This window comes from Hemiscyllium ocellatum, chromosome 18 (assembly GCF_020745735.1).
Source record: "Hemiscyllium ocellatum isolate sHemOce1 chromosome 18, sHemOce1.pat.X.cur, whole genome shotgun sequence".
Lineage (NCBI taxonomy): Eukaryota > Metazoa > Chordata > Chondrichthyes > Orectolobiformes > Hemiscylliidae > Hemiscyllium > Hemiscyllium ocellatum.
This window is the reverse complement of record NC_083418.1, coordinates 36,547,467-36,835,824: the sequence shown is the minus strand read 5'-3', so window position 1 is coordinate 36,835,824 and position 288,358 is coordinate 36,547,467. Positions and strand designations below refer to the sequence as shown.

Genomic DNA, 288,358 nt, shown 5'->3' with positions numbered 1-288,358 from the left:
GAAATAGATGGTGACATCTTGCAAAATGTCCAGATTACAGAGGAGGAAGTGCTGGATATCTTGAAACGGTTAAAGGTGGATAAATCCCCAGGACATGATCAGGTGTATCCGAGATCTCTGTGGAAAGTTAGAGAAGTGATTGCTGGGCCTCTTGCTGAGATAGTTGTATCATCGATAGTCACTGGAGGTTGGCAAACGTGGTGCCACTGTTTATGAAGGGTGGAAAGGACAAACCAAGGTAGTAAGAAACTATAGGCCAGTGAGCCTGACCTCGGTGGTGGGCAAGCTGTTGGAGAGAATCCTGAGGGACAGGATGTACATGTATTTAGAAAGGCAAGGACTGATTAGGGATAGTCAATATGGCTTTGTGCTTGGTAAATCAGGTCTCACAAACTTGATTGAGTTTTTTGAAGAAGTAACAAAGAGGATTGATGAGGGCAGAGCGGTAGATGTGATCTATATGGACTTCAGTAAGGCGTTCGACAAGGTTCCCCATGGGAGACTGATTAGCAAGGTTAGATCTCATGGAACACAGGGAGAACTAGCCATTTGGATACAGAATTGGCTCAAAGGTAGAAAACAGAGGGTGGTGATGGAGGGTTGTTTTTCAGACTGGAGGCCTGTGACCAGTGGAGTACCACAAGGATCGGTGCTAGGTGCACTACTTTTCATCATTTACATAAATGATTTGGATACGAGCATAAGAGGTACAGTTAGTAAGTTTTCAGACGACACCAAAGTTGGAGGTATAGTGGACAGCGAAGAGGGTTACCTCAGATTACAACAGGATCTGGACCAGATGGGCCAAAAGGCTGAGAAGTGACAGATGGAGTTTAATTCAGATAAATGCGAGGTGCTGCATTTTGGGAAAGCAAATCTTAGCAGGACCTACACACTTAATGGCAAGTTCCTAGGGAGTGTTGCTGAATGAAGAGACTGTGGAGTTCAGGTTCATAGCTCCTTGAAAGTGGAGTTGCAGTTAGATAGGATAGTGAATAAGGCGTTTGGTATGCTTTCTTTATTGGTCAGAGTATTGAGTACAGGAGTTGGGAGGCCATGTTGCTGCTGTACAGGACTTTGGTTAGACCACTGTTGGAATATTATGTGTAATTCTGGTCTTCTTCCTATTGGAAAGATGTTGTGAAACTTGAAAGGGTTCAGAAAAGATTTACAAGGACATTGCCAGGGTTGAAGGATTTGAGCTACAGGGAGAGGCTGAACAGGCTGGGGCTATTTTCCCTGGAGCATCAGAGGCTGAGGGGTGACCTTATAGAGGTTTACATAATTATAAGAGACATGGATAGGGTAAATAGGCAAAGTCTTTTCCCTGGAGTCAGGGAGTCCAGAACTAGAGGGCATAGGTTTAGGGTGAGAGGGGAAAGATATAAAAGAGACCTAAGGGGCAACTTTTTCATATGGAGGATGGTACATGTGTGGAATGAGCTGCCAGAGGAAGTGGTGGAGGCTGGTACAATTGCAACATTGAAGAGGTATCTGGATGGGTATATGAATAGAAAGGGTTTGGAGGGATATGGGCCCAGTGCTGACAGGTGGGATTAATTGAGTTGGGCTATCTGGTCGGCATGGACGGGTTGGACCGAAGGGTCTGTTTCCATGCTGTACATCTCTATGACTCTATGACATTATTTGCCAGGCCAGCAATCATTGACCATCCCTAACTGCACTTGAGAAGCTGCAGGTGAGCATCCTTCTTGAACCACCCGTGTCCGCATGTGATGTAGGTACACCCACAATATTGTGAAAGAGGAGAATTCAGGACGTCGATCCAGTGACACACAGGAAATGGTGATATAAATGAAAGTTAGGATAATCTGTGGTTTGGAGGTAACTTGCAAATGGTGGTGATCCCATGCATCTGCTGCCCTTGTCGTTGTGGGAGGCTGAGGTCACAGGTTTGGAAGGTGGCATCTAACTACCAAGAACTTACTGACTAAGTAATCTAGTTAATTTTACATAGAGTCAAGAAAATGCCACTGTCATTGGTGACTGGGAAAGCAGTTAGTTCTGTTGCTTTGATACTAGGATACCTCCTCTGTATTGGCATACCATTTTGTAGATAATTTTAGGGGCTCAACATCACACATTCTCTCTCCTGATGAAGAGTTTATGCTCGAAATGTCAACTGACCTGCTGCTTGGATGCTGCCTGACTGGCTGTGCTTTTCCATTACCACACTTTTTGACTCTGATCACCAGCATCTGCAGTCCTCACTTTCTCCTAATGGTCAATTTATATTCTACCAGACAACCAGGCTTCATCATAGCTTTGATTCAGTTATGAAGAGAATGGCTAAATGCCAAAGGAAGCAAGAGTAGCTGAACTCATTAGCATACTCTAGAATATACAACCAAGGGAAAGTTGAGACCAATATGTATCTGGCAACTTGTAGCCTAATTAATACAACATAAAATTATTATGATTGTTAAGAATAATACTGCATGTGTTCCTCGAGAAAGTTTCCTGACTCAGTCATCTTCAATCACTCTGTCAGTGGCTTTTCCATAATAGGTTCAGGAGTATGGCTGCCAACTGATGATTCTAAATTGTTCTACCACAGTTCTGATGCTGAAGTAGCCCACATTGGCATATAATTCGAATTGAGTAACATTCATGCTTAGGCCGATAAATTACAGTTTACATGTACACAATATAGCTAAGCGTTACAGCCATAGAGTTGTATAACAGTCCAACTCGTCCATGCTGACCAGGTGTCCCAAACGGAAATAGTCGTATTTGCATGCATTTAGTTCATATTCCCATAAAAAACTTTCCCTATTCATATTCCTGTCCAAAAGCCTTTTAAATGTTGTAATTGTATCCACCTCTACTACTTCCTCTGGCAGAACATTCCATTAGCATACCACCTTCTATGTGAAAAAGTTGCCTCTCAGGTCCCTTTTAACTCTTTCCAGTCTAACCTTAACCCTGTGCTGTCTAGTTTTGGACTCCCCTACCCTTGAACAAAAAACCTTGACTATTCACCATACCTTTGACCCTGGTGATTTTATAAACCTCTCTAAAGTCACCCCTCAGACTCCTATGCTCCAGGGAAAAAAGTCCCAGCCTGTCCTTATAACTCAAACTTTCCAGTTTAGGCACAGATATTTCCAGCAAAAATCCAAACAGCTTCCTTGACGTTCATTGGCATCAACGTCTTAAAATTTTCATTGTGACCATCTTGGGAGTTTGCAGTAGACCAGAACAGCTTTATTGGAAGCAATTGAAGCAAAGGTTAGATACTGTCCAAAAAGAGCTAATTTCCTGGTCCCTCGATGATTCTGCGCTGTCTATATGGCTGTGTGGAGGAATACTTACAAACCCTTGGACAGATGCAGCTGCACCAACATTCAAGAAGTTTGACATATCCAGACATAAAGGTCTAATGGAACAGGAACAGGCTATTCAGATCTTTGAGCCTGCTCTACCATCTAGTTAGAACATGGCAATTCGTACTTTAGATCCACCCACCCACTGGGTTCCCTAATCATGGATACAATTAGTGAATAAAAATCCATCAGTCTCCATTTCTAATCTTTTCAAATACCTAGCTTCTACAGCTTTCTGGAGGGAAGAACTCCAGACTGCACACATCTTGTGTCATTACCTGTGATGTATCCAACCTCAATTTCTCTTTGTTAGCAATTGATTGATCACGTTTTTCTTAATACTTTGATCTAGCAATGTTATAAAATTATGCAGTCAGTGAAATAATGGTGCCAGACGTTTCCTTACTCCTGGGTGTAGAAAAGGACACTGGCTGGTGATCAGGTGATTTCAGTGACCATCACTCACTCTGTTTGGTGTTTCCCCTTTATTCCAGGCAGAGATCTTTGAACAAGATAACATTGCTTTGCCCAGGGTTTCTGGCTATTTCCGGCAAGTGGCTGAAGAGGAGGAGCAGAATGCAAAAACCTTAATTGACTACCAGAAGGAACGAGGTGGTCACTATTGCACCAAGGACATTAAGGTATCACCAAATGTTTGACCAGCTCAGAAGTGAGTCAGCAGCAGATAGGATTTTCTGACCATCCCATAGTATACCATGCCAAGAAAAATACACTTATCCAAAAGCAGTTAGATTTGATATTAATGAATCAATTGACTAACATTGATTCTGATACATACAATTGTCACAGTATCAGCCTGCTCAAAATTTTATGCAACTGAAGAATCTTAAATGTGATTGGAATAGTGTCAACGGTTAACTCGTAAATTTGCGGTCATTCGAAAAACACAGCCAATACCAGATTGAAATCTTTTCTGAGGCATTGCATTCACTTGCTCCTGTAATTTTTTTGTGATTTTGAGAGTTGATTTAAGCAGGTGACTTTTCCTTGAGAGAGGGAAATCAATGAATTATCATGTAAATGAATGTGTGGCATACAAGTATGTTCTTATTAACAGGTCTGGTTGCTGGCCTTTAGGTCAAATAGATAAATGAATTACACAAACAAGCCATAGGTATCAATGAGATATATATTGTGGTGCTGAACCCCATCAAAGATTGTTGCCTTATTTAATAAGGGGACAGGTTGAGTGAACCCTGCAACTTTATGGACATGGGTGGAAGGTTTTTTTTCCAAACCTTTTGCAAATAACTGCAAATATAATAAAAGTACAAAAGCTGCAGTTTGAAATGTATATAAAAGAGACTATGATGGTTATTTTATCTAAGCTATTTAATAATTCTGAATTTCAAACTGGAAAAGGTTCAAATAATGTCAAACTGTCAGCAAACTCAATGTTTATTTATTTACTTCTTACCCCACCTGAGTAATTACATGTGACTGTCATGCACCATAACAGTTCAATCTCGACTGTTACTGACAAATGATGCTATCAACATTAAGTGTTGAATTCTATTAAGACCTGTAGTCGCAGTCATGTCTTAATCAAATTACAGTCCAATCTAGCAATGATTGCATGTCTGGGTAGCAATGATTGCATGTCTGGGTAGCAGGCCTTATGCATTCAGTCTGTAGGTATTAACAAGAATGTTGGGGTACCAATAGAAACGTTTGACATTAACATAGCCTCTTCCCTGACCGCTTGATGTGCCAGACCGGTTGACAACCAATGAAGCACTTTCTAAGCATAATCACTGTTGTAGTACGGTCCTGAGATATCCTCACCAAATATTTACCAGAGGTAAAGACACACAGAGACAAGCAAAAGAAAAGAAAACTTACATTTATACAGCACACTTCATAGTGCACAAGCACTTGTTATCCTATGATGTCGTGCAACTTAATTAACAATTATGAACAGTAATTTACATTATAACAATGAGTTATAACTGCTAAGAAAACAATAGCCAGTTTGGGCACAGCAGAATCAGCAATGTGTATTGGTCAGGTAATATGTTCTGAGCTGTGAATCAAGAGGTAATATCATTCAGGACATGAGGAACACTTTTGAAAAGGTGTATTGGGATCTCTTATAATGTAGCACTCCCACAGTTCATTAGTGGAATGCAAGAACATTATAAATGGCTCCTTGGTGAATTTCAGTTGGATTCATTGCAATGGTCCACTAATGAAATATTCAGAATACTAGGTTTTTTTTTACTTTTCTCAGAGACGAGGGTGGATACATGGAAAAACCCCATCCCTGACACTTCATCTTTTTCACATGACCTTTTCAGTATTCTTTTTTTCCTTCCAGAAACCCAGAACTGAGTCAGTCCAGAACATCTGTCAAGCGCTGGCTCTGACATTGCGCCAATGGAAAACTGTGGCAACATTCTTGGAAGAATTGTGCACACTGGGCAAAAGTTGCACAGACCCTCATACCACCAGCTTCATCAGGAAACAACTGCTTGCCCCCAAAATCCAACAAATCAAAGTGGTCAGTGCTTTGATCACCAACGCTAACCGTCTGGGTTGTACAGATGAAGGGCAAGTTAGCTTTGGGGAATACCTCATTGACCAGCTGCAGGAAGAGTTGGAGAAGCCACCTGCCTGAGGTGGTCATCATTTGTTTTATATTCCACAAACCAAACCTTTTCTAATTGCATTGTATCAAATTCACTCCTTTAAAAAGATTCTCCCTTTTTCTAGGTTAAGAATTTAAATGTTCTTAATAAAAAGAAAGAAATAACGTTTTATATTGTTTCTGAAAATAGATATGTCATGGAGAACAGAGTGAGTATTGTCTGCTCCATTGTGCACTGCACTTTGTACTATTTCCCAACGTTCCTATACAGCCGTGTAAGGAAGGACAGGAGACCACTTACAAAAGGTATTTAGATACAAAACTCTCAAGTTATTTCTTTATTAATAATATAGAATAGCAAGAGGTGAGAATATGATTTTGATTCAAGTAGTCCTGTTGTTTTTTAAAGTGATTTGTCCTTTTACCAAATACATCAATTGTGTTAAATTCTTCCACTGTATCACGGATTAATTTCATCCTCGCCATCTCCTAAAGCAGGAATTGTTCAACTTTTCCATATATAAAACTGACTAACCAGGAATTTTTTGTGGTCTTTTACAATGACTCCTTTTCTTTCCCATACAATGTGGATAATCCTCGTGAAATCACGATGTCAAAGAATTATTTCCACTTTTTTTGTGCAACTACATGCAATTAGAAAACCAAGATTTATTGAATCTATATAATCTTAGGGTCACTGGGCCCCAAACGTTAATTCTGATTTCTCTCCACAAATGCTGCCAGACCTGCTGAGCTTTTTCAGCAACTTTTTTTTGTTATCTGCAAAGCTTGTCGTCCCTAGAATGAGCAGTCGAAGGGAGCAAACATTCCGCAGTCTGTGTACACATGGTGCTCCAGTATATACTCTGGGCTGTAGGTCAACCTTGTACTACATTGACGCCGCTTCCTCGAGATTGTTTCCATTGATGTTTAGAAAGCCATCCTTTATTTACGGTTTTTGACAACAGCAATATATCCAGGGTGTCTGTTAAAGGACTATGCAATGCTGTGGCAGCGCCTTTGATCGTTTTCTTTTCTCTAATCGTGCTGGGGTTAGGTGAAGTGGTGCTTAACGGTAACCGCTCTGTATGGCTTTGAGCTGTCCTGCACTAACTGTATTGCAATTCATAGCAAGGGTCTTCCATGGAAAAAAAAGACATTGGGCGATACATAGAGACGGGATATTCACTAAGCTGTACCAGTCTGAGTGGGGGTGGGGAGTGGCGGTGGAGGGTGCTTAATGTTCCCCCCACCCGGCGGGAATTTCTCTCTGTGGCCCAGAGACTGACAGTAACTTTTAATGCTGGTTCTAAAATGCAGTTCCAATCTCTCAAGACAACTGAAAATATAGTTTTATAACCGATTAAAAATTCCAAAGATTCTATGGCAGTGTATTTTTTTCCTTTGGAAGCAAAGATGTTGAAATCTATTTTCTAAATATTTTTCATACAGCATTTTTTATTTTAAAAAAGGATATTGTTACTGCCTTGCTTAACAATCATTTGAAGGACTGGGTTTAGTATTGGTCCTGTAAACTGTTCAGTTGGATCTGGTTCACAATATATTCTGTCAGTGTCCCATGTCAGTGTGCTGATGAATGGTGTTTGTAAATTGCTGTAGGTGGGTTGCTTTTGCACTGGTGTGGTCATCTCATTGTTTCACAGTAGATGATCTATCTCATGGATCTGTGCCCAGAATCAAATAAAGAAATCTGTGGGGAAAAAAAGTGTTTTACTCCTAGTTTGTGTTGCAAAATCTCGGATGTCGCCCTGGAGAGCGCACTTAGCGCGCTTAACTCGCATTCTGTTCAAATGTTTGTTTTCAGAACTATTTCCCCACCTTCTGTTTTGATCTCTGAACGCCCGCTACTCGCATCATGGTCGATAATCGGGTCAGTGAGGCCGAGGTGTGACAGCCACACCCCGCACCGGGCGGGTCATGATCCCGGTAGCCGACCTCCCCACTCCCCGCCAGCGCGTTGCTGCCTTACCGTCCGGTCAGTTGGACCCTTGGGAAAACTCCGGGGGGGAAGGCTTATCGCTCCGTTCGTTTCAAAATGTCAAAGATGTCCCCCTGACTTTTGTGTGCAGAAAACGGTGAAAATTTTCGGATCTGTCCATTGGGGGGTGGGGGATGTTAAGCAAATCCTTCCAGCTGTCAGAAAGAGAGATCGAAATATCCCACATTGTCAGTTTAAATCCGTCTGAGACCTGGGACGGTCCGGCTGACTGTCTCACTGTGACACTTACCTGCTCTTCCCGGGAGTAGTCCCATTGCCAGAGAATTTTAGAATTAGATGCGAGCGTTTGTGACTGCAATGAAAAGTCCTTCACACTCTCAAGTTGACCTCCCTCCCAAGCCGCTGGATGTATCGGAGAGTGACCCAGAAACTCTGTGGGAAAGGGGAGAATTTCGAGAAGGTTTTGAAGAAGGAGGTTGAAGGTGAACGAACTGTTAGAGAGAGGGGCTGCACTACAGAATGGAGAGAGAGAGAGAGAATTGAAGAGGTTTGAGGCAAGTAGACAGAGACTATAACAGGAACATTTTAAACTGTGAGAGATTGGGCTTGGAGCCATAGACGCCAGGAAATTAGGGGGGCAGATTTTCAGAACAGGCTGAAAGCCACCTAGGAGAGACCCCGAGTCTTGGAGGGGGATAACGACCTGTCGCGGGCCTTAGTAACTGTCCTGCGTCCTGGTGCCCCGTCAGCAGGTCTCCGGACGAGTAACAGCCCAGTGGCTGAGCAGCCGGTTTCTTTGACGCAGGGTTGGGTTCGATGGAAAGTAACAGCAACGATCCCATTGCAATTCTTCAACAGAGGGTTTGGTCAACACAGCGTCCCGAGAGAAACAGTGACACAGTAATAGGACAGGGAGCCCAGCTCAGATATATATAATCCCTTCACTTGTCAATGAAAGGAAACCAGCAAAAACATCCCTAGAAGACCAAAATTTATAATGACGTCGCTCATTAAAATAAAACTTCCAGAAAATTGATAAACAGTTATACGCAATTTTGGCATGGGCAATGCTTTTTGGGGGATTCTAAGCGGTGTGTATAAGCAGGGCTTGTTGACAAGAGGTCATTAGGATAGATCACTCCGTCTATCGGATCCATCCACCTTCTGCAAAGTTGGAAGAGGAAAGATGACACACACATAAAGAGGCAGAGGCCCAGAAACCTGTGTCAGGTTCCTGGCGTGTGTGGCGAGGAGCTGTTGGTGCTGAGGCAGGTGGAGTGAGGCCGCTTCGAACTAAACGTGCAGCACCCAGCGACAGTGTGTTGTTGACCCTCACATTGTGCAGCAGACTCGTATCCGGCCCCTTCACTTCATCAGAATGTTAACGAGGTAACAAAATAAAATCGCACCGGTTGATCACTTTCCAAGTATCCGATTAGAATTTGGCAAGACCACGGCCAATTCTCCAGAGAAATAGAAAATATGGGTTTCTGCTGTCACACAAGCCGTCAGAAAATGTCATCTTTTTTCTAACTGAAGTTCGAATGCCTAAATCTAGTTTCGAGAAATAATTTCAAAACATTGGTTCTTCACATGGCGACAATATTGCAGCCAAGAAGTGTGGAAATGAACGAAAACTACTTATGGACGAGTGGGATCTTTAAACTCGAATAGCAGCAGCCGAGGCAGGTACATCCTGCAAGATAGAACGGGCAATGTAACTTGCATGGACCGTTTCACTAATTAAAATCGGACTACGCTGGGTGCTGCCTTGTTTGCGCCTGAAATGTTGAAGCAACTCCGGCTTCTTATTTGACTGAACCCAGCCACACTGTTGATTTCGTTTACATCTGAAACGAAAACACGTCGAGCCTTGTTTTTCATTTGTTTTAAAACCCACGCACTGGGCAAAACAAAACAGTTCTGGCGATGTTTAAAGTAGAACAACAAACTCAAAAAGATAAAGGTAAAAACTGAAAAAGATATTTACAAAAAAACACAAAAGGAGGGATGCGCGGCGAGTGGTTAACGAATTAGCATTTAATCTAGGATTTGTCAGGCTCCGAGGGGAGGGGGGAGGGAAGGGTCTTGTGGAGAGGAGAGGATTCTGTTGCTGTTGCTGGTGCTGCTGCTGTCCTAACAGTGTGCGGACTGGCTGAAACAGCCCGAGCTGCGCCAATGGGAAATGGGCCAACCCCTATTAGAGTATGCAGCCGTACAGAGGGCAACCAGAGCTCGCGATTGGCTCAGGGACCAGCTTGGGGGTTGAGGGGATTGTGCTCCACAGCCCACAAAGTTGAGAATAAAAACGGCAAAACTTTCACTGGACACAGCACAGGTACTGAACAGTACGAGCGTGACAGCAAAGGTCCCTAAAATCAAAATATAACGAGAGAGGTGGGGGGGAAGCTCCTCTGTACACAAGTTGATTAGGATCGGGCCGTCCCAGGATGGAGATAACGGACACCTCCCTCTGCTCCTTCTCGTCCGCTGATGACTTCTACGATGACCCCTGCTTCTCGACTTCGGACATCCACTTCTTCGAGGACCTGGACCCCAGGCTAGTCCACGTAGGGCTGCTCAAACCCGACCAGCTGCCCACCGAGGATGAGCACATCCGAGCGCCGAGCGGGCACCACCAAGCCGGCCGCTGCTTGCTCTGGGCATGCAAGGCCTGCAAGAGGAAAACCACCAACGCCGACCGCAGGAAGGCGGCCACCATGAGGGAGAGGAGGCGCCTCAGCAAGGTGAACGAGGCGTTTGAGACCCTCAAGAGGTGCACCTCCACCAATCCGAACCAGAGGCTGCCCAAAGTGGAGATTCTGAGAAATGCCATCAGGTACATTGAGAGTTTGCAGGCGCTGCTCAGGGAGCAGGATGAGAACTATTTCACAGTCATGGATCAGTACAGTGTCGACTCCGATGCTTCCAGCCCCAGGTCCAATTGCTCGGATGGAATGGTAAGATACCTGTGACATGGAGAGATTCATTTACACTGTATCAGACATAAAGTGTGGGGGGAAAGGAGTAATATTAAGCCAAGACAGTTGTTTGTTTCCTAGTGAAAGATAGATTTCGTTGCATTAAAGTGTTTCGAAGACTTTGATGGTTCTGTATAGGTAGACCTTGGGAAGTCGAAGTCGTTTGACATTCCTTGCATCTCAAATACTCGCTGGCGAGTTTTAGATGTTGGATGACAGACCTTGCAGACTGTTGTCAGTATTTCAAATCGAGATGCAAGAACGGTTTGGCTGAGAGTAGACTCCCACTTTTCACGGGAGTTTGAAAGCTCGACTCAGAAAGGGAGTGAATGGGGCAGGCCGCACACACCAGCCCAGAGTACTGTGACTGTGACTGACTCTCTCTCTCTCTCTCTGGTTCACATGTTGGCTGTGTAGCTGGATTGCAGCGGGCCCACGTGTACGAGGAGACGCAGCAATTTCGACAACAACTACTTCACAGAAACGCCAAACGGTGAGTGAATGTGTTCACTGGAGGGTGGGGGTGGGGGTGGGGGTGGTGGAGGGTATCACACCCGCAAAGAGCACAGCAGGATCCCACCCTGGGAAAGGCGCCGCTGAACGCAGTAGGTCATCCCAACAAGCCTACATGTACCGAGATGTGATTTACAATGTTTACGGTTTGTAGAGAGAGAAAAAAGAACAAAACTCTCTCAGTGTGAGACCCCTGACAGCTCACGGAGATCGAAATGATTAAAATAGTTTGACGGAGAGAATACAAACCAAATGTGGGATATTTCTCAAAGTGCTGCAGCGATAGCTGCGCCTAGTGTCATAGACTCCCAAAGACGCTTTATGGCCTTCCCGTAATCGATTGACCAAGTTGTCAGCAGTTAATTCGTTTCGCTACTTAACTAATGGTGTGCATGTTCCTGTCGCGCCTCGGTGTAAGAACAAGACATGGATTTTCTCCCGGCTGTCACTAACTATCTTCTGATAATGCCCATTGTGTTTAGATTCGAGAACTGGTAAAAGTTCCGTTATTTCAAGCCTGGACTGCCTCTCCAACATTGTCGAAAGGATTTCCACCGATCGGCCCACCTGTTCCGTTATGATCGTCCCTGACGGAACCATGGGGACCCCGTCATCTCCCAGTGACGCTTCCACTTTGAACGACCCCACAGCCATCATCCCGTCACCGGAGACCTGTACCCGCACCGAGATTCAGACCGAGAACCCCATCTACCAGGTCTTATAACGCCTGGTGACAGTCTCCTGGCCCGCTTGTACCCTGAGGAGAAGGTTTGAAGGGAGCCTCAGAGGAACCGAATTCAGAAGATGTTTCATAGCCAAAAACAGCTATTAATCCAAAAACAGACCACTTGACAAACCTCCCACAAGTACTAAAGTCTAACCAATTACATATTTCATACTTATCTGCATTTAGGAACAGAAATGTGTTTTTTTTCTTTACTTTTTTAAAAATGCATCCGAAGAAACCAAAGATAAGTACAAAAGATCATGTGGACCACTTTTTGTAAAGCTTTGTGTATACTGTAAATAAGAGTTGTCTTTTGCCAATCCGTTGAAATATTTAATGTCGCTTGTTTATAGAAATGCTTGGTTTGATGTGCCAAACTAAATTTATATATTTATATATTATCAGTGTGAATGCCAAGACTGTTTCAAGAAATACGAAATAAAATAAAGGTATTTATAAAGAAAAGTTTCCGGGTTTTTTTGCCTTTGGTCGGCGGCTTGTTCCTGACAGGAAAATTCAGTCAGTTTTTGGTTTTCAAATTGTAGAAAGAAGCGGAGATTTTACCCATAGAGGCGTGTCTGTTCCACTGGTATCACTTTGAAACAGAACAAAACAGTTTTGAGTTCGACCCTCGCCCCTGAAACCCAAAACACACACACACAAACAAACACAGCTTCAAGGTCCCAGATCATTTCAATCAAACCAAGCCCTTAGTGCAATACCGGATGCTGTCAGATGTTACGAACACTCACCTGTTTTCAATGGATAAAAGATCAAACTGAATTATCCTGGTCCACGTTTAACCATCAGATCAACACAATTCAAAAACATTAATGGCCCTTATTTCTAATTTGTCTGCCACACGGCGTTTTTGAAATAGTTAACGAACATTCACAGACTGGGAGACGTCTCCTGGACGTGAGTCAGCCCAGCAGGCAAATTGGTGTCTATTGTTACAACTGGAAGTGACCACTGATCTCGTTTTAAACTGAACAAGATTGGCTGCACAGAGTCGAATAATCAAATACGGACAGCACAAAACAATCCCCCATAGTCCAATGCTGCTGTTCCTAAAATTCTGAAGTTAACATTATGATAAGCATGGAATGTATATTACCAGGGGCCAGTCTTGTTGCCTTCCTCCCATTATACCATTAAAACCCGCTCTTACCTCACACTGTGCACCAGTCATAAATGCTCAGGAAGTGTGAATGGAACTCCTTTCCCACACCTAAACAGAAACCCCACTCTCCAGGGACCTGGCTCAACAGCAGGCATTCATCAAGTCCAAGGCCACCGAAATGCGCTTTTCAAAGCCGGACGGGCGGACTGCTGCAATGTGATCCTCAAAACAGTGCAAAGGATCCCAAAATCACGGTGTCAGATTGTTGGTCACTCTAAACCGCAAAGACCAGGCACGTGAACGGGCCAAGGGTCAGTAAAACCTTGCTTAAAGCCAAAGCAACATGTTATTAGATGTCAGGATGTGTCTGAATGAATGTGTTTTGGGTAATTTAGAATGTAGTCCGAAATGTATGCCCATATGTTTCGGGAACATGCCAAAAGGAGTGAAGGATGTAGATGGTTTGACTCATCTCCCAATTTTGAATGTCTGACCAAACCAAACCATTTGTTAACGGATGCAACAAAAGGCGTCACATTAGCGAGTAGCTGTCCGTCTTCACAGCATCACAGTGAATACTTAATCCCTTCAACACACAGCGACCTTCACTTAAATCCACAAACTGTCTTAAATAACAGACGTGCTACTTTCTCATTGTAGAGGGATGGTCTCGAGGCCCTGGGTCGAATCTCTGCTCACACACTTTGTTAGTGTATTTCATCTGCATTTAAACTACTGAAAACAATGTCAACATCTTCTCGAGCACAGGCTGCAGGTCATTTTTAAATCGTATTAGCAGAGAGAAACAGAATAGCCAGAGATGAAGTCTCAGCGCAACTGGACAGCGAATCTTCATTCACGCTTATCAAACCCTACTTGATCCTACAATTGTGTCTTATTATGCGAGCATTACCTCACACGCTTATTTGGACAAGTTGCAAACATCTCCAATGCTGCCTCAGTCATTTCAGGGATGAGGTAGCGCAGCGCTCTTTTCGAAACGTTACACATCAAATATAAAGCTTTAATAATATATTAACATCAGCTGCCTGCTAATTCAGTGCATCCAATCGAAAAGTTAGCTCTAACGAACTCCAGGTAAAAAGTGAGGTCTGCAGATGCTGGAGATCAGAGCTGAAAATGTGTTGCTGGTTAAAGCGCAGCAGGTCAGGCAGCATCCAAGGAACAGGATGAAGGGCTTATGCCCGAAACAGCGAATTTCCTGTTCCTTGGATGCTGCCTGACCTGCTGCGCTTTAACCAGCAACACTTTTTCAGCTCTGACGAACTCCACACAGCATCTACACACACACACCCTACCTTCTTGCTGAGGCAAATTTGAACAGCCCCAGCAACACTGCTGATACTGCTGGAGGGACCCTTCGGAACGTAATACCTTTTATCTAATTCTGCCAACTATCGTTCTGCCTCTCTTTCGGTGTTCTCTACCGTTTATCTCAATTTAGGCCACATTCTCACCTCTGCCGAAACAAAGCAGATCTTGGTGAATTCCCTGTTTAATATTTTGATTACCATATTTTATATCAACGACCTCTAGCCTGATTCCTTCCAACGAGTGAAAGCTCTATATATTTAGGCTTGCCAAAAATATTCCATGTTGTTAAAAACTATGACCGGATTGAGCTCCAGCTTCCTTATTTCAATAACAGTCAATCTTTCCTGACAGATGCCACCTCACATTTCTGATATCAGCTGTGTCAATCCTTTTGGACCCTCTCCAGCACCTGAACAACATTTTATTGATAATATGTAGGACTGTCTGCAAGTGTGCCGTGTGTTCTTCATGTGGACTGGAGTTCTATCGTTCTGAGACAGGCAATGAAATATTTGAAGACTTCTCAGGTTCGCACAAGATCTTCACATTGCTCTCTTTTCAACTCTAAGAGCCAGCATTCTGGACTCTTGCTCTTTCTCTCTTTCCCGTCGTGGCATCTATGGTGTGTTGCGGTCACAGTGGTCAAAGAAAGTTGGGGAATTGAACCGAGATCCATGGCGGGAAAAAAAACACTATATTTCCATAATCCGTCATAACTTAGCAGAAGTTCAAGGCAAACCCTGCGTAAATGGCAGAAATGGGTGCTTATGCTGTTCCTATAGGGTTTCTAGTGGACCATCACTAAAGCGCCGTGGAATATCACTGGATATATTTTAGCAATACCAGCCAGAGCATTTATTCAGTCAGGCCACTAGATGACGCTTTCTCTACTTACCCACAGTTTAATCAGGACCTGGTAGCGCGGCACATACATTACTTTCAATCTGTTTCAAAACATAGACCTGCTTCCAATCACATGATTTTATTTTGCAGATTAAATATCACACAAAATTTGTCAACGCTGGCATCATCCATATGTATTAATTCGCTTTAAAACTGTCAGATTTTCAAGCTTGTAAAAATTTGATTTTATTAATCAAAAATAATTTCAAGAATATTTTCACATAATCACAGGAGCACAATTAATCTTATACACTCAACCAGTTGGACAAAGCGTTTAACCATATGCAACCAAAAGAATTAATATTTAGCTTTACGCATTACACTACTTTGTAATTTTAAACAAAAAATATAATGGCTATTTTAATTGTCATTTAAAAATGTTGGTGGAAAGGTTATATAATTGTAATGCAACTTAATTTACAACATAAGCGATGCCCAGGTTATTTACTTGTATTTTATTTCATCAGCACCTGACCCTGTATTTTAATTTTCTTCTATGTTTAAAATACATATGTAAAACATAAATAAGCATTTTTAATCGCAACTTTGTTTTGCAGATAGAATTTCACAGAAACTGATCATTACTTAACTTCAAAGCAAAAACAAAATTCTACACATACTGGAAAAATGAAATAAAAACAAAATGATGAAAATATTCAGCCAGTTAATCAACGTTTGTGAAGAAAGAGTTAAAGTTTTAGGTTGATAACCTTTCACTAGCTCTAGAAAACTTTAGGGATATATTAGGTTTCAAACAGTACAGAGAGAGTGAAACGGGGTAGAGATAGAAGAAAGAACTTGAAGCAAGGATGCAATTGGGTTGAAGGGAACAATGATTAAATTATAAGAATGTTGGTTCAAGGGAAAAAAAGGTAGAAGACAAGTAAGGAATGAAAAGATGGATGTAAAGAAGTTTAAATGACAATAGCAAAATTATAACCAAAATCTGGTGTCTGAAAAAAGAAATCAGTCACTATGCTCTGAATTTATTCAACTTAGTAAGTTGTAAAAATCTCACAGTGAAGCTGTCATAGAGTCATAGAGATGTACAGCATGGAAACAGACCCTTCGGTCCAACCCGTCCATGCCGACCAGATATTCCAACCAAATCTAGTCCCACCTGCCAGCACCTGGTCCATATCCCTCCAAACCCTTCCTATTCATATACCCATCCAAATGTCTTTTAAATGTTGCAAATATACCAGCCTCCACCACTTCCTCTGGCAGTTCATTCCATACACGCACTACCCTCTGCATGAAAAGGTTGCTCCTTAGGTCTGTGTAATATATTTCCCTTCTCACCCTAAACATATGCCCTCTAGGTCTAGACTCCGCCACACCAGGGAAAAGACTTTGTCTATTTATCCTATCCATGACCCTCATGATTTTATAAACCTCTATAAGGCCACCCCTCAGCCTCCTACACTCCAGGGAAAACAGCCTTAGCCTATTCAACCTCTCCCTATAGTTCAAATCCTCCAAACCTGGCGACATCCTTGTAAATCATTTCTGAACCCTTTCAAGTTTCACAACATCTTTCTGATAGGAAGGAGACCAAAATTGCATTCAATATTCCAAAAGTGGCCTAACCAATGTCCTGTACAGCCACAACATGACCTCCCAAATCCTGTACTCAATACTCTGACCAATAAAGTAATATTTCTGCTGCCTTTGTCCTTCTAGATGGTAGAAGGTAGGATTGAAGGAACCTTGGTAAATTATTGCACTGTGGTTTGTAAATGGAGCACACTGCTGCTACTGTGCATTGGCGGTGAAGTCAATGATTATTAAAGGTGGGGTGCTAATCAAATAGGTTACTTTAGTCTGGATGGCGTTGAACTTCTTGACTGGTATTGGAGCTGCTCTCATCCTAGCAAGTAGTGCAACTACACTTCTCACTGCCTTATAGATGGTGGACAAGGATCTGGAAATCAGGAAGTATGGTTGTCACTTCCTATCTACCTGCGACTCCACTTTCAAGGAGTTATGAACCTGCATTCCAAAGTCTCTTTGTTCAGCAATGCTCCCTAGGACCTTACCATGAAGTGTATAAGTTCTGCTAAGATTTGCTTTCCCAAAGTGCAGCACCTCACATTTATCGGAATTAAACTCCATCTGCCACTTCTCAGCCCATTGGCCCATCCAATCAAGATTCCATTATAATCTGAGGTAACCTTCTTCACTGGCTACTACACCTCCAATTTTAGTGTCATCTGCAAACTTACTGACTATCCCTTTTATGTTCACATTCAAATCATTTACATAGATAACGAAAAGTAGAGGACCCCAGCACTGATCCTTGTGACGCTCCACTGGTCACAGGCACCCAGTCTAAAAACAACCCTTCACCACCACCCTCTGTCTTCTATCTTTGCGCCAGTTCTGCATCTAAATGGCTGGTTCTCCCTAAGATTCCATGAGATTTAACATTGCTCACCAGTCTCCGATGGGGAACCTTGTCAAACACCTTACTGAAGTCCATATTGATCACATCTACCACTCTGCCCTCATTAATCCACTTTGTTACTTCTTCAAAAACTCAATCAAGTTTGTGAGACATGATTTCCCATGCACAAAGCCATGGTGACTATCCCTAATCAGTCCTTGCCTTTCCAAATACATGTACATCCTGTCTCTCAGGATTCCCTCCAACAACTTGCCCACCACCAACGTCAGGCTCACTGGTCTATAATTCCCTGGCTTGTCCTTACCACCTTTCTCGTAGAGTCATACAGCACAGAAACAGACCCGCTGTCCAACATGTCCATGCTGACAAAGTTTCCCAAACTAAGCTGGTCCCATTTGCTTGCGGGTGGTCCACATCTCTCTAAACCTTTCCTATTCATGTACTTGTCCTAAATGTCTTTTAAAAGTTATACCTGCATCAACCGCTTTCTCTGGCAGTTCATTCCACATATGAACCACCTCTGTATGTAAAAGTACTCGAGTTTTGATTGACTTCATTAGAAAAGGTTTAAATAATCAAGCCCAAAGAGGTGATCATTGGAATGGGATGGAGAATTAAAACCACAAATGACAGGAAACTCAGGGTCAAGCTTGGAGATTAATCACATTGTGATTCCCTAATGTAGATTTGATCTGCCCAATTTATTTTCATTAATTCACAGGTTGTGGTTGCCAATGGCTAGGACACCATTCATTGGCCATCCCTAATTTGCATGGAAAATAGTGAGCTAACTTCTTGAATTTGTAGTCCTTGGAATGTGGGGAGTGGGAACACCAATACAGCGGATATGAAGTGAGGTCCAGCAGTTTGAGCCACTGGCAGTGAAGACCATACAGCTCCAAATCAGGATGGTGTGTGTCTTCGAGGAGACCTTGCAAGCGATGGCACTCCCAGATTTCTGCTGCCTTTGTCCTTCTAGATGGTGGAAGGTAGGATTGAAGGAACCTTGGTGAATTATTGCACTGTGGTTTGTAAATGGAGCATACTGCTGCTACTGTGCATTGGCGGTGAAGTCAATGATTATTAAAGGTGGGGTGCTAATCAAATAGGTTACTTTAGTCTGGATGGTGTTGAACTTCTTGACTAGCATTGGAACTGCTCTCATCCTAGCAAGTAGTGCAACTACACTTCTCACTGCCTTATAGATGGTGGACAAGGATCTGGGAAATCAGGAAGTCTGGTTGTCACTTCACTGCAGAATTCCCAGACTCTGACCTATTTCTATCTATAATATTTATATGGCTGGTTCTGATCAGTTTCTTGGACCATATCAACTCCCAGGATGTTGATAGTAGGAGATTCAATAATGGTAATGCCATTGAATATCAAGAAACAGTATTAGTTGGAAATGTCTTTGCCAGGTACTTGTGTGACGTGCATGTTACTTTCCACTTATCAGCTAAAACCAAATATTTTCCAGGTGTTATTGCATGATGGACACAAACTACTTCCATACTGAGGTTTCCTGAATTTTGTACAATCATCAATATACATCCCTATCTTCTGATCCTATAATGGAGGGAAGTTCATCAATGAAACATTTGGGACAATAACCTGAGGAACTTCTGCATTGGGGTCCTGCGACTGAGATGATTGCTCATAATCTTCATTTGTGCTTGGTAACAGAGAGCAACAGAGAGTTTTCCCTCAATTCTCACTGACTCCAGTTTTGCTAGGGTTGTTTAATATCATTCAAGTTCAAATGTGGTGTAAGTGACAAAAATAGTCACTCACAGCTCCATTCTGAAGTACAATTTGTCAATGTTTGAGCCAAGGCTGGAATGAGGTCAGAAGCTGAGTGGCCCTGGCAAAACTCAAACTGAGTATGTTATCCTTCAACTAGTGTCTCTTAATATCACTATTGATGGTCCCTTATAACTGTGAGCAGACAAGTAGAAAAGTAAATGATCGGGTTTGATGTGACCTGCTTTTTCTGAACGGTAACAGTCTGATAATGTTAGTTCCTAAACAAGAGGGCTTAATGAGACTCTGTATAGATTATAAAACAGTTAAACACAATCACAAAGACAAACTCATATCTATTTCTGCAGCTAGAAGACTACATGGATAGACTTGGCAGTGCCTCATTCCCTTCTAAGACTGATCTATTGATGTGGTACTTGCAAATTGCATTAACTTAAAAGGCTTAAAGGAATTTATGTTTGTGTTACATCGAATTGATTATAGCAATGTGGAGTGATGCTATTTGTTTAAGCAATGCCCCTACTATATTCCAGAGTCTTATGAATCAAGTTATAGTCAAGGTTCATAACTGTGCAGAAAAATGTGTTGCTGGATAAGCGCAGCAGGTCAGGCAGCATCAAAGTTGTAGGAGAATCGACATTTCGGGCATAAACCCTTCTTCAGGAATCCTGAAGAAGGCCTTATGCCCGAAATGCCGATTCTCCTGCTCCTTTGATGCTGCCTGACCTGTTGCGCTTTTCCAGCAACACATTTTTCAGCTCTGATCTCCAGCATCTGCAGTCCTCACTTTCTCCTTTTTCATAACTGTGCAATTTATTTAGGTAATGATGTGGTACATAGTGATATATGGAAAGAGCATGCAAGAAAAGTCAGAAGACCTGTTTAAGTATTTACAGTAGTAACATAGTTAGCTAAGAGTAAACTTGGAAAAGCAAAAGTTGCCATATAAAATAAAAGTGAAAACTCTATTAGAAATTACTGTTTCTAAAACAAAATGAGGCTTTAGGTGTCACCTGAAATGTTTGCATAATTTCAGCATGGTACCTGTACCTTTAACAAGTTTGTTAAAGAAATAAGCAAAAGTGGTATGATTAGTAGAATGCCAAGCTGCCTTTGAGCAGCCATCACTGAGGCATGTTCGAATCATCCAGCAGCTATTTAGGCAGCCAGTCTCAAACATTAAATAAGAAAAACAAGGGTGTCAGCTAGCTAGGGAGCCAGATGGGTTAGGGTACCACACATTGCTAGTGTGTACAAGGTAAGTTGGGGTTGTGGGTGTATCATTGTGTCAGTCTGGAAGCTGGGGAGTTTGGTATCGGTGGTAAAGGCTTCTTCTCCAGGGTGGTGACTGATGCCATGCTGGCAGAGGAGTGGGGGGGAATGTCAGAACGATGATGGAGGTGGGGATGGGTGTTGGGGATTAATGTCAGGCCAGTTTTCAGGGCTATCACTGACTTTGACCACTTAATATGCTTTGGCTTTCAACTTAATATTCTCCTTAACTTCCTTGGTTAGCTATGGTTGGTTGACCCTATATTAGAATCTTTCCTCCTTACTGGGATGTATTTTTGCTGAGAGCCATGAATTAGCTCCTTAAGACCATAAGACCATAAGACATAGGACCAGAAATTAGGCCATTCAACCCATTGAGTCTGCTCTACCGTTCAATCAAGGCTGATAACTTTCTCAATCCCATTCTCCCTCTTTCTCCCAGTAACCCTTGATCCCCTGGATACTCAAGAACGCATCTATCTCAGTCGTAAATATACACAATGCCCTGGCATCCACAGTCTTCTGCGGCAATGAATTCCATAAATTCACCACTCTCTGGCTGAAGAAATTTCTCCTTACTTCCATTCTAAACTGTCTTCCCATTACTCGAAGGCTGTGCCCTCGGGTCCTCGTCTCTCCTACCAATGGAAACATTTTCCCAATATCCACACTGTCCACATCATATTCTCTATGCTTCAATTAGATTCCTGTTCTTCCTTCTAAACTTCATCGCGTATAAACCCAGAGTCCTCAAACATTCCTCATATTTTAAGTTTTTCATTCCTAGGACCATTTGCATGAACTGAAGTCAGTGATAGTCCTGAAAACTGGGATAAATCATCATTTTGATCATCAGTAAAAAGTGTCATCAACTGTGCCATCAAGCAGTACCTTTGCAGTACTAACCAGTTCACTGAAGCCCAGTTCAGGTTTCACCAGGGCCATTCAGCTCCTTACCTCATTACAGCCTTGGTTCAAACATGGACAAAAGCATTGAATATTAAAGATGAGGTAAGAGTGACAGACCTTGACATCAAGGCTGTGTTTGACTGAATGTGGCATCAGGGATCCCTAGCAAAACTGGAATCAATGGGAATCAGGGAGAAAATTCTCTGCTACCTGGAGTCATATCTGGCACATACAAAGATGGTTGTGGCTTTTGAAGTTCAGTTACCTCAGCTCCAGGACATCTCTTCAGGAGTTCCTCAGGATATGGCCCTCAGCCCTATCATCTTTAGTAGCTTCATCAATAACCTTCCCTCCATCATAAGGTCAGAAGTGGGAATTTTTGCTAATGATTGCACAATGTTTAGCACCATTTGTGGCTCCTCAGATACTGAAGCAGCCCATGTTCATGTGCAACAAGATCTTGACAATATCCAGGCTTGGGCTGATAAGTGGCAAGTAATATTCAGACCACACAAATACCACGCAATGACCACCCCTCAAAAGAAACATCTAACCATCACTTTTTGATATTCAATGTTATTACCATCAATGAATCCCTCACTATTCATATCCTAGGTGTTACCAATACCCAGTAACTCAATTAGTTTTGCCATATAAACACACAGTGCCTCCATGAGCAGGTTAAATGTGAGGAATACTGTGGCAGGTAACCCATTTCCTGACTCCCCAAAGCATGTCCATCATCTACAAGGCACAAGTCAGGAGTGTGATGGAATACTTGCCTGGATGGGTGCAGCTTCAGCAACACTCAAGAAGTTTGACACCATCCAGGACAAAGCAGCCTGCTGATATGCACCACATCCACAGCATCCACTCCCTTCACTATTGATGTTCTTTAGCAGTAGTCTGCATTATCCAGAAGATGCACTGCAGAAATTCAAAAATCCTTCAACAGATCCTTTCAAACCCATGACCATGTCTTTCTAGATGGACAAGAGCAGCAGATATTTGGGAACATCAATACCTGAATGTTCCCCTCCAAACTACCCACAACCCTGACTTGGAAATAGATCACCATTCCTTCACTGCTGCTGGGTCAAAGTCCTGGAATTCCCAGCCTAAGGCCATTGTGGGTCAACCTACAGCACATGGACTAGAGTGTTTCAAGAAGGCAATTTGGACTTTGGTTTAAAAGGAAATAAATTGCTCCTGATATTTGTTTTATTTTGTAGCAGATGGCTAATTTCAATGGTCAATTTAATGTTGAGACGTGGCACAGGATACAACACTTCATCATATTGATAATTTGATAAGTTTAGTAAAACTGTAATTACTGTGTATATTTTGTATCAGTACATTTGCCTTGATATTGGACCATTAGAGTGCCACAAGAATCCATGCTGGGTCCACTACTTTTCATCATTTATATAAATGATTTGGATGCAAGCATAAGAGGTATAGTTAGTAAGTTTGCAGATGACTCCAAAACGGGACGTGTAGTCAACAGTGAAGAAGGTTACCTCAGATTACAATGGGATCTTGATTAGATGGGTCAATGGACCGAGAAGTGGCAGATGGAGTTTAATTTACATAAATGTGACGTGCAGTATTTTGGGAAAGCAAATCTTAGCAGGACATATACTCTTAATGGTAAGGTCCTAGAAAGTGTTGCTGAACTAGGAGACCTTGGAGTGCAGGTTCATAGCTCGTTGAAAGTGGAGTCACAGGTAGGTAGGTTAGTGAAGAAATTGTTTGGTATGCTTTCCTTTATTGGTCAGACTATTGAGTATAGGAGTTGGGAGGTCATGTTGCGGCTGTACAGGATATTGGTTAGACCACTGTTGGAATATTACATGCAGTTCTGGACTCCTTCCAATCAGAAAGATGTTGTGAAACTTGAAAGGGTTCAGGAAAGATTTACAAGAATGTTGCCAGGGTTGGAGGATTTGAGGTTGAATAGCATAGGGCTGTTTTCCCTGGAGCATCGAAGGCTGAGGGGTGACCTTATAAGAGGTTTATAAAATTATGAGGGGCATGGATAGAATAAATAGACAATTTTTTTTCCCTGGGGTAGGGGAGTCCAGAACTAAGGGGCATAGGTTTAGGGTGAGAGGGGAAAGATATAAAAGACACCTAAGGGGGCAACTTTTTCACGCAGAGGAAAGTACATGGATGGAATAAGCTGCCAGAGGAAGGGTGGAGGCTTGTACAATTGCAACATTTAAAAGGCATCTGGATGGGTATATGAATAGGAAGGGTTTGGAGGGATATGGGCTGGGTGCTGGAAGGTGGGACTAGATTTGGTTGGGATATCTGGTCAGCATGGATAAGTTGGTCCAAAGGGTCTGTTTCCATGCTGTACATCTCTATACCTCTATGAATCTAAGGCAGCTCACCAATACCTTTGCAACTAGGGATGGGCAATAAATGCTGGGCCCAGCCAGCAATGGCCACATCCATGAGTAAAAATAAAATCCATTCAGAATCCAGCAAACAAGGACTAAACATATAATAAAGACAAAGAAAGTAAAATACAGGGGCAAACTAATGAGGAATATAAGAACTGACAGTAAGTACTTATTTGGATTTATAAAAAGAGAGAGGTTAAAGTGAACATAGGTTCCTGAGAAAATTAATCTGAGGACATAGTTTTTCAGAACAAAAGATATTTTGCATTAGTTTTTACGGAGGAAGATATTTCAGACACCCCATGAATATTAAAGAATGCAGATGAGGAAATAAGTAACATCACCATCACTAAAGAAATAGTATTAGAACCAAAGGCAGGTAACTTCCCTGGCCCAGATAGTTTGTGTTGTAGGATCCTACAAGTGGTAACAATAGGGATGGTGAAGGTGTTGCTTGTAATTTTCTAAAATTACTGGATTCTGGCCAAGTACCAGAGGTTTAGTAAACTTCTAATATGATACCCCTTATTCAGAAAGGGAGGGAAGCTAAAAATATATAATTGTAGGGTGGTTAGCATAACATTTATTATTGGTGAAGCATTGGAGTAGATTAGAGCAGAACATTTGGAAAACCATAATCTAATCAGGTTATAGTCCAACAGGTTTATTTGGAAGCGCTAGCTTTCAGAGCACTGCTTCTTCATCAGGTGGCATCTGACAAGGTACCTCATAAAAGCCTAAGTCATAAGATAAGAGCTCATAGTGTTGAAGGTAGTATACAGGCTTATGCTTGAAACGTCGATTCTCCTGCTCCTCGGATGCTGCCTGCCTGGCAGCACCACACTCATCGATGTGGATAGAGAATTGGATAATGAGCAGGGAAGAGTGAGTGGGGACAATGGGAAGGTGAACTATGACCAGTGGGTTTGACAGGGATCAGTGCTGGGACTACGATATAATATATTATAATGACTTGGAAGAAAGAAGTGATTATACTGTCAGAAATTTGCAGATAACACAAAAACAGGTGGAAATGCATCATGTGAAAGAGATACAAACAGTTTTCAAAGAGTTTGATAGGTTAAGTAAATAGAAAAAGTGCTGGCAAATGGAATACAATGTGGGAAAAGGTCAACTTGTTAATTTTTGAAGGAATAACAAAAGAATAGAATATTATTTAAAAAGGAGAAAAGCTATAGAAAGGTGCAGCACAAAGGGGCTTGGAGGTACTTGCACATGAAACATATATCAGAAAGCTAGCTTACAGGTGCAGCAGGTATTAGGAAGGCTAGTGGAATGTTGGCTCTAATTGCAAGAGGGTTGTAATACAAGAATAGGGAAGTTTTACTGCAACCATACACAGTGCTGGTAAGATCACATCTGGAGTACAGTGAGGAGTTTTGATCCCCTTATTTAAGGGGAGATATTATTTCATTGGAGATAGTTCAGAGAAGGTGCACTAGAGACTCTCTTATGAGTAAAGACTAAGCCGGTTATGATTCTACTCAGTGGAGTTTAGAAGAATGAGAGATGACCTCATTGAAACATATCATATTCTTATGGGCTTGACAGGGTAAATACTGAGAGGATGATTCTCCTCATGGGAGTGTCTAGCACCAGAGGGCATAGTCTCAGAATAAAGGGGTGTCAATTTAAAACTGAGGTGAGGATGAATTGCTTCCTTCAAAGAATGACAGACTTTGGAAATCCTTGCCATAGGGACAGTGTCCTTGTAAATTCAATCATAGAATCCCTACAGTGTGGAAACAAGCCATTTGGCCCATCGAGTCCACACCAACCCTTCAGAAAGCACCACACCCAGACCCACCCTCAACCTGCAAGCCTGCATTTCCCATGGCTAATTCATCTAGCCTGCACACCATGGGCAATCCACCTTATCTGTGCATCTTTGGACTGTGGGAGGAGTCTGAAGCATCCAAAGGAAACCCACACAGACACAAGGAGAATGTGCAAACTTCCACACAGTCACCCAAGTATGGGATTGAACCTGGGTCCCCAGTGCTGTTATGTAGCAGTGTTGACCATTCAGCCATCCAAGGATGAGATAGATAGCTTCTTAATTGATAATGGAACCTAGGGTTACAGGAAAATTGCAGGAAAGTGGACGTGGGGAATTTCAGGTCAGCCATGATCCTATGGAATGGTGGAGCAGGCTCAAGAGGTGGAATGGCTTATTCCTGCTCCTAATTCATATGATTCATATGGTCATCGATACTGTGCAATTCCAGAATATTCTAACAATGGTAAGATGTTCTGGGTGTAGTGGTTGGAATGATGTTAGAATCAGAAGAAAGAACCTGCAGAGATATAGGTAGGTATTGAGGCGAGTTTGGTAAAAATGGGATGAGGAAACTCTCTAGGCCTCAGAGAAAGAAAACTTCCAGGAAGTTCGATCAAACTGACTTAGCTAAAAATATATAATATTTATCCCTAGGTTTAAAATCATTTCACTTTTCCTGGTAACTATTAACTTAGCTGTTTTCGAGGGATTTCCATCAGAGTCTGCTGTGTTAGGGATTCTGCATGGCTCTGACAAGGGTAGCTCAGTGGTTAGCACTGCTGCCTCACAGTGCCAGGAACCTGGGTTCAATTCTAGCCTTGGGTGACTGTCTATGTGGAGTTTGCACATTCTGCCTGTGTCTGCATGAGTTTCCTCCCACAATCCAAAGGTGAATTGGCCATGCTAAATTGCTTGTAATATTAAGGGATGTATTAATTAGGGATAAATGTAGGGGAATAGGTTTGGGTGGGATACATCAAAGAAGGAGCAGTTGAGGACTTTGGGTCTGTACTTCGAGTTTAGAAGGGTGGGAGATCTGATTGAAACTTAAATATTACTGGTCAGTGTGGACTTGTTGGGCTGAAGGACCTGTTTCCACAGTGTAGGGATTCTGTGAGATTCCAGTTGGTGACACTCCAACAATATCTGAGTCTATGTACTTTATATATTTAATAAAGGTGTCTCATGATTGCAATTAGCAGAAAGTAGGATTTTGTGATGGATGATGAATGTAGGCTTTTTAAAGCTTGCAGATACAGAGTGCCTTTCCTTAAAATGAGACAGGGCAATGCTTTGGAAATCTGAAGCACAAGGGGACTTAGGAATCTTAGTTCTGGATTCTCTTAATGTTAACATGCAGGTTCATTTGGCCATGATTTGGAGATGTCGGTGTTGGACTGGGGTGTACAAAGTTGAAAATCACACAACACCAGGTTATAGTCCAACAGGTTTAATTGGAAGCACACTAGCTTTCGGAGCGACGCTCCTTCATTTGGCAGTTAGGAAGGCAATTGCAATGTCAGCATTCACTTCAAGAGTACTAGAATACAAGAGCAAGATGTACTGCTAAGGCTGTGAAAAGCTCTGGTCAGACCGCATTTGGAATATTGAGAGCCGTTTTGGGCCCTGTATCTAAAGAAGGATATGCATACCTTGGAGGTGACCCAGAGGTGATTTACAAGAATGATCCCTGGGATGTAAGGCTTGTCAAAGGAGGAGCGGTTGAGGACTTTGGGTCTGTACTCAGAGTTTAGAGGGATGGGGGTGGGAGGTCTGACTGAAACTTAAATATTACTGGGACATCTGGATAGAATGGATGTGGAGAAGATATTTCCTCTAGGAAGAAAAACTAGAACTGCCTCAGAGTGAAGGGATGACCTTTCAGAACTGAGATAAGGAAGAATTTATTCAGTCAAAGGATGGTGTATCTGTAGAACTCAATGCCACAGATGGCTATACAGACCAAGTCAATGAGTGCATTTAAGACAGATGGATAGGGTTTTTGATTGGTAAAGGGATCAAAAGTTATGGGGAGAAGGCGGGAGAATGGGTTTGAAAAACATATCTAAACATATCTGCCATGATTGAATGGCAGAGCAGATTCAATGGGATGAATAGCCTAATTCTGCTCCTATATCTTATGGTCCAATATGTATTTTTGATGAATAGCCATTGCTGTAATGCAATAAACACATTCCTTACAGCATGGCCTCACAAATAAGATAATAATATCTTTTTTAAAAATAGAAATGCACATCCACTGTTGGGCCTTTGTTAAAATTTCATCCACATGGCAGCAATCTGACTGTGTAACACTCCCTCAGCACAACGGTAGCTCAGTGGTTAGCACTGCAGCCTCACAACACCAGGGTCCCAGGTTTGATTCCAGCCATGGATGACTGTCTGTGTGGAGTGTGCACATTTTCCCCATGTCTGTGTGGGTTTCCTCTGGATACTCTGGTTTCCTCCCACAGTCCAAAGATGTGCAGGTCAGGTGAATTGGCCATGCTAAATTTCCCATAGTGTTAGATGCATCAGTCAGAGGGAAATCAGACTGGGTGGATTACTCTTCGGAGAGTCAGTGTGGACTTGTTGAGTGAAGGGCCTGTTTCCACACTGTAGAGAGTCTAATCACTTGTAACCAAAGTCTTGCAGCACCAAGTGTTTTTTTTTAAATAACACACCTCTGCTCAAAGCAACCCTGCAGCTACCTCTGAATTCTTCTCTGGGGCTGTGGATCTGGCTCCAGTTGTCATCAGAGGGGCGGTGTGGACTTGTTGGGCCGAAGGGCCTGTTTCCACACTGTAAGGAATCTAATGTCATCTAAACTGAACTGAAGCTCCAGTCTAGACCATGCGCTCACAACTCTGGAGGATGTGCTGAACCTAAAACATTCTGATGTAAGGTGAAGAGCACTACCAGAGCCATCGTTTACAGAAATAGAATCAATTACAAATGGAAAAAAAAGTTACGCAATGCTTCAGGGTAACTCTATTAAACCCTCAAAGCCATGAGTTGGCACCAACAGATTGGAACATTTAGAAACGTGGTATCACTTTACAAGACACTGTGTACATTGATATCAAATGGCCTTGCAGACGTCACAAGATGTGTCACACTTTCTGACAAATGATTAACGTGACAATTACTTCAGACTTTTGCAGATTGTCTCCAGTCTCTGTCTTAACGATTTTATTTTTATTTTGGCCTGGATTTTACAATAGTATTGATCGTATATTCTCTAGCATTACCATTCTGAAACTGGCAGCTACTTCTGGAGTCTGCGTACGTGTAGCTAAATGTGGAAATCTCAAGTTGCGGTCAATTATTCTGCTTCTCCACAGGATGAGCTGTTGAGGTCGATTTCCCACCCTCCTTCTCAACAGACAGTGGTCAGGCAGAAGTCACTGAACTGATGGCAATTTGCTATTTCACGCTGCTAGTCCCGGTGCCAGATTCAGTCTAATGTCAGAAATGAGAAATTCAGACTGGACAGATCGTTAGTTATTCCTTCAATATCCGACGCACGAACATTCCTTCATCTCTTAACTACGAGGTCCAAGCCTTAGAACTTCATTGGCACAACCTGGGACCGGTACTTTCTGAGAGCTTTCTTCTTCTGCATGAGTTACAAATAAATAAACTAACTCACTGCTGAACCCTTAGTTATTTTAAAATCAGGACTTAAGGAATCTACTCCTCCTTGATTCAATCTTTTCCAGAATCTCAAAATGATGAAACAAATCTATCTCAGAATCCCCTCCTTTCCATAGTACATGGAACTTTTTAAATAATCTGGCATTATCTTTCTACCTTGGTGATATCTTGCATTGCAGACTTTTATTGTTAATATAAAAGCGAAGAAAAAATGTTTCCATTATTTGCTAAGATCAAAGATTGACATTAATTAGATTTAAAGATTGACATTATCCTGAGGAGGGGTCACTCGACCCGAAACATTAACTTCTTCACAGATGCTGCCAGACCTGATGAGCTTTTCCAGGAGTTTCTGGTTTTGTTTCTGATTTACAACATCCGCCGTGTTTTCGGTTTTTACTTAAAGATTTGCATTGCATTTCTCAGGTGTTGCCAAGACCTTACCAAAGTTGCAATGGGACATTGCCACATCAAAAGCCAAACACTTTGTGGCAGGAAGGCACTGACATCCAACCTCAGTAACCGGCTCTAAAATGGTTACTTGCCTGCAGACTCGGTTGGAAAATCAACTTGTCAAAAGCAAGTGATAACGCACCATCTTGTGGCTTAGTTGGGAAAGACAGCGATAGAACTAACACTGGACCAATGTTGCAGCCTTTTGTCTTGATTTGGAGGTGGCAGTGTTGGACTGGGGTGTACAAAGTTTAAAAATCACCCAACACCAGGTTATAGTCCAACAGGTTTACTTGGAAGCACAAACTTTCCAAGCAGTGCTCCTTCATCAGGTAGTTGTCACCTGATGAAGGAGCAACACTCCAAAAGCTGGTGCTTCCAAATAAACATGTTGGACTATAACTTGATTGTGTGATTTTTAACTTTTATCAACGTCTTCTTTAGAAGGTGAGAATATTTACTTATTGGAGTAAAATCTCATTTACAAAGAGGAGCTTAATACTAATTTGTTTCAGCGGCCTATTTCTGAACAAGTATAAACTAAACTGTCCAACGCCACAAACAGATCAGAAAGCAGAAAGCAACTGGTTAACCTTGAGAGACAAAACATAAATCACTCATTTCAACCACCATTTCACAGTGCCTGAGACCCAGGTTCAATTCCCGACTCAGGTGACTCAGGCGACTGACTGTGTGGAGTTTGCACGTTCTCCCCGTGTCTGCGTGGGTTTCCTCCGGGTGCTCCGGTTTCCTCCCACAGTCCAAAGATATGCGGGTCAGGTGAATTGGCCATGCTAAATTGCCCGTAGTGTTAGGTAAGGGGTAAATGTAGGGCATAGGTGGGTTGCACTTCGGCGGGTCAGTGTGGACTTGTTGGGCCGAAGGGCCTGTTTCCACACTGTAAGTTACCTAATCTAATCTAATCAGAGTCGAAAAGTGTGATGTTGAAAAAGCACAGCTGGTCAGACAGCAAGTGAGGGGCAGGAAAGTCGACGTTTTGGGCATAACCCCTTCATCAGGAACTTGGGGGGCTGAGAGATTGGGGATGGGAGGGGTAAGGTAGCTGGGAAAGTGACGGGTAGGTACAGGTGGGAGGTAATTGTTGTAGGTCGTTGGGGAGGGTGGAGTGGATAGGTGGGAAGGAAGATGGACAGGGAGGACAGGTCAAGGGGGCTACACTAAGTTGGAGGGTTGGATCTGGGATGAGGTGGAGAGCGGGGAGATTTGGAAACTCACCTGAACCAGCAACACAAGGGTGTGGTTAGCTAATACTTGTCAGACTAATTTAAAACCCAGGGCAACAATACCACTTTGCCTTTTCAACCACTACGCTACTTACTCTTGGTCATAAACTGGACTCTCCACAAGGACCTAGCTAATTGATGCTTTGTTGGAAGTTGTACACTGAAAAATGTTCATCAGTGTCACCCTGAAAAATAGTAACAATGCCAAAATTGGCACTTAAAATTATAGACAGAGACACTGAAAATTAATGTTTCTGCATGCCTAATAATTACCATGTGACTGTAAAGTACAAATGTGGACATTAGATGTAGATTGGTCTCAGTTGCAACACCTCATGGTCAAATAAACTATTTAATACACAGTCTAGATCACACATGAATAATGGTCACTTGGAGGTGCCAAGTTAATTGACAAGTCCCTAGTTCCTGTATAGAAGGAAAACAAGCAAAATACATTTTAAACCTGCTTACATGTTTTTGATGAAAGAAAGGAACAGAATTTCTAAGAACAGAAGTATTCCCATTCTACATCTCTTATTAATTAAATATACACAAATGACATGACTAACAGCAGCTTGCATTCTGGGACATTCTTGTAACATCAAAGGAAGGAAAAGATAAATACAGACTTGAGTACTGCAACACTGTCCCAATAGTATGCCTCATCATTCAATCTTATCCATTTTCATCCATCAGTTTGCTGTGATATCTCTCAGTAAGACCATTGAAATAGAACTGAAGCATTACCTTTACAGCAATGGCTTCAATTCCATGCACACAAATTGCATTCCATAAGACCTTGACTTAAGTTGTGTTTGGCAAATTGTTTATGTGTGTTGTGAGTTAAAATAGCACAGGCAGGAATTGATGGAAACTCTTTAACCCATGGGAAAAAGTGCAGATGGAATTAAATTCATGACTTCTGCATCAGTTAGGCCTTAGTCTAACATCACTGCAGGGCTGAGAGACATGACATACAAATTTCCTTATGCCTCAGATGTGGTAATTTACAAATTTCAAAATTTTGAACTAGTTATTAGCAATAGTTGGAGGTAAAAAATACATTGATTATTACTTAATGGATATTTGCAGTACCCAATTTAGTCCATGTGGGGGTGTTAGATCCATAGCAATACAGTTGACTCGATTTGGAGATGCTAGTGTTGGACTGCGGTGTACAAAATACGTCTTTCATATGTAAATCGCAAAACGTTTTTTTATAAGTTACATTCTCAGGTGAACTTTAACGATTGGTGTCAGCCAGATAATATGTTGAAGCTGTTAGCCCCCTGCGTTCCATGTCTGTGCCATAATGTTTAGACTGATTCTAATCTAAAAAGTGAGTTAACAGAGTCTTACATGGATTCATACAGTTTTTGAGCCAAGTACAATGTAACTCTGCAAGTATGACCATGTGGACCATATAAAAGCTGCAAACTCACAAATGGTTTGGGAGCAAAACATGCCCGGCTCCTTGACAGCTTTCCCAAATGCTCTGGAACCTATGGGTTCTCCCTCTCTGTCAAGCGTTGAAGAGACCACAGAACCTGAGATGTACACAGTGGATGATACGCCTTGATGCCACCTGAAGAAGAGAATGTATTTCTTCCGAACCACTCCACCTGCAAGAAGTGATCTACTGAGCATTCCATGCTACCTGTATCGGATGCAGAGTTGGAGGAACCTGACTCAGTGTTAAAACCAACTACGTTAAAACAAGGACTGCAGATGCCTCTATTCCTAATGAAGATCTTTTGTCCAAAACGTCAATTTTCCTGCTACCTGATCTACTGTGCTTTCCAGCACCACTCTACTCTAGACTCAGTGTTAAAACACCCCAGTTTGAGCTATAAGAAAAAGGACCGGCCTCTGTCCTTGGATTCAGCCCACATAATGTGTTGAAGATTAGATTACTTACAGTGTGGAAACAGGCCCTTCGGCCCAACAAGTCCACACTGACCCGCCGAAGTGCAACCCACCCATACCCCTACATATACCCCTTACCTAACACTACGGGCAATTTAGCATGGCCAATTCACCTGACCCGCACATCTTTGGACTGTGGGAGGAAACCGGAGCACCCGGAGGAAACCCACGCAGACACGGGGAGAACATGCAAACTCCACACAGTCAGTCGCCTGAGGCGGGAATTGAACCCAGGTCCCTGGTGCTGTGAGGCAGCAGTGCTAACCACTGTGCCACCGTGCCGCCCCAACAAGTCCACACCGACCCCACCGAAGTGCAACCCACCCATACATTTACCCCTTACCTAACACTACGGGCAATTTAGCATGGCCAATTCACCTGACCCACATATCTTTGGACTGTGGGAGGAAACCGGAGTACCCAGACACGGGGAGAACGTGCAAACTCCACACAGTCAGTCGTCTGAGTCAGGAATCGAACCCGGGTCTCAGGCACTGTGAGGCAGCAGCGGTAACCACTGTGCCACCATGCTGCTTGTAACTGTGCCACCATGCTGCAAGATGTTAGCCCCTATGTGTTGTTATCTGTGCCATAATATTTAGACTGATTCTAATCTAAAAAAAATGAATGAACAGAATCTTACATGGATTCATGCAGTTTTTGAGCAAAGTACAATGTAACTCTGCAAGTCTGCATACTCCCACACTCATACATGCATCCTCTCACAGACTTAGACCCCTTTACATTCTCACACACACACACATATATACACTCTCTCACACAGACACTCACAACCCCCTACTGAGGATCTAAAATGTGAATTTAGGCTGTTGTCAGAAGCAACAAGTATATGTCGATTTTTATTAACCACAAAATGGCTTTTCAATTTTAAAAAACACAACAAAATGGCTGCAAGTATTGATTTGACTCTGTGAACCTGAACTGATGCTTTGCTAAGTTGGTTGTATTTAGAGATAAGAGAAAACAATGGAGTTTTCATAATATGAATCATAAGATAGTGATTTAGTATTCGAACTAACCTTGAATTGCTGCCATGACAATTTATGTAATTAAGACTGCTTTCCCAGGGAATATCATTGGATTAGCCTGCTGTCAATCATGTCACCTTATTACATTTGATTGGTCTTGTAATTAAAGCTGTATTGTATCTTTAAAAAACATATAAATAATGTTATTTTCGAATCTAATTGTGTAACTTTACCACGGAACACAGAAGCTTTAACCTCGGTGTTGGTGTACAGCAGTATGTCAAGGTGCCTTAATTCAATAAACTAATGACCCTTGTTTTTGTACAGATCGCATTCCGTTGTACCGATCTCAAACCAAGAGGTCTCTCTGGAGGGGTCATAAATCTTCATTTTGGTGCCGTGACTCTTGGTTCGGCATGGACAGATTGTGGACAGCGGTTTAAAAGCCTTGCGTCCTTCACTGTTGAGGGTTGAGGAATGCAGCCAGCCAGACGTGAGTATTTTATATACGTTTGGTTTTCCTCCTCATTCAACTTGTCTGGCCTGACGTCTTGCTGTCTATTTTCCACTCCAACCCGAAAGGATCGGTCTTGGCAAGGGAAGGATTAAGAGAACTCTATATATTAAAAAAAGTGACATCTAAGGACAGACTTGAGAAATGGATCTGAAAGCAAAGAGTGTGAACCTCAGAGCTGAGAAACTTTGATTTGGTTGGATTGGCATTATTTAAATTGGCACTTAAATTGTTCTGGGAGATAGGGAAGTTTGTTTAAAGATGGGTAATCACATAGATAAGACGGAAGATCTAATTTCACCATTAGTAAAAATATGAGAGGGTTCCGGAAAAATCCAAAGATTTTTTTTTTGAAAACTTTTTGCCACCCTAAAGAAAGCATTGGGTGATGAGCAGTGACCACTCGGTGGCCCTTTAAAGTGTTCAATTGATCAAATCAGCCCAACAAAGGAACAAGAATTCCAAGACAAAGAAACTAATTAGACTGTGGAGATAATATTGTGATGAAACTCCTAAAGAATCAGTTTGAGCTCGTGGCAGGATAATGCTACTAAATTGGGAATTGTACTAACTGCTGATGGTGCTATGAAATCTATTGAAGTCTTCAACAAATGAATGCGTTCGAGCAAAACACCAATAGAAACAAAAGACGTCACTAGAGGCAAACTCCTGTTTTCCCCCGCCCCCTCCCCAGTTCACTGACGCTGTTGCTTTCAACAGTCAGCGAAGATTGAAACAGTACAGACCCTGTAATAAACAACTGATGCAGCAATTAACCTCCCCCTCCCCTAAAAATGCAGAAGGTGAAGCACCCACATTAGGAATGTTCCCTGTGAGGGAACTACCGAACCCACAAGTGCTGTCCCTAATGCCACTATCCATGTTTATTGCCCTTGGAAGCCCTATGAAATTATGTCCATCCTCAGTGATGCACCGAACCGCCATAAGACTCCTTAGCAGTTCGTTGATTTTTTTTTTAAAAAACACTACAATTAAAGTTTATAATGGTAATGCAAAAGACTTTGGGCACTTCTGCAGTAAGAGCTTACCGGCTCTGAATATGCCCGTTTTACTGAATGTATTGGTCACGATAATTTTACTGCTTTAATATGCAATAATTTTAATGCTATAGTCCAGAAACAACAGTGACAAGATAATATTCTCGCTGCTGTATTGGCAAAGCCTATTAACTTTACTCATGTCCTTGAACTTCACCCCAAAAATAAGGCGTCTGCTGAGGATTTTTTGGAACTTTTTAGAGAATGTTAAGAGTCCTATTTCAGTGATCGGGCTTGGAATTTAAATGCTATTAATGCGAAGTATAATTTGATGCTGTTAAACTCCCCTCTGTAATCACAACAGTCAAAACAAACAATCTAAACTAGGTTGATCCGCCCCTAATTAACTCCATCATTCTATTAGGGTTGTGGAATCAGCAGAGTGAGGACAGACCACCAATCCGTGTAAAATCAGAATTTGTAGTCCCAAGAGGAGGCACCTCCACAACTACCCGTGCATTATAGCAGTGGCCCTGCACCCATACGAGGCTGCAGTCCTGGGTCTGGCAGAGGGACTCCCTTGAGGTGTCTGTACTCGGCCTGTTTAGTTGTAACAGCCTATATCACTGGGCACGTGACTGCCCGACTCGAAACTGCCTTACTTGCGGCAGTACCCTCCATTGGACCTCTAATTGCGCTAGAAGGGCCACAAAAGGGAACCAAGGAAGTTTTCATGAGAATTACCCTCAACTCCTATGGCACCTCTTGATTACAGTCATCCTCCACCAGAAGCAAGAGACAGAGGACAAATCACCAGTTTTTCACAAAAATCATCCCTTTCCCTAGTCAAAGGTTCAATCGTTGGCTACTCATTAGTTTTGTTGTCTGCTGTACCTGTCCTATCTGTTCGGCTTGGCTTGTCTTGCTTTGTTGCTTTCTTTTTTGTTCATTTTGGTGATTGTTCTTTTGTTTATGAAAATGGAGGATGGCTGTTGCTCTTGATGTGTTAAAATATAAGGCTGGCCAGCAGTACAATTCTTGCACACTTGGTTAAGCAACAATGTGCCACAGGAGAAAGTGAGGTCTGTAAATGCTGGAGTATCAGAGCTGAAATTGTGTTGCTGGAAAAGCGCAGTAGGTCAGGCAGCATCCAAGGAACAGGAAATTCATCAGGAAATGTCCCAGAGGTGTTCTCTGAAACAGGCCACCTACTTGCGGAACGTCTCCCCAATATAGAGGAGGCCACATCGGGTGCAGCGGATGCAATAGATCATCTATTGCATCTGCTGCACCCGATGTGGCCTCCTCTATATTGGGGAGACAGGCCGCTTACTTGCAGAACGTTTCAGAGAACACCTCTGGGACACCCAGACCAACCAACCCAACCACCCCGTGGCTCAACACTTTAACTCCCCCTCCCACTCCACCAAGGACATGCAGGTCCTTGGACTCCTCCATCGCCAGACCATAACAACACGACAGTTGGAGGAAGAGCGCCTCATCTTCTTCCTGGGAACCCTCCAACCACAAGGGATGAACTCCGATTTCTCCAGTTTCCTCATTTCCCCTCCCCCCACCTTGTCTCAGTCAAATCCCTTGAACTCAGCACCGCCTTCCTAACCTGCAATCTTCTTCCTGACCTCTCCGCCCCCACCCCACTCCGGCCTATCGCCCTCACCTTGACCTCCTTCCACCTATCACATCTCCATCGCTCCCCCCCCCCCCCCCCCCAAAGTCCCTCCTCCCTACCTTTTTATCTTAGCCTGCTGGACACACTTTCCTCATTCCTGATGAAGGGCTTATGCCCAAAACGTTGAATTTCCTGTTCCTTGGATGCTGTTTGACCTGCTGTGCTTTTCCAGCAACACATTTTCAACAATGTGCCACAGCCAGGATTTGAGACTAAACTCCCAAGCTAAAAACTGAGTGCATGCGTGCAAGAAAGAGTTGTACTGCTGTTAGAAAGTTTAACCCTTTGTGATTCAGTTTGAATGCACTTTTGTTTGTCGGTGATTGAATGAATGTTTGTGCTTTGTTCCCTGGAGCTCGAGATCTGGGACTGTTTTGAATCTGATATGCATTTTGGAAATGTAACGTGATTTCTTTTAAGGTTAAGGATCCTTCGGTCATTACGAAATAAACCATTAAAATCCTGTCCTTTTCACAGGTCATGACTGCCTTGCTGTCAGTTTCTAAATCCTCTCTTTTATCCTTACATGAAAACCAACCTTATTGACTTCAAATCAGTTTAATTTGGAGGAAGACAATGTTATCACCTTTTTTGTTTTGTGTTTCAGACTTGTTTGTTTCCACTTAATTTTAAGACTGATTATGATGTGCCAGTCATAGCTTTATTAAGGAAGACCCCTCCCTCAATGACCGTTGTAGTTTTTAATTCAACATCAGGTTGTGATAAATCATGCAACAAAGTTAATATCCTATGATTAATATCTGTGTCTTTGGATTCGGCCATTCGTGCATTAGCAGGTTTTTTCCATTTGAATAGACAAGACCTTTTTAAGGTAGCTCCAGTTATTTCATGATCTAAGCATTGTAAATGAGCAATGATTGGTTAAGACCACTTAAGGAACCTAATCTTGGATTTCAATTAAGGGACTAAAATCGGGTAATTATAGTGAATTTCAAAGTTGGGAACTGTATACATTTTACATTTTAAATATTAAATACTGAATAAATGAACTTCCAATTTATATTGATGACTTTTAAAATGTCTTAGTCACTTGTTGAGTTTCCACTCTGATTTACAGATAATATTCAGCGTTATAGTAATGCTATTTTGTACAAATCAGCCTGACAATTATCAAGATGTTCGGCTCAGGCAGAGGCTGATGAAACTGGTACTGTTTCTAAAGTAGTGGGCAAGTATATGCAGCTACCAATCCTTACACCCCAAACTTCTGATCCCATTGGGTCCCCAGCAAAACCTGGTTAGACACAGTTTAAGGACGGTATGCCAGACCTGGGTAAGGTGCAGAAATCATGGGGGAAAATGACTGTGTCTGTTCATTGCCGATACTCAATGTAGAGGTTGATTTCTCTATTGCTTACTGACTGTAATCAGACAGGTTTGGTGTTTAGATTGCTTTCCATATTGTTTAGAAATTTGGAAGTAATTTCCATTTCTGCAATAATTACAGGCACTCTATATCACAATACATTACTGACTGAATTATCAAGTGATTTGATTTCATACATAATCCTAAGCCTAAATGTCTTTGCTTTGTATATGGAGCTTATAAGAATGCACACTGGTTGATTTAATTTATCTTTGGATTGGGCTGTTAAATCTAAGGAGGGGTGTCTGGCTGAACCGTTATCTTCACTGAGATATTTGATACTAAACAGTGATGGTTTATAATTTTAAGACTGATTACCAATGTCCAAATTGAGTTAGCTCAATATAAGAACATTTCAGTGTGGTTCGAAAGCTTTGTCATGTTACCATAATTTGGGCACAGCATTGCCCTCCAGCCAATATTCATCATCAAATTTTCTGCTCAAAATTACCATCTGATTTCTACACTTAATTCTAAATACTGCAACTACAGCTCTAGATCAGGCTATTTGATTGGGCACAAGGTTAATGTATGTTTAAAAAAAAATACAATATATTGCAGAACTAATCTAAATTTTAGTAATATAGATGCTTTTAGTAGCAAAATTTCAAAGAGTATTACATCTTAACAAAGCTGAATTTATAAAAATAGGTTTGCTTAATTCGCCCATGCCTGGGCTCCTCCATATAAAGAAAATAATGGGTTGGAAGGGGATCTCTAGTGCGGAGTTTAAAATGAACAAGCCTTTTGCCAGTATAGGCAATATACTTTCTCAAGTGGGCTATTTGAGTTTGATTAATTTGAGAATTTATTTATGTCAAAATTGCTCTTGGGGCTTCTAGCCTGCTGAAGAGCACACATTATGGCCTCAAATAGGGTACTCCCTTGATGCTCAAACCAGAATATGGGTGACCCCTACTAGATTAGTTTGTGTTACTACTTTGCTGCTGACTATTTTAATTGATTGTGTATATTGTATGTACGAGGAGGAAATGGTTTATACTTTATTACAATGGAGACTCCACGGTCTGCAACCTTGCAAAGGGGGAGATGATAAAGCCCTGCTGTGTGGACTTGCCATTGTCATTAGTACACAAGAAGGGACAGTTTACCTCTGCGATCCTGAGCAAACAGACTGTGAATCAACTATGCCAGGAAGATGTCCTTGTGTGCTGGAAAATGCAGAACAAGTCTAAATGGTCTTTACCCTGTAAAGGTGTTGTGCGCCAGTTTGATTACATTTGTACTATGGGCATTCCTGGTAAGCCTTGTCCCTTTTCGGATAGATCACGTAGTAAAAGAGACAAAGGGGGAATGTCATCCTTCACTAACACTTTCTTTCTAGAAACCCGTAATAAACTATTTGGAGAGGATGAAGTAGTTTGTTACGTCCTTACTTCAGCAAGAGATTCCCTGACCCCTTTTATCCTTCCAAGCCCTAACATTGGGTTTTAGAATAGTTCTAAAACATTTACAGGATTCCAATAAATCTGCAATATCTTATCCAATTGCTACAATGGTAAGGAATGGGGGTGCACTTATGTAAAAGTGCCTAAAATGATCCCCTGTGCTATGATAAAATGTAGCAGTCGTCACTGCTTCCCTGAAGGACCTCGTATCTCATGCGTGTGCCTTATGGAGGAATGTGTCTCTATTACCACTGGTATTCAAACCCTTTTGTGGGGTGGGTAACAACACCCACCTTCATTATGATACCTCTAATGGCACTACTATTTTCCCAATTATTGGATGGTAGAACCATTTTGGGATGTTGACCACATCCCTTATCAAGACTAAATGATTTCCAGCCTTTAAGCTCAGGACCAAACAATGTAATCATGGATTATCCAGGTACTCCAGGAAGTCACAAAGATAGGTCTGCTTCTTACTGGGAAGGTCCCTCCATTATCTATACTAAACCTGGTTATTGTTTTTTGTTATAATAAGGCATCTAAAATACCTTGTCATGAACATAGCAAGTACTCCTCCTGCTGTAGCTGTAGGAACATTATTTCCAACTACTGTTCCCTGTCCAATTACCTGGCAAGGTGTGTGTGTTACTTTGCTCAAAACTGCATGAATCCATGAAGATTCTGTTAATTCATTTTTAAAATTATAATCAGTCTAAACATTATGACACAGATAGCAGCACAGGGGGCTAACACCAACACGTTAACTGGGCTGCCACCAATTGTTCAAGTTCACCTGAATATAACTTCTTGAAAACAATTTTTGTGATTTACAGATGAAAGTGAAACTAACATGTTCGTTCTAACAGATGAAAGACTTAACAAATCAAGGTATTTTTCAATGTATAATTTCAGTTACATCACACTGTAAACTTTTTGCTTTAAATTCTGTCTTACAATTGTGTACTTCACAACCACCTGATGAAGGAGCAGCACTCTGAAAGTTAGTGCTTCCAATTAAACCTGTTGGACTATAACCTGGTGTTGTGATTTTTAACTGTTGACTCTTCACTACCCTCAGAGGTCCAGCAGGATACTCCGCTCAATCCAACCACTGGCTTAAAAAAAATAAAACTAGAGAAACCACCTAGATGCAGGCAGTAAGAATAACAAAGGTATATTCTGTTCAGTTGATTATATGAAACCCTAAACAGTAGATGGGGAATTATTGGAAGAGACTAGGTAAGAATTAATTTGACATGGTCACACTCTCCTAGTCAACCTACTGCCAACACTGTCTGTATTCCATCATTATCATTCCTGAGGTTTCCATTATCATTGGCAGAAGAGTGTATCAGATCTATCTGCAATCAGGAGTCTTGGATTCCACAACAATGACTTGACTTGATGAAATCTCAGGGCATCAGGTCAAACCCGGGTAAGGAAATCTCCTGCTGGTTGTAGGCAATGGGACTAAGAACCATATGCTTAACAACTAGAGTGCATCATCGATGATGCAAAAGAGGTCAGATCACCATGGAAGCTACAATTTGATTGTGGAAGATCATGGAGACATCCTGCTTAAGCTTCTCCTGTATATCATGTAAATAGGTAGTAAAAGTAGTTTGATGTGATGAATGTGGTTGCAGACTCTCTCCTGCTGTGTTCTCACAACAGGAAAATTGGCTAGAAGAGATTGTGTGGTATATTGATAGCTTCCTTGCATCTGGATGAGAAATTCAGATTGAACACTGCAGAACATAATCCCAAACTAAACTAGTCCCACCTGCCTGCTCCATATCCCTCCAAACATTCCCTGTTCATGTATTTATCCAAATATCTTAAATGTAATTGTAACCAAATCCACCACTCCCTTGAAGTCCGTTCCACAGGCAAACCACCCTCTGTAAAAACTTTGTCCCTGGTCTTTTTTAAATTTCTCACCCCTCACCTTAAAAATGTGCCCCATGGTTAGATTAGATTACTTGGTGTGGAAACAGGCCCTTCGGCCCAACAAGTCCACACGGACCCGCATAAGCGCAACCCACCCAGACCCATTCCCCTACATTTACCCCTTCACCTGACACTATGGTCAACTTAGCGTGGCCAAATCACCTAACCTGCACGTTTTTGGACTGAGAGGAAACCAAAGCACCTGGTGGAAACCCATGCAGATGCAGGGAGAATGTGCAAACTCTACACAGTCAGTCGCCTGAGGTGGGAATTGACCTGGATGTCTGGTGCTGAGAGGCAGCAGTGCTAACCACTGTGCCACCTTGCTGCCCAGTCTTGAATGCCCATCCCAAGAAAAACACAACTACAGTTAACTCTACCTTTACCCCTCATTATGAGGTGGTAAAAAAAAATATCAATCTATGAATCATTCTGATGGCAGAGAGTATGAGTAGGAGAGATTCTTGATTAACCAGACCTATGTGGGAGGTATGGTGTATCATCTCCCATTGTTATGGGCTTCACGCTCAGTTCCTTACCATCAGCAAGTGCTTCCTTATTCCCAGGGACACAGATATTCCAATGTGATAGCAGCAACACATGAACAGTCTTGAAAGGCTGTCAATGCTGTGAAAAGCAGGGAACCAAAGAGGCAACCTGCCAGACCAAAAAGTTTCAAGAAACTCATGCAGCAATAAGACTATTGATGCATCACAAAAAGAGTAAATCATACCAGCTGTTGACAGATACACAGAAGGATGTAGACAGCCCCTATCCAACAGAGGACACCTTGACAGTGTGGGTGGCCTCAATCAAGTCTCTTATCAGGTTGACTGATGTTGCCTTCTCGACCATACTGCCTCCAAACTTGCCCAACAATCAATGTGCAGATCAGTTTGTTCCTATACACAAATCAGCAGAAGAAGTAATGACCTTTCTGAGCCTGGAAGGAGCTCACCGAGCTCCAGCATATTTTCAGGAGTACCGAAGGTTCAGGGAGTGCGCACAATACCTCACTTCTATTGGTAAATATCAAACGTATGCAAGATAAGCTTACAACACTGAGCAAAGAACTTATATTAAATGAACTTGCATGTTGAAAGAAGTATGCAACAACTCAAACAAGGCAGTAAGACAGTAGTTTCCAAGATCCAGTGGGGGTGGCACAATGGTTCGCACTGCTGCCTCAGTGTCAGGGACCTGTGTTGAACTCCACCCGCAGATGACTGTGTAGAGTTTGCACATTCTCGCTGTCTGTGCGCTCTGGCTCTCACCACCCTTCCAAATGAGAATTAGGCAGATTGGCTATTCTAAACTATTCTGGTGTCCAGAAAATGGGTAGGGTAGGTTGCGTAGCCATGGGAAATGCAGGGTTCCAGGGATAGAGAGAGGGATTGGGTCTGGGTGGGGTGCTCTCCAGAGGTTGGGAAGGTGGGAGGGTGGACAATGGAACGGAATAGCCTCTTTCTGCACTACAGGGATTCTGTGCATAATTACAATGGGTGATTTTCATTGTATGAATGAGTGTCAACTGACTTAATGATTGTGTAAAAGACAGACTCTCTTATATTGTATTTAGGAAAAGTTTCTACAGAAGTCCAGTCCTACAAGACTAGAGGCTCCATTTTACCTAGCTGTTCAGAGTTAGATCAAGTGCTGTGGGAGAACATTTCAGTGACAGAGATCTTTGTATCATAGGGAGATAAGAGATCTGATCATATTACACAGACCCCTAAAGGCAAGTTTATGAAGAAGGCATAGGATTGCTCCCCTCCACTGGCAGGGGGTATAGAATACAAAAGTATAGATAGAAATGATGATACTCTGCAAGTCACTAGTGAGACTACAACTCAGTCATAGTATTGTATACAGTTCTGGTCACTAAATGACAGGACATATAGAATTGCTCTAGGGAGTGCAGAGAAATGTTGTTAGGGCTGGAGAGTTGTACCCGACGATAAATCAGAAATTGGTACCAAAAACAAAATTACTGGAACAGCTCAACAGGTCTGGTAACATCTTTAGAGAGAAATCAGCATCGATGTTTTGGGTCCAGTGACTCTTCTTCCTAGCTACCAATCAGTTCTGAAATGGTTGGCATTTGTGTAGATGATGAGGTGCAGAGGAAGGGGAGGAATAAATGATGGATAGAGAGAGAACCCACAGAGAAAGAAAAAAGTCATACAGTCAGATAGTGGGTAAAAGTCTGCCTGGGAGAACAAATAGCTGCTTATAGGGACACTTTGTGGCTGATGGGTAGTATATAGTAGCAGCCCCTCTAATAACAAGGCATGGTGCATGAAGGTGGAGGAAAGACATGGCAATGTTGTCAAGCCCTATCTGGGAGATTACATGGCATTAAAAAGTTCCCATGTGGAAAACAAGATGCTGTTCTTCCAACTTCCACTGAGCTTCGCTGGAGTACTGCAGTAAGCCTGAGTCAGATGTTGGCCATGGAATAAGGTGGCATATTAAGGTGCAGGCAACTGGAAGCTGTCTTTTTTTTGTAGACAGAACAGGCGGTGCTCTGCAGAATGATCACCCAGTCTACATTTCACTTCCCCACTGTAGAGGAGACCACATTGTGAACAGTGAGTGTAGTAGACTAGGTTGAGTAAAGTACAGGTAAAAATGCTGCTGCACCTGGAAGGGGTGTTTGGACTCTTGGATACTAAGGGAGGGAGGGAGGAGGCAACAGGCAAGTATTATACCTCCTATGGTTTTAAAGGGCAGGTGCGGCGAGGGTGAGGATAAGTGTAAGAGTAGGCAGTGAAGGGGACAGTCCTTGAAGGCAACTGACGAGAAGGGAAAGGAAGGGGAATGTGTGTCTAGTGGTGGCATCCTGTGGGAGGTGGTGCAAAGGCAGCTAAATGATCACATGCTGAGCAATAGAGAGCATGAGAATCAAGCAGGAAGTCAGGATTGGTGACCAACCTACTCCCAGAAATGGAAACAGATGTACAGCTGTTGAAGGGAAATGAGGAAGGGATGGACTAGGTGAAGGAGACAGCAGGATGGAAATTGAAAATAAAATAGATAAACTTTTCCAATTCCAAAAAATGGGAGGAAAGCAGCACCAATAAAGTCATTGATATACCTAAGAAAGGTTTGGTGGGTTAGGGCTGGAATGAGTAGAACAGAGTATGAGCACATATCCCACAAAAAGGGACAGGCATAACTAGGGCATATTTGGGTACCCACAGCTATACTTTTGACCTCCTCATCATCCAAGACCTCAAACACACCTTTCAGGTGAAGCAACACACACTAGCTGGAATTGAAACTATAAATTCATGTCACTGAAAATCCTAGAGCAGTCTTTTAACACCTTAAAAGCTGCTCAACTGAAGAACTGCAGCAATTCAAAATGGCACCTCCCGACATCCTGCAAATCAGTACTGCATCCACATCTGAAGTGATTAAAAACCATTAGTGACAGGGGAATGAGGACAATTAGGGACCAATAGGAAGATTTACACATGGAAGCAGCGAGCATGGCTGGAGTATTAAATTGCTTCTCATCTATCCTTAGATCAGAAGCAGATGCTCTCCAGGCCTCTCGACAGGACATTCAATAACTAAAAAAGGGTTTAAAATTGAGGATTGGGTTTGCGTTAAGTTTGACACAACACTGGGACCACTTGAGATGCATCTAAGCGATACTGGAAGTGCAAACTGTGGAAGCACTAGCCATTTATTTTTCCTCCAAGCTTAGACTCTGGTGGTCAGAGTCAAATTGTAAACACTGTGCCCTTGTTCAAAAGAAAAAAGGAATGCAAGGATAAAACTAGCAATTATAGATCAGCTAGTTTAACATCGGTGGTGATATTTCCAGAAACAATTTGAGAGCTAATTAATAGCCCCATGGAAAAATGTTGGTTAATTAGAGAGAGTGCCACCACAGATTTCTTCAGTGAGGAGGCAGGGAGACAGATAGGAAGAGAGTGAAATTAATGCTTGTGCGCGAGGATCAGTGGCAACATGACAATTAGCTGAGGGATAGGAGACAGTAATGGTTAAAATCAATTATTTTTAGGCTGGAGGAACACATTACTCAAGATCCAAAGTCAGCATTGAGACCTTTTATTTTCCAGACATCATATCAATGATCTAGACCATGATGGGGAAAGAATAATTTACGTTTGCAGAGGAGTTGAAAAACATGGAAGCATAATAAACTGCTGAAGGCAGTGTAGAACTTGGAAAAAAAAATTGAAAAAAGGTGGAGCGGGCAAATAGGTGGGAGAAAAACCCAATCACGGTATAGAAGAGACCCTTCGGCTCATCAATTCTCCACCTACACTAGTCCCACTTTTCTGCACATGACCCATAGCATTTGAATTGTGAGCATTCAATGTCATCCAGGTATATTTACTTAAAATATTTCCTGCCTCTACTCTCCCAGGTAGTGCATTCCAGAATCCCAACCTCCTCTGGGTGAAAAACAATTCCTCAAATCCCCTCTGAATTTACAGCCTTTCACCATTAAAAAGTGCCCTGTAATTGACCTTTCAATTAAGGGAAGCAGCAGCTCTCAATCCACCCTGGCCGTGCCCCTCACTTGTGTCCCCACTTCAGTTTTCACTAGTCTGAAGCAACAACCATTCCAGTCCAGTCAACATTCTGGTGAACCTCCTTTGCGCCCTCTCCAGTATAATCATATCCTTCCTGTAGTGTGGTGACCAGACCGCAGTACTCCAGCTGTGGCCTGATTAAAAGCTCCAAAATTACCTCCCTGCTCTTTAAATCTGTCATGACTGATAAAGGCAAGTGTTCCACTTATTGACTGCCCAATTAACCTGTCCTGTTGCCTTCTGGGATCTGGCCAAGTACCCCAATATCCTGTGTTCCTTTGAACAGCCTGATGAAGGGCTTTTGCCTGAAATGGTGATTTTCCTGCTCCTTGGATGCAGCCTGAACTGCTGTGCTTTTCCAGTGCCACTCTACTCCTTTAAGGATCATGTCCTGCCACTCAGTACTCTCTGCTCTCGTTACTGCTCCTGAAGTGCATCACCTCAAGAGTTAAATTTCACTGATCAGCCCAATACATCTGTACCATCCTGTAATCCAAGAACATTTACTTATATTCAAGAACAAGGAATCTAAGCACTGATCTCGCTGGTGTACTCTTGGAGTCAGCTTCCAATCACAAGATGAATGGTAGATGAAGTTCTGTGAGGAATTATACATTTGGACAGAGAAACAGCATAAAGTGTAGGGGAGCAGAAAACTTGTGTAAACTGGGTCAATAATCTCAGTTTTAGAAGAATAATGGGTGATCTCAGAGTCATTCAGAACCTTGAATGCTTCACGAAGTGTAGACTAATATTTCCCTGGCTAAATAATTTAATCCAATGGGGCAATATCAGCTCTGCTAAAAAACCCACAATTTTGGACATGGATGCAAAGAAATCTTTCCCTCAAAAATATTATGATTCTTTGCAAATAAATATCAAGGAGAGTTGTGGATACTTTAACACTAATATATTTAAAAGGCTGGGATAGATTTGGGTCTTAGTTAAAAATCAAGGCAATATGGGAAGTGGGAAGGAAAGAAAGTTAAGCCAAAGATCAGTCATGATCATATTGATCAGAACATGCTCAATTAGCTAGTCTTGGTCTAACTAGAAAAAAGAAAAATAGCTTCAAGAATACAAGACCTTGTGGTACAATAGGTAGCAAACTCTCAACTTCTGTCTTCTAGATAGAGGGACGAGTCCCACTCCAGGACTTCAGACAGATGGTGCATTCCGAGAGAGTGGCCAGATGGGTCAATCCTTCTAATATGCCAATGCAGGAGGCAAGAGGAGGAGAGTCTCCTAGTCAGTAATTCTTCTTATAGAAGAGTAGTGTCCCTCAAAACAGCCTCTGGAACTGGTCACCAACCTATTGCAAATGAAATTTTGCTATGGCAACAGACAAGTGCTTTGTCTGGTCTTAAGCATCACTAGACAGATAAATCATTCAAGTTCTTTTGTGCATTGCCTCAGAAAAAAATCTTTACGCCTGAATAACTGAGATTTGTAAACTTGGACAACTGCAGTTTAGTCATCAAGTAATGGTCGGTCAGTCAGAAACATGCACTGCCTTTTTCAAAAATGGTGACAAATTCTTTAATGTTAACAGACTGTATAGTTGAGACATTGGTTGAACCAGCTCATCCTGGAAGTCTTACATAGGGTCCAAATAGTACTCCAGACAGACAGACATCTGATTCGAGGCAAGTGACCTGAACTAAATTCATGTTAAGAATTTAAAATTATATGCATGTGCAAATCTATTGCATTTAATTCCAACTAGTCCTATTACAATAGGAACAAATGTCAAATAACCCTAAGTTAATTAAAATCATGTAATCAAGAAATCTTGCCATTGTTTAACATTTCTAGATTCTACAGTCATCCCTCCCATTAAGTTTGTCACTTTGTGGTTCCTTTTTTTGCCTCCCATTTGAGAGAGAGAGAATTAGCAGGTGTATAGTTTGATTTCTCTCCCTCCCACGGCATGACAATCTCACCTGATGCCTTTACAATTTGGATCAATATTCCTAACTAGATTTGGTAAGGAGTACAAATCCTTGATAAAAATCAGCAGTATTGCTGCCTCCTTGGAAACAAATATGTGCAACCACTAATGTGATGCTGCATTGTATTAAATGAGACTTTTTTTTTAAACTGAAAATGACAAGTGAAGCAAATTGGTACTTGGATCCAAGAGGAGAAACTCTGGCCACCTCAAAAATGCAAGGATCAGATCAAGGCAAAATATTCAGATTGCCTTAAGGTAAAAACATTGAAACAGATCATCTAATCCCTGCACAGCACATCTTACATTCCCAATAGAACACTAATATGCTGATCTTCCATTAGCTTGAAAGTAAAATCAGCCCATAATTAAGCACTTGGAAAGTCATTATAACAAAAGTTGTAGTCTAAAGAATTTCCATCATTACTGCTGCAAGTTGGTTTTGAATATCTGTGTACTCCAATTATCAATATTCCAATTGATTGTTAAAACATGGCAGCCACTTTTACACAGCCTTTGCAAATCCAACGCGATTGTTGTCTCGGTCAAACTCTGTATAGTACTGCCCAATAAAGACATCTCCAAGAATCCACATTGGACCAGCTGGTGGTGGAATGTCAAGGCCCATGAATCCACTCAGGCAGATGGTCACACCAATTTGTTTTTCCTGAAGAGAACAGAAAAATGTCAAAATACACAGAAAAACTACTTCTTCCCTCACAGCTCATGTTCGGCCAAAACATCCAGCAATTAAGCATTCACTTTCTTGTCCACTAAGTGAACAGTGACTGCAATGTGCCAGCTTTACAGCATGCGTAAAGAGGTTGAAGCTCCATCAGTAGTCCCTCCTAAACAGATGATCTCGATCAACTTGAAGAACTGGAGCAGCCAACAAGAACCTCTCATCATTGATGTTAACAATTGTTGTTTTAGTATCCAACTCCTGTAACTTGTTTAATACACACAAGGACGATAGTTCAAGAGGCCATGCTGCCACCATTTTTTTAAATTAAAAAAAGGGTAGATAATATCAGTGATGCCCATATTGCAGGAACAAGTACAAATTAACCTTTAGCAAAGCTAGAGTACCACTTCTGATTGAGTGTTATCCAGGTAGATCTGTTACAGGTGTAGACAATAAACAGCTGATCATATGCAGCATGTTACAGTGGACAGCATGCATCTTGTTTAAATAAAAAGATGAAGCACGAGAATCTCTCTCAAGTGGCTCCCTAATGCAGTATTCCAACTCTGGTAGATAGCAGTCTTAAATACCATATAGGCTCATCTCTGCTTTATATCTTCAATCTGTTAATTGTTAACATTACATCAGAGGGGAAAAAGGAAATTTTAAATAACAAAAAAGGGTGGGAGCACTTATCTATCCTAATTTAGTACAACTGTACAGGCTTACAAAGTATGCTTCTTCAAATACCAACAATGTGAAATTTTTAAAAAGCATATTTGTCTATTTTTTGAAGAATCATGCAGAAAAAGCTAAAATAAAACTAAGTACCCACCTTCAGGATATACTGCTCTCCAGTCAGAGTAAAGCTCCGCCCTCCCAGGCTAAAGTTGATGGGAGGAAGGGAGGCAACTTTGTTGCAATCGACTTTGTACTGTGAAAGAAAATATATACACAAGTTATTCTTGTTGCAATTTATTACAGTACACAATTCTGCAATAGAAATATCAGCTCCTGGATAAATACATTTCTACATCCTCCACTTTCCAACAGTAGCTCACTCCAAAACAGTGAGGAAAAAAAAACAGCCTTCAGGTACATTCCCCAAGTGGCTGTGCTTCACATGACTTCTGATAGCAAGTGTCAACAGGCTTCTCAAATCATGGAAAGTACAATCAAGTATGTTTCAATTATTACTAAATTTCCTAACAGGCATTTCCCAATGGACCACATGATCAAGAGCTCAATCATCTTTCCTCAATGTGTCCGTCATGGGTGACTAGGGATAATGTGTCATCTCACCTGGCCTTGCGTAAGTGGTATAGCTCCAATGGATTTCTGCAAAGCCTGAATTTCCACAGCCGGTCCAGTGATCAAAGATGTTCCTGTGTCCACAATAGCTGAACAGCCTCCTTTACAAAGGACCAAAGAGTCATCAATGGCAATTCTATCAACAAAAAAAGACACCAGAGCAAGGTCAATAGGGCACACCCAAAACGTACAAAATGCAGCACTCAACTCTATTCCCTAAAACAGTATCTATCAAAAGATCAACATACATTGCTGAAGACCCAAAATCAACCATTTCAGGTAGTGTAGTGTAATCACCAGCAATAGAAACTCACCCTTATTTTTGGGGGAAGTGTATGTGAACATTTTACACATAACGACAAGCCTACAGTACTTTTGAATTGCTCTCATAAGCAAGTGTAATAGGACCACCTACTACCTGTATCTCATCGCTGCATGGTTTTAAAATCTTTGGACAGTCATAATCTATACTATAGGCACAGCTAACCTAAAGACAGATCAAATACACAATGTTACGGTCCTATTTAATACCAGCTTTACATGCTGCACAGATACAAGTTCACTTTTGAAATGTTAAAAAAAAAACTTACTTATCCATTTCAATTTGCCAATATGCCTGGCGGGTGACATTCAAGTAGTAGAATTCTCCAGTGTAATATTTGGGATCAGTGCCACCCAACAGCAGCTCCCCCCCAGGTTGAGTTTCTGGATTCCTAGAAATTGAAAAAAGTACATTGCCATCATCTTGATGAATTTGAGTGTATGCAGAGCGGCTTGTAACCATTTTATTTCTCATTTGGATACAGATATCTTTGCATGACTGACTAAACAATGGTGTAAGCACATGGAACTAACTAGTTCATTCTGGCATATTCACATGGGCAAAACTGGCTCCTGTTACAGAGGGGAGAATCACAAAATACTTGGGATTAGTTTGGCTTCTAAATCTTACCTGTTCAAGTAGAAAGAAAACACATTATTTTGCACCAGCTTCTGCTTCATGATAGTATCAAACACTGGATCAACATCATTAACTGAGATTTTGGGGTAGGCCATGCCAAGAATTCCATCAAATTTTGCAGCAATAAAAGCGGCACCAGGCTGTTTGATGGCCTCACCAAACAACTGGTTTGGAACTTTGATGTCACCAATCTGTAGAAAAGACAGCAGACCACATTTAAAACAAAAACTTCAGCATTTACCATAACATTGCTCTCCTGCTCAATTTACTAAAACACCATTTCCCCAACTTAGCAAAGAATCTCTGTGCATCTACACTTAAGAAAAAGTCATCAGAACTGTTATCTTCAAACAAGTCAGGTAAAGTGATTGGTCTCATCCTCAGATCCAGAGTGTGAAAAATACTCATTAAAAAGGAAAAATCTGAAGTGGATGAATTTGTAGAATTTTTGGTTAAGTCAAGTGGAGACACTAAATTTGATTAGGTCTTGGAGCAGCATAGAGAACACAAATGGGGTTGCGTGAGAGTTTGAAGGGTGGCTGGACCCGAAACACTAATTCTGACTTCTCTACAGCTGCTGCCAATCTTGCTGAGCTTTTCCAGCAATTTTGCTCTCTGGGTTTCCAGCATATGCTGTTTTTATTTTTAAAAAAACTCATATCACCTTCTGTGCTGCAAGCTATGGCCCACAAAAGAGGATACCCTCACCTTTCCAGGTCTTACTCAAAAAGCACTGATCAATTAAAATTTAAGTTTTTAAAAAACTAAGATGATGAAGTGTGATGAAGAAAAATAAAGAGTCTGATTAAACATAGGCCTTATGCAAGTCATGGTAATATTAAACAAAACCTTTTTCTTTTTAAGTTTCACACCCATCACATGACAACTCAGAACACCCAGGAATTTTGGAATACTGAGGATCCCGAACCTTGGGCTTCATCTCAAGCCGACAAAACACTTCAATTTCATTAAATAAGGCCACATTTTATTAGAAGTTGAATTGGGAGACCACATGCTTAAAAGAGAGAGATCTTTTGGGAAAGAAAAAAAGGACAAATATTGGAACTCCTTATCCAGACAGCAAAGAACATGAAACTCCCATGCCATTCCAGTCAGTCATCACAGGAATCATAATTCAGGTTTGATTTGATACAATTAATGTTAGACATTAGATTCAAAACAAAATCAAAGTGAATAAAAAAAAGTTTCAATGATCAGCTGTATTTATAATAGCAAGAACAAATGACAAGTTAGGTTGCAATTATGGAAAATGAACTGTGAACGTTGTTCAAGATGCTTTTGGCAAAGATGAACAGTTAAGTTTTAACAATGCTGCTGAAAGTGATCGATTGGTGAACTGTCTCTTAAAGTCTAAACATATTCATGAAATCTCATGTTTAAAAGACGTTGGGTACAATGCATCTGAAACCAAGAAACCGTCCACTGACAGCACCCGATTGATTGTTTTCAAAACAGGGACGAGAGATCACAATTTGTTAAGCGTGAAGCAAAGACAAAGCACATTTGCTTCCCTAAAATGGGAATACCATCTCTAATGCATGTAGTTCATCAGCTGAAGTTTACGTGTTCCTGAAAAACAGTATTTGAAATTGAAGCTCCTTCTCCAAACAAACAAACAGTCTCTTGTATCTGTGGGACAGAGGACTTTGCATAGAATTGCAGTACTTCACAATAGATCACAACCACAGAACATCACAAAATCAACAAATTGACAAAGGTGTTGGGATTTTAAAATCCAAAGAACATTGTTGGAAAGGAAGTATATAGAGCCAAAAAAAGATGCAAATCCAGTGGCTGCCTGGGAGATTAACTCTCAATGTCAGACATATAGATGTACAGCATGGAAACATATGAAGAGTTGAAAAAAAAAGGAAAAAAAAAAGTACTATAAATGGAGTTGCAATCAGAGGATATCAGTCTTTGAAAGACAGGATAGCAGTCTGAGCAAAAGGGACATGGGTGCACTTTCAATTTTCAAGAATACACATGGGTGGAGGTTAAAACTGAATTTTAAATTCAGTGTTTGGGTGTGTTGTGGGCAGAGGTACTTGTGTACACTAGCCTGGACTCAAGAACTAGTGCACAGTGAAGGCCACAAATGAAAAACCATCCAAGACTCTCACCACTGTTGCAGATTTAAGAAAATTCTCAGATTGTTAAAAACAAGTTAAGCCAGTTTGCGGTAAGCTGTATTTAACAAAGTTCAGCTAATCTGAAAAAAACGAGAATGTCTAAATTGAATGGTCAACTATTAACATTTTATCAACTACTGGTCATGAGCTACACAGGCATGCAGTGTGGAGTAGCTTTTGTCATTTCTACCATATACAACTGATACAGTACAAATGTGCATGTAAAACTCTGTTCAGTAACTCAGAGGTCTGGTTAAGTTGGGGCCATTTGGGAAAAAAAAAGAGGATTTCTATTATTTTGAGCAAGAGTGTGGTGTCCATAGGGAAGGGGATCTTCTCAAGTTCACCTTGCAGCACCGAAGGTTCAATAACCAGAAGGGGAAAAGTAGCTCATTCTTCCATATCTGGGCAGATAACAATTCAGGGGCTATGTGGAGCTTTAATAAATTGGGAAACCTTCATATGGACTGGTTGTGACAAAGGCTTCATCCAAAAAAAAAGGATTGGTTAAAGTTAAAGTTATTGACCAAATGTCTTCCAATCAGTAATGGTTTTTAAAAAATCTATACGTACTCTTACAGTGTCCTGGCTGAGGTATCCTGATAGGCTGCCACTACCATACTGAATAGCAAATTCAGTCCCATTCTTCACATAGGTGCTTGACTTTTCAGAATTATACTTGTGATGCAGCACTTAAAAGAAAAAAAAGGATTAATTGAACTTCAACACATTTAGCTCTCATACTACAGATAGTGGTGAAAGGATTGTCGGTAGATTTTAAATGATGATTTCTTCCTCATTCTGAAGCTGCAGTCTCCCCTTACATGTCATTGTTGGTCGGTTTGCTGAGCTGGTCGATTGCCTTGCCGACTGTCTCCCTGCTGGGTGACATCTTCAGTGCTGTGTAACCTTTGGATCATCCAGAGGCTACACAGCACTAAAGAGAGGTCATCCAAAAGGGAGACAAAATGTTTGCAAGAAAATCAACCAGCTTGGCGAACTGACCAATAACCTCAACCACAAACTTGGAGCCCCTGACCTTCATTAAAGTCTTACATATGGTCCAAAATAAGAAAATACTTCATTATCTTCCCTCCCTGCTCATTTTTGTCCAGACTTGAATAAGTGTGTGCATCCCTTCTTCAAAAAGAAGCATTAGATAGTTGGGCATTCCCCAATTATAGCTCCTGCTAGGAGTTTGCCTCTTCCCCAATTCTGCAGATGGTGAAATAGACGCATTACTGCAGCTTAGAAAATCTTCAAACACCTTCCTACTTACATGTAGTGACCAGGGATGTTGTTAATTATTAATATCTTAAAAATGACAGAAACTGAAATATAATTGCATGTGTTGACATTTGTTCTCAGCTTCTGTTTTGCTTTCTATTTTATTGCAGATGATGCCAAGTCATGACAAGGGGTCCTAAAGCTGATAAAGTGGACTCCAAACCACCAGTTTATAAAAACGTTTCATTACTCCTAGATACATAGGATGTTTAAAATTAAAGTGTATCAAAAGCTATATTTTTGCCAAATATAAAATCAAGCATTGAGTAATAAGCACTTTTAGACTTCCCCCTCATCTGTAACTCCGTCTAATATCAAAGTTCAGCTTTCTTAACCATCATCTGGGCAATTGAGGGGCAAAAAAATTGCTGGACTGACCAAAAGATTCCCCCTCCCCCACCATGTTCTTCACACGCAAATGCAGGATTGGGTACTTCATAATACTGGAGGAAAACTTCCCCTCTTGCATTCCTGAGCACCCATTTCTATCTTAGTGTGAAATTTGCCCATTTCCAGCATCTGTTAGTCTGAAACTTCAAACTAAAGATTAAAACCATTTGTGACAGCTAGGAGCTTGTCACAAACTATCCTATCAGAAGAAACCATCCTCAACCCACCCAAACTCCATCTCCTAATTGAGTTTGTAACCCAAATGGTTAATGGATGTTTCAATCCAATTCCACTGTACCGAATACTCAAGAAAAGGTTAGAATATGGTTTATGTATTACATTGCTGGACGTATCCTAAGGTACCATCTAGAAGGCTAACCACAGACATGGTAATGCATGGCAAAAAAGGGAGTCCTGAAAGAATAAGTAAACTCACAGCAAGCAATGTCAGTTAGAGAACAATGAATGGAAGGAACCCAGAGGTTGGAGGAACCAGTGTCAAAAACCACAGTGAAGCTTTGAGGTGGTGTGCCAATACCAATCTCTCCATAATACTGGGCCTAGAAAAGAGAAAAAACAATTTTTAAAAAAGTATAACAACTCTGAAACATTTACAATACCTACTTTTTATATGGGGCATACATATTAAAATATTTCACTATTTCTAATTAAGATAGTATAAAATGATAATAATTCAGTTTAATGTACCTTTCCATTGACTGACAAATGCCTTTGCTATCCAGGATCTAATTACACAGGGAGCATCTACTGGTGATTTACCCAACTGGCCACTGATGGTCCAGTCATTGGAAACAACTTCTGTTCTTTTACCCCCATGCCCTTTCCATCTTGCCTCATTTCAAAGATTTCCAAGGCCAACTAGAACACCTTTGTTAAGCAGCACAGGGTTTATTTGCTTCATGTGATTTAAATTCCATATTTGCTCATGCAAAGTTTAACAGAGCTATTAGAGTTGTAAAAGCTCCTCCATAAAATTCACTGTTGACTGAACTCTATATCCTGGTTCTTACTGCTGCTTCCTTCTGAAACTTCCTTTTCCTTCATATTACCTGCAATCAAGACAGATAGCTCTTCTGTTAGGATTTATTGAATATTCCATCTTAATGCTGATTAAGAATCAAGGTTAAGTAAAAGAGAAAAGAAAAAAGGTGGTGTGCTCTGCTTCAGTCAGCCTGCGTCTTTCCAGAACTTTAAAAATTGTGTTCCCTATTCCTCCTATCATTAGCCAATAAAGAACAGTTCCCTGCCGCCCCCCACTTATATTTTTGTTCTACAGAGACAGATCTAGCTCTTTCGTCCAATCTTGCAACTCAATCAGGTGATACTCTACTGGTGGAGTAACTGGAGCATTATAAAAGGTTCAGTATAATATCCTAGCTTTTGTATTTGATGTTTCTATTTATGAAACCCCCAAGATACCACTTCTGGTCACTTTCAAAAGAGATTGTGGATACACTTCCCTAGGCATTCTTTAGAAGCTTGCCATTAAGTGTGCAGTCTCTCTCCCTCCCTCCCACTAAAATATATTACTTCACATTTCTAGATTAGATTAATGCTTTAATATCCAGCTGATGTTGTACCAAACATACCCCAATTTTAAAAAATCTTCACAAAAAACTTAACTGCCCCAGGTGGATCTGCAGTTAGGATACTATAATTAGATATGGCCATCCTGGGACTAGAAAGACCAAATGTAGCAATTGACAAGTCTTGCATTCATTTATGGAAAATGAAATGAGTGACACTAACTGGGAAGTCGTGTCAAACTATCAATTTATAAACATTGCTCTACTAGAGAAAATAAGAGCCTGTTAACTGGGTGCACAGTTTAGTCAGTAACAAGAGCAGCAAGACAAGACTGGAAGACAGCAAATTCAACAAGATAAAAAGTGGTTATTGTTTCTAAAAAGACTGTACACATCCTCCTGATTTGGGAGGGAAAAAAATACCCAAGTAACAACCAGCAACTTCAGAAGTTTAAGAATCTTGTAATGATCCTAAAGAAGGGAAACTAATCACCTGTGGAAAACCATTTCACCCTGTAGTCCGTAACTTGCATTCTGCTGAGCCTGTGAAAGAGGAAATCCTCCCCCAGAAATACAACCTTGGATCTTCCAGGAGGTTTGATATTTTTCACATAATTGTCTGGTGAGAACATAGTCATAAGGCTGGTGTGTAAAGATGGTAAAATTGTAAGATTTTGGGGGGGGGGAAAAAAAGGAGAGCGGAAGCATTGTATTGTCCCTTTAAGAAACAGCATTCTGTTCAGAACAGAATTAAAAACGTGGGTCTGTGCAGATGCAGGTTTTTGAAATGAAAAAAGTTGTATCAGAGGGTCATTCAGTTGGCAGATCCAAGCAGCCTTTTTTTAAACTCAGGAGAGTTTAAATTCACAAAATTTTTAAAAGACACTTGGAAATGAAGGACCAATTGAATTTAAAACAGATTGTGTTGATGCCCAGAAGCCAAATAAGACATTAATATGTAATCACAGGTATATAAAACCAGGATTTTTGAAAGAAAGACAGGAAAGCCAACTGCCATCTGAAGAAAAACCATCTTGCTCTCACAAGAAGTCTAAGATTACTAAGAAAACACCAGCTATTCATAAAACAGTCTCATAGCACTGGAAATTTGGCAGGCTGAGGTGAGGCAGACAGGAGGGACAGAAGAACATTCTGGAAGACAAATGTAGTGTGAACTTTGAAAGATTGAGTTTTAATTTATTGTTTTGTTATAGAAGTAGGACTTTTGTTCCAACAGCATCCTATTAGAATCTTGTTTTATTCAGAAAGAGAAATTGCTTGGTTTGTTAGTGGTTCTGTTAGTTTGTTCATTGTTGGAGTTAGATAAATAGTTAATTGTAGAGACAGAAAAGGATTTCATTTTAATTTAATGACTCCTTTATAACAAATTGGGTGTTAAGAGGTAATTTATACCCCTTGTCACATGTTTCAGATTAAGACAAGGCGATTGTCTCTGGGTGTTTCAGTTTTAATTAGAGGGGTGTTGACCTCTGCTTCATAACACTAAGAGTTTGCCACATCCAGCTTTAGCAAAGCATTTAACTTCATAAATTGCAAGGCCTTAGAGATTGTGCTCCAAAATATTCAGATGGCTGAGGAACTTAATTACAACCCTACAACTGCTCTGTATGGGGGAGAGGGGGAGAGGGGAAACAGGCATGCTGAAAATCTAGCTCAGTATCTATACAGCATGATAGTCTTCATACTATTTGCAATCTACTTTAACAGTGGTTATTCACCTCCAAAACTAAAGTGCCCTTGCTATCTCTAAATGCTGCAGATGGAAAACGCAAACTTGGTCCCCTCCATACCAAAACTAAACTGACCAACATGGGAAAACAGGAGGCACAGGCATGTGGAGAAAACTGCTTTTGAAAAGGAGGTGGCTGCCAAACTATGGAAAGTGCTCAATATGTTTCAGTGCCATTGTCTATTGTGCCAAATTTACTAACTATGCATGCAAAGTCTTCAATTTTGCATTGAAGAGACCTAGCCAATCCTCATTTCAACCCAGGCCTGTCAGTTCCACATTTCTTCTCACATGGAGAGGCACTGAAACATGTTGAACACTTTCCATATTTTGGCAGCCACCTCTTTCAAATGAAGTCACCATGGACTAGGAGATGATGAGCTCAGCCTTCTGTGAACTGTGATCAAGAAGTTAACATCTTAAGACATCCACAAGTTGCAGAGCAGAGGCAGTAATCAAGCCCCTGCTCCGAGTACTACACCTCTAATCAGAGCATAACCATCTGCCTATAGTCCCATACTCCCATTATTGGGCTGATGTATCCATATGGCCAAGAGACTGGTACAGATAAGTTGTCATCACCACAGAGACAAAATGCCTCTACTACATCAATTGAATTCAGTGGATGCCCACTGGAAAAAAAAATGCTAATATTCTTGAAGCCAGTTCCAGTCAAAAAACAGTTGCAAAAGAATAAAAATGTGAACATGGTTGTGATGGCCAGAAAGCATCTCCCACATCAAACTCATGTTTAACTCTAAAACCAGCCACTCCTCCAAAATGGACAAAGATAAATTTATCCATTAAATTGCACCTTGCTGCAAATACAAGTCCTTTAAAAGTGGGGATAGAACAGTGGCAGAGAAGAGGATGAAGTAAATTCTGAACTACACAGCCCAATACCATGTGGGATATCCTTTCAGGTTCCTGGATAACTGCAGGTCAAGAATTGGCCCGTTAGTGACAAATGACCCGTAGCAGAAATGAACTTGAACAGAATGCACTGTAGGCAAAGTTGAGAGAGCAGAATAAGATTTTTAAAATCAACACAGTTGGCAGAATATTCAAGGCAGCCAATATTATCAATTTTAAGTAATTGAAGTTAATATTGATTTTACAACCTGCAAGCCTCAAAACAAAACAAAGGAGTACTTCTCAAACAAACAGTGTCCAAGTGTGCTCTCTGTCAGCCTACAGACACAAGTTTAGTTGCTTCAAAAACTCAATTAGCTTTTTATTTTAAAAAATGCTTTATAATAGTGTCAACTTCAGGAGGTTCCATTCAACAAAATATTTCTTCTGGCCCTCAAGTTCAGTCACTTGTTTTTACAGAAGAGCAAACACTGCAGGCTGGATATCATAAAAACAAAAAACAAAAAAATAAGTTGGATCTAACAGCATCTGTGCAGAGGAAAGCAAAAACGTTTTGGCTGTGAAGAGTCACATTTGATTTAAAAATCCATTTGACTTCTCTCTTCAGATGCATCTGGAACTGCCGACTTTATACAGTTATTTTGTTCTTCTTTCACTTCATAGGTTCAAGGAACAACATGTTAACATTTACTGAGCTGAACAATTGACTGGAGATGCTGTACAAGATTTCAGCAGAGAGTCATGTGTACACTAGTTGCCACCAAATCAAGAGAGGAGCATTTATCTTATATAGTTTGAAAACAAAAAAAACCTTTTCCACATTGTACTATTTAAAACAGCTGCTGATTTTAGCAAACAGGAAGTTGTTAAAAAAAAAAACAGCAGTTTAAAAGAAGAGATTAAAAACATTTCCTTAAATAGTTCAACTACAGAAAGGAACAAAAAAAATGCCTCAAACAGAATTGCATTGATATAACATTGTATTGAACAGATTCCCTGTTGAGCCTTGTATAACTCTTTTAAAAAAAAGGGGGCAATTCACAAAGTTTTAGCTGATTGTTGCTTAATCCTAGAGCATTACAAACTGCACTAAAGCAGATTTCTTTCTACCCATTGTATGCCACTGATACAGGGACTTTTAATTATTCAAGATTTATGCTAATCATGACATTTGGGTGACTGTGCCTTAGTCTCCAGAAAGTGGAAAAATCTAGGTCATTAAATAAAGCAGGAATTGGGTCAACTGCTCCTGTTACTGGGACAAAAGCACCTTTAACAAACAGTGCTTACCAAGGCATGTAGTCAAATCATACAATGGTTTTGTATTTGAATGGTCATTTCAAAAGTTTATCCATGCTACATACTGCTCTTCATCACCATTCAAAAAGACATTCTGAAAGTTCCAGATTTTGCACTCACTACATTTGGTAGTGTGTCATTGAAGCTATCCAGTGACACCTCATCAGTAGATCATTCCCTTTAGCCTGCAAGCACCAAGTGGTGGAGTGTCCAGTTGCTTATGGATCAAGATAGTCAGCATTTTATCTTGTCAGTTCATGAAATATTTCACATTGACACAGGGATCAGAATCTAAACCTTTTTTCTTGTAAAATCAGGATTAATAGACATGACAACAATTCCTACCTCCATAATTAATGACACTTCCAGAATCTAAGTTTGTGCTTTCAACCATCCCTTAGTGGGTCAGTTCATACAAACTTGACCATGGTGCTAGCACTCCCTTTCCAGCAGCATATGCTTCAGAATACTCATTCTTCAAGAGCTACCTCAAATGCTCGTGTCTTTGAAGTCCTTGAATGGATGATGACTTTTCAAATTCTTGCTTAGCTTTCCTACAATGCTGAAGGCGGATCCCATTTCTTGCTGTCAAAAATTCCAAGTTAGATAATGCCAGGACTTCCACAATGTTCGTGCCCTTGTGGCCATAAGTCATTTCGGAGTACCAACATTAGGGGCAGCACATGACTCATACCCACTTTACAGCAGGTTAAACTATCACAAACTGCAAAAACAGGCAGCAACATTTAAGTTGGAAGCAAATCAAAACATGCCTTGATCGCTTGTGGCATACATCTATTTAATCCCAATACAAGAAGAAAAAAAGTGGCTTAGATTCTGATCCCTATGTCAATATATAAAATATTTGATGAACTGAAGGAGATAAAATGCTGCTGGTCTGGATCCATAAGCAACTGGAAACCTCCAGCAGTCATTGCTTCATGTCATTAGCTTGCAGGTTAAAGGGATATGATCTACTTACAAAAAAGCATCAAATGCACAATTGCAAACAGGTCATAATTGTATTCGACTTAAACAGGTGTTCATGTTTAGTACAAACTTTGATTTTAAAATGAATCTATTTTTCTAATGAGAAAATTAAAAAAGGTCTTGCTCATGATATTTATGTTAAAGACATGCACAGTACCCACAAGCTGGTCACATCCAAACCAAAATAAAAAGCAGAGCTCTGGTCTGGTGCATCAGGGAAATAGATGGACAACCACATATTGGAGGGAAAGCTCCACAGTTCAGACTAAAGTCATTCTGCCCATTTCCTGCACAAACTGCATTATAAAAAACTCCTGAACTGATCAGCAAACAATTCCCCAGAAGGCAGAAACAAAGAACCATGCTCAGAGGCATCTTTTTGGAGCAGAGTTTTGAAAATCCCATTGAGTGTAGGAACCCATTTTGGAAGAAGATGGTTTTTGCAAAGTTATAAACTCACACTTTAGCCTCAAATAGATTAAATAAAGGAACTGCTTAGATTCAGAAAGGGGAATTAGACATTGGAATCAAGAGGTCACCTTGAATGGTTAGAAACAGATGTCACCGATTCATTCTTAAATATTGTAAAAAGTACACTCTAGGACAGTGAGGAGTGAAAGTATTCCAGTGAATAAATAAGTTGATCATCCTTTTTAAAAAGGAACGCTTCACTCCTCAAATATACCCCCCCCCCCCCCCCGGCTCCAAATTTGAACCAACCTCTCCCCTTACCATGTAGGGAAAAGGCCCTTCCACTTCACCCAATTTAAGCTATTTGTGATTTTATAGGGCATCCCTCCAGTGAAAAAGTCTAAATCTATTCAGCCTCTATAATTCAAGCCCTTCATCCCTGGCAACGTCTTCTGCACACTCCAACTCTAACGTCCTTCCTATAACCAGAACTGCACAGTACTCCAGAAGAGGTCTCACCAACAGCCTATACAATCTCAACAAGGCATCTCAACTCCAGGTTTGAGCAAAGGCAAGCATGCTGAGCACCTTAACCACCTGGTTTACTTGTGATGCAAATTTCAAAGAATTATGTACCTGAACCTCTCGGTTTTAGAACAATCACTCCAGGCCCTACCATTAGTTTTAATGGAGTCCTGCCCTTGTTTGTTTTACAAAAATACAATACTTTGTATTTCTCCAAACTAAACTCTATATCCATTAAACACTTCACCCCACTGACCCAAGTGATCAAGATCTCTTTGCATTCTTAGATACCCTTTGTTCCTGTCCACTATGGCACCAATTTTGTGCTGTCTGCAAACTTACTAACCATACGTAAACAAGCGGGATAGAAGGTAACTTAAAAAATAAATGGACCCAGTACTGATCCAGAGACGACTGACCTCCAACCTCCACAGCCATCTTCCTTTGTGTTACATAGGATTCCAAACAAATCAAGAATGTCCTTTTCCAAGCCCAAATCCTATTGATTAGTTTCATTAGGGCTTTTTTTGATACTGTGTGGCCCTTGCACAACTAGAATGGAGTGCCCGAGTAGGTTATTACCAAGCAAGTGCTAGCACATAGCACTGTCAATAACCATTCCAATCATTTTTGATGGTTGAGATTGACCAGTAGGATAAGAGCATAGGTTGGATTTGTTCTCTTGAGCACAGCAGATATTGGATAACTTTCCACAAAAGTCAGTTATAGTAGATGTAGCTATACAGAAAAAAGCTTGGCTATGGGCATGACTAGTTCTGCAGCCTTCAATCTATAGCCTCAAATCTAAAAATTTTATCCATATTCTCACCAGACAGCACAACTGTCACTTCACCATCCCAGAGGTCTCTGCAGCTATTTAGTCTCTTGCACTTCCAGTCCAGTCATTAGCTTTCAACTGCATTGGCCTCATGTACTGGAATTCTCTTATGTCTATCCACTGCTGCAGTCTCTCCTCTCAAGATACTTGTTAAGCCTTGCCTCTGATCAAGCTTTTGGTCAGATTCTCTTTTCAGTTTTTGAATGATCAGTGTGTCACTATTTTAAAAAAGTTTTTTTTTTAAAAAAGCAACTCGTATCAGTCTCGACTAGCGCCTTGAAAGATCATCATCAAGATATGTTATTTTAGAGCATGGAGTCCACTAACAAAAAAAAATGATTGCAACACTTAGTCATGATGTTAGCATGTGACAATTAGCCAACTCACTATGATTCAGCCTTTAGTCATCTCTTGCAACAGAAATAGACTAGGCAGTCCAACAAATTAGGACTATAGTTTGCTCCATTATATTGCATCTACATTGACTAATATTTTACAAAAAAGTGTTTTGACTCAAACAGTAACTGCAACAATTTCATAGCTTGCAGAAAATAGTTCAGCAAGAGGTTTGGTTTGAACACAGACAAGCATACAGAGAGCTGTTGAGCAAAAGTACAGTAAACTTTAATAATACTTTCAGTTTCAAAGTGGTGGAATGCCGATTTTAATTTTATTTCAATTTAGCATTTTGTTAGCGTGCAGCAGATAGCACCTTTGCAAACATTTACAGATCAGAATTTGTCTGACTATATAGGTGACAAAAGAGAAATGGAGAAATGCTAACACTAAACCTGACTTTGTTACATCAAAAGGTGAGAAGGTGCACTTGGGATCCTTGACTCAACAATTAAAGCCCTCAAGGGCTTCAAGTCCCAATAGCTCCAACTACCAAATTTCCTGGCAGGTTTGATGAAATGTCAGCTCCCAGGATGGTCCAAGTCTCAGCCCAGAGACAATAGACAATATGTGCAGGAGGCCATTCAGCCCTTTGAGCCAGCACAACTATTCATTATGATCATGGCTGATCATCCACAATCAGTATTCTGTTTCTGCCTTACCCCATAACCCATGATTCCACTATCTTTTAGAGCTCTATCCATCTCTTTCTTGAAAAGATTGGCCTCCACTGCCTTCTGGAAGAGAGCAATGGGACAAACTTGGTAAATCAATCTCTTCAAGAAGCAAAATCAAGACTCCTCCATCACTGGATCCACTGAAAATTAGGCCAAGTGATGGACTTTAGGATCAAGAAGCTACCTACCTCAATTCATCAACATCCAAGGCGGCAGGACTCCACCCCACCAACCTTGGCATCATTTGCTTACATTTCTGCCACCTCCAAAATGGACCCCACCACCAGGGATATATTTCCCTCCCCACTCCTTTCTGTAAAGACTGTTCCCTCCGTGACTACCTGGTCAGGTCCACACCACCCCACAACAGCCCACCCTCCCTCCTGGCACCTTGCCCGACCACTGCAGGAATTGATAAACATGCGCCCACACCTCCCTGCCATCCAAGGCCCACCCCCCCACCCCAAAAAAAGTGCCTTCCACAACTATCAAAGTCTCACCTGCACGTCTAATGTCATTTATTGTATCTGCAGTCTCCTTTACATGGAGGAGACAAGACGCCTTCTTGCAGAGCACTTTAGGGAACATCAACCCCACCATTCCGTGGCCCAATATTTCAACTCTCCCTCAAACTCTGCCAAGGAGATGCAGGTCCTGGGCCTCCTCCACTGCCGCTCCCTCACCAGACACCTGGAGGAAGATTATCTCATCTTCCACCTCAGAACACTCCAATCCCAGGGCATCAATGTGGACTTCAACAGTTTACTTGTTTCCCCTCCCCCCACCTCCTTACCCCAATTCCAACCTTCCAGCTCAGCACCATCCTCATAACTGGCAGGTAGGACCAATCTTCCTTCCCATCTATCTGCTCCACCCTCTTGACATATCACCTTCATTCCCACCTATTGCATTCTTGGCTACCTTCTCCCAATCCCCCCCCCAACTTATCTCTCCACCCTGGAGACTCCCAGACCTCGTTCCTAATGAAGGGCTTTTGCCAGAAGCTGCGATTTTCTTGCTCCTCTGATGCTGCCTGACTTGGTGGTTTTCCAGCACTACACTTTTCCACTCAATCTCTAGCATCTGCAGGCCTCACTCTCCAAAAACATCTGAACAAGCTGTTTAAGAGAAAATCTGCAATCTTATGTTGCACAAAATGACAGACTTTCACAAAGTATTGCAGGATATTGTAACAATACTGCCTCTATAATTTCAATGATCCTAGACTGAAAGAATTTAAACTGGTTCCAGACAAAACATGCTTGAACAGATAATGTCACAACAATTTCATTTACAGTCAGGTTTGCCAATTTCAAACACTAGTCTTGGAGCTTCAGGTAGGGATGGACAAATACATACAAATCCAGCTCAAAAATTTGCTTTTACATTTAAGCAACAGATCAGTCATAGTTTGTTACTATAATTTTTCATATTTAATTGTGTCCCAACTTATTTTTTGCAGCATTTTTGATAAATTCTCATTTGTCTAGGGGACAAGTTTCTACTTTGTCTGTCCATCTTTTGCTCAGCAACACCCTTCGCATTCTAGTTTTTCACCTACTTTAAAATTTGTTACCATTGCTCTCCATCTCAATTCCCAATCCTTTCACCTTCAATGCTTTTATCTTCACGTCTTTCTCATAAGATCACTTCCCCTCTCTTAACGCAACCTCCTTTTTAAATAGAAAGTGAATGTTGCTGCTTGATGGGGCAGTATCTTTGAAACTTTACTACCACAGAGGGGTAGATGGGCAATGATGATAGGTCTGACCCTATAGTGCCAGACACCCATGAACCAAGTAGACTCACCACATGATGCAAGATAATTCGATCATTGGCAAAATGCTACAGCCCTGAATGACAGCTAATTGTTGGGTCCTTTCCGAGGCGAGTCAACTGCCTAACCTAACCCACTGCAGAGAAACAGCAGTTGGGGAGCGGTCAAAACTGTGTCCTACTTTGTGGACCCCTTCCAGCAGGATATTCAAGACAAACCCCTTCAGCTCTGTCTGTGTTACATTGAATGTGCTCTGCAGAGAGCATTTGAAGTCAGGCACACCAGGTGTGTAAGTTTTACTATTAACTGAGCCCACATGAAATACTGACAGCAGAGCTTGGCAATGTTGTAATGGAACAGCCTATTGGAGGAACAATGATATATTTTGATGCTACAAGGCAAACTGGGATTCTATTTCAATCCTCTGCTTTATTACAAAATACACTACAACTACCAAAGGTGCCCTGGATCCAATCTCAGCCACAAAGCGGAGAATCCTTCTCTTTATCTAGCAGAATCAGTTGACCATGAACGACTTTGTTCAGAGGTGTGGATAGGACTAGGTTTGGTTTTTAAAACTTTGATTACTACACCATTTTAAGCCAACATAAAATACCTAACACAGCCATCTTAAAAGGAAGCTGGTGTTCTGCTCAGTTCAGCAACACATTGCAGTACATGTTTCCACACCAAAGGTAGTGACCAGGTTGAAAAAGTGATTTTATTTGCGTGCTACAGTGCAAAACAAAAACCATCTCCAATTTTAAACAGACTCTGCAAAACATCAAAAAGTGTGCTGCATTTTGTTCTTTAAGTGGATATTTTAACTTCTGCAATACATAAATGGAAGAGGATGATGAACAAAGTTAAGAGGAGAAAGGTAAAGAAATTTAGGATGAGAATGATCAGCTTGAGATTTCATTTCTTTTGAAAAACTGAAGCCAACAACCGTTTCAATGTTATGCAACAAAATTCATCAGTTGTCAGTCAAGTCTGTAGAGAAACCAAAATGGGCTGTGACCATAATCTTGCGAGTGGATTGTTAAACAAATTCCAAAAGCTAAAAATTACAAAAACCTCATACCACACAGTGATTGATACTGCCCCTTTAACAAGGTTATGTTGTCCTTGTGTTACCCCCGTCCGCAAGAGGGGTCATAAAAGGTAGAGGTGGTGACATGTCTATAACTGGCTACTTTCATGAGTGGCAGGGAGCGACCAGTTCTTCCAGTTGAAGCTTAGAGTTTGATTTAAGTTTCAGCAGGGCATCAGAAAACTGCTGGTAACTGAAGCAACTAGTGGGGAAAAAAGGCTCCATTCTTCAGAGGTCTTGCCTGAACTTTTGCTCAGATGTCTCTCCTGTCTGTAAGAACTGATGTTTGAATTTGCCATTTGCCAAGGGGTCTGTTTATGTTATGTTGTGAAAAGTGGAACAGAATCAGTAAGTTGCAACAGATTTTCAAAGGAGTTATTATAAATTTTGTTTTCTTTTGTTCACATTTCAACTGTAGTAGGTATTTAAATTGTTTTGCTTAAAGCCAACTAGTTTGACCAGCTGCATCACTCCTGCAATATCCACTTTACATCTGCCTTGAAAATAAATTAGGGTCTGAACTTAAATGTTTTGAGTGGGGTCTGGCTTGCTTGATAACAATGCAAGCTGACAGATAAAGCTTCAGTTGAGCCCTGTTGAAAGAATGGTGTTCAGTAATGACGACTGTCGTGTCACTTACCAAATTTCACATTTGAAATGATATTCCTTTTTGTGTTAACGTTAGAAGCTATACTCACATCCAGGTAGTTTTTTAGTGTCTCCGGAGTGGGTCGCTTGCTTTGTGGAAAGCCCAAGTTGTATTTGTTGGATTGGTCTCCTGCAAGCAGTTCCTCAATGCTGTCTGCAGAATCAGTCAAGGTTTGTCGGATGGAGCGAGATTTCCTCAAAGGAATGCTGTGAGAGACAACAAAATTGATGTAATTCTCCCTGTCCCTTAGAGTTCAAGCACCTACAGAGACCAGGCCTGGGAGGTTTCAAAGTGGTTGCATCATTGAAAGTCACCGATCTAAATCAGTTAGTGCTCAGTTAGGAAATAACAAACAAATGACTTTGTAGATACAAGCCACATCACTTCAAAGTAGTACAGACCAAAACTGTTCAAAAACTACTGTAAGAGGATCTTTCACCCAAACCAAGTCCCACTTCTTGCATTGTCAAACAAACAAAGAAACTGAGTAGTTACTATGGAAACAATGGAACACTTGGTCAGCAAGTCAGCTTGGGTCATCCACATTGTTAGTCAAAATATACATTAAAACTCTTGAGCACTGACTCTAATCTTCAGCCTCAAAACCAACTTTCTTAAATACTAGATTATTCTGACAGATTACTGAAATGTTGGCAGTTTTGTACAATTGATCCATTCTGATCAACTGCAGTGTGGCAAGAAAGCTCGAAGGCATGGATAAGTCTCTTGTCCTTAAAGCAGGAGGAGTTTGGGCCAAAGCCCCTGGAGATTTAAAGCCAAACAGTTCCTGCTCCCAATTAGATGGAAATTATTTGGTAACAGTTATGTTCTTTTTCCAATTTCACACTATGTAGTCTTTGTTTCTAAGAACTAGCCCAAATTACTTTTCTCACCATTTTAAAGTCACCTTCAACAACACTATTTAAAATAATTAAAAGAGGTCCAAATTATCACTTTAGAGCTGAGTTTCTAAATCCTGCCTTGAATATGAAGGAATGCTTGGTAAAAAGGAACCACCACAAGCCTCAAAAATAAAGGAAACACTAAGACATCATGTAACACAGCCTAAAGACAAACATCTCAAAGCATATTGGCCATTTAAGTTACTTTTGAATTGTGGAAGCGCTACAAGTGCAAATACAATCTAATTCACACCCTGATAAAAAAAAATGAACCATAAACAACAGACAACCACTTAGAATCCTTAGTGTGAAAGCAGGCCATTCAGCCCATTGAGTTCACACTGCCCCTAAGACATTGAGGACTGGTATTGTAGGAAAGTAAAAATCAAACTCTAAAATTGCTATCTATAACAAGTCTTTCGTATTAGTTATTGCATGTCACATACCACTGTCATGAACAGACGGAGAGAGGTGAATTTAAATGAGGACTGCTTTCCACCCTTCCCCCCCCCCCCCCACCCCCTTAAAAAAAAAGAGATGGCAAGATATTGTTCCATTTAATCCCCTCCCTTTTTAAAATTCAAGTCCTTTGAGATACGCCAAAGTGCTCCTAAACCCTGGTTTCTGAATTCCCATTTCAAAATAGTGAAAACAAAAACCTTCAAAATCAATAGGGCTTATTATAACATTCAAAACGCATCAATACTGCATTTGCTACTTTATCTAAACTTTAATGGAGCTCAGTGTCCAATTGTGGGTTCCTTGATGAGTTGAGCCAAATTATGTTCCTTCTTGCAGGAGGAACATAGGCTTTTATCCAGCTAGCAACTTGGAGTCAGAGGGTCTAAGACAGACTGGAGACTTGCACATTCGAAGTCAAACAGCACTGATAAAGCTCCCAGAATTATAAACTAAAGCCATGCTCAATTTCAGTCTTGTGAAGAAAATAGGAATTTTGAGCACGCATGTCAAAACAAAAAAACATGTCAGGTATAGACACAGATCAAGTGGATCCTTAGAAGGCAATAAAAGTTTTACAGAGGGAAATCAGGAGGGCAAGGAGGGGACATGAGACTGCTTTGGTAAATAGGGTCAAGGAGAATCCAAAAGGGATTTTATAATTACATTAAAAAACATAAGGGAGAAAACAGGGCACCTTAAAGAACAGCAAATATATGTAAAATGATACATGGGAGAGATACCAAACAAATATTTTGCATGTGTTTACTACATAGAGAATGAATGATATGAAAGTTTAAAAAACTTTGAAATAAATAAAAACAACCTTTAAATATGTCCATATTACTGAGGTGGTGGTGCTGGAGGTCCTAAAATGCATAACAGTGGATAAATACTGAGGAACTGATCAGGTATACCCTAGAACTCTGAGGGAAGCTAGAGATGGGAATGCTGTGCCTCTTGCTGAGCTAATTGTATTGATGGCCAACTTACAGTCATCCAGCACCTGTGAGGAGTGTGGTGCCACTATTTTAAAAGAGGTGGCAAGAAGAGCCAGAGAACTACAAACCAGTGAGCCTAACATCAGTGGTGGGATCCTGAGGGACAGGATTTACATGTATTTAGAAAGGCAAGGACCAATTAGAGAGAGTCAACATGGCTTTGTGTGTGGGAAATAGTGTCTCACTAACTTGATTGACTTTTATCAAGTAGTAACAAAAAAGGATTGATGAGTTCAATAAAGCGTTTGACAAGGTTCCTCATGGTAAACTGGTTAGCAAGGTTAGACCACGGGGAACACAGATTATCATTTGGATACAGAATTGGCTTGAAGGTAGGAAACAGAAGGTGGTGGTGGAGGGTTGCTTTTCAGACTGGAGGCCTGTGACCAGTGAGGTGACATGGATCAGTGCGGGACCACTACTTTTTGTCATTTATATAAGTGATTTGAATGGGAACAAAGAAGGTATGGTTACAAAGTTCGAAGATGACACCAAAATTAGAGGTGTAACAGGCAGTGAAGAAGGTTACCTTAGATGAACCAATGGGCCAAGGAGTGGCAGATGGATTTTAATTTGGATAAAATGTGAAGTGCTGCATTTTGGAAAGGCAAATCAAGTCAGGACTTACGCACTTAATGTTAAAAGGTCCTAGGGAGTATTGCTGAACAAAGAGACCTTGGAGTGCAGGTTCATAGTTCCTTGAAGTAGAAGCACAGGTAGACAGTGCTGTGAAGGTGTTTGGTATGCTTTTCTTTGTTTGTCAGTGCATGGAGTATAGAAGTTGGGAGCTCATGTTATGGTTGTACAGGACATTGATTAGGCCAGTTTTGCAATACTGCATGCAATTCTGGTCTTCCTCCTATAGGAAGGATGTGGTGAAACTCAAAGGGTTCAGAATTTGCCAGGGTTGGAACATTTGAGCTAAAGGGAGAGGTTGAATAGGCAGTGACTATTTTCCCCTGACTTCAGAGGCTGAGGGGTGATCTTATGGAAGTTTACAAAAATCATAAGGGGCATAGGTAAGATAAGTAGACAATGTCTTTTCCCAGGGTGGATTAGTCCAAAACTAGACAGCAAAAGTTGAGGAAAGATTTTTTAAAAGACACAAGGCGCAACCTTTTTTCCCCATGTAGAGGGTGGAGAGTGTATGGATTGAGCTGTCAGAGGAAATAGGAGAGGCTGGTACAATTACAAACATTTAAAAGGCATCTAGATGGGTATAGGAATATGAAGTGATTAAGAGGGATATAGGCTAAAGGCTGGTAAATGGGGATTAGGTTTATTTAGAATCTGGTCAGCATGGAGAGTCGGACTAATGCATGTGTTCCCATGCTGTCAACTTGACTGATTTTCTGGCATGATTGTTCAATTGAAAATGTAACTTTAGCTGCCTGTGGTTTCCATTGCAAAGTGAAGAGGTCACTAAAAGCATCAGTACTCATTTTAAAAGATTGTAAAGTAGCAAAGATAGATAGTTTATCACCTAGCCAGTTGTGTTAGCTTTACCTGGAATATGCACAGTGTATTTCCAGCTGTTTCACAACCTCTAATAATGTGTTTAGTCTTGGCTACTTTGAGCAGAGATTGCCCATTTTGAAAATAAATAATTTTTAAAAGTAGTCAGCTTTTTTGACCCCCTCAATTACACTTAGCACCTTCTAGCCATGGCACCACCCTCAGAGCCACTCACTGGCAAATGGCAAGGCTGGTTCTCAGCAGTAGCACAATAAAGCACTAACATGTTGGGAGTAGGACAATGCATCTGATGTGAAGCAGGTGCTGGTCTATTGGGTGCTGTATTTCACAATGGTTTCATCATGTGGATCTGAGGAAGGCAGCTGCACAACATGTGGCAGGTTAACAGTTAGGGTGCAGACTGGAGTTCAAAGCAGGAGAAGCATGGAGTCATACAGCACAGAAACAGACCCTTTGGTCCAACCAATCCATTCCAACCTTAATCCCAAATTAAACTACTCCCCCCTGCCTGGACTTGGCCCATATACCTCAACCTTTCCTATTCACATACTATTCCAAATGTCCTTTAAATTTTTTAACTGGACCTGCACCCACCACTTCCTCTGGAAGTTCATTCCACACATGAACCACTGAAATAAAAGGTTATCCCCTTCGACTTAAAAATACACCCTCTAGTCTTGAAATCCACCATCCTCGAAAACAAAACCTGCCATTCACCTTCTGTATGCCTCATGATTTTATAAACCTCAAAAAAGGTCACTCCCTCAACCTCCTACCCTCCAGGAGGATAAAGGTCCCAGCCTCTGAAATTTTCTTTAAATCCCTCTGATCTTCCTCTTGCTGCTGTGTGCATCACCACAGTCTATGTGCAGCAGCGACATCCAGAGTGAGAAGATGTTGCTGGGAATGAGGCATTAACCTGAAATCTCTTTGGAAACCCCTCCAGCTTAGTAATATCCTTCCTATACCAGGGCAATGCAAACTGGGCATGGTGCTCCAGAAGAGGCCTTACCAATGACCTGCATAACCTGAATACAACATCTCAACTCCTTTACTCAAGGGAGTGAGGCAGCTGTGCCTTAACCACCCTCTAAGATGCAAGAGCATGCCAAATGATCCAGGGTTCTGCGGGGGCGGGGGGGGGGGGGGGGGGGGGGGGGTTAAACAGGGAAAGTGAAGGTTGTACAAAGATTGTTGGATGCTCCAGGAGAAGTGTGTTGGAAGCTGGTGCAGGATAAAGCTGGGAGGATCAAGAGGGATGGGGAGAAAGGTGACAAAAAAAAAAGGATGGGTGTCAATGGATGGGCTTCAGCTGCAGAGTTGAAATGTTTTGTATGTACATTGCTAAGAAGCAGCTAGATTGCTGAAGATCAGGTGCTACTTGCCTCCTGTAAAGAGGTTGCTATCGGGTTTGAAGGGGGAGGAGAGTGTCTGGCGAGAAGTTCTGGGTGCAGCTTATGGGAGGTTGGAACATGCCCATGGGTAAGTCAAATGAGAACAAGCAACACATCCTAAACATGCAATGGCACTTCGGAGGAGCCATGCACATCCATCACCATGAAGATGCATTAACCTATCACTCTAGATATTGCTGCTGCACATGGACTGGTGATGTGCACAGCAGCAAGAGAAAAATCAGAGGGATGAAGGACAATTCAGTAGTTAGATTTCCAAAACTATTTGAAACTGCCAGAAAGGTCATTGCAGGAAATAGAAGCTCATGGCGTAGTGGAAACATATTGTCAAAGATATATGGTCGTGGCTAGTTGATAGGAAACAAAGCACAAGGAGAGAAATTCTCTGACGACAACAAGTGGTAAACCACAAGTACTGGTACCTCAACGTATATATAGAACTATAAAATTTTGCTGATTAGAAAGAAGAGAGAAATTATGAACAGGATACTAGAAAGCTACAAAACAAAAGGATACAAGTTACATGAATCAGAATTCCTACAGTGCAGAAAAGAGTCCATGTGGCCTATTGAGTCCACACCAACGCTCCAAAGATCTCACCCAGACCAACCCCTAAGGAGCAGGCAAAAATCTGTTAAAGGATTATAATGTGGGAAATTATGTAATTGCCCATTTTCATAAAGCCTTGGCATCTTTACAGTATGGAAGCAAGCTGTTCAGCTTGCAGGTGCACACTGACACTTCAGACAGCATTCCAACAAGATCCATCCACCCATTCCCCTTATCCTGCACACGAAGGGAAATTTAACATGACCAGTCTGCCTAACCTGCACTTCTTTGCAGAGAATGGGAGGAAACCCATGCAGACACAATGTGTGCAAACAACAGATAGACAGAAGCACTGAACCCAAGTCCCCACTGAGACAGTAGTGCTAACCACGTATCCAGTGTGCTGTCCCAGAGGCAGAAGAATGAGGCAGGAAGCATTAAAGAAGCAACTTAAAATGGAGAGTGCATGAGAGCATGACATGGTGCACAAATCAAAACATCAGTATTTGGGCACAGCAATTAGGAAAGTGAATAGAATTTTGCCAGTAATTGCTAGGGGAATGAGATACACAATCGGAATGTTATGCTTCAGTTCTACAAGGCATTGGCGAGACCACTTTTGGAACAGTGTTCAATGATCCGCTTAGAGGGATGGAAGCATTTCAGATTTACTAGAATAATTACCCAAAGTGAGGTGTTTTTTTTTAAAAATGGAAAGGTTTGACACACAAGGCATACACTCTAGAATTTGGAAAAGTAAAACATAATCCTGAAGGGTCACAACAGGGTTGATTTGAAAGAGATCATTCCTCTTGAGAGAGAAGAGAGTCTTTGCTTCCAAAGAAGGAGTTACCCACTTCAAAAGACAAACAGGAGAAGAATATCTCAACGTGAAAAGCGCTTTTGTAACACCCTGCCCAGAAGATGATGGAAGCAAAGGCCTTGAATATTTTAAAAGGCAGAGATGAGGAGATTATTGATTAGCAAGGTGGTGAAAAATATTTGGGTAAACAGGAAGCAGGAATAATCAGATCACCCACAATTTTACTGAACAGCAGAGACTGCCCAAGTGGCTCTCTTATTCATAACTTGTACATTTGTATGTAACCACAGCTCTTCAAGCAATGAAGGCTACGCCAACAGAAATTCAAACTTTTGCCTGCTTTTTAGTTCATTTTGTGGATCTGCACCACATCCACACATGCAATTTTTGGCCAACTGTGGAGTACAGAGATTACTCAGTATGACCCTCATCATAAGATTTAGTTCACAATACTATCAGCTGACACCAAAGGGTGTGAATTGGGAATTGAGGAGAGAGGTCAGAATGAATCTTAAGTAGGACAAATGAGAAGAACACTTGAACACAAGAGGGAAGGAGGAACTTCAATTAGGAAGTCAGATTAAAGAGGTTGGGTTGCTGTTCTTGCTACAAAGGATATGATTTTTCAAAACCGTGAGTAGGCAGGATAGGGTAGACACCAAGAAATTGTACTCATTCCAGAGGGACAACAACAGGGTGAATATTTTTAAAATTAATCAGCAAAAAACTGGTGAAGGAATTACTTTTTCCAGAATAGTTAGGGCATGGAACTCTGTTTGGAAGTTTAGTGGCGACAGGTTCCACTGAGACATTCAAAAAAACGATCTGAATAATACATTGTTCAAAATTATGGGAAATGTAAACAGTTGGCATCAGGTAGTAATACTCAGTTAACAAGCCAGGGCAGGCACATTGGCCTCCTTCTGTGCTGCAATACAATGGTGGTTGTGATCATGCATCAACTAGTTCCAAATGCCTCAGAGACAGTTAAAAAGTTTGAGAAGGTAGTCAGACTTGTACACATTCCTACAAGTATTATGGCTTTGGAGACAGACCCCATGCCAGTTGCTCTCAGGGGTATGGCAACTTTAAATTTCCATATCAGCAGTAAATTTCATGGTTCAATAGGAGAGCAGCACTGCAATTCACAGACTACAATGCACAGGCAGGTAAAGAAGGAGACCAACACCCTACTTAAAAGAGGCTACCTGATGAAACAGATTCACAGCAGATGCTGGTAATATCCCACTAGAACTGTTGGGTTCAGGGGAATCAGATAGTTAATTTAGGTACAGTGTGTAATCCCAACTGTACACATGCTATTAGAGCTCCAAGAATAGCCAGTTGCATTAGGAAATTGAAAAGAAATTTCACTCATTGTATTCTGCAGGTGTGCTGGTTTCCAAGAGTGCATGACATATTTGGAGGAACTCCCAGGGGCCACATTTATTTGCAAGATTTTATTAGTGCAGGGTTGGATCCTGGGAGACAAGATTTATCCGCTCAGGACTTGGTTTACAACATCAATGTATCACCTCTAAAGCTCTGCAAAACACAGCATAACCTGGAAAATTAGAGAGCAGACTACAGGGATGACAAAAAAAAATTCAAATTTTCAATATCTTGACCAGTCTAAGCAGCTTTAGAACATGCTCCACAAGGTGTACTCTGGGATTGTCATTGTCTGCGGTGCCTTGCAGGAAGTGATGTAACATTGCAATGGGAAGAATTCTGGACAGAGGCACAGTTAGCTTCTTTAGGTGATGATGATGTGTACCCAGTGGGTACATGAAACAACAGATTGCTTAGCAGCTGTCCCAGATGCTGCAAGGCTTTGCAAGAAGGTGCCATAGCTGTCAGGGCCAACACCACCTTCAAATCATTGACATGTAATGTACTCACCTGACCATCATCCCCACTGACACCAGCCTCCAAAAGCATCTCATGAAAGGCTGAAACAAAACATTCTAAGTGAGGAATTTAAAAAAAAAGGACTCCCTTAAGGATATTGGTTTTATGTGGACACTGAAGTAAACATTACAAGCCCTTGCTCTGCTCCTTGCCCACATTGAGATAACCATGATTGCACAGGTAGCACACCCCTCCTTTCATTGAGTGAGTGAGTCATTTGTATAGAGGCACATGCAGTTATGTTACATTGAGAGACAATGCAAATCACTCCATACATATTAGTCTGTACTGTTTTGCTTTGTATTGGATGGCAATTGTAACCTCTATTACCCAATTTCACCACTCATTTTTCTGGACTAAAAAGTGGTTTTAAAAAAAAGGGGAAGCTACCAGGTTACAGTAGCTGCACTGATTAGCTGACAGTTGAACCAGGTTTCACAAAAACGGTCAAGAAAGAGACCCAGTCTGAACTGTTTTAATCTGATCAAAATAACTGAAACCAATCACTCAGATCTGTAATTCTGGTTTCATTTACACCTTTCTGAAAGTTTCAGATGTTAGGATGAAAGTCTCCTGCAGACCATTCCACTTGGAAACTAACCACCCAAGGTGAGAGAATACTAACATTGAGCTTTCCAACCTAAGAAAACGTAATCCTGGTCAAGGCACAAACTACAGAACTTGGGTACATGACTCCACTCCTAAGTTCCTATCCACCATCACCAGAAGCAGAAAATTTCACCCCTCAAATTAGAACAGCACCTTAATCATGAGATTAGATGCCACATTATTACTTTGGGTTCCTCACAGAGCAGTCAAGGAAAAGGCAAAGTGAAGTCTAAGCCTGAAACCAGGCCTTGAAAAGTAACAATATTACACATTCATACAAAATGTTGCTATATATGGTAATCACCAGTATACCAGACAGACTTGTTTTTACCAAGAGCAGGAGAATTGATGTTTCAGGCATAAGTCAGATTTCTGAAGGTCTTATGTCCAAAACATCAATTCACCCATTCCTCAGATGCTTCCGAACCTGCTGTGCTTTTTCAGCATCACACTCTTAACTCTGATCTCCATCTGCAGTCCTCACCTTCTTCTACCTGACTTTTTGTCAAAAAACACTGGGCAAGGAATAATCCATTTTAGGCTCACCCCTCCCATGATGTAATCTGATGCAGAGTGGCAGAAGTTAGTGTGGTGCCTCAAAAAGAGGGTCAAGATCCCAAATGGAATTGCAACTTGAAAGCTTGTGGTGCTAACCTGTGACTATGGAGTTCTGATCAACATAGTAAATGACCATCCCAGGCTAACAGACCACTATTCCAGTCCCAAGTTCTCAATGGAGGGAGTCATTACAGTAATTAAACATTGATTAAAAAAAAAAGAGGATCATAGGGGCTAAAGTCTGGGAAGCACAGTCCTTGCATAGTACTTTAATTCAACCCACTCTGTCCGTTCATTCTTAGTGCTGTGCAGATCATGACAATATCAGAAATTTCCTCCACCCACTTCCAGCGTTGCCAGCACCAGTCACCCTCTTGGGGAAAAAACTAGGTAAAAAACAATGACTGTAGATGCTGGAAACCAGATTCTGGATTAGTGGTGCTGGAAGAGCACAGCAGCTCAGGCAGCATCCAAGCAGTAAAATCGACGTTTCGGGCAAAATCCGTTCATCAGGAAGGGGCAGAGTGCCTGAAGCCACTCTTGGAAGCCAATCCCACCACAGGCAACGTGATCCGGATTACGAAAATGGTCTGCTTCGTTATCTGACATCACAGTAATCTGAAATAAAACGTTAACCAGGCTAGGCAGCTCAAGCCTACCCTGTTCATAGGGGACTGAACTGGTTTACTTTTGTACGGCACGGGGGGAGGGGGGGGGATTACAAAACCCAGTCTCCCCATTGCTCAAGAGCACCGATTACTTCTCACCAGCTGCTGGATTCAACTACGGAAAAAAAACCAAGGGAAGTCAGATCAGTTTAGGTTCGGTGAGCATTGAAGAAATTAAATGAAGGCTTATAAAGGGCTTACATATAACAGGCAGCTGGTTATACTAACTACTCCGTGTTGAAAGTAAACATGGAAGCTACTCGAATGCACAGTACAGACAACAAAACACCTTCGAAATTAAATTGCCACCGGCGATAAATGTGACACGGAAAGCCCTTCCAAGCACAGCCCTGACCTTCAACAAACCAGCGCCCCTTTGCGCTGTCGCAGAGTGAGAAGCATCTCTGAGGAGAACACCAGCAGCAGCAGTGAGCCAGCAAAACAATCCCTCATTATAACCCAGGCTTCCTCAGTCACCTCCCCGTCCTCCCAAAACCCCTTCTTACCGCACGAGCCCATGACAGACAGCAAATGCCGCCGACAGCAACAATGCCACTCCCGGATTCATTGCAAATTCCAAATAATTTTCCCCCCACAGCTCCTGCGGCTGTCAACCCTAATATAAATATCATCCGTTTGCCCCACCCCCAACTCGCCCCGCCTTGAAGCTGCACGTCAACCTATTAGAACCTCTCCTTCAGCAGGATCTTTTCATTCAGCAAGTCTCTCATTCACTTACAGGCGTGTCAGCACCAACAGGCTTCAAGAAAATTACTAACTCATCTTTTTTTGTCACCAGAGTTGTTGCTCTGCTGTGCAATCAATGTTCATATCCAAAACACCAGCTTGTTCCTCAAGCACTCAGTTGCTGGCCTAACAAAGCAACTTGTTTTCAACAGTTGTCATTATTTTTTGCCTCACATTTCAAACCGTTGTTGCATTTGGCTTTGCAGTAATGGTCCTGTGTTTAAAAAAAAAGTGTGGTGCTGGACAAGCACGGCCAATCAGGCAGCATCCGAGGAGCAGGAGAGATTATGGTTCAACAGAAGATGGTGTTGTGCGAGCTGGATCAGGAATTATCATGCCCAAAAGAAGAAGCACTTCTCCAGGAGATACGTGAAGGCAACATGGGAGTTGGGAAGTGTAAACTCAGAGCTGGTTCAGCTGTGCATGAGTAAGCTCTTCTTCAGGGATGCTCTTCATCCACATTTCCGCTGACGAGCTTTTCTCAAAATGTAGACTCTCCTGATCCTTGGATGCTACCTGCCCAGCTGTGCTTTTCCAGCACCACACTTTTTCACTCTGATCTCCTATTTCTGCAGTCCTCACTTTCTTCTAAGTTAATTATAGTTCTGGATTAGTCTCCATCCCTGCCCAGAGCCATTTTCTTGGAGGTCTGATGGGTGTTGGAAGGGCTACCCACCCACAGTTAACAACTTACATTGGGAAATGGCCTCCATAATGCTAACTGTCAGGGACTGAATGAAGTCTAACCCCAGGAAGTGGCTTCTTCTGAGTGGGTAAGGGAGGGAGGAGTTGAAGGGGAGGAGTAATGGCTGCATTTCAGGCAAGCTACAAGGACCTCTTTAACTGTCTGCCACAGCTGACCTGTGAAAGATGTTTCCCTCCATTGTAGTGTCCTGGTTGCCTAGGTCAATTTTTCATCTAAAATATTTAAACGTTACAGAGAATACATATCAAGATGGAGATGTCCTCTTTCTCTGACTTGAACTGTAGGCTACTTCTCTTTTCAAGCTGGAAGGCTGCCTATTGGCCCAATTTCACATGCACATGGTGATATCCCTGCTTGCAGATAGTGCAGTTCATTCTCTGAGCAGCCCTTCAGTTGCCCAGACTTAGCTGAAGCCACGAAGTGTTGCTGGATGGTGTGAAAATGAATTTAACGCCGATACAGATTGACTCAGAACCCGATTAAAGATTCACATCAAGAACATTTACACTTAAACCGAGAGTGACGTTCAAGCATTTGTGATCCATGCCACCAAAGTGTTATCAAAATGTCTTTTTCTTTCAGGCGTGTTTCTTCCTTGGCCAGCTGTGGAGATGTCACAATTTCACACATTGTGTCTATACTTCCCGCTGAAGTATCTGTATCAGTATCTAGGTTGATGGGATGTACATGTGGTAGCTTTCCTGATGCCTCCTTTGAGGGTTTGGTACTCTTGTCCTCAGAGGCCCAGGAAGGCACTTCTGGGGGAGCCAACCCCTTCTGTCCAGAGGTTATGGGGAGGCTAACTGAATCTGGAAGAGAGAGAAGGTGCTACAGCCTATGGTTAGAAGTGATGTGCAATGATTAAGAGTGACAGTGAGGTTGATGTGAGGGTTGCAGTGGAGTGAAGAATGGGGGTACTTTGGTTAATGTTGATGCATTTGGAGTGAAGTGGTACTGAAATGGTAGCATAAATGCATACAAAGTTAATGGTGTGGAAGGTTTGTACAGTAAGGGCACGGGTAGCAAGAGCAAGTAAGGAGAGGTGTTGCGTGTAATAGAATGACAGACTATGAGCCTGTAAAAATGGCACTGGCACAGAAGTTGCCTATATTTCAATGGCTATGTGCAGAGTTTTGAGTTGTTCTGGGAATGATGGAAAAGTGGGGCATGAATCTGAGATGAATGAGAGACACCATGAGCCATGGTAGCAACGAATGGGGCATGTTTGGTAAAACAAGTCAAAAAAAATCCCAGAGCTACAAAAAAAACAACAAAATTTGGACATTGTTAAAAAAATGTAAGATTCAGCCTAGTGAGCTATAATGAATGTTCTGTTAGATTCATCAATACCAGTTGCCCACATCTAGCCCTAATGTTACAGAATATAACATAAGCATTGTCATATCAGGTTCAAATACCCTACCAAACACTCATGTTGTTTACTAGGGTTTAGAATTCAGATTGCACCAACAAGACTACAAAGGTTACTCTTAAGGCATTGGTGTTATGGTTTGATTCTGAACTACAAGCAAAGTGGAGAAATGGTGCGACTATTTAGTTGGTGTCATGGATGAAAGACAGAAAAGAAGATCCAGGTATGAATATCCATCAGCCAGAAAATGTAACACCTCCAAAACTTAATCAGAATAGAAATGGGGCCTGCTAAGAGGCTCTCACAGCAAGTGATAGGGATGACGTGGCATACAATAAACAGTCAACAATTCTGGGCTGCCAGAGATTACGGTTCAACAGAAGATGGTGTTGTGCAAGCTGGATCAGGAATAATCATACCCAAACAAGAAGCACTTCTCCAAGAGATACATGAAGGCAACATGGGAGTTGGGAAGTGTAAGCTGGTTTAGCTGTGCATGAATAGGCATGAATAGGTGTCTACATGTAGTGTATACCAGCAGTATTGAAACACACAGTAGAAAAGGAGATGATAACTACTGAAGTGCCATCTCGAACATGGCAAACAGTAGGAGCTGGTCTTTTAATTATCAAGAATGGTGTCTCAAAATTACAGATTACTACTTGAAGTTCCATTTTACCCTGATGATGAAAACCTGAGAGCCACAACAATCACCTTAGCAGTATGCAACCTGTTTCAGAGTCAAAAAGTATGACGCTGAAAAAGCACAACCAGTTAGGAAGCATCAGGGTAACAGGAGACTCGATGTTTTGAGCATAAGTTCTGCATCAGGACTGAGATCTGTTCACTGAGCAAGGAATTCTGGGAAGATAAATACATGGCAATAACACCTGGTTCAGAAATAGGGAATTTAAGGAATTCTCTGAACATTGTTCCCTCATCAACACTTTACCCTGAGAGGCATAGGTTTACATAAAGCCATGTCTAGATCATCAAAGAAACCCTTGAGGAATGTCAAAAAATAATGAATGATCCAAACATTGCTTAACTGTCACTCTAATCCACTCCTTTCATGGCTGACATGACAGAACTGTTGAACAGATGAAAATACATGACTTCTACTCTAGCAAATTATACCCTCCAAGTGACCAGAGGGAAGTGAGACAACAATTCATTAAAGTACAAAAAAGAAGAAGTCAGCACTTTACAAAATATTCTAAATTCCTGCCTACTCTGTTGAAATGACAAATTGTGCATGTGCAAATTCCAATCATAAAAATCAGGAGGCAACAAACATTGTTGCTGAAGCTAGACTCCAAAGGTATGGATTCTTGATTCTGAAACTTGTAAACAATTAGAACAAAACAGAATCCAAATTTGACTTATAGCAGAGAAAAGATTATTAACAGAACACCAGAAACATCACTCTCCAGCAAGACAATGTTAGCAAAGGAAAGCACAACTCCTGCAAAATTCTCAATGTGGCCTGGGCAATGTGCCAACTCAACACAGGCAGCATCAAATACCAAATCTACATGATGGAGGAACACCTTCCCACCTAATCAGTACCACTAATAATATTTTTTGAGAATAATATGCAGTCTTAAAAAAACTGGGGCTTATTCTGTTTTCAAAAATAAAAAAAAAGCTGATTGATAATCTTTAGTTCGGGAAGATTAATGGCTGGAACAGGCTAGGGGCATTATGATTTAAGGAGTTGTATAGAGCTGGAGCCTATTTAGGCAGGAACCAATTGTATTATATTTGTTCAAATTCAGGTATATTCATGGCTACAGTTGGCTGTCATTGATTCTGTACAACAACACTGACCAGGGCCAACCTCCCATCAGAGGCAGTGTGGGAAACTGGAATTTAAAAAAAATGCTCTAAACCTTTCTAGTCGAAAGAGTGATAATCTCAAGCATGTGAGAACCAAACTACAAGAACACATAACAGAGACACCTTTCATATACTTTATCTTAACAACCAGAACAAAAACAGAAATTGCTGGAGAAACTCAGCAGGACTGGTGGCATCTATGAAAAGAAAGCGGAGTTCATGTTTCATGTTTCAGTGACCCTCCTTCAGATCTGAGAGTAACTAGGAAAAGGTGGTACATATGCTATTGGCAGGGTAAGGAGGAAAAGGAATAAGTGGACAAGTGGAGATGGAGCCCAAAGAGACAGAAAGGAAGTTAGCCAGACAAAGATTTGGTTGACAGTAGGCCAGGGAAACAAAAAGCTGATAATGGGGACAATAAGTAGGTGAAAATTGGATAGTTGTGTTGAAAGCAACCAGTACCATGACAGGACTAAGTGTTGGGATTGGGGGTCACTCCACAATGCAATAGCTATAGTAACCATGCAACAAATAATATGGCCTTATTCAAGAGAATTGTCAGGACAAGCCCAGCAATTACAAACCAGTCAGTTTAATGTCAATTGTGAGAAGCTTCTGGAAACAATTATTCAGGATAGAATTAGTAGTGATATGGATAAAGATGAGTTGATTTGGAAGAATCAGCATGGCTTTCTGAACGGAAATTGTGTTTAACTAACTTGCTGGAGATTTCTGATTAAGTAGCATGGCAGGCTCAATGTGGATATCACTGTTAACGTGGAATATACTATGGACTCTTGGAAGTTGCTTCATATGGTGCCACACAACACCATATGAGGAAAGTTATAGGTCATGGAAAAAAAGGACAACACGGATAAAAAAAGAATGACTGATAGGAACCAGAGAGTAAAGGACAATGGATGTTTGTCAGGTTGGAGGAAGGTTTGTGGTGAAGTTCCCCAGGTGTTGATATTGGGACCCTTGCTTTTCCCGAAATATATTAATGAACTTAAATTTGGTGTGCAGGGGACAATTTCAAAGTTTACAAATAACACAAAACTTGGAAGAATTGGAAACAGTAAGGAGGATAGTATAGAAATTCAGAGTAGTGTTCAGTCCAGTGTAGAGGAAATCAAGTTGGTGGAGTGGGGAAATACTTGTTAGACCTCAGCCTAAATGTACAGTTGTGGGCGCCACATTATAGAAAAGACGTGAACACATTGGAGAGGGTGAAAAAGTGATTTGCAAGAGTGATTCCAGTAATGAGAATGGATTGAAGAGGTTGAGACTGTCCTTGGAGAAATGAAGGTTAAAAGGACATCTAACAGAGATTTTCAAAATCATGAGCAGGCTGAATAGAGTGGATAGGGAGAAACTGTTCCTACTTATAAAAGAAGCACAAACAAGAGTGCATATATTTAAGATGAATTGCAGAAGAAGCAAGCAGATCAAAGGCTTGGATATTCTGATTGGACCAACATCAGTGTGGGAGTGTACACTTGACATGCACACTGGAAGAATGATGAAGTTTGTTTTCAAGAGCACATCAAGTAGACCATCCTTCAACTGGAGATTCTAATTCAGGGATCCCAAAGACAATAAAAGGCTGCCTTTTACATGAAAATGAAATTGTGATTTTTGGCTTGATCCCTTTAAGATACAATGGTATGTGAGTGAGTCTTTTTTGATCATTTTGTTGCTAATCTAAGAAGAGTTTGGATAATTGGCAGAGATAACTTGTGAAGATGAGTTAGAAGAAGTTAAAAAGTTATTTCAATAGTCTTTTGCTTCAAGGAGTGTTCATAAAAAGGGGGAAATATCAGTGATTGTTAAACATTTTAAGACAATTAGGATAATTATAGTCTTGAAAAGCCTTCAGCTATTTCAGAGGTCCTGTAGCCTCCTAATAGGCTACAAGGTCATGTAATGTTGTCATGTTTAGTTGCTCTGTGATGATACATGATGTATGTCATTCTGAGAGTCTTGTTCATGCTGATCTTGACAAATGTTTTAAAATGTAGAAAGAGTTCTGTAGGATATCAAAATCACTTACTGAATGACTGATATTGAGCTGGAAGCCGATGTTACATTTCACTTTGAGCAGGTATTACAGAATCCTTTAAGTGTGCAAACTATAAGCAGAGGACATGTTTACCATCTTATTCCTCAGCCTTCAAGCTTTTGCTGCGGACACAGGGATTATCGAAAGGGTAGTCAGGCAACATCTGAGGTTGCATGTGCGGAAGATCACGATGCACCCCAGACAGTGTAGACAGAGGACATTATACAAAATGATATCAGTGGAATTGTGTGTGCACTGCTTGGTTTACTGTACCATTTCAATTATTCAGGTGCCTCCTGTACTTTTTAAAAATATCTTTCATAAAATAGGATGCTATACTTTTCTTCTCAAATAACTGTCTGAGTAAAACCTGTCTGCCATTAGTTGAGGAAGATGGCAGCTTGTAATCTTCACCATTGAGATGCAGTTAATGGTATAAGTTTGTGAAGTCTGTCATGTATAAGTACCCTTTTCTCAACATGATTAATTAGTGCCACTCAACTTCTCTGGCACTGAAACGTAACTCTCAATTGTGGAATCCTGTTCTTGCAGATTATGAGAGTAATTGGCAATTTCAAAACACAACATGTAACCATTTTTATTTCAGTTCTCCTTTCTGTCTCCCTCATCAATCTAAATGTAATATTTCCTTCCTCCTTTTATTTCTTTTTCTGTGCATGGAAATTATTCAATATGCAATTGACATGGAAATTATTCAATATGCAATATACTCCTTTTTATCATTATTTCATGTATTTCCCAATCCTTTGATCTGTGTGGGTAAGGAGATATAGAAATAATTGTTCTGTTCATTCAGGTCTCAGTTGCCTAGTTTCCTTCACTATGCTATTATCAGTGATTATATACAGCAACGCACTATGAGAAAAATATAAAAGCCTAAATGTACCAGAACATGTTTAATTAACTGCAAACATTGTCAGAAGTCTTATTATTGGGACATTACCAATGTAGTGTGTTTGATTTCAAGTTAGAAAAACTATTTAAAGTTCCGATGCCAGGCTGTGCTACAGTGGATTAGATATTGAAACCAACAACTCGGGTGTTTAAATTCCACTCCCTCTCCTTTGTGGTTTGAGAAACAGCAATCCAGATTCTAGCACTAAAAGCAAACACAAAGAACTTTATTATGTGTGCATTAAGTGTTCAGACACAGCATGATGCAATGGTATCATATGACTGACTGCATCTTTGAATGTCGCAGTAAAAGTCAGAATAATCCAGAGGATTCCAAGCTGTTTTGCCATTTTGTATGTTTTTTAAAATTTGTGTTGCAAATTTCTTTTCTCCCAAAATATTGCCACTTCAATGAAATGAGCAGCTGCAGTCCTCAGCTTTGTTTTTTTACACTTCTAATCCTGACCAGCATGTAGATTTACCAAGTTGCACCAATCACAGGTATGAAGTGAAGACTCAGGATGGCTACTCTCTGGATCTCTCACTTTTACATGGAGTTTCTGAGGGCCTGTAGTCTTGGTGAGCTCTTCCAAATGTTGGGAGGATGAGGAAATCTCCATCTCAACTGGAATGGATGGAGGCTACCAGGAAGTCCAAGTGTGATCAGATTAGATTACTTACAGTGTGGAAACAGGCCCTTCGGCCCAACAAGTCCACACCGACCCGCTGAAGCGCAACCCACCCATACCCCTATATTTACCCCTTACCTAACACTATGGGCAATTTAGCATGGCCAATACACCTGACCTGCACATCCTTGGACTGTGGGAGGAAACCGGAGGACCCGGAGGAAACCCACGCAGACACGGGGAGAACGTGCAAACTCCACACAGTCAGTCGCCTGGGTCGGGAATTGAATCCGGGTCTCAGGCACTGTGAGGCAGCAGTACTAACCACTGCACTACCGTGCCACCCCGTGGTCCATCCTATCTGGGAATGGTCCATCAAGAGGATCCAGAGCATCAAGATATCAGCAGGAGAGACAGCATAACAGAGAAAATAGAAGCAAGAGAAAACTATTTGGCCATTTCACCCTGCTCCAACATTTAATATGATCATGACTTATCATTCAACTAAATCCTTCTTGAAAATGTTCAATGTTTGGGTGCAGTATCCTTCCATGGCAGGGAATTCCACAAGCTCATTACTCTCTGGGTGAAGACATTTCTCACCTCGACCCTTAAATGACTACTTCTTTCCTGAAACCATGAATTTGAGTCATCTCTGGTCATTGGGACCATCCTGCTTGAGTTTATTCTGTCTAGCCCTGTTAGAATTTTTTAGGTTTCTATAATATCTCTCCTCTCCTCATCCTTCTAAACTCCAATGAATATAGTCGTAACTAATACAATCTCTCTTCATACATCAGTGAATTTTGAATTACCAAGACCCATATTCTCACTGGTCTAGCATTCTCCTGCTCAGCAGTCTTCAGAACTATGAACTTGTGGGTCAACTCAATTTTCTGTCACCAGACTCCTCATTTCTCCATCAAAGCAGTGTGCGCATGCACACACCATCTAATTGGCCATTTGTGCTTACAATTCAAAGTCATCCCACACAATGTTGTGCCTTCCTCTAATCCACAGAAATCACCTCTAACCCTCATAACCCTCTTCTTGCAATATTGACAGCACATAATTTCAGGGAGAAACAGAGAACTATTGGAGGTAACCTCCAATGACAGGCATGTCAATAGCCACTGAAAACGTGCAACCACTCGGTGGTGCTCTTCATCAGAGGGGCAAGGGAACACAGTATAAGTTGCTTCCATTGTGTTGTGAAGGCTGGCAACAGAGAAATTCAGTTGAATGTGGCTGAAGTGACTTTCAAGAGACTTGCAATCACCTGTCAAACTAAGAAAGCACAGTCTGAGAAGGAGTGTAAGTATCAGCCTCTCAGCTTGTCATGCTGCAGCTTTCCTGTTTCACTGACTAAAGCCTCCTCAACCTATCAGTTTCACTGAATAATACTCCTTACTTCACAGTTGTCTTAGTGACTCTTTTGTACTGCTAACAACTCAGGAATTAGCTCCACTGTCTGTTTAAGACCAGAATCTTTACCTAAAGCAGAACATAATTACCTGTTTGAATAGTCTGCCGTCTTTGACAGTTACACAGGGTCCCACTTGCCCTCAGATTCACTCAGGTGAAACTTATAAGTGGGTGAATGTTGGCATTTCAACCTAAGGCTTCTTTGTGAGAATTTAGTTCCCTTGATCCAGGATCCCCTTGTCTGACAAACCCCCAACATTGTTCTATAAAAGTCCCAGCAGCCTGACTTCAGTTTGTCCCCCATTCTCAACGCTATCAAAATTATTGCAATGGAGTATTCTATTAGATGTTTGACAATCAACAAGAAAGATCATCTAAAAATGCTTAGTCATATTTTACTTAAATGTAGACTAAAGTCTTTCACCATCTGAAATATATAAAGCCTTGATCCCAACCCTGCCTTTCTATTATGTTCTAAGTACTTGACAAAAATAATGTGAAACAAGACACATGAAATATTCATGTTTCCCAATAGTTTGATGGCTAATGCATAGACCACTGGGATAATTTATATTGATCATGATATTTTCCTTCTCAATTTGTAACAGAGGTAGCTAATCTCAACCTCAAAGGGGTTGGTTCATGACTGTACCTCTGGGCCAGCAACAACAAACAAAAAACTAATAATTCTTAAACATTCTGAGTGAGAAGCATTGACTAAAAAAGCTGCTGGAAAGTTGTGTGTGGACATCAGGTGAGAACAGGATCTTGGCCAGATACCTGCCAGGAAGTATTATCTAGTCTCATAAAGGAGCACTTGAATAGGAGAACAAAAGGATTAAAAAGACCCACGCAAACACATTCCAAGAAGGAGTTAGTATTTCAGGAAAGATTGGGAGAATATTGAAAAGAAAAGAAATCTACCAGCACCAAAATACAAATTTTAGAAGGGGAAGAAATCACAGTAAGAAGAGAGGAAAAAGTTAATTTTGTTTTGTTAACCACAGCATTAAGTATTTGAGCTGTTGTTCAGAAAAATTCGAATAACCCATGACTAAAGGATTTGCCTAATCTATTGCATAACCTTAGTCGTCATCATCATCAGCTACGTGTGATCACACGAGAAAGGTCCTTAGATTTGGTAAGTCACTATATAAAGAGATGAGGAGAAATGATTCATTCTTGTCACATTGCAGGGTCATTAGAATTTCTTTCCTCAAAAAGGAGCTGAGAAAAGATTTTATTTTGAACGTTATCTTTTAAAGCAGGCGAGACAATGGATAGATCATGAAATCATTGAAAACTGAAAATCTGGAGAGCTGTGCAATGCACTATCATCTGTTTTTCATCATGGCATAAAGGCAAATTCCACCCTGATAAGGGGAATAAAGTTAGTAATGGACATGGATAATGGGCAGAATCAAATCCAGTCCATAACAATGTGGTATTTTTAGATTAGATTACTTACAGGCCCTCCAGCCCAACAAGTCCACACCGACCCGCCGAAGCGCAACCCACCCACTCCCATTCCCCTACATTTACCCTTTCACCTAACACTACAGGCAATTTAACGTGGCCAATTCACCTAAGCTGCCCATTTTTGGAGTGTGGGAGGAAACCGGAGCACCCGGAGGAAACCCACGCAGACACAGGGATAATGTGCAAACTCCACACAGTCAGTCGCCTGAGGTGGGAATTGATCCTGGGTCTCTGGCGCTGTGAGGCAGCAGTGCTAACCACTGTGCCACCGTGCCACCCATTTTTTGGTCATTTGACTTTGAGAGAGCCTACCCTTCAGAAGAAAAACCTGGCAAAACTGGTGAATGAGACATACTGATTGGACTTGTAGATTTCAAAATGGATACCCAGTATGACTAGTACATTCATTTCCAAGTATTCCTTTTTTTTTCTTTGCTCTGGGACCTATATCAGTATCCCGGTGGTGCGAAAGCCTCCCACATTTGTCAGTGGTAGGAAGGGGCTTGGGAGGGAAACTCAGATGCCAATTTGCTCATTACTAAGCCAGTTGATACTATTAGTCTCTGAGCCCACTTGGAATTAGTGCTGTCTCAAGCATTGAGTGGGGTTTGCACAGCTCTTCCATTCTTCCTGAACCCTGCCCAGCAAACCCCATCAGGTTTGCCAGTGGTAGAATGGGCTGGGATCCCTCATTGTTAGGTAGTCTGTGCTTGAGAGATCTGGCATCAGGAAAGAGTGGGCAGGGGTCTGCTGAAAATCAACCCCCTGCCCTTATCTCTGACTATTCACTCTCACAGGCTCTTGTGACTTCTCTCTTTGATCCATATTCACTCGCCTGAGAGCAGCTGGGTCTCTATTCTGATTGACTAGCTGCTCTGAGAGAACTAGATTTTTATCACTGGACTCCTGAATTACAGCGAAGGGCTAACCACTTAGATTCCACAATTTGATTGGGCCTACCCTACAACTGATTTCCCATTGGTTATTAGTCTAGCGAATCAGAAACTTGAAGTAATACTCTTGGGATGTGTTCACAACAGCTGGGAAACTTAAATTCAATGAATCATAACATTTTGAATAAAAAAAAGGTTAGTGTCATTGATACAGGACTGTCACAAAATTATGTTTACTCATGTACTTTAGGGAAGAAAACGTACTAGTCTCTTAACGGCTTTATGAATTAAGATAGTGAGTGACATAAAAATATGATGAAAATGATGAACAAAAATAAAACCATACAGACACACTAAGTCCAGTCAACTCTCCATATTTACCCTTCGTGTGGGGACTTTTCCAAAAGTAGAGTGTTGTGCATAGCCAGTAAGGAACATCTTAATATAGTTGTAATCTTCTTCTTCTGCTTCATCTCTGTCTGAAGATAGGTCTGATCCAGATTGGCATGACATCCACTCTAGTCGGAACACAGATTAAGCATCATGCTGTTGATGTGACTTTGGTCATCTAGTTAGCTGAGCTGACTGGCTACCTGATTTGCTGTGACAACATGAGCGTTTACATGCATGTTGTAATCGGAGCTATGAATAGTGATGGATGAGTCTCCAATTTTCTTTCCATCATATGGCTTTGTAGGAAAGTCTCTCAATCTTACCATCTGCCTCTGGTGCATGTTGGAAGGATTTACACACTGAAAGCTGATGCATAATGAACACATCATCTTTGACCATCAGGTTTTGACTTGGGACTTGAACCCAGAACTTTGGGCTCACAGGCTGAAAGGCTGGGCACTACACTCAAAGTGTGAGCATCTTAAATTTAATAGTAAACTTCTATAATATTCAATCATCAACTATATGACAATTTAACTTTATGGTTAGGAGAACTCGTGACACATTTATCAATATGGCCAGAGCATGTCCAATGGCAGACATGTAATGCTTACAGGATGAATGTTTCAGCCCAATCTCCTCCAACATCACTGCTGGGTATATCCTGTCCCATCACAGGACAAACACTTCACAGGATCCCTTCACTTAAAGTCAGAGGTTGTTCATTGATGATTGTACAGCATTCAATAGCAATTGTGATTCCTCAAAGAATGAAGCAAAATAGCGTACATGCATCAATTACTATACAACATTCAAGCTAGGGCTGACAAACATGTCCAATAGGACAGATTCCAACCACTACCCCTCAACATTCAGCAATTCTGCAACATTGAAACCTGCAATACCTTTTCTGAAAAGTTTGTTCAAGGGATGTTGGCTTCATAGGCTAGACTTATATTTACTGCCCATTCTTAATTGTCCTAGAAGCTTGGGGGGATCTGACGGCTAGTTTCTTGAACTGCTGCAATCCTTGATAATATGTTGCACAATAATCTTTTATGTGCAAACTTGCTGAGTGCTTTCTGGAAATCCAAGTACAATACATCATGGGCTCTCTTTTATCTACAGCTCCATGTTAATCCTTCAAAGAATTCTAACAATGCCCCCTGCCGCTAGGCCTGACACAATCCAACCAATCACTATCCCTCACTGGACTTGACTCAAACTGACCCAACACAACTCCTCTGCTGTCAGTGTAGAGTGGACTGGATGCTTCACTACCTCATCCCTCAATAAACCTGAGCCAAACCAATCCTACACCCCTCTTTCTCCCATCGCTGAACATTTTCTGATCACATTAATAAATGCGTCACAAGCTCCCCCAACCATAAAGTTGTCATACAGTTGAACATTGGATACTATACAAGCTTCTTGGTAAATTTAAGATGTTTCCACACTGTAAGTAATCTAATCTAATCTAATCTATTAATGCGAGCAAACAATACTGATATGAGAGAATAACTAAGACTGGATCATAACCTGTAATGGATTATTCTTATCTTCACTTTTAGCCAGCAGCTAGAGGGTGAGTTTACCTTCACTCAAAATTGTAGAAGGAAAATAAGGCATGTGACATCTATTTTTATTTTCTTCTGGCTATCCTCACACAATATCAGCTTAGAACCTGAGGAGACATCATTTTGAACAATACCTTTATCACTTATTTCAGAAAGAATTCAAAATCCGTTCAGAAATTACCTTAGTGCTTTATCTTCTAATGATCCTTAATAACATATTTCTTCAAGATGTGGAAACGCATTGATAAAGAAGTTCATTTGTAAAACAATGGGTGAAAAAGAAAATAATTCAGGACTGTAAATGCTGCTGGTATTCTTTTCCTTATTTTAAAATCTGACACATTATGATTCACCTAAATGGCACTATTTTCTCCCCCCCAGTCTACCAAATATTTTGAAACGAATTAAGCAGAAAGTAAGTATATTTAACAGTGACTTCACTGTGATACAACAAAAAAGATGAGAGAGAGACAAAGAAAGCAGGGAACTACAGACAAATTTGCCTGACATTAGCTGTTACAAGATGCTAGAATCGATTATTAATGAAGTCTCGAGAATAAACTTAGGAAATCATGGAATGAGCACTCAACATGGTTTAACAAAAAGGAAATAGTGTTTGACAAATTCATTAAAGCTCTTTTCAGATGTAATAATAGGGTAGGTTAAGGGGGTCACAACCATGTAAAAGATTTCTCCTCCATGAGCTAAGAATTTGTGTGTAGGTACAGCCTCTTTTTAATTAATGATCAATTCATTTTAAAAATAACCAGCAGCAAAGCTTTAGCCTTAAACTGGATAAAATTTAGTTTATAATAAAATACTGCTGTAAGTTACTTTAGCAAGAGTAATATAGTTACTAACCAAATACATATAATGATTAAGTGCAAGTAAGCACAAGGTATTTCAAAAGATGAAATTCAGCTCAATCCTTTAAGATATTATTACTCATTTGCAAGAGTTGGACGGAGGAGTTTACAGAGACAAGGAGAAGTAATGCCATGTAGTGATTTGAAAATAAGCACGATAAATTTACAATTAAAATTTTTTGTCAGGGAGCTAAGAAAGTTTAGCAAGAGCAGAGATCGTAAGGGAATGGGACTTGCTGTGAGTTAAGATCAGGCTAACTGGATTTTGGATGACCTCACATTCATAGAGGATGGAATGTGGGAAGCATGCATTTAGGAGTAGAGTATATTCATATGGATGAATCTAATGGTCCTAAAGGCGTGGAAGAAAATTTCAACAGCAGACAAACTGAGTCAGGGACAAGTTAAACATTGCCTATTTCCATCTCCATAACAATCTTAGAGATGGCAGGAATAGCAAGTCAGAAGCTCATGTAAGGTTATAAATGTTATTAAAGATTGACATGGGTGGAGCAAAATACTTAGAAGGACGTTATCAGGAAAGGATGAGTAAGCATTATTTCAATTCTTGTGAAATGAGAAACTCGGGGCTGATCTAATGGTGGTATTTACAGTTACAAAAAGTTTTGATAGAGCAATAACAAATAGCATATTGTAGGGAACAGCCAAACTAAAGACCATCAATATAAGATAGTCACCAAGAAATCAAATAGTGAATTTAGAAGAATCTTCTTACCCAAGGAATGATGAAAATGTGGAATTTGCTATCCTGTAGATTAGCTGAGGTGAATGTTTGGATACGTTTAAAGGAAACTAAATAAGCACATGAAGGAGAAAGAAATGGACATTTATACTATCTGAGTTAGATAAGAAAAGTAGAATGTATTGGAGCATAGCACTGACATGGATTGATTGGGCAAAATGATCTGTTTCTATGCTGTGATGGTGTTTTACAGATCACTGGGAGTCTGAGCCGATCTGGCAACATTTACCTTTGCATGCATGTTGCAGTCTGGTGATAAAATGGGGTTGAAAATGTGTTGCTGGAAAAGCGCAGCAGGTCAGGCAGCATCCAAGAAACAGGAAATTCGACATTTCGGGCATAAGTCCTTCATCCTGATGAAGGGCTTATGCCCGAAACGTCGAATTTCCTGTTCCTTGGATGCTGCCTGACCTGCTGCGCTTTTCCAGCAACACATTTTCAGTTCTGATCTCCAGCATCTGCAGACCTCGAAGATTTTAACCTACTGCGAATCCTCTTGCAAGGATGCCTTCCTTAATAAAATGGGGCCCAATTTTCTTTCTATTACATGGCTGACTAGGAATCTTTCCCATCTTAGGATTTGTCATTGTGTGTGTAAAAAGGATGTGAGGACTCATGCTGCTATGACCAGTCTCCGTGAGAGATTCCTCAATTTGTTACTGTTCCAGACAGGACACCCCAAAACCTCAAGCTCCCCCAGGTGAGTGTAGACGAACTGACTCCCCATCTTTAATCATTTGCCATCTTGGTTAGTTATTTTAAAAGAATTCTTCTGGATACTATTCTTGCATACGAACTGAATTGATGTTTTAGAAGGAGCCAATTTAACCATGCCTTCTTGAGTTAAGATAAAAGTGACTTTATTAGTTAATAAGTTCAAGAAGGAATAATACAACACACATGCATACAAAGTAGCTTTAAAAATGGCAAAAAATAGATAATATTTTGAAAAAGGATATACAAATCAATCTGAGTTGTTCCCAAAGAGTAGATAGTAGAACATTACTGTTGTTACATTGAATGGTACCACTACCATTGACTGTAGTAGTGGCACAATCAATTTCGAGATTCTTGCAGACTGATTAACATCCTTTTTCATAGTTCCTTTTGATGGTAGCTGGATGGCAGCAATCAGAGTGAGAGAGTACTAGTTTCCTTTGTTTACCTGTAGTGGAGGAATGATTGATGCAGTTCTAAAATGTGACCTTCAGTACACTAGTCCAGTCTCTCAGGTAAAAAACGCACCCAGATATACAGGTGTGATATTCCAAGGATCTAGACAGTCAGTGAATTTAAGTTTGCAAATAAATATATTTTTACTGTAGCTTTCCTCATTTAAAACAAAACACTTTGGAATTAAAAGTTCAAAACGTCCATAAGTTCTGATCTGTCGTCATGACACTGCTGATCAAGCTAAAATGTGGAGGTGTCAGTTTTAGACTAAGATGGACAAAGTTAAAAATTACACAATACCAGGTTATAGTCTAACAGGCTTATCTGTATGTGTTTGTGTCTGAGAGAGATTGTGTGTATGAGAGAGGGTCCGAATGACCCCTCTCTCATACACACGCTCTCTCTCTCTCTAGACATACACACACACACAGACACACACATCTATTGGGCGAATTTGCATATACACATACATTCTATTTTTGTTCAAAAACCACACAATCTGAGGCAGTCAATCCACATAATATTTTATAAATTCCCACTTTGAAAATAGATACAGACAGACTCTAGCCTCACACCTTTAATACATTGTCTGAGCTGAGATGTCACTTTTTAAAAAATAAAATCTTAAAATATCTTGAGAATGTGACTTAAAAGAAGTTCTGGGCTTTACACATTAATGAACAGAAACCTGCAACCCATTCTAAAAGATGAAAGACTTAACAGAAATTTAGATTTGTTCAATATAATGTATCAGTTGCATGACACTCTGACCTTTTGCTATAGATTCTGTGTCTTATGATCCTGCCCCATTAGTTACCTAATGAAGGAGCAGCACTCTGAAAGCTAGTACCTCCAAATCAACCTGTTGAACTATAATTTGGTGTTGTGTGATTTTTAACTTGATCTAGCTAAAGGTAGGATATTACCTCCTGTACCATAAGACCTCCTTTCTGCAATTTGACATCTTGTAATTCTATGTAACAAACAGACAGCTCAATACCCAGCATACTTGTTCAAAAGATTCTATCCAGTTCTACTTTGGAGATGGGCATGAGCAGTTGCTCAGAAACAAATGGCTTATACTCTGCACTTTCCTACAGTAAGTTGAAGAGTCAAGGATGGTGCTGGCTTTTCAAGGTCCTTCATTGTATTGTCAGGTCAAAATTACTCACATGATGGTGTTGTAAGGGTTACCACAGGGACCAAAGCTGTCAACTCTCATGGGATTCTTTCTAAATTTTGCAGAAGGAGCAAAACAAATCATCAAGAATTCAAGGAGTTAAAATCACAAAACCACCTTGAGCAATTGCAAAACACCACATGTTAAATTGGATTATGACTTGTGGGTAGGAGGAGGATCAAAGGTCAATTTAACACTTGAGTTTCACAACTCAATCCTGCTAAATCTCTAAATGGACCTGAATAGCTAGATTTACTCTGCATTGTTTGAAGTTAGAAGCATGACATAATAAAGGTTCAAAACAAATTCTAATAATCTGTTTAAAATATGTCACAATTAACCATGCCGCTAATCTATTGGAACTTGAAATATTTTCATGTCAGACTCAATAGGCATGCACTTTAAATAATAAATGTGATGTTGTCTTTATTTCACAGACAGAATCCTTTATCGTCCCAAAGCTTGGAACAGATTGTTCCATTGTCTAAGATGAAAGTGCCTTATTTTGTGTAATAATCATTTAACCTTAAGCCTACAAACTAATTACTTAGATTAGCAGTAAGTAATGGCTCGCAGGCCACTTCAAAGCAGTCCTAAGGGCTGTCATTACTAGTTAGAAAAACATTAAAGTAAATCTGCCTTAATTTACCATGGAACTGATGTTTCGGGCATAGATGTAAATATTTTAACTTTGACTATCATACTGAAACATACATGTCAGTAGCTCAACCACATATTAAAACTTACTGAAGACAAAGAAAAAACATCTCCCAGTGACTTCCCGTGTGGGCTTTGCAAAGATTTTGCAACTGTGGCCCTCATTCAGTGCCATTAAAAAAAATCCATCGACTCCCTGTACATAATGAATGTTTTCTTCTGTACAAGATTAGTTATTCAATTAAACATATCTATTTATTATTATTTTATTCAATGTGAAGTTTGTTGCTGGTGCTGAACATAAGTTGTATTAAGATCTGGAGGTATCCTTCATATGTATATGCACAAGTCATGTTCAACATTTCAACTTGGCTAAGTACATTATTTTCATTAATATCATTGTGGAAAGTTCATCTGTGCATAAATAGGTTGCATTAAATGATACTGACACTTCCAAGAAGAGTCATATCAGAATGGAAACGTTAACTCTGTGTTCTTTCTTCCCAGTTGCTGCCAGACCTCGATTGATACTGCATTTGCATCTAAACTCAACAGATCTGGTAGCAACTGGGAAGAAAGAACAGAGTTAACGTGTCTATTCTGATATGACTCTTCTTTGGGAACTGGAAAGAGTTAGAAAATGGTGGTTTTTATACCTGCGAGAGAAGCAGAGGAGGAGCAAGGTTAAGTAAATAAGGTGTTGTTTCTTGAATTTGACTTTTGCTTCATTGGAACATTGCAGCAGGCCCAGGACAGACATTTATCATGAGAGCAAGGTGGTTTATTGAAATAGCAAGCAACTGTGAGAGCAGTCATTCGACAAACAGAATACCAGTGTCCTGCAAAATGGTCACCCAGTCTGCATTTAGTCTTGCCAATGTAAAGGACACTGTGTTGTGAGCAACAAATGTTGTAGGCTAGATTCAATGAAGTATAAGCAACATGCTGCTTCACCTGGAAGATATTTGGGGCCTTGGAGAATGATGAGGAAGATGGTGAATAGGCAAATGTTATCCTTTCTGTGATTGCATGGGAATCTGCCATGGGGAGTGAGGCAGTCTTTGGAGTGATGGAGGAGTGGACCATGGTGTCACAGAGGGAACAGTCCCTGCGGAATGCAGACAGTGGAAGGAAGGCGAAGATGTGTTTGGTGGTGGCATCCTGCTGGAGTGCTAAAAACGGTGTAGAATGATGCTGTGAATACAGAGACAAGTCAGGTGGAAGGTGAGGACAAATGAAGAAGGGGAAGGGAAGGGCTGAAGCACATAAAGTAGATTGGACATGGATGAGGGCCCTATTAACCATAGTGAGTACAATCCTCAGTTGAGAAAAAAAATGAGATGATGTTGGTCACAGCCCAGTGAAAGGCATCAACAGAACAGATAGGAAGGAGACACAAACTGGGAGAATGGAAACCTTGCAGGAAGTGGGTGTGAGGGAGTTCAGTTATGATAACTGTGTGAGTCAGTGGGCTCGTAGAATGTATTAGTGGACAGGTTTTCCTCAGAAATGGAAGCAAAGGAGGCAAGGAATGAGGGTAAGAGTCAGAGATGGACCAAGGGAAGGTGAGAGAAAGATAGAAATTGGAAGCAAAATTAATGTTTTTTTTCCCAATTCCAGATCAGAGCAGGAAACAGCACCAATGACGTGATCAATGTATCAGAGCTGGTGTAGTGGACTGGTTCCTGAGTAGGACTGGAACAAGGAATGTTCCATGTACCCCACAAAGAACAAGGCAGAGCTGAGAGTCATACTTTTGATTCAGAGAAAGTGAGGTGAGTTAAAGAATTTGGTCCAAATGAGAACAAACTCAGTTAGATGAAGGGGCATGGTAAAGTCTGGATGATGTACTGACACCAAAAGTACTTTGGCTAGGTCCTGACAAGGTGAGAGAGCTGTAGTAGAGAAGTGACAAACACATTTGAAGGCAGAGTAATGATTTGTTGGATCTGTCAACTACCTAGTAACATTCTTGCTTAATTTGCCATCTGATAACAAACATCTGTGTTAGCTCACTGTGAAGAATGGGCAGTAATATTGAGGTGCAGAACAAACAACAGTGTTCACACAAATCAAAATGCCAGCAACAACAGCTCAAAATGCTCTGAAAGTCATCAACCCAGCAGAGGTGTGAATCTGGAAAAAATGAGCAAGCACTCAGGATAGGGATGATACTCCACAGGGAAGGAACATCCCCTCAGGTACAAACAGATATAAAACTGACAATAACAAAGCAGATACGTAACATTAAAAGATCTGAAAGCTTCAGAGATAACGAATGAAATGCAACTGCAAAGATTGTTGAAAGTGTGGTCTTCAGAATTATCACATAGTTTTGTTCATGAATTCTTTTTCTTTGTTGACTATATGGTAACTTGTAACAGTGAATGAACATGAAAAGGGGATTATTTGGAAAAAATCATTTGTACACATCATCTTAGCTGGTTTATTGTAATTATCTGACCTCTACACAGTTAGACACTTCGAAAACGTCAAGGTACTCTGGAAGAGTCAACATGGTTTGTCAAAGTGACACTAAACTGCATTCTTTATACTTTTCCTTAAATAAGGAGACCAAACCTCCACAAGATATTTGAGATGCGGCCTTAACAATACTCTGTATAACTGAAGTATAACCTCTTTTATGTTCAATTCCTCTTGTAATAAAGAGTAGCATTCCATTAGCTCTCTTAATTCCTCGCTGTATCTGTATTCTAACTTTTTGTACCTCATGAACTAGTATACATATCCCTCTTTACCTCTGAATCATTTTTACCAATTTATGTGGAATTCTTCAAAGGAGTAAAATATGTTGTGGATAGAGTCATAGAGATGTACAGCATGGAAACAGACCCTTCGGTCCAACCTGTCCACGCCGACCAGACATCCCAACCCAATCTAGTCCCATCTGCCAGCACCTGGCCATATTGCTTCAAACCCTTCCTATTCATATACCCATCCAAATGCCTCTTAAATGTTGCAATTGTACCAGCTTCCACCACATCTGCTGGCAAATCATTCCATTCACATACCACCCTCCGCATGAAAAAGTTGCCCCTCAGGTCTCTTTTACATCTTTCCGCTCTCACCCTAAACCTGTGCCCTCTACTTCTGGACTTCACGATCCCAGGGATAGGATTTTTCTACCCATGCCCCTCATAATTTTGTAAACCTCAATAAGGTTATCCCTCAGCCTCTGACGCTCCAGGGAAAACAGCCCCAGCCTGTTCAGCCTCTCCCTATAGCTCAAATCCTCCAACCCTGGCAACAGGGTTTTGATATACTATACTGGGATTATCAGAAGGTATTTGACAAGGTGATACATAAAAGGTTTTGTATAATGAAGAAGAGCTTTGTGTCGAGGGGTCACATACTAGCATGGATAGAAGAGAGGCTGTTCGGCTGGCCAAGACAATGTTTGCATTAATAGGTCCTTATCTGATTTTCAGGTAGTGATGAGTGGAGTCCTGCAGAGGTCCACGCTGGGGCCTTTTTATAATTTATATGAATGACTCAAACGATGGGAGCAAAGACACAGTAGTGAAATATGCAGAGGTCCAAAAGATAGCGAGGAACACAAGTAGTAAAGAGGACTTAAGAAGATTCAGATCAATATGGATAGATTGAAAGAGTAGGCAAAAATCTGCAAGATGGAGTATAATGTAGTGAAATGATTAACTTTAGAAGAAAGATGAAAAGGCAGAGCATTACTTAAAGGGAAACCTACTGAAATATCTGGAAGTACGCTACTTCATGAGGTACAAGTTAGTACAGATACAGCAAAGAATTAAGAGAGCTAATGGAATACTATTCTTTATTACAAGAGGAATTGAATGTAAAAGTTATGCATCATTTATACAGAGCATCGTTGAGGCCACATCTCAAATATCATGTGGAGATTTGGTCTCCTTATTTAAGAAAACGAACAACCATTTTGAAAGCATTTCAGTGGCACTTTACGAGATTTATACCTGGAATAAGTGGATTGTAGAAGAGTGAGGAGGAACTTTATTGAAGTGTTTAAGATCCTGAATGGTCTTGACAAGTTGGCCATGGAAAAAATGTTTATTCTTGTGGGTGAGTTCAGAACTCATTTTAAAATTAGGCGGCACCGTTGTAAAACAGAGATGTGGAGAAAGGTTTTCTAACATAGGGTTGTACATCTTTGGAACTGTCTGTGTCAGAATGTCGTGGACATGGGGTCAATTGAATATTTATAAGATTGAGGTAGATGGATTCTCAATAAGCAAACAAATCAAAGGTTGTCAGGAGTGGATGGGAATATGGAATTTAAAACAAACAAATCATATCACATTGAAAGATGGATTAGGCTTAAGGGTGGCACGGTGGCACAGTGGTTAGCACTACTGCCTCATAGCCCCAGATTAATTTCCCGCTTCAGCTGACTGTGTGGAGTTTGCACATTCTCCCCGTGTCTGCGTGGGTTTGCTCCTGTTTCCACCCACAGTCCAAAAAAATGTGCAGGTTAGGTGAATTGGCCATGCTAAATTGCCCGTAGTGTTAGGGGATGGGGTAAATGTCAGGGAATGAGTCTATGTGGGTTGCAGGTTGGTGTGGACTTGTTGGGCTGAAGGGCCTGTTTCCATACTGTAAGTAATCTAATCTAAATAGCCTACTTCTGATGCATATATTTATAGGCTGGCACATTATTTGAAACATTTTATTCAGCTTATTAAATTCAAGGAACATTTCTGTGAGTAACTCATTCATACATCATCATTTAACGCTTTTGTAAGTTCTAGTTTTTTATGAGCTAAGATGATATGTACCTCTTCTCAGAGATGAATACAAGGGCAGGCCCTCTGTGACATTATCAGCTCACTTTTGCAAGCATGAATACAGAAGTACAAAAATAAAAACAAACACAAAATATCTGTTCCAATCCAAATTTAAATTGGCTTATATCATATTCAAGAACTAACAAATTGTCTGCCTGCATTCTCCTATTTCAGATCTGTTTTTGCTCTTCCTAGTGCTTCTATGAGGTGTACTGCAAGTATCTGCAGATTGGCTGGCTGATGGAATATTATTGATTTTCAATTAAGGAGATAGCAGATGACCTTTCGAAGTGTTTGAGTACCTGTGGACTTAGAGGAGCTGGCTTCAAATTGCATCACTTCTGCCTGGGCTGCATAAGTCTGAGCTGACCAGTAGACAAAGAACAGCAAAAGTACTAGTGGAACTAGTGATAGGGTTGAGAGCATAAGAACAATCAGCTTGAAGTTCTGCAAGTTCATATTCCAGGCAAACAGTCATTTCTCTGGACTGTCCCTCAGCAATCTTAGTAATTTTTTTGAGAACACATTGCTGCAGTGTTTGGAGACTCATTTGAACTGGTATCAGAGCCATGATGGCAACAATCCGAGTTTTCATGGAGGCAACCAGATGTTGCATGGCTTCTTCATGAGCTAGCTTAAAAACTGACACAGAGGAAGTTGCACCAGGGTTTGTTCCAAAGGTGCAGTGATGGAGGTGCTGACCTAACAAATAAAGATTGGAAATGATAGACTCTGAGCTCTATGCAAAGACCAGTACCAAATGGATACTAGAACCTCTATACTTTAACAAGGAGTACTGGCTTTTCAACAGGGTTCCCGATACTTCCAAATATTTGGATACATCTACTTCTTCAGTAACCTTGCCCAACAATTACCTCATCTGATTACTCTGTAGCAGAGTTAAGGTGTGATTTGGTCCTCTCGCAAGTTGGCATCTACACTATTCTTTCCCCAACCTAGCTCTTGCGTAATTGTGACCTATAAGAATGTGGGAACGCACGTCCTCAAACGATGGTGAGAAGAGATTAAACTACTCTTTCAAAAAGGTACTGTGTAAGCAGTTGAAGGGAAGAGCTTAAGTACCAAAGGGAACAGCATCAACTGCCAAGGAGCTGGTACCAGCTAAATAGGGTGAATAGCCTCCTTCTATGCCGGAACCAACCTATAATCCATTAAAAAAAATTCGATTGTGCTTTTCCACATTTCCTCAAAGTGCATTGTGTTCCCCTCAGTTCAATAGGACTACTGTGTGTTAAGCAGTATTTGAATTGCATGAAATTATTTTGCTTCTGATGAAAGTTAAAAATAATTATCAGCCATAAGTTTGGATTTTCCTAACATTTTGGGACAAACTAGGTCCTGAGCCAGTTCACTCAAACAATGCATGTTGCTTGTTCTCAGACCTTTTTTTTTGCCAGGGAATTAAATGCTCCTGTAATATAGAAACTTTCAGGGATTCACTGGACAGTATTACTGCACAAATTATACATTGCACTTGAGATGCAGCATCATTTTCTCCACAAATACATTGAAATGCAAGTAGCTGTCTCATGTTTGCTTTATTATGATGGCTTTCTAATTTAACTTACACTTAAACTCTTTGGGGTTCTACAGTTGTCTGTTGTGATCCTTGTCGAGACATATAACTTTTTAAAAGGGATTTGAATTCCCAGTGCCCAACTCAAAAGATTACATGAAATTACACGTTAAGACTTTTTTTAAAAACAGCACTGACCAAACATTACTTACTACTCAAGCAATTTGCAAAACAACAGAAAAGTATCCTATCTTAAATTCCTAATATGACCAGAAATCCCAGCATCTGGAAGATCACAATACATTGTGCAGAATGGTGGTTTTTACTGGAACCAGTCTGAAGTTACATCTAGCTTCCAACAAGCTCATGGCTCTTTATTTTGCTGAGTCACAATGTTCAGCAAATCTCACTTCCCTCAGTTTTCTGAGATCACTGACAGGACCTCCAGTAAAAAGGCATATCCCACTGACGACGACTTCTGGTCATGCCAAGGTCATCTTCCAGTCTTAATTTTTTTTAAAAACTGGTTCTGCTTCTCCAAATTGTAATATATTCACAGCTACATTGTGCCCATAGCTAACATTGAAAGACCAGCACGGTGCCTCAGTTGTTAGCACTGTTGCCTCACAGCACCAGGAACCTGGGTTCAATTCCAGCCTTGGGCTGTATGAAGTTTGCACGTTCTCCTGTGTATGCGGGAGTTTCCTCCCACGATCCAAAAATGTGCAGGTTAGGTGAATTGGCCATGCTAAATTGCCCATAGTGTTCACTGATGTGTAGGTTAGGTGAGTCTGGGGTAAATGTAAGGGAATGGGTCTGGGTGGGTTACTATTTGGAGAGTTGGTTTGAACTTGTTGGGCTGAAAGGCTTGTTTCCTAATTGTAGGGATTCTACGTTAGCCTTTTCCTTTGTTGTTCCCAGCTGCTGTGTCTCTCTTTCTCTGGGATACACCCTGTCCAAGGTCTCTTGAGGAGCAAGTATGTGAAGATACCTGTTTTCCTTTACGTTCAGTTGTGAAAGCTGGCAGTTGGGTTTCAATAGGTCCCAAATTCATCCAGGTGGCCTATGCTCATTGGCAAGAAGAACTACTAGAGAGCAAAATAGGTTTGCAGATCCTCAGCCAGGCCAAACTTTTAAGTTTTTCTTGTGCCCGTAGCTTATCCAAAACAAAAAGCAAGGGAATTCTGGTTAAAGAAATCTGGCTTGGTATTGTAGATGCAAGTGAACCTGTGCAATGAGTTCATCCAACTCCACTTTTCCTATCATAAGCAAACCCAGGTGTGATTTGAGGCTGACAACTGAAAAATAGTCACTTAGGTTAACTATTAGAAAGCTGATGAGAATGAGAAGTCAGAATTCAACAATTGTCAGTATCTTTGTCAGAAATAAGCATACAGTGTTGGTACTTGTGCCTGAAACATACTGGTGAGCAAATACTTCATGCAATTGAGTCGGAGCAGGTGGCATCTACCATTTCATACAGATTTAAACACTCAGTAAAAATAAATAAACTGGCAGTTACATTAAACACCAGTTAGAAAATTGAGACAAGTTCTTATCCTAAAGGTATTACCTCGTGGCTTGGCTACAGACTGTATTACCTTCCCCTTAGTAACAAAGGATATATTGCATTAAACAACAATTTTTTTCTACATAGCAGCTTTGATGCCCCTCGCACCTCTGAGGTGTAAAGAAATAAGGGAAGCTCAACAAGGATGATTTTAGATGGGGATGACCAGTAGCCTGGTCAAAGAGTTTGTTTGTAAAGAGAGAGGTGGAAAAGCAGAAAGACCTGTAGGAATTCTAAGGCATGGGGCCTAGCCTGCTAATGACATGGCTGCTAATAATGAATCAATGCAGGAACCTGGTGTGTCAGAAATAGAAATGTAGTTTTGTGTTTGCAGAATTTACAAAGATAAGGAAAGTTGAAAGCATTGTGATTTAAAAAGGATGACCATTTCAAATTTGAGGAGTTAAATCAATGTCAGCTAGTGGGTTGTCAATTGTAGTTTGCCATATTTATGGAAATTTGGTCAGATGACATTTGAAAAGATGACAATGATGTGATATCATTTGCTGAGATGTTTAATCACATGATGTTAGATCATAGGATGTGTATCCCCTATTTGCAAATGTCAGCACATTTATCAACAACACCCAACTAAAATACTGAATTTTTTGTTTTGTACTGAGATGAATGAAATAATTTATACTCCAAAGGAAAGACAAAAAAAAATCAAAGGCAAATACTATTTAAACAAAAATTACTTCTATGATGTTTCCATAGTATCAACTGCAATGAGAAATAGAAAATAAACTCCAATGATTTGACAAAACAATCGTCAATATAAATAACTTCCAATTAGGATTTTCATAAAATACATGTCAAGTTACAAAAATACTTTAAAAAAACCTATTTCATTGGTTCACACAGCCCATTGCTGACAACTAATTTCAGAAGTGAGTCTTATTCCTCAAAGAGAAACACCAAACTTGTCCAACTCACAGACAATAATGCAATTGCATTATACAACAGCACATGTTACACAGCCATGCAAAGTTGACTTTGGTGATTTTGAATGTATTTGTGTGTATCCAGTTGTGGATTATCTGTGGTCATCTTCATATATGTAGCACTGTACAGGGCAGATACCTGGTTAAAGTTCAGGAAGTCTCAAAGGATTAACGTGGATGAGATGACTTTTTTTCAGAAGTTCTGTTTAGCCTTTGACAAAGAATGATAAGGGGACCACACAGAAATGGTGAAATAAACAGAAGGAAACACAAATCAATGCTAAGAAAGTAGGAATCCAACAGAGATCAATTGCAACAGAAGAGAAGAAACACATGCACCAGGTTGTGAGAATGAAGAACTACTTTAGAAACTTGGCTGTGGGAAAATTTCTATGAAATTGCAGCAAGAAAGGGGCCAAGAGCAGTACTGTCAAATGCAGATTCAGGAGAAGAAGCAAATCCTCAAATGAGTGAAGTATACCCATATACAGATGTTACCATCAAGTCACGTCACTATATGTTTAACATAACGTTCACCATTATTTAAATTTTTCACCTCCTCCTCATAAGGACAAGACTCTGAGCCCGTAGAAAAATACATTACACAGTGATGCTCGGGAGTGCAGAACACATTCACATCAGTTTGTATTTTATATCACCACGCTGCAAATTATTGTTTTCAATAAATGACTGACCAGAGATTTTGAATGAGTTGTGATCATCATTTACTTGAAACATCATTTGAACATCTGCAGATTGCTTTTTATTAAGCATCAGAAGATGAGGGCATATCCAGTCGACCCTTTCCAGACATTCCGGGAGGGTTGGCAACTTTTAGGGCAGTGACAACAGAAATCATAACTTAGTGAGTCTTAGGATACTAGTATTAGAGATTTAAATGAACTAGGTTACAGAAGACCGACGAGAGAAGCCAGCCAAGATAACACTTGAACAGCGAATTCTGGAGGTGACAAAGACATGGATAAGAATTACAGCAGCAGATGAAACAAAGGTGGATGGTATTACAGAAAATGCAAAGTTTCACGACTGGGTAAATTTTGGGTTGGCAATTCAGTAAGAACAGGCTACTCTCTTTATTTCACATCGTGTTAATTTACTCCAGGCCAGCAATGTGTAATCCACCTGCAAAACAAAAGTCTGATGTCTGCTGTTTATTGTTATAAGTCTGTACATTCAAAGCCTCTACACTTACACTATACACACGGGCCCCACCGTGATGTGCAGATGATTGCAGGCTTGAAAGTGCACAATAACAAGAGCATTTTGTAAAACCGTTTATTGTGAATGTTGACAGTATGCATCAACTCATTGTTTGTATAGTACAGAATAAATAGCAATCCATGCCCTTAGCCTTTTCCAAATACACATAAAACCTCATAAAAGCTAATGTATGATAAATTGCAGTATAAATAAATTGTTCACAAATCTTGGAGAAAATTTTAAAGCACCTGATTTTGGTTACCTCCCAGCTTTATATGTATACTTGCAAAGACAACATTTCTGCATAACGAATTGTACTGCTTACATGATTAGCTAATGATGACATTTTAGTATTGAATAGCATTGCATAATTTCATTGAATAGAATTACATTTTGCATGGAAACCTATTTTAGAGAAAGCGTTTGTCAGAACTTTTACTGATAAAAATAAAGCCTAATTCCCAGTAACTTTCATTCAGAAAACATGAGTCAGGGCACAACACTTAAAATTATGAAAACACTGTAGATACTGAAAAACAGAGTTTCCATGTTCTCCCTGTTTTTTTTTATTAGAGATAAAACCAGGACGGTGATGTGCTCAGATAATGTGCATACAGCATGTGCTAATTTTCCACCATTATAAATAAACAACAGCATGAATTCTGATGGTGCCTACACCAGACACAACGACATTCACTGCTTTTATCCCACTATCAACTGACCCAAATCCTGTAGACACGGTCATTAAAGTGTGGTTGCTTATGTTCCTGGAAGCACTAAAAAAAAGACTGACCACTCACCTGAAGTGGTGGAATTTAGAGTAATAGCAAACTCTACATCAGTGGTGCAGCCCCTCACTGATTCATGGGAGGGTTAACAGACTTTGGCCAATAAATGCAAGGATTTGAAAGACTTTTTGAACAAATATATCATGTTTGGCAACAAATGCAAATTAAATCCATCCATCTTGTATCAATTGCTCTTTTATGTGTTTTAGTGTGGCCTACATAGCAAGCAGAGCACTTGGGTTATCTGACAGGATCTCTGCTGTTACTTAGAAAAAGTGTCTCTCTAAGTTAACACCAGTACAGAGTGGAGAATTTCATGCTTTCTCAGTAGAAGTTCACAATTGTACTCATAAACGGGCAGAAGTACAGGCAGTGCATGAATATCCAGCTAAGTGCCCCAATTTCATCCCATAAGATAATGAAATATCTGGGCTTGTGTGCAATATTACCCTGTCATATGTATAGAGCTTGCTATTACTCTACACATATGAAAGGGTAATATTGCACACAAGGGTGTGTTATTTTCTGCCAGAACACTATTCTCCAAATATACAAGGTGTACTATCGTACAAGAACTCTATTCCTCATATTTACACAACTTATTTTCCCTCAAGATGAAAACTTACGAATATTGATAGCAACAGTACAATCTCAACCTTATTAAATATACAGCCCTCATGACTGTAGATTTAAGTGCACAATTATTTTGCTGAACTAAATCTAGATTATCTAGCTTAGTTGGCACTTTGGCTTTGAGCTTACATCATCTAACCTATTGTATGTTATGGTCTTGTAATAGTGTTTCAAATGCAAGATTCATATGACATCTTTTAGTCCACAAACAACAAGCTATATTGCAGTCTGTATTTTTTGTGCTATTTTGTTTAAACTTAAAATGTTCATTAGTAATATGCTTAAGCAATTCATAATTTTAAAATTACAGCAAGGTCTGACAGTGAACAAAATGCCCAGGTTTAATATCTCGAGAAAGGAAGTCGGAACAGTAGGAAAATAGAAAAGTTATTAATCGTATCTCCATTTTGTTACTCCATAACCTTAAAGTTAGAAGTTGGAAAAGTTTGTTGCAGCTTGTGGAAATTGTTACTAACATAATGAAAATGGACTATCAACATTCAACTTTTACTATTTGACTTTAATACCATGGACATTTATGGATTAAAATGGTTGTAAAAAAATTGACAGACATAATTGGCTGCTTTGATCACCTGACAAGCCCAGGCAACCCGTATGAAATATATAAAGCCAGCCACGTTGGAAATACAATTGTAGCTGAGAGACACTGAAACTCAGCGAGGCATCATAAAATTCACATTTCTTGTTTTACACACACTTGCTGGATAACTGCACATACTGAGTGATAAAATGTTGCCCATAGCTATCCAGCTTAACAATGACACAGAAATCAGAATCTGCAAAGGAACAGGTATATCAATAACAGCCTTTGAGCAACAAAACAGAATAAAAGCAACATGCACTGATAACTGCAAGGATATCAAAATTTGCTCTCCCTTTTCATCTCAGAAATTAGAGCCAATGAAAAGGTAACTTAGAAAAAACTCAAGTCACTGAGAAATCAAATCTGCAAACTGTGCCATTTCTAAGAGAACAGGACAATAGCTAAGCAACCAGGACTCGGGTTTCACTCTCAGCTCAAGGACATTAAACACTTTTAACTGCAACTACCTTTATTTTTCCGTCTGCACAGCCACCTCCCTCATCTTTTTAAGTTTATTACCTGTGTTTGTGTGTTTAATGCTGCATTTTCCTATTTTCCTTAGGTTTAAAGATGATAAACTCCACTCTCTTCCACTCAAGAAAACCTTGGAGTTGCCCCTCCTAACAAAGCTTAATTGAAATGTGACAGTTACATGCTTAAAAAGTGAGACAATCATCCTTCTTTATCTCTTAGTGACAATATAACCTTCATCAATTTCTGTAAAACAGAAAATGCCTTTTTTTTTTAATATGCAACCATCCCTCCTTCTGCCACATGAATTGAGAATTCTAAGACCAATTGCATCAACCTGCATAAATAATAATACAAAGTCTCTCAAGACATGAACTTGCAAGATACCACCATGTAGACAGGACTCTGTGGAGTCTTAAAATCCTTCATATACTAAAGAAAACACAAAAAACCTCTTTGGTTTTATCTTAAAATAATTTATCAATTTCAATTCACTAGTCTTTTCTCTAACACAAATAGTTACAATCATTCAGCAAGGAAAATATGTGATGATATTGTTGAGAATTCACTCTGAAACTTGAACTTGAAATTTTGTAATATTTAATTGCATTTTTGGACATACTCTGATAGTTCAGTTCCTCATTGACAACAGTTGCTACAATAATGAAATGTTGCTATTTATGATGGTTGATTGATATTCACTGCTCCCTTCTCTGTCAAAAATGTTTTGCGTCCTTCTGACATATGATTGCATGAAAACAACCATCTTCTGAGCGTGAAACAAATCACTCTCCATATGCAAACCTATCAATACATGCTAAGTCGTTCATCATGGGGACAGAAATATAACTAGTACTCAGATCATCTTCGCTTGACTTTTAATGCCAATGTACTCTCTGGAAGAATTACCAGATAGTGATTGGGAAAAACCCAAGCCAACATCTTCCTCCCTAATCTAGGTATATTATGGCAAACTGTAGCATCTTCATTTCTCGCCAGTCTAGATTACCTAATTCAACACAGAACAGAGATCAACCATATCACTTGAGCGATCCATTCAGTTTTGCCTATAGAGCACAAACTCATGAACTATCATGTGAGGGGAAGAATCTGTAAATATATAAAAGTAGGATATAAACACTAAACAGATCTACAATACATGAAGATACAGAATAAGGCACATTTCATATTCAGATACTTATTTTCACAAAGCCTACATGGAACCTATTAATAGAAGGGTAAGCTGTATGTCTAATCTAGCCTCTCTACAGATACATGCAGTCGATATGCAAGTAGCCTGTGGGTTGAGCTCATTTAGCTCATTTCCTAAATGTAACAATTTAGCTCCAATTTCTATTGCCAGCCCAATTTGTATTCTGTACATCTTAAGAGATCACAAAGGCATTATATTGCTATCAAGTATCAGTAACACCTATCCCTAAATTAGACACAGGTTGTCAGCATTATAAACATAAAGTGAGTACAACTGAAACCCAAAAGAACTCTGTACAGCTTCAGAATTATAATATATAAAACTATACTATCACATGATTGACATAGAAACAACCAGAGCATGTAAAGGAGCAATAATGACAGTTCCATGTATCATCTTAGACTAATACAGTTGAGCTTTTAAAATATTCTCCATTACAGAGGCCTGTGCAACCTGTAATCGAGCAGTGCAACAGTTAATCACATACAGTAGGATGGTGTAAACCAAAGCCTGGGTTCCTTCCTGTAACCAAACCACTGCACAATCTTTGTGTTAGCATAACTGCAAACTTCATAGAATTTCACATGTAGTACTGCTCACCAGACTCTCCAGCTTTAATGTTTATTGGCAAATTGGAGAATATACAGGGTTCTACAGAGGAGGAACTGTTCCATGTATAAGCAACTGTCACTCTATTTAAAAGAAAACTCCGCACTGGAGCACATTTCCAGCAGTGGGTTCTCTTCCCTTTGTGCTGGCTTATTGATAAATATCTGCATTGAAGTGTGTGGCCTTTAACTTACTGTGGAAAATCAGAATTGGAGGAGTAATGTGTCTCCATGGAAGGCCTGGAAGAACTTAAGATCTTAGTGGTCGGTTGCTTTCCTGTAACACAGGGGAGCTGGTCAGAGGAGTTTGGGAAGATTGCTGCTTATCTTGGCCCCACAAGAAAAATACCTTACTTCCTTTTTGAGGGCCTTCACCAGGCCTGGACAAATTTCATTGGTCTGGCCAGGAAATTTTTAAAATCACCTCATAGTCCTAGGACCCTGATTACCATATTATAATGAAGCATGCAAACACCCAACATTAAAACACTTTAAAGTGTGAGATTAAAGCTCAAAAATGTGCTTCTCAATTTTAACCAATGCTCTGCCACAGTGTATGGAATTAAAATGCCCTTGAAATTTGATTAATATTTTAATGGGCTGCCATTTAAAATACTTCCCAAAATTTCCAGAATTACAAACAACACTTTTGCCAGACGATCAAGAATTTGACACCAAGCTTCAGACTAGGGAGTTAGGTTCTCTTTCTATCCACCTTGGTGCAACTGTATACAGCTCCTAAATTTAGGAAAACTTGAGACAAACTAGTTGAATTCCAGAAAACCTAAATGGATAAAAAAGCCTCAAGGTTAAACAAAAACAGTTCATAACCAATGTTGAAAATCACCATCTTCAATATGTTAAATCGCTGCATTTAATTGTATCACTGAGGACAGTAACTTTCTGATGACAGCATTTGATTTCTTTTTAAAATTAGATTTTTAAGAATTGTGTGATCACAATGTGAAAGTTGCAAGTGCTGGAATGAAACAAAGAGTTAAATTTTTTTTACTAGAGCTCTTCAGCAAGTGAAATTAATTTGTATTGGGATTGAAGGCTTTAATATACAAAGGTAAAGTTTTCAAATGTGCGCCTTTTCTGATAATCCTCAACTGTTGTAAGTGCATATTAGCAATTTGTGCATATAGAGCTCATCGACATTTCTGCATTCTGGTTCCCATTCAACCAATACTTCTTATCCTGCATCACAGGCTGTGACAAGACTGGCTAGCAAGGCTCTACCTTTACAGTAAGAAATCAAAAAAGCTATCCTATAATGCTAGCCCATACCACTGCCACTGCCTATGAAAAGGAAAGTATTATATCAAACTATTCACAGCCACATGGCACAAAGGCTGCTGGAATTCCATATTCACGTGCTCCTTTGATATTACGTGCATTATCATCAAAGAAAATGTGAGGTTGGATGTGGGCTAAAAGTGGACCTTTTGGACTCCCTGCCATAAAGAAAGCTTCATCTATCTTGAGTCCCCAGCTACGCAGAGTTTTAATGGCTCGGATACCCAGCTTGTTGCCACTTCTTGCCGTCACCAGATACGTGCAGATCGGATCATTCTCTGGACTAAACTTCTTCTTCATCTCTCCAAGAATCATAGCAAATTTCTTCATGGGGCCCTATTGATAGAACAATCAGATTATTAAACGAATAACAATGACTTTTCAGAAAGTTTTTAAGGAATATAAGTTACAGATAAATGATATGTGAAGATATTTTAAGGATATATGTTTGGTGTTAATGTAAACCTAAAATGAGTGACACCAATTGTATATGGTAATTGACAAGACCATGCTTAGAAGACTATTATGTAAGTGTATTTAATTTTTCTCCAATCCTATTCTGAACTTGCTTACTCCCCCTTGGGTTCAACTCACAAGCTCAACCTGAAAGTTTGGGCAATAATTAAGGGGGGGGGGGGGGTGTCAACAGTGAAAGTCATCGAATATTCAGCTTATTTATTTTAAGGTAGTATCTTGTCAATATATGAATGACGACAAGGTGATCAGTTACTCTTTGTAAAATGACAGCAATGAGCTCTGTCTTCCCAAATGTTTTCTCAACTCCATAGTCAGCCATGCACTGTCTCTTCAAAACCAAGCTATTAATCAGCCAGAATTTCCTCTGGTTGAGCAACTGGAAAACAAGACCATTTTATTTCATCTCTGCAGAAAACTTCTTTATTCTTCAAATGGATTTCACCTTCCCCTCTGACTGCTGAAATGAACTGCACGAATAGATCCTCAATTTTTTTAAACTGGCGTTGCAGATATGAGTTACAAAACTCGCATGACAGCCACCATTGCTCCTTCTAAACTGCATGACACTTTAACAATTGGGAAAGTGCTCTGCAGGGAACAAAGTAGTTTCCTTTAAGGTGTGCTCATATGCAGTCACATGCCAATTTTAAAGGAACCATACAACATAACAAACTGGCTGTGTACAACTAGGAAAGCTCGGGAACCACTGCTGGTCACTATCCAACAGCTTAATTCTGCAATCTACTTCACTTTATCATCTTTTATCACTGAAACCGCACTCTGGTCACCTTCCAAATGCTCTCCTCGCCAGCCTCTTATCAAGCTCCACTGTCAGAAATTCCATTTTGTCAATATTTCTGAACTCTGATTCCCATTATATCAACACTTCTGACCCTGCATGAGCTTCTTATCCCTAGTGCTTCTTCATCAAAATCTAATCTTACCTATAAATCTCTCCAGCGTTTTTCTTCCTTGCCTTGGTATATGTTCCAATTTTGTCCCACAGTCGACCCAGAAGGAAAAACCAGTAAAACTGGTGAATGAAATACTGTTCAGACTCATCATGTATACCTAAAAATGGGTCTCCAGTAAAACCAGTACGTCCATTTCCAAATATTATTAATTTTTAAGACTTTTTTTTTCCTTCCGAGGAACTATTTTCCCCTCAGATTCTGGCCACCATTTCTTTTTTCCAAATTCACCATCCTCATTAATGAAAGATCTTCAAGCTATTAAGGTCTCAAGCTTACATAACTCCCTTTCCTAAACTTATTTTCCTTGTTTCATCTCTCCTGCCAAGGAAGCACCTTGGAACATTTTAATAACATTCAAAGTAATATCTGTACTTCTATGTATCGTTGCAATTATTACTGAGATCTGTTAATGTCATCATTTCAGGGATAGGCTAGAGTACTTTGTAAGTAAATGGTTAAGAGGATTTTAAAGTACTAGCTATTTAAATTAGTAGCCAGCAGAAATTATGGGTAGAGTACTAGGTTTGGATCTTAGTTTCCATCTTATGAGCTACAATCACTTGTATAGGTGGGGTACAAGTAGCCTGTAAATGTGCTACCTTCAATCACCTTGCTTTTATTACAGTGGAGATTTAAAAAAAAAGATCAGCTAAGTTTACTCTCCATTGAATAACAACTACCTGATAGTATAATTCTACGTGAAGTAGGAACAGCACAGACTTTGATACACTCCACAGTTGTTTAGTCTACCACTATTTTCTGTCAATAGTCACTCATGGAGAATGATCACTTGAAATAAGGGCAAATGCCAGGGAGAATGTTCCAAAGGACAGAGGTGAGGAAGCTGGAAGTTGTGTTCTAATCATTATGAATTGGCCAATTCAGAAAAAAAACCAATAGCCTGAAACATTAATTTTGTTTTTCTGCTGCTTCTAAGCGTTTCCTACACTTTCTGCTTATATTTCAAGTTTCCAGCATCCACAGTATTTTGCTTTTACATCCATGATCAACTGTTTCCATTCCCTTAAGTATATGATATATCTAAAATAGATCATTTTTTAGTGGTCATAGAGATGTACAGCATGGAAACAGACCTTTCGGTCCAACCCGTCCATGCCAACCAGATATCCCAAATCAATCTAATCCCATCTGCCAGCACTTGGCCCATATCCCTCCAAACCCTTCCTATTCATAAAACCAGCCAAATGCCTTTTAAATGTTGCAATTGTACCAGCCTCCACCACTTCCTCTGGCAGCTCATTCCATACATGTACCATCCTGCCCCTTAGGTCTCTTTCATATCTTTCCCCTCTCATCCTAAACCTAGTTCTGGACTCCCCCAACCCAAGGAAAAAGACTTTGTCTATTTATCCTATCCATGCCCATAATTTTGTAAGCCCCTATAAAGTCACCCCTCAGCCTCCGACGCTCCAGGGAAAATAGTCCCAGCCTGTTCAGTCTCTCCCCATAGCTCAAATCGTCCAAACCTGGCAACATCCTTGTAAATCTTTTCTGAAACCTTTCAAGTTTCACAACATCTTTCTGATAGGAAGGAGACCAGAATTGCACGCAATATTCCAACAGTGGCCAAACCTACGTCCTGTACAGCCGCAACATGACCTCCCAACTCCTGTACTCAGTACTCTGACCAATAAAAGATAGCATACCAAATGCCTTCCTCACTATCCTATCTACCTGCAACTCCACTTTCAAGGAGCTATGAACCTGCACTCCAAGGTCTCTTTGTTCAGCACCACTGCCTATGACCTTACCATTAAGTGTATAAGTCCTGCTAAAATTTGCTTTCCCAATTTATCTGAATTAAACTCCATCTGCCACTTCTCAACCCATTGGCCCATCTGATCAAGATCCTGTTGTAATCTGAGGTAACCCTCTTCGCTGTCCACTACACCTCCAATTTTGGTGTAATCTGCAAACTTAGTAACTGTACCTCTTACGCTCACATCCAAATCATTTATGTAAATGACAAAACGTAGAGGACCCAGCACTGATCGTGTGGCACTCCACCGGTCACAGGCCTCCAGCCTGAAAAACAACCCTCAACCACCACCACCCTCTACTTTTGAGCCAGTTTTGTATCCAAATGGCTAGTTCTCCCTTTATTCCCTGAGATCTAACCTTGCTAACCAGTCTCCCATGGGGAACCTTGTCGAACGCCTTACTAAAGTCCATAATTGATCACATCTACTCTCTGCCTTCATCAATCCTCTTTGTTACTTCTTCAAAAAACTCAATCAAGTTTGTGAGACATGATTTCCCAACCACAAAGCCGTGTTCACTATCCCTAATCAATCCTTGCCTTTCCAAATACAGGTACATCCTGTCCCTCATGATTCCCTCCAACAACTTACCCACCACCGACATCAGGCTCACTGGTTTATAGTTCCCTGGCTTGTCCTTACTACCCTTCTTAAAGAGTGGCACCGCATTGGCCAATCTCCAGTCTTCTGGCACCTCACCTGTGACTATCGATGATACAACTATCTCAACAATCACTTCTCTAGCTTTCCACAGAGTTCCCTGATCAGGTCCTGGGGATTTATCCACCTTTATGCGTTTCAAGACATCCAGCACTTCTTCCTCTGTAATCTGGACCTTTTGCAAGGTGTCACCATCTCTTTTGTTACTTTCTATATCTTCCATATCCTTTTCCACAGCAAACACTGGTGCAAAATACTTGTTTAGTATCTCCCCCATTTTCTGCTGCTCCACACAAAGGCCACCTTACTGATCTTTGAGGGGCCCTATTCTCTCCCTAGTTACCCTTTTGTCCTTAATGTATTTCTAAAAACCCTTTGGATTCTCCTTAATTCTATTTGCCAAAGCTATCTCATGTCCCCTTTTTGCCCTCCTGATTTCCCTCTTAAGTATATTCCTACTGCATTTATACTCTTCTAAGGATTCCTTTCTACCCTGTCTATACCTTACATATGCTTCCTTCTTTTTCTTAACCAAACACTCAATTTCTTTAGTCATCCAGCATTCCCTATACCTACCAGCTTTTCCTTTCACCCTAAAAGGAATATACTTGTTCTGGATTCTCGTTATCTCATTTCTGAAGGCTTCCCATTTTCAAGCAATCCCTTTACCTGCGAACATCTGCATCCAATCAGCTTTTGAAAGTTCTTGCCTAATACCGTCAAAATTGGCCTTTCTCCAATTTAGAACTTGAACTTTTAGATCTGGTCTATCCTTTTCCATCACTATTTTAAATCTAATAGAATTAAGGTTGCTGGCCCCAAAGTGCTCCCCCACTGACACCTAAGTCACCTGCCCTGCCTGATTTTCCAAGAGTAGGTCAAGTTTTGAACCTTCTCTAGTAGGTACATCCATATACTGAATCAGAAAATTTTCTTTACACACTTAAGAAATTCCTCTCCATCTAAACCCTTAACACTATGGCAGTTCCAGTCTGTTTGGAAAGTTAAAATCCCCTACCGTAACCACCCTACTATTCTTACAGATAGCTGAGATCTCCTTACAAGTTTGTTTCTCAATTTCCCTGTGACTATTAGAGGGTCTATAATACAATCACACCCCCTTTTCTATATCTAAAATCTCACAACTCAGCAATTTCAATATCACATCAGGCTCATGCTATTCAAATACAAATTAAATCCATGATGATGGCACGGTGGCTCAGTAGTTCGGGCTGTTGCTTCAGGGGTGTGCAGGTTAGGTGGCTTAGCCATGGAAAATGAGGGATTACCAGGATAGGTTAGAAGGCATGGGTCTGGGTGGGATGCTCTTTGGTGGGTCAGTGTGGACTCAATGGGCCAAGTCATCTGCTTCCACACTGCAGGGATTCAATAATCATGGAAAGCCTCTTGGCTCACCTTTAAACTGCATTCAATTCAATGCACTGAATGTTTCCCATATTTCTTATTAACCAGGACTAAAAATAACAATCAAAGTACAAATTGATGGTATAGCTTAATCACTACTATTTCTGATTTATTTCAACCTTCAGTTGCAGTAACTGCCCAAGAGTTCAATCCAAAAAATCAACTTCTGATATTAGCCCTGGCTTTAAATTTCATTCTTCCATTGTCTTATTGATTGCTTCTTTAAATTGGCAATGCAATCATCATGGCAGAGAAGGAAGACATTCACATCCATGTGGTTTTCTGTAAAACAATTCATTTTAAAAGTTGAGTCTACAGAAAACTAGGTTTCTTTCAATTTGATCCTCAGAATGATGAAACAGCCACATATAATATTTTCTCTACCTTTTCTTGGCTTGCTTACATATTTTGTTTAGTTCATTCCGTGACTTCTGGGTTGTCTCCTACTTCTTTGCCCCTCCTAGCATGGCACTGTGCTATATCATTGATGTAAATTAGAACAGAGTCCTGAGTCACTGTATGCAAAACTTATCTACATAATCAATAGCCCTCAAACCAGTTCTTTGCTACACTTCAGACAATTTCTTAGCCCATTAAATTCTAACCAGAATCTTCATAAGTTTGTGTTTAATGACATGGAATTTTAGCAATTTTTTTACAGTATTTCCAAAAATTGAACTGGATTGACATTTCCTCAAAAAAATTGTTTGCTATACATTTTTTGGTAGGATCTTCCCTGTTGTTGTACAAATAATCCTCAAAGATACATTGGACTACAATAGTTATTTAACTAAAACTGCCTGCATCTGCATTGTTATCTTGTTGCAATTATGGATACCCTAGTTTTGAACTTACCTCTACCTTCTTTATTTGTTTAAATGGGTGATTTAAAAAAAATTAACTTTAGCTCACCTTTGACACAAAAAGATCATTGGGCCAAATTCCAGTTCATAATTTCAACTGACATTTCAATGTAGTACTGAAGAGATGCTGCACCATGAGAGGTATCATCTATCTGACTAAAGCAAAGACTTAGTTGCCCTGTTTTGTGGACGTGAAAAATTCAAAGAAGTGCAGGGCCTTCTTGGTGTCATGGACAACATTTATCACTGACCATACATAAGCAAACCAGGTGATTTATTTCACTGCCGTTTTCATTCCACTGTCAGAGGTATTGTCAGATGAAACATTAAATTGAATATCATGTCAATTCTCCTACAATGAACTTCAAAGATTCTATGATTCATTCTAATAAAAGCAGGGAAGACCTCCCTGATAGCCAAGAAATTAGCTCAACCTACAACACCAGAACAGATTATCTGGCCACCATTCCATTGTTGCTTATGGGATGATTTTGTGCATTAATTGACTGCCTTAGTACTGCATTAAGAGGTCTACAGCTTATGATTTCCCTTGCTTAAAGCAAATTTTTGGATACTGTATTTGCAATCTTGGTCTCGTCAACAATCATCAAGGTATTTGCAAGTTTTTAATTATCTTCTCTATTCTCTGGGTGTCCTCTTTATAGCTGACTCCCTTAGCAGAAACTTACTTGTATGGCTGGGTTCGTATGTGCAGTGTTTGTGCGTATGCGTGACTGGACATAATGTTCACAATCACATATCTGTGGAGCATGATGGATCAATACATCTGTGTGCTAGGGCTTAGGGAGCATGGATGTGTATTCTACAGGTTGAAATATTATCTAAAAAATGGAGTATTGCAAACTGTTCACTGATACAGCTAAAAATGGAAAACTACTACAGTGTCGCTAACAACTTTTGTGCAAACTGTATGACTATAATAATAGAAAACAAATCAGAAAACAACTGAAATAAAACCCCCAAAATACAGCAATTTCTAATACATAAGACAATCAGCTACTTATTCTAAATTTCTGGGGACACAAGTTCAAATACCACCATGACACTGGTAAAATGTATATTCCATTAAATCATAAATTCAGCATTTTCATAAAACTATTTCTTGAATCTGGAAATTCACCTCAGTAATTGGGCTAGGAAATGAACATCAATTGTCTTAAAAATCTATCTGGATCACTAAATTCCTTTCGGGAAGAAATCTACCATCCTTACCTGGTCTGGTCTCCTGTGTCTCCAGAACCATCACCATGTGACTGAAACCTAACTGTCCCCTCAAACAGTCTAAGCACATCACTCAGTTCAAGGCAATTGGGACTGGGCAATAAATCCATGCAATAAGAAATAAAAATCTCCAACAGATTGCTTGGATTGTTAAAGTATATGCAGGGGATGGCAATGCCTCCTTAGAATTCAAACTTGTCCAACCTGAGAATGATTGTATCTATTTTGCCAATCCTGCCACAATACCAGTGCTTCTGCTGATGCCTGACAGCCAGTTAGTTCAAACCGCTGTAGCCCAGGCAGAATGGTACAGTCTGAAGTTGGTCTTTGTCAAGATGCTCAATGTCACCCTTCGAAGACTACTCCATTGAATGTCAGTAATATCCATCCGTTATTTCGCACCCTTTCACAGAAGTATTTTTTGGAAGTACTGGGAATGTTATTGATACATGGAAAACATATAGTAAGAAATGCATAGGCGTAAATATTTTTAACTGTGACATAATACATATGAATAGCATTTATAGATTTAGATTAAAATGCATAATTTGTGTTGGCTATGGTATTTGCTCGATTGGGAAAAGGATAATGTAATTGTCATGATAGTGGGAGGAAATGAAGGTTTAACAAATGGAAAGTTAGGTTTGAGGTATAATTCCCTAACTACTTGATCTTGTGGAGTCTGGACAGAAAGAGGCTGTCTTTGTTGCAACCAGTCTTCCTCCTTCTCAGCATCTTGCCTGAGAGATAGTGGACTGTTGCTTCATAATGGCAAGATTGAAGTTGCAATCATATATCTTCAGACAGTAAGCTGAGTAGCACTAGGTTCATTGGGACCTGATGTTGCTACCACCACTACAAGGGGAATTAGAGGTAGGGAATAACTGCTGGCCTTGCCAGTAATCTCAACCCTCATGAAAGAACAAAATGAGATGTATTACTATTCGTAATCATGTTGCCTTGGCAGACATAGGCAATGTGGTCTGTGCACGCTGTGTTGTTTTTTTCATTTGTACGTAACATTTGGCAAGGCTGGTGTTTACTGTCAATCCCTAAATGCCCTGGAGGAGGGAGTGCCGAGTTTTGTAAACTGTTGCAGTCCATGTATTGTAGGTTTACTAATAGCAGCATTGAGTCGGGAAGTTGGAGCAGTGGTTGTAGCAGTTTAGAAATTTCAGCATTGAATTCTCTAACAAAATGCAATTACATCAAACAGTGATCATGACCAAAGCACAGGGAACAGAACTGCTCCCTGAACACCCAACTGCTGAGTCCCTGTCTCTTTCTCAATTTATTAGTAGCCTTTTTTGATCGTTATGGTCTCTCTTTATTCTCCCAGTCACACCCAATTTCAGAAGAACGTCTACTTGGTTAACAATGTCTACAAGTAAATAGTTTCAGAGAAGTTCTTAAAGTACACCTGCACTAGCTTGATTACTCCTAGTAGGTTGAAATTACAGAGAAGTACAGATAGTTCCTGGGTTGCAAATTCTTGAGTCTATTCACAAGTTGATTTGTTTGCAAGTCAGAGCACAATGTAAGATAATTGAAAGCAGCTATTCATAAGTATTGGAAATGGTTGTATGTTAGAATTAAAACTATGTATGGGATCATGTACCTAAGTATGACCACCTGTAAATCAGGGACCCCTGTATAGAAACGGTCATAAAGAATATAATAATGTGGCAACTAACTAATTCCTGTAAGTTATAACAGAGATACACGCCTTCATATCTCATGATCAGCAGTATGAAGTTAAGAGACGACAATGGTTGGAGCATACATTTGAAAATGGCAGTGCGGGTAACAAATGAACATTGCATACTAACTAACTGCATGATTTGCCCATGTTGCATCATGCACGTTAGGTATCCCTGTGCAAACCTCTTTAATAATGTGGTGTTTGATGCAATTCCAGTCAAAACTGACAGTGTAATAACAGGGGTCATTTTTGAGATAAAAAGTGGATTCAATTGAACCAATGAATGGATGCTATACAGCCTAAATTACTAACCAAGATTTGGAGATGCCGGTGTTGGACTGGGGTGTACGAAGTCAAAAATCACGCAACACCAGGTTATAGTCCAATAGGTTTAATTGGAAGCACACTAGCTTTCGGAGTGACACTCCTTCATCAGGATAATGGAGAGCTTGATCGTAACACATAATTTATAGAAAAATTTACAGTGTGATGTAACTGAAATTATACACTGAAAAATTGATTGTCTGTTAAGCCTTTCATCTGTTAGAATACAGTGATAGTTTCACTTCTTTCATGTGTAAATCACAAAACCTTTTTTAAAGTTGCATTCTTGGGTTAGCTGTTGACAATGGTGATAGCTAGACAATATGTTGAAGGTGTTGGCCCCCTGTGTTCTCTGTCTATGCCATGATGTGTAGATTGAATCTAATCTAAAAAGTGAGATAACGGAGTTTTACATAAATTCATGCAGTTTTTGAGCAAAGTACAATGTAACTGTGCAAGTACAAATTCACCCCACAAAATATATGTGTGCACATGGATCTTTGTCTGTGTGTGTGTGCTGTGTAGTGAGTGCAGAGTGTCTTAAGTCTGTGAGGGGGTGCATGTGTGAATGTGGGAACCCTCCCAGTTGGGGAACACTTCAGTGGTTCAGGACATTCAGCCTCGGACCTTCGGGTGACCATCCTCCAAGGTGGACTTCGGGAGAGGCAGCAGAGAAAGGTGGCCGAGCAGAGGCTGATAGCTAAGTTCGGTACCCTTGGGAGGGCCTCAACCGGGACCTTGGGTTCATGTCACATTATAGGTGATCACCATTGCACTACACACACACACACACACACACACACACACACACACACACACACACACACACACACACACACACACACTCTCACATACACACGGACACAGGTACACACAGATGTACACACAGACACCCACACACACCCTTATAGACACACACTCCCACACTCACACATGCACCTCCTCACAGACTTAAGACACTCTGCACTCACTACACACACACACACACACACACACACACACACAGACAAAGACCCACATGCATGCACATATATTTTGTGGGGTGAATTTGTACTTGCAGAGTTACATTGTACTTTGCTCAAAAACAGCATGCATTCATGTAGAACTCTGAGCTCAAAACTGCATGAATTTATGTAAAACTCCGTTATCTCACTTTTTAGATTAGATTCAATCTACACATCATGGCATAGACAGAGAACACAGGGAGCCAACACCTTCAACATATTGTCTCGCTATCACCATTGTCAACAGCTAACCCAAGAATGCAACTTTAAAAAAGGTTTTGTGATTTACACATGAAAGAAGTGAAACTATCACTGTATTCTAACAGATGAAAGGCTTAACAGACAATCAATTTTTCAATGTATAATTTCAGTTACATCACACTAAATTTTTGCAATAAATTCTGTGTTACGATCGAGCCCTCCACTATCACCTGATGAAGGAGCGTCGCTCCGAAAGCTAGTGTGCTTCTAATTAAACCTGTTGGACCATAACCTGATGTTGCTTGATTTTTAAATTACTAAAGTTAGCCCAAACTTCTTTTGGATGAAGTAGATGGAGGTTCAGCAAAAATATAGAATATATATAGTGGACCTGACTTATACTAATTGACCCTTTAAGACAGGAGCATCTCAGTCCACAATATTTCCCTGACAACTCAATGATTCTGGAAATGCAAAATAAAATTTACAGATGTTAAAATGAATATAAAGAAAAAAAAATGATTAGGATTGACTAAATACTGTACACAACAAACTAACAATGCAAGATGGGAGTCAGTTCTTCTTTTATGTTCATGTGACCAGATTAGCTGCTCCACTCATTGCCTACCTGACTGGGATGTTGATTTGCCTCATTCCTGATGAAGGGCTTTTGCCAGAAACGTGGATTTTCCTGCTTCTCGGATGCTGCCTGACTTGCTGTGTTTTTCCAGCACCACTCTAATCGAGACTATTGATTTGCATCACTGCTCACTCTCCTTCTTGTCACCAGTGAACAAAAATTGGTCAGTGCATTGAATATAGGCGTTGTGAGGCCATGTTGAGCTGTACAAAACATTGATTAAACCTCCTTTGGAACATGGTATCCAATTCTAATCTCCCTGCTATAGGAAAGATATTGTGAAACTTGAAACGGTTCAGAAAGGATTTAAACGGACGTTGCCAGGCTTGGAGGGTTTGACCTACAGGAAGAGGCTGAATAGGCTAGGATATTTTCCCTGGAGTGTCAGAGGCTGAGGGTTGACTTTATAGAGGTTTATAAAATCGTGAGGGACACGGATAGGGTAAATAGACAAAGTATTTTTCCCGGCGTGGCTGAGTCCCAAACTAGAGGGTATAGGTTTAAGCAGAGAGGGAAAAGATTTAAAAGGGACCTAAGGGACAACTTTTTGAAGCAGAGGGTAGTACATGTATGGAATGATCTGCCACAGGAAGTGGTGTAGGCTAGTACAACTACGACATTTAATAGGCATCTGTGTAGGCATATGAATATGAAGGGTCTAGAGGGACATAGGCCAAGTGCTGGCAAATGGGACCTGATTTGTTTAGGATATCTGATCGGCATGGACAAGTTGGACTGATGGGACTGTTTCTGTGCTATACGTCTCCATGACACTACGACTAAATACTTTATGAAACAGGGCTATTCTGAAACAGCACAAAACAAGTGAAGAGAGTCCATGTGCAATTGTTGTAGAATGACCTGTCCTACTATGCCCTCAACACACTATGCAGAACTGCACACCTCCACTCAAGAACAGCCTAGTTGGCATATCTGAAATTAGACACCAGGACAATACACAAAAGAACTCGAAGATAAGACATAAACCTCTTGCAGAAAGGTTATGATTTGTACCAGCTACTACCACTGATGTAATAGGCAGGTCTCCCAAATGCACAGCTCCATTCCCTCCTGAAGAACTGCAGCTGTTAAGTTAGCCTGTTAACATCAGCTGTTTGGATGCAGCAAAGGTGCTGCAGGATGATATAGAAGGTGAAAATCAGAAGAGAGTTGTTTAAACACTGAAGTAAAATTTGGAATACCATGTAACAATTTCTGATCAAATAATCAAGCCTTACCTCTCCAATAGGAACATGCTCCATGTCCTTCTCGTACTTGATTACCTCGTCCAGACCTTTCTCATGGAATACAGTATCAGTCTCACCTGAGAACAACACTGAATCCCCATCAAATGCCACCTTAAGTTGACTTTCTTTTATCTGACTCTTTTGCTGTATTACAAGAGCTGCAGGAATATCTTTGGAGAGAACAGAAAACTTGTGCTTTAATTCACATTGATATGTTTCTTACATTCCAGACATTTCAAAAGTACTTCACTTCACTGCTTGGAAATATCCAGTGATTCTGAGAAGCTCCCTGTCATGTAAGCCTGTTTTATTCCTTTTTGCTTATATTTATAAGGCTGTGTAATTACATTTGGACTCCATGATTTAGAAACTGAATGAAAATGTTACAATTAGCTTGGCATTTCTAATTTTTCAGCAACAATTGTTCAGAAAAATAACAAGTACCCCAGGGAGAATATGCGTGTGGAATGAATGCACTCTAGCATTTCACCGAGAGACATTTCATGTATGCTGCAGCAACTATTCTGCATGCCCCTTATTCTTTCCACAAACGCAAGAGGTTTTTTTTTTCCAATTCCTTGTTCTCTTCATCTCCTTCTTTGAGTTGTGCTTCAACTGCAATGCAATTTCCTCAATTGCATCCTGCATCCTGCTCCAAATACTTTATCACCCAAGAAATTCCTTTCAAAAACCACTAATCTCACAGATTCCATGGCAGATATTTAAGACGGAAAGCCAGGAGGGATCCTCTTTCTCTGTGTAATATACACTCTCCACAAATTAAGAAACTTACCTTTCTTTAGTGCATTGCACACTGATGTTTCACATGCTGAAAGGAATAGCTTCACATCTTCTGAATGTAGGTACTTTGCAGGATCTTTTCCCCCCAGAAAGCAAAATTTGCTAATCTCCAAACCTGGAAATACAAGATGTAGATTTTTATTAGTACTCTGAGCTAATAGCAAACTGCATTTCCAGATGGGATGTTATGGCTTTCTACTAAATTTTCTACCTGTTCTATCAGCTGTGGTTAAGTTGATAACACTTTTACCTGTAACATGTAGTTGCAAGTTTATGTTCCACTACCGAGACTTGACACAAGTTTATGCTGAGATCTCACCGGAGGAGCGAAGAGTTCTGCATTGTTGGACTGTGCGGTCTTTGAGGTGACTTGATAAACCATAAGTCGAAGCTTTTGGGTGTTGTGAACTCTGAAGTAGAAATGGAGTGGAATTCCAACAGAGCGCTAAAAACTATTTGGCCCTTTTAAATTGTCGGAATCATAGCGATTTTACAGCCCATTATGTCCATACCGGTTATGAAACACCTATTTATTTGAGTACCATTTTCTGGTACATGACCCGTAGCCTTGTATGCAATGGTGTTTCAACAGTTCTTAAATGTTATGAGGATTACCACTCTTTTAGGCAGTGAGTTCCAGATTCTCACAACTCTTTCGATGAAAATAATCTGTCCTCAAATCCCTTCTAAACCTCCTACATCTTCCTGTGCCTCTTCGTTATTGAATTGCTCCAGTCCAGACAACATCCTGGTTAATCTCAGTATCCTGTATGTCTTCTTAACTACCTTATCTGCCTGCCCTGCTAACTTCAAGAATCTCTGGAGATGTGTACCAAGGTCACTGTGATTCTCTGCACTTCCTAAGCTCTTACCATTCAACATGTTCTCCCTTCCCTGTTAGTTCACCCCCAAATGCTTCACCTCATATTCTTCGGAATTAAATTCCATTTACACTGTTTAGCCCACTTAACCATCCTGACTATATGGTCATGTGGTCAAAGCTTTCATCCTAGCTATTTACCACAATTTTTGGTAGAATCTTTTTAAATTGGGCATGATGTAGCCAGCCGAAACTGGAGATCTGAATGCTGGGTTAAAAACCCTGTGATGGAGTAGGTGCAGTAAGTTAAAAACGCTGCAAATAAAACAATCTGCCCACTACATTCCCTGACCTCGTTTCAGGTCTGGAGTCATGGCTATTAACAAGCACCAATTTGGCACCACAATAGAGTAAAGCTTTCAGCAGCACTGTCAAGGTATAAGTTTGTCCAATTGGGTTGATGAAAGCAATTGAAAAAAGCTGCATATTCTTCCCAGTGCTCTAGTCAACATTTATCCTTCAATATAAGTCATTAACCCAGGTAATTTATTTAATTGCTGATATGGAATCTTGCTGTGCATGAACTTGCTGCAATGTTTGCCACATCAAATAAGTGTCTGCACTTGGAAAGTACTTCAACAGCTGAAAATTGCTTTGGGACATCCTGAGTTCATGAAAGACAAGACATGATTTTCTTTCCTTACTCTTCAAAAAAAAAATTGAGACTGTTATTAGTCAAAGTAATCAATTCTGTGATGCAACTAAGAAACACTGAATTTCAGCTTTCAGAGATGCCTGCATTCCCACATCAGTCAAGAACTTGAGCTTGCACTCTAATTTCTCTGGTTCAGAGTTCCACTTGTCTATTTACAGTTGTTGAATAACTAACTATGCTGAATTCAAGATTTCATGTATCAGACTGTTGCAGTTAGCCTAGCTTGCTGCATGGCTGGTTTGCATTGCAGAGTAATACCAGCAGTATGGCGTCAATTGCTGTATCAGCTGAGGTTACCATGAATGAAGGACTCTCCTTTACAACCTCTATTCTTGCCTGAGGTATGGTGATCCTTAGGGTAAATCACCACGTCACGTTTCTATAATGAGAACAGCAGCCCTATAGTTCCCTGGAACTATGGCCACTTCTATTTTGGTAGAGTATAGTTCAGACCATAAGTAGCCATCATAATACTAAAGATCCAATTTACCATTAAAATGCATAGCATTCAAATATGAGCACCAACTGCACATCTTAATGACTGATCCCTAAGTTGATGTTTGGTATGCTTTCCTTTATTGGTCAGAGTATTGAATGCAGGAGCTGGGAGATCATGTTGTGGCTGTACAGGACATTGGTTTGGCCACTGTTGGAATATTGCGTGCAATTCTGGTCTCCTTCCTATCGGAAAGATGTTGTGAAACTTGAAAGGGTTCAGAAAAGATTTACAAGGTTGTTGCCAGGGTTGGAGGATTTGAGCTATAGGGAGAGATTGAACAGGCTGGGGTTGTTTTCCCTGGAGCATCGGAGGCTAAGGGGTGACCTTCTAGAGGCTTACAAAATTATGAGGGGCAAGGATAGAATAAATAGGCAAAGTCTTTTCCTGGGGTCAGGGAGTCCAGAACTAGAGGGCATAGGCTTACGGTGAGAGGGGAAAGATATGAAAGAGACCTAAGGGGCAGTTTTTTTACGCAGAGGGTGGTACATGTCTGGAATGAGTTGCCAGAGGAAGTGGTGGAGGCTGGTACAATTGCAACATTTAAGAGGCATTTGGATGAGTATATGAATAGGAAGGGTTTGGAGGGTTATGGGACAGGTGCTGGCAGGTGGGACCGAAGGGTCTGTTTCCATGCTGTACATCTCTATGACTCTGTGACTATGAACATTAGCTTGAATGCCAGTGCAATGAAATGGGAGATACTGCAACTAAAGCATCTACCTTTTGCAATGGATGACCTCGTTTGCTTTATTTGAAATCATCTGTATTTGTACTGCACTAACAAAAGAGAACACTTGTCAACCACTCTTATGGAGAAACTTGATGCCCCTAACATCGGTGAGTCAAACAAAATAAGATTTTGTTTTACAAGTATCACTTTCATCATCACCTGCCATGACACTTCCCAATAGTGATACTGAATGTATGATTAACTGGAATACAAACAATGAGAAATAATTTGCTCAATGGTTATGATGTAACACCAACGATTTAGTTGATCTCAGCCAAAGCTGGATTTGGCTAACTGCAATTGCCTTCAGCATCCCTGTGCTGGGCACAGAAAAAAGATCAGCAATTTTTCTGCTCTTGACTATGAGACAAATAAAAAAATTACACTTGGATGAAAACACTAAAACATGGATATAATATGGTCTAGACCGAAGAGATATTGAATACTTATACTTTATGCTTGTGCATTGTGATGTAATGTGTGTGATTTATATACATTTTAATATAAATTATCTTAGATTTAGAAAGAGCACCATGTGGGTTTTAGTCTGTGTATTAATGAGAAACTTGTCCGTATTCTCGAACCATGATTTGTTTTGTACAATATGAGAGTGTGTCCCTGAAGTGACAATGGGAATTTATTTGCAGTGGGAGAGCTTTAGAAATAAACAGTTTAAACGTTGAAGAGCATTAGCTTGCTTTCAGGGAGAAGAATCAAGGATTTTTCTTTGCTTTTAGAATAAAAAGACATAGTTGGGAGATAGATTCACTGAATGGGCAAATATCTGGTAAATGGCATGTAGTGTGAGAAAGTGTAAAATGTTTCACTTTGGCAGATAGAATAAAAAAGAACACATTAACTAAATGGTGAAATATTGCTGAAATCTAAGTGCAGATCTAGATGTCTTAGTGCACAAATCACATAAGGTTAGTCGCTACAGTAAGTAATGAAGAAAGTTATTAACATGTTACCATTTTTGAAAGGGCAATTGAACACAAGATGTTATGCTTCAATTTAACATGCATTAGTGAGACCATGCTATTGATGTGACTCTGTATTGCAAACCAACTGTCCAGCCAACTGAGCTAAATGAACCCCAAATGGAGAACATTTAGTCGACGAATACCTAGGATAGGTGGCTTATCTCAGGAGGTCAGATTGGACAGGCTGGCTATGCAGCCACTGGAGTTCAGAAGAGGAAGAAGAGGTCATTTGGTTGGAACATATACGATCCTGAGAGGTTTTGAAAGGATGGACATTGGAGAGGAGGTTTCCTCTTACGAACATGCAAAATAGGCAGAAGTAGACTAGCTGAACCTTCAAGCCTGCTCCACCACTTAATATGATCATGCTGGTTCTGGCTGTTTCCAATTTGACATTCTATCCAATTCCAGCTTAAAAATATTTAATGAAGCCACTTTCTGAGGCAGAAATTCCTAAGTATTTTTGAGAGAAAAGAAATCTCTCCCTTACCTCTGTCCTAAAAGGACAGGACCTCATGTATTTTAAAAGTAAAGTGCCCTTAGTTTTGGGCTGACCCATGATGCAACACCCTTTCCATGTCCAACATGTCAAGACCACTCACAATTGTATACACTTTAATCAAGTCCACTCTCACTCTTCTAAATTCCAGTGGAAATAAGCTCTAGCTATTCAACTTATCCTTACACACTCCAGGCAATGTATCCTCCAAGCTGCATGGCCGCATGTGACAATTACTCTGAGGGTCTGCGCACTGTGACTGGATTGCCAATGCTAGCTGGAGCCATGTATCAATCTAGTAAACTGCCTTGAGCCAGCTCCACTGCATGTACAGGTCGTTTTGCTAAAATGTGACCAACAAACTGGGGACACTGTTCCTAAAGCACAAACCTTTAAGACGTGTTTTGGCTGTAACATGATTACATCGCCAACAATTCAAGAGCTGTTTCTAAAGTACGATTTTTCTATACTGGAGAGTTGCACATGAACGCAACCATCATGGTATACAAAAACCTGAATATCGTTGAGTAAATAAGGGAACTTAAATTGCAAAGCATTCAAGATTTGGTCTCAACAATGGCTTATGCAAGTAAAGGATAACACTCTTACTTTTACATTGAATTCCTTTAGGAATTGAAGCTAATATCCTATTATTCTGCTTTATTATGTGCTGTACCTGCATTTAACTTTTTTTGACTCATGCATTAGGACACCTAAATCTCTCGGAACTTCACATTCCATTTAAGTAACACTTTTTTATTCTTTTTATTAAAACTTCACATTTTCTCACGTTATTGTCCATCTGCAAGAATTTTGTCCAGTCAGTGAACCTATCTATATTTGTCAGTATCCTCATGTCATCTTTGCAATATAGTTTTCTGCCTATCTCAGTGCTGTCTGTGGACCTTGATCCAAATCATGGATGTAAATAGTAAAATGTTGAGGTTTTAGTACAGATCCCTGTGGGATTCTATTCATCGCATTCTGCCAATCAAAGATTAGTTTCTGCATACTGTTTTCTGCCAGTTAGACAAGCTTCTATGCATGCTAATATTTTGCCCTTGTAACATGAGCTTTTATTTTTTTGCAATAACCTTTTCATGTGGCCCCTTATCAAATGTCTTCTGGAAATCCAAGGACAGATTCCCTTTTATCTAAGCACATGTTATTCCTTCAAAGAATGCCAATAAATTGATTAAACAACATTTCACTTTGACAAAACAATGCTGACTGTTCTCAATTGTGCTAAGTGCACAGCCAATTTTTTTTAAATGATTGACCTCTTTCCCACAAGACATTAAACTGACTGGCTGATAATTTCCTTGAGTTCTTCCTCCACCCCTTCTTGAAGAGAAAAAAAACTACATTTGCTTCTATTTTCCAAACTTATGGAACCTTTCTTGAATCTAATTCAAAATCTACTGTCTCATTTCCTGTTTCTTTCAAAACTCTAGGATGAATTCCATCAGGACCTGGAGACTTATCAATCCACAGCTCCATTAGTTTGCTCAGTACCACTTCCCTACTGATTATAATTTCACCAAGGTCTTCTCATCCCTCAATCTCCTATTTACTGCTATTACTGGGATATATTTTGTACTTCCTGCCAAGAGGTTTGAAGGTCTATTTTGTTTACATACATTTACTGAAGCTTTACAACATTGCCTTGAAGAGCTGGGTAGGTTAACAGTTCATTGCTTAAAAAAAAACCTGAAATACAACAAAAAACTGTGGATGCCACAAATATGAAAGAAAATAAAAATGGCTGGAGAGATTCAGCAGATCTGGCAATAACTAGTGATACAGAGAACAGCAGAACAATTGAAAAAGTCACAGTCTTCATGCGAGTATGCTAGAAAGTGGTGCCTCATTACACAATACCAAATTAAATATAACTTGCTCACTAGTCAGTTCCCACAATGTGCCATTAGAACAGATTACTTTTGAAAGCATTTTACTAGTTCCTGTGGAAAAATTTAGTACCATAGGTCAAAGTTTCAAAATAAGGTGTTTCCCATTTAAGGCAGAAATGAGAAGACTTCTTTTTCTCATGAAGTGTTGAGTATCTTCGGAAGGAGACTCAAGAGACAGTGGAAGGAGAGTCTCTGAATATTTTTAAGCCAGAGACTAACAGGTTTTATTTTAAAAGTTGGGGTTTGAAAAGTTATTGGGAGTTAACACAAATGTTGAGTAATCAGATCAGCCACAATTGTATGGAATGTTGGAGCGGGCCAGATGGCCTACTCTTGCTCCTAAGCCATTTGTTCATATGTTTAAAGTATGCAAGAATGAACGTAAATATGATCTATCATATATTCCAACTCACCATAATGATTTACACTATTAATGATCCGCACTCCACCTTCAGCACTGTGAGTTGACAGAAGTATAATTTCAAAGAGTTGCTTTTCTTCTGGATCTCTCGCCAATAACTTGTTATTTACCATTTGAATCGCCTGAAAGACGCAATAAAGGAAATTAGGATGCATTACAAGGGCTAAGGAGGAGAGAAATGATTATTCATCCTTAAATTACTGTTGCTTTTCAATAAATACAGAGGTAACTTTGAAGTCTGAAGATAAAAGTATTGTGAGCAATATAATGGCTTTTCACAACAGGGCAACTCAAATTGTTTCACAAACAGAAGTAATCCAAGTGGTCTGCAACACATGTACTGCATACATTGGAATGGGTAGGAATCAATTGAGAGTTCATGAAAATGAATGGCAATGATGTATTGAAGGATCGTAAAAATTAAGAGCCTTTAAATTTGTTTCACATCTCAAAATGCAACAGTAAAATATTGCCAATATGCCTTCTAAATTGGCTGAATGCAAGCCTGTGATAAATAGTTCATAGAATGGCTCGAGACAGGCCTAGGGTGTAGTTTGCAACTTAACTTGACAAATGGAGCAACAATGCCCTCCTGTAGTGGTATGTTTTCATTGGTGATTTGATGGCTTACAAACTCTTCTTCTCCTTCTGTCAAGAACAATTCATGCTCTTCTTCCATATCAAAGAGAGCCCGGGCTGAGATGGCAATTGATATGGCCTCTTTTGGGTCTTTCTGCATTAGAAAGATGGAAAGGAGAGAAAATGGCTATTATAACACAGCATAACACAAAAATGTATACCTCATTCATTTCTGAGCAGTGCCAATGGATAGGATTCAGATTACAAATTGTTTAATCCTGATTCCATTATTTATCCACAATGATTTCCTTCTTATATATTTAATCATGGAAGACGTGGATTGTAATGGAAAATTATCCATTTACTGTGAAATTTGAAAGAGAATGCTTTTCTAAAATTTAATGCTGTGCTGAGTTTTGTAAACAATACTTTGATGAGGTTTGCAGTCAGCTTGTCTCTGTTTGAATTTTATAAACATTCAACTCGACCTGGCGATAGTCGAACTCAGTTCCAGAAGAACTGTTATGTCCAAGATCAGGGGATGAGACAATAACAACTTGAGTTTTCCCAGTCTTTGCCCTTGAGAGAGCGATAAGAAACCGTATAAAGCAGATATCTGAACAATGCTCAAATACTCCTTTACATTGAGGCATCTTGCTGAATGTACTGGGGTCAATTCTGCAGAATTTAAATAAAGCTCCTTTCTTTGCTCTTGCTAATAGTTGAGTCAAGTCGAGTTAATTTCCACGACAGGATGATGCTGGCTAGGCTAGTACTTATTGGCTATCACTATTCATTGCATGAACGGAGGAACTAGCAAGTGCCATTTCTGAGTATAATTAAGGGTCGACCATATTTTTGTGGCTCTAAAGTCACATATAGGCCAACTCAAGATAAGTGCAGCAGATTTCATTCCCTAAAGGACATTAAGGAATCAGATGGGGTTATTTAACAATCAGCATTTGTTGCAATAATTGCTATTCGGCTCACTTTTTAATTTCAAGTTTTTAATAAATTCATATTGCATAATTTGCCCATGATGCCATGGATCTGGAATATTCTTGTACAATAAATTTTGAATGTACTACACAATAGCTTTGGGGTGCTGTACATAATTGGGCTAGGATCTTTTAACCACTGAGCAAATTCATGAAGAGGATAATCCCAAACTCCTACAACCTATAAGAGGTGATCATGATTTAGAGATGCTGGTGTTGGACTGGGGTGTACAAAGTTAAAAATCACACAACACCAGGTTATAGTCCAACAGGTTTAATTGGAAGCACACTAGCTTTTGGAGCGTCGCTCCGAAAGCTAGTGTGCTTCCAATTAAACCTGTTGGACTATAACCTGGTGTTGTGTGATTTTTAACTTTATAATAGATGGTGGTCATGACATGGAATTACACATAACAGATCATCCTGAATTAAGATTATTTTCCAGAAAACTATACAACAGAGGCAAAACATTTCTTCAGAAAAAAAAAAGGAAATAAAGACACAATGAAAACAATTGTGCAATCAAAGACTACAAACTGAACAATATGACAAATTCTATGGATTCCAGGAGAACCTTATTTCTAATAGTGGTACATAGATTTACTTTGATGGACAAAGGCAGGAATGGAATATCATTGAATCCCAATTCTAATACCATCCCTTTAAGTAATGCCTAATGTTAAAGTTCTCCTTCCCTCTCTGTCAATGTCTCCAAAACTAATGACCATTAAGATATCAAAGTTCCTATAATTCTGCCTCTTGATCAATCCCACTCATAATCGTGCTATCATTGGTGGAAATACTTTTGCCTGCCAAGGACATTGGAGAGATTGGATTGAGGATCAATTGGATCTCATTGACTAGGAGATCCCGGATTGGTCCAGGTTAACAATTACAGTCAGGGAGCCCTGGCTGACAGATATAAACAGGAGATTCAGACAGTCTCCTCATTCTACAAACTGACTTTGATCTGGCTGGTCAGAGCCCATGCACTGTGCACACATAAATAAAGGGTTACTTGGTGATGGGATACTGGCTTCAGTGCAGTTATTTCAGTCATAAAGCTTCAGAATTCCTCGCCAAAAGCTCCTAGCTTCTCAATTGCCCTCTTCTTCATTAAGGTTCACCTTAAAACCTCCCGTTTTAGAAAAGCTACTTTAACATCTTATGTGGCTCAGCATTAAGTTTTGATTGAGAATGCTCCTGGATCATTATGTTCTATTAAAAGGAGGATATAAATACATGATGTTGTTGTTGTTAAATCAGTATCAGAATACTGACACTATTCCAGCCCTGACGGTTATCCTTCACTGCATAAGGAGCAGAATGGTGTCTTAAATTATGCATGTTAAACACAATCCAATGTACCGAAATGAATCCAGTGATTCTCTAAAAAGACATGTATTTCATTTTCTGAGTTGTTTTTGAAGAATAGATAATAGAATATTGCTGCTACTACAGTGGATGTCATCGGCAGCATTGATGGAAGCTGAATAGTCAATTTTGCCGTTCTTGCCATTGAAGATTGATTGAAACTCCTTTGTTCTGGTTGCTTTCAGCACTAAATAGCTGGCAACACCCAGCTGTTTCCCTTTTTTTCTCTGTAGTGCAGGGGTGTTTTAATGTTTGTTTTCCAATTGTGATCTTCATAGCACACTAGCACACACACTAGGAAGTTAAGCTACTGACAAACATAGTTCTAGGTTCAAGTTCACTTTTAACCCCTGCCCATTTGCACTCTTAAAAGAGAAAACACAAATAAGTCTCTTGCTCAGACTGTTGGCATTTTTTAAACATCATATTCGCAGTTTGAGATACTCACAGAACTCCAGTTTAGATTATAGTGTATTTCACCTTTTGAAATTTGCAACACCAGCAGGTGTGACATTCCAGAATTCTCTCTCCAGACAGCCACTGGATTTATTTCTGCAGTCATTTTGGCTGTATTACTCCTCTATTAAAAAGCACATGCTAGAATTTAAAAGTTTGATATGTCCATATGTGATCCTTGGTTCATGACACATTCAAGCAGTATTGATTTAAGAATTTTCATCCTTGTTTTAAACTTCCTCCATGGTCTTGCCCTACCTGATCTCTGTAATTTCCAGCAACCATACAACTGTTCAAGATACCTGTGCTCCTAAAATTCTGCCTCATGTACATTCCAATTTGAATTATTCCACATTGGTGGCCATTGCCTTGGTTTCCAAGCTCTGGGATACTTTACTCACACCACTGACTCTCCACCTTGCTTTCCCACTTTAAGGCACTGCATTGAACACAAGCTTTTCAGCCATCAGACCTGATATTTTCTGATGTGGCTCTGTATCATACTCAGTTTATTCATGCTCTTGTAAGATGTTTTGGATCACTTCATTACTTTAACAGTGTGAAATGTAAATGATCATTGATATCAACTGAAATACTTGTAGTACTTTTATACAGGTGTACACAGTCACATGGGTAGGGAATAGCAAGAAACAAACTTTCAGACATGATCACTGCTGATATTCACACCTCAATCCACAAGTCAAAAGGAAAAGGAAGTTTCCAAGTTCGATAAAATGAAGCAGAAGTGTCATATTAAACTAAAGACACTGGAGTAAAACAAGGCTTCTATTGTCTTCAAAGGGGTAAATTTTCAATGTGTAAATTCAAATATTTTATTTGAGATTTAAGCCTTATGTGCAAGCCTATGACATCTGTATTTATTAATCTTATCACTTGGTCCAAGACAGAGCTGCCAAGGTTAGAATACCAGAAACAGTGTAGCTTTCATTTGAAAGCTGCCCCCAGATTGAAACCACATTTCAATGAACAAAGATGGAATGTGGTTTATTTTTCAAACAGACAAATTGTGAACATTAAAGCCTGCCTCAAACGGTGTATACAGAACAAGAAGCAAGCTGAGAGTGTGAGAGATCACAACAGGCTGGAAAATTGCAGATCTGTAGAAATTAATTTGTACATTGTCAAAATGCCTCAGCGTTTGCAACAAAAGCAACATACCTACTGACTACCCTAGAAGCAAAGACATGAAATTCAACAAGGAATTTGAAACCTTTACTTCCTAACCACAAAGTTACATCTATACAAACCAAGAAACTAGTAATAAAATAAACCAACTCCAAAGAAGACAATTTTTCCACTCAAGGAGAGGATCTGAAATATCTGATAGAACTGCTGAACTTCGTGTGTTTGGAATTTCTGCTTATGTTTGCTAATAATCTCATAAAACCACTGATTTTTTACACATGCAAGATTCCAGACTTTAAATCTATAGGGCTCACTACACTATAAGTTTACAGATAACACAAAAATTGGTGCAGTGGAAAATAGTGAGAAGGGTAGTCTAAGATTACAGGATGGTATCGACAGCAGTGGCAAATGGAATTCCATCTGGATAAACACGCTATTTGTCCTGCCCAAGTTTATCGCAATGCAAGAGAATACACAATGAATGGTAGGATCCTAGGAAGCACTGAAGATCAGAGAAAAATTAGTGTGCATGTACACTGAAGCTGTATAAAATGTTGGTAAGGCGACAACTAGAGAATTGTGTGCAGTTCCTGAATCTACATTATAGGAAAGATGTGATAGCACTGGAGAAGGTGCAGAGGAGATTTACCAGGATGTTGCCTGTGCAGCAGAGCTTCAGGGATGAAGAGAGACTGGACAGACTGGGGTAGGTTTCCTTGGAGCAGAGAAGACTAAAGGCGACATGATTGAGAAGTATAAAATTATGAGAGACATAATCAGGAGAGACGAGAAGAAACCGTTCCCCTTATTGCAGGTATCAATAACTAAAAGGTATCGATTTAAGGGAGGGCACAAGATATTTAGAGGGGATGTAAGGAAAGCTTTTCAGATGGAGAGTGGTGGGAATCTGGAATTCTATTTCTCTAAAGGTAGCAAACTCAGAAATCCTCATAATGTTCAAGGGGCATTTGGATATGCACTTGTGATGCCAAGGCATACAAAGCTATGGAGAAAGTGAGGACTTCAGATGTTGGAGTATCAAAGTCGAGTGTGGTGATGGTAAAACACAGGTCAGGTAGCATCCGAGAAGCAGGTGTGTGTTGATTCTTCTGCTCCTTGGATGCTGCCTGACACATAAAGCTATGGACCAAGTACAGGAAAATGGAATTAGACTAGTGAGGTGGGTGTTTTTGACCCATATGGAGACAATGAGATGAAGGGCCTTTTTCTGTGCTATAGATCACTGTGACTTTATATGAGGTCCTAGACAGTACTCCTTTGCTATCATTATCATGTTATCATGTGATCAAGACAGCAAATTACAAAACTTCTGGTAAAAGCATAACACTGCAGATGCTGGAAATCTAAATAAAAACAGAAAGCACTGAGAAGGAATATTTCACTAGTAAATTTTTATTTCAGCATAAATTAGGTATAGGGGAAGAGTGGAAAGGAACTGAAATTTATGTTTTCATGTCAGCCACAAGTATTTTCTAAAAGAACTTTCTGGGTGGACGTGGGGCAGAATGTTATAGTGGTTCGTATTCAAACGTTTGTGTACACTCCTACACACTCCAATATGGAATACTGAATTTTGAAATCCACCATATATTTTTAAAATCTGTGACATTCATGGATTAAATTTGGTTTAAAAAGGAAAATACACAATATTAAAATGACCACATCAACCTGCTGACCATAAAAGGTTAGCCAAGGTTCAAGAAACCAATAGAAAATAAACAAAATTAATTGAATTGTCATTAATTTTTTTGTGAAAAGACACAAACTGCTGAATCTAGTCAGATATAAAGAACTCTCACTTCCTGATAATCTTTAAGTTTCATGCTTTAGAGATGAAAGCCATCATCTGCAATTCTCAAATTTGAAAACAATGAGCCCAAACATTGAAATACACAAAACAGCTGTGTTACAAGAAATTGCTTTTGGCAGAGCAGAAACTTTGGATTTGTGACTGCAAAACTAGAGAAAACTCACTAACTCTCTCTCTCTGCCTCTCAAAGGTCAAAGCACAAAGTGACCACATAATTTATCCAGAAACATTTAAACACCAAAAATTTAAAGGCAGCTACAATTCATTACTCCTGAAGATACAAGATATAAATTAAAGAACTATGGTTATAGATAAAAACTTGTGAGACAAGGACACGTTAAAGACTTTAAACTGTAAAACATTTCATCTTCCGTTTGTATTCAACACCATCTCTATTTAATTTTGTATTTATGCACAGGTACACTGCATCTTTATTACTTTTCTTAGAATGACAGATACTAAAATTGCTCTTTCATTCAAGGAAAATGTGAAATTGGCCTCTTATAATATTTCATATAACTTTTTGTTTATTAGAAACATGCATAGCTTTATTGTTAGAAAGAACACAAATCTTTGTGGCAGCCAACTGAGGAAATTGAAAAGAGCTTATTATCCTCTCCTCACCTGGTTGTAATATATAACAGTGTGTGTGTATCCAATATAAAGTAATGCAATCTTAACCTTGACCATTCTTAGTCAAGGGAATGGAGTGCACATGGGGTTGGTGTTAATTAAAGCACAAGATTCCACATTAGGTGTCTGGGCCTGTCATCTTAATAGCAAGCCATTTCAAATAAGCCTGATTTTGTGGCTCGAGAGAGTCAGAAGCTGGGTAGAAGGCAGGGGCCTATATTTTCTGATATAACCCTATCCTATGTACAGACTGTCAAATAATGCAATTATTTTAATCAAATTTGGTAAAGGCTGCAGGGTTGCCAATGTTGCTTAGTTTCACTATAAGGGGGAACATGGTATCACCCAAGCTGGACATCCCTGGTACATGAATGTAATCTTTGCTCAACCTTTCCATATCAGAAATAACATGTTTTTTATCCATTCGTGGGATGTGGGTGTCACTGGCTGGCCCACTTATTGTCATCCTTGGTTACCCTTGAGAAGGTGGTGGTGAAGTGCCTTCTTGAACCACTGCTATCCTCCTATTGTGGGTTAACTCCCAAAATCAGGGAGAGAATTACAGAATTTTGAAGTGATAGTGAAGAAATAGCAATATATTTCCAAGTCAGGATGGTGAGGGGCTTGGAGGGGAACTTGCAGATGGTAGTGTTTCCATGTATCTGCTATCCTTGTCTTTCTAGATGAAAGTGGTCACGGGTTTGGAAGATGCTGCCTGAGGATCTTTAGTGAATTTTTGCAGTGCATCTTGTAGATAGTACAAACCCTAGCTACTGAATGTCACTGGTGGAGTGAGTGAATGTCTGTGGATGTGATGCTAATCAAGAGGGTTGCCTTGTCCTGGGTAGTCTCAAACTTCTTGAACGGTGATGGAGCTGGACCCATTCAGGCAGTGGTGAGCATTCCATCACACTTCTGACTTGTGCCTTGCAGATGGTGGACAGCTTTGGGGAGTCAGATCTGAGTTACTTACTGCAGTGTTCCTAGTCCCTGACCTGCTCTTGTAGCCAATCTGTTTATATGGTGAGTGCAGTTGAGTTTCTAGACAACGGTAACCCCCAGGGTGTTAACAATGGGGCATTTAGTAATGGTAACACTATTGAATGGAAGGGGGTGGTGGTTAGATTGCCTTTTATTGGTGATGGTCATTGCCTGGCATTTGTGTGGCAAGAATATTATTTGCCACTTGTCAGCCCAAACCTGGATATTGTTCAGATCTTATTGCATTTGAACACAGACAGCTTCAGTATCTGAGGAGTCATGAATGGTACTGAACATTGTGTAATCATTAGCAAACCCCTGCTTCTGACCTTATGATGGAGAAAAGGTCATTGATATATCAGCTGAAGATGGTTGGGCCAAGGAGACTACCTTAAGGAACTCCTACAGAGATGTCCTGGAGCGGAGATGACTGACCTTCATCAACCATAATCATCCTCCTTGTGCCAGGTATGATTCCAACTAGAGGAGAGTTTGCCCCTGCTACCCATTGATTCCAGTTTTGCTAGGGCCCCTTGATGCCACATTCAGTCAAATGCAGCCTTGATGTCAAGCGCAGTCATTCTCACCTTCCCTTTGGAATTCAACCCTTCTATCCAAATTTGAACCAAGGCTGTAATGAAGTCAGGAGCTGAGTGGCCTTGACAGAACTCAAACTGGGTGTCACTGAACAAGGTATTGCTGAAGACATGCTGCTTGATAGCACTGTTGATGACACCTTCCATCACACTACTGATGATCGAGGGGAGACTGATGGGACAATAATTGTCTGGACTTGTCCTTCTTTTTATGTACAGGATACACTTGGATACTGCCAGTATTGCAACTGTATTGGAAGAGCTTGGATCAGGAATGGAAAGTTCTGGCGCACAAGTCATCAGTACTATTGCCAGAACATTGTCAGACTCCATTGCCTTTGCAGTATCCAGTGACATGACCCTTTATTGACATCACGTGGAGTGAACTGAAATAACTGAAGACTGGATCTGTACTGCTAAGGACCACTGGAGGAGCTGGGGTCTCCTAGAGTATCGATGTTTTTGTTGCTGTTTCCACAGCGGGACTCCTTGAGGACTGGAACACCTTCCAAAAGCCTTGAAACCATGGTTGAGACCCAATCTGTACAGAAGATTAACTAATATAAGGAATTTCTTTTTATCCTCGTTGTAACTCAAAACAGTGCCGGATGGTGCAACACAAACTTCTCACTATTTTCAAGATATCTGTGACATTCTACACCCTATCATTTTTGACTCATTGAACTAACAATTATCGGTCAAAAGTGCTTTATTTTTTGCAGAGAATCTCTGCAGAGAAACCAGTTCCCTTGTTTTAATTATCTAATGTGCATATATACGTTTTAGGATATTTAGAAGAATAGATATTTATACTTTCATATTTCAAATTGTATATTTACAAGATCAATGTCTTTAGTAAACAGGATTTGTTTAATAAAGATACCGAATTGTATCATTTTATTTTAAACAAAATAGATAAGGTATATAATTGGCCTGAACAGTAATTGGGTAAACCATTTAAAGCTATATTATGACTAATGAGAGCTAGTCTCAGTCTAGAGAGAGAAATGCACTTCTCCAATCTCGGCTCAATAGTAATGTGATCCAGACTGCTTCCTTTTCTTTCCTTCTCTACCTTCTCTACATCATTAAGAATAATTGCAGTGAAATTTCGAAGTGTTGGGTGGTAGACCTTGAATATTTTCAGTTCAGAATCAGAGAAAACTAGCATGGATTTGTAGAGAAAGCTCATGACAAGCCTAATTGAATTTTTTTGTAGTGGGCAGGAATATTAGATAGATATTATTTGTCTGGATTTCCTGAAACAACTTGATACAGTTGCTCAGTGGGGACTGATGGCTAAAGTTGAAGCCTGTGGAATTGAAGACAATTACCGACCTGCTTAGGAAATGTCAGGACACTAAAAGTGAGGATAATAGGCAGGTATTGTACTCTAATTTATGGGTGTTGACTCTCAGTATCCTTCCAGAGCATTTATGACCTCAAGTATTCCCAAGTAATTTTTGTGGCATTATATCCCAACACCTATATAAATTTGCCAATGAGACAAAGTTAGGGTGACATTGTAAGCAGTGTAGATAGAAACATATAATTACAAACAAACCTTGATAGATTAAGTTAAAAAGCACACAACACTAGGTTATAGTCCAACAGGTCTAATTGGAAGCACACTAGCTTTCGGAGCGACGCTCCTTCATCAGGTGATAGTGGAGGGCTCAATCGTAACACAGAATTTATAGCAAAAATTTTCAGTGTGATGTAACTGAAATTATACATTGAAAAATTGATTGTCTGTTAAGCCTTTCATCTGTTAAAATTCAGCGATAGTTTCACTTCTTTCATGTGTCAATCACAAAACCTTTTTTAAAATTGCATTCTCGGGTTAGCTGTTAACAATGATAGCTAGACAATATGTTGAAGGTGTTGGCCCCCTCTGTTCTCTGTCTATGCCATGATGTTTAGATTGATTCTAATCTAAAAAGTGAGATAACAGAGTTTTACATAAATCCATGTAGTTTTTGAGCTCAGAGTTTTACATGAATGCATGCAGTTTTTCAGCAAAGTACAATGTAACTCTACAAGTACAAATTCACCCCACAAAATATGTGTGCGCATGTGAGTCTTTGTCTGTGTGTGTGTGTGTGTGTGTGTGTGTGTGTGTGTGTGTGCGCGTGTGTGTGCGTTTAGTGAATGCAGAGTGTCTTAAGTCTGTGAGGGGGTGCATGTGTGAATGTGGGAACCCTCCCTGTTGGGGGAACACTTCAGTGGTTCAGGACATTCAGCCTCGGACCTTCGGGTGACCATCCTCCAAGGTGGACTTCGGGACAGGCAGCAGAGAAAAGTGGCCGAGCAGAGGCTGATAGCTAAGTTCGGTACCCATAGGGAGGACCTCAACTGGAACCTTGGGTTCATGTCACATTACAGGTGATCACCATTGCACTACACACACAAACAGATATTCCTACACACACACACACACACATACACACGGACACAGGTACACACAGATGAGCACGCAGACACTCACACACACCCTTATAGACACACACACTCCCACACTCACACATGCACCCCCTCACAGACTTAAGCCACTCTGCACTCACTACACACACACACCTTCTCACACTCACAACCCCCATCCCAGTCAGACACAGACACACACACAAACAAAGACCCACATGCGCACACATATTTTGTGGGGTGAATTTGTACTTGCAGAGTTACATTGTACTTTGCTCAAAAACTGCATGCATTCATGTAGAACTCTGATCTCACTTTTTAGATTAGAATCAATCTAAACATCATGGCATAGACAGAGAACGCAGGAGGCCGACACCTTCAACATATTGTCTAGCTATCATCATTGTTAACAGCTAACCCAAGAATGCAATTTTAAAAAAAGGTTTGTGATTTACACATGAAAGAAGTGAAACTATCACTGTATTCTAACAGATGAAAGGCTTAACAGACCATCAATTTTTCAATGTATAATTTCAGTTACATCACACTGAAAATTTTTGCTATGAATTCTGTGTTATGATCGAGCCATCCACTATCACCTGATGAAGGAGCGTCGCTCTGAAAGCTAGTGTGCTTCCAATTAAACCTGTTGGACTATAACTTGGTGTTGTGTGATTTTTAACTTTGTACACCCCAGTCCAACACCGGCATCTCCAAATCTTGATAGGTTAAGCAATTGCACAAATTGATTTCAGTGCACATTAAGGTAAAGCAATCCACATTGGACCTAAAAAGGTTTGAATTTAACGGTGTAAAGACTGAAACCATGGAAGTCCAAAGAGACTTAGGAGTCCAGATATGTAGATCATTAAATGCCACAAAAGACTAATGGAATACTAATCTTTATATTGGGACGATTGGAATATAAATGGGCAGAAATCATATTCAATTGCATAATGTTTGGTTAGAGGACTGTGTTTGGTTATGTACCCCACACCTTAGGATGGACGTTTGGGGGGATGCAGTAAGGATTTACTAGATTAAAGCCCAAAGTCAAAAGATTACAACATAAGGACAGACTTTACAATCTATGGTTACAGTCCCAAAATTTGAAGGGCTAAGCTTTGAACCAAGTTTTTAAGAAATCAAGACGAGAGATAGAGAAAAAGCAAAATTATTTTTGCTTAGTAAGAAGCCTAGACCTTGGGAAACCATCTGAAATTAGAGGCAGCCTTTAGGAGCGTAATTAGGAAACACTTAGATAAAGGATGATATAAATTTAGCACACTTCTTTGCAGATGACAATTGATGCTAAATAAATTATAAATCTAGAATTAAAGGCGTTTTTGTAATTCTAAAAAGTTAAGAGAATATGGGGTAATGGTAAGTATATGGAGTTAGATTAGATTAGATTCTCTACAGTATGGAAACAGGCCATTCGGTCCAACAAGTCCACTCCGACCTCCAAAGAGTAACCTACCCAGACCCATTCCCCTACATTTGCCCCTGACTAATGCACCTCACACCAAGGGCAATTTAGCATGGCCAATCCACCTGACCTGCTCATCTTTTGATTTTGGGAGGAAAGCCACACAGATACGGGGAGAATGTGCAAGTTCCACACAGACAGTCACCCAAGGTTGGAATCAAATCCGGGTCGCTGGTGCTGTGAGACAGTAGTGCTCACTACTGAGCCACCCGAGTTAGGTTGCATAGCAGCTGTGACCTGTGAATGGCAGAACAGGTTCAAGGGCTAAATGGTATATTCCCATTCCTGTGTTACTGAAGTGCAGTAGGCTTGTGAAGATGACAAGAGTTCAGAGAGATCTATGGGCAATTTTAAGATTAATAGGAAATTAGCTGTTGCTATAAAAGCACTGGATTTTTTGGAGCAGTAGATCCAATCACAGGTGATGTTATTTGTTACTACAGGTGGCAGAATGAGAGATGGACTGAATAAATGCAATCAGATCGGCAAAAGATGGGAATAGTCTCCAAAGAAAAATCAGTGTTGGAAGAGGTCTTAACAATATGCATTCTTGACTTGGATTCTGGATTTGGCAGTACAATTCCAAACTTTGCAGCTGATGCCAAATTGAAGGGAATATAGTGAAATCTGTAAAAACAAAGACTGGTAAACCTGCAACATGAATGTGCAATTTACAAATGAATCAGAGCATAGATAAATGTGAAACGTTAGATTTTGGCAAGAAGTATGAGGCCACATTAGAAATTGAGAATCTAAGAGATCTAGAGGTATCATAAAATCCCTACAATGTGAAAGCCAGCCACTCAGCCCATTGAGTCCATACCAACCTTCTGAAGAGCATCCCCCCCAGACTCAACCTATCCCCATAACCCTGCATATCCCAAGGTCTAACCTATATACCTTTGGAGCACCCAGAGGAAAGCCATGCAGACACGGGGAGAATGTGCAAATTCTACACAGACGGTTGCCCAAGGGGGGAGTCAAACCTGGGTCCCTGGCACTGTGAAGCAGCAGTGCTAATCACTGAGCCACCGTGCCGTTCAACATCTTATGTGCTCCAAACCTGATGCAAGTCTAAGCTAGTTTAACACAAATGATGTGAACTGCATCAGCGTTTGAGTTTAAACCAAAGTTACAATCCATGAATGTGATACACGTTGTTTGTGTTTGAGGCTCTGCAAAGGTTGTGGTGTAACAGGGTGGGATGCCTCAGTCTTTTCAACCAGCCATTTGGCATATGTATGTTTATTAGTTATGTATATAAGATACATTCAAATATGATCAATAGTCTCTAAATTCCAAGAAATACAGTAATTTCTTTCAACTATTTAAAGCAGCTGTGGCACTTTCCATTAGAGGCAGTTGCAATTCACAATATAAGCTCTAACAGAGATTATAAATATATGTAACACTGAATTTATTGAAAACAAAAACATTGCTGGAAATAGAAGGTTTGAGTTATAAAAATAGGCTGGGATTTTTTTCACTGGGGCTTACACGGTTGAGGGGGTGATCTTATGAGGGGCATAGATATGGTTAACAGCAAGGGTCTTTTATCCAGGGAGGGAAGTTCAAAACTAAGGAGCATATTCTAAGGTGAGAGGAGAAAGATTTAAAAAGGATATGAAGGACAACTTTTTTTTACACAGAGAGTGCTTTGTGTGTGGAATGTACTGCCAGAGGAAGTGGTGAATGCAGGTACAGTTACAACATTTAAAAGACATTTGGATAAGGAAAGGTTTGGAGGGATATAGACAAAACTCAAGCAGCTGGGATTAGTTTAGTTTGGGAATGTGGTCAACGTGGGCTAGTTGGACAGAAGGGTTTGTTTCCAGTTGTTTGATTCTATTACTCTATAAGCGCATAATTCATTCACTCAAGAAAGGCGAGATAGATCATCTACTCAGCACTTCTGGCTGATAAGCGCTGTGAATGCTTCAGCCTGATCTTTCACACTGATGTCCTGAGCTCGTCTATCGTTGAGAATGGGGGGTATTTATTGAGCTTCCTCCTCCTGCCAGTATTTTAACTGTCCACCAATTTCACAACTGGATACGGCAGGACTGCAGTGTTTCCATCCAATCCATTGATAGTAGTATAGCTTAGCTCTGTCTATCACTTGCTGCTTATGCTGTTTGGCAGTAGTCCTGTTGCTTCACCAGGTTCACACCTTATTTTTAGGTGTGCCTGGTGCTGCTCCTGGCATGCCCTCCTGCACTCTACTGAACCAGGACTGATCACCTTGCTTGATGGTAATAGTCGATTTGAGCCTATGCTGGGCCATGACGTTGCAGATTGTAGAATACAATTCTGCTGCTGTCGATGACCCACAGTACCTCATAGATGCCCAGTCTTGAGTTGCTAGATCCGTTCGAAATCTGTCCCAGTTAGTACAGTGGTAATGCCACACATCATGATAGAGATTATTCTCAAAGTGAAGGTGGGACTTCATCTCTACAAGCACTGTGCAGTGGTCACTCTTACCAATACAATCATTGATAGATGCATCTGGAATTGCCGGATTGGTAAGGATGAGGTCAAGTATATTTTTCTCTCTTAGTGGTTCTCTCACATCTTGCTGCAGGCCCGGTCCAACAGCTATGCCCTTTAGAACCCAACAAGCTCAATCACCAGCATTGTTGTCGAACCACTCCTGGTGGTGGATGTTGAAATTCCCTATCCAGAATATATTTTGCACCCTCGCCACTCTCAGTACTTCCTCCAAGTGTTGTTCAACATGGAGGAGTACTGATTCATCAACTCAGAGGGTGGTCCTGGAAACTAGCAGGAGATTTCTTGCCCATGTTGAAGCTGAAGCCACGAGATATCATGGAATGTAGAGGCAATGTTGAGGACTCCCAGGGTAACTCCTTCCCGACTATAAACCACTATGATAGGTCTGTCTACTGTTAGGACAGGACATATCCAGGGATGATGATGATGGTGTCTGTAAGGTATTGTCTGTAAGGTATGATTCAGTGGGTATGACTATATCAGGCTGTTCTTTGATTAATCTGTGAGACAGCTCTTCCAAGTTTGGTACTAGCCCCCACATGTTGCTAAGGAATACTTTGCAGAGTCCACAGGGCTGTTTCTGCCATTTTCTTTATGATGCCAAAGTCGATGCTGGATAGTGCATCCAGTTTAATTTCTTTGTTGAGACTTCATAGCAATTGATACAACTGAGTGGCTTGCTAGGCCATTTCAGAGGGTAACCGCATTGCTGTGGTCATGGAATCACATGTAGACCAGACCAGGTGACGACAGCAGATTTCCTTCCCTGAAGGATATTAGTGAACCAGATGAGTTTTTTCAACAATCAACAATGTTTAATTCAGATACTTTTTTAAATTGAATTCAAATTCCACCATCTGCTGTGGTGGGACTCAAGCCCAGGTCCCCAGAACAATAGCCAAGTTCCTGGATTAATAGCCTAAGTACAATACCAGTCAGTGATCACCTCCCCAAACACAGCAGAAGCCAAGTGGAAAAGGGGAAACACGTGTTAACGTTCTCCTCTTAGATCCTATTTAAAACTAATGGTCAGATTTTCCATGCTCCCATATTTTAAAATCAACAGGAGGTACTTCAACCCAAACTTTATCCAAGCAGAAGTTCACATGTCTCTGCGATATAACTCTCCATATCAATTCTAAGTTTTGGGATAGATAGTCAGATGGGTAGCCAGAACTAGAAGGAAAACATAGAGTGAATAGGAAGCTTGTGGCTGAGCAGTTGGCACAATGAACAGCTGGCACAATGAACAGCATACACAGCTTTTTGTCTTTGCATCCATTTATCTCCAATTTGGCTCTGTTAATTACCAAAGGGTAGCACTCACATTAAAGGTGGCACATTTTCTAAGTAATAATGCACTGGATCTTTTGTTGCTTACAACCTAGTTGAATTATCCATGAATACTTTAACAGCACTTCATCTTCCAAAACAGTGAGTCGAACAGGTTATTATCTTCTGTCTCCTCCCCACATCATTTCTTCCATTTTGAGCAGCAGAAACAGAGTACATACTCTACATAACTGAGAACCTTTGGAACAACAAGACTTGATAATGCAATGGTTGCATTTACTTTCATTTCTTTCAAGAATAGAGTGAGAGTGGAAAGCTATAAAAGAGACCTCATGGGCAACGTTTTCACGTAGAGGGTGGTACGTGTGTGGAATGAGCTGCCAGAGGATGTGGTGGAGGCTGGTACAATTGCAACATTTAAGGGGCATTTGGATGGGTATATGAATAGGAAGAGTTTGGAGGGATATGGGCCGGGTGCTGGCAGGTGGGACTAGATTGGGTGGGATATCTGGTTGGCGTGGACGGGTTGGACCGAAGGGTCTGTTTTCATGCTGTACATCTTTATGACTCTATAATGTACAATTGGCTACCTCAGTCTCAGAGACAACAAAAATGGTAGACAACCTTTATGGTCAGACACATTCCATGTAAAAAAGGAAAAAATCCAATAAGATTTTCAGTAAGTTTATAAGCTCTTTTTAAACTTAATTAGTTTCTTGTACGAACCACACATTTGGTAAAATACCCACATGACAGAAACTTGACCAACTGTTGACACAACAACTTCTCTGTCCTGCTTGTTAATCATGTACAATCTTGCAACATAACTATAGTTTTCAGATGACTGACAAAATACTGACTATGCTTTATGTGGTCACACCATACAGCTGACAGTACTTGTGTGCTGCAGAGTAAGTCAAATTAGGAAGGTACGGCCTTAATTTGCTTTCCACAAGACACAGGTGTCACTGGACTAACATTAGTTGCCCATCCCTAATTTCCCTTGAGAATCTCTCTGTAGTGAGCTGTCTTTATGAGCCAATGCAGATCTTGGGCTGTAGGAACACTCAGAGTGCTGCAAGGGAGCTATAGGATTTTAGTCCAGCCACATTACAGAAATGGCAATATAGTCCCAAGTCGGGAGAGTTCAAGGTTTGGAAGCGAACTTGCAGGTGATGGCATTTCAATGCATTTTTTGCCTTTGATTTTCTAGGTTGTAGAGGTCATCGATTTCACAGGTGCTATCAAAGGAGTCTCGGAATTACAACCCTGTACCTTATGATGGTGCACACTCCTGTCACTGCGCATTGATGGTGAAGAGAGTTAATGTTGAAGGTGGTGAATGGGATGTTTTGCCTTAGATGGTGTCAAGCATTTTGAGTGTTGTTGGAGCTGTACTCATTCAGGCAAATACAGAGCATTCCATCACACTCCTGACTTGATCCTTGTAGTTGGTGCACAGGCACTGGGGAAATAGAAGTTACTCGCAGTAGAATTCCTTGCCTGATCTCTTGTTGTAGCCATAGCATTTGTAAAACTGGTCCAGTTCAGCTTTGTGTCAATGATAACCCCCAAGATGTTCATTGTGGGGGATTCTACATACAATGGAAAGCAAGAAAATAAAAGGGTGCAATAAGAGATATGTATATGAGGCAATGAGAAAGAGAAAGGAACATTAAAACAAAGACAGTGACCAAGGCCATTATCTCTTCCAAATATTACTTAATTTCAGACTCTTGTCCAAAATGCTGCAGATTCACAACTAGTATTGAGTTTCAGAAAGTTGATACTATCCCAATGAAAATGGAACAACCATTATTCAACTTCCAGGTTTTAGTAATTGAAACCTTCATGGACTAAAGCAACTGTTAGAAAAAGACTGGTATGGGCACCTGACCATATTGAGGCAGGTTTGTGTACCCAGTGTCTGCATTGAAAATACCACTGGAAACTGATACAGAAAATGTAGTTTAATAAAATTCATTCCAATCCTAGCCTCAAATAATTAAAACATATAGAGATTACAGATGATTCTGGTGATAATTTTAATTTATTTCATTGTATGCAGTTCTATGCATAACTTAAGAGTCATACTGGGCCTGAAATGTTAAGTTCTGAAAAAAGTGTCATACTGGATTCAAAATGTTAACTTGACCTCTCTCTCTCTCTCTCCCCAAGTGCTGCCAGATCTGCTGAATTTCTCCAGCATTCCCAGTTTATGTTTGTTTTCCAGCATCTGCAGTGTTCCACTTTTGTTAAGTACAAGTTAGGGTCAGATCCCAGCTTTTCAACTGTTTTCATTTATTTTTGTATTATTTCTTCATTCTTGCTCAGAAGAAACTGAGCCAACTAAAGAAACAATATCAAAATAAATTGCCCTTTCTAACTGGTTGTTGCTTTCAGCAGAATCAATGAAATACACAAATGCTGGGGGGAAATAATTGATAGGAAGGCCACATGATCATCTGTGTGAGATATAGGTAAAGTAATGTTACTTCTGCAATTATAATTGCTGATACAAAGTAAATGAACTCACACCAGTGTGTATTGTTTCAGCCAAGAGCTGAATCAACAAGAATGGAAACTATGTGGAGGAAATGCATAATTTTTTTTTGTATTAGCTAAAAATGTATGCAAGAAAGAAACGGGTCTGCAAAACAATGGTAGAAATACAGGCGACGAGATAAGATGCTGTGAGGGGCAGCACAGATGGAGGGAGTAGATAATGGTAAGCAAAGGATGTGCCTAACAATAACCCACAGCAGGATGAGGTAAAACGGCCTTGAGAGGCCAGGAATAAGCATTTTGTCACAGTCAAGGCCGGATAAGGCAAGAGATAAACAGGAGTAATGGGTACCGGTCTTAGGAAAGTGGAGGATGCAAACAGAGGAGGAGTAATGAGATAAAAAATATATAGAAACCAAATTATATAAATATCGAGTATTCATTGAATTCGGTGTTTTGTCCCTGTCTTGTGGACATCACATCCACTTGCAAGTGTGAAATAAATGACACTACTGATTCAGATCTTGTCTCGGACTGAAATTATTGACGTGAGTGAGCTTTGTTTCTCACAATCTGTGAATACAGAACAGTTCATGGGGTTAATGAGCCTTTGTCTATTCCTAAAGGCAAGTCAGTCAAAGTGTAAACATGCCTCCAGACATGGTCTGCCAGTCTTTTTGGTTTCAATTTGTCTGCCTTTCTAAATTACACTGCTTTGTTCGGATTCCAACTGAGAAACTTATGCTTTTCTGTTACCCATTTCCAGGCCTAGAATGGGTATAGACTTATATGTCACTCTCCTCTTGTCTCACTTTACCCTCAAAAGCTCTATTTCCTGCTGCGCTCACTGCTTATCCAGAAATCCTGGTTCTGCCCAGAACTTCTATATTGCCTGCGACCTACCTTTACAAAGACATTAAACAGAAATGAAATTCTTGAGTCACAGCTATGAATTCTCTCAAGGTATAAGGTAGCCATTCTCTCAAAAGATGGCAGCGTATACCTACCTAAGGTGCATGTCCTCCACCTGAAAAGGAAATACTAAATCTTATACCCTGAGTCCCTATCATTCAGAATTACTTCTGATGAAAGTGGTTTAATTTCGCCTGGCTGTTAGTTTCCCCACACAATTAGAGGCATATCTCCCTCCCTTACCCATACAAATGTCAGTAACAATTGAACAAATGTGCAATCAGTTTGCAAGTGCACTCTTGCTTAATTAACAGCATTGTGATATTCTGTTTCTGATTTCTACACATGATCTGATTTTGGGGAGGAGAGAAGGCCACAGAAGCCTGATTGAAGAGAAATTAGTCAACCGCAGCAAGGATCTGTAAACCATTGATAAATGTTGAGCAAACTGTCAAAGGTACAAAAATTGATGACTACCGTCACATACAGTCTATCAAACTAGTTCTTGAGTGGCACAATAATACTGCGAAAAGAGTGGAACAATTTTTCAATAGTTCTGCAGCATTAAATAATTATTTGCATAACAAACATGATAATGATGGATCAAATAAGGTCTTTCCAATATTTTGGGGATGGGCAGTATGTAATAGATGGAGTGCCACAAGGATAATACTTGGGATTCATCTATTTGCAATCTATGCCAATGACTTCAAGATAACATTAGCTGATAGAAAGGGTAGACACAGGGCTGATAAAATTTAATACCGAGAACGGTGAAGCAATGCATTTTGGTAACAATAATGAGGAAAGACAATGTAAATTAAAGGACACAAAACTAAAGAGAATGGAGAAGCATAAGGTCCTGCAGTAATATGTGCAAAAATCACTCAGGGTGAAAGGGCACAAAGTGATTAATAATGCAGCTGGTATTCTAGGCTTTATAAATATTGGTGCAGAGTACAAAACAAAGGAAATTAAAATGAATCTTTACAAAACACAGACTCAATTTCAAATTGAGTATTTCCTTCAATTCTGGGCACCACACTTTAGCAAAAATATGAAGGTACAAGACAGGATGCAGAAAGAATTTGCAAGATGGTTCCAGAAACTTCAGTAACATGGTAAAAGCTGCGGCTGTTCCCATTAGAGTGGTGAAGATTGTATGGAGATTTGATGGAGGTATTCAAAATTATGAAGGATCAACAGAGAGAAGATTAAGAGAAACTGTTCCTTGAGTCCGAAAGGTGGAAAACCATAAGATGGTCGACAAGAAAAAAGGGAGATGAGATGAAAATGCTGTACACAGCATGTAGATAGGATATATTAAGCCCCAAGGCATAATTGGAATTGTATAGTTTTCTGAGAAAAAAACACACATACAAGGAAAATGTGGTAGGGGTACAAAAAACTGAGTCTTGCAAAACAAAAAGAGCCTTATATCTTCTTATGCACTGTAACCATTCTACATTCATCATACAAAGTAGAAACTTCTACATGTCAACTGACATGTCATTAAGACTCCTTTATGTAGAGCACCTCCTGATGGTTCAGTTGATAACTGCAGTGTTTAACTAATTTAACATAAAGTGTGTGATTTACGTATAATTTATCTAATTTAATTGTGCGTTTGGATTACGGAATTTTAACTTGGGACAAATGGATTTTTTGTGTGTCAAAAGGGATTTCATGAGTACCTAGTGTATAAAGCTTTGTCAGACTTTGAAAGATTTCCTGGATAGTAGTGGGCTTGTAGATTATTCGCTGTGAATTTTTTCTCAAAGTAAACAGTTGTGCATTAGTCTGCAGTGAGAAGGGGTTGATCTTTTCTCTTTTGACTGAGGGATAAATCCAGTGTTTGGAAATAAAGCATTTTATTTAATTTTGGTCTGAGCAGTTCTGTGGAGGTCTTAGCTGAAGTTGCATGTGTAGAGGAAATACTGAGCTTAAAAATGTTGCTGGAAAAGTGTAGCAGGTCAGGCAGCATCAAAGGAGAAGGAGAATCGACGTTTTGGGCATAAGCCCTTCTTCATGCCAAAAACGTCATTCTCCTTCTCCTTTGATGCTGCCTGACCTGCTGCGCTTTTTCAGCAACACATTTTTAAGCTCTGATTCCCCAGCATCTGCGGTCCTTAATTTCTCCTAAAGGAGATTCTGCTCAGAAAAGGAGTTAGAATTGTTAAGAAATATGTTATCTCAGTGTAAGGAGTTTAGTAAAGTTTCAACCAGAAGTGTTAAGTTAAAAACTTAAATGGCTTACTTGAAGCTGAGAAAGTTTATATGGGGGCTCCAAGAATAGCCTATCAGCTCCTAGAGACCAAAATCGTATCGAAATTAAGTTCCACAAGGTAAGGGCGCAGACAATGGGGCTGACCAGATCATAGGGCTTCCTACTTTTTATATACAGAGACACAACTGATGTGGTTTAACTTGAGAGTCACCACCCCTCAGGCAAAGTAAAGGTTGTGAAGGGAAGTACTTTATGGTGCAGGAATTCAACGCACACTGTTGGCATCACTCTCCATCACAAACAAGCCATCTAGCCAACCGAGGTGACTAACCCTTTATAGACAGGTGATAGAGTATAGTGATAGAATACTCTCTGTTGAGTATTGTAAAGTGACACTTTTGGAATTAAGGGAATTATATTTTTATTCCGAGCTTCAAAATCTTTAAATGTGCATTATAGGTAAATATTTTGATTGATTCTATTTCATCTTAATTTCTTCTACATAGGAAACTTCTGATTTATTGTTGAAAACAAATCTGCAACATTGTGTTTAAGCTTCAATGACAGACCACATTGTTAAAACCAAAACATAGAAAATAGAATCAATCTAACCATATTTTAATTTAGGATCTGACTTGTCCAGGAATAACATTAGGTTCAATCATAACACTAAGATAAATTAGAATTTTGGATCATTGATAATTAACTCCGTATAGAGCGAGCAATCAACTTATCTGTGCTTGACAGCAGAAAGGCTAGTTGGAATTTTAGCTTTTAATCTTGATAAAAAATAAAGTATGTATGACTGCTAGCTGAAGTCTAGATCAGCATGGATTATGATTAAATTGACTAACAATACTAACCAGGCCTACATATTGGGCAGAAACATTACCCTTGCTGTATCAACAGTGCCAATGCATTTAGTTGGGTTATTTTTATGCTGCCTACACTTTTCTCTGACCTTTCACTATGCATTTATTTAAATGTATCTGGTACTTTCTTGCACTTATTATGTAACGAACTAATAACTTCGAGATCTGGATTCAAGGCGAGAGCAGAAATATGCCAATAACGTAATAAAACATCAATGATATTGCTACTGTGGTACAGTTCAAAATCAGGTATTTCCCATTTTGTTCTGTACTGAAATGAGAGAAGTGTGTGCTAATATCCAGAAATTAAAACAACCTATGTTAGGAAAGATGTTTTTAATGCCAGCATACAGCTTGAAAATTCAAACTAAATAAATGGAAATATACAAGCAAACAAATGAAATAAATAAGCAACATGCATAAAAGGTCAGTTCAGATAAGTTAAAAGCTATTTCTGGTCCCTGTGCTCATGTTGGAATGTGCTTTACTGCAACATTTAAAGTTACGTAGTGAAAGCTTGCTACCAAGGATGGTATGTACTTTAATCCCAAGGCTCGTAACAACATATCTAAACTGAAACTGGCAATGAGCTTTGTGCATTGCAGTCCATGTTTCACTGACTACCTAATTGCTTGTCTATCAGAAAACATGCACAAGTATGAATAAGCATTTTGACAGTATTCCACTGGTCTCAACGTATAAACCATCATCCGCACAGGAACAGAATTGCAGCATTTGGAGGAGTATGAACCTGGAGACAACACTGAGCGAAGCCAGCACCAATGGAAAGGTACAGCAGCAAGTGTTTGTTTCTTCAGCCGAGGAAAGGGGAGGAAGTTAAAAATAAATATCAGAGATAATGACAGACTAAGATTGTAGATTGTAAACCTTGCAGGTTTTTCCACATTCTTTGGGAAAATGTGACTCCCCTTAAAGTTGCAACACCTTTCTGATACAGTGAGATATTCAAAGTCCAGCCATGATCATCAAATGTTAGGTTCCCTTCTTCTCAGTAAAACAACTGAAACAAAGTGAGCAGCAGGTTGCAGAATAGGTTATATAACCTCTTTCATTTACCTTCAATTTAAAACTACAGTCCCAAAATGATATTCTTAAAAACCCCATAATTGCAAAAAAAACCATTTAAAAAATACATGGTAACAGTGAACCCCATATGACACTTGTCGCACGTGAGCCTGCTGTTGTCTGTTGATATCGGTCTGCTGTTATGTTGCAATCATAAACTCTCTATATATTTACCTGTTTCAACTGAGTATTTAGGATAACTTCAAATGTGCTCTCCATCTTCAGTACACAGTCAAATCTGGAACAAGAAGATCCCTATCATTAGAATGAGAAGATCAATCATTACATGTTCTGTATCATAGGCATCATGCCACACACACTGTGCTGGACTAGAGATCAACAATTCACTTATGAGTTGTTAAGTCACACAAGCCAGGACGATTGCAGTACTGATTTTCGATCTGTGCTATCAGTTGGTCTCAGCCAGAGGTAGGAAGCAAATGACACTTGGTTTCAGCACCGTTAGGTTAGGAAGAGCAAGACAAGAATTGTGACTGCCTGCCTTTTAGTGGCTCTCTCTAGTAGTCACAGACCATAAAACCATAAGACCATAAGAAATAGGAGTGGAAGCAAGGCCATTCGGCCCACTGAGTCCATTCCGCCATTCAATCATGGCTGATGGGCATTTCAATGCCACTTACCCACACCCTCCCCGTATCCCTTAATTCCTTGCGAGATTAAGAATTTATCAATCTCTGCCTTGAAGACATTTAACATCCCAACCTCCACTGCACTCTGTGGCAGTGAATTCCACAGGTCCACCACTCTCTGACCGAAGAAATGTCTCCTCATTTCCATTTTAAATTAACTCCTTCTAATTCTAAGTCTGTGCCCTCGAATCCTAGTATCCCCGCCTGACGGAAACAATTTCCCAGCGTCTACCCTTTCTAAGCCATGCATTATCTTGTCAGTTTCTACAAGATCTCCCCTCAACCTTCTGAACTCTAACGAATACAATCCCAGGATCCTCAGCTGTTCATTGTATGTTAGGCCTACCATTCCAGGGATCATCCGTGTGAATCTCCGCTGGACACGCTCCAGTGCCAATGTGTCCTTCCTGAGGTATGGGGCCCAAAACTGGACACAGTATTCCATATGGGGCATAACCAGAGCTTTATAAAGTCTCAGTAGCACATCACTGCTTTTATATTGCAACCCTCTTGAAATAAATGACAAAATTACATTTGCGTTCTTAACCACTGTCTCAACCTGTAAGTCATCCTTTAGAGAATCCTGGACTAGCACTCCCAGATCCCTTTGTACTTTGGTTTTATATATTTTCTCACCGTTTATAGAATAGAATAGTGTTCTTTTTTCCAAAGTGCAAGACCTCACATCCGCTCACATTGAATTTCATCAGCCATTTCTTGTACCATTCTCCTAAACTGTCTAAATCTTTCTGTAGCCTCCCCACCTCCTCAGGACTACCTGCCTGTCCACCTAATTTTGCATCATTGGCGAACTTTGTCTGAATGCCCCCAGTCTCTTCATCCAGATCATTTATATATAAAGTGAACAGCGGGGGCCCCAGCACTGAACCCTGTGGGACACCACTTGTCACCAGCTGCCATTCCGAAAAAGATCCTTTTATCCCTACTCTGCCTTCTGTCAGACAGTCAATCCTCAGTCCATGCCAGTAGCTCACCTCGAACACCATGGGCCCTCACTTTCAACTTTGATAACATCACTGCAAGTTTAAAACATATTGCACAGATCCAGTACGGTGACACTGAAGTCTTGCATGGCAGGGTTTCCATTCTCCACTTATTGAAATTCAGGTCATTCAAATCTCTATTACCCATATTCTATTCTGCACTGAGTACTACTCACTCATCAGCTGTTTGCTTTTACTATTCCATGAGCATAAACTCCCACAATTCCTCAGAATTAAAATGACTATACTTACTTCTTATGTAATCTAAACATTATAGGAAAGGAATTAGTACAAAAGGGCTGAGGGATGACCTGATCATGATGTTTCAAATGTCAAAAAGATTTGATGGTTTGATGCAGTGAGCTATTTCTGCTGATGGGGTGATCAAGAATATGGAACATAATCTTTGAATTGAATTAGGCCATTCTGGAGCAGAATCAGAAAGTACTTTTTTTTGTTTGACAAAGGGTTGTAGGAACCTGGAAACCCACTCCATCACAATCCATATTATGATACAACTGAAGCTTTCAAAACTGTGATATTGAGTTTGTGTGATTTAGCAAAGACAGCTAAATATCTTATCTTCCTAAATTAAGTCTGTACTCAACAGCACTGTGGGTGTCTGCACACACCAAGGTGAGGGTGGTTCTGGAAGGCAGTTCACCTTCTCCAAGGTGTTTAGGGACAGGCAACAAATACACCCATCAGATGAATGAATAAAAAAAAAGCAAGGTTGAGGTGCAAATCAGACATGAGCTAATTGAATGGAGGAGCAGATTAAAGGGATTGAATAACTACTCTGGCAGTTGAAGTGAAGAACAAGTTGATACTTGCTTCAGCCATGTATTCTCAAAGGTCAACTATTGCATATTTACAACAAACAGGTGCCACCCAGAGTTTATACCATAAAAATAATTTTTGTTTAATTTGGCACAGGGTGTGGTTTGGGATAGTTTCACAAAATTAAATTTGTTCCAATTGATGTACGTGTTATGCAGATTTCTACCATCAATGCGTGCAAGGGCCTCAAGAGACTGAATGGCATTGCTTGCTTTATTACTGTACCTTCTTAATTTTACTGAAGTGCTTCTCAGATTTAAAAGGGTGATTAACAATTAAATATGAAGTGTAAATATATTACTTATCATAATTTTCTGTACAAATGCTTTAAACAGCAACTGTGATTAGCTAGACTTACACTTGCACATTTGTTTTTTGGATTGCTAAGTTGCTGAATGTGTGCTGATGATGAGAAAATTCAGAGTGAACAGTGCTAATAAGTGAAGGATTTTGAAATGGACAGCACAAAGTGGTTGGGTGTCACGGTGCCTCAGTGGTGAGCATTGCTGCCTCAACTATCAGAGACCTAGGTTCAATTCTGGCCTTGGGTGACTGTCTGTGTGGAGATCCCACATTCTCCCAGTGTTTGTGTGGGTTTCCACCAGGTGCTTCGGTGTTCTCCCACAGTCCAAAGATGTTCAGGCTAGGTGGATTGGCCATGCTAAATTGCCCAGAGAGTCCAGGGATGTACAAGCTAAGAAATTAGTCACGGTAAATGTGGGGTTCTGGGGATGGGTGGGTCTTTGGAGGGTCGATTCAGACTCGATAGACCGAATGGCTTGTTCCTACATTATAAGGATTCTATGACTCAAAGTATAAATTTGAGTGGGTGAATTCAATGCTAAATTTAATGCCGAGAAAGCAATATTGAGAGAAAAAGAAATGTGATACTAAGAGAAGATAAAGAAAATAAAAGGAAAAAGAAATAAAGTTTACATTTTACAATGGTGTAAATATTAAGTAATGAGCTTTGACACTTGCAATAGTTCATTTGCAGCACATGTTAGCCAGCAATAATTAACACAGCAAAAAATTAAAAGGATTGGTAGAATGGAACGGACAGCAATTAACTTTTCACGGAAGTTCCATAAAACCCTTCCACAGCCAACAGATCAGACCTTAGTTTTGTAGTCTGGCCCCATCCAGTCGTAAATAGTGGTAGACAATTTAAATGACTCAGAGTAGGAAGATCCAGACACGTTTCCATTCTCAATGTTTCTTTGAAGATGGTGGTGCTGAGCCTGATCTGCTCCCGTCAGCTTTCTTTCTCTTTTTTTTAAACTTTTGCTCTTTTGTTTTTCTTTTTTAGGCCTGGAGAGTGGTGGGTGAAGGAGGCAGCCTCTGATGGCAGCAGCAGCAGCAATGCCAAAATAATCTGGACATGACTCCCACCCAGCATGGGGTCGCCCGGTGAGCGAGGAACAGGTCCCAGGCTGACTCCCTCAGTCCAGATTCACAGGCTAGGCCGAGCTTCCAGGTCCACAGCTAGGCCTTGGTGCCTGAAGGAAAAGAAAGGTACGGCACGGCGGTCTCACCCTCATGCGGAAGCCCCAGTGGTCCAGTCTCATCCAGGAGTGATATCATAATCTGGCATGGCTGTCTTCTTAGCAGAGGATTCTGGCCCAGTATTCCTACGGCCTGGCATGGCAGTTGCAATGCTGCACCTTTGGGTATTCTGTCGTTCCTTAACCAGTTTACCCCGAGCCCAGGAGCCGTTAACTGAACTGTGATGAACTTTATCATTATTAAACATTATTTTATTATGTATGACTTCTGTCATTGATGTAGGTGCCTTGATTCCTCAGGTAAGGTAAGTATGATTGCCCTTGACTTCAAGGGTGCATTCAATTGACTGGCATCAGGAACTCTAGCAAATTTGGAGCCAATGGGAATCAGGAGGCAAACTCTCTGCTTAGTTGCAGTCATGCTAAACTTAGAGGAAGATGTATGCAGTTGTTGGTCAGTCATGTCAACTCCAAGACATCTTGACAGGAGTTCCTCAGAGTAGTGTTCTAGACCTAATCATCTTCAGATGCTTCATCAATGACTTTCCCTCCATCATAAGGTCAGAAGTGAGCATGCTTGCTTAAGACCATACAACGTTCAACACCATTCACAATTCCTCAAATATTGAAGCAGTCCATGTCCAAATGCACCAAGATCTGGACAATATCCAGAGTTGGGCTCATAAGTGGCAAGTAACATTTGTATCACACAGATGTCAGGCAATGACTATCTCAAACAAGAGCGAATCTAACCATTGCCCTTAAAATTCAATGGTATCACCATCAACACACTATCAACATCCTGGGGGTACAATTGATAAGAAACTAAAGTGGATTAGCCATAGGAGTATTACAGCTACCAGAGGCTAGGAATCTTGCAGCGAGTAACTCATCTCCTGAGCCATCAAATCCTGTCCTCCTTCTCCAAGGCATAAGTCAGAGTGTAATGGAGTACACGCCGTCTGCCTGGATGAGTGCAGCTCCAACTCAAGAAACCAGACACCATTCAGGAGAAAGCAGTCAACTTGATAAACATTCAGTGTGTTGTTGTCGTAGTAGTAGTAGTTGTAGTTGTAGTAGTAGTAGTAGTAGTAGTAGTAGTAAGACCATAAGACATAGTGATGGAAGTAAGGCCATTTGGCCCATCGAGTCCACTCCGTCATTCAATCATGGCGGTATTTCAAATGGGTATTTCAACTCCACTTACCAGCATTCTCCCTGTAGCCCTTAATTCCTTGTGACATCAAGAATTTATCAATCTCTGCCTTGAAGACATTTAGCGTCCCGGCCTCCACTGCGCTCTGCGGCAATGAATTCCACAGGCCCACCACTCTCTGGCTGAAGAAATGTCTCCACATTTCTGTTCTGAATTGACCCCCTCTAATTTTAAGACTGTGTCCACGGGTCCTAGTCTCCTCGCCTAACGGAAACAATTTCCTAGCGTCCAACCTTTCCAAGCCATGTATTACCTTGTAAGTTTCTATTAAATCTCCCCTTAATCTTCTAAACTCCAATGAATACAGTCCCAGGATCCTCAGCTGTTCTACTACTAGTAGTAGTGGTGTGCACCATCTACAAGATGCACAACAGAAATTCACCAAGGCTCTAAGCAACACCTTCTAAGCTCACTGCCTCTACTATCTAGAAGAACAAAGGCAGCAGTTACAGTATATGGGAACTTCGCCATCTACAAGATTTCTACCAAGACATGCAGAAGATAAAAATCAAAAGTTCAGAAATCTCAATAAGAGATAGAATACTTCAAACTCTGAGAGGAGATCTATACGTGAACATGCTCTCACCAGTTTAACCTCACAACCATCAATACCACCCTCTGTCAAATTCCAAAAGATCCTGGATTTTAGCAGTTCAGTTTCAAAAAACAGTTTCCAATAAAACACTCAAACCTTATGCTGCAAGGGATTCACAGACCCAGCAATGTACTAATATGCATAAGAATGATCCAACAATGTAATTCAAATCTCAGATAATCCTGAACCTCAATAACACACTCACTGATTCAAGTTTTGTTCGGTTCTGTAGCCAACGAGCCACTCACGAATTCAAGCTCCACAGTTCGCCAACCAAACAATAAAGTAATTATTTCAAATCTTCAGAGTATTGAGATCTAGCAACAGATTTGCTTTATTGTATTGTACAGAGTGCCCAGATTCTGATAACATACTTCTCTGATCAAACCTTAAAGGCTTTTAGCTCCCCACTATGCACTCAATACTCCAAACTTAAAGTAGAAGTCAGTTGCTTAAATCAAATTCAGTTCTCAGTAATTACACAATGCTGATGTTTCACAAGGGGTCTAATAAAATTACTTTAATCAAACACTTGATTGATAATTGATTATACAATCTGGAGGTACTTACAGAATTTTAAAGGAGTGAGGGAGTATTTCCACAGTGCAGCTATCCAATCTATAACCAAGTCAATCTACTCGAACTGCAGGCTCACAAGATTCATGCCAGAAGTGAGGTGTATATATATATTGGTCCAAAGCAACTGGAACAACCAACATCAAGAATAAAGCCCTTCACTATTCTAAATTACAAGACTGAAACCACATAAACACATAGATTCACTCCATGCCTAGCTGTAAATAGAAATATTTAAATTCAACCCAACAAAGTGAATAACTGCTTCCACACTAACTGCTTCTGTGAACTTAAAATAAGTGCCTCATGGCAACTTTAGAGAAGAAGCTTTAAATTATCAAGAGATCAAATAGTTATAAAAAGCTGGTTCTCAGTCTTCTTAAAGAGCATGCAATCAGAGATTTCTTATCTTCACTGTTTATCCTTTCATACAAAAATCTTTTAAATCCAGTACCGCTAGACTAGAAAGAGGGAAAAAAAAACAGCTATCACTCCCACTTCTTATCTGCTTTCACGACTTCTTCTGTAAACTTGTACTGAACGGATACTGAGGTAGCTGAGACCCACATTCTAATTTTTGCCCATCATGAACAACAAGCTTGGTGAGGCACTGAAAAACAGCTGATGTCAGTTCACCAAATGTGGAATCTGTATTGTTGTGAAGGAGAAAATTGTAGAATAAGGTTAGCGAATGAAAATAAGTTGCTTCAAGCTCAACAGCACTTTAAAAATGTAGTGCAACAAAGAAAAGAAATCTGTTCAGTAACAGTCTGATGGCCTCTTAGGCAGTCTTGGACTAAACTCTAGTTCAGACGAATCAAAGTTTGGAGTTTATTTTTAAATTGTAATATATATAAATCTAGTCTGCCAGGAAATGTTCTGCAGGATTGGGGAGGTGGGGGGGAATATATAATTTGTGAATCCTTCTACTAAAATCAAGTTTCATTCATTCATTGAATCTGCCTGGACAGCTGAATTGAAATAAATATAGTGTGCCAGATGGCTGGAAGCAATAGAACAGCAAATATGATAAACCACAAGAAATAAATAGATGTTGTCAACTGGGTTCCAATATTAAATTATAGCTTTTCTCACCCCCTTATCACACTCCACCCACTCCTACAGATTTTTAGAAATTTTTTACATATATAAATACATATATTTAATGTGTGCGTGTTATGTATATAATATAATACACACAGATCTCTCTCTCATGATTGGAAGAGGAGTTCAGCAAAATGGAAACTAAATAAAAATGGTAGCTAAATAAAAATGTTTTTTTGAAGGCTTGGTTTAGACTGAAGAGAAAAATTAAATTTATATCAGGACACTATATTTCAATTGTAGTGTCAGTAATGTGAAATCTTCCAGTCTAGGAACAGGATAGACCTAATATATTGATCATTACAAAATAGTTAAAAAGCTGTTTGGATTGAGAACCATATGTATGTTTTAAGTGAGCTGATGTGTCTTAAACTAGTATCAACTAGGCAAAAGTGAGAACTGCAGATGCTGGAAACTAGAGTTTAGATCAGAGTGGTGCTGGAAAAGCACAGCAGGTCAGGCAGCATCCGAGGTGCAGGAAAATCGACGTTTCAGGCAAAAGCCCTTCATCAAGAATAGACTATTCCTGCTATTCCTGATGAAAGGCTTTTGCCCGAAACGTCAATTTTCCTGCTTCTCAGATGCTGCCTGACCTGCTGTGTTTTTCCAGAACCACTCTGATCTAAACTTAGACTAGTATCAGCAGAGTGTCTTACAGCAAGCAGACGAGAATAATGGTAATTACTTCGAGAGACATTACAAAAAAACTGCATGAATCTAAAGTGGGTGGAGGGACACACAGAAACTTGGGTGCATAGATCCATAAATCATTGAAGATGGCAGGAGCGATTAAAATCATGGTTAAAGCATACAATCCTTAGGCTTTATAAATAGGGTCATAGAATACAAGAGCGAGGATGTTAGGTCAAACCTTGCTTATTCAATCTTATTCCCAGAGGTACAACCTTTCCATTTTTATCTTACTCATGGGGCCATTGAGAAATGTTCAGTAAAATAAGTTGATAAAAAATTTTTGTTGTTTTGATAATAGCAAAATAATGTATGCTTTTCTGAGAAGTTTCATGCTGGAATAGCACAGCAGGTCAGGCAGTATCCAAGGAGCAGGAGAATCAACGTTTTCAGGAATGATGATGGGCTTATGCTCGAAACGTCGATTCTCCTGTTCCTTGGATGCTGCCTGACCTGCTGTGCTTTTCTGGCACCACACTCTCGACTCTGATCGCCAACATATGCAGTCCTCACTTTCTCCCACTTTTCTGAGAAGATTAATTTAGGTGGCTACCCCAAATTGGTCGGTGCAAACACTTACTCCTAGGGCTGGGAGGTTTGGAGATAATATCATAGAAGTTCAAGACAATGCAAGAGTACTGAGAAAATGATTACTTCCCAGACACTCCACCTGATCCAAGTCATGCTGCCTACAACTCATTCGTTTTGACCCTTTCCCAACCCACTCTGTCATCTTGACTCCTTTAAAAATGGCAACTGTACAAGTGGAAGAGTTTTGTGTTCACATCTCATTGTGATTCACTAGCGTCAGTCTTCAGGCCCTGGGCTGAGTGAAGCCGCTGACCTTCACACTGCTCACTCCTCTTCTAATCACAGACTAGTTATTTATCCTTGAGAGGAGGAGTCTCTGATTGAAGGTCAGCTCCACTTGACTGTACTCAGAATAGTAATCTGAGGGGTGGATGGAAAAATTTGGTGGGCCACACTCTCACCTGATGGGTATATGATGGCAGCGGAGTAGGACGGTCCAGTTGGAGCTCATCAGCTCCACCTGCTCCTCTTCTTTTTTTCTCCTCTTTTACTTGCTCCCAGTGTTTCTTTTTCCTCCATTTTCTCCTGTTTCCTGAAGAAGGGCTCATGCCCGAAACGTTGATTCCCTTGCTCTTTGGATGCTGCCTGACCTGCTGTGCTTTTCCAGCAACACATTTTCAGCTCTGCTCTCCAGCATCTGCAGGTCACACTTTTTCCTCCATTTTCTCTCCCCTTCAACTCCCGGCCTCTGGCAACCTTCGACAAGAAGCGATGATCCCTGCTCTCCAGCAAGCATTGATCCTCTGTCTCTGGCCAGCAATGATTCCCAGCCTCTGAAGACTATTCCCGGCCTCCACTGAGCAATGATCCCCTGCATCCGGTGAGTGACAATTCCTGGCCTGGTGCAGTGGCGTCCTGACATGGCATGGCATGGCTTCCTCCTGGCCTGGTGCAGTGGCCTCCTGCAGCAGACCCCCAGCAAGGCATGGCGACCTTCTAGGCTCCTCTGGCAGGACCTGGGGTGGCATGGCAACCTTGCAGCCTCCTATCATTGGGGCCTCCTACTGTGGTGTAGCATCCTCCTTGCCTGGCACTGCGGCCTCCTACAACAGCCCCTCAGCATGGCAACCTCCCAGCCTCCTACCATAGGGGCCTCCTGGCGTGGCGTAGCGGCCTCCCGGCAAGGTTGTTGCTGGTGCAGTGTGGTGTCAGCGCTTGGTGTGGATTGGAAACTACGTACTAATGTGGTCTGCTGTACTGAACTCCTTTCTATAATAATGGACATTTTATTTCTGTATTGTCTAAGACCTTTTAACAAAACAAGCTGTGCCTAGGTACTATTGTACCTAAGTTGGTGGTGCAATTGGCAACTTATAATCTTTTCACTTTACTCATTGAGTATTTGTGACAATAGAGGCTGTACAGAGTAAGTAAGGAAAAGAATTGTTCTGACTGGTGGAAGGACGGGGAATGAGAGGACACAGATTCAAGATAATTGACAAAAGAAGCAATGGAAACATGGAGAAAAACACTCTTTGAGGGGAACTGGATTACTGTCAGAAAAGGCATCATCATAGGGAAAAGACACTGGAAAAGTTGCTCACGTGGACAGCCAGCACAGATATAATGGGTCAAATGACTTGCTTTTGTGTTGTAACTGTTCTGTGATGTGTGAAGATCATCCAAATTCTCGTGTCATGACAGCATTTATCTTTAGCATAATATTAACAATTGTCAAAATTAACATCTGTAAAATCCCAGGAGCTCCACTGGAATTGGTGCAAAGTCAAGATAATATGACATAACTGAATAAATTGATAAATAAATCTGTGCCACAGAATTTCTGTGCATCTAGGGTCAAATGGCAACCCAACGCCCAAGATGTAATATTAACTCCAAGATCAACTCTTCTTCTTTTAAATTTCTTCAGTCAGATTTTTGGACTTAGCATTTGGTTAATGATACCACTGCTTGGCTTGCTCAATCCCTCTGTGCCTTTGAAATAAATGAGCAATTTCCCAAAGGTTTTCCTCCATGATTCATTTCTTTGAAACTGCCTTCAACTAGCTGAACTCCTATCCACACCAATACATGTCCAACAATGATTTCACAGAGTTAACATCCCTAGTTCAATTGATTTTCTTTGGAACTCAAAATTATTTCTCTTTTTTAAAAAAATCATTCATGGGATCTGAGCTTTGCTGGCTAGGCCAGCATTTATTGCCCATGCCTAATTGCCTGGAGGACAGTTAAAGGTCAACCACATCTAAAGCACAATTAAATCAGATCAGCTAAAGGTAGTTCACTCCCCGAATGGTTATTAATGAATCAGATCAGGTGTTTTTCCCAAAAATTAACAACAGTTTCATGATCAAAGGTACATAAAATTCAGAGAACATAAGTTCATATCTCACCATGACAATCTATGAGTTTGAAATTGGTTTTAAAATTTTGAAAACAAGAAAACGGGTTACTACCCTGACATTGTTAGCTCAACATAATGCAATTCTCCCTTAAGACTTTACCCATCTGATTGATTTTCTACATCCAGAAAGCTGAAAAAAACGTATATTTTTATTAAGAGCTTCCACCTTAGAGGAAGCTTCAGGCCATTTTATATCCAGTAAGCTGCTCCAATGATTCTGTTTACCACTGTAACAAATTGCACCACAGCAACTGAGACAGCCCACAATATTCTCAGTCAAGCAATAACTTGCCCTATCTCCCATAATTTACAGATCCTTTAAAATATTCCATTACTAAAAAATAATAATTTCCTTGGGATAGTCCCAATGTGTTTTGTGAAATCAGTCTGTTGGTTGTTGAGATATGCTATTTCCAAACAAATAGGCTAATGGGCAAAAGCATTACCTTTGATTTGGAGATAATAAAAAGCTGGTTCCAGTAAAAATAGCCATGAAGCTTTTAGATTGTGGTTTTAAAAACCAGCAGTTATATAGATTACCTCGCTTCAAAACTCTAATTGGTATGGGCTGAATCATACCTCTCATGGAGTTCAAAGTTAGGGACATTGTAGGTCTTGGTTATGCTGTCAGACAGTATGTTACCCATCCAATTCTGAACCTAATATTATAAAATTGGTTTGCAATTTTGTATTTTAAGCCCCTCACTTTTAACAGGAATCCTATTCAACGCTTGAATCTCGAGTGCCAATCTCGTGGTTTAAAGAGATCAGCTTGATTTTTAAGATTTCAATCCTGTGTCCCATCCTTTTTTGTGCTTTTGGTGGCTGAAGTTTCTTTATTGATTTAAGAAGTTGGTGGCGTGAGTTCATTCTACATCAAGTATCCCAATCAAGCTTTAAATCTACCATTAACTCCATTCTAACTTGGTTAAACTAACAAAGACTGCTTTGTTAGTGTAAACTACTCCATGCACCAGACCATTTTAGAGCTACTTTAAATAAATACCAAGACAGTTCCATGTGAGGGTATCAACTACATATTGGAAAGACAGGTAACACTGTCTTTTGCTCCAGTACAAAAGCCATGCCCTAAGCACTGACCCTATTCTACTTTTTGATGATTGTCTGACGACGAACTGGTCTGTTCATAACCTTGGCATGATAATTAATTCCACATGAGCATCCACTAACATATCAGCGCTAAGATTACTTACTTCCATTGTACTAACATCATCTGACCTCTACCATTGCCTCAACTCATCTTCTGCTTCGACACTCATTCGTATATTTTGTTAGTTCGAGATTTGACTATTCCAAAAATGACCCTGATCAGCCTTTTATCTTCTAACATCCATAAACGTATCATCATCAAAAACCCTGGAATAATAAAATCCAGATTTAAGAACGGCACGGGTAGTTTTGTCATTGGCAATGACAACAGTATCTGAGCATACAGTGGTTGGACAGGTAGTCTCCAATATTCAAGGAAGGTGTTGAAGATATTAGATTGTATATAGCTGCACTTAGAACAGTCCATTTACATTCATAATAGAACAGAGTTGTGGTCTCAAGAATAACTAATCAGCATTTCTAATTGGATGTAAGGCCAATTGGATAGGAAGATGGTTTATTTTAAATAAATAAAAATAGGGAGCATGCAGGAAATTGTAGTCTGACATTGGCAGCAAGGAAAATATTCAAGTCAATTATAAAATATCATAATAGCAGAACACTTGTAAAATAGTCACAGGTTTGGACAGTCAGTATGGGTTTATGAAAGGAAAATCTTGTGCAATAAACCTACCGGAACTTTGAGAAGATCTAACTGATAGAATTGATAAGGGGTCGCCATTAGGTGCGGTTCACTTAGGCATTTACAAGGTTTTCAATAAGGTTTCATATCAGAGATTGGCATGTAAAATTAAGAATGTGTGATTGGCAGTAGTGTACTGATATGGGTAGAGAATTGATTGGCAGATAGGAAACAGTAAGAATAAACAAGTCTTTTTCTGTGTGACAGCCAGGACTTGTGGGGTACTACAGTTGGTCAATGCTTGGACCCCAGGTATTCATAACATCTGGCAATTATTTAAAGGAGGGAACTAATCCCCCAATTAACAGATGACAAAAAAGCTCTGTGAAAAGGTGAGCTATGATGAGAATGCAGAGATGCATCATTGGACAAGTTGAATGAGTAGGCAAATGTATTGCGGATAAAGTATGATAAATGTGAAGCAATCCACTTTGATAACAAAAATAAGGCAGTGGATTATTATACGAAAGGCAATAGATTAGGAAAGGAAACCTGCAACAAAATTGCAATGAGAACCAAAATGCATGCTCTTTTCTCCATATGTCTTATTATCTCTCAAAAGACAGATCCAGTGAAAAGAAACTGAGGAAAAATAACAATTCAACAACTATACAGTTGTAGATTCAAGTTTCACTCCCACACCTCAAAGACTCGAAGGCTTTTTACTTTGCATAGCTTTATTCTCCCTGTCTGTCAAACTTTCTTCTTTTTAAACTTCATTACCTGTTTTTGTGTGTGTTTCTGATGTTGGAGTTTATGATTTTGTTTCTCAGCGTGAGTTGGTAATAACGTCCCATCTTCTTTCACTCAGAAAATTTCACAACTAACTCCTTGATTTTGATGTGGTTAACCAAATTTCAGTTGATGTGTGGCAGATGTGTGCTAAGAAGAGTTTTAAAAATATTTACTGTGACTAAGAGAGGGTTAAAATGGATCCAATTCATCCTCCTGTCACTACAAGCAACAAAGCTGAAGCCTAACAGAGTCAACAAGCCTGCTTAAGCAAGGCAGCCACACTAGCCAATGGCAAAAAAAAACTTGACAGGAGCCAGCAAGTAGGGGTTCAACTCAAAAGCTTCGGATAAAATGGGACTAAGTATAAAGAAATGGTAGTAATGGAGGTAGGGCATTGGAAGGACCCTAGTGAAAGGAGGTTTAAAAAAAAAGATGCAGAAGGGAGAAACACAGTGGAAGATTTGGGGTGCTAGGAAGGGAGAAAGGATAATAAATTGAATCAGGGATGGTAGAAGGTGAAGGAGATCTGTATGTAGTGGGATCAAGGGAAAGGACAGGAGTCTCAAGGGAGAAAATGGAATGGATGATAGTGACAGGCAGAGATCAAAGGAGGACACAGAGGATGCCAAAGAAAAAGGCTATTTCTGATGATGCTGGTCAAAGTATAAGTAAATAAATTAAATTAAACATTTACAAACATCATTTCTACATCAGCTTTCAAAAAAAGGTTTCACAGAGAAAGTGCAGTCCAAAGAGAGGAGCCCTGAGATTTGCTTGCATGTGTTCCTGCACAATACAAACATACCCAACTGATGGATTCGAAACAGAAATTGAAAAATGCATGAGCACTGTAAATAAAGGGAAGTGCTCACTGCAAAACAAAATCAGCAAGCTTTATGATATCCTATCATCAACATCCCACCACGTCCTACACTTTACTGAATTCTTTAAAGAAGAGTCCCATGGCTCACCAATAGCAGTAAAAGTATTGGTGGCGAGGGATTATTCCACATGCAGCTATGCAAAAGCATTCACAGACCAATGCATCTGAAAGTTAAGGACACAGGATGAAACTGGTATGTAGGCTACAGATTCCAAGGTTGTAAGACTGTATTACAGGGAATAATGGAGGCCTCCAAGAACCGAATTGTTTTCCATGCATGTAGCAATTTGCTCAACGAAAACATCTTTCACATAGTACAATGAAGAAGCAGAAAATCAATCAGAGAGGATGCAACACACCGCAATGGGTAGATTTTCACTCACACACGAGTGGCCAAGTAATGGGTAGCATGACTAGTCAAGGTCTCAAGTGGAAAACAAATATATCATTTCTTATATTTCCTCACAGATTGCTTCTTCCAAGCCAGTTGTTTGATCAACTTAACCCAGAAACTGTACCAGATTTGCTGAGGTTAAAGAAGAGGAAAATGCCCAGTGCTAAAAGATTCAGAGACATTACGTTCAGGAGACTGCAGTTGTATATGAATAAACAATATATGTAGGGAACCAGTGGCTTCAATGGTTAGGCAATGTACTAAGAGAATGTGTACAGATCACAGGAATATTATGACACAGCCTTTTTCTCCCAATGTGCCTACACTGGCTTTTCAAACAAGCATCATTACCTAGTGTCAATCTCCTACATTTCCTTGGTACCTTTTGCACACTATTTTTATCTAGATAATCGTCCAATGCCTTCTTGAACTTGCCTCAACTACACTTCCAGACAGTGCATTCAATACTCAAGCTACTCACTGAATGAAAGCTATTCACTGAATGAAAGCTATTCACTGAATGAAAGCTCCTCACTTCAGTTGCTTCTTTTATAAAGCATTTTAAATCTAGAATCTATTTTCTTGCTCCTTTTGAGTGAGAACAGTTTCCCCTATTTACTCTATCCAGCTCACTCAAGATTTGGAAAACTTTTGTCAGATCACTTCTTAGGCTTCTTCTCTCCAAGAGGAACAGTCCCAAATTCTTCAATCTTCCTCCTAACAGGACTTTCTTGTCACTGGAACCATTCTTGTAAATCATTCCTGTACTCTCTCCAATGCATTCACATCTTTTCTATAACGTGACACCCAGTACCAAAGGCACTGCAGCAACTGCAGATGAGTGAAAGTGCTGAAGATATCTCCACGTGACTAGAGATACTGTCAGCTCCATCTGACAACTCCTGCAGGTAGATCAACAATCGTGTGACTAGGATGGTAAATCTATATCTGTAACAGTGAAGATCAGTGGTATTGAATTTCCCAGTCACTTGTTCTTTTCATACCTCTTTGACAATACATGTCCCAACCTGCAGCAAGGTACTCTAGCTGTTGGAATTGCAGCTATCACTGGATTCCTTCAGGTTTAAGGAGTCATCAACTGCAAGCATGTGACATTTAGAAATCCAGGGGATCATCCTACCAATTCTTCAACAAGTGGGGATTTCTCTCCTTCAAGGTCCAGCTCATTTGTTACCACAGGCAGCGAGCCCTGCAGGTAGGCACCCACTATCCAGGGAGCTGTCATGACACTCTCATTCTACACAGCTCTTCGGTTCCTTGAGTGTTTGTTCCACTGCATCAAATTTAGGGCTGGCTCAAGGGGGATGAGCAGTATTCCCAGAAGATATGGCTAATGATGCCATTGTTCAACCCTCAGTCTGATGCTGAGCAGAGCCACAATGCTGCCCAAGCATTTAATCAGGCCATCATTGAACAAACAATTGGTCTTCTGAAGATGCACTTCCATTGCCTGGATCACTCAAGAAGAGCACACTAGTACTCTCCCGACACAGACAAATTTATCGTGAATGTTCTTCTGCAGAGGAAAATAAACATTAAGAGACATTGCGCATGAGGACTATGCCTGCATTGATACATGCAAGTAAAGGTATCAATCCCCAGGATTATGATGTCTGTGTGGTAAGAAAAATAGGTGCTTTAAGGGTTTTGAATGAAAAGTGTTCTATACCATCAGAAAACTACAAGTGATGAAAACCAATCAGGTATTATAGGCTGAGTGTGCCTGAGATACTTGTGAGATTCATCCAAAGCAATCTTTTATGCTTGTGTTCCTTTGCTTTGCAAACTTTTGGTCAAAAGATATCTGAAGAATACGTTCTACTAAATGTGAAGACAGGTAGGTGTGCTGATGATGCATGAACTGCTGAATTTTGTGGCTCCTTTTATGTTTTAAGCTTAATGACTAATGGATATGTGAGGAGCAGTACTGTGATACAATTAGTTTTACATCTGTATTAGCAGAGTAATGAAGTGACAATCACATTTTGCACAACACATCTGCAAAAGATTCCTTGTATCCAATTTTGTTTGACAGTTCTGTGCAGTGACTACAATGCTAACAGGTCAAGGGGCATGAAGCATCAAGCAGGACACATGTTGAATTAGTGCACATCATTCATCCACTTGCTAAACTAGAGCAGGTTTTCCTGAGCCATCCATTGGATGCTACCTCCAAAATCATCTCTGCCAGGTTGCCTGCATGGTCAGGATGGCCTCCTGTTGCCATCCCTAGGAAAAAGCAGTGCCCATCTCTTCTGGAGTTTTTAAGAGGAAGCATCACTAGAGCAATGTACATAATTTGTCTGGCCTCTGACATCTTAGGGTGATGAACAGAGATTGATTCTCCTGGATTGTAGAGATGAAGAGCTGTTCAGTCGTGCTTTAAGTATGGTTTTTGGAAGGCCCTGATAGGTTAGGGCAGGGGTGTGTATAACTTCCTGTCTGCCTGCTTATAAAATTTGGTCTTTTACACATGTATATAATCAATGAAGAATTAAACTGCATGAGAAAATCCATCCATTAGCAGAAGCCCTTCCACCTTTTGGCTGACCTTCACCCATAGACTCGAGAAAAAGATTCCATCCCGGTACCAATTTGGGTTTATATTACAAGTATGCCTTGAAGCTTCTAGGTGTCATTCAATGTTACCAACTTGAATGACTGAATGAGCTTTATTGTCACATGTACTCAAACGAGTAGAGTGAAAAGTTTACAATACACCACTCTCGGTATCATCTTAGGTGCAAGATACCTAGATACACATACTTAAGTATTTGGTATAAAATAGAAAAAATAAATATGGGTTAGACCGAAGGGTCTATTTCCAAGCTGTACATCTCTATGACTCTAAGAAGCCTGGCATAACAATAAAAAGAAAGAATTAGTAAAAATAAAATGACACAATTTACAGTCCTTGCACCCCAGTCTGTGCTGGTACCTAGCTTCCAGACCATACTGGGTTTTGAAACTCGAGGCAATGGTACCTCGCCTCCAGTCCGCAAGGGGCCCCACCTCCTCGTGACTATCTGCAGTTTGGGGATTCACCTCCAGCTCATGTTGGCGACTTGCCTCCCTTCAATGCCCTATAGTCCGTGACTCGCCACTCCATAACATCCTCCAGTCCATGCACTTGCCTCGAGTTCACACAAGGGACTTGTCTCCCCGTGACAGGCTCCAGTCCACACTAGGGAACTTGCCTCCCTGTAATAGCCTCCAGTCTGGGACTTAATTCCCTGAAATGGACCCCAATTCGGGAACTCGGTTCGAGTTCACACTGGGGTCTTGCCTCCCTGCAATGGCCTCCAGCCTGGGGCCTTGGCTCCAGTTCACAATGGGGAATTCACCTCTTTGCAATGGCCTCCAGACCAGGACATGCCTCCCCACAATGGCCTCCAGTTCAGGGACTTGGCTCCAGTTCACAGCAGGGACTCACCTCCCTGCGACAGCCTTGCCTCCATTCCCAACTAAGTAAATTTAAAAGGTATTTCAGAAAGTTTTTTAAAGAAGTTTTTAAAAACAAACAAAAAAGAAGAAAGGAAAAAAATGGTCAGAGCAGGAGCCTTACTCTGTGCAATCTTGGATGAGCTTCCTTAATATTTATATGTCACACTGTACAATCATTCATGTTTGCATCTGTATAGCAAACAATATCTGTAATTTAAAGTTAATTACACAGATCAACATTATACTATCTGATTGTGTTTTATGAACACACTATTTCTTACATCTGGCACCTTGTTTATTTTTGATGTTTGAATCAGAAGCAATGTAATATGATTTCCTCTAGTGAAACCTTTTAATATTCCTTAAGTAGCTACTTGGGTCTTCATAAAATTTAATCTAAATAAAAGATTTAGATTTTAGGGTTGGAGGATTTGAGCGAAAGGGAGAGGTTGAATATTCTGGGGCTATTTTCCCTTGAGCATTGGAGGCTGAGGGGTGACTTTATAGGGGTTTATAAATCATGAGGGGCATGGATGGGATAAATCCACAAAGTCTCTTCCCGAAGGTGGGGTGCCCAGAACTAAAGAGCATAGGTTTAGGATGAGAGGAGGAAGATATAAAAAGGGATCAAAGGAGCAACTGTTTCATGGCGAGGGTGGTACGTGTATGAATGAGCTGCAAGAGGAAGTGGTTGAGGCTAGTACAATTGCAACATTAAAAGACATCTGGATGGGTATATGAATAGGAAGGGTTTGGTGGGATATGGGTCGGGTGCTGGTAGGTGGGACGAAATTGGGTTGAGATATCTGGTCGGCATAGACGAGTTGGACCAAAGGATCTGTTTCTGTGCTGTACATCTCTATGACTCCATAAAGCTTTACACAATTTATTTTTTTTAAAAACTTTTTTTCACAATTATACAACACCCTGAAAACTGTTCTAGACCCCAAATATCATTAGTACAGAGTTTATCATAAAGATAAACTCTTGTGAACATAACTTCAGGCAAAGGGGGCCATATTTCCAGACCTGTCACAGTTATTTTATTTTCATGTCTTGTGCTGATTCATGTTTTCACTTTCTCCCCAACATGCTTACAATGAGGAGACTCACTGTTCAATAATCCCACCAATTGGAAACAACTAAAAATGTAATAGGATAACATTTACTTGCTTGGAGGAGCACAACTATGACAACACTCAATAAGGTCAACTGTATACTGAATAACGTGTTCACTTCACCAGCAACCCTTCCACAGTGACTGTATAGTATATTATTTGCAGGATGCAGGAAACAACCTTGGACTCTGCCAACAATACAGCCCAAATCAGTGCAGCATTGTGTACTTAGCAAGTCTCAGGAGGAGACCAGCACAGTGGAGGCAATCCTGGCACTTAACCTGGAGCAGGTTTGTGCTAGCGCGGATCAGATAGGGGCTTGAAGTGGAACAGAGTCAGCTGTTGATCTGGGGTCCGGCATGGGCAGTCATATTGCGTGCAGGGGCCCTGCACTGAGTTGCATTCCTGATGAAGGGCTTATGCTCGAAACGTCGAATTCTCTATTCCTGAGATGCTGCCTGGCCTGCTGTGCTTTGACCAGCAACACATTTGCAGCTGTGATCTCCAGCATCTGCAGACCTCATTTTTTACTGCTACATTGTAATGTCTATTTAAATTTCCATCTTAATGTAATGTCCTATTTTTAACAATTTTTTTCAAATTTAAGTAATGCAACTACTTTTATTCCTCTGCTGTATCCAAGAATTGTACCTGGGTCCTTGTATTTAAAGATATCACCATAAGAAGGCACACATTGGAAAAGTTTTACACTGTACTCCTACAATGGAGTAAACGTAAAAAAGGATGTGCATTGTATTGATCTCGTTCCGACCCAAAGAGTGCACATCACTCCCACATTTCTTTTCAAGTCATAAATCATTCTGACTTCTTGTCCCTTCACTGTCACGGCTCAAAATCCTTGAATATCTTATCCAACAACCCTGTCAGGAAGATAGAACGGGAGTGGTTCAACAGTGGTACCTTTTCATGGGGCCATGGGAAGTTTGAAGAGTAAGAACATCTCGAATGACTCTTTGACTCTAAATAACCAGCTGCTGTGCCTACATTCCACAAGTTCCTTTCAAATTCTTTTCATGTCAAACTTGTTGTTGACAATGAAGGAAAGAAAAAAAAACATCAAACAATAAAATCTGGAAAATGCCTGGCATGGGTCCAGACTGCTCTTGTACATCTTAAACGTTAATTCCAGTTTGGACCAGTACCAGTTATTTCCAAGTTTCACCTTTTTGTTGCCTAAATCAGAAAACACCATCAGGCTGATTCTCAAGTGGTGTCCCCTCCAGTCGGTTTGGATTTACATTCCACACTTTCAGAAGCGATTTGAACCACAAGACCGTCGCCTGAACGACTTCAGGACATAGGAAGTCCCTTTTTAAAGAGAGGAAGTTAATGCAGTGACGGCCCCATTGAGGTTCCCGAGGGCCCTGATGGACAGAGTCTCCCCTGAGTGACCATCCCCACTGCCCACACTCACTCTGACAGCTCCTCCCGCCGCTCCGGCACATCCTGGCAGCGCGCAGGCGCACACAGCCCACGGCACGCCGGGACTCACCCCCGCTTCCCCACCAATCACAGGGCGGCCCGCACGGGAAAGACTACAACTCCCGGCAGCAACCGCGGCGGGCAGGTCATTGTCGGGGCGGGGAGGGGGAGGGGGAGGGAATGGGGAAGAGTGAGGGGGAGAGAGAGGAGGATGGTGCGAAGACAGTGGGGAAGGGGTGGAGATTGGTGCGACAATGGGGCGGGGTAAGGGAATGAGAGGGTGGGGATGATGTGAATGGCGAGGGCGAATGGGATAGGAAAAGGGGACGGGAGTGGGGAAAAGGAGGGGAAGGGGGAGGAAAGGTAGGGGGGAAGGTGGAAAGGTGCGGTGGGAAGGGAAGGGGGAAAGTGGGGGCAAGGGGGTGGGGAAGGGGAAAGGTGGGGTAGGGGGAAAGGTGGGGTGGGAAAGGTGGTGTGCAGTGGGGGGTGGGGTGGGGTGGGGTGGGGAAGGGTTGGGGTGGGGGTGGGGAGGGGAAGGGTTGGGGTGGAGTGGGGTGGGTTGGGGTGGAGTGGAGTGGGGTGGGGTGGGGAAGGGTTGGGGTGGAGTGGGGTGGGGAAGGGGGAAAAGGTGGGGTGGGGTAGGGGTGGGGAAGGGTTGGGGTGGGGAAGGGTTGGGGTGGGGAAGGGGTGGGGTGGGGTGGGGTGAGGAATGGGGAAAAGGTGGGGTGGGGTAGGGGTGGGGAAGGGTTGGGGTAGGGTGGGGTGGGGAAGGGGGAAAAGGTGGGGTGGGGAAGGGTTGGGGTGGGGAAGGGGTGGGGTGGGGTGGGGTGAGGAATGGGGGGGAAGGTGGGGTGAGGAATGGGGGGGAAGGTGGGGTGAGGAATGGGGGGGAAGGTGGGGTGAGGAATGGGGGGAAGGGGGGATGGTGGGGAAGGTGGGGAATGGGGGGAAGGTGGGGTGGGGAAGGTGGGGTGGGGAAGGGGGGGAAGGTGGGGAATGGGGGGAAGGTGGGGTGGGGAAGGTGGGGAGGGGGGGAAGGTGGGGTGGGGAAGGGGGGGAAGGTGGGGAATGGGGGAAGGTGGGGTGGGGAGGGGTGGAAGGTGGGTTGGGGAAGGTGGGGGGCGGAGGGTGGGGAAGGTGGGGGGCGGAGGGTGGGGTGGGGAAGGGGGGAAGGTGGGGTGGGGAAGGGGGGAATGGGGGAAAGGTGGGGGGCGGAGGGTGTGGAAGGTGGGGAAAGGTGGGGGGCGGAGGGTGGGGAAGGGGGGGAGGTGGGGTGGGGAAGGGGGGAAGGTGGGGTGGGGAGGGGGGAAGGTGGGGGCGGAGGGTGGGGTGGGGAAGGGGGGAATGGGGGAAAGGTGGGGGGCGGAGGGTGGGGGGGGGGGTGGGGGGGGGGGGGGGGGGGTGGGGGGGGGGGGGGGGGGGGGGGGCGGGGGGGGGGGGGGGGGGGGGGGGTGGGGGGGGGGGGGGGGGGGGGGGGCGGGGGGGGGGGGGGGGGGTGGGGGGGGGGGGGGGGGGGGGGGGGGGGGGGGGGGGGGGGGGGGGGGGGGGGGGGGGGGGGGGGGGGGGGGGGGGGGGGGGGGGGGGGGGGGGGGGGGGGGGGGGGGGGGGGGGGGGGGGGGGGGGGGGGGGGGGGGGGGGGGGGGGGGGGGGGGGGGGGGGGGGGGGGGGGGGGGGGGGGGGGGGGGGGGGGGGGGGGGGGGGGGGGGGGGGGGGGGGGGGGGGGGGGGGGGGGGGGGGGGGGGGGGGGGGGGGGGGGGGGGGGGGGGGGGGGGGGGGGGGGGGGGGGGGGTGGGGGGGGGGGGGGGGGGGGGGGGGGGGGGGGGGGGGGGGGGGGGGGGGGGGGGGGGGGGGGGGGGGGGGGGGGGGGGGGGGGGGGGGGGGGGGGGGGGGGGGGGGGGGGGGGTGGGGGGGGGGGGGGGGGGGGGGGGGGGGGGGGGGGGGGGGGGGGGGGGGGGGGGGGGGGGGGGGGGGGGGGGGGGGGGGGGGGGGGGGGGGGGGGGGGGGGGGGGGGGGGGGGGGGGGGGGGGGGGGGGGGGGGGGGGGGGGGGGGGGGGGGGGGGGGGGGGGGGGGGGGGGGGGGGGGGGGGGGGGGGGGGGGGGGGGGGGGGGGGGGGGGGGGGGGGGGGGGGGGGGGGGGGGGGGGGGGGGGGGGGGGGGGGGGGGGGGGGGGGGGGGGGGGGGGGGGGGGGGGGGGGGGGGGGGGGGGGGGGGGGGGGGGGGGGGGGGGGGGGGGGGGGGGGGGGGGGGGGGGGGGGGGGGGGGGGGGGGGGGGGGGGGGGGGGGGGGGGGGGGGGGGGGGGGGGGGGGGGGGGGGGGGGGGGGGGGGGGGGGGGGGGGGGGGGGGGGGGGGGGGGGGGGGGGGGGGGGGGGGGGGGGGGGGGGGGGGGGGGGGGGGGGGGGGGGGGGGGGGGGGGGGGGGGGGGGGGGGGGGGGGGGGGGGGGGGGGGGGGGGGGGGGGGGGGGAAGGGGGAAGGTGGGGTGGGGAAGGGGGGAAGGGAAGTGGGGGGGAAGGTGGGGTGGGGAAGGGGGGGGAAGGTCGGGAGGGGTGGGGAAGGGGGGGAAGGTGGGGTGGGGAATGGGGGGGGAAGGTGGGGTGGGGAATGGGGGGGAAGGTGGGGTGGGGAAGGGGGGGTGGGGAGGGGGGGGGAAGGGGGAAGGTGGGGTGGGGAAGGGGGGAAGGGAAGTGGGGGGAAGGTGGGGTGGGGAAGGGGGGGAAGGTCGGGAGGGGTGGGGAAGGGGGGGAAGGTGGGGTGGGGAATGGGGGGGGAAGGTGGGGTGGGGAATGGGGGGGAAGGTGGGGTGGGGAATGGGGGGGAAGGGGTGAAGGTGGGGTGGGGAATGGGGGGAAGGTGGGGTGGGGAATGGGGGGGAAGGGGTGAAGGTGGGGTGGGGAATGGGGGGAAGGTGGGGTGGGGAATGGGGGGGAAGGGGTGAAGGTGGGGTGGGGAAGGGGGGGGAAGGTGGGGTGGGGAATGGGGGGGAAGGGGTGAAGGTGGGGTGGGGAATGGGGGGAAGGGGTGAAGGTGGGGTGGGGAAGGGGGGAAGGAAGGGGGGGAAGGGAAGTGGGGGGGAAGGAAGGGGGGAAGGGAAGTGGGGGGAAGGTCGGGAGGGGTGGGGAATGGGGGGGAGGTGGGGTGGGGAATGGGGGGGAAGGTCGGGAGGGGTGGGGAATGGGGGGGAAGGTCGGGAGGGGTGGGGAATGGGGGGAAGGTGGGGTGGGGAATGGGGGGAAGGTGGGGTGGGGAATGGGGGGGAAGGGGTGAAGTTGGGGTGGGGAAGGGGGGAAGGAAGGGGGGGAAGGGAAGGAAGGGGGGAAGGGAAGTGGGGGGAAGGAAGGGAGGGAAGTGGGGGGAAGGAAGGGGGGGAAGGGAAGTGGGGGGAAGGGAAGTGGGGGGAAGGTGGGGTGGGGAAGGGGGGAAGGTCGGGAGGGGTGGGGAATGGGGGGGAAGGTGGGGTGGGTAAGGGGGGGAAGGTGGGGTGGGGAGGGGGGCAAGGGGGGAAGGTGGGGTGGGGAAGGGGGGAAGGTGGGGTGGGTAAGGGGGGGAAGGTGGGGTGGGGAGGGGGGAAGGGGGAAGGTGGGGTGGGGAAGGGGGGGTGGGGGAGGGGGGGAAGGGGGGGTGGGGGAGGGGGGGAAGGTGGGGTGGGGAAGGGGGGGAAGGTGGGGTGGGGAAGGGGGGGAAGGGGGGGTGGGGAAGGGGGGGAAGGGGGGGTGGGGAGGGGCGGGGAAGGGGGGAAGGTGGGGTGGGGAAGGGGGGGAAGGGGGGGTGGGGAGGGGCGGGAAGGGGGGAAGGTGGGGTGGGGAAGGGGGGGTGGGGAGGGGGGGAAGGGGGGGGGGAAGGGGGGTGGGAGGAAGGTGGGGTGGGGTGGGGGGGAGGGGGGAAGGTGGGGTGGGGAGAAGGGGGGAAGGTGGGAAGGTGGGGTGGGGAAGGAAAGTGGGGGAAGGTGGGGTGGGGAATGGGGGGAAGGTCGGGAGGGGTGGGGAATGGGGGGAAGGTGGGGTGGGGAATGGGGGGGAAGGGGTGAAGGTGGGGTGGGGAAGGGGGGAAGGAAGGGGGGGAAGGGAAGTGGGGGGGAAGGAAGGGGGGAAGGGAAGTGGGGGGAAGGTCGGGAGGGGTGGGGAAGGGGGGGGAGGTGGAGAGGGGTGGGGAATGGGGGGAAGGTGGAGAGGGGTGGGGAATGGGGGGGAAGGTGGGGAGGGGTGGGGAAGGGGGGGCAAGGTGGGGTGGGGAAGGGGGGGCAAGGTGGGGTGGGGAAGGGGGGGGAAGGGGGCGAAGGTGGGGTGGGGAAGAGGGGGGAAGGTGGGGTGGGGAAGGTGGAGAGGGGTGGGGAATGGGGGGGAAGGTGGAGAAGGGTGGGGAATGGGGGGAAGGTGGGGAGGGGGGGAAGGTGGGGAGGGGTGGGGAAGGGGGGGCAAGGTGGTGTGGGGCAAGGTGGGGTGGGGAAGGGGGGGGAAGGGGGCGAAGGTGGGGTGGGGTGGGGTGAGGGGGGAAGGTGGGGTGGGGAAGGTGGGGTGGGGAAGAGGGGGGAAGGTGGGGTGGGGAAGAGGGGGGAAGGTGGGGTGGGGAAGAGGGGGGAAGGTGGGGTGGGGAAGGGGGGGCAAGGTGTGGTGGGGAAGGGGGGAAGGTAGGGTGGGGAAGGGGGGAAGGTAGGGTGGGGAAGGGGGCGGAGGTGGGGTGGGGTAGGGAAGAGGGGGGAAGGTGGGGTGGGGAAGAGGGGGGAAGGTGGGGTGGGGAAGAGGGGGGAAGGTGGGGTGGGGAAGAGGGGGGAAGGTGGGGTGGGGAAGGGGGGGAAGGTGGAGAGGGGTGGGGAATGGGGGGGAAGGTGGAGAGGGGTGGGGAATGGGGGGGAAGGTGGGGAGAGGGGGGGAAGGTGGGGTGGGGCAAGGTGGGGTGGGGAAGGGGGCGAAGGTGGGGTGAGGTGGGGTGGGGTGAGGGGGGAAGGTGGGGTGGGGAATGGGGGGGAAGGTGGAGAGGGGTGGGGAATGGGGGGGAAGGTGGAGAGGGGTGGGGAATGGGGGGGAAGGTGGAGAGGGGTGGGGAATGGGGGGGAAGGTGGGGAGGGGGGGGAAGGTGGGGAGGGGGGGGAAGGTGGGGAGGGGTGGGGAAGGTGGGGAGAGGGGGGGGAAGGTGGGGAGGGGTGGGGAAGGGGGGGAAGGTGGGGAGGGGTGGGGAGAGGGGGGGAAGGTGGGGAGAGGAGGGGAAGGTGGGGAGGGGTGGGGAATGGGGGGGAAGGTGGGGAGGGGGGGGGAAGGTGGGGAGGGGTGGGGAAGGTGGGGAGAGGGGGGGGAAGGTGGGGAGGGGTGGGGAAGGGGGGGAAGGTGGGGAGGGGTGGGGAGAGGGGGGGAAGGTGGGGAGAGGGGGGGAAGGTGGGGAGGGGTGGGGAAGGGTGGGGAAGGGGGGGCAAGGTGGGGTGGGGAAGGGGGCGAAGGTGGGGTGAGGTGGGGTGGGGAAGAGGGGGGAAGGTGGGGTGGGGAAGGTGGGGTGGGGAAGGGGGGGAAGGTGGAGAGGGGTGGGGAATGGGGGGGAAGGTGGAGAGAGGCGGGGAATGGGGACGGGCAACGAATGCAGAGGCGAGCGGATGGGGCGAGGTGGGGAATAGGTATGGGCAAAAGAGGGAGGGGTGGAGAGTGGGGCTAAGAGGGTGAGGGTTATGAGGAGAGGGAGAGGTGTGTGGTGGGGAGAGGATGGGAATGACAGGGGAGGAGGAAGAGAGGAAGGGGTTTGGAGGGAGGGGAATGGAAGAGAATGGGGAGGGGAGTAGAATTGGGGAGGGGAAGGAGTGAAGATGGGGTGGGGAGGGAATGGGAGAGAAGAAGAGAATGGAGAGGGGGAGGAGTGAAGATGGGGAGGGGAGGGGAATGGGAGATTAGAAGAGAATGGGGAGGGGGAGGAGTGAAGAAGGGAGGGGAAGGAATGTGGTGGGCGGGGAATGGGAGAGGGGAAGAGAACGGGGAGGAGTTAAGAGGGGAGGGGAGGGAATGGGGTGGGCAGGGGAATGGGAGAGGAGAAGAGAATGGGGAGTGGAGTAGAATTGGGGAGGGGAGGAGTGGAGATGGGGAGGCGAGTGGAGATGGGGAGGCGAGTGGAGATGGGGAGGCGAGTGGAATGGACTGGGGAGAGGTAATGGGGGAATGAGAGGAGGATGAGGGAGGGGAGGGGGGACGGGAGGGGTGAGGAATGGGGAGAGGAGGGAACAGAATGGGGTGAGGAAGGGAGCAGTATGGAGGAAGAGGCGGGAGGAGGAGAATGGGGAAGGGAGGTTGGGGGAGCGGGGAGGAACATGGGAAGTGGGAGGAGAAAGGGAGGGACATAGGAGAAAGAGGAGGAGGACAAAGAGAAGGATAGCAGGAGGACAAAGGGAGGGAAAGGTGGGGAGGGAGATGCAGAATGGAGGGGAGGAGAAAGGGAGGGTTGTGGGTAGGTGGAGAAAGGGAGGGACAGGGAGGAGAAAAGCTGGAGGTGTACATCTCTACACTAACTGCTAATGAAGAGAAAAAGGGGAGGAAGAAGTGAAGAGAATAATGGAGGGAGAAGCGGGGAGAAAGGGAGGGGGAAGGAGAAGGGGGGAGAAAGAGTGGGGGAGGGAGAAAGGGGGAGGGAGGTAAAGAAAATGGGAGGGTGGGTGGTCGATAATGGGAAGGGGAGGAGAGGGGAATGGGCAGGGGAGAGGAATAGGGCAGGAGTGGAGAGGGAGGGATGGAGGGAAAGGTAGGATGGGGACAGGGAGAATGGAGGGGAGGACAAAGGGAGGAGTGGGCGGAGGAGGAGAAAGGGACAGACAGGGGAGAAGAAGTGGAGGTGAGGAGAAAGGGGGAGGAAGAAGTGAAGAGAATGAGAAGGAAAGGGAGGGTGGTTGGTTTAGTGAATGTGCAGTGTCTCGGACCCACAGTGCAGCTATTGTGAACTTTCAGATCTGACAAATGAAAAAACTGAGGAAGTGTGCTGTATGGTTTGGCACAGTGGACTATTCATCCTGGATGTTTTGCTGTCTTTCGTGATAACAGTTATCGCTCTACCCCTGGACCCCTGGACCCCTGGACCCCTGGACCCCTGGACCCCTGGACTCCTCTCAAGATGGTGGCACATTCTACTTGACAACTCCCTCACTCTAACTTCCTACCTGCTCTGTTATTCTATATTAAGGGCTGGCATCCTATGCTATGTCAATCATCTGTCTGAACCCTTTCAGCCAATGACCATAGGCATGACATTAGGATGATGTTTGTCTGTTTGCCGTTCTTTGGAAGAATGGAACTTCTTGCTTTCCTAAGCAACAAATTGATAGTAGGCTACATGTAACACCAGATACATCTTTGATGTCAGATCAAAGGAGCATCATGATGTTGGTGATCTTGGTGATTCTTGTTTTTTTTAGTTTTATTTACTAGAAATTTGAAAAGCTAGTTACTGTTGTAACAGCAGTTAAATGTGATCTCATGCTAAATTAAATATTAGAAAACATCAGTTTTTAAGGGATGCCAATCTCCATCATTTCTTTATTTTCTCATTTTGAAATCTTGGAGTCATTTTCTATAAGGCCATATCCAAACGACAAGTAACATTCATGTCACACGAGTGCCAAGCAATGGCCATCTCCAACTAGATAGAAACTAACCAATGTTTCTAGATATTCAATGGCATTACCACTGAATTACCACTATCAACATCCAGGAATTACCATTGACCAGAAAATGAATTGGAATATGTATATGGAGAAAGTGAGGACTGCAAATGCTAGAGGTCAGAGTCAAAAAGTGTGGTGCTGGAAAAGTGCAGCTGGTCAGGCAGTATCCAAGGAGCAGGAGAGTCGACATTTCAAGCATAAGCTCTTCATTGGCATAAGCTGCTGACTAAAAGCTTATGCTTGAAACATCGACTTTCCTGCTCCTCAGATGCTGTCTGACCAGCTGTACTTTCCTGCACCACACTCTCTGACTGGAATATCTATATAAATATTGTGGCAATGTGAGCAAGTTAGTTCCTAGGAAATTCTGTGTCGAATAACTCATTATCTGTTTTCCCAATTCCTGTATACAATCTACAAGACTCAAGTCAGAAATGTGTTATGGACCAGGCCAGACTCCCTCAAAATATTTCAAGAAGGTAAGTCTGTACTTGCTTGAATTGGTACAGGTCCAACTGCACTTAAACAGCTCGACTCCGCACAAGACAAAGCATCTGCTTGCTTGGCACACAATGCATTATCTTCAATATTCACTCCCTTCACCACCAAGGTACAAAGCCAGCAGTTCCATCACAAAATGCATTGTGGCAACTCACCCAGACTTCTTCACACTCCCTTCCAGACCTAAGAACTCTAGAATGGGTAGCAGTTCCATGGGACACCACCACTTGCAAGTTCTCCTCCAAGACACATACCATCTTGACTCAGAAATATATCATTTTTCCTTCACTGTTTTGGGCCAGAATCCTGGAAACACCTTCCTCATAGCACAATGGGCTTTCCCACATCCCAAAGAGTGCAGTGATTCAAATATACATGCTGCCTTTAGAGATCGACAATAAATGCAGGCTTTTTTTTAAAGAGTAGCTTAGATTCCCTACAGTGTGGAAACAGGCCCTTTGGCCCAACTTTACCAGGTGATGTCCACAATGCCTTGCATGAATGAAATGAAAAAAGGATTAAAATTCCCAGCACCATGATGTGAAAACATTTAAAAACCTTTGCCCGGTTTCAGTTGCTCTACATATTGACCAGCTTTGTGGGGTCAAGGACCCTGTTGAACCTGGTAGAGTGATGTTGATTCCAGCGCTTTTGCTAAGGTCAGGAGTCCAAATTTGTAGCAGGTAAAATTTCTGCACTATAGAAAGATCTAAGCTGTCAAGGATAAAGAGGAATTTCCTTGAATGGTATTTGTCATTTGGATATTGTCCAATTAAAAATGAGTCCAAGAATTCATAATGGGAAAATAACAAAATGATGGAGATTGGAGTCCCTTAAAAACTGAATTTTTCTAATACTTGATATAGCATGAGATCACAATTAACTGCATTTGTCAAATGTAGTGGGGGTTGCTGAAATCATTCCTATATGATAATTGGCTTATAAATCAAGGCTGCTAAGTTATTAATGGTGCTTGGTTATACCTCGCCCAGTATCATAATTCAAGACACAACCTGTCTCAAATATGACAATATCTGATTAGACAACTGTCATTTTAACAGGTGCTGACAAGTGCAGAACAACATTTTAGAAATTAGTCAGGAATAATTTAATCTCCTGTTCCTTGTCACACTGCGCTCTCTTGTTCATCTTTACAACAGTAGCTCTTTGTTGCTGCAATCTTTCTTTTTCTGATGCTTCTATTCTTGTTCTTTCTACCTCTTGCCACTGTCTGTTCTTGTTTTTTTTCTTGAGCCTATGGAACTCTATTCCACGGAAAACAGTTAAGGCAAAAATAGTCAATGTTTTCAAGGAGTTAGATATAGTCCTTAGGGCTAAAGGGACCAAAGGGAATTGGGAGTAAGCAGGAATGGGGTGATGTGTTAATTATCAATCTTAATCATATTGAATGACAGCACCTCAAAAGGGCCAAATGGCCTACTACAGTTCCAATTTTCTTGAGTTTCTATGTTCAGAGGGAACATCATAATGTTATAACAATACCAAGACCCTTATTGACTACTTTTACTGATATTCGTGCGATTGCTTATAACAGCTTGCAATAAGAGCTTAAGATCTTAAACAAAAATTGGATGAGTCTGCAAATTCAACACCTCTTGCCTATTAAACCTGGTGTTGAACATAACCAAGATTAGAACTGGCTACAAAGACAGGAAATGTAATTGTACCTACCGACCTTCAAAGAGCACAGTCCTATAGACTGCTGTCTTATGCTCTGTTTCAGTCATGGATAAATCACGTGAATGTAATCCATTTCTTAGGTGTGTACATCCCATTCAAGTCTTGTGCTATGGTTGCCATCTGATGGTAATTTATTAGAACTACACAATAAACCATGGATAAAATTAAAAGAATATGCATACCATCAAACAGGATATGAACACTAGTCCAACGAAGAATGCAGCAGGGCATGCCAGGAGCAGCAATAAATATGGTCATCAATCCAGTGAAGCTATAACACAGAATTACTTGCATGTCAAACAGCAGAAGCAGCATAAATCAATGCTAAATGCTTCCACAACCAATTGATCAGATTTTAATACTGCAGTGCTACCACATCTAGCTGTGAGTGGTGATGGACAAATAAATAATTAACAAGAAGAGAAGGTTCCACAAATGTCCTTATAATGGAGTGGTCCAGCACAACGGTGCAAAAGACAAAACTGAAGTTTGGTGCCTGTCTTCAGTCTGAAGTGCCAAATCAATGATCCATCTTAGGTCCCTGACATCAATGTCAATAAATTTGATTCACTCCATCTGTTACTAAATAATGGCTGAAGGCACTAGGTACTGCAAAGGCTATGAAGCATGACATTATTCCATGGTTTGGAGACATCGGTGTTGGACTGGCGTCTACAAAGTTAAAAATCACACAACACCAGGTTATAATCCAACAGGTTTATTTGGAAGCACTAGCTTTTGGAGTGCTGCTCCTTCATCAGGTGATTGTAGACAATAAAATTGTAAGACATAATTTATAGCAAAAGTTTACAGTATGATGTAACTGAAATTATATATTTTAAAAGACCTGGATTGTTTGTTAAGCCTCTCATCTTTTGGAATGACCATATTGGTTTCATGTGTAAATTGAAAAACCTTTTTTTAGATTCTCAAGTGAACTTTAACAATCGGTGTCATGTCGACCCAGATAACATATTGAAGGTGTTTGCTTCCCTGTGTGAGGCTGTCTATGCCCCAATGGTTAGGCTGATTCTAATCTAAAAAATGGATTTACAGAATCTTAGATGAATTCATGCAGTTTGTGAGCAAAGTATAATGTAACTCTGCAAGTACAAATTCACCTCACAAACTTATGTGTATGTCTGCATGTGGGTGGGTGTGTGTGGGCGGGGGGGGGATATTGTGGGGGAGTGTGTTGCGGGGTAATCAGTGTCTGAGAGAGTGTGTGTATGTGAGTGTCAAGGGGTATAAGTCTGTGAGACGGTGTGTGTGGGAATGTATGTGTGAGCGAATCAGGGAGGGTCTGAGTGAGTGAGAGAGAGAGTGTGTGTGTGTGTGTGTATGTATGTATGTGTAGTGTAATGGAGTCACCTGTAGTGTGACATGAACTTAAAGTCCCCGTTGAGGCCATCGTCATGGGTACCGATCAACTATGACTCATCGACCACAGTTCCAACGTACCACAGCAAGGAACTGTAATAACCTCCTCAGGAGACAAACACGAGCTGCAACCAACAGGGTACCCTCCATTGTCCAGTGCTTCCTAGGAGCCGAAAAACTACACCATGTTCTTCGCAGCCTGCAACACATTATCAATGAGGATGAGCACCTTGCCAAGATCTTCCCCACACTTTCACTACTCACCTTTAAACAACCACCAAACCTCAAACAGTTCATTGCAAACTGCCTAGACGCTGCAAGGTGTGTCAAAATGTTGACACGGATACCACCATTACGCATGGGAACACCTCCCACCATGTGCGTGGCAGTACTCCTGCAACTCAGCCAACGTTGTCTATCTCATACGCTGCAAGCAAGGATGTCCTGAGGTATGGTACATTGACGAGGCCAAGCAGAGGCTATGGCAATGGATGACTAGACACCGCACAACAATCAGCAGACAGGAGTGGTCCCTCCCAGTCAGAGAACATTTCAGCAGTTTGGGACATTCGATTTTGGATCTTCAGGTGACCGTCCTCCTAGGCAGAGTTTGGGACAGGCGACAACTAAAAGTGGCCGAGCAGAAGCTGATAGCTAAGTTCGGTACCCATGGGGTTGGCCTCAACCGGGACCTTGGGTTCATGTCACACTACAGGTGACCCCATTGCACTACATACACACACACACACACCCTCTCCCATCCGCTCACACATATACTCTCACACAAACCCTCTCACAGACTTATACCCCTTTATACTCAGATACACCAACTCTCTCAAAGACACTCATAATCCCCCCACTTCCACACACACTCACATGCAGTCATACACATGTACGTTTGTGGGGTGAATTTGTACTTGCAGATTTACATTTTACTTTACTCAAAAACTGCATGAGTCCACGTAAGATTCTGTAAATCCATTTTTTAGATTAGAATCAGTCTGACCATTGTGGCACAGACAGCCTCACAGGGAAACTCACACTTCCAATACATTATCTGGGCTGACATGAACACCAATTGTTAAAGTTTACTTGAGAATATAACTTAAAAAAAAAATTTTTCAATTTACAAATGAAAGAACTGAAACCAATATGGTCATTCTAAAAGATGAGAGACTTAACAAACAATCCAGATCTTTTTCAACATATAATTTTAATTACACCACACTGTAAACTTTTGCTATAAATTCTGTGTCTTACAATCTTATTCTCCATAACCACCTGATGAAGGAGCAGCGCTCTGAAAGCTAGTGCTTCCAAATAAACCTGTTGGATTATTACCTGGTGTTGTGTGATTTTTGACATTATTCCAGCAACAGTACTGAAGACTTGTGCTTCAGATTTAGCTACACCTCTAACCATGTTGTTCCAGTACAGCTACAATACTGAGAGCTGCCCAGTAATGTAAAAAAAAACAGTTTAGGTGTGATCTGTCTATGAAAAGCAGGACAAATCCAACCAAGCCAATTAAACCCCAGTCTACTTTTAATTATCAACAATGTGATTGGAAGGGTCATTGGCAGCACTATCAAGGGCACATCAACAGTCATACCTTGCCAACTTCTCCTGGTGAAAGCATTGCTAATGTTTATGTGTGAAGTATATCTACCTGCACTATATAATTCATGCAGCAAAAAAAATTGTTAGCAATACTTATGGGTAGTTCAAAACTGCAATTAGACAACTCTGCAATGAAGCGTTCCTTAAACTCAGGCTTTCTGCTTGTCTTTGTCAGAGCTGCATTGAGTAGTCTGTGTTGAAGTGGGTTCATGGGTATTATAATAGACCTTTACTTTGCTCCCTCTTCTCTCTGGGCTCAACGGGGGCGTGGAGTGAATGATCAGAGTTCCCATTTCAAATTACAGTGTAGTGACCTCTACTGGAGAATGAGTGAGTGTGCATATTTAATGTGTGTGTATGGGTAACTGTGTTTGAGGAGTTTTGTGGAATGTGAATGTCTATGTATACATGTAAGTATGTGTGTGTTTGTGATTGTATATTTACAAGTGTACATATGTATGTATGCATGTGCATGAGTGTAAACATTAGTGAGATTCAGGCCCTGCTGTAATGCCTCTCGGCTTCTTATCTCCAGTCTCACACAGTCATTCACTGCAATTTACCTGCTCTGCTCTAGACCAACAAAAGAGGACTACCTACAGCTGAGCTAAGCTGCAATTGGCTCAATGTTCATTGGTTAGGGAGTAGAAAGATCAGCAGGGGACTTCCCCTCTGATTGTGGCCCAGAATTATGCTGGAAAGTGCATTTCTTAATCATTGAGAAAGGGCTGCAGTGATTTCCTCCATAGTCTCCTTCATCGTCAAAGAGCATAGCAACACTATTAAAGCTCAGCATTATAGAATGGTTAGATGGGAAAAATAATGGAGGCAGTTGGGGCTTGTGTTACAGTATCTCAGTGAAACAGATCCAAGAAAATTAATGGATGAAGACAGAGAACATGTCAAAGCATAGAACATACGTAGGTTTATAATGTAACATTGTCCTTAACAACCTTGAAAACACAGTCACATATCAGTTGTTTGGTTCCTCAGTTGTTAAGTGAAGTGCTAAACAAAGTTTACGGCGACTCTCACCTTCTTTCCCAGGAGAATGTCAAACAGTCTGGATCTCACCAGACTAAGTCAAATATAATTCTTGCCCTTCTAACTCGCTGCTGCTTTCTCCTTTATTGTTGTTAGTAATTTCATCAGAGTTCGCGTTATGAAAAATCACTGAATGGAGGGGAACTTGCAGGTGGTGGTATTCCCGTACATCTGCGGACCTTATCCTTCAAGCTGGAATTGGTTGTGGTTTAGAAGGTGTTCTCTGAAAATCTTTGGTGAATTTTTGCAGTGCATCTTATAGATAGTACACACTGCTGCTGTTGAGTGTTAGTGGTGGAGCAAGTGTATGTTCATGGATGTGGTGCCAATCAAGCAGATCGCTTTGTTCTGGATGGTATCAAACTTCTTGAGTGTTGCTTGGAGCTGCACCCATCCAGGAAAGTGGGAAGTATTCCATCACACTCCTGACTTGTGCTTTATAAATGTTAGGCAGGCTTTGGAGTGTCAAGAGGTGAGTTACTCGCCATAGTGTACCTAGGATCAGACCTGCTTCTGCAGCCATTGTATTTATCTGATAAGTCCAGTTCAGTTTCTGGTCAATGGTAACTCCCAGGATGTTGACAGGAGGAGATTCATTGTCGTGAAAGAGCTGATGCTGACACTCACAGATAGAAAAAATGCTAAATGTTGCTTGAAATGACCAGGCCGTTTCTTAGGAAGAATAATACAAACATTTTCAGCCAATCACTTCTCACAAATTATCCACTAGAAGTGGTCTCGTGGCTGGAAAGGGTTGACATTGGTTGTAGGAAAATAGCAGGTGATGTAAAATCTCATTACTAAAGTTAACGTGCTTTATACTCAATGAATCCTATGTAGTGAGCACCGAAAATGCAAACTCTGTATCATCACTTGAAATGATCTGAAACATACTGACTGTCTTAGAACATAGAAGGATACAGCGCAGTACAGACCCTTCGGCCCTCGATGTTGCGCCGACCGAATCCTACCTAACCTATACTAGCCCAATAACTTCCAAATGCCTATCCAATGCCCGCTTAAATGACCATAAAGAAGGAGAGTTCACCACTGATACGGGCAGGGCATTCCATGAACTCACAACCCGCTGTGTGAAGAATCTACCCCTAACATCTGTCCTATACCTACCACCCCTTAATTTAAAGCTATGTCCCCTAGTAACACCTGACTCCATTAGCGGTAAAAGGTTCTTAGTATCTACCCTATCTAAACCCCTAATCATCTTATACACTTCTATCAGATCTCCCCTAAACCTTCTCTTCTCCAATGAGAACAGCCCCAAGTGCCTCAGCCTTTCCTCATAAGATTTTCCTACCATTCCAGGCAACATCCTGGTAAACCTCCTCTGCACTCGTTCTAAAGCTTCCACATCCTTCCTATAGTATGGCGACCAAAACTGCACACAATGATGAAGGGCTTTTGCCTGAAACGTCGATTTTTCCTTCTCCTCAGATGCTGCCCGACCTGCTGTGCTTCTCCAGCACCAAACTCTTGACTCTGATCGCCAGCATCTGCAGTCCTCACTTTCGCCTATCTACATACTGTATCAGGAAACTCTCCTGCACACATTGGACAAAAACTGACCCATTTAAAGTACTTGAACCATAGCAGTCAATATTTTGAAAGTTAAAGTCCCTCATAACAACTACCCTATTACTTTTGCTCCTCTCCAGAATCTCTGGAACCTTTCAGAGACATCTCAAAAACCCCCATTACTGTGATCTCTCCTTTCCTGTTTCTAACCTCAGCCCATACTATCTCCGTAGATGAGTCCTCAAACATCCTTTCTGCCACCGTAATATTGTCCTTGACAAATAATGCCACGCCCTCCCCCTCTTTTACCACCTTTCCTGTTCTTACTGAAACATCTAAAGCCCAGAACCTGCAACAACCATTCCTGTCCTGTTCTCTCCATGTCTCTGAAATGGCAGGAACATTAAAGTCCCAGGTACCAACCCATGCCGCAAGTTCAGTCTGTAGTCTTGTTGGCTACATTCAATCAATACTCAGTAGGAAACTGACAACAATGATTTTTGTGCATGTGGGTATTCTGTGACTGGAATCCTGTTTTATCCACCTTCACAGTAGTATAAGGCAGCAGTGAAAGTGGAAGAAAATATAATTTACCCTTCAGTGTAGGAATTACACAAAATGTTATAATTGCTGCGGTGCCAACCACTACCAACTTGTCAAGGAATTGTTTAATACCACCATCCTCTATGGGATGGAAGCAATCATCCCAACATCCACAAACAAAGCAGCATTAGAACATTATTTCAATGAGCCACTACACACTGCACCACAGATAAACTACGAAAAGCAGAGGAAAATCACCTTTCCAGTGTATTTAAAAAGAACGGGTACCCAATGATCACAGTCCACCAATTACTCAGCAAAAAACCCAAACAAGCAGACAAAACACATCCAGAAACCCCAACTACTCTCCCCTACATCAAAGACATATTGGAAGTAACTGTCAGACTAGCCCACAAACTCACCAACACACTAAACAGCAGCTAATGAACTTGAAAGATCCTATGCAGACAACAAGCATAACTAATGTTATTTACAAAATACCTTGCAATTACTGTAACAAACACTACATTGGACAAACAGGCAGAAAACTAGCCACCAGGATACATGAACATCAACTCACCACAAAAAGACATGACTCACTCTTACTAGCATGTTTACATACAGATGAGGAAGGACACCAATTCGACTGGGCCAACACATTTATCCTAGGCGTTTGTCTACACCTGCATCTCTTATTCGCAGTGAATAAAGAGAAGAGAAAAAAATATATAAGTACATGAGTAGGAAAGGTTCAGAGAAATATATTTCTGGAGTAGGTAGGTGGGACTAGTTTATTTGGGGGATTAGGTTTGATGTGGACTGGTTGAACTGAAGGATCTGGTTCCATGCTGTAATACTGTATGACTCTATAAGATAAGCTCAATGGTCAACAGGGTTAAAATTAGTTGTTGAATTGCTTATCCACTGTATTGAACAAAAATCCAGGTAAACTGCACAGGGTGTTTGAAGGAGGAGAAGGAGGGTAATTTTTTTTTAGAAGAGCTGCATCAGTAAATCAGTAAGATTTTTTTTATTGAAAGCAGAGTTGGAAAAATGCAGGGAAGATTTATAAAATCTAATTTAGTTCTGTTTCTATTAGTTTTAGAAATTTAATATCAAGATAATCAAAATGACACCAGTCTATGGTGACCAGTTTCATCATTGAATTAATTGGTCAAGTATAGGAATCACAATTTAAATTTATGTCTCATATTAAACATGGAGGTTGTGAATATTATCTCCAGAATGTTACTTTGTTTTCAATTCTAGGGATTACCATTTATCTCCAAAATTAGATTGATGTGCGTGCACATTTCCGGTGTTGGACTATATTTTGAAGGGGGCATTCAACTTAGCTGATTCTCGTCCTGAACCTCAGTGAGGACCAATGTTGTCACACATTTCCACTTCACCTAAGAAGGTTCTGACTGAAATCTGCCACCTGTTACAGCCGCAATGACAATCTCAGATGCAAGGTGGTAATAGCACTGCCAGTAGTTGTGAAGGTGACTGTGGGCATAAAAGCTGGCCTCCTTCCAGGTTGGATCTGGTGATATTTGCAACATCTCCCAGACCACCATCCATGTTGCTCAAGAGAGATCATGGAATCTTGATATTCCAAGGCAGCTAAGTACAAGCTAGCAGGTGGAATGAGTACATGGCTTCAAGAAAATTGCCATTATCTTCATGGTGCAGACTTTTACTGACTGTGCAGAATGCTGTGATAATGCTGTGATCAAATGGAACCAAATGATATGCCACTTCTCAGTGATCAGCTGGTATGTGAGCACACATGTAGGTGACTGGTTGGTATCCTGGTAGCAGTTATGATACTATCCTTCTGCACCGTCTGCTCTGTTATCTGCATTTGAGCTATCACGAAAAACAAAAAGTATGGCTATTTACTGAATAGGGATATTCATTAACCATGTGGCAATGAACCTAGTGTACAATTTACTCACGTATGAGACGTATATGAGCAAAGGTCAGGATTTATTCCAAAGCCTAATAGTGCTTGAAAGAATGCAGTGGGCTGATTTCTTCATTTGCAGTTTATGTGGTGTAGGTACACCCATAGTGCCGCTAGGGAGGGATTTACAGGTATTAACAGTCATACTGACACACAAACATGATCGAGCAGACCATAAGGGTGCTTAAGAATGCTTCCAGAGTCTGCAATGCAGAGTAATTAAGAGCAAATTCACAAGGCTGCTCTGCCATTCAATACAATTATGGCTCGTTTTCTGCCTAAACCTCAAACTCCTGTCTTCTCTTAAAATCTTTCCGTTCTCTCAGAGACCCATAATTTCAGCATCTCACCCTTAATTATTCTGAATGATGGAGCATCCGCTGACCTCTGACACAGAAAATTCCAAAGACTCAAGAGCCTCAGAGAGAAGAGTTTTTTTCTTCTTGTGACTATGCTGCCAGGCCCAAGATTCTCCAGCGAGGGAAAAGTCCATAGAATATCGGCCCAACCTACCTTCTGCATTACTCAGTTGAGCCATTTGCAAGTTTCTGCACACTGGGTGACTTTAATATCATAAGGTCAACAGCCGTTGCTAACTTGTGACTAATTGAGGAACAGGAGGAGGAGGAAGAGAAAGCAGAAAAAGTAGAAAAAGATAGAAATCACCACAGCCCTTTCTTGCAGCATTGATTTTCAAAATCCATGATGCAACCAATACCTTGAACTTTCATGCACTGAAATAGCATTAAAAAATTGCCTAAACATTGACTAACCAGGGCCACGGCAATCATCTGGCCATGCAACTTGGTCAAGTTTCATCACAACAACATGGAATAAACAAAAGACTGGTTGAACTGAAATTAACATTTTATCTAAAGGCAAAGAATGAAATTAACCCCTCCCATGGAGGTGTAAAGAGACCCAAATTTTCTCTTTTGATTTACATCTTTATGAGAATGTTCATGTGTTGGAGATGACAATATCACAAGCAAGTATCAAGCTTGGGGCCAAAACATTTAGATATAGAAATGGACTGACAAGCTTGTATTTCAAGAAGTTCACTTTTTGCAGAAGCAGAAGTGATGAAACAAAGGATGTGAAATTGAACACAAGCTAGCAACTCTCTCTCGATGTCTCTGAAGTAAAAAAGGTGCCCAGTAACAATACAGATTAAAAGGAGACATGAGAATACTCAGAACTTTATAGATATCTGCAAGTTTTGCTACTGTTGATAGTTTAAGACATTAACTAAATAACTACTAAAATCCTATGTCACAAGGACACCCACAAGATTCCAAATTATATTTTTTAATCATCAATTTTACACTTAATACCATCACTTTTCAACTTTGTATGAGTCCATGTGTGTGTGCGCGTTTGTGGATTGAGTGTGTGTGAGATTGCTCAAACCTATAAGCTTGATGTTATGTTTTTATTATTTTTCTAGGAATTAGCAGGTAATAAGCATTTCCTTATACTCAAGAAAATCTTGTGTTTGGCTCCTGACTGCTATAGTAGAAATTGATTAGCTACATTTTAATTGAAGAAAGATTCAGCCCTGTGATAAAAACATTACTATTCTTTATTATTGTCATTACTTAGGTTTTATTGGGGCACAGGGTACGAAAGTGCAGTAAAAAGTATATGATGTCACCACATATATACCAAATAAGTACAAAATTTTAGTTTAAAAAGGTGGAAAAATAAAGAAATAAGTTAAAAAGTTCAGCACTATAGTTTTCTTAGTAGAAAAATAAAGATATAAAATTAAGAAGTCAAACATTACAGTCCTTTCTTAAAGAAATGGGCCTGCAGATGCTCCAAACTGGGCACTCCCCAGAAAGGCTCGTTCTCCCCCGAGCTGGGCATATTTTCATCCGCGCTCGGCTGAGATCCATTGCACTCGCCAAGTGCCTTTGTGCTAGACACCGTTGCAGATCTCCCTCAGGCACACCAGGCTTTGCCTCTGCTTGTTAGGCTTTGGCAGGCAACCACTGCTGTGGCCATCCTTTGTGACCACCCACTGTTGCTGCCATCACCTTGTTGCTGACCGCCACTGCCATGCTCCATTGCCGGGTTAGCCACCTCACGGTATAGTCCTGTTCTGATACTGCTCCGGACACCAATGAGACTGTGATGCAACGGACTGCAACCAGCTGCCCATTGGCCAACTGTCAAAGTCCCCCAGCCGTTGCCTTCACTGTCACTGCCTTCACAGCCAAGAACTAAAGAACTAAAAGAAATGAAGGGAAAAACAGCAAGAAAAAAAGAGAGAAGAAAGAAAATTGGACAGAGTGGACAAGTTCCGGTGAGGAGCCCTACTCCACTGCCAACTTGAAGAGAACATAAATCATTGTTGCAGACAATAGGTTTTTTTTGATTAGATTAGATTAGACTTACAATGTGGAAACAGGCCCTTCGGCCCAACAAGTCCACACCGAACCACCGAAGCGCAACCCACCCATACCCCTACATTTACCCCTACCTAACACTATTGGCAATTTAGCATGGCCAATTCACCTGACCCGCACATCTTTGGACTGTGGGAGGAAACCGGAGCACCCGGAGGAAACCCACGCAGACACGGGGAGAACGTGCAAACTCCACACAGTCAGTTGCCTGAGTCAGGAATTGAACCCGGGTCTCAGGCGCTGTGAGGCAGCAGTGCTAACCACTGTGCCACCGTGCCGCCCGCACGGTTGAGAAGAGGTGAACCAATCCACCCTTCCGCACTTGGTCATAAGACAGGGCAATGATTAATTTTTCGAACTGTAGTAACAATGAACACAATTTCATTTCCCCAAATGTCAACAATTTCAGATCTAATGTGCTACCTGTTTCAGACCATCACTATGTCCATTAAGCCACAAAGCTGAAATAAAATCACTGTGAAACAAACATTCCCAAACAAATTTATAAATCACACGCTGCAGTATTGCATATGTATGCTGTTTGATTGTCATTCTCTTTGAACGTTGTTGGAAGTATATTTGTGTCCAGGCAAGATGTCCTGGTTTCTGGCCCAACTAGTGTAAGAGACACAATGGGATTTTTCCACTGACCTGCCGTGGAGGCAGGGGGAGGAATTCTAAAATAGTAGCATGCTGTGTGGTTGTGGGTGTTCCCTCTGTGGTGCAGGTGCATTTTCGTCATTTGGGTGTGGCCAACTCTGAGTTTCAGATTTCTTCATACCACAAGAGGAAAAGCCAGTCTGGCATCGTTTACAACCAGTGATTTTCATACAGTGGACTCTGCTGAAACTACTAACAACAATGAAGGAGAAAGCTGCAGCGAGATAGATGAGCAAGAATTATATTTGGATTAGCCTGGTGAGGCCCAGACTGTTTGACATTCTCCTGGGAAAGAAGGTGAGAGTTGCTGTAAACTTTGTTTAACACTTCACTTAACAACTGAGTAACCAAACAACTGAAATGTGACTGTGTTTTCAAGGTAGTTAAGGACAACATTACATTATAATTCCTAGGTTCTCTGCGCTTTGAAATGTTCTCTGTCTTCATCCATTGATTTTCTTTCTATCTGTTTCACTGGGAAACCATTATACTCACCCTAACTGCCTCCAGTATTTTTCCCATCTAACGATTCCATAAAGATGAATTTTAAGCGTCTGTGCTATTTGACATTGGAGGGAATCACTGCAGCCCTTTCTCAATGACCACGAAATGCACTTTCTAAAAATTATGGTGAAAATTAGAGATGAAAATCCTCACTCAGATTCTGCTTCATAAATGAGGAACATTGAAGCCAAATGCAGCTTAATTTAATTATAAACAGTCTTTTTTATTTGCTTTAGATAGTGTGGAATGATTTGTTTGAGACTGTAGAGGAGGAATAAGACATTATGACTAGGCCTGAATCTCAACAATGTCTGCCTACACGTTTCACATTTGTACAAACAATTTCATATTCACACATAAAAATATATATATGTATACACACAGACACACACACACGTATGCATGCACATTTGCTCCTACAATCATATGCATACCTGCAGATATATAGAGATGATTGCATATGGATACACACTCATTTTCCAGCAGAGGTCACTATGTTGCAATTAAAAATGGGATTTCTGATAAATACTTTTCCCTCTCTTCAGCCCAGGGAGAGAAGGAGAGTGAAAGTAATACCCTAGAACCTGCTTCGGCTTAGGCTACTCAAAGCAGCCCTGACAAAGAACACAAGCAAAGAGCCTAGCTTTAGATAGTGTTTTAAAGAAGAGTTGTCTAAGTGCAATCTCCAGTTTGCCGAAGACATGCCCTGTCAACTCAGTTGCTGCATAAATTATACGCAATAACAGACAAATACACTTACTTAATCAGTAGTAAAACTTTCATGATGTGAAATTAGCAGCTAAAGCTGCTGAACAGGAAATATTCTGTAATCTCAAAAGCTGTGATAGAATTGGGTTACAGATCAAAGTGGGTAGAGGAGAATTAATGGCTGTTGGGAATCAAAGGATCATAAGTTAAATAATTTCACGGAGGCCAGTATCCCTTCACCAAGTCACTCTTTGTTTACACATGCATAGGAATGCACTGGTCTGGCTTCTTCAAAGACAGCTGTCAGACTGAGCAAAACCTCTGACATTCCTGTCCTTATTGGTCAACCAGGGTTCCCTGATTGGACCAGATGAACAGCTCCAATCAGGGAACTCATATTCAATGAGGTCCACATGACTGATCTTGTTACACTCACTACACCCCTTCCCCCTTTGAGTCTGAAGACATAGGCAGGTTATGTATGAACTTTCCATAATATTTCACCAAGCCAAGGAAAGACTAAGGTCTGGGACAGACACGGGAGGCAGGGACCTTTGATTGCCATCACTTTATCTTCCAATGAGTGTAACCCAGTCTTGTCAACTCTGTAGTCCCAAGTAGATCACTTGGAGTGCCTGAGACACTCATATTTCCCTTCTAAGGCCTGGCAGAAACATTTAAGGACTATGTGCAAGTTCCCTATGTGCTCCTTATTAACCTTCCCTGTTATTAGCATGTCATCTAGCTAAATGGTGACCCGGAGTATGTGTTATAAAACATTCTCCATCATCTGCTAAAAGTTTCACAGGTTGATGATATCCCAGTTGGAAGTCTCACATATTAGTACAAACCCTTATGAGTATTAATTGTAGCATACTTCTGGGAACCCTCATCTAACTGCAGTGGTGGGTAAGCACGGCTCATGTCTAGCTTCATGAAGGACAGCACTCCTCTCATTGCATACAAATCCTCAATGAGAGGGATTGGGTATTTATTCAGCTGTGAAAAGTGGTTTACTGTCCAACTGAAATTCCAACAAAGCCAAACCAACGCAACTGGCTTTACAATCAGCACAACTGATGCTGCCCATTCCGCAGACTGGACTGGATTGAAGACTCCTTTGCATTCCAGTCTTTAATTCTGCCTCTACTTTTGCCCCCAAGGCAAATAGCGCTGGGTGGGCCTTGCAGAACCCTGGAATTGCTTCCTGGTCAACATGCAAGGTGGCCTTGTCTCCTTTGATAGTCCCTAGATCTTCCTGAAAACCTTCCGGGTATGTAATTAGGACTTCACCCAGGCAACTACTTTTGAATTGGAAAATGTTGAACCAATTGAGGTGAATCTTTCTCAACTGAAGTTGCACCATCAGGCTTGGGCTGAGCTTTTTATCATAGTCAGTGGTAACTGAACCAGATGCATCTCATAAGAGACCAAAACCAAAGTTGTACAATTAATCTGTAAAGGTTCCCTTAAATAGGCTCTTAGTCAAGCCAAGGTCTTAGATTAGATTAGATTTCCTACAGTGTGGAAACAGGCCCTTCGGCCTAACAAGTCCACACCAACCCTCCGAAGAGTAATCCACTCAGACCCATTCCCCTCTGACTAATGCACCTAACACTACAGGCGATTTAACATGGCCAAATCACCTAACCTGCACATCTTTGGACTGTGGGAGGAAACCGGAGCACTCAGAGGAGATCCACGCAGACACGGGGCGAATGTACAAACTCCACACAGACATTTGCCTGAAGCGGAATTGAACCCGGGTCCCTAGCACTATGAGGCAGCAGTGCTAACCACTGAGCCACCATGCCACCTTATGCAAGCTTAAGGGTTGGAGTCCAGAGTGAATTTGGTTGAAGACCTGTTCTGTGATCTCTGAAACGGCCGCACCTGTATCGATCACCTTTAGAACCCAGTGACCATTTAACTAGATGCTTATTTTGATTGGTTCTGATTTGGATGCGGCTAAGCAACTTAACTGTTCCAAACCAGGATGTGCACTCTCCTGAATATTGGCCCATTTGTTCTCTTACTCCATTTAGATCTAGTGTCACTCTTTTCCTGTCCTATTTTCCACATACCAGCAGCAACTACAATGGCTTGCCTGCCTGGATCCCGAGGAAAGTTTTAGATATTCAGCCGAGGCTTGGCATTGTTTTGGGGTCTAGCTGTGGGCTGACCAAGAGTCCCTCTGTCCAGGCTATGTCTTGAGTGAGGCTATACAATTGCCTTCATTCAAGTGGTGTTCCCCAAGCTCAGTCGGACTGACAAAGGTGTCCATTTCCATTGAAATACCCTGCAATTCTTATGCTCCACTTGTTACATTTTCCAATGATAAAGCCAGTTGCTGTAATTGAAGTCCAATTGGGCTTCTACCAATAGGCGCTTTTGCATGGTTATATCATTAATCATACCCTTGTCAGCACTGAAACAACTCCACAGAGGCCGGTATCCCATCCCCAAGTCACCCTTTATTAACACGTGGAAAGTTCTTGATCGTTCTTTCACAGAGCCAGCTCTCAGAGTGAACAGAATCTCTAACACTACTGTTTCTATCTGTCAGCCAGGGCGCCCTAATTGGACCAGATTAACAGACCCAATCAGGGAACTCATATTCTATGAGATTCACCTGGCTGACCTTGCTACAATCAATGCAAAAGGTTGCTGGAGTGGGGCTGGAACTCAAATCACAGCACAAGTACTGTCCTACAGAGGGTGAACAGAAGGGTGTGGAGTGACATGGATATGATTGAGCCTACTTTTGTGTTGTAAATCCTATAAAGTCCCAAACTTCCTCAATCAACATATTTATATCATGTAAATTTTCACTTGCCATGCAGTTCATTGTCATTGAAAAATTGGAACGATTCCATCAAGATGTCATGGAAATCATTTACAAGGATCATCAACTGCAATCCTCCCAACAGTTCTTAGCAGGACTTTTTTTTAAGAGTCATAGAGATGTACAGCACGGAAACAGACCCTTCTAACTTGTCCATGCCAACCAGATATTCCAACCCAATCTAGTCCCACCTGCAATACCCAGTGCATATCCCTCCAAACCCTTCCTATTCATATACCCATCCAGATGCCTTTTAAATGTTTCAATCATACTAGCCTCCACCACTTCCTCTGGCAGCTCATTCCATACACGTACCACCATCTGCGTGAAAAGGTTGCCACTTAGGTCGCTTTTATATCTTTCCCCTCTCACCATAAACCTAAGCCCTCTAGTTCTGGACTCCACCACCTGAGGGAAGAGACATTGCCTGTTTACCCTATCCATGCCCCTCATGATTTTATAAACCTCTATAAGGTCATTCCTCAGCCTCCGATGCTCCAGGGAAAACAGCCCCAGCCTTTTCAAGCTCTCCCTATAGCTCAAATCCTCCAACCTTGGCAACATCCTTGTAAATCTTTTCTGAACCTTTTCAAGTTTCACAACATGGGTGACACTGTGGCACAGTGGTTAGCACTGCTGCCTCACAGTGCCAGAGACCCAGGTTCAATTCCCGCCTCAGACAACTCTCTGTGTGGAGTTTGCACATTCTCCCCATGTCTGTGTTGGTTTCCTCCAGGTGCCCCGGTTTCCTCCCACAATCCAAAAATATGCAGGTTAGGTGATTTGGCCATGCTAAATTGCCCATAGTGTTAAGTGTAGGGGAATGGGTCTGGGTGGGTTGCACTTCGGCAGGTCGGTGTGGACTTGTTGGGCCAAAGGGTCTGTTTCCACACTGTAAGTAATCTAATCTAAACATCTTTCCAATAGGAAGGAGACCAGAATTGCACGCAATATTGCAAAAGTGGCCTAACCAATGTCCTGTACAGCCACAACATGACCTCCCAACTCCTGTACTCAATACTCTGACCAAGAAAGGAAAGCATACCAAAGCATGGCTTCTTCACTATCCTATCTACCTGCGACTCTACTTTCAAGGAGCTATGAACCTGCACTCCAAGATCTCTTCGAAACTGATTTTTCTTGTTGATGTTTTTGCAAATATCTATTTGCACAATTCATCTGATTTAGAGAGTTCTTTGAATTTTAGATCATACAACAACTTTTACTCAGTTCTGAAGAAGAGTTATTTGAGAGGAATAAAGATGTTAAAGTTGTGAGCAATGAGGTAATTTGCATGTGATAGTGTATCATTGATATATCTGCACATTGTACCTTTCCCAAAATGTTCCAAATACCATCATCACCAGCTCTGGCTTGCAGCCCAGCAGTATACAGACAAGCTGGAGTTATATAGGAGTGCTCAATATTGAGTCTGGACCCCATGACGTCTCATGGCATTGGCTCTATCTACCGCATTCCCCTTGTCTGATGATTCAGTTCTCCTCTGTGTTGAATACCACTTTGAACAAGCACTGAAGGACACTGGGCAAGAGGTTTGATGTCCATCACAAAGTTGACTTGGTATCTCCACTAATGACTAAATTGCTCAAATCCTAAATAATATTGCCGCTAGACTGGATAAACAGCAACTGGCGAGGGAACCAACAAGAGAGAGATCCATACTGGATCTCATCCACCCTTATCTACAACTCATTTGTAACCACTCATGACTGTAATGGAAGAAGAGCCGACTGCAGTCTTTATGGAGATGAAGCCCCATCATTAGATTGAGAATGCTAGTTATTAACATAATGCTAGTTGGGACAGACTTTGAATGGGGGCATCTAGCAACTTAAAACTGGTCATTAGGTGTTGTGGGCCAGGACAGCAGAATTGTATTCAATTATAATCCCTAGCCATCTTAGCCTGGTATATTTGTCACTCTACCCTTACCATCCAGCTTCATGATCAAATCTGGTTCAATGAAGACTGCAAGAGGGCTTGCAAGGACCAATCTAAAAAATGTGGTGTTAACCTGGTGATGCTACTGGCATGCAGAACAGCAGAAGCAGCATGCAACAGACAGAGCTGAAGAGTTTAATTTAGATAAATGCGAAGTGCTGCCAGATGAAGTGGTGGAGGCTAGTACGATTACAACATTTAAAAGGCATCTGGATGGGTATATGAATAGGAAGGGTTTGGAGGGAAATGGGCCAGGTGCTGGCATGTGGGACTAGATTGGGTTGAGATATCTGGTTGGCATGGACGAGTTGGACTGAAGGATCTGTTTCCGTGCTGTACATCTCTATGACTCTATGATTCCACAATGAATAGATCAGATCTAAGCTCTGTAGTGCTGCTACATCCAATTGTGAATGATTATGGTCAATTAAACAGCTAACAAGAGGAATCACCACAAATATTCATATTGCCAGTGATGGGGGAGAATAACACATCAATGTAAAATATAAGGTTCAGCCTTTGCTTCCACCAGAAGTGCTCCTTAGGTGATCCACCTTGGTGCCCTTCTAAGCCCCTCAGCATCATAAATATCAGTCTTCAAACAGTTCAATTCACTTCACATTATATCAAAGAACAGCTAAAGACACTAGATGCTGAAAAGGCGATGGGCCTTGATAACATTCCAGTCATTGTATTGAAGATTTGTGCTCCAGAACTAGATGCACTCCCTAGCAAGTCTGTTCCACCATAGTTATAATAGTTATGTGATCATATGCAAAATTGCCCAAGTATGTCCTGTTCCAAAGAAAGCAGGACAATTCAACTCATCTCATTACTGCCCTATTTACCTACTCTCAATCATCAGAAAATGATGGAGGGGGTCACCATCAACTGTGCAACCAAGTGACACTTGCAAAGGAATAATCTGCTCACTGATGCTCAGTTTGGTTTCCTCGAGAGCCAAGCAGCTCTGGATTTCAGTGTAGCCTTGGTCCAAACATGGACAACAGCTGAATGCCAGAGTTGAGGTGAGGGTGACTGTCCTTGACATTAAGCCAGCATATCACCAAGTATTGTACAAGAGGCCTGAGCAAAGTCAATATGAATCAATGGGAAAAGATCTTCACTATCTGGAGTCATATTTAGCACTAAAGAAGATGGTTGTGCATGTTGGAGATTATCGTCTCAGCTCAAGGATATTTCTGCAGGAACTCCTCATGGTAATGCTATAGGCTCAACTCTTTTCAGCTTCTTCCTCATTGACATTCCTTCATACTAAGTTCAGAAATGGAATGATCACTGGTCATTGCACATTGTTCATCACCATTCATGACACCTCAGACACTGAAAAGTCCTTTTCGATGTAATGCCAAACCTGGACAACATCTCAGCTTTGACTGAAAAGCATGACTCAGGTACCAGCCAATGACTGTCACCAACAAAAGAGAATCTATCCATTACTGTTCAGGATAATACCCCTGCTGTAAACACCACAACTTTAAATCCATAGTGGAATAAAACCAGGGTACCATGCAGAAATTTATAAAGGCTGAATTTTGCCAAAATTCAGCTATGTGTCCATTTTGGGGAGTTTTACTATGCTGATCTCATTATGTATGCACCACACCTCCATGGCACTATTCTTGTACTCTCTTGCATTGACTGATAGATGTGTTTGCTGCAGCAGGAACAGTCTGGTATTCACACACTAATATCCAAATGTGCACAAGGTCAAATACTGCAAACCAGGAATTGCCTTTCACAGTCACTGTGTCCGAAGTATTACCCTGGAGATAGCTGTTAATCAGGTTGGCTAGCAGGGGTCTGGTGGATGGGATGGTCCAAAGGAGACCCATTTGCGTGCGTTAATATATCATTATTACCTATTTTATCTCATTTTTAAGCAATTTTCTATTCTCCCTAGTAACATCAAGGAAATATATTGCAACATTTTAGACAAGAAAGTCTCAGCAAACACCTGGTGACTTCAGCTCACCATTTGCTCTACTGGGCTTCCATTGTGGCCAGCGCTCCCCAACACATAAGGGCAGGCTCTAAGAGCAGTGGCTGCCTACATCCTTTGTCCTTGGTGATTGGCACTGGATACATGCCAGCCTCACCATGTCATAAGGGCACACATCCAACTCACTTAGAATACAGTTCTCCACTTCAGTACTACATCAACAAGTACACTGTCACCTCTCATTTTGATACTGCTGCCATCTCATGGATTGGAGCAAGATGAAACTCAGGACTCAGTCTGCTTTCTTCGTTCTCAATCAGTTTGTGTTTATTTGGATGCACACATCTCTGACTTTCTTGCACTTTGAACATGTCGGCTCACAGTACTTCTATCTTGTTTTGGCTTTTAAGCACATTAGAACCAAGCAGCTTGTTATGGTTGCTAGCAATGATCAGGGAAGAGGGTCAACATGTTACTGTACTGCACATTGCTACATCAGTGCCAAACCTATAGCATGTGCCAGCAGTTAACACGACAAACGTAATGCGCGTGCATCAACCAAATTGACAAGACTTCAAGGCTAAAGGGAGTAGTACTCAGTCAAGACAAGGCCGATTGTTATCAATCAGGCACTGAACATAGAAGGCATTGTATACCATTTATGAGCCAGAAGAGGAGAGACTTTTAAGGATTCAAACAGTTGTGAATCTTTGGAATTTTTTTTGCCAGAGGCCTGTAAAAGTTTAGTCTTTGAGTATATTTAAAGTTAAGTTTGATGGATTTTAAATATCGATAGTGTAAAGGTTTTTGGGATAATGTGGGGTAAAGGCACTGGAATGTTTAATCAGCCGTAATCATGTTGTGTGGTGCAGCAGACTTGACAAGTTCCATGGTATACTCAACGGGTTGCACGTTTCCACATTCTGACATTCATTATCAATCCAGGGGCTTGGATACAGTCAGTCGGGTACTTGGGTTGATCAGCATCAGCATGTCCACACTATTATATCCAGGGAGTAGCCCACAGTTAGTCCTGAAGATGCAGAGCAACCAGTCCAGGGATTAGTGATGCGTCAGGCAGCTCCACATAGGTCAGGGGTACAGGCACTCATCACTGTCTTTTTAGGTCAGTCACAGGGCTGGAGCAGTGGCCCATGGCCCATCCAAAGGTTCTGTTCACTGAAAGTCAAGGGGAGTTACCAGCGGCTAGTGCTGCGATCGATTTGCTGGGGATATCAATTGTGGACACTGGAACTGCAATCCGTCAGACTGTGGGCATCATAGTGAGTCAGGTAACAATTTCACACCAGGCAGTTAGGGTCCGTCACCATAGTCACTTCTGACAGTCCAGAGGTAAAAGGACAGCTCTTCCCTGGATCACCTCACCCACCAGTGCAAGAGTCAAAGGGAACAACAGATATAAGAAGGCGAGAGGGCAATGGGGAAAACAATCTTACAGAATCACTCTTGCATTGCTTCTGAGTGTGAAAGCCACAGAGTCAATGTTTTGAGTCTATTATGTCTCAGAGGGTTAATATTAACTCTGTTTCTCTCTGTATTGATGCTGCCAGCTGCAAATGTGTTGCTGGTCAAAGCACAGCAGGCCAGGCAGCATCTCAGGAATAGAGAATTCGACGTTTCGAGCATAAGCCCTGCCAGACCTGCTGAGTTTCTCCAGTACTTCTGTTTTTATTTCAGAATTTCAGCATCCACAGTATTTTGCTTTAAGTTATTATTATTCATAATGAATCCACTTGAATGATGAAAGTATGTGAAAGCAAGCTTATTAGTTAAAAATTCAAATGATTTGTTCAAACATTTTAACAGTTCATTTGTTTAAATTAGGTATATGTGCATCTGCAAAATAAATGAGGACTGAAAGTCACTAATTGCTATTATGACCAATCCAAAAAGTATTAATTTTTATTTTCCATTTATGGATTGCTATTCCTACTGACTTACTGGATCTATTGTCAAAAGTCAACGTCTGTGCATTTTACATTGAGTGGGGTTTTCTGAGTGGTAAAAAGTTAGTGTCCTGACATTTTCATTCTGATCTCATCAGTTCCAACATTTAAATAAGGACCAGTAACAACAAATAATACCAAAAAAATTCAGAGCTTGTAAACAGAGTACTATGAATAGGAAAACTCTGAAAAAATTAAATATGAAACAAAAATAGAAAACATTTGAAATGTGAGCATCAGAATATTGCCAGCTAACTCTCACTATGCTCTCAGATTGCCTGGTTATACTTCGGTGAGAACAACTTTGCAAATGTTTTACTGTTGTCATGTGGAGAAGCACGCATCAGAAGTCAAGCATACGCTGCATTAGTTTACCGATAGTCAAGGCATTACTAATAGGAGTGTTATTACCTTGGCATCACTAAATAATGGTGGGGAAATTATCCAGGATTAGCACTCTGACTTGCTGTCTGGTGACCTTGAATGGGAAGTGCAAGTACACAGGCGACCATTTGAGGAAAGTTTGGGTTTATTTGTGAATTATTTTGCAATTCAATTGCCTGCTAACATTCACCAACAGGTATACTGAAAATAGTTGCTTCAATCAGTACTGTGTCCAGTTCTGGTCACCCTGTTATAAGATGGATATTATTAAGGGGCTTCAGAAAGGATATTATCAGTTATGGAGGATTTGAGTTATGGAGAGAAGCTGGATAGTCTGAGGCTTTTTTCACTGTAGCATGGAAGGTTGAGGGTTGCCCTTATGGAGGTTTATAAAATCATGAGGTGTATAGATAAAGTGATTGGCAAGATTCTTTTCCCTAGGATGGGAGATTTCAAGACTAAGGTGCATATTTTTAAGATGAAAGGAGAAAGATTAAAACAGTTTTTATTTTAACACAGACGATGGCTCCTGTATGAAATAGACTTCCAGAGGAAGTGGTGGATGTGGGTACAGTTACAATGTTCAAAAAACATTTATGTAAGTACACCGATAAGAAACATATGGGCCAAGCACAGGCTGGTGTGACTAGTTTAGCTTGAGACTATGGTTGGCATGGACTGGTTGGACCAAAGGGTCTGCTTTCAACCTGTGTGGATCTATGATTGTGAAGTACCAGAGAAACTTGCACCAGTATGTACAGAAAGCTCAAAGATGAGGCAAATCAATACTTGCTATTACTTGTTTCTTGTTTTTAATGTGTTCAGAGCTGATTGTATACTGAGAGAGAAAGAAGAATAAGAAGGAGGGATTTTCTTTTTGCCAGTTTCGCTGTTCCCATTGAAACCAGAGGAAACCTGGCAACTCAGAAGAAATGCCGAGTTTTTTCATTAACTGATTTTATCAGTAAAATATGAGTAAAGAATGGAGCCTTGAGAAAATATCTCTTAAATCTAAATGTTTAAACATTGCCAAAAATTATTTTATACTTAACTTCATTGCAGCACAACTAGCTCCCAGCAGATCACTGCTTTAATGTATGACAGTGATTCGATCAGGAAAACAATGTCCCTTTAGCTTCTATTTTTGAGCAGCAGTACACATTTCACAAGTCTGATTTTTCAGAGGAATCCCTGTAATTTCACTGGCAATTTGAAGACAAAAAGAGATGTAAATAAAACTCGTCAACAGAACAGTGACGAGAAATAATTCAGGAAAAGGCTTGGAAACAAGATACTGTTTATCAGGAGGCACAGATCTTCTTTTATTTTTTCATAAGATGTGGGTGTTCCTGGCCATGACATTCCTGGCCCATTCTTAATTGCCTTGAGAATGTGGAGATGACCCATTTTCTTATACTGCTACATTACCATGTGGGTGTAGAGACACTCATAATGTTATTAGGAAAGAATTTTCAGCATTCTGATCCAGTGACAGTGAAAAAACAGCAATATAGTTCCTATTCAGGAGGGGAATCTGTAAGGTCCTTATGCTTAAACACTTTAAAGTAATTGAATCCAGTAAATATTATTATTTCAAAACATAGGAGACTTTTTTCTAATTGAGAAAGCTAGATGAAGACCTATGACTCATAGTGCAAAGATTGTAAAGAATAGGAAGAAGATGAAGTAAATCAATGTATATTGTTTAATTAATGTCAACTTTGTCTATTAAATACTGCAGTTTCTGAGGAGGAGGAAAGATTCAGGCAAGTAAACTCTATTGTTTGTGATCCTGGAAAAGAATAATTTGAAGTGACAAAGTAGGTAATTGGTTATTAATTTATTTTCAAACAGTATAAGATAGTCACCACTAAAAATTAAACAATGAATTCAAAAATAACTTTAATAACCAAAAGGTGTTGAAATGAGGAATACACAACCAAAGGGAATAGTGAGGTGCATAATGTAGATACTTTTAAGGGGATGATTTGGAGGTACCAGTGTTGGACTGTGGTGGACAAAGTTAAAAATCACACAACACCAAGCTATAGTCCAACAGGTTAATTTGGAAGCATTAGCTTTTGGAACACCGCTCCTTCATCATGTGGTTCATCAGGCTTTTAAGGGGAATCTTATTGTTTGAAGATAAATTAACAACAGATTAATTACACTGTTACTTACTTCAACTTTTTAATTTCCCAACCAAAATTACATGTTGTTCATTAACCAATGCTAATGCATTGTCCCAGGCCCATGATCCCTATCTTATGCAGCAATCTTTTCTATGTCACCAAATCAAACAACTTTTGAAAAATCCAAATGTACTCCATTCATTGCTTTCTCTTGATCTAACCTATTTGTCACATTCACAAAAGATACTTGAATCGATCTGTCAAACAAAAAGCATGGTTCGGATTTTACCATTTGTGTAGAGGTCCTGATGTCATATGGAAATGAGTGTAATTAGCAAATGAGTGTCTGCTGCACGGGCATAAGGAATGTGGTCCGCCCCAAGAGCTGTAAGCTTGGAATTTAGCAGCCTCACCACTACAACCAAGAACAGTCATCACTGCTGAGTGTGGTAGACTGGAAATTAGGGGCCAACATCAAGGAGGCAAAGGCAAGCTTTAAAATTGCAAAAGGTTGAAATATTGGGGAAGTACATTCCACTGGCGATATCACTAGGTCTATGCGTTCTGTCTTCCCTGTCATTCCTCACCTCACCCCACCATTGAGATGTCACCTGACATGGTGACAGGATTGATCCGCTGTTGTCAAAATGCTGGTGGCATTTTAAAATGTGCCCTGGTTAGACCTTCAACTTTGGGATTGGCTGCCTACCTCTTTGAGGTGGGAAATATGTCTGTTTCCTATCCAATCCAAAGCTGCCTGACCTGCTGTGCTTTTCCAGTGCCACACTTTTCGACTCTGATCTCCAGCATCTCATTGGTAAAATGCCCTGGCAGGCTATGATGTTGTGGGGATGATCCAACATGGTTTCCCGTGATTTTATCAGCCTCTTGTGTACACCTCCTTTCAGCCCTCCTCCCAACATTGGTGAAATTCAGACCCATTTTGACTCTGCCTATATTTCACTAAGTGCCCTGTAGCTGTCTCTTAGTAATGGATTCCAGCATTTTTTTCAGTGACTGATTTTGGGTTCACCTCCTCTCCTTTCCTGAATAGTTATATTTGCTAGATTCCAATCCAATGGGACAATTCAAGAACATAAGGAGTTTTGAAAGGAGCCAATCAACGCATCCACTTTGTCTACCTCTACAGCCATATCTTTTAAATCCACAACAAGTAGAAAATGTGATATATTGGCTGATAGTCTTCTTAACTTCTCCAATATCTCTTTTGGCAAAACTAATTACTTTAAATTCCATGTGCTTTGATTCATCTTGGTTTTCAACTATTCCTGGGCATTTTTGTATATTTTATTGTGTAAATGGACACAAAATATTTGCTAACCTTATATAATATTTTGTAATTGTCCTTCTGTCTCAGTCTCTAAAGGACACATGTTTACTTTCACAATTCTCTTTTTCTTTATAGTGGAACAAGGTCTTACATTCTGTTTGATTTCTATTAATTTCTATTTTCTTCCAGTTTTGGCTGGTTTTGCGCATGCTACTATTCTTGGTAATAGTATATGCCTCTTGTCATCTAAATGTCATGTGGTTTGAAATCACCCGTGGTTATTATTGTACCATTATTACTTGTTTCCTTAATTATTTTGCATATTTATTTCTCTGCCTCTCTAATGTTACTTGGTATTTTGCAGACCACATCTGTTAGTAGAATTCATCCTTTATGTCTATCCAATGGAATTCTATTTTGTACTGATAGCTTTAACAATCTGTTTCTCTCCCTTTATTTTAACTCCAAAACGTACAATTTCCCTTTATCCCTCTCTATATTCTCTGAATATTTCAAACAAACAATGCATCATTTTCAGTCCTGTTTTTTCCCAGTGACATGGAGGCTAAAACTCCTTCTGCTCAAGCTCAAAATAGTGTGTCAGCTTTGGTCCCAGAAAAGGCATACCCTACTCTATTGTTACAATATTTTAACCCTTCATATGTCACCTTTCCTATGATTTCCCAAGAATATGTCAAAGTAGTGCCCAATTAATTATTAATTTTGTATTTTGAGATGACAGACCCGAAGGAATCGAATGGCATGTTTAAAACCCATAACCATTTCCTATTCTTTGAATGAGATATAATTTATGGGAAGATCATGGGACCGTGAGATTCTCAGCACGGTAGTGTAAATCTTTAATAAATTATTTGTGTAATGTTATCACAATTACTTTTGGATTTTGTGCTCGAAAGTTTCAGGGGAAGGAGTAAGCAAAGGTAAATAGGCACAGAATATATGAGAAAAAGTTAGGATCCATGGGAAAGTTCAGATTATTACCTGGGAGATCTGTGGTACGCTCCATGTATTTACACGTCCGGACTCACACAATCCTTGGTCTTTGCTGCTGAAGTTTGTTTGTTTTACTAATGATTGCAAATTGATGTCACAATTCAGTTATAGCTGTTTAGAAAGGGCAGGGATTTCTTTAATTGAAAAACCAAGTCAATGTCCAAGGTTCACAATGCAAAGTTTGAAAAGAGTAGAAGAAATTTTGAAGCCGTTGTTTTCACTTCCTGCTTCAAACTTTAGTCCTCACCTCCATGCCACTCCCTGGCAACAGTCTGAGACCAAACAGATTATTCACAGCCTTGATATCACGTTTAACCCTGAAAATAGCTTCTGACCTTTATTTGACCCTGATAGAGCTTCTGACTGTCCATCTTCACTAAGATCGCCTATTCTAAACTTTGCAACGTTAACCTACTTTATATCGAAGCTCATTCATAGCTTAAGCCCTTATCTATTTCTTTGTTTCGTCTGGATTTGATGGTTCCAATGTGTTCACGGTTACCCTCCACACTTAACCCTTCATAAAATTGGAGTTATTCAAATCTCTGTTGCCAGCTTTCAACTTGCATCGAGTCCTGCAGACCCTTCAGCACTGTGCCTGTTGACCCATATTGGCTTCTGTTCAAGCACCATTTTTACTTTAAAAATGTCTTGCTTGTTTTAAAATCTCTTCATGAACTCACACCTCCTTGATCTCTATAGCGTCCTTTAACCTACAACACTCTGAGATACCTGAGCTCCTCTCAATCTTGCCCTTTGAACATCTCCTACTTTAGTGGTTCACCTTTAGATAATGCACATTTGGATATCAGGACCCTTACCTCAGGAATACCTTCCCCACACATTTTTTTCATCTAACTCATTTCCCTCGAGTAATATTCTCCTTAAAACCTTTCTGTTTGACTAAGCTTTTATTCATCTGACCTAATCTCACCTGCTGGGACATGGTAACATAATTTATGTTGCTATGAGATGCTTTAGAACATTTTATGACTTTAAAGGTGCTATGTAAATATAAGTTGTTGCTTTGTTGTTGTAAACATGGCAATATCGTTTATGTGATATTAACAGTGGCTTAAAGTATTGCAGGATGCAGAAAGAGGGGACTGTAAGAGATAATGGGTTCCATTATGTGTGACCCTTGGAAAGAATGAATTGGGTTAAATAACAAGCTAATGATTCTGAAATTTAATTAGGTTCAGATATTTTAAAAGTAATTTGAAATTTCCTATAAATTTCATTAAATCGCTTTCAATTTAGAAGTAAGAGGTTCTGATCAGAACAACTAGGCTGAATTGGAAGTATTAGCCTTAAACAATCTGCTCATTAATTCCTCATTAGTGTGCAGGTAGCGTCACACTCACCCCTGTCCAATCATGGGTCTTCTTTGAGTTACTAGGCTAGATGGCCTTCCATGAGTCCACATCAAAGCAGCTGGAAGAATGTGGGAGGATAAAGCAAAATGTGGGCAGCGCTGCATCAAACTGTCTCGTCACCTGATTGGCATTTCTGTTTCCTCACTTAAACCCTGAAAGACATTTCTGTGGTTAACAGTGAGACACCAGAATGATGCGTTGCCTCCCTAGTGCCAGGATGAAGGATATCTCAGAGACAGTGCAGAATATTCTCAAAGGGGGGAAGGGACCAACAGGAGGTCATTGTATACATTGGAAACAACAATATAGGAAGAGAAAAGGATGAGATTCTGAGGAGAGAATATAGGAAGATAGACAAGAATTTAAAAAGGAGGTCCTCGAGTGCATTAATATCTGTATTACTGCCAGTGCTAGTGAGGGTAGGAAGAGGAGGACAGAACAGGTGAATGCATAGCTGATGAGCTGGTGTAGGGGAGAAGGATTCACATTTTTAGATTATTGGAATCTCTTCTGGGGTAGAAGTGACCTGTACAAGAAGGACGAATGGAACCTGAACTGCAAGAGGACTAACATACTGGCAGAAAGATTTGCTAGAGCTGTTCCGGGGATTTGAACTAGTAAGGAGTGATGGGGTAGGGTGTGGGCTACCCAGAGAGATAGAGAAGAAAGAGATCAGTCTGAGACTCGTACAGTTGTGAAAAAGAGCAAGTCAAACAATCAGGATAGGCAGGAACAAAGCAGAGAACCAAGTAGAACTGATGAATTACACTGCATTTGTTTCAATGCAAGAGGCCTAACAGATGAACACAGGGCATGGTTGGGAACATGGGACTGGGATATCCTAGCAATTACAGAGATGTGACACAGGGATGGAAAGGACTGGCTGCTTAATGTTCTGGGGTGTAGATGCTATAGGAAGGTTGGGGGGGTGCAAGAGGGGATGGGGAATAGCATTTTTGATTAGGGATAACATTATGGCTGTACTTAGGGAGGATATTCCTGGCAATACTTCCAGGGAAGTTATTTCAGTGGAACTGAGAAATAAGAAAGGGATGATTACCCTATTGGGATTGTACTGTCAAACCTCCCCAGTAGTCAGTGGGAAATTGAAAACCAGATTTGTAAGGATATTTCAGTAACCTGTAAGAATAATAGGGTGGTTATGGTAGGGGATTTTAATTTCCCAAACATAGACTGGGACTGCCATAGTGTTAAAGGCTTGCATGGAGAGGAATTTGTTAAGTGGATACGAAAAACCTTTCTGATTCAGTATGTGGATGTACCTACTGGAGAAGGTGCAAAACTTGACCTCCTCTTGGGAAATAAGGCAGGGCAGGTGACTGAGGTGTCAGTGGGGGAGCACATTGGGGCCAACAACCATAATTCTATTACTTGTTAAATAGTGATAGAAAAGGATAGACCATATCTAAGAGTTGAAGTTCTAAATTGGAGGAAGGCTCATTTTGATGGTATTAGGCAAGAACTTTCAAAAGTTGATTGGTGACTGATGTTCACAGGTAAAGTGACGACTGGAAAATGGCAAGTCTTCAAAATTGTGATAACAAGAGTCCAGAGACAGTAACAGAGACACTGTTAAGGTGAAAGACAAGGCTGGTAGGGAATGCTGGTTAATGACAGAAATTGAGGTTTTGTCAAAAAAAAGAAGGAAGCATATGTAAGGTATAGACAGCAGGGATTGAGTGAATCCCTAGAAGAATAAAAGGGCAGCAGGAGTATACTTAAGAGGGAAACCAGGAGGACAGAAATGGGACATGAGATAGTTTTGGCAAATAGCATTAAGGAGAATCCAAAGGGATTCTACAAATACATTAAGAATGGAAATAGCTGCCAATGGAAGTGGTGGAGGATGGTACAATTACAGCATTTAAGAGGCATCTGGATGGGTGCATGAATAGGAAGGATTTAGAGTGACATGGGCCAAGTGCTGGCAAACGGGACTATGTTAATTTAGGATACAGAGCTTATGCTTGAAACGTCAACTCTCCCACTCCTTGGTTGCTGCTTGACCGGCTGTGCTTTTCCAGCACAACACATTTTGACTTAGGATATCTGGTCAGCATGGACAAGTTGGACCAAAGGATCTCTTTGCCTGCTGTACATCTCTATGATCCTGCTGGTGACCACTCTTTACCTATCACCTGCATATAAAGAATGGCCCCTTATAAATTTCCACCCTGTCTACCTCTGTTGCTCCAGAATTACCATGCTCAAGATAACAATAACCCAGAGTCTAACAGCAATAATGACCTAAGTTGCATTTATAGAAGCAAAGGCCTTAAAGCAATTTCGTTTCCATTGATTTTATTGCCAACAAAGCGTTTCCATGATCCCTAACAGTGTGCTCCATTATTTCTGTGGTTTCAGTGATAGTTCCACAGCAGGATAGTGCAGGGAATATAACTCTAAGCTGAGAAGGTAGATCTGATCATAGAAATCATAGAATACCAACAGTGTGGAAATAGACCATTCAGGTCATTGAGTCCACATTGGCTCTTTGAAGAGTTTCCCATTCCCTTACCTTATCTCTGTAATCCTGCAATTCCCATGTCTAACCTACCTAGCCTGCACATTCCTGGAAATTTTGGTCAATTTACCATGGTCAAGCTACCTAACCTGCACATCTCTGTACTGTGGGAGGAAACTGGAACATCTGAAGGGGACCTACAGAGAAACGAGGAGAACAAGCAAACGCAGTTGTCTGAGGGTGGAATTGAACCTAGATCCCTGGAACTGTGAGGCAGCAGTGCTAACCGCTGTGCCACCCTGAAGGTGAAAATCTAATTCACGCTCCAGATTGCTAATTGTAAACATCCATCTGGCAAAGGAGGAAGCAGGAGTTAGTCTCTTTTTCACAGTGGTTTATTTACAAATCCTCTACACAGGTTAATTGCAGATTACCATTCCCTTCCAGGAGCCAGTTCCCAAAAGGCAGATAGTGCTTTGCGCTCTCATTAGTATTGGTTACTCTTAGTCACAACTAGAGTATGTAAAAGGAATCAAATCCCCTGCTCCTCGGATGCTGCCTGATTGATTGTGCTTTTCCAGCACCGCACTCCTCGACTCTGATCTCCAGCGTCTGCAGTCCTCACTTTCTCCAAACAGATACACATCCAAGTACAACATTAACACTGGGGATGTTCAATCCTGGGGTTTTTTCAAGGCTTGCCAGTTTTTGTATGGTGAAGGAGGCTGTGATCTGCTGGGGGTAAAGGGAGGGAATGAGCTTGTGGGACTTGAGGGAAACAGTCCTGTCCCTCCTGGTCCACAGCATTGAATGGCAGCAGCCTTCTCCTGAAACTGTCCTCACCTTGCTTCAGGTGCTTGAGAAACCCTGAGTAGAACCTGCAAATCAGGTTAAACGACATGCTGTTGCCTTATTAATCTGTTTAAAATGTCAACACCCCCACAAGCCTCCTTTCTGTTTCAGTTAAACCTTGAAGGGAATGTGTTGGAACAAGCTTCCTCAAATGTTGGTAACTTTTCCTGATTTATTTTCTCACTCATACTCAGCCTTGTACCGACGGTAAAGTTCTTCCTGGCACCTTGAATGAAAATTGGTGAGGATTCTGGTGGAATCAGAGAGGTGCAGTCATACTCTTTGTCTTGATTATTGGTGCCTTGTAACAGACAAAGATCAAAGTCCTTAGCACAGAAGCTTCTATGTGGAATATACACCAATAATAGAACCTGCCTAATTTACCTTCCAACTGAATGCATGGAACGAGAAATGAATTGGATCAGTGACAAGTGTATATTTCTCCTTGCTCAGCTTTCCTCTCTGCACTTGTCCATGGTGGCTTTTTTATTGCTCAGCTAATCCAAACTGAAATCTATCCCTCTGCCCTCCCATATTGTATGTTTGTTTCAAACAATTGTCAATAGTTTTCAAATTTAATAGTGAACTTTAAATATAGTCTAACCAAACAGGTTGAAATTGCTTTCACAACTTTTTGGCAAATATTTTAAAATCTTTTCAACCTATCGGAAAGATGTTGTGAAACTTGAAAGGGTTCAGAAAAGATTTACAAGGATGTTGCCAGGGTTGGAGGATTTGAGCTATAGGGAGAGGCTGAACAGGCTGGGGCTGTTTTCCCTGGAGTGTTGAAGGCTGAGGGGTGACCTTATAGAGGTTTACAAAATTATGAAGGGCATGGATAGGATAAATAGACAAAGTATTTTCCCTGGGGTAGGGGAGTGTAGAACTAGAGGGCATAGGTTTAGGGTGAGAGGGGAAAGATATAAGAGCAACATTTTCACACAGAGGGTGGTACGTGTATGGAATGAGCTGCCAGAGGAAGTGGTGGAGGCTGGTACAATTGCAACATTTAAGAGGTATTTGGATGGGTATATGAATAGGGAGGTCTTGGAGGGATATGGGCCGGGTGCTGGCAGGTGGGCCTAGATTGGGTTGGGATATCTGATCGGCATGGATGGGTTGGACCAAAGGGTCTGTTTCCATGCTGTACATCTCTATGACTCTATGTTGTTACAGTGCCACAAAAATAATTATTTTTTAAGGAAGATCAGCTCTACTGGTGAAGGAGAAGTAAGTATTATTCTGTCAGTATTTCAATAAGGTGCAGCAGGTATAAAAGGGACATGCACTCCACAAAATAATGTACCATTTTTTCCTCAGTGATTAACTCCTAACAAGTATCCCATCAATGCCCCCGCAAAAAAACCATTCCATACCCCTACAAACATGAATTTTATCCTCTATAGTGCCTATTTCCACAGTTGTTAACTCTGGTTTTGTGTGATAGATTATAAAGGGTAATAACAAACAAGCTAATTCATCAGAAATATGGGAATGAATTGACACTACATTTATAAAGGAGAACACAATACTGTACTGACTGTAATAGACTCAGACTTGCTGGTTTGAGAGAGAAAACCAAGTGGTTAACCTCTGCCCTTCCCCCTGGCTGACTGTGTTGTGGATTGGCTTGCTAAGCTATCAGTCCAACCTACCACCTTGAATATTGAGAACACAAACTTCAAAACAGTTTTTACCATCATCTTTCCTCCTTACCTTTCCTTGTTGAGGCTGCTGACTGTTGTCATATCACTTTAAGAGGGACATGCTAATGGCTAGCAGTCTCTGGACAACTTGTAGCATGTTATGTGGGGGAGTGCAGCTATGTTTTCCAGAAGGTCGAGTTGCTGAGCTTTCATAACAAATCGCTTTGCTGATCAACCCTGTGACATATCTTCAAAAAATACACAAAATAGTCCCAGTCTGACTTTAGCAGGTTTGTGTACAACACAGAACTGCAACGTTGACCTTCACATATCAAATGAGGGAACAGGAAGGAAGTGAAAAAAAAATTATTTCACGAGAAATAGATGTCATTGGTAAGGTCAACATTTGATGTCTAATCCTATTCGCCCTTGAACTGAGTGACTTGCTGGGCCATGTCACAGAGTTCTTAAGAGTCAACCACATTGTTGCAGACCTGGAGTCACATAGGCCAATGAAGTAAAGATAGCAGATTTCATTTTCTAAAAGATATTAGTATTGCAAGGGATTCTGAGGGGCAGGATTTACATGTATTTGGAAAGGCAAGGACTGATTTGGGGTAGTCAACATGGCTTTGTGCATTGGAAGTCATGTCTCACTAAATTGATTGAGTTTTTTTGAGGAAGTAACGAAGAGGATTGATGAGGACAGAGTGTTGGATGTGATCGATATGGACTTCAGTAAGGCTTTCGACAAGGTTCATTATGGTAGACTGGTTAGCAAGGTTGGATCTCATGGAATACAGGGAGAACTAGCTATTTTGATACAAAACTGGCTTGAAGGTAGAAGAAAGGATGGTAGTGGTAGTGGTGGTGGAGGTTTGCTTTTGAGGCTGGAGGCTTGTGACCAGTGGTGTACCACAAGGACCTGTACTGGGTCCACTGCTTTTCGTCATTTATACAAATGATTTGGATGTGAACATAGGAGGTGTGGTTAGCAAGTTTGCAGATGACACCAAAATTGGTAATGTAGTGGACAGCAAAGAGTAGATCAGATGGGCCAGTGGGCTGAGCAGTGGCAAATGGAGTTTAATTTAGATAAATGCGAGGTGCTGCATTTTGGAAAAGCAAATCAGGCCAGGACTTAAGCACTTAATGGTAAGGTCCTAGAGAGTGTTACTGAATAAAGAGACCTGGAGAGCAGGGTCATAGTTTTTTGAAAGTGAAGTTTCAGGTAGATAGGATAATGAAGAAGACGTTTGGTAAGCTTGCTGTTATTGGTCAGTGCATCGAATATAGGTGTTAGGAGGTCATGTTGTGGCTATACAAGACATTGATTAGACCACCTTTGGAATACTGCATGCAATTCTAGTCTCCCTGCTATAGAAACGATGTTGTGAAACTTGAATGAGTTCAGAAAAGATTTATAAGGATGTGGCCAGGGTTGGATGGTTTGAGCTATAGGGAGAGGCTGAATAGGCTGGGGTTATTTTCCCTGGAATATCAGAGGCTGAGGGGTGACCTCATAGAGGTTTATAAAAGCATGATGGGCATGGATAGGGTAAATATACAAGGTCATTTTCATGAGATGAGGGTGTCCAAAACCATAGGGGACAGGTTTAAGGTGGGTGGAGAAAGATTTAAAAGGCATCTAAAGAGCAACGTTTTCACACAGAGGGTGGTGCGTGTATGGAATGAGCTGCCAGAAGAAGTGGTGGAGGCTGGTACAATTACAGCATTTAAAAGGCATCTGGATGGATATATGAATAGGAAGGTTTTAGAGGGATATGGGTCAAATGCTAGTAAATGGAACGAGATTAATTCAGGATTAGATTAGACTTACAGTGTGGAAACAGGCCCTTCGGCCCAACAAGTCCACACCGACCCGCCGAAGCGAAACCCACCCATACCCCTACATTACCCCTTACCTAACACTACGGGCAATTTAGCATGGCCAATTCACCTGACCCGCACATCTTTGGACTGTGGGAGGAAACCGGAGCACCCGGAGGAAACCCACGCAGACACGGGGAGAACGTGCAAACTCCACACAGTCAGTCGCCTGAGTCGGGAATTGAACCCGGGTCTTCAGGCGCTGTGAGGCAGCAGTGCTAACCACTGTGCCACCGTGCCGCCCACTGGGCAACATGGATGGGTCTGATTCCGTGCTGTACATCTCTATAACTCCATGACTCCAGTGAAATAGATGGGACTTTATGAAAATGGATGATAGTTAACATGAACCCCATTACTGAGACCAGTTTATATTCCAGATTTATAAACAAAATTCACATTACACCAGCTGCTGTAATGGAATTTGAACCCATGTCCAAAAAGCATTAACTTTGCCGCTGGGTTATTATATCAGGGGTAATAACACTATGCTACCAACTCCTATTGAACACTTATTACATTGAGGGGGGAATAGCTGACTGCCCCATATGCATACAAGAGACTGTCACCATACAATGAGACACTATCAATTTTGAATCCCACAAAGGTGACCATCGAGGAACTGGAAGATGCCTATCCAGATGCCTATGTAGCAATGCTGTGGGAACAAAGTAGGAAATTCTGTCATTTATTCAAAACTGAATGAGTATAGATGTCTTGGTATCATCAGTCCAACAAACTTTGCAATGTGCAATGCTAGCCATCAATTCATCCACTTTCATTCTTAAACTGGATCACAGAAAACTCTCACAAAACAAATCACAGTTTTGAATGATGTAGTTTTGTAATTCCTGTGCCACTTGTTTTCCTGCTATAATAACAGCAATTCTCTAGTTAAATATTCCTTTTCTATTGCAAACTTTTAAAACAAATCAGAGAATTTAATCCCAGATAATATCATTTTCAAACCTGCCTACCTTTGTACTGATCTCAGGAGATGCATCATGATATTCTATTAAATGGAACAATTGTCATCTAAAAATAATATACAATAGATTGTAACTTAAGTAATCTGATCAGTTGTCACTGTTTGGAAAATATACTGCTTTTTTATGTTCAGAATATCCCAAAATACTGTAAGTAGTTAGATTAACATCAGCCACATTTTAAACATATTAATTTACAGTATCATTGCACATGTTTCTAACATCAGCAATATCTGAGACTGCAGCATTCTTCTAGGCTATTTCATTTTAATTTTCAAAGACGCCTATATATATTCAATTTTTATACTATTACCTCACTGTCTAGTTCACAAATAGAATAAATGTAGACCTAGTGACAATCCAAATTGATGGGGGGCTAAAGCAGCTTCCAAATCTCTGAAAAACTTGATAATTTTATATGTTGTCTCAAATATCTTCATAACATTGTATTGTGTCTCTAGGTTTACCACAGCTTACATTAGTAATGCGCACCACACCTTGCATAGCATTGCATTTTCTGGATCACTCTGGTTTGTTTAATAGTTGGTCGATGAAACAGATCCTCTCAAAGATTTTAAATTTTGGTGAAGTGAGTAATTTGAAAAGAATGCAGTAGGAGACACCTAGAAACAGGTAAAGTATTCATCAGAAGGTTACACCCTGTCAGGGAACAGCACCAAACATCATTATCTGTTTGCTTGTGTGAAGTGGTGTAGGATGGTCAGGAAGATCTGCAGGATAAATGTTTACATTTCTGTAATTGTGTGGGGGCAGCAAAGTTTCTCCTTTTGATTATTTTAATTTGTAGCCAATTGGAACGTCCTTGGAAGTTTAAAAATAAAATTATCCAAATACAGCCTATTTGAAGAATAGCTCAATTGGCTAAAAAAGTAATTAGCTGACCTATTTATAACATACTGGTCTTAGAACTGATTTTTTGTATTAAATTATCTGATGCTGTGGTGGACAAATTGATACAATGGGCTCCAGCCCTCAATATGAAAGCTAGACTGGTGAGGATTTTTGCTTCCCATCCAGTGACCATGATGGAAAATTTCTATTTGCATGTGACTGAGATTAGGATAGGATTGGCTGTGATTTCTACAGCTTGCTCCTGATACGTATGGAATTAATAGCATCTTGCAAAAAGCACTGAAGGATACTTGTGGAGTTGTATTCACCAGAGAGTCAATACCTGTAGAGGAGGAAAGTTGAAAGAAATCAATGGGGAGAAATCAATTGGGAGACAGAAAAGGTTTTGAATAAAGACAGTTTGCACAATAACAATAATTCTATGCTTGAATCCCTCCAATTAGCTTTCATTTCCTGATACAGTACTGGCATAGATCATATCAAATTAACATATGACATACTATGGAACAACAACAGGTAGACCCCCTAGGCTGAATCTTTCATTGTTTGGCTCAGGTGCTGTTGTTTGAGTTTTTAAAAAGGCTTTTCCCTGAATCCTGTCACATTTTCTCACCATATCTTGTCAAACATACCTCAATAACAACCTACCCTGTTCCTACAGCATCCCTCTTATCTAATTCTTAGCACAGGCTGTTCCCAGAACAAGTCACCACTTGCCAAAAGACCAGCATGTCTGATATCAAAGCAGTTTTTAAAAAGTCTACTGGATGCTTGAAATAAGGGTTGGCATCTGCCTTTGCCCCACACCAACAACATAATGGTGTAGCAACACAAAGCCTCACTGATCATGGCCCATACCCAGCAGGGCTGATACTCCCCTCGCATGTCTAACCCCATTCCCTCACCCTACTCATATTTAACCACCAGGCTGCACAGTTAACCTCTCTAATTCTCTCAATCCTATGCTCTTTCTGCCAAAAGCATGAAAACCACATTTCCAACCCCTTTTAGTTCTGAAGAAAAGTCATATCAGACGCAAAACATAAAACTCTGTTTCCCTTTCCAAAGTTGCATGCAGAACTGTTGAATTTCTTCATCACTTTCGGTTTTTATTTCAGATTTCCAGCAACTGAAATATTTTACGTTATTAACTACCAGGATTTGTTCAGTGCTCAAACCAGGCATATTGACTGATTGGTTAAGGCATTTCCCTGAGAAATGGACCACTCTATAGAAGGGCTTATGCTCGAAATGTCGAATTCTCTATTCCTGAGATGCTGCCTGGCCTGCTGTGCTTTGACCAGCGACACATTTGCAGCTGTGATCTCCAGCATCTGCAGACCTCATTTTTCACTCTATAGCTATCACCTATTTTATTGAACTGAAACAGTGCAGTATGTCTCCACAACATTTACAGGACAGAAGGAGGCAATTCAAACCATCGTGTTTGCACAAATGCTAATTTTTTTTCTGTCTGTAAAGAATAGGGCCCTTTGTGTTAATGTATGCAGCTTCCATTACACATGGGTGTGCCATACTGCAGGCCTAACTGACAATTTTACATTGATTGTTTGAGTAATGTCTTACAAGTTAAACTTGCACCATTGTTATCATTCAATCTTTTTTAGAAAAGAGCCTCTCATTGTTAAGATTCAAATGTAGTGTTCCTCTATCGCTGAAAACCAATTAGTTCCTTAGGCCCAGTTAAAGAGAACAGGATTGCACCCCTTTACACAAAATCACAACATAACCATCCTCTGATATTTATTGCTTCACCATTGGTGTTCACATCGTTAGCTATTTCGCTCAATATTCTTGCATCCCCTCCATACACGTCTTGACGTTTCCTTTTACTTCTAGGACACTCCTTAAAACTTATCATGTTAGCTAAAAAAAATTGGTCACCTGACCTAATGCCTTCTAAGGTGCCTCAGTGTCATATTTTGTTTACAATTACAATGTTTCTGTGAAATGCCTTTGGATATTTGATACATTGAACTGTGTAAATGCAAGTGGTTGTAAACACTGTATTTGTTACATGGATTTAACTCTGCATTGGGTACTAACCATTAATACCTAACTACTAGATTGCCACTGTCAACTTTAAAGCATTTCATAGAAGAATGCAATGGAACAGGAAGGCATTCAGCTTAATGTTAGCTTTCTGAAAGAGTTACGCAATTAGACCTACTTCACTGCTCCTTTCCCCGGACCAGTCAAATATTTCTCTAGGTATTTATTTGTCTTATCACCAATTTAAGCAGTGCTTTAAAACCACTTGCAATATTTTCCCCCTCATCTTGCAACTGCTTCTTTTAAAAGTTAAATTAAAACAATGTTATTCCGTTTTCACAGTTTGCCACCTGAAGCAATTGTCCTCTATCAAAACTTTTCATAAATCTTGATCACCTCTATTTAATCTCACCTCATCCATTCCTGCTCAAAGGAGAACAGTCTCATCTCCTAAGGTAGTTGAAGGTCCATAGCCCTTTTCCAATCCTTTTTTTTCTCTCTTTATTTGTTCCCTAATAAGTTCCACCATTTATTTAACAACACCTATCTTCTTGACGTAAGTTTTTAAAAAAAGGTTTGGATTCCCTTTTCTGTTATTCACTGATCTGTACTCATACACTCTCTTTATTCCTCATTAGTTTTTCAGTTCTTTATATTTTTTATATTCAGCTTAGTTCTCTACTTCTTCATCTTCCTGATATTTATCATGTATCTTACCTTCCATATCTAGTCTAAACCTGAACTATTTCCGCTTGAAGGCCTTTATTTACCAATTTACCTGATAATCTTTAGTTTCAATCTACCTACAAACAGATGAGCATATGAGTTAAGAACAATGCAAGGTTATTTGGTTCCTTTGGCCTGTTCTGCCATTTAATAAAGTCATGACCTGAAGGTAATATCAACTCCATATTCCCACCAACTCTCGTAACCTTTCATGCTTTAATCTCCCAGAATCTGGCCAAGTCTGCCTGCGCTAAATCCCTTCAGAACATTGCCAGCTCTCCTAGTGTTGAATATTTACGCAATTAATTTTTCACAGTTCTTTTCCAATTACTACTGCAAACTAATATGCCTATTGTCAGGACTACAGTTACCACAATGTGTTGGGTAATCTACTCCATTAGTGTTTCGAGACTGGGCAGGCCAAGGGGCTGAATTTAAGGTATCTGGCATGAGGTGGAATGGAAAGTGTGTGGTCCATTCATTCTGGCCACTACATATAGCAAAACAAGTGTTAGCTAGCCAACTAGCATCTGCCTGGTGGGAAGGCACCAATTAACATCGGGAAGGGAGGCAGAACAGCCACATTTGGGAAACTAGGGCAGGACATCAGATGGGAGAACTGTCAAATGTGAACCAGAAAATTTAAAGCCCTCGACCATCACATTTTCTCCTTCTTTGAAATATCAGCCTTAAACGGGTGAAGAAACAGTCTATTGTCAGCCAAAAGCTGCCACCTTCAGCAGCAGCAGACTGTGCTGCAATAGACAGCCATAATCCCACCTGCACACCTTTTCATCCACACTTGTACCAGCTCCTCACATCTGGCCTAACTCACTCGCAACATTTTTCCCAATGTGACTACCAAAATATAAAGTGCACAAACAAAATGCAGTCAATTCAGTATTTCACAACTGAACTCATTAATTGTTTTTCTCAAATTGGTGAGCAGACGTCCTATTTCAGCACCCACTTGCCTTCCATATTATTGGAGACGAGCGGTATGATGTCAGATTGCCGGTCCATATCAGTGAATTGTTTTTTAATGTCAATGGAAGCGGAGAGTAGCCTTCCCAATTTGTGGCTGTAAAATCTAGCCTGAGTTCAACTTATTCCCACTGCATCTCTTACCTTTCTCTTGCCCTTCAAGCCAAACCAACCCCAAATTTCACCTTTTAAGTTTTCTTCTAATAGCCTCTTGCAATCTTGTTGACCTCCCTCATGTACTCTTGATTCCATTCTCATTAAACTCCTGAACATTAAACTGCTTCCCTTTTCCCGGCCCCCAGGCAAACTGACTCTGTAGATGGTTTGCCCCTGGAATGATATTCATTTCAAAACTGCTGTCATCCACTACTCATGCAAATACCCATCCTTGATACCTCTGACTGTGTAAAATATCATCATAAGTCCAACCATATGGTCATAAGAAATAGATGTAGACCAGTCAGCTCTTTGAGCCAGCTGAGGCATTCAATAAGATTATTGTTGATCTAATTAAGTCCATAACTCCACTTTTATGCCTCCTTCCTTGCCTCTATGTATATCAAAAATCTGTCTAACTAGCCTTTGACATATTCAATGACCAAGCTCCCATTGGCTTTGAAGTAAAGAATTCCAAATACTAACGAGCCTGAAAAAGTTCCTTCCCAACTCCATTTTTAATGGGAGATCTCTCAATTTTTAATGTCCCCCTTCATTCTAGTTAACCCCAAGAGAGAAGTAACAATCACTTAGCATCTAACCTATCAGAGTGGATGTTGGGAAGATATTTCCATTATTAGGAGAGACTAGGACCAGAGGGCATAGCCATAGAGTAAAGTGAAAACCTTTTTGAATGGAGATAAGGAGAAACTTCTTCAGCCAGAGAGAGGTGAGTCTTTGGAGTTCATTGCCACAGAAGGCTGTGGAGGCCAGGGCATTGACTACTGTATATTTAAAAGACCTGAGATAGATAGTTTCCTGAATATCAAGGGGATCAGGGTATTAGAGAGAAAGCAGGAGAATGGGGTTGAGAAACGTATCAACCATGATTGAATGGTGGTGCAAATTTGATGGTCTGAATGGCCTAATTTCTGCTCCTACGTTTTATGGTCAAATGGTCTTTTGATCTATCTGAACACCTCAAAATCTTGCATGTTTCAGGAAGATTATCTCTGATTATTCTGAACTTCATTGGTACAATCTGTTCAAATTATCCTCCTTAAACAATTGCCTTTCTGAGGAACCAGCTGAAAAATGTGTTGCTGGAAAAGTGCAGCAGGTCAGGCAGCATCCAAGGAGCAAGAGAATCGATGTTTCGGGCATAAGCCCTTCTTCTTCACTTTTCCAGCAGATCTCCAGCATCTGCAGTCCTCACTTTCTCCTTTCTTAGAAACCAATCTTATGTACATTCCTCCTTCAGTGAAAAGACCAAATATGAACACAGTATTTTTCGTATATACTTTTCACAGAACTTTTCACATTAATGCCTGATACAGGTGGAGCAAGTGATCATTACTTCAATATTCCATATGCACAGCAATAAAGGCCAGCATTGTGTTCGCATTCTAATTCCTTGCCATTCCTTGCAATATTTCCAGTGACTATCGTCACTGATTCCATCCTTCTACACAAACACTAGATCATTTTCACATGACCAAATGCAATCCCAGTATCCTATTAAACTCTATCTTTGTTTCCAGCCCCAAATCCTGTCCATCAGAAAGACCACCTATTTTGGTTCCAGTATAATATTGTCTCAGTTCAAGCCTCAACTGTCTGCTCCTGAAATCCTCTTAAATGCCTTTATTAACTAAAGACATGGCTATTCCAATGTTCTCATACCTGGACCCTCATTGTCCACCCTCCATAAACTTCAGCATATTGAAAATGTTGTTGCTCGTGTGCTAACCTACACCTAGTCCTATTCGTCCATTGTGTCTCTAGACTGAGGTTCACAGACTCCTGGTGCCTCAGTGGCGCACATTTTAAATTTCAAGTTCATGTTCAAATCCCTTCATTTTCCCTCCAGCCAACACCAACTTGAATTGCAAAGCTCCTCTAACATAGTAAAATATTATGTACCTTATGGCACTTCACTGGAGTAAAATAAGACAAAAATTTGACTCTGAGCGACTTCTGAAGATATTGGGACTGATTATGAAAAATGTTACCAAAGAAAGCTGTTTTAGTGAGTTTCACGCACTGGGAGGGGCAATATCATGGTGGAATTTGAAAACAAAGATGAGAAATTTAAGGTAGAGGTGTTGTCAGACTTGGAGTTAATGTAGATCAACAAATACAAATGTAGATCAACAAATACAGGAGCAATGGGTAAACAGCACTTGATGAGAGTTAAGAAACAGCCAGCAGGTTTGGATGTGCTCACGCTTGTGTGAGTGGAAGATGGGAAGCAAAGCAGGAGATTGTTGGCTTTGTCAGCTCTAGAGATAAAACAAATTGTTGGGCTATTTGCTCTTAGAGGAACTATAAGAAAAAATGGTATTGCTGTAAAAGATTGATAAAATTCTCAAAATGGTTGCAAAATAGATCATCAGCAACAATCAATAAAATATAACCTGATTACTTATTCAAGACATCATATTGGAGCACTAATATTTTTAGAACTTATTATCAACAGTACAGTATTTATTTATATTGTGAACATAATGCAATCTGGACTGTTAATATCGAGTCCATGGGGAACTACATCACCTCAGTTTGACTTAGATATTATTGCCTTAAATTGTAGCTAAAGGTGTGAGTACCTCCAGCTGAAAGTGCCCTCTCTGATGCAGCTGCCTGGCTTGGATGATCAATGTGTTTATCTTGAATGCTAACACTAAACTGTTCAGGAATTTCATGCTGAATTTAGCTATATTTAGCCATTAAATTCAATGTACTCACAATGTACTCTAACCCCAGACCTGCTTCCTGAATTTGAATTATACCTACTGACTCAAATATTGAACCTTCTTGAACAGAAAGTCACATCCTTCAACACATTATAACCAGGTACACCTATTCTGTTTGGTCAGGCAACCAAAAGCCCATTAGCCATATTTCTCCATCATCTAAGATAATGAATTTATTATCAGGGCTAAAGCTGAGGACTAATTACTACCACGCTAACTGAATAGCGATCAGAATGAATAATGTAATGCATGTCAATTAGAGTCATAGAGATGTACAGCACAAAAACAGACCCTTTGGTCCAACTCATCAATTCCGACCAGATATCCAAACCTAATCTAGTCCCATTTGCCAGCATTTGGCCCATATCCCTCAAAACCCTTCCAATTCATATACCCATCCAGATACCAATTAAACGCTGTAATTGTATTAGCCTCCACTACATCCTCTGGCAGCTAATTCCTTACTCATACCACCCTCTGTTTGAAAAACTAGTCCTTTAGGTCCCTTTTAAATCTTTCCTCTCTCACCTTTAACCTATGCTCTCTAAGTCTGGACTCCCTCAAACCTGAGAAAAGACCTTAGGAGAAAGTGAGGATTGCAAATGCTGGAAATCAGAGTTAAAAGATGTGGCACTGGAAAGGCCCAGCAGGTCAGGCTGCATCTGAGGAGCAGGCAACTTGATGTTTCAGGCATTCCTGATAAAGGGCTTGCACCTAAAACATCAAATCTCCTGCTCTTTGGATACTGCCTGACAGGCTGTGTTTTTCCAGCACCACACTCTTTGATTGCAAAAAGACCTTGTCTATTTCCTTATCCAAACCCATCATGATTTTATAAACCTCTATAAAGTAACTCCTCTGCTTCTGACATTCCAGGGAAAACAGCCCTAGCCTATTCAGCCTCTCACTCTAGCTCAAAACCCCAAATTTGGCAACATTTGTAAATCTTTTCTGAACTTTTTTGAGTTTCCCAACATCCTTCCTATAGCAGGGAGAGCAGATTTGCATGCAGTATTCCAAAACCATGTCCTGTACAGCCTCAGCATGACCTCTCAACTCCTTTACTCAATGCACTGACCAATAAAGGCAAGCACACCAAACACATTCTACACTATCCAATCTGCCTGAGACTCCACCTTTAAGAAACTATGAACCTGCACTCCAAGATCTCTTTGCTCAGCAATGCACCCCAGGATCTTAACACTAAATGTATAAGCCCTGCCCTGATTTGACTTTCCAAAATGCAGCATCTCACATTTATCTAAATTAAACACCATCTGCTACTCCTCAGCCCATTGGCCCATCTGATCAAGATCTGCTTGCACTCTGAGGTAACCTTCTTCGTTGTCTACTACACCTCCAATTTTGGTGTCATCTGCAAATTTACTAATTATACCTCCTTTGTTCACATCCAAATCATTTATAAAAATGATGAAAAACAGCAGATCCAGCACCGATCCTTGTGGCACACCAGTGGTCACAGGCCTCCAGTCTGTAAAGCAACCCTCCAGCACTACCTTCTGTCTTCTACTTTCTAGCCAGTTCTACATTCAATGGCTAGTTCTCCATGTATACCGTGTGATCTAACCTTGCTAACCAGTCTACCATGAGAAACCTTATTGAATACCTGACTACAGTCCATATAGATCACGTCCACCACTTTGCCCTCATCAATCCCCTTCATTACATTTTCAAAAAAACTCAATCAACTTAATGAGAAATGATTTCCCATGCACAAAGCCATGTTAACTACCCCAGTCAGTCCTTTCCAAATTCTCAGGATTCCCTCCAACAACTTGCTCACCACTGATGTCAGACTCAACCATTTATAGTTTACTTGTCATTAGATTAGATTACTCACAGTGTGGAAACAGGACCTTCGGCCCAACAAGTCCACACCGACCCGCAACCCACCCAGACCCTTTCCCATACGTTTACCCCTTCACCTAATACTACGGGCAATTTAGCATGGCCAATTCACTTAAGCTGCACTTTTTTGGACTGTGGGAGGAAACCCTCACAAAGAATATGCAAACTCCCCACAGTCAGTTGCCTGAGGCAGGAACTGAACCCGGGTCTCTGGCGCTGCAAGTCAGCAGTGCTAACCACTGTGCCACCGTGCCGCCCACTAACCACCTTTCTTAAATAGTGGCACCACGTTAGCCAATCTCCACTTTTCCAAGACTTCACCTGTGGCTATGAGTGACACAAATATCTCAGCAAGGGGCCTAGCATTCACTTCCCTAGCTTCCCACAGAATTCTAGGATATATCTGATCAGATAATGAGGATTTAGCCACTTTTATGTGTTTTAAGGATGTTCAGCACTTCCTCCGTAATATGGACATTTTTCAAGATGTTGCAATTTATTTCCCCAAGTTCTCTACCTTCCATATCCTTCTTGACAGAAAACACTGATGCAAAATACTCGTTTGGTATATCCCCCATCTCCTCTGTTCCACACATAGGTGGCCTTGCTGATGTTTAAGGTGCCCTATTTGCTCCCTAATTACCTTTTTGTCCTTAGTGTGCTTTTAGAATCCCTTTGGATTCTACTTAACCCTATTTGCTAAAACTATCTCATGTACCCTTTCTGCCCTCCTGATTTCCCTCTTCAGTATATTCCCACTGCTTTGATACTCTTCTGGGAAATCACTTGATTTCTGCTGTCTATACGTGCAATTTGCTTCCTTCTTATTCTTGATCAAAACCTCCAAATACTTCTGTAAAGGTTTTACACAGAATTTTATTAATTGAAATTGGATGTTCAGGATCAGTCCTGAAAGTGATTGATAACATTGTGGACCCATTAAAGGAGTTAAAGGCCCCAGTGTTGGAAAAAACATTCTTTCTAATTTAAATGTATCTCTTGGACATTGAAACAGTGTGGAAGTGATTCTGTTTGACACTGGTATAAAACTAAGAGAAAGGGTGAAATTGGAGGAAACAGAATGTGTTGGAGAAAATACTTAATGGTTTAAATAACTGTGGAAGAAATTTATTGGAGCAATGTGTTAATGCTAGAAATGAGAACATCTGTACTTCATGAATAAGTTTGAAATTGCAGATGATGAAGGTGAGCCTGATTTAAGATTCTCTAGGTTCAAATACAATTGAGTATTGCTTAATAAAAGCTTATTTGTCAAAGGTTTTTGTTTCACGCTCATCTGAACATTTGCAAGAAACACCCATGTGAGGGGGAAACAACAGTTTATACTTGATGAGGAAAGAGCACTGACTGGTTTGCAAGTGGATTCTGATTTGTAGACGCATTCCCCATTCTGATCAAAATTGTGAAACTCCTTCCAACAGCATTGTGAGTGTACCTACACCTTGTGGCATGTAGTGGTTGAGAAAAGTAGCTCATTAACATTTATAAAAAGGGCAATTAGGGATGGGCAATAAAAGTTTGCCTAACCAGTGACACCCACATCCCATGAAAGAATGCATTTAAAAAATTACATCATGATAGAATCACAGCATTAAAGGAATCAGCTCCTGATGTCTGCTTTTCTTTATTTTGTCTGACTAGCAACACTCAAATTAAACAAAAGTGCTTTGACATCTAAATATAACAAAGTGTCTAAGTCTGTAATGAATACCAGTTGAAAAATGCTTAAAATCTTACAAACACTATGAGTTTAGGTAAAATAATATATTTTTGCATTAGCATTCATGTTAAACAAACCTTTCTTCAACCATTTGGAGGCAGCAGAGTCATACATTTTTTTAGATAATTGACCTGTTGATAGGTATTGATATTCTTCATGACATGATATTTTCTGTTTTGAATACAATCTCATATCTGCACTATGTGCCAGCAGCGAATAGGGCATACATGCTGCATCTCCTACAAGCAAAGTGCTCATGTCTGACAGTCTAAGGGGAACAGTCCTCACTGAAGTGCAGGGAGACACCCATTGGTGAGAGGGTCCAGACCCAATAAGCCAAATGTAGCCTCTAATATCAGTCCAGGGGCTTGAGTAAAGTCATTCAGCCAATCAAGGCAGTTACGGTCTGAGTCCTTTTGCTTGTAGGAGTGAGAAGCCTAATGTCAGACACCCCATCTCACAGCTTGCCTCATTTTACCTTATTGTGGGTCATTTTCTCATTGAATGAGAGAAAGGAGCAGACTGAGTCAGATATAAGTGACTGGCACAACTGATAGTACTGGTGCAGGTGTGGACAAGGTGGTGAGATGTCCCAAGTGAGTGAGTGAATAGTTGGAGCAAAGACCATGTAGGGTTAATAGTATGGGAGGGTTGGGGTAGTTGACAGTGAGTGAGGGAAGATGTTGCATGCAGTACTGAGAGTGGTGGAGTACGAGCCTTGGAGGAAGGCGAGTGCAATAGCAGGGCAATCTTCCAGGAGGCTGAGACTGCGTTAATTTGTTGGCAGCTTGGATCAGATTGGGGGGGGGAGGGATTTGGTTTTGTGGCCTCCTTTGCTGCTCCTAGGGGATGAAGGTGGCTTTCATCTACAGCATCTCCCAAGAGCTCCAGGTCTTTGTCAGAAAAATGGCCAACAATTTCACTTGATAGCCATGTTGGGCGAAACATTATAAACAGTGCAGGACAACTTTAGACTGACAGTACTTGACCAGGTGCAAATGGCCTTTTAAAGGTGGATCCAGTGCCAGGATCCTGCAATGCCCTCACAGTGGCGAATATGAATGTCCACTTAGAGTGGAAGAATTAAGATACAATCAGATATAGGCGTGCCATAGAGATGTGGCAAAAGTTAAAATGACAAGATAGAAATCCTCTATGAGACTTGATGGAAATGACATTTTTCCAAAAACAGTAAGAGTCTGGTTAGTTTCTGATTGATTTCAAGCCATTATTGCTGCAAATGTGGAAGTGTTTTTAAAATCAATGGTGGTGTGGGATTGGCTGAAGATCTTTGTCCTGATTTTAAGGATTCTGCACAAACCAACTGCTCCCAAGTGAAAACCAAAAGAACTGCAGATGCTGTAAATCAGAAACAAGAACAGAAGTTTGCTGGAAAAGCTCAGCAGGTCTGGCAGCATCTGTGAAGATAAATCAGAGTTAACGTTTTGGGACCGGTGACCGTTCCTCAGAGGTTAACTCTGATTTCTCGTTACAGATGCTGCCTACAGCCCAGCTTTTAACGCAAACTTCTGTTTTTGTTTGCAATTGTTTCCAAGCATGGATGCAGCAGTTTGCATCCTTGGATCACAGCCTATCAGGGAAAACAGGCAAAGGTGAAAACAGAGCAAGATAAGCTGAAAAGGGTAGAAGGGGAAAGGGACTAAGCCTTTCAGAAGGAAACCAAATCTGCCCAGGGCAGAAGATAGCATGTTGGCAAGCTAGCTGCATTGAAAACAACAGCATAGACTATTTCTGCGTTTTGAACCGCGCACCCATTTTGAGGGGACTCGTGAATTGGGTCAATGTGCAAAATGTCAAACTTTGTTACTCCTGTTAACAAAGCATTTCCTGTTTCTGTTTCAGATTTTTAGCATTTCCAAAACTTAGCTCTGCGTCCAGATCTTCCCTTTCACAAGGTTTCTAATATTCCTGTTATCATTATAGGGGAGGCTTTGCCCTTGATGGTGATGAATAGTGATTCCTCGATGCTAAACTATTAAACTATTCCCTTTTATTAAACATTCCTCGATTTATTGACAGCATAAGGCTTAGTACAAAACTTAATGCAGAACCACCTCTCTCTGGAGATTGCTGTCATGTGATCATGGCTGAAGTACATTGACAATTTACATATTTAACATTAACCGTTTATGCTACAATAGTGTGGTCAGACTGATTAGATCATCAAACAATTGTGGAATGAAACCTGAATATGAATTCTTCAAATTTTTATAGTACAGTTCCACTCTCAGCAGTGTGTTTATACTAAAAAGACCTGTGGAACTAGATTTCTTACTACTTTGTTGAGCTGACCTCAATTTAAAATGTACAAGGTTGAAATTGGTCCTCTAATTCCCGTGTATGCTCTCGTGCCAGTGGCCTTTGAACAAACCTGACAGAATAGGAGCAGTAATTCAAAAATGACTCATGGCCTTGAAAGAGATCTTAGAAGCTGAGAGCACAAAGAATTGAATAATCAGTCAAGGAAATATTTAAACTATTTGTGAAATATACGAGGCAAGACGAATTGCATCTCACTGAAACCATGGTAACCATGCTAAATTATGCAGATTATGTCCACGCAATCCCAACATGTTAGCTAGTCTTCGTTTTGTTTAGTTAAATTCTTTCTCACTTGAAACTGATTTATTGTCATATCTTGATTTAAGTTAATATTTCTCTTTCTTTCAGTTTAGTTTAAGTGTTCTATTTATTCTTACATATAGCCCTGATTTTACTCAGTATATTTAACTACTGAGAGAATTTTTTAAAGTGATTATTTGTTTGATAAGGTGTGGTTGGTTAGATACATATTGAGCAATAGCCTGGTTAAAGGTGTTAGTTAGAAATCTCATGGCTGGTGAGCTTGAAGATGGTAAGGTTACATAATTAGCTAGGCCGGTGGCATACTAAAAGCACACCGCCTTCCCATCTCCACCAGAGTTACACTCCGCTGATGAGATCCACGGTTGGATTTCCCACAGCATCACCAAGGTGAGAAGGCCCCACATTGGATGAACTCAGCTGCAGACAGGTTTGTCATCATTCAACATGTTTGGCAGGTCAAATGTTTGGTATTTTGCCACTGAGTAGGGATGTGAGTCACTTGATCAAAGACAATCATTGTCTGATAAAGGGCTTGGACATGGGTGCCTACTGACAGCCTCCTCTAACTCTTGTTCCTGAGCCCTCTGTCCCTCCCCAAGCACAACTTGAGGACCACACCCATCCCACAATGCATTTTCCTTAATCCTGACTCTATCAAGATCCTGGGGATGGATGGGTAGGGCGTGTTGCAGAGGAAACATAGATTCAGCCTGGGGCCTAAAAGGGGGTGAGGCTGGAGTTTGAGGGGTGTTGAGGATGAGGCAGGTCTTTCCTACTAGCTTATAATAGTGGCACAGTGGCTCAGTGGTTAGCACTGCTGTCTCAGAGCACCAGGTTCAATTCCAGCCTTGGGTGACTGTGTGGAGTTTGTACGTTCTCCCCATGTCTGAGTGGGTTTCCTTCCACAGTCACAAAGATGTGCAGGCCAGGTGAATTGGCCATGCTAAATTGCCCGTAGTGTTAGGTGCATTAATCAGAGGGAAATGGGACTGGGTGGGTTACTCTTCAGAGGGTCAGTGTGGACTTGTTGGGCTGAAGGGCCTGTTTCCACACTGTAGGGAATCTAATCACTTGTAACCAAAGTCTTGCTGCACCGAGTATTGTTTTTTTAAGTAACACACCTCTGCTCAGAGCAACCCTACAGCTACCTCTGAATTCTTCCCTGGAGCTGTGGGTCTGCTCCAGTTGTCATCCTGCCATCCCCATTTCTGTCGGATTCCTGGAAAATCCAACTGCTCATGGCACTTCCTCCTGAGTTGGTTTCCAGAACTATGAATTTTTCAGACTCTGTCTGGAAGTCAAAATTCAGGCCCTGGTGTTTTATTGTCTTTCATTTAAGAGCTTTAAAAAAAGTTTCACTTTCTGGAACCTATGCTGTATTTTCTATCCATTTGTGCACTTTTATGACGTCAGAATCAGTTATACTAGGAGAGATTGCATTAATTTAAATACTGTGTGTAACTGGCGGTTGATTGCTTCAACTTTAAATTACATGACAGAAAGTGAAGAATGACTGAAAGAAGTATGATGATGTATGTTCTAAACTTTTCCCAGGCCCTGATTGCTTGCATTGATTTCTACTTGTGAACATATGCTCTCCAGACTTTCAAGAAAGTTATGAAATTAATCATAATAGGGAGGTTTATATGCAATGCCAGGAATTGGTTTTCAGTAGATTCCATAAAAGCCCCAGTCAAGAATTGTAATAGCAAAAAGACACAAATGTCTTGTCATAACATATAGGAGTAAAATTAAGCCATTCAGCTGATTGAGTCATTCGACCATGCCTGATATGTTTCTCAACCCCATTCTCCTGCCTTCTCCCTGTTATCTTTGATCCCCATACCAATCAAGAACCCATCTTTCTCTGTTTTCCCTTTACTTCCTGTGATTGGTATGTTTTACAGGAAGCACGTGTTTTCTTACCTTTGAGTGTGAATCCCAATTAAATAAGTTCAACTGCAAGATTTTGAGTTTATTTTAAAAGGAAGGCTATTTACCCTCATTCATGCCCGAAAATGACTTAATATTACATACTCACACACACACAAGTTGAGCAAATTTTGCTCAAGTCAGCCTCTGGTTTAAGATCTCTAGGTTACCATGAAGCAAACTTGGGCTTTTAAATGAGGTAGTGATTTTGGAGTTGAAGTTAGGGTCTTGTAAAGCAAATATGTGAGGTTACATAAAGATAAATTTTTAGGAAGTTGGTTCTCAGATAAACCAGAAATTAGAACAAGTTGGAGAATCCTCTCTCTGTTGGGAACCCCACATTCAAGCTATTGCCCTTAATTACTTTGGATATTTGATGGCTTGCAACTAATTCATGGTCTGCCTTCCTGACCACTGAATTATAAACTCAATACCTTTATGATGGAAACATTTCAAGCTAATTTTAAAAGCAGACCACGATATGACTCCATCAGCTTTTAACAAGTACAGGTCCTTTTTCCAAGCAAGGCAATAATGTTCTTGTTGATTCCAGCATCCTGTGTTGAACTTTAACATTTTGAGGGGTTGAGGCAATGACCTTGATACACGAGGACTGTGATAGGACCATTCGCCTCCATCTCTCGCCTATTGAATTTCAATCTTCTTTTGTTCTGAGTAAATGCTCCAGTAAGGTACTCTGGAGAACCTTAATGATTGGCCAATAGACCAAGAACAGAGAGTTGGAGTAAATCAGCCATTCTCAGGCAGACCGTGCCTAGTGGGGCATTGCAAAGATCAGTAATTGGTCACTGGCAGCTCACAATGTATATCAATGATTTAGACATGGAAACCAAATGCAATATTTCCAAATTTGCAAATGATACAAAGGAAAGTGGACATGTGTATTTCAGAAAGATGTAAATCACCTTCAGGAGGATTTGGACAAATTTAGCGAATATGGAAGATGGAATATAATGTAGAAAAATGTGAGGTTATCCACTTTGGGAAAAGGGTCAGTATTCTTAAATGGGAAGAGGTTGGAAAGTGTAGATGCACAAACGGGATCTTGACGTCATTATCAATAAGTTACTGAAGGCAGTACAGACTCAATGGGCTGAAGGGCCTCTTCTGCACTGTATCAATCTATGATTCAAACATGCAAATGCAGCAAGCTATTAAGAAGGTTACTGGAATATTAGTCTTTATTGTAATTGGATTGGAGTACACAAGTTGTGAAGTCTTCTTTAAATAGGATAGGAGCCTGATTGAAAAGCACCCAAAGTACTGTGTGCAGTTTTGGTTTCATTTTCTCGGGAAAGATGTTATTGCCATTGAGGGAGTGCCCTGAATGTTCACGAGATTTACTCCCATGATGACAAGACTGTCCTGCGAAGAGCAATCAGAGAAACTATGCCTGCATTCTTTAGATTTTGGAAGAATGACAGGCGATCTTATTGAAACTTATAAAGCACAAAGGGATAGACAGGGTAGAATTGGGTAAGGGTTTTTGCTTGGTTAGGAACCATGGGGCATCATTTAAAAATTAAGAGCCTGCCATTTAGGTCTGAGATGAAGAGCTTGTCTGTTTTAGTCAGAGGAGTGTGAACTTTTGGAATTCTTTCCCAAAGAAGACTGTGGGAGCTCAGACCTGAATATTTTTAAGGTAGAGATCGATAGATTTCTGATGAGCAGTGGCATACAGGTTTATGAATGGGGAGTAAGAAAAGCTTTGAATTGAATGACCAGCCATGATCATATTGAATGGTGGGCAGATTGAATGGGTTGAATAACTCACTCATGTTCTGATATTCTTATTTTAGAATCCTTTAGTATTGGCCTATCTTTAAAAAAAAGTCTAAATTTCTGGATGATTATGAATGTCCTCATGTAATTAGTTATTTAATTGAGATGCGGTACTGACTCTAGCTCAAGTGTAAAAGTCACATGATTTGCCACAGTCATTTTGCTAGCTTATTTCTCGAGGTCAGAGAATCATACAGCATGAAACAGTCATTCAGTCCCATTGGTTCCCAAATTAATCTAGTCCCTGCCTACCTTTGGCCCACATACCTCAAAACCGTTCTATTCATGTACTTATTCAAATGTCTTTTTAATGTTTTAATCTTACCTGCATCCATCATGTCCTCTGGCTGTTCATTCCACACACTAACCATTCTCTGTGTAAAAGTGTTGCCTCTCATGCCCTTTTTAAATCTTCCTCCTCTTACCTTAAAAGTGATAGTTCATTGTATATCTTTGTATTTGGTATGACAGTCACATTTGCACCATTACAAGAATTGTGACAGGGGTAGGGATTAAGGAAAAAGCTACCACCAATCTCACAGGGAGATAAGCCTTGAACATTAAATGCAACTTCCTAAGTGCTGTCCTCATCTTGAGAACAAATCTAAAAAGCAAGGACACAAAAATTGTCTTTATGTAACACCTTTCACAGTCTTAACATCTCTCAAAATGTTTTATGATCAGGTAAATACTTCTGTTGTGTCGTAACTGTTTCATTGTAGGAAACATAACAACAAATTTGTTCATACCAAAACATTCAGAAAATAGCAATGTTGATAAGTCAAAAAATTCAACATAAATTATAAATTTTCTAATGTAATTTGTGATATAGTTTACACTCTAGGAAAATTAGCACTAACCAAGCTGATACCAGTAAGAAGCTCACAGTTAAATGACACTTCAAGCACCTCACTGCTAAGCATCAATAATGAGACAGATGTTTGTTATTAACTGAAAGTATGATTGACAATCCCACCAGACTCTTCAGTATCATAACAAATTTTCCTAATGCTTTATAATTGCTCTAAAGTGCTGTCATGCAAATTTGTGTCTCATTTGATGTAGTGGCAGTGTCTCTATTTCTGGGATAGAATATCCGGGTTCACATCCCATTGGCTCAGAGCTGTGTGGTAACTTTACCATACAGGATGATTAATTTTTTTTTTGAAAGCTCAGCAGCTCTGGGATCCTCATTCACAGAACCCAACCCCCATTGTCATAGTAACAGTAGTCATGAGGATGGATCATTGCATAAGTGCACTGAAGGGGATTTGCATCTCATTGCAACTGTATTTTAAATGCTGTGTGTTGATTTTCCAGAGATTCTGACAACCTAATTAGCATCTCTATGATCTTCCACAATTAAATCATAAGAACACAATTTTCAGGAATTAGACAAGATGATAAAACAACCCAAACCAACCCTTTGTTGTTTAATCTTAGTTTTGTTTTTATTTATTTGCAAAAGGCAAGTTTCAGTTGTTAGGTCAATATGTATTACCTATCCTTAACTGACATTGAGAGAACAGCAGTGTGTTGCCTTCTTCACTTGTTGCAGTCTCTGTGCTGGACATCTAGTGTTGTTAGGAAGGAAGCTCCAAGATTTTGATCCAGAGATAGTGAAGGAACATTGACATAGTTGCAAGTTGGGATGATGTGTGGCTTGAAGTTGGTCATTATTTGGATTGAACTCTAGTATTTACAAATGTCTTTTCAAATCTGCTGTAGTCATGTGATGGCTATCATAAGGACACATGCTATAGGCAGACATTCTAGGTTCACTTCAATGAAGACCTTGTGTTAAACATACTGTTGTGTAGTACACTCAAAACAGTAGTATTTCCAAGAATCTGCTGTTCTTGTCCTTCTAGATGTGAGAAGCCATGGGTTTGGAAGGTGATGTCAAAGGAATGCAGATGAGTTGCTGCAATCCATCTAGTAGATTGAGTGTTATTGAAGCTGTGCTCATTCAGGCAACTGGACAGAATTTCAACACATTCTTGGTTTGTCACTTGTCGATGCTAGACAGGTTTTGGATGGTCACAAGATGAAATATAATACTCTGCAGAGATTTCTTAGCCTCGGAGCTGCTCTTGTAGCCACAGTACCATTTTACCTATCCACTTTTTTTCCTATCCTCATCAATTAAGGTGTCAACCATGAAATACAGCTCAGATTCAGAAGGTTGTGGGTGGAAGAGACTTGAATACATAATCCAGCCTGAGCATTCTGCATCTGAGTGCTTTGTTGTAAGAGGTGTCATTTTCAATTAAAACTTTAAGACAAGGATGCCACTACCTTCTCAAATTGGCATAATAGATCAGATAGCATCGGTTTCCTCTCAGCAATATTAAAGTTGTGTACCAGTAAATGACTGATTGTAGCCTGATGAATTCACTGACTGCTGTAATTAACAACATTGTGAATGTGACTACACTACATGAACTGCAGAGATTCAAGAATTTGTCTCACCACCACCTCTCAAAAACAATTAAGAATGAGTTACAAATGCTGGTTTTGCCACTGATACCCACAACCAGCAAAATGGGAAAAAAGGTTTGTATCTGGCTTTGTATCATCAAAGACTTATCAATCCATTTTTTGGAAGATTGATGAAGCGAATGTGAGGTCAGGTGTGAGGATCATAATCTCCACCTTAGGCAACACGAAGAGCTTATTTTTATACTTCTCAATAATGCTATCATCTGTCTCAATACTATGGAGTAACAATAAACACCTGAATATAAGTGATATGGATCTTCTTGTGATACAGGCCACAAGATGGAAATATGAAGGGATTTTTTCTCTCAGATGGTTGATAGACAAGAGAGCAGACAGCAGGAGAGTTTGGATAATTGACTTGACCCTATTCTTTATGTTGTGATGTGTTCATGTTCCAGTGATGTTAACCAGAGAGAGTTGATAAGGGAGACTTCACATCTGTGATATCCGCTTTAAATTAATAGCTACAGGATCCTGTTTTCTTTGATGTTTCAATTTCATGGACTGAGGCAATATGACAATATGACAGAAGAACTGCTTGGAATTCATAGTGTCATCTTATTTGCATTTGCATAATGTAGTATGTTGCAATATTTCAAAGTGCTTCAAACACGACTTTCTTTGAAGTGTAATAACTATGGCCATCTTTCCAGTCATTATTTGCAAAACTGTCCTATAGGTAAAGGAGAAATGAATGCCAGTTAGAACATATCGCTTTAGTGGGATCAATGGAGTGGTTTGGAGGAAAGAGGCAATTTTTATTAGGTCACCAGGAGATGTCTTTCAGTACCATTATGTAAGGTAAATAGGACAGGGTAAATAGACAAGGGCTATTCCCTGGGGTGGGGAAGTCCAGAACTAGAAGACATAGTTTAGGGTGAAGGGGAAATGTTTAAAAGAGTCCCAAGGCAACTTTTTCATGCAGAGGGTGGTGCATGGATGGAATGAGCTGCCAGAGGAAGTAGTGGAGGTTGGTACAGTTACAAAATTTAAAAGGCATCTGGATGGGTACAAGAATAGGAAGAGTTTAGAGGGATATGGGCCAAATGCTGGCAAATGGGACTAGATTAGGTTGGGGATATCTGGTCAGCATGGACGAGCTGGATCGAAGAGTCTGTTTCCATGCTCTACATCTCGATGACTCTATGTACTACAATATCAAAATTCATTAGAGTTGACTTTGGCATTAGCTTTATACTGAAGTGATCCATAATAACACAAACAGAATGAGCAGCATTTAACAATTACAAAGCTCTCACACTAATTAGATCAGCATGGACCATTGGAAGAATAGTGGGAGACAATAACTTTATCATCTCCGACAGTAAGTGGCTTGATGGGAACATTTGACAGATTTTACCATTTTGAAATGTTGTCTACTTTTCAAATGCCTTGCTATGTTATTTCTGGAGTGTATGTTCTTCCACTGGGGAATGCCTATGGCTGGGAAGAATGATTTCCCTAGATACGTTTTTCAACTGAATGCTCAAAACATGAAGTTGACTTTTTTTATACATGCAAAATGTTTTTTTTCCTCTATCCTTCAGGCCATTCAACTACCACCTGAGAACAAAAGAAAAAATGAGTTCATTGAATGTTACCACTACTATAAATCCACCCGTCACTAATACCACCCAAATAACCACTACTGGAAGTGGAGGCTTCATTTCCAATTTGATCAATAAAATTCCATGTAAGTACATAAATGTAACTTTGTGAATTTATATACAAAGAGCCACAAGCATGAAGATGGTTTCCTTTGATTGTAAACTGAGACAAAATGAGCATAAGCATTTCCTTAATGGTCCTCTTCAAATATAGGAATACAAGTGCTGTCAATATTTTCTAACCACCCTGTTCAGAGATATTATTACATACCTCTTGAGGAGGTGGAACTTGAACCCAGGCCTCCTGGTCCAGAGGGAGGGATACTACTAATGCATTGCAAATGCCCTTATAACAAGTGCTGTCAAACCTCAAGTTAACTCAGTTGAACTGCAATCAGTCTGGCCAGATGAGTGACATTCAGTGATTAGAACAGAATGAAACCAACTTTCTACTAAAGCATCCTGTTTCTTTCTGCATGGGCTGCTTCACCATCCTCAGCCTGCTCCTCGGATTTTTGGCTACTTTTCTCAATTTCAAAAGTCAGGATTAAAATTAAGGCTGGAACAGGACTCCAGTGCAACAAGTCCTTGGGTCCCAGAAGAAAAGAAAAAGGCTTCTTCAAGTTACCAAAATTTGTAAATAAATATCTATCTCTTTAGGTTTTGAAAAAAGAACTTGGCTTCTTAATGGTCATAAATATGGGTCATCAACAGTAAAATTTAGTTCTTTAATTTTCCTGCTAATGAAAAGTTTGAATTGTCTGATGCTGTTGTAACAAAACCATTAGCTATGTATTTAAATGAATGAATTAGCATCTAACCACCAATGAAATGCAATGATCATAAACCTTTCCTGTTATCGTTGCTATTAACTTTAATATACTAATGGGAGCTACGATCAAGCATTGAGTTAAAGGAGATATGTTTAACTTCAACTATCCGTTAGGGAACTGGTGAGATTAGATAAAATACATTTACCTGAACTTACTAAAAATTAATGCAGAATGATACACGGTGGGCATTGCACTCTAACCCATTGGGTGGGGTGGGGTTAAAGTAAAAATTAATGCCAAAGAGTGATTACATCTTCCTTCTTCAGAATTATTGACATTAGGTATTCACAATATGTGTTTTGTTCAAATATAATCATTTTAATTCTTAATTAACTATTAAAATGTTTTGTTTGGTTCTTAGTAAATACTTAATGAGGTCATAGGTTCTTTTATAGATTATGACCAGACTGGAGAAGTTTAGAGAATTTACTTTTTAATTCCCGCATCTCTACCAAAGCAGTTTATTGAATGTCCCTGCAGTCTTGACTTTCCTTTCCAATAAACATTGATCAAACTCTTCATTGCATGTTTCACCTGATCTGTTCTGAGGACAAATACTTTTTGAAGGATTTGAATGTTGCTCATTGAAGACCTGAATTATTTTCTGTAGTACAATGATAAAGTTGCTTAATAGCTTAGAACTTATTAGTCCATTTCCATTTTGACACAGAGCCATAGAAACAGACCCTGTGGTCCAAGCCGACCAGATATCCCAACCTAATTTAATCTCACCTGCCAGCACCCAGTCCATATCCCTCCAAACCATTCCTAATCATATACCCATCCAGATGCTTTTAAAATGTTGCAATTGTACCAGCCTCTAACACTTCCTCTGGCAGCTCATTCCATAAATGCACCACCCTCTGTGTGAAAACGTTAACTCTTCAGTCTCTTTTATATCTTTCCCCTCTTACCCTAAATTCATGCCCTCTAGTTTTAGACTCCCTGACCCCAGGGAAAAGACTTTGTCTATTTATCTCATCCATGTCCCTCATGATTTTGTAAACCTCTATAAAGTCACCTCTCAGCCTCCAATACTCCAGGGAAAACAGCTCCAGCCTATTCAACCTCTCCCTATAGCTCAAATCTTCCAACCCTGGCAACATCCTTGTAAATCTTTTCTGGACCCTTTCAAGTTTCACAACACCCTTTCAATAAGAGGTAGACCAGAATTGCATGCAATATTTTAAATGCGGCTAACCAATGTCCTGTACAGCATCAACATGACCTCCCAACCCCTATAGTCAATACTCTGACTTCTTCACTATCCAACTATCTGCAACTCCACTTTCAAGGAACTGTGAACCTGCACTCCAAGGTCGCTTTGTTTAGCAACACTCCCTAGGACCTTACCATTACCTTACCAAAGTGCTCTTTGGGAGGGTTTAAACTAACTCCGCCGGGGCATGGGAACCTGGACTGTAGCTTTAGGGTACAGGACCTTGAGCGTAGGGAGGTTATGAATAATGCAGCGATCTCGAAGGAGGGTGCCTGTAAACAGAAGGGTGAATTGAAGTGTGTATACTTCAATGCCAGAAGTATAAGGAATAAGGTAGGTGAACTTGCAGCGTGGGTTGGTACCTGGGACTTCGATGTTGTGGCCATTACAGAGACGTGGGTAGAACAGGGACAAGAATGGCTGTTGCAGGTTCCAGGGTTTAAATGTTTTAGTAGGATCAGACATGGGGGTAAAAAAGGGGGAGGTGTGGCATTACTTGTCAAAGATAGTATTACAGCAGTGGAATGGACGATGGAAGAGGACTTGCCATCTGAGGTAGTTTGGGCTGAGGTTAGAAATAGGAAAGGTGAGGTCACCCTGTTAGGTGTTTTCTACAGGCCTCCTAATAGTCCTAGAGAAGTAGAGGATAATATTGCGAGGATGATTCAGGAAAAGAGTGAAGGTAGCAGGGTGGTTGTTATGGGGGACTTTAACTTCCCAGATATTGACTGGGAGAGCTATAGCTCGAGTTCATTAGATGGGTCGGTGTTTGTCCAATGTGTGCAGGAGGGTTTTCTGACACAATATGTAGACAGGCCAACAAGAGGTGAGGCTATACTGGATTTGGTTCTAGGTAATGAACCAGGCCAGGTGTTAGACTTGGAGGTAGGTGAGCACTTCGGGGACAGTGACCACAACTCGGTGACTTTTACTTTAGTGATGGAGAGGGATAATCGTGCGCCGCAGGGCAAGAGTTATAGCTGGGGGCAGGGAAATTATGATGCAGTGAGGCATGACTTAGGATGTGTGGATTGGAAAAACAGGCTTCAAGAGAAGAACACTAATGAGATGTGGGGATTGTTCAAGGAGCAGCTACTACGTGTCCTCGATAAGTATGTACCAGTCAGGCATGGTGTAAAGGGCCTTGTGAGGCAGCCGTGGTTTAGTAAAGAATTGGAATCCCTTGTGAAAGGGAAGAAGGCGGCATATGTAAAGATGAGGCGTGAAGGTTCAGTTGGGGCGATAGAGAGTTATAAGGTAGCCAGGAAGAATCTAAAGAGAGAGCTAAGAGAAGCGAGAAGGGGACATGAAAAGTCTTTAGCTGGTAGGATTAGGGAAAACCCAAAGGCTTTCTATAGGTATGTCAGGAATAAAAGGATGACTAGGGTAGGTATCGGTCCAGTCAAGGATAGTAGTGGGAAGTTGTGTGTGGAGGCGGAGGAGATTGGAGAGACACTAAATCAATACTTTTCATCAGTATTCACTCAGGAACAGGACACTGTTGCTGACGTGAATATGGAGTCACAAATGATTAGAATGGATGGCCTGGAAATATGCAGGGAAGAGGTTCTGGGAATATTGGAGAGGATGAAAATAGATAAGTCTCCTGGGCCTGATGGCATTTACCCTAGGATCCTATGGGAAGCTAGGGAGGAGATAGCAGAGCCATTGGCCTGGATTTTTATGTCGTCATTGTCAACGGGAATAGTACCAGAGGACTGGAGGATAGCGAATGTGGTCCCCTTGTTCAAGAAAGGGAGTAGGGATAGCCCTAGTAACTATAGGCCAGTGAGTCTGACTTCAGTGGTGGGCAAAGTCTTAGAGAGAATGGTAAGGGATAAGATTTATGAACATCTGGATAGGAACAACGTGATCAAGGATAGCCAGCATGGTTTTGTGAAGGGCAGGTCGTGCCTCACAAACCTTATTGAGTTCTTTGAGAAGGTGACTAAGGAAGTGGACGAGGGTAAAGCAGTAGATGTTGTGTATATGGATTTTAGTAAGGCGTTCGATAAGGTTCCCCATGGTAGGCTAATCCTAAAACTACGGAGGTATGGCATTGAGGATACATTAGAGGTTTGGATTAGGAATTGGCTGGCTGGAAGGAGGCAGAGGGTAGTAGTTGATGGACTAAGTTCATCTTGGAGTGCAGTTACTAGCGGTGTACCACAAGGATCTGTTTTGGGACCATTGCTTTTTGTTATCTTTATAAATGATCTAGAGGAAGGGCTTGAAAGCTGGGTAAGCAAGTTTGCGGATGACACAAAAGTCGGTGGAGTTGTGGATAGTGAGGAAGGAAGTGGTAGGTTACAGCGGGATATAGATAAGTTGCAGAGCTGGGCAGAAAGGTGGCAAATGGAATTCAATGTAGCTAAGTGTGAAGTCATTCACTTTGGTAGGAGTAACAAGATGATGGATTACTGGGCTAATGGTAGGCTACTTGGTAGTGTGGATGAGCAGAGGGATCTTGGTGTCCATGTATACAGATCTCTGAAAGTTGCCACCCAGGTAAATAGTGCTGTGAGGAAGGCATATGGTGTACTGGGCTTTATTGGTAGAGGAATTGAGTTCCGGAGTCCTGAGGTCATGTTGCAACTGTATAAGACTCTGGTGCGGCCTCATCTGGAGTATTGTGTGCAGTTTTGGTCGCCATACTATAGGAAGGATGTGGAGGCATTGGAACGAGTGCAGAGGAGGTTTACCAGGATGTTGCCTGGAATGGTAGGAAAATCTTATGAGGAAAGGCTGAGGCACTTGGGGCTGTTCTCATTGGAGAAGAGAAGGTTTAGGGGAGATTTGATAGAGGTGTATAAGATGATTAGGGGTTTAGATAGGGTCGACACTGAGAACCTTTTACCGCTAATGGAGTCAGGTGTTACTAGGGGACACCGCTTTAAATTAAGAGGTGGTAGGTATAGGACAGATGTTAGGGGTAGATTCTTTACACAGCGGGTTGTGAGTTCATGGAATGCCCTGCCAGTAGCAGTGGTGAACTCTCCTTCTTTATGGTCATTTAAGCGGGCATTGGATAGGCATTTGGAAGTTATTGGGCTAGTGTAGGTTAGGTAGGATTCGGTCGGCGCAACATCGAGGGCCGAAGGGCCTGTACTGCGCTGTATCTTTCTATGTTCTATGTTCTATGTATAAGTCCTGCTAAGATTTGTTTTCCCAAGTTGCAACACCTCGCTTTTATCTAAACTAAATTCCATCTGCCACTCCTCAGCTCATTGGCCCATCTGATCAAGATCCTGTTGTAATCTGAGGTAACCTTCTTCACTGTCCACTACACCCCCAATTTTGGTGTCATTTCAAACTTACTAACTATATCTCCTATGTTCACATCCAAATCATTTATATAAATGACAAAAAGTAGTGGACCCAGCACCGATCCTTGTGGCACACCACTAGTCACAGGCCTCCAGTCTGAAAAGCAACACCCCATCACCGCCCTCTGTCCTCTACATGCTGATTCTATAACTGATGTAAGACCGAGTGACAATTTTCTGTTCAATCATCCCTTTTAGTATATTCTGTTAAATCTCTTGAAAATAAGGTCACATATTTGTTTTTTCAAAAATATGCATTGTTCATAATATTTTGTCGAGATACATTATAAAACATTTCATTTGAAAACTGCAGAAATTGCAATAAAATTCAATTTCATCCATCAGCATACCCCATTCTAAGTAGCCTCAACAAAATTGTTAATGTCTTAATATTTACAACATACAATGCATGTCAAGTATTGACAAGGGCAAGACATTTCAAAGTGAAAATTACAGAAAGTGTAATGGAAATAAACTTTTCTCCATGCACCATGTTCCATTCCGAGGTGGTTCATAACAACTTCAATACTCTCAATGTTTACAATGTACATACCTTATTAGCACATAGTCTGAAGAGTTCCAAAGATTCCTGCCCCTCTGTCTACCATGGCTGAAGTGCCTTCGATAACAATTTTTCTTGAGTGCATTCCTTAGCATGTAGGCCTGGATGTCAGAACATGCTTTCTGCTACACTCAGTCAAAGACAATTCTCTTCACTGAAAGACAGGTTTCTGGCAGATATAAGACCATCTTTGACCAATTTGATAATCTTCTAGCTGTAGCTGATGTTTCCCTCGATGTGCATAAAGCAAGAACCACACATATTGGAGTTGCTCAGAATGAAGCTTAATGGAAATAATTGCAACTATTTGCAGATCTTGTTTGCAAAGGCATATGTCAAAGGAATTGGACAAAGGCCTCTTCCTTCCATATGCACCTGGTGGGCAATGTATGGAGGAGTTGGCATATAGAAAAAAATCTGACAGATGGCCTACAATGCAATTCCCATTTCTTTTTCCTCCATTACTGTTAATGCTGTACATGACTGCAACAAAATAGATTTTCTAAGGTATATCCTGAAAAATGTAGGCCCACAAGATTTCAAAAAGTTGTTTATCTTAAAGCATTGGGAAATGATTGTGTGCCATAATTAAATGAGTCATTTTAGAAATAGGATACTCTTAAGCATTGTGTGGACATTAGACTCCAGCATGTAGCATTCTGATATCCTAGCACAGTGCCACAACAAGATTCCACCTATTTGTTACACAGGTACATCAACAGTGTCACCAATGATACATTTATCTCAAATTCTTGATTACCCAGGAACTTGGATGAGGTCAAGGATGTATGTCACCAGGAGGCTATTGCTGAAGCAGAGAGTAGGATGAGGAAACTCATGTGCTTATTGTGTTCATGAATTATTTCACTTAATAAGCAATATTAAATTAAACTCAAAGGACAATGCTTGTGAAAAAAAAGGCCAAAACTTGCTTGCATCAGTTTACAATTAATCCAATTGTCATTTTATTTTTAATGGATCATTCTCCCAACACTGATTCCTAATTTCCTTGGGACTTTTAAGCATTGTATGTTAAGCAACTGAGAATGCAGAAAGTTTATGTGCTCACGTTATGTTGATTGCTAATTGATCTCCAGGGTAATGCACATAGGAAGTTAATAGATGCAGTGGTTAAAATATTTGCAAACTGTTTAACACATTGGAGTGACATTTGTGCTTCAAACATCCATGCATAAAATTTCAATCTTACTTTTAAATTAAACCCAATGTACTAAATTATAGATATGCATTTTTTATTGATTATGTAAAATAAGTAAGAATTTTATTACTAAAACCAGCCTACTTACACAAGAGAGAAACAAATACAATGAATTTTATCATTCTCGGCTGGCAGCTTTTCTGACGGGTAAAATTTCCTGGGTAGCCTCCCAGCCACCATTTCCACCTGCTCCCAGACTGTCAGCAAATTTACTTAGGGCGCCTGAAACATGGCAACCCACTTGCCCATGCTACTTGTGGACCTGTGAAATTATGTCAAGCTGATCAATTTGTTGTTATATTGCTATTTGTTTTCTTCTAGCATACTGGATCAGGTTTAACAGTGAACTAGGAATTAGGAGCAGGAGTGGGCTCTTTGGCTGTTCAAGCCTTTGCCGCCACCTGATGAGATTATGAATGATCAGGTTATGGTCTCACCTCCACTTTCCTGTCTGCCTTTTGTAAACTTTGATTCCCTTGTCTATCAAAAATATATCCAGTTCCACCTTGAATAAATTCAATGACGTATTCTCCACCGGTTATAAGGGAAGACAATTCCATTCTCAAATGATCCTCTGAGGGAAAACAATTCTCCTCATCTCCAACTTTAAAGTTAGACTTCGTATTCTTAATCTCTGTCCCTTAGTTATCCTCTCTACTACAGGGGAAAACATCCACTTAGAATCCACCCCAACAAGTCCCTCAGGATCTAATATGTTTCAATAAGATAAGTTTGCATTCTTCAATGGGCAATGGTCAAAACTGTTCAGCCTTTCTTCATCCCAAAAGTGAGTTAAACAAACTTTCATTAACTGCTTCTAACATTTTTTTTCAAACAAGCAGACCAAAGTTGCAAATAGCAACCTGGATGTGGTCACACCAACACTTTGTACAGCTGCAAAAAATTTGTCCTATTCTTAAATTCTATTCCCTAGGCACAAATTGCCAATATGCCATTTGCCTTCCTAAACACTTTTAAATAAAGTTTTTGTGATTTGAATATTAGCACATCCTGAACGCTCTGTAGCCCCACATTTTGCAATCTCTCTCCATTTAATTATTATACTGTTTTTCTATTCTTCTATTAAGTTCATTCCTCTCCAGAATCTCTCCTTGTCTTGTTCTGTTAGAATCCTGGCCAGTGAATGGAGGAAGTCTCCCCATTTTAGACAGAATGGATCAGTACTCCAAAGACCATTTTAAGACCTTCCATATGTGAGCATTATTGGAAAATAGCCATGGCTGAGACTGTAGCTATATGCAGGCTGTTCTGTTGAGGGGTTCCGTTGTGTATTCTTGTGCTGCATGCTATGCTTCAGCTAATAAAGGCAAGAATCCAATATGTCATCTTGACTGCCTTATCTACCTGCCCAACTACTTCCAGGGTTATATGGATATGTATACTAATGTCCCTTGTCAATACTTTCCGGAGTCCTACCATTCATGGAATAATCTCTTGCCTTGTTTCACCTCGCCAATTGGATAACCTCATAGTTTTATAAGTTGAGTTTCATTTGCCACTGTTCCGCTCATGAGACCAGTCCACTGATATCCTCCTGTAGTTCATAGCTACCCTTCTTACTACTCACTAGCAGAACAATTTTTGTGTCATCCACAAACTTCTTGATCATATCCCTGCATTTCTGTCTACTCCTCAAATCGCAAGGACCCCAGCACTGAGCCCTGAAGCACTCCCACTAGAAACAAACATCCAGTCACAGAACAATGAAAGAAAAGGCACAAAGGGCAGAGAAGACTACAGCACAGGAACATGCTCCTTCAAGTTTATATTGACATATGAAGCTATTGTAAACTAAAAACCTTTTGTCGCTACATGGTCCATATCCCTCTATTCCTTGCCTATTCATGTATCTGTCAAAATGCCTCTTAAATCATTGTATCTGCTTTTACCATCTCCTCTGGCAGTGCATTCCATGCACTAATCAACCTTAGTGTAAAAGCACATCTCCTTTGAACTTCCTCCATTTTACTTTAAAACTATGTCCCCTGGTAATTAACATTTCTAACCTGGGAAAAAGACCAGCCAACCATTCTATACATGCCTCTCATAACTTAGTAAACTTCTTTCCGGTTGTCCCTTCACCTCTGATGTTCAAGTGAAAACAACAAAGTTGTCAAATGGTTAATACCCTCCAAACCAGGCAAGATGTGGGTGAGCTATTTTTGGTAACCTGGCCTTCTGATAGTGTGATAACTAGAACTCTATGCAATATTCAAATTGTGGCATAACTAAAATTTTATACACCTGCAACATGACTTACCAATTTTTATACTCTTTGCTCTGACTGATGAAGGCAAGCGATACACTTTCTTGACCACCTTGTCCACTTGTGTTGCCACTTTTAGGAAATTGTGGACCTGTCTGCCTCAATCCATCTGTATTTAATACTCTTAAGAATTCTGTCATTTACGGTATCCTTCCCCCCCCACATTAGACTTTGCAAAATACATCACTCTGCATTTATCCAGATTAAATTCCATTTATTATTTCTCTCCCCAAGTCTCCAGCTTACCTATATCCTGCTGTATCTTCTGGCAATCCTCCCCACTATCCGCAGCTCCTCCAATCTTTGTGTCATCCTCAAAGTTACTAATCAGGCTACCTATATTCCACTCCAAGTCATTGAAATTTATTACAAACAACAAGAGTCCCAGCAATCCTCCCTTCTGAACATCATTAGTGTCCAGTCAAAAGAACACACTTTTGATCTCCAGTCAAAAGAACACACTTCCACTGCCACTCTCTGTCTATGACCAAGTCATTTTTATATCCTGTACCTTACCAGATCACCATGGATCCCATGTGGCTTTACCTCCTGTATTGACCATAAGGGACCTTATCAGTGGCTTTGCTAAACTCCATGCAGCCAACATCCACCACATTGTCCTCACTAATAATCTTTGCCACTTCTTTTCGGGCGGCACGGTGGCACAGTGGTTAGCACTGCTGCCTCACAGCGCCTGTAGACCCGGGTTCAATTCCCGGCTCAGGCGACTGACTGTGTGGAGTTTGCACGTTCTCCCCGTGTCTGCGTGGGTTTCCTCCGGGTGCTCCGGTTTCCTCCCACAGTCACAAAGATGTGCGGGTCAGGTGAATTGGCCATGCTAAATTGCCCATAGTGTTAGGTAAGGGGTAAATGTAGGGGTATGGGTGGGTTGCGCTTCGGCGGGTCAGTGTGGACTTGTTGGGCCGAAGGGCCTGTTTCCACACTGTAAGTCTAATCTAATCTAAAACCTCAATCAAATTTATGACAAACAACGTCCTATCCATAAAGCTGTGCTGCTTATGACTAATAAGTCTATATTTTCCCAAATGTGAATAAATTCTATCCCTATGAACCTTCTCCAATAATTTCCCTATTACTCATGTCAGGTTCACTGGACTTATAATTTCCCAGATTATTCCTGACACTCTTATTAAACAATGAAACAACATTGGCTATTCTCCAGTCCTCTGGCACCTCTCCTGTGACTACAGATGATACAAAGATTTCATGCAAGGCTCCAACAATTTCCTCCATCACCTCTCTCAGTATTCCATCAGGTCCTGGGGACTTGTCTACCTCACAACACTTAACATCTTCATCCTTTTTATATCAACATGCCCTAGAAAATCAACATACCCCTCTCTAGACTCACGATCAACCACGTGCTTTGCCATTGTGAATACTAATGCAAAGTATTTGTTAAAGACTTCACCCTCTCCCTCCAGCTCCATGCTTTAGTTTCCTTTTTTGGCATTAAGTGGACCCCTACCCTTTGCCTGCTTACCCATTTGCTCCTTATAAAGGTATAAAATGCCATGGGATTTTCTTTAATCCTGTTTGCCAAGGATATTTCATGATCCCTTTTAGCCCTCCTAGCTCCTTGTTTAATTTCTTTCCTGCCTTTTTTTCATATTCATTGAAGGCTCGGTCTTTCTTCAAGTTCCTAATGTATGCCTTTTTTTTCTTCTGGACATGCTCACAATTTCTCTTGCCATCAAAGGTTCCTGAATTTTGCTACATTGATCCTTAATTTTCACAGGATCACACTGGTTTTGAACTGTAATCAACTGACATATAAAAGATTCTCACAGATATGCATTTACTCTCAAAAGCTATCCCCTATCTACCTTCCCCATTTCTGCCTAATATTGTCATAGTTAGCCTTCCCCCAATTTAATACTTTCACCTGAGGTCTACCCTTATCCTAATGCATAGGTACCTGTGATAGTCCCTCCCTGCCTTCGCTCAGTAGCCTGGGATACTTCTCAAACAGGCCTGCAGATTCATTCAAACCCACTAAATCTGTTAGCACCTGATCTCTTGCTATGTTAGCTTCATCTCATTGTTCTCTGTGATGTAGTTACCTATGTAACTTTTCTTCATAATGAAGACTGAAGTAAAATAATGATTGAGGGACAGTACCCATGTCTTCTGAGATCACACACAGATTATCTCTATGGTCTGTAATGAGCCATAGCTCTTTCCCTAGTTATTTTCTTGTTATCGAACTCAGAGAAAATTTTGAAATGGAGAAATGCAAAGCAACTGCTCAAATTCTAGATTGAGCTAAGACTGACTTCAATGAAATGAGACATGAACCGTCTTCAGTAAACTTAGAAAATCTGTTAAGAGATGAAGATCATCAAGATTGTCTAACACTCCAAGGAAAAATTAACTCCATGGATTAGTTTATTTAAAACAATAAAATACATAACAAATTACAAATCAGACATTAGTGCAAACCAACAGAGTTCTATGTAAGTAGTTTGCAAATACTAATTTTTCTATATACCACACAGATCAGGAACATTGTATGTAAACAGCATATGAAATCTTCAATGATGGACTCTCTTTTAAAGACAAATTACATGTGTAACATCCCCTTCCCTTCCAAAGAAAGTTTACCTGTTTACAACAACAAATAAGCCTACGAGTCTGTAAAATGCATAGGTAATTTGTTGACACGTTTCAATCTTGAGATGATGAAATTGTATGGAGTTGCTACATTTGTCAGTAATGTTGCCTGTCATTCCTATTTGTGTCATGTTTTTCATTTGTGGCTTTCAGTTGCTATTCCAGAATAAGCTTATCCTGATACACAATATCCACTAACAGATCTCATTCCTTAAGCTGTTTTTAGTGGTTCATATCTTCTTGGCATTTACTATTTTGTTGCTTAAGAGCTTCCAGCTCTGTTTTAAGCCCTGGATTCTTATAGTGCTGGACAAATTTTAGCCAGTTTAACTTGTACCGATTGCTGCCCTGCAATACTTTACAACTTGTTGCTAAGACAAGTGTCTCTTGTTAGAAACTAAAACAGAAATTGCTGAAGTAACTCAGCAGGTCTGAAAACATCTGTGGAGTGAAAGGAGAGTTAATATTTAAAGTCCAGGGGACCCTTCTTCAGATTCTCGGCCACCGCAGTTCTCTGTTTTATTTTATTGTCTCTTGTTAGAACACACTAGCAGTTCGTCCTCTACCACTGTTAACCAAAGAGGTCCTCAGATTTGGCAGAGAAAGAGGATTGATTGCAGTACTCTACCGAATATATTAGTACTAGTGGTTTATTCTGCACTACATGTGATAGATACAACTGCTTGGGAAGCATAGCATCGGAAGGAGCATAGGTTTACTAGAATGATACCTGGCCTCCAAGAGCTAAATTTTGAGGAGATATTACACAAACTAGGATGTTGATCCATATAATTTGAAAGGTTAAGAATTGATTTGAGCAAAGCTTTTATGGGAACACACTGAGTTGATAGATAGAAGTTACTTGTGCTAACTGGGGAGTCTACGACCGAGGAACATAGCTTTGAAATTAAACAAAATCTTTCAGGACTGCAGAATGCAAATACTTCAGCACAAAAATTGTGGTGAAAGTTGGGAAATTCCTACCATAACTGGCAGTTGATACTCGGTCAACTGTTAGATTTAAATCTAAGACTGACTGACTTTTGTCATTAAGGGATTTTGTGCCAGGACAGACATGTGAAGTTTGATCACAGGTAAACCATAATCTTATTGAATGGCAGAACAGGCTCAAGGGGATAAATAACATATTCTCCTTCCTGGGGAAACAACTGGTGGAAACTTGTAATTATTGAGTAAATGAAAAGGCTTTTTTAAAATGGCAATCAGTCTCAAACTGCACAGAAAATAGTCAACATTGCATAATTTTTCCTTTTTCCAGTTTACTGACAATCTTTATGACTGGAATTTGAATTGATTTTTAGTTTAATATTGTTACCAAGATTATGGCCATGACTTGTTTTGATGTTTGGATTGAATTTAGAATTAAAGTGCACATTAGAATTGGCTTTGGAAGTGGAACTGGGGTCAATTTGGGACTGATTCTTCAATTGGAACTGGGATTTGATTTTCAAAGATTTGACTGAGACTTGGAATCCAAGTAGATCCAACTGATATTTGTTATTTTTTTCCAGATTTTGTTATCTCACTAATTATTCACCTTCTCTCATTTGTCACTTAGTACCAAAATGGGCCTTGATTGCCATTGCTGCCGGGGTGGGACTTGTCATCCTCCTCTGTGTCATCTGCATCTGTGTAAAATGTTGCTGCAGAAAGAAGAAGAAGAAAAAGAAGGAGCAAGTCAACTTAAAAAACATAAATGGCTCCACCACTGCAAGCTTGGTGAGTATTCCAAAACAACAGCTTGTACTATGAGCAATTTCATCAGCAATGGAACAATTCCACTGAAGCAATTTCTGAAAGAGAGATGTTCTTGAAGCAAATGTTGAATAATGTTTCATTCATATATAAAAACGTATCTGCATGATAAGCCTCTGCTGTCATATCACTAACATTAGTGTGGCACAGTGGCGAGCACTGCTACCTCACAGTGCCAGGGACCTGGAGTTCAATTCCAGCCTTACGCAACTGTCTGCGTGGAGTCTGCATGCTCTCCCTGCATCTATGTGCGGTTACTCCGGGTGCTTTGATTTCCTCCTACTGTCCAAAGGTGTGCAGGTTAGGTGGATTGACCCCACGCTAAGTTGTCCAGGGAGGTGTAGTTTAAATGCAGTGTGATAGGATAGGTGGGTAAGCTGCTCTTTGGAGGGCAGTGTGGACTCAATGGGTCAAATGGTCTGCTTCAAAACTGTTGGGATTCTATGAACATTAACTTGCATTTACCTAACGCAATTATCATCAAACCATGAAAAATTCTTCAGAAAAACATAATGAAACAAAAATGAAAGGGCATAAAAAGCCATGTCAGTGAGAATTTTAAATTTGAGATGTTGGGGCTAGCCAAGAAGACCACTCAGAGAAACGCCTGGAAATATGCTGGTGTTATTGGAATCATATTCCAGTGTCCATCAGTGCCTTTAGGTTAGAAAGTGAAAAAGTCTGAAATAAAGTATCCAGTAACACACCTCCTTTATACATTCAACTACAGATCAGGAATTTGGTTACATACAATCTCAATCTCTCTTGAATTCCATTAACCAGAGGTTATTAAAGCAATATACAAGGGAACATGATCACACATATTTGAAAACACTTTGCATACACCCATCTGTTGAAAACACCATGTCTTATCGGAACACCACTGTGACAATGGAATTGAATGATCATGGGATATGAAAGCTCTCTGCTCCTCACCCACCTCCTCTTCATCAGATTTCTTGATAGCGCATGCAGAAGTCGCCTTGCATGACTAAATACCTGACTGTAGGGAATACTGACTGAAGGGGATAGGCTAATCTACATTTAAAATAGACTGTCCTAAAATACTATTCACATGAAAAAAATCATATTGAAATCAATCTATAAGTATACATTTTAATATTTAAACTTTCTCCAAAGATGAAGAACCCTGTGCCTATTTTATCCCAATCTTTGGCACATTAATGTTTTTAATAGAACATGATGAGTTTCACATTAATGTAGGACACTGAAGCACTTACATATCTTATCGGATCCAGCACTTCTATATGTTTAGTTATATAATGTGTTGGTCTATTCTTCTAATGTACTATTCTTTTGAAAGATGGAAATAGTTCAGTGCTACTGAATGGTGGTATCACTATATCAAACATCCGGCAATGTTTCTATGTCGACATGAATACAGCAATAATAGTGTACAATGACATAGTTGCTGAATGTTGTACAAAGTCGTGTTCTCATTGTTTATGGACTTTCATTATACTAATATCTGGATTTTTTATCATGGAAAAATTTGAGATTTGAAATATAAATTTGGTTTGCTCGGCTCACTGGGGTTCATCAGCATTAGGCATGACTTAGCTCACCATTAAACCCTGAGGATGAAACTTATTATTAAGGTAGTAGCTCTGCCTTCCAGCTGAGAAATGATGGTCAAGGCCATTTCTGCTACACCAGGAAGGAATTAACTGTTGCTAGACAGTTACCTGCCTGAGGTAGTGGCTTCTGGCCTATATAAGAGGATGTTTCACTACCAGGAGCTGTTAGCCAATTGGATAACAGTCCTCCCATGTTGAAGAATGATAGAGAAGGCCAGAAAAGCAGATAAGTAGGAAAGCTTTGCTGGGATCAGTCAGGCAGATGCACATGGCGTGGGCTTTCCTCCAACACTGATGAAGGACCAGCAGCGGCCCAGAAACAAGCCCTAAAGGGGCAAGCAGTAACCACTAAAGGGGCCTCAACTGGCACACACATTGGTGGACTATGTAATGCTTATCCCACTGTTTTTCACTAAAATATCAGTGAAAATATTTAGATGGCAGACATTGTGCCCACTGCAGACTAGTCTATTTAATGCCCTGACTGCCAGACTGGGGGAATGTAAAGGGAAAAAAGTTCCAATTGAAGTTACAGCTCATCAACAGTGTCATAACATATAAAAGAGGAGGTTTTCAATAGAGCCATGATTTCTAAAGATTGTCGTTCAGCAGTTCACCTTATGCAGGAGCAGCAACATTTTTGCATCTTACCACGCATGTGTGAATACCAAAAATTGCTGACAATGAGCTATCCATTTCTTGTTCAAATAAACAGATCTTTAATGTGTTGCTCAGCTTCTTGTATTGTGTCTTACAGGTGCAGCCAGACATGGATGATTTGAGTGGAGCTGAGGAAAACCGCGGAAAATTACAATATTCCTTAGATTATGATTTTAAGAAAGAAGAGGTAAATAGAAAGCTTTACCTCATTCCATCTAAACAAATCGCTGTAAAGCTATAGAAATTATTTCAACTCTGAAGAAGCCGGAAGAAATTCAATCAAGATTTATACTTTTGAACAGTATCCAATTACCTCTAATTGCAGGATATTGTGCAAAAATCAGAAATAGGCAAGATCATGAACAGCAGGAGTGCTTTCCATGGTGAATTATACTGTCGCACAGTTACTAGTATGGTTTATACATATAAATTTACACTGAGTTGAGGAAGTTAGGGGTGTTTGGAATTAAATCACAGCAATTCAGAAAGAATGAAACGTTTGAGCGAAAAATTCCATTTATAGCAAATTACATGAAAATTTCAATGGATTTCTCTTGGTAACTGGAGTATATGCTGAAATACCTCCAATTTTAGGTATGATACATCATGCTATGTCTGTGCCCAACATTTGTTTTGTTGTCAATGAGTTTGTTTTTCATGTCTCCTAGAGAAGTTGACAAAATAAGGCCAGCAGTTCAAATTCCCTTTTGGTTCTTCCATTATTTGCATGTATTCTTTGGACATGGAACACTTCTCTTATGTTATAGTCCAGGAAATCACTCTATTATATTCCCTGCATTTATGGTCCCTTGCAGATTACTGTTGGAATTATACAAGCAATGGACTTAATGGCCATGGACCTTGGAGGAACGTCTGATCCTTATGTTACAGTGTATCTTCTCCCAGAAAAGACGCAGAAATTTGAAACTAAAGTCTACAGGCGGACCTTAAATCCTATCTTTAAAGAACGCTTCACCTTCAAGGTATCAAACAATACCTAACCAATTGTCAGGTTGATGCATTTTTCATTGAACTAGGCTGGGAAAGTTAAAATCAGATATGAGGACTCAGGTTTAGCTTGACAAGAAGCTTAGTCCACTGTAGTTAAGCTATTTACATAAGGAAATATTTTGAAAAATCAGTAACCAATCATCCTTTAAAGAGAAGCTCAACTTCTAATCAAACAGGATTAATCTTAGCTTTTATTCACTCCAACACAATGTGATGATAAATAATAACATTTTAACTCAATATTTTTTCATATTAAAATACCCCCATGGTGTGCTGATTTGAGTAGAAAGTAATATATTATCTTGCTCATGCATCATACAGAGGCAAGATTTTGGGTAGGTTGAATAAGTTTCTTTTGTTACTGAAAGCAGTAAGACAGTGTATGGAATTGTGATTTTTCGTTTGCATATTTTGATTTTTCACATTGCTTGAATTGAGAGCAGCCGTGAAGTATTACAATTCTGGGGTGGCAAGGTGAAGGAATAGACAGATTGGCAGCTCATCTATGAAGAAGAATTGAAAATTGGGCACGTTCCCTTATGGATGGCTGATCTGCAACGTTTCTTTTAGATCTGTGCAATAAATTTAGAATTGATCACATTGTGTTTCTTTTCAAGTGTCAGCTTTGACAGATTTTTCTGAGTACAACAAAGTGCAATTCCTTCTATTTCACATTAGCAGATTTGATATTAGATGTAAAACATTGAAAGAATTGCAGATGCTGGTAATTAGAAACAAAAGCAAATTGCTTAAAAATCTCAGCAGGTCTGACAGCATCTGCGGAGAGAAATCAGAATTAACGTTTCGAGTCCAGTGATCTTTCTCAGAACTCATGGTAACTAGGAAAATGTTGTTATTTTTCCAAAACATGGAGATAGAGCCCAAAGAGAGAGAAAAACAGTTGGACAGACAATGGAGTGGTTAAAGGTCAATCTGGGAGAATAAATATCTGCTTAGGCAGACCATTAGTAGCTGACAAAGGGTCGTGTGTGGTAGCACTTCATGTGATGGCAAGGCCTGGTATATGGAGATTGAGGTAAAGATGTTGCGCCAAGCCCTAAAATTATTGAACTTGATATTGAGCCCAGGAGACTGCAGGGTCCCTCAGTGGAAAATTAAGTGCTGTTCTTTCAGCTTGTGCCGAGCTTTGATGGAGCTTTGCAGCAAGCCTGAGATAGAGATGTCAGCCGGGGACATGGTGCCGCGTTGAGTTGGCAAGCAACTGGAAGCTCAGGGTCTGTTTTGCAGGCAGGGTGTAGATGTTCAGCGAAGTGGTCACCCAGTTTACACTTCGTTTCCCCAATGTAGAGGAGACCACATTGTGAGCAGCTAATGCAACAGACTAGATTGAGTGAAGTGCAGGTAAAGTGCTGCTTCTCCTGGAAGGTATGTTTGTGCCCTTGGATACTGAAGAGGGAGGAAGTAAACAGACAGCTGTTACACCTTCAGCAGTTACAGGGGAAGAGGCCATGGGGCTGTGGGGAAAGTTTTGGGAATGAAGGAGAAGTGAACCAGGGTGTCCCAGAGGGAATGCCCCTGCAGAAGGCTGATGAAGGAGGGGAAGGGGAATATGCATCTAGTGGCATCTTGCTGGAGGTGGCAGAAATGGTGGCTAATGATCCTTTGGATATGGATGCTGGGAAGATGGTAGCTGAGTAAACATGGACCTTATTGCTGTTGTGGGTGGGAAAAGAGGGGTGAGAGCTGAAATGTAAGAGATGGATCAGACCCGACTGAGGGCCCCTGTCAATGATGGTGCTGGGGAATCCTCGGTTGATAAGGAAGGTGGACATTTTGGAGCCTGCCATGTAGGTGTTGGAATCATCTGAACAGATGCAACGGAGACAGAGGAACTGGGAGAATGGAATAAAATCTTTACAGGAAGCAGGGCGTGAAGGTATATAGTCATGGTAACTGTGGTAACTGGTGGATTTGTAGTGGATGTTAGTGGTCAGCCTATCCCCAGAAATAGAAACAGAGATGTCAAGGAAGTGAGGCGTCAGAGGTGGACCAGGGGAAGGTGAGAGCGGGGTGGAAACTGGAAACAAAATGGCTGAACTTTTCCAGTTCCTGATGGGAAAGGGAAGCAGCATCAATGACATCATCGAAATATCAGAGAAAGAGTGTGGGTTGGGGCCAGAGTTGGACTGATCAAGGAATATTCCACGTACTCCACAAAAAGATAAGCATAGCTGGGACCCATGCAGGTACCCATGGCCACCCCGCTGACCTGAAAACTTGACATTAGATATCTGCTTTATCACATCTATAGCCAATGGATAGGTAATTCTGCTCAACTTTTCTCAAGGGCCAGCAGGTGACAGGTTCAAGTCATCTTTGAGAAAACATCCCATGTTAATTGGCCTGATCATCGATCATGTAAAGGAATACCAACTTTTAAATTTCTAGGCATTAGGCCCAGCAATCAACTGTCATCAGCTCTTGCCCAGATTTTGGAGAGGGAGTTTTTTGAATTGTTGGCGGTGCTCATGGAGTGTGAAGGCTACAATAGCAGCAGACCCCCAGGCCCAAGGCACTTTGGCTTCTGAAGTGAAATGCTGTTCTTTGGAAGCTCAGATGGGATAAAGATGTCCTTTTAAAAGCATTCTCAAATATCAAGGTTGAATAAGCTTACTCCAGTGAAGGTTACAGGTCATCAGAAGGCATTAGAGAGGTTTAATGCCAGCTCTTAACAGTCTAAACATTTAGAAAGGCCTCTAAAGAATAAGAAGTGTAGAATTTCCAAGGGAACTTTAAACATTCTCCAGTATGTAACCCCTTAATACTAGAGAAACAGTGGGAGATCCACGCTGCCTTCAAATGGAATTAATAAGTACAAATCAAATAGGCTGGATACCTAATCCAGCCCATATTTTGGTGATTTATGTACACTCCAAATACTGTCTTTGTTAAAAACTTTCTATAATTTCATTTGGAACTTAACAGCATTAAGGTCGAAGAAAATTTTCACTTTGCAAGTGTCACTTTCTTATGTCTCTCCATCTGTTAGAGACTCAATGCTTCTTTGCTTCTTAGGAGGCTAGGAAGGTGAAAGATTTTATTCTGGATGTAGCCCAGGTTTCTGTAGATGAGCTGCCAAACAAATGTGTTGCCATCTTACTTGGGGTGAGCTTCAGTTAGACAATTGCAAGCTAAGCATACATAAGAACAATAATGTGAAAGTAGGATTAGATACAATTGATTGCATTGGAATTCCCATTATCTGGTAATTTTTTAATCTACTTGTACCACTTTATTTTAATCTCATAGGCTAGCCAGGCTGAAATAGCTGACAAGACTGTGGTGATGCAGGTATATGACTTCAACAGATTCTCCAAGCATGACATAATTGGTGAAGTGAGAATCCCACTTAACACTGTTAATCTGAACCACGTGGTTGAAGAGTGGCAGGATCTAACCTGTGCATTAAAGGATGAGGTAAGATTTCATCAGAAACTGTTGGAACTCAGCAGGGTCTACAGTTACGCAAATTTGCTCAACCTGTATGTTGGGTCTCATGGTGGTGTGCATCCAATGACTTCAGAGTTTCAACCTCAACAAACCGTATCCACATAAAAAGAGGGAGGGAGAAGGGAGATATGGGTGGGGGTTGGGAGTGGAGTGGAGGTAGGGTACAGTAAGCAAATGGACCAGCTTAATTTGGGAAATTTGGTCAGCATGGGTGAGCTGGACCGAAGGATCTGTTCAAGTGCTGTATGACACTATTTGGAATTGTGTACATTTGCATTTCCAGTGTTGGCTACATGCACCGTCACAGGCAAAGGCTGCTGTAAAGAAAATAGATGCTTTCTGTGAGATGGCCTTTGCAATTTGTGACAAAAACTACTTTGATACAAGGAGCATAGTTAGAAATTCACACTCTGCTAGAGTGATCAAAGTGATCCTTTGTGTGTGATCTCAGGTAATAGGCTGGAATCTGGATTGGGTCCAGATCCAGTGCCATTTTCTTGCCAAAACCCTTTGTCCAGCTTCAATATAAAATTTGAGAGTTATTCGAGAGCAACCATCCCTTGTGCAGCAACACTAAAGTGTTGAACGTATGCCTTTAAGTGAGGAGAGAAACAAATATGGAACAAAACATTTTCCTCATATAATAAAGTACATTAAGTGGCACTTGAGTTCCATAGACTGTTCAAGGGAAGTTGGAGTGGATGGCACTCAATGGGCTGAGAAGTTGTCAGGACAGAGTGTGAGTAGTCTGTTCACTCCAATGTCTTGCCCATCGGAGCTTAGAGAATCAAGTATTCGCTTGTGGGCAGGTAGCCAATCATCCGTGTGACAGTGACTAGCCACCCATTTAGGCTTTCAACACAGGAGTCAGGTAGCTGAGGGATTATCCAGTGAACGTCTTGTTATTACTTGTGTCAGCCACAAAGCAGTAAATAAATAAAGACAAATGCTGCCAACTTCAGCAATGACTCTATTGTTACATGCTGTCAAGGCCCCAGAGATTTCTTATCTGCTCAAAATTGCTAGAAAGCATTCACAAACCTTATATTGTTTGACGCACAAACTATGGAAAAAATTGCCTGTAATTGTCTCTTTGAACTCCTGTGAAGGTGATGGTTATACTCCCAGAAGGAATCTTCAATAACAGTGACAGAGATATACCATACAATAAACAATCCTCAAACAGAACAACTGAGGAAATGTACAGTGATTTTCCCAATACTGCAATTATTGAGGCTAAATGAAAGCATCCAAAGTAAAGGTTAAAGTAAAGAATCTACACATTTCAACCTGGATTTACTGATAGATTGAGAATAAAAATGTTCTGATTCTGGTTGAAGATGCAGTGCATAAAACTCCATGGGTGGAAGCAAATCTACCCCATGGAGAGGTGCAGATTCCATTTAACTGCACAATCAACTGTATGTACCTCCCCATTTCTGTAGGATTTGCAAAATACTTCATCATATTACTTCTGAGCTCACAGGTATCAGTTCTGACCAAAGTTTTTGCCACTGAAACAGAAGTTGTTACTTCAAGTTGCACCCTCATAAAAGTCAAGGAAGAAATGCTGCTTTCCTGACATGATACTAAACTAAGACTTGTCTTCCTGTTGCTTTCAAAGATTCCAGGCATTACTTTGAGGGCATGAACAGATCTCCCTTGTGTATAAGGTTTTCTTAGTTTCCTGCTCCTCAACTAACACCTCTGAAGCAGATATTCTGGCCAATATCACATAGTTAGTTGTGAGGCTTCTCCTTATTCAAATTGTGTGTTGTATTTCAACAATGACTATATTTAAAAGCAATTCAGGATGTCCTAGCTTGTGAAACATGAAAGTGGATACAATTTAAAATTAAAATCTAAAATATTGATATGAACAGTGCAGAGATGTTCTTCAAGAATGGAATGTGAAAGAATGCTATTCCCTAATTCAGAGTCTGGAAAAACTGAACTTCTCTCTGAGTTTGTTTTCTTGCTCTCTGCCAATTTTCATAGTTTTCTTTCCTGCTAATCCCATTCGCTTTGACATTTTTAGTAAACTTCCAAATGCATTGCATTTCTTGCCTGGCATCTGCTACGTCTGTGACTCCATAACAAAAAAAACTCCTGATGTTTGTCAAGCATGACTATTATTTCATAATTCACACAAACTACTTTTAACAACCATTTCTTTTTCTAGAAACATAATAATTTGATTTTTTAAAAGCTTTTTTTTGTCTACCTCAGATATTAAACTGTTAGACTTGTCAGTTTAAAGATTTAATCTGTTTTCCTTCTTAAAATAAACCACTCTCTAGTCTTCAACTTGCCGCTAAATAAACATTTGAAATAAAGGAGGAATATGAAATGTTGGCTTACCTGGAATGGGGGTCATGAGGGGTGAAGGGGTTGTGCCCTGGAGGCTTGGAAGTCCAGATTTACTGTCAAGCTGCAGAAACTTTCATCCATGATGTCCAGCAACATTACTGGTGAGCTCCCTGCTTGAATGTCAGCCTGATTTCCACTCAGTAGAGCTTGGTGGGTGCTTGTGAAGAAGTTATAGGGTCAATTGAGGTCCAAAGCCAACCTTCAGTCGGGGTAGTGGTTCTAATCCCAGGGAGTTTGGAGAGGGTGCCTGATCGCTGGGCCGAGTGGGGTCAATAATTGGAGGTCTGAGGGACCAGGCTTTGGGGCTGTGGGTTTTCAGATTGGAAGCCTGTGAAATCAGAGCAAGGTTGGTGAGGAGGCTTTGAGGGAGAGATCGGATGGCCTTCGAGGAAGTTGGGAGGCCTGAGGTGGGAGCACAGACTTTGTGAAAGAAGTCAAGAGAAGGTCATATAGGGTTCACCAGACATTAGATTGAGTAGATTATGTTCTTTCCTCCTGTGTCTCGGAGTCCAGTATCCTGGAACATTATTTCACAAACATAGAAATCAGCACAGCATTAGGTGCAGATGTGGAAAACTGGGACTGTTCAGAATCGGAAATAAAAACACACAATGCTACAGACATGACGAGGCTATTGACAGCACCTGAAATGGAAAATGACAAATTTACATGTCAAGTTAAAATCCTTAATTGGTTAAGATTTATTTTCTGCTTATAAGAAAGATGATACCTTTAAGGAGAAGCTACACGTGGAGTCATAGAGATGTGCAGCACGGAAACAAACCCCTCAGTCCAACTCATTCATGCAGACCAGATATCCTAATCTGATCTAGTCCCATTTGGCAGCACTTGACCCATATCCTGCCAAACCCTTCCTATTCAAATACCCATCCAGATGTCTTTTAAATGTTGTAATTGTATCAGCCTCCACCACTTCCTCTGGTAGCTCATTCCATACATGCACCACTCTTTGTATGAAAAAGCTGCCCCTTCAGCCCTTTTTAAATCTTGCTGCTGTCACCCTAAACCTATGCCCTCTAGTTCATGCAAATGTTTACAGTGATCAGAGATGAAATTTCATGTCAAATAACAGTTACCAAAATGGTTTTGGCTGCTTAGTTCTATTGGTAACAATGATTCCTGTATTGTCTTTCCCTTCTATGCTCTTGTCTGAATATTGCTGACTTTATTTTGTTTGGTTTCTTCATTAGCAAGTGAAACTTGGTGATATCTGCTTCTCCCTCCGTTATGTTCCCACTTCGAGCAAGTTGACAGTTGTAATTTTAGAAGCCAAGAACCTGAGGATAATGGATAAAGATGGTTTATCTGGTGAGTTCTGACTGCACACTTGTGACTGCAAGGTTCGCTGAGCTTATTTCTTTCACAACATTTGTTTAAAACAATCTGCCAGCCCTCATGTTTGCTGTTTCCATACTGATTGTAAATACTACTTGTAGAATATCATTCAAGCATCAGTCTTACGAAGTAAAATTGGAATAGGCCAAGTGCAAACCCATAGTATTTTGCTTGTGGCTACTGGCTTTGAAATTGGTCTTGGGTAGTAGCTTTAAAGAGGTGTTAGTGAGTTGGCAACTTGGCCTATTAGAAATGCTCATAGGGAGAGGGGCAGAAAGAGAGCAGAAGAAAAAAAGGAAATGCAGACAGCAGTCACTGGAGAGATCAGAAGAAAAAAATGCTGATCTGGGGACGAGAAATGGAAGGCTAGCGAGGGGGAGGAGAGAAAAGCAGGACAGAGAAAAGGCAAAGCAGACAGAAATAATGAACAGAGGAACAGAAGAGAGAGATAGAGGGAAAGAGAGAGAGGAGGTGATGTTTGAGAGATAGAGGAGAAAGATTGAGGGGGTTCTATCTTGTTCCACAAATTATTCCCAGATAATTTCCATTCTGTTTGTAATGCATTCACAGATAATTGCTACTGTCTGTAATCTTTGCCCTGATCTTTGTTGTCTTGTCTGTAATGTTTTAATGGATTATCCACTATTCCTGCAGCTTTGCCCATTTATTTGCTTCCCTCTCTCAACATGTTCCAGCAGTCTGTTATTCTACACCCAATGTACTGACAACATTGTTATTAAAAACCAAACCCCAATGGTATAATTGTGGATATAACACGCCCAAACCTGTTATCGTTTTGAGGATCAATTGCACTCAGAATTCCCTATACTTAGCATTGCGTCCAGGAGAGATACCCATCATTACCCACAGAATTAAGGGAATTTTGACTTCAGATGATAGCACAACTGATATAAATATCAGTTTGAGCACTTGCTGCACATCTCCTCTAATATTTATTTCCATTGAAGTTGAAAGAAAATAAAATTGGGAGAGGAATTTTCAAGCAGTGGTTGAGCTGATGTCATGCTTACACTATCATCTAAAATCAAAATTACTCCAGATTAAGTGAAAAGTAGAACAATGATCACATATCACTCTGTAATGAATAATGCAAGTCCTGTACCTGTACCTGTCAAGAAACAGAGTCAAATATTTGCACTGTACCTGTACCATACAGTAAAAGCTCACATGGGGCAGTTTGTGATTAATTTTCTCACCAGTATCTTCAAAATGAATGTTACGTCATACTGTTGACGGACAAAGGCTGAATACAGAACCAAAGGGGATAATGTACTTTATTTTCACTGGTATTTGGAGGTATTCTTTATCATTTTTATAGACCCCTATGTGAAGATACGACTGATGCTCAATAAGAAAAAGCTTAAGAAAAAGAAGACAACAGTTAAAAAGAACACCTTGAATCCATATTTCAATGAGTCCTTTACCTTCGATGTAACCTTTGAAGAAATACAGGTGAGAGGAAAATCTGGAATAATTAAAAGTACTTTGCAGTAGACTACATTCAAACATGCATGAAAATGATTTAAGCAGCTTCGACCTAATGGCAAGTAGATCACCATATGAAATGTGCAGTAATACAGTAGGGCACTTTTGCACCAAACTGATATTGTTATCCATATGGAAGAGATACCATATAGAAATAGAAATGTTGTATCAGTGCCCTTCTGAGATTTTGATTTAACTACTTCACTGCAGAAGTATCTTAACTTAGTCCTGCCTTGATCACTGATCATGCAAGGTGAGTCCAATTCTATTCCTCCACTTTTACACTAATACAAACAAATCAACCATATCTTTGAAAGAGGGAAGATTTTACACGTCAGTACCTTTCCCTTATTTCTATCTCTAGGCTATCCACTTTTGATACTTGTGACCACAGACATCTGTATACCCTTTATGCTCATGCATGCAGATGTGCAATGGCAGAGTATTGACATTTGGTCTCAGTTCTCCTTTGTTAAAAGCTACCTGAATTTTACCCAATTATTCCCCTTTCAGATGGTCAAGATTGGGAGCGTGTACCAACTGGTGAATTGTCTATTGGTACTCTAATCCTCTGTGTTACTCTCTCATCTTTAATGTTAATATATCTGCAAAGGGACATTGATTTTTAGCAATATTTAAATTATAATATACTCTCCACAAACTGAATTGTATTCTTGAACTCAATTCAGAAGTTAAATGAATATATAATGGAAAGAACAACTTCCTTACAAGATGAAAATAAAAAAAATTCTTAATCTGTGCCTGTTTCATTGATCTCAAGTGAGGGAACAGTCGGGGCTGTTTGTGTCAGTATTCCTGATCTAGGGAATAGGGACAAAACACAACCTGTTATTTATTGCTATTCAACATTCTGACTGGAAAGTATTTGTATCCCAATACCTGTTTAGGACACGAGTGAGTTCCATTCTAAAGTCATCCAACAACCTGCTCTCACTCACTAACAAAGTGTATTTACTTCAGTCCTGGGGAAGGAAGAAGGCATCTGCAAAAAATATGTTTCACCTATGCACTGCTTTTAATTTAGGAGAGCAAATTAAATGCCATCATAAATTACATATTAGTTGTCACGTCTGAATCTTCAATCTCATCCCAGCCCACACTAACTCCCAGTCATGTCTTCTTGCTGCTGTATATTACTGAAGTATGTGGAATGACTTTGAGTGCTTTAATGTAGCTCCAACAGCACACGCTGCAAAAAAAATTCAAAGTACTTTGTACTAAATTTGCAATCTCGCCCAATTGCACATGATGGCTAGTATGAAAAATATTGTTTTGTAATGATTCTGGTGAAAGCTGAGTAGGTGTAGATGCTGGGATGAGATTTCAAGTATTTTACTTTTCACAGTAGAAATGTCAAGACTGCTACTGCGATTTCTTTCAATGTTCTAATGTGGGAACATTATAGAGGCATCATTTCCTGAAGAAGGGCTTATGCCCGAAACGTCAATTCTCCTGCTCCTTGAATGCTGCCTGGCCTGCTGTGTTTTTCCACACCACACTTTTCAACGTTATAGAGACAGAGCAGAAAATGACATACTCTGGCATATCTCGTTGTGCTGGGAATTCTTCTTCTCCATTTCACACCATTAGCATCTTGATTAACATGAAATCCATGAGGAAATGTAAAAATGTAAATGAATTTCAACTGTCTCTAACGTTCCCTGTTTTTGTTTTCTCTTTCACCATACAGAAAGTACAGTTAGTGATCTCTGTGTGGGATCATGATAAACTGTCAAAGAACGATGCCATTGGAAAGTTATTTCTTGGTTGTGATGCTACAGGAAATCAGCTACGCCACTGGTCCGACATGCTGGCCAACCCCAGACGACCAATAGCGCAATGGCACACTCTGCAACCCAAGGAGGAAGTGGACAAAGCACTCAAAGCACTTGGGATGAAATCTCGTTTCCAAATTTTCTAGTATATTGATCTTAATGAAACCAATATAATTTTTACGCTGTCATAAATTATAAACTTAGCTGTTTCAGATAAATCTGTACACCTTTGCCAAGAAACACTGCTGATCCAGCTGTGTTCTAAGAACTGAATCAAAGTAAACAAGGTGAGATGTATTACATTACGACCTCAAACTATGTGAAAACACAACAGAGAATGCAATATAATACATTATATTTACAACTTTATAATCCTTATTATACTGGTAGAGCTGATTCCATTACTGGGTGCAGTGCAGTTCAGAAACCCTGAATACTTGGCATTTTTTTCACTGTCCTGGAAAATGCAACTAAATTGAAATAAATAGAAGATAGTGGATTGTTTGGAATGTACACCTTAATTGAAGTATTTTATATTTTAACATTGATTGATTTATATTTATCCTTTGGTTCCTTACATCAAATCACGACTTCAATGGATCATTATTTTCATGGTTTCAGCTTAATAGTATATAAAATAATGATACTAACAGGTCTCCCTCGTAGTGGTAGACTAAGTGGATACAATTTGAATCTGGTCTTTGATATAGGTGAACTAACTGATCTCCAGGACAGCCGTTGGAACAGTGTTCGGGAGAGTGTAAAAAATTATCCAGAGTTTTGGTTTTGGGCAATATCCACTGGCCATTGCTAGAACATGTGTAGGTGGATGTCAGCTCTGCCATGATGTACTTCACATTTGATAATTTCTAAGGGCTTCTTAAAAGCTGTTTAATTAACCAAGATATTGAAGACTTCATGAATTCCTGATGAAGGGCTCTGGCCCGAAACGTCGAATTTCCTGTTCCTTGGATGCTGCCTGACCTGCTGAGCTTTAACCAGCAACACATTTTCAGTTCATGCATCTTTGACAATGATAATAATTTGACGGAGACTCCAAAAATCCATGGGATGTTGCAGAGGTCTCTTGTCAACAGGAGATCAAAAAAGCCCATGAACAAAAGCCAGAACCAAGTTCCATGGGTTTGTGACAATTTCTGAAGATTTTTAATCGACCTGTACATGCCCTGAACAAGGTAAATGTTGTGTACAGGCTCTAGGATGAGAAAGGGGCAGGTGAAAAGGCTACAAATAGAATTGGATGCTGGGGCTTCCTGTGCCTAGCAGTTTGTCTGGTTCAGTCAGTATCTGGCAGATCTCTGCATCAGAAAGGAGTGAGTGTGAAATGGAATATCATCTTCCAGATGACCAAAGAAAAGCAGCCAGGACCAAATGGAAGAACAGAATTTTGAAAATAATTGATTTAATTTACAATTCTTTATTTTCCATGACTAATTACAAGTGAATTATTTTATGTAACCTAACCACCTAGCAAATTAATGTTTCCTTTAGTTTATATGCTCTCCTTTAATTGCACAATTTCTGATCTTTACTCATTTTAATCAATGCTTGTTAATGCTTTCTTCTGAAGTATTGAAGAAGTTCTTTAACATGGTCTTCTACTTTGCTGTATTTTCACATAGTTTGAACTAAAGATTCATCATGTTGCTTCTCATTTTAACTTATTTACCTCTTCCCTTCACCTCATTAAGTTTCCCTAAGATACAAGTTTTTAAAAAGCCCAGCCTTAACTTCTGATTCGTGGCAATGTCTTGCACATTTACCTTGACTTTGGACCTGAATTTTTCAATAATAATTTCAGCTAAATGGTTCAGGGAAAGATTGTCCTTTACTATGATGGATTATATGTGAGCTGAATTCTACAAACAAGCCAAATATGATTTCCTTTGCCATCAAGACTGCATTTGATTGAGTGATATATCAAGGAGCCCCAGTAAAAATAGACTCAATAGGAATTGGAGGAACTCTCTCCACTGATTGGCGCATACCTGGCACATTGGAAGATGGTTGTGATTGTTGAAGGTCAGTCATCTCAGTTCCAGGACATCACTGCAGGGGTTCCTCAGCGTAGTGTTCAACATCCAACCGTCTTCAGCTGCTTCATCAATGACCTTCCCTCCACCATTAGGTCAGAAATGGGCAAGTTCATTGATGATTTCACAATGTTCAGCATGATTCAGACATCCTCAGATACTGAAGCTAACCATGTTCAAATGCAGTGAGACCTGGGCAATGTCTAGTTTTGTGCTGATGAGTAGCAAGCAACACCTACGCCACACAAATATTCGACAATGAACATCTACAAGGAAAGAGAATATATCCATCACTTCTTGACATCCAAAAGCATTATGATCACTGTATGACCCATAATGATGGGTATCAACTATCAACAGCCTTTTGGTTACCGTTAATGAGAAATTAAATTGGACTAGACATATAAATTCAGTAGCTAGGTATCCTGCAAAAAAAATAACTTGCATCTTCCATCTACAAGTCACAAGTCAGGACTGTGATGGAATATTCTCCACTTACCTGGATGAGTGCAGCTCCAAGAACATTCAAGAAGCTTGACACCATCCAGGACAAAACAACCCACTTGACCGGAACTATAGCTACAAATGTTTACTTCTTCCAGCACTGTGCTGAGTAGCCACACTGCAGACATTCACCAAAGCTTCTTGGATAGCACCTTCTAAATTCGTGATCAGCATCAACTGGAATGACAAGGATGGCAGATACATGGGAACACCGACATCTGCATGTTCCCCTCCAAGCCATTCACCTGATTTGGAAACCTATCATTGTTCATTTATGTGTAAAAAGTGAGGTCTGCAAATGCTGGAGATCAGAGCTGAAAATGTGTTGCTGGTTAAAGCACAGCAGGTCAGGCAGCATCCAAGGAACAGGAAATTCGACGTTTCCTGATGAAGGGCTCCGGCCCGAAACGTCGAATTTCCTGTTCCTTGGATGCTGCCTGACCTGCTGTGCTTTAACCAGCAACACATTTTCAGCGTTGTTCATTTATGTCACAAGATTAAAATCCTGGAACTCCTTCCCTCGTGATATTGTGGGTCTACCTCCTCCAAATAGACAGCAACAGTTGAAGAAGGCGTCCCTCACCATCACCTTCTCAATGGCAGCTAGGAACAGGCAATAAATGCTGACCCAGCCACATCCTACATGGTACCAAATCGCATGAATGAATAATTTTAAAAAGTTGTGCCCTTGGACTTCTATCTACTGCAGTTGGAATAATATTTGAATGTACGTATAATCAGTTGTGATTATGTATTTTGGAATAGTTCTTATAATCCTGGAAAAAGTTCTAGTGGTTCTGTTCGCCAAGCTGGAAGTTTTAGTTGCAAATGTTTCGTCCCCTGGCTAGGAGACATCATCAATGCTCTGGAGCCTCCTGCGAAGCGCTTCTTTGATGTTTCTTCCGGCATTTATAGTGGTACCACTATAAATGCCGGAAGAAACATCAAAGAAGCGCTTCGCAGGAGGCTCCAGAGCACTGATGATGTCTCCTAGCCAGGGGACGAAACGTTTGCAACTAAAACTTCCAGCTCGGCAAACAGAACCACTACAACAAGCACCCGAGCTACAAATCTTCGCACAAACTTTGAACTGGAAAAAGTTCCTCATCCATCCCTTTTATATCAGAAGTGCCATTACTATCAAAGCAAAGTCCCATTAATCTTCATGAAGTAACCTTGACATGTATTGAAAACTCTGTTAGGTTTCTAATTTCATGGGAGAATTTCTCATGTTCCCGTTGTGAACATGATTCACACATGAAAGACTTTAACAGTGTTTAAAACAAATCCCAATGGATGCACCATTCTAAAATAAAATGATTCGTACATAAGTAAAATACTGACTGTTGCGCTTTGTATTGGGCATAGCTTCAGTATCCTATGGTCAAGGAAGGCAAATATGAAGCAAGGGTTCTATTGGCATTGATGTTGATGTAATAAATGGGTACATTAAAATGTCAAAGTAACAAATTTGAAAATGTAGTGGTATATGAGCATGGAGTGAAAAATATGCTCAAAGTACAAGGAAAGGAGAATACCAATTTCCTTGTTGAGTCTGTTCCACCATTTGGTTAGACCTTCATATATTCAACCTCAATTCCTTGCATTTCTTCCCACAGAGCCACTGTGCTGCATCATCTGCAACTCCTCAGATATTAAAGCAGTTCATGTCCAAATGCAGCAAGGCCTGCCTTGGGTGAATAAGTGGCAAGTAACATTTGCACTGCAAACTACCAGGAAATGACCATCTCCAACAAGAGAGACTCTAACCTTTGCCTTTGATATTCAGTGGCATTAACATTGTAGCTGTAGCAATGATCAAACAGCTGCTTTGTTCTGGATAGTGTCTAACATCTTGAATATTGTTGGAGCTGCACTCATGTAGGAAAATGGGAAGTATTCTATCACATTTCTAACATGTACCTTGGAGATGGTAGACATGCTCTGGAGAGTCAGGAATTGGGTTACTCACTGTAGAATTCCTTGTTTCTGGCCTGCTTTTATTGCTACAATATATATGATTAGCTCAGTTGTGTCTAGTCTCACCTTTGTCTTTTGACATTCAATGGCATTAACATCACTGAACAACCCACTATCTGCATACTAAGGGTTAATATTGACCACAAACTGAATTGGACTAACCATATATACACTGTAGCAATAAAAGCAGAACACAGTCTAGGAATTCTGCAGTGAGTAACTCACCTCCTAACTCTCCAAAGTGTGCTTACCATCTACAAAGCACAATTTAGGAGTGTGACAGAATACTCGACATTTGCCTATATAAGTACAGCCCCAACAATATTTAAGACTTTTAACACTATCCAGGACAAAGCAGCTGATTGATCATCACTACAGTTACAAACCTTTACACCCTCCATCACTGACACTCATTACCAGAGTGGGTACCACCTACAAGATGCACTGCAGAAGTTCAGCAAGACTCCTAAGACAGTAACTTCCAATCACAAAACCAATACAGTCTGAAATGACAAGAGCAGCAGATTATGGGAACGTCACCACCTTAGAGTTCCCTCCAAGCCACTTACCAGTTCTGACTCAGAAATATATCACTGTTCCTTGAGAGTCACTGAGTCAAAGTTCTGGAACTCTTTTCCTAATGTATTTTGGGTCTACCTGCACCAAATGGACTGCAACAGTTCAGGAAGGCAGCTCACTACCATCCTCTCAAGGGCAACTTGGGACAAGCAATAAATGCAGACCTAGAAAAATAAATTTTAAAATTACACGTGACACAAAATCGGTCAGATATGTGGTCGTGAAGAGGATGGTTGTCAACTTCAGGAACATATCAATGGTTTGGTTAATTGGACCGTAAAAAGGGAATTGGATTTGAGTATAGAGAAGTGCAACTTTATGCATTTGGATAAGACAAACAAGGCAAAGGCATACACACTAAATGGGAGAGTATTGAGAGGGTTAGAACAAGTGAGATACCTTTGAATGCGTATCCACATTTTGCTAAAGGTTGCAGGATAGACATATCAGATTTTAAATACACCATATGGAAAGCACTCCTTCATTGGGTAAGATATTGAATGCAAGAGTTGGGATATAATGCTGTGATTATGTAAAGCACTGTTTGGGCCAAACTGTAGTTTTGCAAATTCTTTTGATCACCACAATTTCGGGAAGGACATAATTGATCTTGAGAGAGAGGACAAGAGAGTTTTACAGGAATAGCGTTAGTGTTTAAAACTTGCAGTGAGATGGAAAGATTGAATAGGCTACGGTTCTTCTCTTTAGATCATCGAAGGCCAAAATATGGCTTAATTACACTGTACAAAACAATCATGAGCTTGGATACAGTGGACAGGGAAGACTTGTTTCTCTTTATGGAGAGGTTAATATCAGGGGCTACATATTTAGATTAGATTACCTACAGTGTGGAAACAGACCCTTCGGCCCAACTAGTCCACACTGACCTGCCAAAGAGTAACCCTCCCATACCCAATTCCCTCTGAATTATGCACCTAACACTATGGGCAATTTTGCACAGCCAATTCACCTGACCTGCACAGGAGGAAACCGGATTGTGGGACAAAACCAGACCAAACCCACGCAGACACAGGGAGATTATGCAAACTCCACACAGACAGTCGCCTGAGGCTGGAATTGAACTTGGGACCCTGGTGCTGTGAGGCAGCAGTGCTAACTGTGCTGCCCCAAAGATTGTTTAGCCACCATGCCGCCAAACAATACTGTGACTCTCAGAGGTGTGTTTTGTCCTGGTTTATTTTAGAAAGAGATGGGGTTGGGGGCAGGTGATGAACAGTCCATGAGAAGATAAACAACTTCTGAAGCCTTCTTTGTTTTTTACGTTTGAACAATGGAAGCAGCCTGAATGGGTGTGGTCACGCTCCCACAGAACCAGGCATTTTAGGGTACTGTTGGGGTCTTGAAGAAGTGGAAGTTATTTTTTTCCCTTGCTTGGTTACAGCCACAAGCTGGGGGTTCTCTATCTGCTATGGGAGTTGCATGTGAGATAATCTATGTTCTGAATTTGCCTTTTGTGAAGGGTGTGTATTTAGGATAAGACCATAAGTCATAGGAGTGGAAGTAAGGCCATTCGGCCCATCGAGTCCACTCCGCCATTCAATCATGGCTGATGGGCGTTTCAACTCCACTTACCCACATTCTCCCCATAGCCCTTAATTCCTCGAGACATCAAGAATCTATCAATCTCTGCCTTGAAGACATTTAGTGTCCCGGCCTCCAATGCACTCTGCGGCAATGAATTCCACAGGCCCACCACTCTCTGGCTGAAGAAATGTCTCCGCATTTCTGTTCTGAATTGAACCCCTCTAATTTTAAGGCTGTGTCCATGGGTCCTAGTCTCATTGCCTAATAGAAAAAATTTCCTAGCGTCGACCCTTTCCAAGCCATGTATTATCTTGTAAGTTTCTATTAAGTCTCCCTTTAATCTTCTAAACTCCAATGAATACAATCCCAGGATCCTCAGCTGTTCCTCATATGTTAGACCAACCATTCCAGGGATCATCCGTGTGAATCTCCGCTGGACAAGTTCCAGTGCCAGTATGTCCTTCCTGAGGTGTGGGGACCAAAACTGGACACAATAGTTACTATATTGGACACAGGATGTTACTATATTGGAACAGTTACTGCTTAGTAGTAAAATAATTTATCATTCTCTTATGTTTTCCAATAGAGTCAAGCTATTCTAAGTTCCTCTTTTCTTTTGTTGTACTTTAACTCTGGTGTGATGAAAAAAAGTTGTGTTTTACTTAACGTCAAGTAGTTAGACCATCAAGTTGCATCTGGAACAGAGCAACTCACATTGACCTTTCAAAAAAGAAAAAAGTTAGGGTCTAGGCTATCTTCTGCATGTATTGTGAGATACTCTGGTCTGGTCCATAGCAAAAATGAATGGTGGAAAGCTTAGGGAGAGCATGAAGAATCAACAGAAGTTTGTGGGTGTCTGGAATTCACTGGCCAGTTTGCTGGTGGAGATGGAAACCCTCAACTCATTTAAAAGAAACCTGGACCTGAACCTAAAGTGCTGTAAACTGCAAGGCTACAGCCCAGATGTTGGATTGTGAGATTAGATTGGGCAGCTAGTTTATTCAGCTAGTATACATATGATGCCTGAATGATATCACTCTGAGCTTCAGCTTTCTTAAGGTTCTATGGTTTTGTCTGAACTATAGTAGCCATCAAGCTAGATATAATCTGCTGTCAATCATGAGCCAAGGAGTTAATTAAACACACATGGTATGTCTGTCTACAATGTAATATCAATCAGAAAAAAAAAAGACCATGTTAGAATGATATAAAAAGTGAGTCACCTCGTATAGAATATTGAGGGTTGACCAGGAATGATTGACCAGAATCTCTGGAAGAGTCCTCAAGGAGAATCAATGCTTTCCTAAGTAAAAAATCAGAAAATGAAGGGAAAAACAAATGTTGCAATTTCTAAGCCAACATTAAAAATGAAACAACTTACCTATGATATTGTATGCATACAAACAATTTCAGGAGCCAGCAGAAAGTTTTCTGCACTTGGTTCATTGTGAGAGCTGGCCTATTTCTTTCCATCAGGATTTCCCTCTCTAATGAACCTTTTGTTGTTCATCTTTTATGAGAGACTGCGGACTAAAATAGCAATGTCGTTTTAACGTCATTTCATTCCTAAGGTGAAAGCTAGAAGGCCTATGAAATGAGGTACTGCATGACTCATTTCCTAAATATGTTCCAAACACCTGCTGCAAGATCATTAAATGCAACCTCCATACAAGCAAGTAAAAGTATGACGCACTTTCGCTATTACTATTTAATAAGTACAGTGGCACACTATCATTAAATCAGGCCAATCACTGTCATTGTGAAGTTCTTTAGCCTTAACAAAAGCCCTCATTTGAAACTATTTGTTATCCACCGATTCTAACTTTGGGCATTCCACACATTTCAGGAGAGGACAGCAATGTGAATTTTGACCTTGGGGTGATAGGAGGGCGAGAGAAGATTGTCTGGATGGACAAATACGAAAGCGTCAGCCAAGGCTGCCCAGAGTGATTGATATCCTTCCCCTTGTGAGAAAGAAAAGATCAATTAACAAAGTAATACAAGTAACTTCAGATTCTTTCAGGTCAGGATCAGTCTTCAGTCTGGATACCATGGTGGGCTACACATCCATTACAACACTGAGCTGAGCAGTAGGATCTTCCCAGCTTCCAGCTACTGGTAGAAATGAGATAAGAGCCATGTGAATTTTTAAAGGAGGAAGTCGAGGCTCATAGACCTCATAGAGGTCTATAAAATTTTGAGGGGCATGGATAGGGTAAATAGAGAAGGTCCACCTTGTAGCGGGTGGTGTGTGTATGAAATGAGCTGCCAGAGGAAGTGGAGGCTGGTACAATCACGACATATAAAAGGCACTTGGATGGGTATTTGAATAGGAAGGGTTTAGAGGGATATGGGCCAAGTGCTGGCAAATGGGACTAGATTAGGTTAGGATATCTGGTCGGTATGGACGAGTTGGACTGAAGGGTCTGTTTCTGTGTTGTACATCTCTATGATTCTAGGCCCTGCTGTTTAATAATGAAATTTCATGGTCCATATTTCCAATAAACAGAAGGACCAGGCTGTAATAATTCTGTCAGCAGCTCTTTAGATAGAGATTTAACACTTCAAAGTCCTTTCATCATATTGTAATGTCACACTTCAAGATATCAGATTATTCCTGCAAAATGATGGATGTATAGTCATATCTGTTTCCTTTTAACTTAGAATCATAAATGCATAGATTGCCGTAAGTGCCCTTAAATTATAAATTGGTCTGGAAAGGTTATGCAGGGAAAGTTTCAGCAATGACAACAAAGTAACAGAGCAGGGAAAGAGAAAGTTTTCAACTTTGAAAACCAATCAACGTAATTGTGTTCAATCCATAGAAGATCCATTGGTATATTACATAAATGGTGAATCATCATCATCTTAGACTGCACATTTCTTCACCCTTAACAGTCAATCCATTCTTGTATGTTCCCAGTTACTTTTTCTGCCCATCTCCAAGGTTATGGGAGGTGAGTTGTTAGCAATGATCATCATGTGGCTCCACTAGGGGGAGTGTAAAGGAGAAGAGTGGGCACCAATAAAATGTACTGTCAGTGTCCAGCTGTCAGGGAGGCAAAATTTCAGGTTGTGTGTCTCCACACTAAATGTGGTGGGTGGAAACGTGCTGTAGGAGTAGAGCAAGGTAATAGTGAACATTGATGACATTGAGGTACCTGGTGACCAGGTGGAGGCAGGTACTGACAGGGGTACACCAACAGTTGCATTCCCTACCATTATTTGCTGTCCTCTTGATTTGAGTTGCAGCAGGAAAATGGCTGGGGCAACGCCCAGAATGGACAGTGTCAGTCTCATGGGTGAAAGTACAATCTCCACATCTGCTGCATGCTACAGTATTGAAGGAACAAGGACATGATGCATTTCCAGCTACATTTCATTTGCAAATCCTTCTTCACATATATGCACTGCATAGAGAGAGAATATACTTATGTGTCAAATAAAGGCAGAGTCCTTGATGCTTGCTAGTCTAACATTGTCATCTCAGTGGTGCAGAATTTAGCAGACATAAGTTAAAATGATGCAAATGCTGACCAAAAGCACCACCTCTCATCTGAAACTGCAAGGATGAGGTGAACATTATAATTCATGATTTGGAGATGCCGGTGTTGGACTGGGGTGTACACAGTCAAAAATCACACAACACCAGGGTATAGTCCAACAGGTTTAATTGGAAGCACACTAGCTTTCAGAGTGCCGCTCCTTCATCAAGTGATTGTCATCAGATGTTGGACTATAACCTGGTGTTATGTGATTTTTAACATTATAATTCATTTAATTACGATGATGGACACTAATGTTTGCAATGAAAACTTGAATGATTTGATGTGGGTCTGGAATGGGCTAGGGCCAGAATGCAGCAGTCACTCCCTTTTGGATATAATGTGTTGCTCACTCAGCCAGCACAGCACCCCCACCAGGTTGGTGCACTGGCTGTAATGAGAGCTCAAGTGCAGTGGATGGTAGGGCTACTGAAGATGCAGTTCAAGACTTGGAGCAGCCTGTGAGAGGGATCCCTCTAGTTTAACCTCGACAAAATGTGCCACAACATCCTGTTGTGCTGTTTCTGCATAACTATAGCAGGTAACGAGGTGATTGATGCTGATTTACCAGGGAACAGAAGCAATCATTGAGAAGGATTAAGACATTCAGTTGGATGAAGTTATCCTAGTGGATGATAGAGCTCAGCTGCATCAGAAACTACACAGCAGACAGTGTCAGTAACTGGGTGCAGCAGACCATCATGAACTGTCAACATCAAGATGCTAACATTTGGTTTGCATTAAGGATGTGAACTGCAACCTTTCCTTATTTTGTTATGACCCCTTTTGCTGACTGCCGATAAAAGTTCATGTGTGAACTTGTTGAATGTTGGTCTGTATGCGATGTTCTAGTATTGGACAATGACAGATGACCAGCTTACGCTGGGCAAAGGTTAGCTTGGTGGTTCCACTGTGTCCAGGGGAGGGAATGAAATTGTATGTGTGAGGGAATATCAGCCATGCCAGTGTTGGCACTGATTTGCCATTACATTACTGGTGAGGAGCAAGCCCAGATTACCAATACTTGTCTGGGTGCACAGTGGCCATTCAAAGATGTCACAGGTGAAACAGATACTTGTTGGCAGATACCTGGTTAGTGGCGAGATGTTCTGGGACTTGTGCGTGGCAAGCTGGGGTTAGAATTAGATAAGAAGTGGTGCCTTAAGTTGGAATTGGTAGTTAATGAGGCACGTTTGGTAAGGTACAGTGAGAAATCTCATTGGGCCTTGTGGTCAGAATGTTGCCAAAAAAACACAAACCTACAAAAAAATGTAAGATCAATCCTCGAGCTTTTTTCCTCCTCTAGATTTAAAAATACAATTTGAATTTTGACAGCAAATAAAGCATTGTTAGGAGAAACAGTTCAATAGTGGGTGTGAATCAGGGAAACACGTCAGGCAGAAACTAGAGTTGTGTAATACTGCTTCTGCAGAGGAAGCCGACTCCAGGTATCCCTGGGCATTATGCACCAAATGGCCATTTCCAGCACAGCCCACACAGCTATGGTGAGTGAAGTGGCATCTCAGGTACACTCAGTCTGTGTGCTGAGAGATATTGAACAAAATCATTGATGCAAACCATCTGATGCAACACTAGGACTTCAAATTTGGTTAATCCATTTGTGTGCCACACACTTCTTATTCACTCATGGAAATAAAAGTGTCATGAAGCAAAATGATGTTCTTCTGGGGCTATTTAAAGGGCCACTCACTAACACACTACTGAAATGCTTTCCACTTACTTTTGCTGAGGCAAAGTTATTGATAGCGCTGTGGTGGAGTATTGGAGCAATTTTGGTGGGTTTAACTAACCACAGAAGATGGAAGATTATGTTACCTTGATACTAGACAGCAGTCACTGAAGTATCACCTTCTCAGTAAGAGGGAAAAATCAGTTAAAAATAAAATGCTTTTTGAAGTATACAAGATGAGTTGGAAGATTATGCATGATTGCATGGCGTTTTTTTCCCTTCTGGGCTGCCAACTCAATCAGGACATGTAGATGAGAAGGAAAGAGAATACAATCTGTAAGATAACTCCCCAGAAGCTAGTATCCCGTTACCAAGACACCTTGGTACACATGAAGAGCCCTTGACACTTATCCAACTCCTTCAGAGCCAGCTCTCAGGCTGGACAGAATCTCTGACACTGCTGTTTCTATCTGTCAACCAGGGCTCCCTGTTTGGACCAGATTCACAGCCCCAATCAGGGAACTCATGCTATGAGATCCACCTGGCCTACCCTGTTACAATCACTACACTCTGCATGAAGGGAAAAAAAGACCAGTTCCCCATAGAAGGCTTTACTTACAAAAGGGGCTCTACTCCTGCTTGGCACTGAGTTAAGAGAGGTACCTGGTGATACAGTGATTCACAAAGGAAATTATCATAGAACTGGTTCCATTTCCTCAAAACCAACCTGGACCAACGTTGCTAATTACAGCTGGACCTTCTTGTGATTGTATTGATTACCAACACTCTTGATTTCTAGCCACTAGATTCCTCCAGATCAGAGCAGGCACGATCAGCTCACAGTGTTGAATCGGGGACACCCAAACTGCATTGTGTGTGAGGAGAAGGGATTACAACCTTTTCTCCCTGAGGTTGGAATACCTGGATATATGGGTACATGTACTCACCATGATAGTGAACATCCTGACGGTACAGCATTCTAGTGGGCCTCTGTTATTAATGGGAATAACAAAATCAATATAGCATTCTCAGTGTACAGTTAATGTTTGAAGATACCTAGACATTTAATTGTAGTGGATGCCTACCATTCTGTTAGCGCCCAAAGGGCTTTTGTCTTGGTGCCAAAGCTCATGCTTTGAAATGCTGTTTGGTGCCAAGCAGCATGGAGGCTGGTCACAACCAGCAGTGAGCTAAATTTGCCAGGTACTCCCTCTAACTTCCATGTTGAGATTTCTCAAGATTGTTTGGCATGCTTTGCAGCTGAATTTTAATGAGGTGTGTTGCGGCATTAATAATGTGTTTAACAAACTGTAATCCCCTTCATTGGCAACTTAATGCTGCCTAGCAAGGCTGTAACCTTATCTCTCAGCAAAAGCATAAAAGATGAAGCGAGATGCTCCTGGAATCAAAAGCAGTCTTGCCAGACTTCTTATCCAACTCAAACACAAATCTCACCTTAACCTATGTCACTCCAACCCCGATAATGTTCCACATGACTGAGATTTGTCTCACAGATGTACACAGTTTACAATGGCTCTTTCTGCTAACAAACATGGTACTTTGTTGATTTTAGGGTTTAACTAGTGCTTTACTTTTGAAAATCTACATTTAAAATTAATTGAAAATACCAAATAAAAGCCAGATCACATATAATTAGGAAGCTGTGACGTCCCTCATGCTCTCTTTTATATGCACAACATTAAAAAAAATACATTTCACCTCAGTGAGTTTTTGAAATTTATTCTCTTGCTTTGCAAAAGTATTTGAAGAAAACTCAACGAACATAAATTACAAACAAATAAAAGAAATTCCATTAAAACTGCTGCCTGACTGAGACTGGGTCCAACTCATCCATGCCGACCAGATATCCTGGATTAATCTAGTCCCATTTGCCTGCATTTCCCCTATATCACTCTAAACCCTTTCTATTCATATACTCAGCCAGATGCTTTTTAAATATTGTTATTATACCAGCCTCCACCACTTCCTCTGGCAGCTCATTCCAAACACGCACCATCCTCTGTGTGAAAACGTTGCCCCTTAGGACTTTTTCAAATCTTTCCCTTTCACATTAAACCTGTGCCCTCGAGTTCTGGACTCCCCCACCCAAGGGAAAAGAGCTTGTCAACTTACCCTATCCATGCCCCTGATGATTTTAGAAACCTCTATAAGCTCACCTCTCAGCCTCCGATGCTCCAGGGAAAACCGCCCCAGATAATTCAGCCTCTCCCTATTGCTCAAAGCCTCCTACCCTGGCAACATCCTTGTAAATCGTTTCTGAACACTTTCCATCCTCCAATAGGAGGGAGACTAGAATTGCACACAATATTCTGAAAGTGGCCTAATACTAATGTCCTATAGCTCAAAAACTCACAACGCAATCTTTGGCCAGGTTTTGGGAGAGAATGAGGTCTTCAACTAAAATCATTAAGGAGTGCATTGAAAGACTACTTAGAAGAGACATTCGAAAATGTAACTGTCTGAATGTATTTTGTTTAAAAACCTTGCTTTAGACATAGAGCATTTTCTGAAAATTTCGAGTGGGTCGTGATGAAAAGATAATCTCATTCTAACTAGAAAATTGGCAAGAACTCCTAAAGAAAATGCTTAAAATTAAATTTCAAAAGCACACAAAACCTTTTAAACGGAATTTCAATTTGAGACTAAGTATTTCTCTGAATACAATTCACAGAAAGACCCCTGATTTATTTTTAAGGACTTCTACTGTGAATTATACAATTTGTTATTCAACTAAAATGGAGTTTACTTCTGTTTACTTTAAGTAGCAGCTTTTGTGATTTCAAAGGGATTTACAGGAAGGATGTGGAGGTCCAGGAACGGGTGCAGAGGAGGTTTACCAGGATGTTGCCTGGCATGGTAGGAAGATCGTATGAGGAAAGGCTGAGGCACTTGGGGCTATTCTCATTGGAGAAAAGAAGGTTTAGGGGAGATTTGATAGAGGTGTACAAGATGATTAGGGGTTTAGATAGGGTTGACAGTGAGAACCTTTTTCCACGTATGGAGTCAACTGTTACTACGGGACACAGCTTTAAATTAAGGGGGGGTTGGTATAGGACAGATGTTAGGGGTAGATTCTTTACTCAGCGAGTTGAGAGTTCATGGAATGCCCTGCCAGTATCAGTGGTGGACTCTCCCTCTTTATGGTCATTCAAGGGGCATTGGATAAGCATATGGAGGTTATAGGGTTAGTGTAGGTTAGGTAGGCTTTGGTTGGCGCAATATCGAGGGCCGAAGGGCCTGTACTGCGCTGTATTTTTCTATGTTCTATGTTCTATGTACAGATGATGAAGGATTTTTGAAGTGTAGTCACTAGCCACTCAGTAGTTTTAATGGAATCCCTGTTATTTGTTTGTCATTTATGCTCTTAGCTTTCTTCAAATAATTTTGAAAATCAAGAGGACAAATTTCAAAATCTTACTGTGGTTAAATTTATTTTCTTTTTTAAAACAAGATTTTGCATGTAAAAGGGTGCATGAGCGAAGTCACAGCTTCCTAACTATATATACGTGCTCTGGCTTTGATTTTGTATTTTCAATTAATTTTAAGTTTGAATTTCCAAAAATAAAGCATCAGTTAGACTATAAAGTCAACAAAGTACCTTAATTGTGTTTGTTGGCAGAAAGAGCCATTGCAAGCTGTGTATGCTTGTGAGGTGAAGCTCAGTCATTTAGGGTGGAATATTATCAGGGGTTGAGTGATTTGGCTTAGGCAAGATTTGTAGAAATCACCACTAAAAATTTGTGCATTGCAATCTCCCAGTCAAAAATATGTGAATAAGCAAATAGTCAACGTTGGACGTAGAATACTGTAGGACACCCTGAAAGAACTCTACTGAACTTTGTTGAATAGTGATGCAATCTTTTATATCAGTTAGGACAGCTGTGGCCTTGGGTTTCTGTGACGTCTGAGAAATAATCACTTGACAGTTCAATGCTTCCACAGTACTCCATTAACTGTATGCCTAGATGTGACGCTCATGTCTCAAATAGCAAATGTTAACAGTTAAGTAAATTCAAATGTCTGGGATTGTTGTTTGGTGGGGAACACTAAGTTATCGTGTGAGCATAAATCATTGGTCCATTTAGGGCACTTAGCATTAAGTAACACGCATTTTCAAAACTATTATGCATCGGCAATAATTGAAACCAGATGGACTTTGCTGTCCACAATGTCCTTGATTTGGGTTGTCAACATGGGCCAATCAGGAAGCTCTGGCTGACTGATATGAACAGGAGAAGCATTGCCCTTTGATGTGAAGGGCACTGCTCGTCACAGGCCACTCGGGTG

The 288,358-nt window shown here is 41.1% G+C and overlaps 6 protein-coding genes across 9 annotated transcripts in view; 3 read left to right on the top strand and 3 right to left on the bottom strand.

Moving 5' to 3' along the window:
* The window catches only part of zgc:172145 (Ferritin light chain, oocyte isoform-like), a 16,633-nt gene extending 8,966 nt beyond the window's left edge, over positions 1 to 7,667 (top strand). The window contains exons 2-3 of the mRNA XM_060838477.1: positions 3,842 to 3,988; positions 5,686 to 7,667. Coding sequence (XP_060694460.1) covers positions 3,842 to 3,988; positions 5,686 to 5,985 — 447 coding nt within the window. The 3' untranslated portion in view covers positions 5,986 to 7,667. The remainder of the gene's footprint in view (positions 1 to 3,841; positions 3,989 to 5,685) is intronic.
* A 2,511-nt stretch (positions 7,668 to 10,178) lies between these two features.
* myod1 (myogenic differentiation 1) lies at positions 10,179 to 12,535 on the top strand. Its single transcript, XM_060838476.1, has 3 exons — positions 10,179 to 10,875; positions 11,314 to 11,389; positions 11,892 to 12,535. Exons 1-3 carry the CDS (start codon positions 10,366 to 10,368, stop codon positions 12,131 to 12,133), a joined length of 828 nt encoding a protein of 275 aa, XP_060694459.1. The 5' UTR covers positions 10,179 to 10,365; the 3' UTR covers positions 12,134 to 12,535.
* Positions 12,536 to 48,366: 35,831 nt separating this feature from the next.
* On the bottom strand, positions 48,367 to 79,417 carry ctsd (cathepsin D). Its single transcript, XM_060838870.1, has 9 exons — positions 79,293 to 79,417; positions 68,465 to 68,621; positions 56,027 to 56,150; positions 54,487 to 54,605; positions 51,752 to 51,951; positions 51,390 to 51,512; positions 50,791 to 50,935; positions 50,324 to 50,422; positions 48,367 to 49,470 (listed from the first exon to the last, which is right to left on the bottom strand). Exons 1-9 carry the CDS (start codon positions 79,352 to 79,354, stop codon positions 49,309 to 49,311), a joined length of 1,191 nt encoding a protein of 396 aa, XP_060694853.1. The 5' UTR covers positions 79,355 to 79,417; the 3' UTR covers positions 48,367 to 49,308.
* A 28,195-nt stretch (positions 79,418 to 107,612) lies between these two features.
* Positions 107,613 to 220,308, bottom strand: LOC132824418 (cytosolic 5'-nucleotidase 1A-like). 4 transcript variants are annotated; one of them, XM_060838865.1, is made up of 7 exons: positions 220,158 to 220,308; positions 157,161 to 157,224; positions 133,638 to 133,803; positions 133,063 to 133,194; positions 126,483 to 126,605; positions 125,681 to 125,859; positions 107,613 to 113,485 (listed from the first exon to the last, which is right to left on the bottom strand). In XM_060838865.1, the coding sequence occupies exons 1-7, from the start codon at positions 220,187 to 220,189 to the stop codon at positions 113,180 to 113,182; spliced, it is 1,002 nt and encodes a 333-aa protein (XP_060694848.1). In that variant the 5' UTR covers positions 220,190 to 220,308; the 3' UTR covers positions 107,613 to 113,179. The 4 variants fall into 4 exon arrangements, with proteins under 4 accessions (XP_060694848.1, XP_060694850.1, XP_060694851.1 ...); XM_060838867.1 differs by lacking the exon at positions 220,158 to 220,308 and adding an exon at positions 177,966 to 178,007; XM_060838868.1 differs by lacking the exon at positions 220,158 to 220,308 and adding an exon at positions 177,714 to 177,946.
* On the bottom strand, positions 179,353 to 180,450 carry LOC132824188 (basic proline-rich protein-like; the record flags this gene model as incomplete). Its single annotated transcript, XM_060838475.1, has 1 exon — positions 179,353 to 180,450. A coding segment is annotated over one exon (1,098 nt), but the record flags the coding sequence as incomplete, so codon positions are not given.
* On the top strand, positions 199,071 to 272,657 carry syt8 (synaptotagmin VIII). The gene is made up of 9 exons (XM_060838864.1): positions 199,071 to 199,255; positions 244,470 to 244,615; positions 258,189 to 258,349; positions 260,741 to 260,830; positions 261,459 to 261,626; positions 264,925 to 265,092; positions 268,707 to 268,824; positions 270,191 to 270,324; positions 272,069 to 272,657. Exons 2-9 carry the CDS (start codon positions 244,504 to 244,506, stop codon positions 272,297 to 272,299), a joined length of 1,182 nt encoding a protein of 393 aa, XP_060694847.1. The 5' UTR covers positions 199,071 to 199,255; positions 244,470 to 244,503; the 3' UTR covers positions 272,300 to 272,657.
* The last annotated feature ends 15,701 nt before the right edge of the window (positions 272,658 to 288,358 follow it).

Bases quoted from the DNA above. Each gene is read 5' to 3' on its own strand.
- LOC132824418 (XM_060838865.1), bottom strand. From the start codon at position 220,189: ATGACAACAGTCAGCAGCCTCAACAAGGAAAG. The intron at 157,225-220,157 runs GTAAGGAGGAAA...TTCTTGTTCCAG, and splicing joins AGCAGCCTCAACAAGGAAAG to ATTTGACTGTGTACTGAAGA. The intron at 125,860-126,482 runs GTAAGTTTCTTA...TTCTCTCCAAAG, and splicing joins GTGCAATGCACTAAAGAAAG to ATATTCCTGCAGCTCTTGTA.
- ctsd (XM_060838870.1), bottom strand. From the start codon at position 79,354: ATGAATCCGGGAGTGGCATTGTTGCTGTCGGCGGCATTTGCTGTCTGT. The intron at 54,606-56,026 runs GTGAGTTTACTT...TTTTCTTTTAAG, and splicing joins TCTAACTGACATTGCTTGCT to TGCTGCATCACAAGTATAAT. The intron at 51,952-54,486 runs GTACGTATAGAT...TCTTTTCTACAG, and splicing joins TCAGCCAGGACACTGTAAGA to ATTGGTGACATCAAAGTTCC.
- syt8 (XM_060838864.1), top strand. From the start codon at position 244,504: ATGAGTTCATTGAATGTTACCACTACTATAAATCCACCCGTCACTAAT. The intron at 244,616-258,188 runs GTAAGTACATAA...TTTGTCACTTAG, and splicing joins TTTGATCAATAAAATTCCAT to TACCAAAATGGGCCTTGATT. The intron at 268,825-270,190 runs GTGAGTTCTGAC...TCATTTTTATAG, and splicing joins GGATAAAGATGGTTTATCTG to ACCCCTATGTGAAGATACGA.
- myod1 (XM_060838476.1), top strand. From the start codon at position 10,366: ATGGAGATAACGGACACCTCCCTCTGCTCCTTCTCGTCCGCTGATGAC. The intron at 10,876-11,313 runs GTAAGATACCTG...TTGGCTGTGTAG, and splicing joins CCAATTGCTCGGATGGAATG to CTGGATTGCAGCGGGCCCAC. The intron at 11,390-11,891 runs GTGAGTGAATGT...CATTGTGTTTAG, and splicing joins CTTCACAGAAACGCCAAACG to ATTCGAGAACTGGTAAAAGT.